The sequence below is a fragment of the Phlebotomus argentipes genome, unplaced genomic scaffold (genome assembly GCF_947086385.1).
Source record: "Phlebotomus argentipes unplaced genomic scaffold, Phlebotomus argentipes genome assembly scaffold_4, whole genome shotgun sequence".
In the NCBI taxonomy this organism is placed as follows: Eukaryota; Metazoa; Arthropoda; class Insecta; order Diptera; family Psychodidae; genus Phlebotomus; species Phlebotomus argentipes.
Genome location: NW_026776174.1, coordinates 2,224,690 through 2,475,238, shown reverse-complemented (window position 1 = coordinate 2,475,238; position 250,549 = coordinate 2,224,690). Strand labels below are relative to the sequence as shown.

Sequence of the window (250,549 nt, the reverse complement as noted above, 5' to 3'; positions counted from 1 at the left end):
TACTGACCTGGGAGAAAAATGGATTCCGCGTGAAATGAAAGACTCCTCATATGATTCGGTCATTGTCTTTTAATTTCTAGTGAATTGTTGCATTCTATAGTAAATGATATTTGCTATTTTCAGACCATATTCTCAGAATTCTCACTATTTTCAACCCAGGAAATTTGATCTCTGTAGAGAGTCATGACACGAATGGCATAGAACGTTCGAGGAGAGCTTCGCAAGTGGGAGTTGTGGAGCTTTTAGCCGTGACTGAGGCAAGAAAGTCTGCACAAGAACTGCGTGCAACAGAGTGGTAGAAGATCATGCGCAACAGAGGCGACACTCAACTGTTGCTTCCAGATTCCATCATCGTGCCCAGAGTCTGGATACATAAAGGGCAGTTCAAGCGCCACTTCTTTTAAACAGTGTCTAGTCGTAGGACAACAACCACAACATCCATCCGCACCCGAAGAATTTGTCCACTCATTTAGTCATTTGAATTTAACTCAGACACTCTATTTCCCACGAGAGAAAAGTTGGCCAGCATTTTTTCTTTCTTCCACCTCTACAATTTCCTAATTGAAGAGGACAAGTTATTGGTCGGAAAAAAGGACATTCTCGCTGTGGAGGAGACATAGTGGTGAAATCTGTTGAATAGCTGTGCAAAGAGAAGATCCATATTTTCCAATTAAAATTGAAGTGACTGAAACAGACAATAACTCGAGAGTTCTTTCGTGGAGAGTGCATCAGGATTGAGAGCTTTCCAGATTTGCGCTAAGAGACTGCAGTTGGTGAAATATATCAACAAATTCAATTAAACAAGGTAAGGACCCCTCGAATGCTTCTAAATTCCTTTTGTGGTGATTGTGAGGAACATTTGTAAAATGACATGGCTAAAAATATGCAAGAATGTGTGTGGAATTTTGCATTAAAATCTGTGAGGCAATCGTAATGTCACACTTCTTAATACGCCTCAACATTCCTCTTGCCTCCTGCCACAGTGGAATTTTTTACATACCCACAATGAAATGCAGACTCACAAATGTGTACTCAATTTATGAAACTAGAAATAGAATTTAATTTCGTCTTTGTGTATAAATTCAAGGAATGTTACACCCTCCTTTCGAGCTTTGAATCCTCAGCGCACCAAATTAGGATTCTTCTCCGCTGAATAGCATCCTTTCAGTGTGCGAACATTGTTATCTGCGTTTAAATAGTGCAATATTCCATAGAAAATTGTAAGAGCAGCTTGTGCATAAAACAATTAAAATTTGCTAGCTCATTGTCTACTTCACTCTCGTTATATATTTTAGGAGAAAGATTTTGTGTGGGTTGCTAGAGATGCAGGTGTAATATTTATCTGAAAACTAGGATTAGTTGAACAAACTTCTAAACTATACTATGTCAGAATTTAGAATACAAAATTTAGCACTTCAGTAATAAAATTTCTGAAACCCTTCCCTCAGTATTATAAGAGATGATGTCAGGGCACGAGGATACATTAATATCAAAGGGGTTGAAAAACGCAATTAAGACACTTCTGAGTGATGGCTTCTGCGACATTATTCACCTCAAGGTTTGCTGGACCACGACACGGTCAAGCGAGTGGGTGGCTAAAAAGAAAGTGAAGCGTATCACATTTCCAATTAAACTTGCGTACTTCTCCACAAAGTGTGAAGTAAGAAAACGAAAAAGTCATTTCAATCAGGAATTCTAAGAGGCCTCGCCTTGGTAAATGTAAAACTCAATTTGCAATCCATTCAGACTAGCCAACTCTCGAATTTTTGTTATGCACTGTATCATCTTCAAATTATTACCAGTCACGAAGGACATCCTTGGGCTTTGGCATGAATTCATAATCATGCACCCTTAAAATGTAAATTTCTCCAACGGATGTCTTCTAAATTGACTCATTCAAACAGGTAAAGATTTTTCTACTAGAGAAACCATTTATTGAGTTGAACGAGAAATGCAATTCATGGCACTATTCTGTTTTAGTATCAAATTCAGGATATTTTATGTTTTCTTTAACGTTATTGTTTGAAAAAAACTTTTGCAGACTTTTCGCAACACGTATATATACATAAGTTTACTCAAATATCCACAGGTTGACATCCAATCTAGTTCAGATCCGCATAGTTTAATTAAAAATTAATTTGTTGTTTGTAAGAATTCATATCGCAATGAATAACTTTCATAATATCGCGGGTTTGAAAACAAAACTGGATATGGAAATAAAGTTTTCTTCTCCTTATTAAATTATTCCATAAGGACTTCATGTTCATTTTCATCCCACTGTGTGAATGTTCACAATACTATTCATTTCTGAATTGCTACAAAACTTACCAGAAAGCGTTTATAATATTCTAGATGGTCATAAAGTTACTTATTGTATACATAAAAGCCTATTAATTCGCATTGTCAATATGTAAATTTGTAGACTAACCAATATATTTTCTTTCCATAATCTGAAAGCGAAATAATTTAATGTCAATTTTAAAATTAATGGAAAGTCAAGAGCTAATATTAATATTCCGCAAAATTATTGGTTTTGTTTTCCGCAAAGTTAATTAAAATATAATATTTCCATTCCAAACACGCCAATGAATATCCAATAGAAAATCAATCAATGAAATGCAATAGCGACACCACCACTTATATTCTTGTTAAATCAAATAAAGGTTCTCATTACAGCAGTCAATTTTAACCAGCACACTATGGCTAATTGAAGTCAAATAATTATTCAGATTTTGCCATGAGGATTAGGCATTATTTCAGACGCACTCTAGGATTGGAATTAACTAATTAACTTTTCAAAGTTTTTTTTTATCACGTGAATTGCGAGTTTGAAGACACTTTTATATTCAATTTCGTGTTGGAATGAAATTTTTCTTCATTGTGTGTCAAAAAAAAGTGACAGGAAATTACCAAGAAATCATATAAAAATATTTACATTTATGATTCGTATGCTGAGTATGAGTGGACAATGCGGAAAATTTTAGGGTGGAAATTCAGCGAGTAATTCGGTAAGGGAGGAAATTGTTTTTCATTGTCTTCCAGAGACATCCTGAGTAAGGACAGAGGGGGCGTAAATAGCTTTATGAGAGATAAACATAATTGCATTTGCTCTGGTTGTTTTGATCTTTTCACGACGACGAATTCACTGAGAGAATTATAATGTTTGTCACTCATCTGGCGGAAACTATTGTCGATGTTGGCCAAAAAACACCTAAATATGAGAATTAAAAAGGAAAAAATGAATATTATTCAACCATTTTTTCCACAATAAATTCTTTGCGTTTTATTTCACTCTCCTTGAGCAAAGCCGTCTTAGATGGACATATCCTATGTCCCTTTTCCAACTCACTCTCATCTTCCATAGACGATGTCCCATCGTTATATTTCCATAATGCTTTGCACACTAATCCTGCGTTATTGCACATATTTATTGTTTTACAGCTCAAATTCACTCACGTTAAGTATCACTATCATTCTGAGAAGCGACAGAATGTGGGCGGACTTTTGAGGAATGAATAGTGAAATGGATAAACTATGGCTTCAAGTGGAAACTGCATTACAATAACTTGATACCGAGCTCTAAACTATATAGTTACGCTGGAACAGAATACCTCAGTGAGGTATTTTCAGCAAACGACCACATTTAGATTCCACACATAAATTCCATCCGTCCTAGACATTCATACTTCTTATGAGATATTCAGTGTTATACACATTTTTGGATCCATCTGGCTTGCATTTTTTACCAATAGCTCATCATAGCGTGGCAGGAGTGGAAAATATTTCTATTATGGGGATGGATTCACCGGTGAATTCGAGAGTGGTGGTAATTTACATTTTAAATTTCACACACGAATATTGTGATCATTCACTTAGGTAACTTTTTCGTTGCATTTTAAAGTATTTCCACCAATTTGAGTTTAAATTATAATTTCAATTATTTGCCAGGATTGGAGGTGAAATGAGAGCAAAGGCAATTTGCTAAAGTTGTAGGATGATTATTACCAAATGTGATGATTAGCCTTGTTGCTGAGTGTTATTTATTGATTCAGTCCTGTCTCACCGAATTGTGTAACAATTTCGCCACAATATCAATGATATTCCTCCACTGTTTGTGAATGCGGTCGACTGAAAACATACATGCTCGGACCAAAGCTGACACTAGGTTAATTTTCCGACCCTTGGACTGGGTCAGGAGGCGGAAGTGGCTGTGATTTGGAGAGCTGTTCACACTCACAGTCCCAAAACCGCCCGTTCTTGGCGCCATTTTTTATACTCGCCACTTTGACTCATCACATTTTCACCGCCCCAGAGGAACTTTTGGCCCCAATGGTGGGGCGAGGGATTAAATGGATGCTCTCCCATGTCACGAGATGAGTTTGCAGAAAGCGTTGCCCGTGCTGTTGTGTTTGTTGCCTCGCATACAATTTTTTTCACTTATGCCTCCATCATCGACCAGATGTTATCGCTATCTCCTGCGCTGTCTTTTATCATCTCGGGAATCAGTATTTCCATCTTTGGTGGATGGACCAGTCACGTAGAATCTTCCTGGCCACCCGGCACAGAGGAGCTGCGATGCCAGATATGGTTGGGATAATGATTACCAAACCACTTTTGCAGGACTTTATAAGAAATTGAAGGTTAACCAGGCGACAAGACACTGGGAACTTCTTCACACTTTAATATCCGCGAGCCGGCAATTAAGCGGAACTTTTATTACGCTCTCAGCTCTTTTTCCTCTACCCATCTTGCTAAATTAACATATTTCTTAATGTACTGCGAACGCCATCATCGACCGCCCTGCACTGTGTCACCCTTGCCAGGGCATCTCTGAGCTTTCACCCTCGATGAATTGGCTTTCACGAGCATGATAAGATGTCAACTTTCTCATCTCTATACAGCTCACCAACCGATGGATAAAAGTTTTTTTTTGTATGACGACGGAGTGTAGGTTAAAATTATGCTACAGGATACAAGATTTCTTTAGATATGAAAGCGGATTAGACTATGACTATGGCATTCAGTTGCGTCACGCAGTGAGGTCATAATCCTGTGAGCATGGCTTCTTCTCTTCCTACAATTTATTGCCAGAGAAACCTCATTAAGGCCACAAGCATTTGACTTTCGAGGAACTCCGCATTCTAGAATTAATAATTCCAAATACTTAGTGTAGAAATTATTTCATACGTTTCTGCTGTACATTGCAAGAAGTAGTAAAATCCCGGAAATTGATTTATAAGCGCATACAACGAAACCCCATCAGGTGGCTTTTGACTTGCAAATGAATCAATTCTTTGATTTTCTCATCATTAAATCCACAATCTCATAAAAATGTTTTCTAAGAAGACTATATACGTACAATTTTTACCTACGTTTTCTCCATTCATGGCAAAATCGACTGATCTCACCGGGAAATATGGTTGAAATAAGCGAGATAGAATGTGGTCTGAGGATTTTTAAAGATGCAAATAAGCAGTGTTTTAAAAAACACGGTGGGCGGAAAATTCCCCCATTTACTCAATTTCCCTTCGCACTCTTTTGAAACAATGCGAGGGTGAGTTTTCTCATCTCCAGACACAATTTCACGGGATTTCCTTCCATCATTCTCTCATCGAAACTTTCCTATAAGCAAAAATATTAATTGACTTATTGTGAAGAGTGAGACGGCGGATAAAGTAAACATCAATTATTATCGTCATCGACGGATGGGAGGTATTATAAGTTATAGGATAAAGTTTTCCCACATCATGAAGCTTGGGGAACATTTCGGCGGAAGCTGCCATGCGATGAAGATTATTGTCTTGCGCGATAAAGGGGGACTTTTGGAGAGTTTCACTAATTTCCCATCGGAATGGGGTATTCGCAGCATTTTAAACACAGGAATGGGTCTTCGCAGCGCAATCCTTAGCAATACAAAATCATTTTGTGGTGAACAATGTCAAATATTTACACGATTTACCACAGAATATTTGAGAGAATCTCTCCAGGCAACGTCTCATCCTTTAGTGGAGAAACAGTTGTGGCAAAAGCTCTCTATGACAAAAAGTCGTTTCATCTGTGAAGGAATTTTGAGATGTTGTGGACGCAGCAAAGCGCAAAACAGGTAGAAATCTACGTGATACGTTATTAAATTTGCGGACAAATAAAGTGAAGCGGAAGTGGAAACGCTTTGATGATTGGCATTTATTTTCCCAGAAGGAAATTATTTGAATTCATCTCTTTTAATATCGATTACGGGTTTGACCATTTGAAATCATTTCACTTCACATTTTGGTTCAAAGGAAACTACAATTATGATTGCGTCACAGATATTGAATTCATGTTGAGCTGCACCAGGGAAACTTTTCTAATCACCTGCAAACGCTTTTCATACAAATGATATCTTGCAACACCCTCAAGCTACACAATGAGAAATACAGAGGAGAAGTCACTTCCGATGCCATTTGCGAAATCATGCAGTAAAGATCTCATAATTTCCCAGACTAATTCTGAAACTGTCCTCAAAGTGGATAAAATTTAGAACATTTTCATTATAATAAGAGTTGATGACAGACAGTGAGAAATGTAATTAACTGACACGATAAATTTTCATTTCCGTTAATGTTCCACTTTGGCTTTCTATACGAGAGCTTTTCGGCAGACAATAAATTGAATTTTTGAGGAAAATTACGCACCTCACATTCGCTGTTTCAAACGTTCCGCGGATTTCAGTCCAGAGAAAGTTTTCTCTTTGGCCCTTCGTCTCAAACCCTCAATTTTCCAACCACTTGACTCTTCCCAACTCTTTTCGTCACGTCAATTGTGCTATTTATGTGGGCATGTGCTAGAGGGAAAATTCGCAACTCGAGGGCCACATAAATCTGCCATTGATGGTGCCATCGATTACATGTGTATCTCCATTAAATGAGTAAATGAACCTTTCCCATGGGAAAATACGCCCATAACACACAATATTCACTTTTCTGGTCTCACACTTTATGATTGTAGCCTTTTGTACACCAACTCGATACGCCCTCATCGTATCACACAATTTCCACGATGGAATTTTCATATCAAATGGCATTTCTTCTTTATCGCGTACTATCGATGAGGAATGAATATGATTTTTCGCTGATTTACGACACGCGAGAGAATGATTGGCGAAAATCAACTTATACCAATCTATATATGTGCATGTAAAACAGTAAAAGTGACAATAATAGAATAAAGAGAAATTTCTCAATCAGATTTGTTTTTACAGAGTCGTAATCAGCGTCAACACCCACATTTTTTCTCAATTTGCACAAGGCAAATTTGCGGTATAGAAGATTGTCATATTTTTATGGGCGACAATTACATTTCCTTGAGATGAAGATGGAGCATTTCGGCAGATGTGCGGGGATAACATGAAAAATTCACGAGAATTAGTCTGAAAACACACGCAAAGGTCACGTGGAGCCCCCAAGAAATTCATCCCTGCGCCATATTTCTCGAGGCGTGAGCTTTTTTGGAGGCAAACGAAAGTATTTGATCTCATCATTCTCATTACGCTGATATATCGTTACAGAGATTTCTACTCAGAAATGTGAGTCGAAGTGGCTGAAAGAGAATATTTAGACGTAATTTACGTAGCACATACGGAACTTTGACTATCATTATCTCGGGAAACCCGCCTCTGACATGAATTCGACTCACATATGAGTAAGGGTGAAAGTTGAGAGTCTGTTCATTGCAGAAATCACTCACTTTATTCGCCAGACGAGCGTAAATGTCTCCCCGGCAGAGAGATTTCCCTCTAAGAAATTCATCAAATTTCTTCAATTGGCCCAAATAGCATATTAGGCTGGATAAAGGAAGTGAATGAGGAAACACTGCCACATTGACACTCTTTTCCATCACTCCAGTCGGCGGTGTGGGTGGAAAATCCGCCCTCGTGTCACACACTTAATCTGGCTGTGAATTGGGGATGGGACAGATAGGCGCAGCGTGTGTAACACACGTTGATTCATCTTATTCGGAGCTAAAATGTGTGGCTGAGAATTTTAAGTAACTTCCAAGAACCGCATCCACCGGATCAGCTCATTCCGCCAGGCTAGAAAAGCTCCATCACTGTGATTTCGTCACATCACTTCCTTCGCCCGTCCTTTTTGCACTGTCTTTTGTGTGCTTTTCCTACTTAGGCGTCTCACAGAGGGATAGAAGAGTGAGGAAGTTTTGTAACTTGTGCAGACGCAGAAATTTGATATTATATGGTGTCAAAATCACATCACTTCCAGCCACAATCTTGTGTCATTCTCCTAAATCTTTCTATTTTTACCTTCCGCCAAGTACTTTTTGCCAGTATCATTCATTTCCTCCGCGTGTGGGCGTGTCATGCGAAAACTTCTGGCCAAATAATGGGGCCGAATTCAATAAATGGCACAAACTTGGTCAGTGAATTGGCCAATTGTCCGAAATTTGAGGACCTTTTGAGAAACTTTCACCGCAGAAATCATGAATTTTTATGGAATACCACGTAAACTTAATTTGTGATTCACATGTCACATCATATCGAGAGTCTTGACCTTACTTTATTTACTTGTAAATGATACCAATGGAATTTTCCCACCATTAATTTGGAGTAAATGTGATTTTCTCTGTGGAAAGGTGGACATTTCTTCTCCAGAGACAATTTTTTGTTCGCTGAACATATACAGCCCAATCTTCAATGAATTATTCCTCTTGCGAGATCTTATGAGAAAAGTTGAATGAGAGGATAACGTTACAAGAAAAGCTGAGTGTGACACAGACGTGAAAACATTCGTAAGCAAACCAAAGCTATTCACTCTCCAAAATCTTCAACGTGAAACAGAAACCCATAATAAAATACATAAATCCTGTACTGAGAGAAAAGTTTTAGTGTCGCAAATTTCTGTTAAAGACTTAATTTAATTTTAATTTTTTCATTGTCCTTCTCACTTTCGGTTACGCTGACTGCACAAGATTCTGTCCACTTTTATAACCACAGCATAAGAAAAGCGTAAAAAACAAGTGTTTTGGATATCTTCTCAGATTATGACCCTTCACAGTAATCCCTTAATTCATGAGGACACCGACCTGATGAGTGCGTTATTAATTGAGATTCACTGTCTCTTTAGATTACAAACAGCTTCTTTTTCCCGCCACATTGTGGAGCTTCTGGAAATCCTCTAGTGCTGTATATAATTAAGTGAGAAAGAGATTTGCGGAGGTGTTCTTTGTGGCATCCTAAGTGTTTCATATGACGCATTTTCCCGCCTCGAATTCACGTCACTGTGGGAATCCATTCGCCCCTCCACCCCAAACCGAAGGCATCACCCCAAAAATTACCACCAGTGCCAGTCCGTGGCACGAAGTCCCAGAGACGAGGGTCAGAGATGGGTGCGGGGAGGTTTATTGAATTTAAATTTATCCTATTTGCACCGCGATGAGATTGCGAAGATATCAATTAATTAGACAATTAATTTCATGTGAAAAGCGAGTTGGGAAAAGAAGAGCACCGCACGGCAAAAGGAAGATTCAATTGAGGATATTGAGCGCGAGGGTACACAATTTACTGTGAGGTTGAACACTCTGCAAACACTCACTAAATAAGCTCCAGTGTGGCTGCCTTTGTGAGCTTGTTCCTGGGAGAGTTACCGAGACGCTGTTGGCTGTTTCATTTAATTTGTTCACACAGAACACAAGACTCGTGTTAATTTACAATAAAACTTGAGAGCTTCATGTCCCTTCCAATTTATCCCATGATATGCGGGGGAGGACCTCCTTCAGGCGTCCCTTCTGGGAGTGGCATGCCAACTTCTGGATTTCACATTCAACAGATGCTGCGAAATGAAGGGATCAATTTTGCCATTTTCACTCTAATAAATTCCATCAAAATCCAATTGAGTGCTTCTCATGCAATTCACGCGACGCTTATCTCGTAAAATATCGAGGGATTGCACAAAAATGACTTAATATCGATGTCGTGCTGAGTTAATGCATTTCAATTTGTTCGCTGAACCATGAAAATCTCAGATGATAAACCCAAAGGGTTAATAGCTTTGTCGAGAAGCACGTTTAACCAGAAATTTGATTCAATTACAAATTACCATTATACAAAACCAGAAAATACACCCTCATAACAGTTGTAAGAGTGTTTTAATCAAGGTTTTAATATTTGAACATTGACCACACGAGAATGCCAGCGATGTAATATAAACTCGCGATGTGAATGCACAAACCACGCACTGAATTCTGTGCAACCATCAAATCAGGATAAGGGATTTCCCACTCTCACGCCTTCTTCAGACAATGAGAAAATGGCGTGGGTTTTCCATCGTTTTCAATTTAGCAAGTGTAAAAAGTTATGCTTTTTGCGCGCATTCTTGTTTGTCACGAATTGCGAATCTACCCACGAAGGCCGGAATTCGATAAAGACAAGCTTGTAAATAATGCGAGTGATAAATTGTAAACAAACTACATTTTATTTGTCAGTCGCAATCGCGAGGAAACACATGTTGGCGAGATATTTTTCACCGACGCACTGACGGATTCAGAGCACCCCAATTCTGCGTCACAGCCAATTTGCCGTGCCAATCAATTGAGGAATTGAGTATTGGTATTTGGATTGAAAATTGATAGACGGGTCAGGCGATTCAATTTGAATCAATTTGTATGAGAAATCTGGAGAATCGATAAAAAGCTCTCACAACTGCCTTTGGTAAAAATGATGATAAAATCGCACATATTAGACATTTTAATTTTCATAATGGTTTTGTGCATGCCATTTGCAAATTTTATTAGTAAGAGCTTACTTCCTACTCTCAGTACTCCCATGTTGCCATCACGATGGATATATTGCCCCGCGCGAAAGATGAAAGAATCTGGAGCGCCGGTAAAAGTTTTATGCAGCAAAGGTGGGAAGATTGCTAAGTGATGGGCGAAGGGAGTTTTTTTTCCAACTTGGAAGATAGATGGATCCTAAATTGTCTTCCAGTGTGCCAAGTATTTGACCCTATTTATCCTCTTTGACTCGTCAGATCACCCACGCAACCCGCTGAGAATTCACACAATTACCCCATTTCCTCTTCAATTCTCGCAATGCGTACCGGAATTTTCCTATCCAATGATACACATCAGTGGCAATGACCCAAAAAATCTCACCGTGCCAGAGAATATCTCGTCGAGGGTGGAATTCTTGGCATTCCAGCGCAGCCTATTACAGTAAATTTCCTCTGCAAATTAACGTTGCGGCCGCATTTATTTATAGTTGAAATAAAATAGCAGTTCAAGTGGTTGGAAAACACTTTGTCTCTTTTGTTTCATGCATATGAGAAATTTTAAAATATAAACACATACGATTTTATTCTCTCTATTTAACGACGTCAGCAGCGCAAAAGCTTCTCTGGGTCAGAAGTGGAGCAAACAAAACTACAGTGAATGACAGCATATGTTAGTTATCATCCTCAGGTGTGATTTGAAATGTTTTCACCTTTTTCAACATCATCGAGCCACTGCAAGAAAACGTAAACGAATGTATGTAGTTATGCGTTCATAACTTTCCTCACGCAAATAAAACCTAGCGAGTGAACTACATATAAAATATATATTTTAAGTAAACTGTTGATTTCTATGAAAAAGCGACCACAGAGAATTTGCCACGATTGAAGGAAAACAAGTTTGTTCCTTTGTAAATTTCCTGACATATCATATTTTGATCCTTATGACACACTTTACCAACGGATTTTATTTAATCTGTCCTGCGGAAAGTGTGTCATGATGCAAAGATAGCATCATCACCTGTGATATTATTTCACCATAGAAATTGTACACCTTTCTTCACTGTGATGAAAAATGAAGAGATTCTTAAATCGATTGAAATATCTTAAGATGCACTTTTCACACAGAAACTCTTCTGTAAACTCTTTTTTCTTCCATGAAGACAAAATCGATCTCGTGGCGCGAAATTATCTTAAGACAAGATAATTTGTAATTTTCTCCCTACGGTGCAATGCCCAAGAATGACGGCCAGCGCGACGAAGGTGAAGATGGATGAGAGTTATTTAGCAGGAATTAATTTAAAACATACCACCCTCAACAAGTGGCACATGACGTCCTCTCAGACACCGACTTGCAGCGCGAGGAAAGGGCAAATTTAAATAGTGTGTTGCTCACGGAATGTCTTTAATGGATGGCTGAAGGAAGGCAGGACGAGTTTTATGACTCTTCAATTGCTCCTGCACTTATTGCACCGACTTGCTATTTATTGCACCCGCTTCGAGATTTATTCTTGGCTGAAATCCGGATTGAGTGCTGCAAATGTTCCACTTTTCTCTCTCCCTCTTCCCCAAAGTATCGTCTCACACCCACAAAATTCACTCCACGCCAACCAACAATTCTGTCGCCGGCTTGTCCACAATTCACGGATGGATTTATGTGGATTTTGCGGATGTTAATAAAATCCCGAAGAGTCGATCGATTGTGAATCTCAAGCGATGAATCATTTAATGAATGACCCATAATTTTTAGCGCTTTTTCCCATCTTCTGCTTGTTCTTTCCTCCCTTGCAACAATAGACCTTTTGCTACTGCTTTTACGAGCTGATCGTTTTTCCTTTTTTAATGTTCAGCGATGCTTCCAATAACACATTTCGCATTAACACAGCATCGCAAAAAGAAATCGAGAAATATTAATAAGTGTCTGCGGGGGAGGCGACAATAGGGCAGTAATTGTGTATTCATAGAGCAAATATTGGGTGCTTTCCGACGGGAGATAAGATTGGAATGATGTGAAAAGTGATTATTTTTTCTCAAGAAATGTCGGAAATCGATTAGAAAATGAGTTTTTAATTTTTCACTTCACTAGTCGACTTTTTTTTCTTATTGTTTTAACGATGGTGATTTGGGATTTGAAATCTCTTCATAAATGTGCCGCTTAAGCCCGAAATCGATCAAGATTACCTTAATTAAGAGACGTTTTGCCAAATGAGAAGTATTTAAATTTCTTAGCGACATATAAATTGAAAACATCCAGATGCTTTGCTCTTTCTTGGATTCGTCTTCGCGACATTCTCTGGGGGAGGAACTTTTCACGTGACTTCATAAATGTTTGCCATATTCCCTCAGTGTGAAAGTAGGTGGAAGAGAGCGAGGGAAGATTGTTCAGTGAGAAAATTCCATCCTTTTCACCCTATCATTCACTGTGCCGCGCAAAAATCCGATTAATGCAGGTTGTTTTCTACTTGAGTAACAAATTAAAAACAGATTTAACTTTCACTTGTTCATCACAAGGGACTTGTTGGGGGGTGTTGCTGAGGCGTGGGTGTGAGTTTTCGCCGTCAAATAATTAAGTTTGGAAAGAGTGCTGATGCTGGAGGATGAATATCATTTCTTGGCCGGTTGATCTCTTTCGAGAATTCGCCCCGGAATCCAAATGGCGGGGCGGTTGAGCCACGAGTGTCGACGGCACCCTACTTAGTCATCCCTCCAGCTCGGCGTAGATGAGTGATGGGGCGAGTGGGATAATAGAGTTGGATTGCTGTGTAGCGATAAATGAGACTGTGTGGTGTGGTGCCGGATCATCCTGGCCTTTTGTCTACCAGTCGTGCCTCGTCCCTCATAAACAGTGACAAAACAAACATATTGTATTTAATCTTAAACATTCCACCCGCTTTGTCGTCTTCAATTACACGCACGGAGCGTATGGAAATAATACTTCCTCGATCTGTGCTGCATAATAAATCATACAAACAGCTCGTGCTCCGTGCTACACGAGATGGAGAATGATATTTCACTCAAGATATTTTTCAGACACACTGGCTGGTATCCCTGTGCAGGGTCAAGCAGACTTTTTCACCTCCACGACTTTCGTCACAATAAAATTCCCATTCATCCTCGTTAGCTCAGAAAGTTATGAGCGCAATGGCAAAGGAAGAAATAATCAGCTTAGTAAGATAGGGTTTGCATCTCTAAAGCACGCGTGGTGAGGAAATATTTTAGGGAAAATGAAACGCATTGCATAAAACTTCGTTATGTGGAAGGAGAGTTGTTTTATTTGAATTGATTATTCCATTAGGCTAGCAATTTGTCGCGAACACCAAATCTCACTCCTGGCTGGAAAAAGCCGAGAAGAGATGGAGGCATGAGGGCACAATAAGTGACAAATTGAGACTTTCAGAGCATCTTCGTCAAAATGGAAATCATTTTTCTTTGTGACGCTGTCTCGGGGAGGCTTTGCCCCCATTTTTGGGCTCTAATTGAGGGTAGCGAGAGACCAATTAATTATGGCGGGAGTGTCCGGATGCTGAGTGCTTGAGAACTTGCAAATTATTCCCACACTCGCCCGCCCTCTAATTGCCGACAACGCTGGAATGCGTGACGAAAGGAGTGAATTGCAAAAGGGGGTTAATTGAAAGTTCGCCAGAAGTGACGCACTGATGAAGAGGATTCTGCGGTTGGACAAAAGTTCAATTCACAGTGATTAATTGTGAGGAGTGTTGTGACCATCCAGTCCGATGTATCTCAATTATCTATCAATCATTTCACTGGCTGGCATTTTCTACGCATTTGACATTTTTTTTCTCTCTCTGTTCGATAAATATTTATCATGTCCTATCAACTTGTGAGATGGTTTTCTATTTCCTCCACAGTTCAGATGATCAAACTTTAATATCCGGAAGGGACATTTTTGAATAAATTTTATCGCCGAAAATGATGGGATGTTGTCTATCTCATATTTTTCTTCTTCATTTGTCTTGAGAGAAAGTTGCGTAAGCAAGTGCGAAAAAGCTGGGGGAGGATCGAAGTTTGGGTGTGAAAATGAATGGAAGGATTGAAATGAGTTTGAAAAGTAATTTTGTCAAAGTGTCTCCCACAGTCAATCCACTGAAGCGACAGGGAACATTTAATAATATTTTTTTTTCCCACGTCAAGCGTGTCGATTGCGTTAATCGAATACCAACATTTTTATGCTCCACGCGCGCGCCAGGACAAAGGATATAATAAATTCGTATGCAACGCTACACAGTTTTGCAGTAAAAATGGAATTTTCAATTGCGTCATCAGCACTTCCCGTGATTCTATTTCCATATTTCCTGGAACAATTTGCATTGCTGCGCCTCATTGGGTGGCAAATCATAGTGTTGGGAGTGAAAGGATCAGAACTTCGCAGAAGAATTTCAATAATTCAACTATTTAAGCCTTGATTTAAGCTTATTAAAGATATGCATCGCAATTAAACACAATGATTTTCCATTTTCCCATTTCAGTGTCAATTTCCAGTCACACAAGAATGCGTCCAATTCTCATCCCGCTGTTTCTCCTCGGTGGCTTCTGCGTCGCAGTCTTTGCCACGAGCGATGCCCTCAATGACCGCGAAGACTTCAATCTCAACGCACTCCTGCAGCCCAGTGGCCCTGGCAACGCAATCCCGCTGCGAGACCTAGAAACACTCGTGGACAAGAAGGCGGACCGCTACGTCTTTGGCCTGGGCAGGAGATCCGATCCGTACGCTTCAGCCGCCGAGTCCTCCGGCGGCACCATCAAGCGACTCCCCATGTACAACTTCGGACTGGGCAAGCGAGCCCGACCCTATGCTTTTGGCCTGGGTAAGCGAAGCGGCGGCGACGAGGAGGAGTACCAAGACGCTGTTGACGCTTACGAGTCATGGCCAATGATGTATCCTGTTGCCGAGAAGCCTGACGGTGAGTGTTTCACAATAATATGCCGCATAATTGACACGGTGGCTGATAAAATTCACGCTGTGTGCCCAAAATTGTCCAATTGACAAATTTTGCACAACACCTGATGAGTGCTATTAAGTCAAGTGTAACATATTGTAATTTAATAAACATGATTTCCGCGGAAAATCACATTTCACACAATTAGTGGCAGTGTTTGATAAATACGTGGGAAGTTCACAAACGAAAATATGCATCTCTATTAAAGCTGCAACTGTTTTGCAATAATTAAAATTTAGGATCAAACTCGAGGGCGTCATATGGAGAATGCTAACGAGAGAATATTAATGTTTGCAGCATTGGACATCAAGAGAGGTCGACCATACAGCTTCGGACTGGGCAAGCGGTACATCATGACGAAAAATGCTGAACCCGTGGAGAGAAGATCAGCTTCGCGTTACAATTTCGGCCTTGGTAAGCGTTAGATAAAAAACACCCAACATTAACGAGTAAAGAGAAGTGTAATATTTGGAAGGAACAGAGAGAAATAAGATCATTAAACTATCTGTATTGTCGTTTAATTTTTACCTCTCCTCGATGGCTTGTTTTAAGTAGAGACAAAAACTTGTCACATCTGTCTTCGACAGTATTTGTTTATCAAAAATGAACTATTATGAAGCAAAGTGAACATGAATTATATCTTAAAGTGTCCATTTTACTGCTCATTGAGATGAAAATAGGAATATTGAGAATTTTCTTCCTCAGCCTCTCAGTGACTGTCAAGTTGCTGGTGAAGAGAAAATCTTTGTAAACATATTCCCCTCTTAATTATAACAAAAAAATATTTGTAAAATTATCGTAGTTGTATCATAATAACAAAAGAAAAAAAATTGTGTTTCAAAGTCTTTTATGTCTGAGCCAAAAGTGAAAATTGTGTCATTCTAAGAAAAAGGTATTAACTTAAAAATTCTTAATCGCAGAATAAATTAATCAAGAAGAAAAAAAACACAACCATATTATTATCTGTAAAAACAAATAGTGACAAAGAATATCTTACAGAAGAAAAACATGAAAAAATTTATTTAATAACCATTTAATCCTAATGTTAAATTTAGATTACAATGCAGAAGGTGGAATAATATTATTAAAGATCATACTGCAAAGAATATAAATTCAATAAAGTTATTGTCTTTTAGTAATTTTATCATGATTTGACAAACAAATTTCTGAGCTTATGGCATGAGATTAATGTCCATTTTACTGAGAATCGTATCAAAGGCAAAGATGGAGCAATTGAACACGTACACCTGATTCCTGATGACGCCATAGTCGGGCTTGAGGCTTGGCAATTTCCTCAGTGATTGCTGATCGACTTGACCGCGTTCTGACACTCGCTGGGTGTTTCTCTTCATGTTCTCCTTCCTCAACACCAATTTCTTAATCTCTCGCGCCATAAACAATGCATCGCGCGTGACCATGAATTCCCTGATTTTCTGTAACAAGCAAAATACACACATTTTACATATAGACAATCTGTATTCGCCTTTTTCCTGTGAAATCGTTCCACTTACTTCATTCTTCCTGGGATCCTGAATGAACACCCAAATCAGCGTGCAGAGTGTGTTAAAAATCCCACTTTGCTTGTCACACCAGCGAAGCAGCATTTGTGCAATGATGGTGAAAGCATTCGGCAGGAAAACAATCTCCACTGTGTGCTCATATCGAGCTAAATTCAGCATAACTCGGGCACAACTCTCAATCAGAAGCTTATGCGGCTCAGAACGAATGGCTTCTGCCATTACAGAGCAGCAGAAAGTTGCCACAAAACGAGCATTTGGAATCAAGATGTGTGGAACAGTTCGAGATAGATTTTCTGGAACAAAAAAAAAGAAACAGTAAGTAAATATTCACTAAATTAAGGAGATAGAAATGAAAAATATAATTTACAAATGCAATTTAATCTTTCTCATCTGCACTTTGACTTATAAAAGATGTGGTGCATAAAGTGATATAATAATTAACACAGAAGTCATTTAGCAGTGCAATGTTGACATTTTTAATATGTACATTCTTTCGCTGAATGCTAGAAAACTTTGTCACTCTCGCCTTTTCTCCCTGTAACACACACAAAGTTTAATATTGCACCAAACATTAGTTGGGTGGAAATTAAAACAATTAGTGCAGAAAATGCACTTCATTTTGTGGACTTGTGAGATTATGCAACTGTAGTTATCCGCACTTGCAGACCAGAAAGATAGAGAGAGAGAGAGAGAGAGAGAGAGAGAGAGAGAGAGAGAGAGAGAGAGAGAGAGTAAGACTTGTGAAATGAATACCGGCAGATGTTGTTCATAAAGTGATGAAAAAAATATTCTGCTATTATTCTAGTGCCTCTTAAATAACTCAATTACCGTCATTAACATCTAATTAAGGAGGAAAGGTGACAAATCGTGACAATTAGAGGAAGGTAATTAAATGATAAGACGTGACTCACCCATCTTCGCGAGGACACGTTTCAGTTCTGCCACAGCGAAGCTTCCCTTCAGCACACGCATCGCCACACGAAGATGGTATCTTATGGTGTCCGTGGGCTTAGCATTCCTCCTTGTGTGTACGATCTTCTCGACAATCTCCTTCATAGACGCCGTTTGCTTCTTCTTGCGCGTCACATATCCACGCCAGACGGCCTGAATGGTTTTTGCCGCCTTCACTCGACGACGCATCTCAATTGCCTCCGGAGACATCATCGCGGCAAAGCGCTTCCTGGCCAGAAATCCACGAGCAAGAGCTTGAATCTTCACAATTTTCTCCTTGGACGCCACAAACTCCTCCCTCAGCCTTCTGGATGACAATTTCTCCCGGAATCTCCGCTGGACAAATATCGCAGCACGCTTTAGAGTCATATAGTCATTCCTAATGCCTTTCATGGCAATTTTAGCACGGAATTTCCGCTGAAGACAAATAACTAGAGATCTTATGAGAAGATATTGACAGCGAATTTTCTTCATCTGCAAATGGGCTCGATATTTTCTCTGCAGATTTACAGTGACTTCTCTCAGTTTCCTATATTCCTCCCGGTGTCTTCGCATTTCGAGGAAACTTCTAAAGTGCATCTGGATAGTGATTGCAGCATTCTTCTGCACAAGGAAGGACTTTCTAGTGATTTCAGTCAGTTTCTTCTCACGGAATCGCCTCTGAATCATAATGGTGGCTTCTTTCAGCGCCAAGAAGTCACTCTGAGTGTCGAGCATCAGTTTTCGGGCACGGAAGCGTCGTTGGATCACAATTGACGCATCCTTGAGAGCTGAATACTCCTTCCTGATAATTCTCATGACCCGATTCGCACGGAATCGTCTCTGAATAGTCATCGTAGCCGTTTTCAGAGTTTCGTACTCCTTTTTCACCTGTCTCATCTTCAAAACAGCCCGCCATTGACTCTGGAGGCAAACAATACGCTCACGTAGCTCAAGATATGTCCTTCTCTCTTGCCTCATCAGAAGAACAGCTCTCCAGCGTATTGAAATGCGTACACAAGCAGTTTTTTCTTGGATGAATCTCCCACGACATTCCTTCATCTTGAGAGTAGCTCTAAGCCTTCTCTGAATAATCACCGCTGCATTCTTCAACTTCAGATACTCTGCTCTCTGCTTCCTGGCCACAACAGTGGCTCTCCATTTCCTCTGAATAATCTCAGCGGCAGATTTCATCTTCAAATACTCCATTCGGCGTTCAACCATCGCTTTCTTAGCGCGGAATCTTCTCTGGAAGACGATTGCAGAATTCTTAAGCTGCAAGAATTCCTCACGACACTTCTTCATTGCCACCTTTGCTCTCCAAGATCGTTGAATTGTAACAGAAGCTTTCATGAGTGTCTGAAAATCACTTCGATGTTTTCTCATCATTAGCTTTCCTCTGAACAATCTCTGAATCGTAACAGTACTTTTTCGCAGGTTCATGAAATTTTCTCGGCATTCCCTTCCAGCCACAGTTGATCTCCACCAATTTTGAATACAGATAACCGCCTTCTTCTGTTTCAAGAATTCCCCTCGTAATTTCTTCATACTCTTCTGTGCACGGAAACGAGTCTGAATAATCACAGCAGCAGATTTTATTTGCAAAAACTTCTGCCTCTCAGTCTTCATCATCTTCCAGCCACGGAAATATCTCTGGATGACCGTAGTGGAGTATTGATACTTGATAAACTCCAATCTCTGGCTTTTCATCAGTCTCGTCGCTCGAAAACGTCCCTGAATCACAGAAGCTGCTTGCTTTTTCTGCATAAAATCCCCTCTAATGGCCTTCATAATCCTCTTTGCCCTGAATCGAGCTTGAATTACTCGAGTGGCTCTTTTCAATTCCTGGTACTGAGATTTGTGATGCTTCATCAATTGATTAGCCCTGAAGCGGCTCTGCAAAATCATCGTGGCCTTTCTGAGCTGTACAAATTCCTTCCTCTGAGTCTTCATTAGCAAATATCCACGGAAAAAACTCTGAATAGTGATTGCGGACTCTTTGAGACAGATGAAATCAAACTGATACTTTAACATCAACTTCTTGGATCTGTAACGCCTTTGGATTGCTAGAGTGGCTATCTTGAGGCACTCAAATTCTTCTCGGGCCCGCTTCATGGCGAGATTGGCGCGGAATCTACGTTGTACGATTATTGTACTCTTCTTTAAGCTTTGAAATTTATGCCTGGACATTTTCATAGCTTGACGTGCGCGGAAGCGTCGCTGAATGAGCAAAGCAGCTTGTTTTATGATCAAAAATTGGAATTTCTGCTCCTTCATGGCCAGTTGTGCACGCCATTGACGCTGAATGTTAACAGCAGCCGCTCTGAGTTTAAGAAATTGGCTATGCTCTGTCTTGGCCAATTGACACCGTCGCCAAGATGCTTGAATAGTGATTGTGGCAGCTCTGAGAGTGACGAAGTGCCTCCTCACGCGTCTCATCCTCCACACGGACTGTATGGCTGTGGCGGCGTTATACTCCAATTTCTGCTGTCGATTGAATTTCACCACCTTATCCACAGTGTCACGTAGTCGCTTTCGGATGAAATAAGATTTGACTGCCCTCTGAATGACAATGGCACTCTCGTTGAGTAATTTTCTCTCCTTGCGACACTCATCAGCCACCCTGGCGACCGCCTCCAGTCTCCGCGCCACACTCACGCGTCGAAACCATCGCTGGACTCTCATGACGGCCGCACGTGTCTCGAGGAACATGGCACGCTCCCTCCTCATCAAACGGACAGACTTCCACCGACGCTGGACAGTGAGTGCCGCCCAGCGAATTCTCGCATAATTCTTCTGTGCAGCAAAACGTCGATAGTATGTCTGAATCACTATCGTAGCCACAATGCGCTCCTCTCGGTACTCTCTGTAGGCCCGCCTCGTGAGATAACCCCTCACGGCACTCTGGATCACCGTGGCAGCGCGATGACGCACAATCTCCTTCCTGTAGGCGATTCTCCGCCGGATGGTCACTTTCAGCGATAAATTCCGCCACCATCTCTGAATTGTCATAGCGGCAGCATTGAATTTTGGTGCACGAAACTTGTAAATGATCTGCCAGAGAAGCGACAGAGTCTTCTCACGATGTCCCTCTGCAATATCCTTTCCCGTGATATTGCCAATAATCTCAAATTCCGCCTCCGAGAGTGCCAACAGTGCCACATCGGCATTGTGTCGCTTCTGCAGAAGCGATATAGCAGGATAACGCAGATTTCTCGACAAATCCTCCCTCATTAGTATCACTTCCATTACTCTCGTAAGGCGAATGCCATCTCTCAAATCTGTGGCCAAATTGCTGAAGGCATAATTAAATTCGTCAAGATATGTCTGCTTATGTTCCAACACATATCCAATCCGCTTTAGGTATCTCAATATGTCACCAACATTGGTCACAAGGAGTGACGAAACTTGAGTCATAATCTCCATGGACTCCTTCCAACGAGCTCCCTTCACAAACAAACACGGATTGTGCCTGATGATGCGCTCCTGCTTCGCTCGGTCAAGTAAGAAGATTAGAAGGTACAGCTGCTTCAGTGCAAATTTCTTAATCTTCATCCCATATTCAGCAGTGAAGATGTAGCTGCGGTTGGACTTCTTCTCCAACGCCTTGTTGCGAAACAGACGATTGAGAATGAAATTTGTCAGTCCATGAATGTCACGATTGGAAGTCAACTCTATTTTCTCATTGAACACCACCTCCAGGCCAATTCGCAACCACAATGGATTGAAGCAGAAAATCAGCTCCAGTATTTGTCGCTGCAGAGCGATATCTTTGTGTAAATCGCGATTTTGCTGAATGGTGAGTTGCTTCTTCTCCACCAAAACAGTTACCTAAAGACAAATAAACAGACATGTAAGTAAATAACATCATATAAATGCGAAATAGTTTAAATCTTACATGTGAGAGAATATGCTGGATTTCATGTCTCTGATACAGTTCAGAAGCCGCCTTTCGCAGATTCTCCAAGCGATACTTTATGAAATACTTCGCTGAAACACTCTCCTTCGTGGGGGCCAAAGTCAATTCCCTATTCTTCACTTCATTAAACAGACGAGCAACGTCTATTTTCTGGTCCGCGCCATCAAATTCCTCTGGCACTGTTACAAGAGCATTCAGCCATTTCTTGAAGTGCTTCTCCAGTTTCTCCACTGCCTCATCATCCAGAAACACCGTGGCCGAGAGGAACGGATCAGCGGTCATGGTGGCAGCGAAAGGATCAGGATTCACATATCTCAGAACATTCACATCGTAGATCTGAGTCACTTCGCGATCCTCTTTCTTCGGCGTCACGCTCCTCTTCGGCTTCACGAGCACCAGAGGTTTGAGTTTCTTGGGTTGATAGCGTGACCACGACTTCATAGACAATCCATCAGCACTGGAAGCTCTGGTGGAACACACATCATCCGGACGGTACTTCTTGGGCGGCGAAAGTGTCATCAGAGAACTCCTCACTTCGATATTCGACATCGCAATGTGATCATTGCGTCTCTTAAGCACTGGCACTTTGAACAAATCCTCACGAACTTGCGCAATTGGACTCACATCAGGCTCAACTTCATGAAGATTCATTCGACTAGACTGAGCACGGATTTCATTGGCGTCAAAAGCAATCGTTGATGGCCTCTCGCCATTCACACTTAGAGTTTCCACTTCACTTCCAGAGAAGAAATATCTATTACTCTCAATTGAGTTGATGTTCTCTATCTCATGCAAGTTCGGCATAGAGCCTTGATTAAGCTTGAGAAACTCCTGTTCTTTGCTCTGTCCGCTCAAGTTCTTCATCGACTCAGACGCGATGATCTTCCTGAGTGGCGTCAGCACGATGTTGTCCACTTGGCGAGATATATGCTCCGTGCTTTCATAATGTGTCTATCAGGATAATGAAATACAGAAAAAATATCGTGAATAAACTAAATTATAACCAGAAAGGCCGCACACTTCACCCCAAAAGTAATGCATTTTGCCTTTGCCCTCCTGCGTGGAAGACTGATTGACACACATCAACACAAGTGCCAGAGTTGCTCTCATTTTCAGCCTAGACGAGACGATAAGACGCACAAATTGCCAGTCTCTGGGAGGTATCTCGACCTTTTTCCCAAATACAATAATACTCTTTTCCCAGCTAAGCAGCTTCAATTTAAAGAAAATTCAGTGCTCTAAAATGCAAACAAACAAATGTTTTGCATCTCAATTGATTTACTTCAATTTTACTTAATTGTATTGATAATAATTGTTAGTATTTATTGAAAAACCATTCATTCAATCACAACCACATTTAGTCTCTGTTCAGCCCTTTCTTAATCGATAAACAACCGAAAAAACAACTATTTCGCCTCACGTGAGTGAGATGTTTTTGTGAAAAAAATAAGTGAGGAAAGGAAAGGTGAAGCACTTTTAGTGAATGATTAGAAATAGGGTCGTAAAAATCCTATTATTTCTCATGTATTCACGCATTGATGTCTTTAAATATATTCCTGTGCCTTTTATAGGGAGAAGTTTATGACCATGAAAAACGCATTTTCCGCGATTTGCCCTCTTCGTGAGTCTAGACAATTTCTCAACGCGCCGAGCTGGGAAGAAATGCCTGTGATTTCTCTCCTTATCTCCTTGCTATGAAATTTCGGGAAGAGTGGCCAAAATGCAAACAGACGGAGAATAAATAAATGATAAATTTCCCATTCATCGCATTGTCTATCTTGAGTTATTTCCACGCACAATCACAACCCCAACTTATTCCATTTTTATGCCCTTTGCTGTTTATTGGTGATTTTTGGGGCTGGTAAATATGTGGCTGGGCGAAAAATCGATAGGTCTTGTGACCTAGAAAGCCCCCCTCCTTAGTTTGTCGCCACTCACCTCAATTCTCTTGGTGACATCGAAGGTCTTGTGGATTTCCGGAACGTGCTCCTCCAGACCCATTTCCGGGCAGTCTTCGAAGGAGTCCTTGGAGTTGGAAGCGCCCTTGACATAGGTTTCCGTGCTGAGACGAGAACAGTCTTGCACCTCAGGAATCTGGAGCAGCTGCCTGGGCTGGATGGATTGCTGAACGGATGACTGGATGGAGTCGTATTCATCTGGAGACCACTCAAATCTGCGCTGCACGCCTGACGCTCCAGCAACAGGTGTCGGCAGAGATGCCAAGTAGTCGATGTCGTTGGCTGGCGAATAGAAATTCAGGGTAAATTGGGATCTGTTTAGCACAGGGAATGATTATATACCATCCGGCTTCTTGGTCACAGCGACTGGAGTGAAGTTGATCTGATCAAAAAGAGTGGAAATGTTGGGAGAAGTCACTGGCAGCTGATTCTCCTTGTTCTTCACACTGTCACGGGGCTTCTTTGTCGGCGAGATCATCTTCCGGAGCCGCGGAGACTTGGACTTGTACTTGATGACCACCTCAGGCGAGATGAGCACCTTCCGGCCGACGCGACGAGGTGGAGTGGGAGTTTTGGTCTTTGTCCTCTTCATCTGAGGCGCATTACTAGCCCTTAGGGGCTTCTTCACCCCCTTCCGTTGCTCCACGGACTTCAGAACCACCGCCACGTCCTTCCGGAAGCCGCGACTGTCCGTGAATTGAATAACCTCCCGACAAGCCACCGCTTTTGGCGGGCTCCAAGTAATCTCCAGCGTCTTCTTGCCCGCACTCTCAATCACGGCATCCGTCCACTCCAGGGCGATGCAGAACTCGGGCTTGCAAGTCTTCGTCACGAGGATTCTACTCTCCACCGAAGTGGGATTCTCCACGAGAAGGACACGCCGAGCGACCTTTCCAACTGGAATCTCATCAAACATGACAGTGGATTTGGCCGAAAAGGGCGCCATGGTGACCAGCGTCTCCTCTCGTGCCTCATCACGCTTCCGGGCAAGCGTCACCCGTGTTGGCGTGATTCCTATCTGAAAATGGGAATGCCCAAGCGCCCCCAAACAAAATGTTTAACGGGATCTCCAGTGACAGGCGCGCGGGACAACGGAGCTCTTCACCCTTGCACTCACCTCAAATCTACTCATTTTCTCACGATCTCACCACACACTACTCGCAAGCTACCTGATCACCCACTTAATCATGCACACGATCCAATTGCGAGGGAATAAACACACTGAATTGTTGATTTTCATGCAACTCGCAGACCAAGCGGCCGTTGACGAGAAACTCCACTATTCAACTTCGCCTGTTTCGCCGCGACTGCGAGATGACGTCACGAGCGCTTTCGAAAGTCGCCGCTGAATTTTCGAAAAGGCCTATCGGCTGAGTGCCAGAGAGGGGGACGTCGCGGAGCACAATGCAAAAAAATAACATTGTTTACCAGCATTTTCCCACGTGAAGATGCTCAATTTCACGGGAGTGAGTATAGCTATAGTTCTATGGTGTGCAGTTACAGGGAGCGCTGCCAGGAATGTCGGGCGGCAGGAAAACAGTCTGCTTGTGATATCGTACGATGCATTCCGGAATGAATACCTTCAGCGCAACATCACGTCGTATATGAACAGTTTCCGGCAGCAGGGCGTCTCGGCGCCCTACATGAAAAACGTCTTCCCCACGAAGACCTTTCCCAATCACCACTCAATCGCCACGGGAGTGTTCCCGGGTGTGCACGGCGTGACAGCGAATTCCGTCTACGATCGAGTGTCTGGAAAGTACCTGAATTACGGCTTCCCACTGTTCCACCACAACGAGCAAGTTGTCCCGATTTATGTGAGTAATCTGACATTCCCTTATCTCCACCAGTGGCTAATTGATCACTTTCCAGACACTGAATGAACTGCGAGGGAAATACTCAGGTTGCATGATGTGGCCAGGCAGTGACTTTCCCTATTCCGGCCGCAATTGCACTCACGTCCAAGTCTACAATAAATCCATGGCGTGGAGTGAGCGCGTAGACATTGTCATGAACTGGCTGACTGATAAGGAGAAGCCAGCCAGTCTCGTGATGATGTACATTGAGGAACCGGACACGGATGGACACATTTATGGGCCAGATTCTGATGTGGTGAGACGAATATATTCAATAATTTCCTTCTCAAATTGTGAGTTTCAGACGTATTTACATAGTTGCGGAGATGAAGAAAGAGCAGAAAAAGTGTGTTATTGTTCAAATTGTTTTCTGGATCTTACGACACGAGAGCAGAACATCTGCTTAAAATGCTTTTACAAAAAAAGCAGTGATGACATTGACGTGTTTTCTTCAATATATATTTCCTAATTAATTTCTCTATATATATATTTTTTACTAAAAACCTGAATTAAGAATAATGCAACACTTGCGGTTAGAATTAAATGCAGACATCAACGGCATGCAATGCAATTGCAATGCTAATTAAATTTGCATTCTCACTCTGTCTCTGTTCTTTCCTAACACTTCAACTCTATGCATTTTCTCTGCAGATCCGCGGCTTGATCACCAAACTGGACAATCTCACGAAAATCATTCAGGAGAAGTTGAAGGAAAATAGTCTCAGCGATCGCGTGAATGTGATTCACTTGAGTGATCATGGAATGGAAGGTGTGACGTCGAAAAACGTAATCGATCTACGTAAGTTTGTCAACAATGGAACCTGTGATTTCTACGGCACATCGCCTGTCCTGCAAATTGTCCCGAAACCAGGACAGTTCGATGAAGTCTATCAGAGACTCAGAAGAGGCGCCGAAAGCAATGGACATTTCAAAGTGTACAACGATACAGAACTCCTTGAGCGGTGGCACTTCAAGAATCCTGCCAGATCGGGACCAATAACAGCTGTGGCTGATCCTGTGTACGCCTTCCAGGACTTGTATGACTCAGCTGCGTGGTATGCGGCAAATTACAACGTGACTTTCACGCCAGATCACGTGTACGGCATCCATGGATACGACAATCAGGGGCTTCCGTCCATGTACTCAATGTTCATGGCCAAAGGACCGGATTTTCAGGAGCACAAAGTCCTCGAGCCCTTCGACTCCGTCGATCTTTACGATCTCTTCGTGAAGATCCTCAACATTAGCAATCCTCCGGTGACAAATGGCACTCTAGCGCACGTGGCTGAGGCTCTCAAGACGTCATCCTTGTCGAACAGCACCAGGAAGAATCCCAAAGTCTCAGCAGCAATTGTGGCCCGTTCGTAGATGATCTTTCTTATTGCCTTTTTTTCCATATTAAATGTTTCTTTTCCGTTTGAGTTGGGAAATTGTGAAGGTCTGAAGCATTTCTTTTCAATTTTCCACAACAGAAAACAGCAAAATCTTTGCCTTACACTCGAATAAAGAGTTGAATATGGGCATAAATCTCGTCTGGTTTAAACTCTCTAGTGAATACTCTTTGCGCAAAATCTATTTGAATTTATGCATGTGAAAAACTTACACTTACGATCTTTGTTGATTGAATCATCCAACGCATTCAGACTCACAGAGATTCACTATCTTTTCTTCTAAGTGAAATTCCACAGCGCGAAATCTCTTCACGAACACAACTTTGAACATTGCAAAGAGTTGAGCAATTGTGCGCCAATGCAATCGACGTGGAAATGCTCAATGAAAAAGGAAATGAATTGATTTTTTGTTTCTGTGTGCGGTGGTGGGAGAATTTCTCTTAATTATTGCTGTGCGTTCCGTGCAAAAATTATAATGGGAATTCCCTCTCTTGTAGTTGGCAGTGCAATGGTGAGCTTCAGCATTGTGTCCTTTATCGCTGCGTTTGTTGTTATGATGGTGCGCAAGCGAGGCGCACAAGAGACGGAGGAAGTGGATCTGTCCACGAGTCACGAGGTGACTTTCCTCCTCAAGAACACGAGCAACAGCTCATCGGGCTCCTCGACGGTCACGGACACTGATATATGACACTCAGCCAGCCTCCAGAAGTGTATCATCCCAAAGTTAGTCAAACTAATGAGATTATTTGTAAATATGCACTGAAATAGACTGTAATTTTATAGGAAAAAAAATATCGAGCTTGTCTTTAAAAATATTCTTTGTATCAAAACTTCTTGGCACTGTTGAGGTATAATATTTGATCATTTTGTATTTCTCTTCCTGTGCCATTCCCACGCTGAGAGATCACTTCCTTTGGCCTTCTCAATGGCTTGTTGAATGTCCAGAGACTCTCCCGCCGGAATCCCATAACCTCCGGATAAACCATGAGGATTTGACGGAGTTTTGCAGTCCTGCGTGGCTTCCTTGCGCAGCACAGCGTCCACTTCCACAGAGGCAAAAAAGGCGATGGATTGAGGTAGGTCATTGAGGCCGATGCGACGGACACAGAAAGCCCTGGTCAGGAGATTCGTGACGTGCATGGCCAGAGCGGCACGATAGGCGACATCCTGGCGCACTAAATAGCGAATCTCATCGTGGAAACTGAGGCAGAAGCGCACCTGGCGTCCCATCAGCCAACGCATCGTCACCAGCATCAAGTGCAGGAAGTCCACAGCTCCACTCTGAACCACCCAATTGACGCGCGTCGGCAGGAAGCGATCATCAGAATCCCCCGAAGGCTCCAAGGCACGACTGAGACGCCCGCGCAGGAACGGCGTGACGGGATGAGAATTGCCGGCGATCTCTTCAAGACGATTGAACATGGCACTCTCTGAACCACCCTCCCATTTCGCCCGCTTGAACATCTCCGGAATGGGAGTCCTGGTGGAAGCTGCCATCTTCATGGCCTCGTACGTGCTGAAAGGTCTCCGCGGATCCGGGAAGTTGTCATAGAACTCCTCTTTGAGGTAGAAGGACTTCTTTCCCTTGGTCATTTGAAACATTTTTTGAGCCTTTGATCGCGCCTCTCCATCCGAAATCGTGGGATTGAACTGCTTCAATAGTCTCTCAGCAAAGTTCTGACCTGCTCCATAAATCCTCGCGTAGTTTATCACCTTGGCGTGATCTCTGGAAATGCCCACAGCCTTTGCCGTGACACTGTGCATATCGCTTCCGGTGGCTTTGGTGCCGTTCAGTGTCATCCAGCCAAGTGGCGAGGCTCCATGAGTTCCCACGTCCGCATCGCCCAGCACTGAAGCTATCCAGAGCTCCTGGGAGTCCACATCGGCGCCCACAATGCGATATCCCGGAGGAGCTTGAACCATTGATCTCAGCTCAGAGCCAACTCTGTCCGGCTGAGCATTGCTGGCCGTCATCCAAGTGGGCTCCATGGCGCGCCTCGTCAGAGTCCCACAGACCACAACTTGGGGAATAATCGCTCCGAAATCTCCTTCAGACAGCTTCAGATGGTCCGGAAGCTGACTATTCAGCAGCCACACGACGATCTGCCCACTAATACGATCCCGATTATTGCGCCAGTACGACAGCATCTTAGCGATCTCAATCACTCGCCTCGCAGTCGCTCCATCGCCTGAAAATGCACAAGATTTCCATCAGTCCACCAAATATAATATATTTCCCATATGAATTGCGCCTCACCTGATAGGACATTCTCTGAGAATTTGTTGATGAAGTCTTTGGCCAGAGGATTTCCAACTCTATGCGACACACCATCCTTGTGTGGCAACTTGAGAAACCAGCAACAGTCCTCGAGATCCTGATTGCACCAAACTCCCGTCCCAGTGTAAACTCCATCTGTCTTGTCCTTCCTCTTCTTCCTGTAGAAGTCTTTTCGACTGATCGACGACTCCACGTCCTTCCACAGTCCACTCATTGCATCCCTGCTTTCTCTAGGCGATGCCTCAGAGATTATCTCAATCACTGGACACTTGTGGACGAGCTGCTCCAGAGGAATATCACCAGATTCGCCCTCCTCTCGCTCCTTCTTGTGTGGCACCAGGAATCCCCATCCTTTCCCCCGGATAAAGTGCAAAGGATAACCTTCCCAACATAGAGAAAGCAGTTTGGGAGCAACTTGCATTCCCGTTCCAATGTTCTTCGCTCCCGGAGACCAATCATCGCTATCGGGCTTGTCACACAACTTCCTGTACCACTCGGGATAGCCAGGCAAAAGAGGTCTTCGGACAGGCAGTAAATCCTTCATCGCATACAAATTGGAGAATTTCTCTCGCAGGGAAATCTCTTCTTCAGTCATTTCTTCCACGTCTTCTTCCTCCTCTTCACATTTCTGGGCTTTTGAGGCTTTTGGCGAGGGTTTCTTTTTCATCTTGAGATCCTGTGTGCTCCAGTCCTGATCCCACATCCATAGATCCTTGCAATAAGCCTTCTCGTGCATCAACTTGCACGCTTCGTCTGCTCGACGAGCCAGAAGATGCTTTGCCTCAATGTCCAGATCTTCGTACGTGAGATTCGCTTCGGAAATATATCTGTTCCAATTTGTATTCACGGGCAGATAAGCTGATCCGATCTCCAGCATCCCCGCAAGGGTGGCGGGATGGGGAAATCTCTCTGCGAACATAGGGAAGAGTTTTCTCAGGACAGAATGTGTGGCCAAAACGTCCCTGGCGCAGTAAGTCATCAAATTTTGGAAGTTATCTTGAATATCAGCCAAGGATCCTTTCATAAACAACTCCCTTTCATCTTTGGCCAACTCCTGCCCATCGCAATAGAGTTTATAGACTTCCGCGAGGCTGTTCAGGGAACTTTGAGTACTCCAGGCGATGTCCTCGTCCGACAATTCCTTGCTGCTCTTCAGCATTGCTCGCTGGTAGCTCGTGACTCCGCTCACGCACACGTGCAGAGACATTGTGTCCAAGAATCGCGCTCCAGTCTGATCGATCCAGTACTGCTCCTTTACGCGAGCTCTGTCGAAGGATACATTGTGACCCACGATGATTTTGGGCCTCAAGAAACCATCCGGAGAATCTTTGAAAGCCTGTTCTGGTGATGATTCCAAGGGAATGAGATCTTCTGTCTCATACCTTGTCCCATCGACGTGTCCAGATGAACCATTGACAAGATCTCGGCTTGTCCACGAATACCATCTCTTCTTGCCAACAGCACAAGCCAAAGTGGGATTGCTGCCAGCCTTCATGCACACTTCCACGTCAAACACCACCGCCTCTTCCTCGGGAAATGGAATGGATTCTGCAGTTCCACTCTCAGGGTGATAAACTGTCCATCCGGGAACTGATGACCAGATCTTCGGCATCTCTGGAACATCTCCCAACAGAGTTTCTATTAAGTTTCTGTACGGCAAACTCTGTTCATTTGCTATGGCTTCAAAGTGCTCCTCGAGGTTTTTCCCCCTGAACTCTGGCAGCTTCAAGTCAACATCTGGAAGCTTCTGCGGACTATCCAAATCAATTCCAAATCTATGAAGATCAGACTTCCACCTAAAAACATCAAGCATCACAACATTATGTCTCTTAATCACTGAATATTGCTTTAATCTCACCTGTTCACCAGAATATTATCAGGTGGTTTGTCTTTCTCGTAATTCTTGAACACTTGATTGTACAGAGATCGCGAGAGCATCTGAATTTTCACGGAATTCTGTCGGAATTCAGTCTCTTTCTCCACAATCTTTTTCCCGTCATTCTTGCGAAAAATTTTCTTACTTGTAGATGGAAAAACATCAGGCCTCGCAGAGCTGTATCTGCGTATTACACGCTTCATTGTTCGATAAGGATTAAGGAGGAATTCAACGGATAATCTTCCTGCACAAAAATCACCGGTTGTTTTGATGCACAAATTTTGAGGTTAGATTTCTTCAATAGGCCTTTTTCGAAGATGGAACAGCAGCGCCATAGGCAAAAAACGAAACTACTTCTTGTGGGCATCGGTTTTTCACAGATCTCTTTTTATGCGATTTACACTAGAAAATCCCACTATTTCCCCTAAATTTGGAACAAAAGAACAAAGTAATCTCGGAAGTGATCGTCTTATTGCTATTAAACAGTGAGTGAAGTGTTAAAATGCAGAAGAACGGAGAAAAAATGGAGAACGGCACGAACGAGAACAAGAAGCAGGATCCACTCAATAATTGCTATTGGTAAGCTAATAAAGTGATTATTCTCATAGGAGTCGCTAATATTACTTCCTCCACGCTATTTTTATGCCATTTCCAGTGTCTATTTGGCTGAAGATTGTCAATTGAGTGGTTTGTTTGGGGTCTCATAACCTCACACTTTTTGTTTACATTTCAGTGGGAAGGAGCGAAATCTCAACATAGTTGAACTTCTCTGCGTCACGTGCAGCCGGTGGTATCATGAATCTTGCATTGGGTATCAGTTGGGAAAGCTCCTCCCCTTCTTGACAAATTACACTTTTGTGTGCAAGAATTGCTCGACAACTGGCCTTGAGACGTTCAAGAAAAGCCAAGCATGTAAGGATTTTTGTCTGTCCGGAAGCACAATTTTGCACATTTGATAACTGCGAATGTCCTTTATCAGCACTTCCACAGATGTGTCTAACCGCCATCGCCAATATGCAACAGGCCACGGTGAAGGATGGCAACGTTCGCTACAGTTTCAGCAAGGACAAGGAGATAATCCCCTTCATTGATCAATATTGGGAGGCGATGACCACGATGCCAAGACGCCTGACGCAATCCTGGTACGCGACAGTGCAGCGAGCACTGGTGAAGGACATCGGGACGCTGTTCACGTACGAGGAGAATCCAGAGAGCGGCCAAATGTTCGGCCTGGTGGCGCGAGACTTGACGGCAATCAAACCGGAAAGCGTCTATCAGAGTAAGATAGCAGAATTTTTCTCTTTTTCCACTCTTATTCTGGGAATCTCTATCGTGAGGCCTTCAGTCTCCGCACAGACAGCAGTCGCGTAGATCGATACAGTTTGTCATCTGATCTGATTTTTTTTCCTTCCAATTCAACTCACAAATCGGTACACAATTGGGAAATTCTTCAATACAAGTCACTCACTCAGTCACTGTCCCTGCCAATGCAAAATTAATAATAAAATTCTCGTGTGTGTGACACGGTCGCAACATTTGACCGCATTTCATAACAATAAAACACCGCACTTTTAGTCACAATCGCGCACACGTCGCTGTGCTAATGTGTGTTTGGATAGAAGAGGAATTTTTTGGGTGATATTGTGTCGTCTATTTGCCGTGCTTCCTTCTTTGACCCACCAAACAGTCGACAATTCGTGTCTGTCGACGATAGACAATCAATATTATTTCGCCGCAGTTTTTTTTCACCTATCACAGCTATCAAATTGATACGTGAACATCTCACAAAATACTAATAAATATCATATTTAGCACTCTAACGCCACAGTGTTCCCTTTATGTCACATCATTTTGTGATTTGTGTGCAGAAGGATTAGACATTGAAAGCTTTAATGGATGCATGAAGAAACAAAATATTTAATAATTAATTTTAATTACATATTTCTAATTATTCATCTGACTACAATTCTTCTACTTGTGACTTGAGTGTTGTGAAGAACTTGAACTGGAGTCTTGATTCAATTTGGCCTCTGATTTACGTTTCTTCTCGCCTATCTTTTGGCACTTTTGTTCACTGATTAGTGTTGTCCCTGTACTTAATAATGAGCCTCTTGAGGACGTAATGTCGACGGACATCTGCGAGTGCAGACTTCTTTTAGAGCCATCACCACTGAAATCCTTCCAACGAGGCGTTGACAGACGACTTCCGAATGCAAAATTACTATCAAGACTGGATTTCTTCATTCGCTTGTTGCGATACTCAATTGGATCCACTCTGGGAAGGCAGGATTTAGGGATTTTCTTCTTGATCAAGGGTTTAACAATTGGTTTAGTTGATACTTCTGGGATTTCTGTGAGTTTTGCAACACTTGTGTCGATTGTGAACATGTTCTCACTTCTCTGCTCACCGACATCTCCAATGACTTCCAATTTTGGTGCAACAATGACAGATTTTTCCTCATACTCAATCTCTTTGCCCTCCTTATAGACTTCAGTCTTGTCCTCAAGCTTGTCCTGGTTGGTCAGTTGGAAAGCAATTCGAAGGGGTTTCTGGATTTTCTTAGCTTTCCTGTACTTCTTTTGCAATTTCTTCGTATTCCGACTTTCCATTCGAATTGTCACTATCCAGATCAATACAAGGCCGAAAAAGCTTGATATCATGAAGAGTGGAATAAACTCTTCACTCTCAATCAGCGTCTTGATCGTCAGCAAAGCATTTCTGAAGGGAATGAACTCTTCACTCTCTATCGGTGTTTCTTTTGCAGAGTTAGACAATCCAAAATGCCTCCAAATGCTCTCTTTGATTGTCAGCAAGACGTTTTTGAGGGAAATGTGCTTTAGCGCATACATTTTTCACTGATTGAGCTGAATAAAATTTTTCACGAATGTGAACAAATATCCTAGATTGCTAGAATTCATAAATGCATATTTTATACTCTATTTAGGATCATAATCTTGCCTGGTTTATGAACGAAATGATGTGTTCCAAACACTATCTTATCGTGAGAAAGATACTTTTCCTTCATGCTTGTAATTCGGCCACTGAAATTGTGTGAAAGCACATTGATAAGGAACGTTGAGTTTTATTATCTGAGAAGCATCAGAAATATCTTCTGTGTGGGTTATTGAGGAATAGTGTGAAAGAATTGTTATCAATGTTTTGGCATTGCTAAGAAAATGCAGAGTGAATTTATCGAGTTGATATATAATTTCAATAACAAAGCATGACTTTTTTTTTCAATTTCCTGTGTTTGTGTGTGTGTGAAATAAGATGCTGAAATTTTGGTATTTGATTTGCTGATACAAAATTGAGTGCACACAGAGCGATAGATAAAAAGAAAACCAGTGTTTAAAAATAAAATCGAAAAGCACGACTGGAGTGTGTTTGTGTGTTTGCGGAAGAAAAGAATATTTGTGCAGAGATAAAAATTTGCTCTCGCATGAATTTGACGAATGGGAAAAGAGACGATTTTATGGTGTCAAGGTTTTGTGAATTCTCTAGTGTGCACTACAAATGTTACACACTTCTATTTTGCTGAATGGACAGAACAATGGCAAACAATTGAAAATATACTCCCTGAAATCTTCCCTCAGCGCACGCAAATTTCTGTAGCTCTCTCCTATTAAAAGAACATCGAGCGCGAGAGAGTGTAATCAAAAAAGTGGACGTCACACACGACAAATTAATTCGAGAGAATGTGTAAATGTTTGCCTTTTTTCTGCCTGACCACTTTGGCAGTGTGTCTTCTCTCTTGCTGTGAGCTTTGAATGGGGAAAAGGAGGAATATGTGAAGAAACGTGCTATCAAAATGCATTTTAAAATGATTCAAGAGACCCACTTAGCATACAGTTGTGTGTTCAAGCGATGCATTATTAATTAGAAGCTCGATTTATAGAATGTAATGCAATGTTTGTGCCTCGATAGTCGGGCCAAGAGTGAAGTTGTGTATTTTTTCGTGTGTTGGGAAGAGAAAACACAACAGTTAAGTTTTATCGATTGAACTCATTTTTGGGGGGGCGCCTTTTGTGTGTTTGTGTCACACACGCGGAGTGAGAGAGAAAAGGATTATCGCACATGGAGGACAATTTAAACTGTAAATCACTGGCTTTTGTGAAATCAGCACACAAGGCATTGTTCACACTGTTGTTTTGACTCTCTTTGCAGGCTCTCAGAATATCGCCAAGTCGGGGCGCCAGACGAAGCGGAAGTTTCCGGGCGGTGAGGCGGGCCCGTCGGGGAAGAAGGGCCGTCTGAGTGGGGACGTGGCGGCCAATGTGAAGCTGCCCGCTCATGGGTATCCGATGGAGCATCCCTTCAACAAGGACGGCTATCGTTACATCCTGGCGGAGCCCGATCCGCACGCCCCGTTCCGGCAGGAGTTCGACGAGAGTGCAGATTGGGCGGGGAAGCCCATTCCTGGCTGGCTCTATCGCATCCTCTCGCCGAACGCCGTGCTCCTTGCACTGCACGATCGTGCGCCACAGCTTAAGATCTCAGAGGACAGACTTTCTGTCACCGGTGAGCTTCAGTGTGAATCATCATTTGTTGTGTTGCAATTACGAACAAATGCACTTTCTTGCAGGCGACAAAGGCTATTGCATGGTGAGAGCGACACACTTTGTCAACCGAGGCGCTTGGTATTGGGAGGCCACCATTGAGGACATGCCCGAGGGAGCGGCTGTGCGGATGGGCTGGGGACAGGAGTACGCCAATCTCCAGGCTCCGCTCGGCTATGACAAGTTCGGCTACTCTTGGCGATCGCGCAAAGGTACGCGCTTTCACGAGTCTCATGGGAAGCACTACAGTCCTGGCTATGGTGAGGGAGACACACTAGGCTTCCTCATTGTCCTGCCGCAGATTGAGGGGCGCGCCTACACGCCCAACACGTACAAAGATCGTCCGCTGGTGAAGTTCAAGAGTCATCTGTACTACGAGGACAAGGACAAGATCAATGAGACGCTGAAGAGTCTGAAGCCACTGCCGGGCAGCAAGATTTACTACTTCAAGAACGGCGAGTGCCAAGGCGAAGCGTGGACAGAAGTCTTTGGCGGCAGCTACTATCCCACGATTTCGCTGCATAAAGGAGTGACGGTGAGCTGTAATTTTGGGCCGAACTTCAAGTATCCGGAGATTGAGGAGAGATACAAATGCAGAGGGGTGAGTTCACAAAACATAAATATAATTATTTTAGGTCATTACAAAGATGAATGAAGAGTTCAACCGAACCATTATGCGCATCCACAGATGCATTACAATTAATGATAACGCCAATTGATCTCGCGCGAATTTGTTTACAACGCGACTGAAGCCTCTTTGTGTGAGGTGAAAGTGGTCGGAGTCGCAGCTCCGGATTAGAAAATCAATCAAATTACAAAGAGCTACATCACTGATGCAATTAAATATTTGTTAGGAAAGACACAGAAACGTTATACAATTGTTTTGCGTGGCTTTGATTTCACCAAAAGTGTACCGTTTTTTTTTGTGTGCAAAAATCACATTTTTGTTCGCTTTTCTGTCTCTTGAATATCTTTATGCACACTTTGACTACAGAAGAATTTCACAAAATACACTTGATTGCTGGACTTTTAGCCCAATCTCACCTTGTATCGTTCTTGCCTGGAATCTTGCAGATGCACCAGCGCGTGGAGAATCTCATCTGTGAGCAGTCGATGGCGGATATGCTGTATTTCACGGAGAACGACGGCAAGTTGAGACTGGACTCGGTGAATTTATGAATTTAGTGGACCTTTTTAGTTGCTCGTTCGTCCCTTTTTGTTCACCGGCGTGTCTACCGCCCGAATCCGCCGAGGCACTTGGGGCTGGGGTCCACCTTGGACGCGGAGTCCCACTGGCTCGGTGTCTTTGTCTCCAGCGACAAGGCGTGCACGAAAGCGCCCTCCAGGGCATTCTTCACTGCCTCATTCACCATCCGATGACGCTGTCAAATAAAGAATATCGTTAAGCAATCGATTCCCACGTCTTTTGACCTGCAATTGCTCACCTTGACGAGAGGGACGCCGTCGAATTGGGTGGAAACAACGAGGACTTTGAAGTGCGTCTCTGACGATGGGGGCACATTGTGCATGTGCGACTCGTTGATTATCTCGAGGTGAACAGGCGAGAAGGTGGCCTCCAGTCCCCGGCGGATGGCGGACGCCACAGGGCCACTCTCTGTGGTCATTCCACTTGCATTCCTGGCCAAGATCACTGCGTTTCTGCTGCAAACACGCGGCAAAATCCCAAGCCAGCTGTAAATCATGACGTTTCGCCACCACTGCAGCGCTCGCGGTGACTGGGATTCACAACACATGTTCGACTTTCGAAGATTTTTAACTTAAAAGAGTGCAAAGATAAGAGAAATTCAGTAAAATTCTCTCAACGATGAATTCAATGGAATCAGTGAAATTCCTTCATGGTTCCAATATAGAGTTATTTATGAAATATTTTGTAGTGTTTCGCATTTTATTCCCAATCTGTATTAGGGATGAAGGATAGCAAATTAATAACCAAATTTTAAGAGAATCTTTATGGCGATAGTACACATTTTATTTTAAGAACAACCACCCTCTTCAATGAAACATTCTTTTAAGTTAAGAGCCACCCACAAAATGTTTTCGAATGAAACAACCCTCACGCAGAATTTTACAGTGTAGAAGTTTTTGTGTTTTGCTCCAGCAGCCAATAATATTGCTCGTGGATTTTCTGGCCTCTTTCCTCGCAATGGATCGTGTGGATCGCGCTGACTGAGAGACGAGAGATGTCGAGTAAGTTGAACAACTTGCGACTGTTCGGGGATGAGGAAGTCTCGTCGGGCGATTCGTCCGGCAGTCTGAGAGAAGTGTTCAATCGCTCCACATCAAGTTCGGTCGGACGGAGCAGCACGGGCTCTATCCCTTGGGCTGAGGATGCCATCCGGCAGAATCAGCTCGAGTGGGAGCGCATAGAGCGCGTCTTCTACGGGGAGGAAGAGCTGCCATCGGATGCCAAGACGAGGCAAGAAATCCTCGAGTGGGTGAACGTTTTTCCCCACCTACGCATTTCCGGCACAACAATCCCCATCTACTACGACCCCGAGAGGCTCCCCGAGGCCGAGGAGGACTTCGAGGAGGTGTTTGCTGTTGATCCTCCGCCCCAGCGACGGCGGAAATCACACTTCTCGTCGGAGACGCGCAGCGGCCACATCCAGGCGAGAAGAGGATACGTTTTTGGGGGCACTTCGCCCACTTCAGCCACTTTTCAGGTGAGCCCCCGCGCTAGGGAGCTGCGCAATGGCAGCATCACATATCGGGCGCCACAGAGGAGCCGCCCAAAGTCACCAGAGCGCTCCACGGTAAATCTCTCAACGAGACTCCAGCGGCTGGACATCCAGAAACTGGAGCCCATGGCGAGGCCTCCGCGTCGAGAGACGCTGCTGCAGAGCAAATCGTCAAATGCCCTCCTGCCCGGCAGCGGTCGCAGCACGGAGTTGCCCGTTTATCAGGCCCATCGGCTGGAGCCGCTGGAACCAATGCCGCCGATCATTAGGCTGATTTATCGCGAGGCGCCGCGAGAAGAGCCGCCGCGCCATGCAAGTGAGTATCAACTAGTACGCTTCAATATAGTGGCGAGTATTAATCTTCTCGGCACTTTTAGGCGTTCTCCTGCCGGCCATCGAGGGAAGACACTTGATTCCTCATCAGGATTTCGCCGCCCGATCGATCTCTGCGGTCAATCGACGCCAGATTGCGCACATCTTCTCCGCGCAGCCAGTTCAGAGTGCCTCCCGGAGCAAGGACAACGCTGCCAACATCTGGAAGTAATATCGGCAGAAGGAGGAAAGCGCTGCACAATCAAGTATGTTTTCTTTTCACCCCATTAATGTCTCTATGAAGAATTTTTGGGTCAGAAATTTCACATTTAATTGCCTTTTTTGTGCCTTAGAAAGAATTTTCTGAGAAATGCCCAAGGCGGCAATTGGTTTCAATTTAGTTTTTGGGAATGTTGAAAAGATCCTGGAAACGATCATAATATTTGAGATTATATAATTATAATTCTTTTGCATAATTGCAATAGTTCTTGAATGTAGAATTTTATCAATCCTTTCAATGTGTAGTGGAGCTCTTTGGGGACACTACATATTAACTTACCAGATTCGAGTTGAGGGAATGTGTAACTTGTGCTTATTTGAAACATACTTACGATGCGAATGAAGAAAAAAAACACTGTAGAAATAATTATACGTTGTAAAAATGTCTGAATAAATGTAAATTTCACGAAGAAAGAGTACAAAAAAGAAGGAGAAATAGGTAGTCATGACAGAGGAGTGAAAAATCTGTGATTTAGCTCCAAAAAAAATATCTTTTATTAATTAACAATTATTTTAACATTAACAACATGTTTCTTCTTTCATTATGATTTTTTTTAATGTAGTTTTTTCAGCATTTTTCATGACACTTGTGTTTTTTTTCTTACAAAAATGAGCAAACAATAGTGCAAATATTGATTTCTTCTCAATGACTTATTGATGTTTTTTTTTTTGAAGTTTTCTCTTTTTTATTTGATGCCTTACGTTTAATGTGCGATTTCTTTTTTTTCACTTTCTTTAGAGAGTTTGTCTTTGTATAGAAAATATAATGAAGAGATCAAAAATGGAAGAGTGTTTAGTGAGTCGATTTATTATTATATCTTGATTGTGGACGATAAAAATGAATATTTGAAAAATCATTTCTTTCATGGCGAAATTCAGTGGAAATAAGAATTGTCATTTAGGCCACAAATTTGCAAAACAGAAATAACACACAACACTTAGATTTTGTAGTGATTCTTTTTTTTTTCTTTGTAAAATCCTATTTAAGGGTGAAATATTTTGTTTTGTTTCACAATGTTGCCCAACTACAGCTCTAATGGTTTGAATGATATTTATAAAAAATTGTGATTTCATCAATGTATCAATAAAGAAATGATAATAAAAATTCAAATGGAAAATGTCTTTTAATAAGAAACAGTTAATAATTTGTAACAATTATTTACAGTTTTTCCTTCGTAATTTCACTTTTACTCTTTAATATCAAGGTAAGTATTAAATCTTTTTAAATATTTTTATCCTTCTTTCTCTTTATTTAGTATGAATGTTTCTTTCTTTTTTTTAATTTTATAATTCACGTAAATATTATTTATTAGCATGTGGCAGGGTTTTCAATTACTCTTGTTATGTTTCTCAATTTTTATTATTCTTTTTTTATCTTCCTTTTTTTCTTTAGAAATTCATAAACTAACGCATTTCTTTCATTCAACTTCCTAAGTTTTCATCCACTTTTATCTCCACGAATCTCCAAATGTAGGAATTTAATTTGATAAATGATTGAGTGTTTCACGTTTTTTATCTTCTCTCTTTGTTATGCTTTTTCTCTGTTAAATTACTTGGTAAAAATTACAAACACACGCACTAAAAATTCAGTTTTCTTTTTCACCATCTTTTATCCATTTGTCTGAACTTGTTGATAAATGAAAACATCTCCATTCCATTTTCACTTCAATATTAAATTTACTATTACACTTAACTTTACAAATATCATTTTGTTGTCCTAGCGAAAAAGCTCGAATATCGAAATTTCTCAGATTCAATTTTATGTAATCTTATATCATCTTTAATGTCTAATCGCATTCACACATTTTAGCAACTAACATTTTGCGGCATTTTTTTTTTATATTTTCACTTGTCTTAGCCTAATTGCATTTTTTTTCTTTATCTCAAAGGTGATGAAAAATGTGTTGCTTTAAAAACCAGACACTGAACAAATCAGAAACATGTATCACAAGGATCACAAGTTATAGCTAAAATTTAATGATTTCATCTGCCTCTTGTCTTTTAGACTTTTTCGTAGTAAATTCAACGCGAAAAATTCTTCTCGTGACATTTAGGCTGTTTTAAGCTAATTCTTTCTACACTAAGTGAAACAGGAAACACAAAAATCAAGTGAGAATTTGCTCCTTTGCTTTGCCTAAACACCCTGAAAACATTAATAACCAACAAACATTACGTTTTTTTTTTCTTTGATAGAATTTCACATTGAATTGAAAAATTGAGGAAATTTTTGGAAATATTCACTCAGGAAAATTTGTAATAAAAACGATGTTTTATTGAATTTGTAACAAAAACTAATCACTTCTATGATATCACAGGCAGATTTAAATATTCATCTCATGATTATCCTCTGAGGTAACTTATTAATGATTGATTTGGTATTAGATTCCAATTTATAACGGAAAAACAAGCTTTTTCTTTCAATATCAATTATCATATTATTTCTCTAGAATTTTCTTATTTTGATAATTGTATAAACTTTATACTCCATAACATTATATGCACATCTTTTTTTTTTGATAGCCTGAAAGATATAACCAAAAAATTCCTCAATAAATTATTTATTTCTTAATATAGTTATTCATATAAAACAATCCGATGACACGTAACAAAATCATTTTTAATAATTCTGTCTCGTCACTCAAAACGATCTCATTTAGCTAAGTTAATGTTATCTTTTCTCTTAGTAAATATTTTTTTTAGTGTTATGAATATGCGTATGTTAATTAGTAATCTTAGCGTTCACACCCAAAGTCATCCCCCATTATCTTAATCTAGGCGGTTTTTTTTATCATTCTTTCTGTTAGTGTGCTTTTGCTGAAGAGTGTAGCGACACCCAAATTTTGGTTCCCTTTGCTCACACCATTGCCAGCTTGCTATTGCTTTCAGTGTTAGTAAATTAATAAAGTTATTAGTGTTAATCAAACTATATTGAGAGACATAATGAAGAGAAACTGTAATAAAAGAAATATTCCCAATAAAATATATTTATTAAACCATTGATCAGAAATACAGGAAACAAAACAAAATTGCTGGAAACAAACAAGAAAGAAGTTCTTTTACAAAAACTATCTACACCAAAACCAAAACGTGTCCTTCACTAAACTCATATAACATAACATATTTCAATGATAATTTTCGACTATTATATAAAATCAATTAAACCTTCTAAACATTTGATCTAAATAAAAATAAAGAAAATGAAAGTATTTCATCGAAATTCTTGTTTTTTTTTTTATACGGAATGGTGTGGGAAGCAATTTTATACAATGAACAACGATCATCCTCTCGGTCTTATCTTGATCTTCATCATGTCAACTGTTCTGTTGAATTGATTCTATTCTCTTCACTCTCAAACATCCTTCTTTCTCCTCTTCTCTTCACACAATCAGAAATCCTAACATCCCAAAATCAGAGAGAGAGAGAGAAAGAGAATAGAACCAAATCAAATTTCGCCCAATTTAAGCTCAGTGCTCTCATTAATTTATATTGTTCATTCCATCGATTCTCCTGCCTGACTTTTCTCCTCTTCACACGTCCACAGATTGAGCCCAAAACCCCTCCTTGTCCTCCTCCTCACGTGAATGAGCAATAGAAGTTGATAATCGCATTGAGCGGAAAGTGAGCGAAAGCACCATCGAATATCAATGTTGTTCATATATAAGAGTAGGGACCATCAGTCAGGGCGCTACACAACAACAGTCAAGAGTTATCATCTTTGTTGGTGCCACCCCCACCGACTCCGGACCCCTGTGTAGTCGCATTCCTGCCGCCGGTGGTTGTCCGCGATGACGCCGGCTTGTACTCCAATCCCGGATCGAACTGCATCAAAACGAAGACCTGCGCGAAAGATGAGAAAGAAATCAATCATTTTCACATTTCACATAATTCTTAATGACACAATACCTGATCTGTTGGCAGTAGTGAAAAATCATCTGGTGGATTTGTAATCACGTATCGCTTACTGCTGGCATCACAACTGGAACTCGTGTCACGGAATCTGTACAAGCCGATGCACAGCATTCCATATGACTTTAAGGCAGCCACAAACAGATCACCGTACTTTCCACATTCGCCAAATTGCGCCAGTGGTCCATCGTACAGCGATATTTGTCCCACGCGGCATCTAATCAACACATCAAGCAAGATAGAAGAGTCAATAAACATCCCCTAAAAGTGGAGTAATATCACAATTCTATACCTATCTCTATTGCTGAGGCTGTCAGGCGTGCTGTAGCCTCCACGTAGACCCGCTCCTTCCGCAAGGATCAGCTCCAGTTCTGGTGTCGCTCCACCAGTGATCAGCGATCGTATTAACGTTAAGGCGTTTTGGTTGAAATATGTCTACAAAGCGAGAAAATCAATCGGTAAATAAAAACATGATCAAAAAACTTTCTCAAGAGAAAACAGAAACTCACTGTAGACATAAGGGAATCTAGTACACTAACAGCAAACGCTGTTCCGCAAGCAAATGGCTGTGTTAAATACAATTCCGTGTCGGGATCATCATCGTCGTCCTGGTCCAAAAATTGTACATTGCTGTCGTTGACCAATTCTGAAAGAAAACCGCAGTTTATTCGTGTTGATCTCTTCTGAATTTCAATAATTATATTTACCAGTAATCATTGGCACATTGGCTCCGTAAACTGAACCACGTCGTTGTAAAACAATTGGACTTCCTGCCGTGTTGAGATTATCCAGTTCAGAGCCTCGTTGACTTAGAACGCCAATTGTGTCGTCAAAAGTCATGGCTTTGATATTGAGAGATGCCAGAATGGCTTCCTTGTCGGCGAGTGTTGGATCGTCGTTACTAGGAACTTTGGCCGACAAGATGCAGCACATATCACATAAGTTAACATTCACCGCTCGCAGATCAGCTCGACTCAGTGGCGACCCCTAATTTGATGGTGAAAGACAAGAGAATCGGATTAATGAGGAGAACTTTCAGAGATTCTTCAATTTTGTGTGACTCACATTGAGAACGGAAATCTTGGGTAAATTTTGCAGCATCTTCCACTCCCTCCGGATGTACTCCACAGATCCCACGATGACCACATGCTTCAACTCGTGATAGTGAAAATTGGACGCTCGCAGTGGCATCACCAGATTTCTCAAGCCAATCAATGGTGAATCCGGATCGGCAAACAGACACACAACGACATGTCCATTGAGAACCGTCATTGCCGCTTGATTTCGATCCTAAGAAAAAGGATGAAAAGAAAATCAGATAAATCTGCACAACACCACACATTTCTCCGCACACTCACCAAGATGCAGTCTTCTAAATTTCGGGCAGGACTCCAATGGAACATTCCCGTTGAATCGTACTTCATTTCTGTCTTCTCAAAATCAAAGTCCTTCGACTGATCATCTGCGATTCCCGCTGGCATGGAAACACCATTCGTCCCCGCCTGAGCTCCACTTCCACTCCCGCGGCTCGTGGGCCTGTGCCGACGCAATGGTGGTGAAAAATGAAGACAATGGAGATTACTCATGGCTTTACAGACCCACAAATTCAATGAATTTTTTTTTCACTAAAACACTAGAAAAGATGTGAGAAAATCATTCCAAATGCTTGTTGTAAATGTATTTGTGAGTATTCTTTAAATATGAAAAACTTATCCCTCTTTTTTCACTTCTCTCTGCACTTCTTTTCAGTGCATTTTGTCTCAGATATGTAAGTTTTTCATATGAAAAGAAGTCAAGCAGAAAAATTGTGTTTGTGTTCTCATGATGTTTTCATCACTTTAAACAATAATCAACTCTGATTGTCGTCTCTGTGATGTTTTTTTTTCCTTCTAAACTACTGTGAAAAAAGTTAATTGCTGTGTACTTTCATTCCATCAAGAATACTCAAGAGTGTCTGTATTTTTTTTACGTCTTTTTGTTGCATTGCATCTCTACACAACACATAGCAAGGCTAAATATTCAAAAGGCACAGCCAAAAAGGAGTGAAAAGAAAGCGAAAAAGTGCACGAGGAAATGTGTATATATCATTGCAAATAGATAAAACTAAAAGAGTGTAATTGTGAAGAGTAACACTGAGTAAATAGAGGGAGAAAAAACGCTAAGATTATAAAAATGAAAAAAGATGTTAGAAGAGCGCATACATGAGTTTTTTCACTTCGTAAGCAAGTTGATAGCCCGCGTATGGATTAGCATCAGTTTCCGCAGGTCTGAAAGTTTCATCAATTCACAAATCACATATTAATTTTGTTAGATATCTCCATATTCAAATTACTAAAGTATTTCTGTTATATATTCTCTCTGAATTACTATCCGAATCTTTTATTCAGTTAACTCTCTTTTAAGTCAATAGATATATATATTTTTTTATTTAAATCTCCATTTATATCACAGATATTAAAGCATGAAATGGTCATAGATGTGAAATGTTTTATGATTTTGATGTTATCTTCATTGGCAGGATGACATGACAAAGTCACTCACCGTGTTGTGGCATTGTAATTCGATGGGGAAACTGCATTTTCCGGTGGTTGGCGATTCACATTCGGTTTCACCTTGTTAACTTGTTTCGTGGAATTCACTAGAGCACCACTTTGAGGGCCACCCGGGGCTTGAGATAATTGCGCATTACGTCGATTGCGATTTATTACTGCAAAAGTTGACACAGCGCAAAGTGAAGAGAGAAATAAAATATTAGAAATATAATTAGAAAATTGTTGTGATAGAGTTTTTGCAGACATGATAATACTCGATGATTGAGACAGAACACAATTATTGAAACATAAAGAAAAGACAGTTCTTTTATCACTGGGCATAAAAATTAGGATAGAAAAATAAAACACTTCCAATCAAAACATCGACTTTGTACACCTCAATTTCTTGGCGGCTTTCTTTTTTCTGATGCTGCACAGAGAAAACACCCAACACGTATTGCAACAATTCTGTTCATGTCGTTTTTGCTGTCCAAATGGCATCATGATTATACATTTAAATTCAATGGTGGTGTAAATTTGCAATAGATAAATTTTTCATCATACCACCAAATTAGTTACAAAAAATACTTCAACTTAAAATACTTCTTTGGCCAAAAGAAAAAATATTAAATACAGTGAATTTTACTTCAAAAATTCAATAAAATACTTCAATTACGGCAAATAATAAAAAGGCAACACGACAATTATGCCAAGAATGCACGATCATTACAGAGAAGGATAGACAGATAAAGAGGACAGTTTTCCAACAGAAAAAATCCAACCAAATCAATGGAAATTATGTTTGCTGAGGAAAATGTAAACAGAGAGTGTAGAGGAAACTAAAGAGACAGAATACGTGTTGGACGGTCAGATCATGAAGGGAAACTTCGATCGTGGAAATTCTATTGAAATCTAAAGAAAAAACTGAGTGAAAATGAAACGACCGCTCATTTTCAAACAATTGTACGTCTTCTCATTTTTCTCAATATCATTTCATCATCTCTTTGTCATTTGATTGCAAGTATTTACTTACAGAGAAGTAAGTAAAATTACTCACAATTAATATCCTCTCGGTCCCTTGTGATCTCGCCTGTAAGAAAGTCATGAAGAAACATCCATTTATAGTTAAAAACAATTGCAGTAGATTCTACAGAAAATAAATTGTCTTTGAATTTATTTTTTTTTGCTTTGCTTTTCTTTCAATCATCTTCTTGCAAAGGGTTAAATAATGTGAATTCCAAACGAAAATAAAACAGAAATAAACAATAATATCGACAGAAGTACGGAACACAACATAATGTTCAGAGAATAGGCTCATATTTCTTTTTTTTTTTACTGATCTATACAACATATTCACTGAGTCACTTTGAAACAAAAAATCGGTTATAATAATAGAGAAGACACCAAAAAGCAGTCTCTTTAAGTAGAAAGAAACAAAGAGATTATAAGATTCTTCTCGATATTGAAGACACAAATTCATGCAGTCTCATTATTACACTCAATTATACTGTTCATTATATATTTTTATAGTTCACAAAATTTGTTAGTATTTTCCAAAAATTCTTTTGTTCATATAAAGAAATCTCTCAAATTACAGACAAAATTACACAAAATGAAAAGATGAAATTCTCCTTGTGATTTACAATTTCATTTTGCATCGCTTTCGATGATCCAAAATGAAATCATAGACGGACAAATGATAGAGAATATAATGGAATGGATGGAGGATGCGTGATGAGGAAGAAATTACAGAAATCATAAGAATTTTTCTCAACTTTCTGTCTTTTATACATCCGGTAATTTTTTTTCAGTTGAACTTTTAATTTTCTCTTTATTATCTTTTACTTATTAAAGAGATCATATAAAATTGAAATCAAAAGGAAACAAAGCGTAGATTTTTTTTTTTTTTTTTTTGAAATCAGAATCATATATTCAAAAGGTAAATTGTATGTTGCAAATCAAAAGAATTGAATTGGCAAACATTTCTTTGATGGTTCACTCCATAATACAGGAAGAAGTAAATTGATGTGGAATTATTTCTGAGTACTTTAAGACTACTCTGAATCCGCAATTCCGCATTCTTCCTACATTATGGAATCTTACAGATAACGAAAAAACACGTGGCAAAAAAGAAAAACAATTATTCTTAACGTGTGGAATATAAAATGATAGAAAAATAAGGAACGAACAATTAGACAAATGAAAGAGACACTTTTGTAATAAAGTGACTTTTACCCGATGTCAATCCACGAACGTGCACCCGCTTCGGAAGTTCCGGTGGGGTGAACGTCGGGGCGGGATGATGATCATCTGCAAAATTGTACAACAGTCTCCTGATTCCACATCGTATTTTCTTTTACTGTTTCAAACATTTGCTCTAAGAATAACAAACAAAAATCAACTATTTGTTCTTTTAAAACAAAAATTTATATCTTAACATTGATCTCGTGATAAAATTAAACGAAAAGAAAACAACTTTAAGGTTCCATTGAATTTAAACAAATACTTGGAATTTTTTTTTGCTTTATAATTTGTGATCTCATAAGTGACTTAATCACTTCGGAAGTTGCTTGATATGATTTGATTTTTTTTTGCAGTGAAAAGAAATAAATGTTTTGGGACAATTTTTGAAAAAAAAAGATTCTTTTTAAGCAACTTCCTGCATAAGTCACTGTGCTTATTATTGAAATAAAAACAAAAAAAAAACAATTTTGAGATATTTAAATAATTTTGACAAATATATAATCAACGGAAAAAAATTTAAGTAGGTAAAGAATAAAAGAGAGGGGACTTCAAAATGAAATAAGAATAAATTTGCCAAAAGCTAGATTTGTTTCATATTTTGCTGTTTAACGCTTTAAACGGTGTTCAAATTCGACAGTTGAGAAGAGGAGATATTTTGTTTTAACGAAAATATAATTAGAAAAGAAAATGTGAGCGAAATAAGTAATTATATACGTTCTCTAACGAATTTTATCTATGACAGGATCAGGCGTGCAAGGTGCAATCAATTGCCAAAAATCTCAACTTTACGTTTAGTCTAAAGTAGAAGAAGCATATATATTCTTTCTTTGTCAGATATTCATAATTCTATTGAAGCCATTCACAGGAAAGCGATATGCAAATGTAGCATTGCTGTGGCGTTTTTGCAATTAGCAATTCTATTGATTATTTTCCGTTAATATGCATTACTGTGTGTAGCTCAGTGTGTTACAATTAATCCCTAGAGTTTTTTTTTTTTTTTCGTGAAATTGTGTGTTTTTTTCATAATAATATTGCTTCTGTAGCTCGTATAAAACATTAGACAAAACACAAATGGTCAATTTTGCTGGTGTTGTTTCGAGGAGTGTCTTGCTGTGAGTGTAAAAATGTTCTATATGGGGAAAACAGTACAGATAAAATATATCGAGTCAACAGTTAATACAAAATGGCGAGTGGTCAATTGAGAATGTATACATTTGACGAAAAAATATGCAGAAAATAATAAATGTTTCGATATAATAAGACATTTCCATTGAATCACTTTATGATCAATCTGGAAATCGATTTTGCTGTACAGATGAATTCAAGAAGACAGAGACAGTTAAGTGAACAGAGACAATTAATATCCACCAATAAAATAAATTTCATTTTGTACAAATTATGTCTTTCTCTTCACTGGCACAAGTTGACATTGAATTGCAACTGGAATTTCCTTCATTTATTTCTGTGGTGGCAAATTAGCAATCTTTTGCTTTTACTCATTATTTAGAGGCTTTGACAAAAAAACTAAAACAAACACATTCTGTTTAGTTACTTCGTGAACAGCTTTTGTGGTGATGGTGGAACTTCTGCTATCCAAACCCAGACTTACTTGGAAATTGGAAGTCATCAGCTAATTCCAGTCAATAAATAATCCGTGTTGAAAATAAAACCCATATGTATTAATAAAGAAAATTTCTCATTGAAATTGTGTTGATTTTCTTGCGAACATCCCTAATGAGTGTTTTTGTGTGTGAATCAAATAAAAGACTAGTAAAAAACATTTCTCAAAACAACTGATTAAGGACAGCTTTTTCACGTGTCAAGATCACACTTGTTGATCATCACTTAATCAATTGTTGTAAACTGATATCTGTAAATAACGTTATAGATTACAAACATGAAAATGACAAGAAACCACATCAATTAATTCACTTCTCTGCAAATTCCTTAGAATATTAATGTTCTCAAAAGTTTCTTTTTTTTCACAATCCATAAATTCTTCTTCCACTTAGATTGTCTTTTTTGTACATCATTCTTACATCAATGAAAAACTAAAATCATAATCTTTAGAGAAAAAAAAGACACACAACGATGATATATGTAATTACATTTTTAGAAGAATTTCAAAGAAAAATTCATATAAAAGTTGAGAGATCAAAATAAATAAATAAATAAAAAATAGACCACACAAGTATCTTTTCTCTGATTCTCAAACTCATTTCCTATCTAAGACGATGAAAGCATTCTAAGAAATTTTCACTTATTTCCTTCAGTCAGAAAAGAACATCAAATTAATGGATTATAGTTTTAAAACAATTGAAAGTAGATAAAGAGTTCTGATAAAAATCTAGTTAAATAAAAATGACTCTCAATGAATGTTTACAATATCATCTCATTCACACACATTTTCTTCACAGAAACACTCAAAAATCTCTACATCATGTCTGTGCTTAACATTTCTTTAAAGAATTCTCTTTATGTTAAACTTCAGTTTCTCATCTAAGATGTTTTTTTTTTCTTATTTAAAGGAAAGTTGGTGACTCTCTAGACAAAAATACGTACTTGCACGCCCAACCATCTGAACTGCTCGAACCCCCTTCCTGAATGTCGCCACTGGTCGCGCAAATATTGTTAGTATGGTTTAGTTAAAAAGTTATTTTGACGATGTGATATTTGTGGCCAAGGACGAGTTTATCGTATCATCACCCCCAATTCACGTGTGAAAGTGTATGAATGAGAAAGAGAAGAAATAGGTTTTGGCATGAATATATGCATGATAAGCACCTAAATATCCACCACTTCTTATCATTTCTATCTAAACAAGACAATTTTGATATCATAGGAAGTTCACATCCAGACTCATAAATGCTGCAGAAGCTGTGGAAGAAGTTACATTTAGCCATTTTCGCCTATGCACTCGAAGAAAGACAATCGCCAAAGATCATTGAAGTAGATAAACCTATTGCGTCCCCGATGAAACACAGCCAAGCTTGGAGTTAAAGACAATTAGTAACCAGTAAAATGATGAAAAATTATTCTCTTTGTAAAAAATACAATTTTTTTTGATGATTTGCTAGAACCAAAAAAACTCTAAATGTCGTCCTGAGAAACTTTTACGAAATTGTTGTATCGCAGCAAAAAGAACTTTTCGTGAGTGTAATATAAACTGCGCAAAAATACATTTATAACTTCTACTGTGCAGAGAAGTATTTTTCATCAACTGCTATCAAAAATAATAAATATTAATCCGTCAAAAATAGCGCTTCAAAAGCTCTTCTAGAACACACAGCGTTGTGGTTCAAAAAGCGAAACGCGCCAAAAAGCAGCGTGGAACACTTTTAATCATATATTATTTTCTAATTTTATAAAAATAAAATCTACAAAAATGTAGGCTCATTGAGATTTCTTGTTTCGAATTTGGAGAACACTCTGACGTTTGCTCATCAAATAAATCTTTTTTTTCTTTTCTTTTCGTGTAAAAATATAACACTGACGAAGCGTTGTTGAACAATTTTCGCTTTAGCCATAAATAAATACACATTACTTTGAGCTTTTAATTGCAATGTTCTTGTGTGATGTTGTTTTAAAAAACTAGTGAAGAGAAATTAGTAGAAAAAACCGTCAAACTATGATGAGATTTAAACATTTTATCCAGAACAAGAAAGAATCAACAGAATATTCAATTATCAACAGTAGTACATTCATTTAAAACAGGGCTTCTATGCAATTTAATGTGCGGAAATTCAAAGTGATTTCTCTTTACATTCTGTTTCTGATAATTTAATATCATTTATCAGCCCTGAATTAAAACCAAAAGAAATGCTGCATGTTAAAAAACATTGAACTTCACAAAACCATTGAGAAGGTAAACAATGAAAAAGAGCATATATATAAAGCTCAAAAAACTATTTTTTCAACGCTAATCTTCTTCCGTTGAATAAGAAATATGAGAATGGAATAATGACAAATTTTCTTTAGCATCTCACAAAGAATATGTAGTGGAAAAGATTTTTCAATTAACCCAAATCTTTTGATTCAAAGAAGTCATGACATGATGAGAAATATCTTATAGATCCCAGCTCTAAAATGATTTCAAGGAAATTCAAGGGAGGATTTCAAATTTACTGAGTAATAATGAAAAAGAAAATAAACTCAACAAAAATACAACAAAGAGTGGCAACAGTAAACGAAAAATTTTTTAGAGTAGCACATTTTTTTTTAGTGATATTTCTGGCATTAATCAAAGAAAAAGTCTTATTCAAAATGTTTGGTATTAGCTAGTAAAACGTCAAAAATTAGCATATTTCTTATTCTTGGCATTTTTATTTTATAAATTCTTTGCCAAATTTTACTGAAAATGTGATTAATTTTTTGTCATTGCATAATTCGTACCGTCGATGAAAGTGTGACAGGCGGAATTTATGCCTTGTTTGACCATTCCTGTTTGCATCATAATCATGCCGACATCTGTGAAAGGCCCAAATTTTTGTCATTTAATATCCAGGATGAAGAATATCCACCACAACAGTTGGAGGATTTACATGAGAAATATAAGAGAAAGAATGAGAAATTCGGCAGATTTTTTTTTAGACTTTTGTTATTAGCCAAGAAATTTTACTCTTGCAAAAACATCTCTTTCTCTCTCATTTCTTACAAAATAGTTGAACAAATTGGCATTTTGTTGTTAATTTCAATATTAAGAAAAATCATTATGTGATGCAATTGCACTTCGATGTCCCATTATATTTTCTTCATCTCACGATGATGAGTTAGCGACCAAAAGAAAAACATCCAAAAATGTCACGAAGCCTTACACTCAAGTGTACACGAGTTTGGTGGGATCATATCTGCAGAGCCTTCTCATTATTTTCTTGCCCTATCCTAACTTTACACACTAATAGAAATATTGAAAGAAGTTATGTATGTACGATATCACCAAGAAGAAAAGGTCATGAGACGCCGTCAAATGGCTGGTCTGAAATACAAAAATCTACGAGAGGTACGATAGTAAAGTCAATTTTCCTTGTACATCATTTCATAAATGGACAATTTTTTTTTATATAAATGAATAAGAAAATATAGAATTGTGTAAAAAATGTGTAGTGTGTTTAAGTTTTTAAAATATACTCATATTGTTGAATTTTTTATTGTTTATTTGATTTGGCAAAATTCTAAAAATCGCGATAAAATCCATTTCAAAGAACTTCATAGGAAATTTATCAATTGGATAAGATTGATAAAAACAGAGAACATGCTTTTAAAAAACGGTCGATTGTAAGAAAAATGAACTTCAAAATAAAAACTTGAATACAAATTTTTGGAAATAAAAAGTCAAAACACAACTGGTGCTTCACAAATTCATGAAGATGTGAATGATATTGAAAGCTCATCAAGATATTTTCTAAAATTGTAAAAAGAATTCATAAAATTATAATCAGTACCTCATAGTGTACAACGAAATGTTGAAAAAAATATTGAAAGAAGATACTCGATACAATATTCTTTCAAATAAAATGATATTTGCAATGCATAGCCATGAGATAAAATATCTTTGACTTGTCTTGTACTCAAAAAAACGACTCATCTTAAAACAAGGAAAATATGTTTTTGTATATAAATATACCACATAACAATCACTGAGAAAAATCGGCTCAAATTTCGCAATCAGGCGATAGAATATATTGAAAAGAAATTGAAGAAAAAATAATGATTTGTACAATAAAAACAATTGGCAATTTCTGTACATTTATAATGAAAGATAAGAGAAAAAAAATATCTTCGTTAGGTCAAAAGAAAAGAAGAAAATACTAGGGGAAATTTGAAAGAACTAAAATGTAAGAAATCTACAAGTTTCTTCAAAGTCTGTAAGATATTTATTGAGAAAAGAGTTGGTATTAAACTTTAAAGGCTAGAAAAAGGGTGAAAAGGGGTTCAAAGAGAAAACGGATATTAAAACGTGATGCAAACTCTTTGAGTGTGAAAAAAAGTGTAAATCAAAAGAGATTAAGAAAAAGTATAGACAACAAAAACTTAAAACACACACCACAAAATAATAGTCCAAAAAAATATTAAAAATCATTTTTTTTTTTATTATTTTCAAATTCAATTGAATGGAGAATCAAATTGAAAGTCCACAGAGGACTCAAGGGTTTGAATTTTTTTTTGGAATCTCTATGTTTTTAGTTTATCAACAAAAAAAAATAATAATAAAATCACAGTTAAAAATTGGATTGAAATTCTAGGATTTTGCTTGATCTATGTTTTGATTTTTACCTAGGTCACCAAATTTGGTCCTTGGCTGAGCAGTCACTATATGTGATATTTTGGGGAAGAGAGTTTTGGATAATTTGTAGTAGACAAGGTGACCCCAGAAAATATAAGTGATTAGATTTATCATTAATATAGTCACTTGAGGAACAATACATATATATAAATATAATACAAAATGTAAATTCTATAAGATAGAAAGAAGTTAAAAGCATTAATTTTCATGTGAAAAATCGCTGAATTACTTAATATTAGTACTAAAACTACACCTTTTCCTTGGAAAAAAACGCAGTCAATTCTTTCTTTTTTTTAAAATATCTTTCTCCTTATTCTCTTTTAAACACTAAATCATCTTCATAATCATTTCTCATCTAATTAATCCTTCATGTTATCTGTTTACTTCTACTCCTTATGTGGCGGAAGTCAAATTTTTAATATGTATAGAAAAGAAGGAAAGAGATTCAGATACTCACAATTTTTGCATTTGCACTTCTTGATGAGTGTTTCATCCTTAATATCGTCATGACATGCTTTGCAGTAGAACCAAGCCCTAAAGTGATAATCAATAAATCTTTTATTAGTACCAATAAATGCGCGCGGGTGAGGCAATATCTCAAGTTGGGTCAGGAGAAAATACCAGGAAATTGTTTTCCCTCCCCATAACATTTTCATCCACGCCCATTTGCAATTTCATTCAGCACAATAATAGTACAATGCCACATGATTGACACAAACTCAGACTTTCGTACTGTAAACACTTTGCAAATTGAATGAATTCCAGTACAGAAGAAATATACTAATTATACATTTTCTTACCTCTTGACTTCATCGGCACTTTGAGCAATGAAAAATCCTTGGGTATTCGCTTGAATTTTCGCGCCTCTCGGATTAATTGATATTTTACTATCTGCTCCATCTTCGCTCCCCTTAATTTCTATCGCCAACAGTAACAACTTCAATTTTGTGAAGCACAATCTACACGGGGAAATACAATTTTCTGTTATTATTAAGACCTTACCAGTCACACGATGACTGAAATATTTTGAATCTACAACATTTTATTTTTAATTTGAGAAAAAAACTGATGTTTTTGACATTTTTTTCTGTCAATAAACATTAACAAAGTATTTGAAAGAAATTATTTTCTTGTCAATATGTGAAAACCTATTGCAATTCTAAAAATAAATAATTTGTCAAGTAATTACGAATATATTCTTTTAGACATTTAAAGCAGTTTGAGTAACAAAATATCATCACCCTATGTTTTTTTTTCAAGCAAAACTTGATTCATTTCTCGAATCAAGCCAAGAAAGTGAAAGTGAAATAATAAACTGAAAAAGAAATTTCAGCTGCTAAATTCTCTTTTCGATTTTCAATAATAAAGAATAAGAAAAAAAAACTTGCTGTGTTTAGAAACAGGCAAAAGATAATATTTTTGTCATAAAGATCTCCTAATGCTTCATTCATCGCATGCACTTAGCGAAATATCGGTGAAGAAATTGAATGAGAATAGACAGAGACAGAGAGACTGATAAGCGAGAGCGTGATTGAAAAGTATATAAAGTGAAAGTTGAAACAAATGCAAAAATGGGGTCAGACACAATCTTCAAGGGTCATCACAAAATATACAAAAAAGACATAACAAACTCTTCACACACAAAATCATATGAGTGTCAATAAAGATGGTCTAGAATCAAAAATTATTTCACAATCACCACTTGTAATGTAGAATTACTATAGACAAATCCTGAGAACAAAAATATGAATCCTATAAACATTCCTCTCTATAAGAATGCACTCTTGTGCTGTGGTCCAAAAAAAATCTATCGCAAAACTTTGCTTCTCTTTCATGTCATATAAAGGCAAAAAACAATACGAAGTTTGGTGTTAGTTTTAGCATCCACTCAGTGACTCTAGAAGTCACAAAAAGAAAACGTGAGGGAACAACATCCCGGCAAAAACAGAAAGAAAACATAATAAAATAGAAGAGTAAAATTCACAAATTTCTTTTAAATTGCAACTCTCGGGCGAGAATTAATACCAGGAAAATCAAAATTGTAAATCAATTAAGAGGAATTGTTTGATTTGCTTAATGGGCTCTTACTCGCTCGCTTGTGGGAAAGTCATGCCGGTAAATGAAGGTGATAGGGTTTCAGTGTACATCTCACAGCCTGTACCCTGAAGGTAGTCATTTTGCCAAGCCTGTGTGTCTGGTGACTGCAAAAGAGAGAAACAGACAAAAGCCATTTTCTTTCTGTCCAACCATCTAAAATCGTTTTAGAGCATTCTGTTCTGAATTCAGTTTTTATCATCGCCGATATCAGTTGCAGTCTGCTCGGTCGTCTGACGGTCGCGAGCATCAGCTGTCGGATGAAAAAGCTGTAGGAAGTCCTGCTCAATGGGTGGAAAAGGATGTGCACTCACACGTACTCACACACAAAACCAATTCAACGCAGTGAAGAACACTCACTCGAGAGGGATTAAATTCAGAGTGTGCTTAAGATGGTTTCAGAATTAGAATAGCCGGCGCTTGTTGCTCATGTAATTCTATTAACACCATTAAGTTAACCACTCTCTGATTGAGTGCAGGAAAAGGTAGCCAGCAAACCGCTCAAATGACACACAAAACACACACACGCTCGTCGCAATTCTCTCTCTACTTCTAACTGAAAACTTTTCGTCGTTCATCGTCGAAGAAATGTTCAAACTCAATTTTGTCACACTGTAAATTTCTTCAATTAAATTTCGCCATGGCAGCCAGGAGGGGAAATGTGGGAAAGACACATAAAACTTGTTAGAATGCACTTTGTGAGTTTACTAGAGTAAATTCCTAATGAAATTTCAGTTTTCACTGCCTCTTTTCCTGCTTCACTCTCAACACAATGTCCTGTTTTACGTCATCACGGGGGTGCGGAGGAAGAGATAAAGTGGATGGATATCATATCAAAGAAGAGAATATTACACAAAAGCCGCTGAAGAAAATGTACAGTAGATTTCAAAAGATATAATATATATAAAACAGAAGGGAAGGAAGATACACGGAAATGAATAAATGAAGGAAATAATGAGAAAACACGCACAACATCGATCTTTTTCTGATTTTCACTGGAAAATATTCTGGTTTATGCACATGATTTATTTAAAGTTTTCTCAGCAAAATGTTCACTTTTTCCCACCGGAAATTTGGATGAAAAGTTTCTCTACTTTGCACTATATGCCAAATTTTCAACTCTCTCTCTCTCTCTCACTCTGACTTAAAATAATTCCGCCATAATTTCATATTCATTCAGTGTAAATGCAAATGCACCATGAATAATAATACAAATTGTCATGAAACTTTTTCCTTTTCAACCCTCTGTGTTGCCCAAAAAAGTGTTTCAGGCTCAGGAAATTCCATTTTGGAGAGACCATTTCATGTATGCATAGTGGAAATATAGTGAAAAATTATGACTCTTCGGCAAAAGTATAAACCAGAATATTTTTCCTCGTCGCTTTTTTTTGTCCAATTTTCAGCCACATCGAGGCAATAAGAGGAAAGCTATTGAGTAACAAATATTAATCTTTTCTCAACCTGTCTCTCATGTTATAAATAAATTCTTTTCAGAAATATACAAATTTTAACGAATCGGTTGAAAGATTGCCATTTAATTGCTAATGTAGCAAGAAATAAGCAATATTTAAACGAATAATTGTTGTACATTTTACGCGAAAGCAACATCAAATCTCTTCTCAACGACTGTTGTAAACATTTCTTGTGACATTTTTATCATTGTAAATGTGGAATATTGCACTAATTTGTCCACATCACGAAGAGATATTGAGAACATTTAGAGTCGCTCATTTTGCTTTGATTGGGTGATGATTTTGGCGGCTTCTTTTTTTTCGCATGTGAATGCCACTCACGTGAGGGACTTACTCTGTTGCCTGGGCGAATGGCATACCGATGAAGGAAGGACTCAACGTTTCCGTGTACATTTCCATCCCAGTGCCACGCAAGTAATCATTTGTCCAGACTTGCATGTCCGGTGACTAAATCAACACAACAAATGGAGGCAGAGAAGACACGAAATCATCAGAATTCCAGGAGGTTTCAGTGTGTGTGTGTGTACATGAATGTGAGTTTGACAGTGAATTTTGAAAAAAATATAAAATGTATGCATATATGATTCATTAACATGACTTTTTATACAACCCAAAAATATATGGCTGGCTATTTACTATGTCTAATTTCAAGTATTTTCACAAGTTTATCTGTAAGACATAATTTTTAGTGACAGAGAACAGAGATAGAGAAGGGGAGCTTACTTTCTGAAAAAGAGAAATTGATTAAGAGAAAAAAGAAATTATTTCAATTATTACACATATAAAATTAGCCACAAAATCAAAACGTATAATGTATTTTACTCTAAATCATTCTAAATGATGAAGCTGCGCAACGCCACAATTGTGATGAAAGGAAACTCACCGTTTTGAAGGATCTCATGGCAAAGAGGTTGGCCATCATTGTGGAAAATCCAGGCGCCAGGCAACTCTGAGCTATGAAACCCAACTTCAATTCCGCCAGACAAATCACATCATCTCCCTGCTTCCAGTCCCACGATGGGATATTCAGCAAGTACGCCTGGCAAAGTCAGTGAGAGAGCAAATTAGATCAAATGGCAATTACATTAATTCACGGCGCCAACAATTCCTTGTCCGCTCAACCAATTCTTTCTGCCCAATTGAGAGTCAAACATTGCAAAAACACACCATTATTGACGCAGAAAATTCCAAGTGAAATTATACTTCTCTCCGCATTGGCAACTGATCAAGCGGAAAATACTTCAATAATTATTTGCAAAACAGTGGTAAAATACCAAGGGCAGTCTAGCTCAAATATTACATTATTCACCTTTTCCTTGTGCTGAATTCAGCCAGTGCGCGTGGATTTTATCTAAAATATTTGCTTACTCTGGCAAATCATCACAAGGAAAATTGCCATACATACTTCCAGAGAAAATGTTTAAACCAAGACCTTTTGGGCAATTAATAAAATTCATATTTAGACTTCCCACAAGAGAGTGATTTTGTAAACAACTTCGCATGAAATCATATCACGCATCGTTGCTTTTTCAACATTTACTCTGAATACATATATTGAAGAAACTTCATTATGAACCAACTTCACGTAATTTTCTCAAATTCAGGATAATGACTCTTGAAAGCCTTTTCGTGTAAAAATTACTAAATGAGAAACTGTCATCTCATTCAGTGATGCGAATTATCAAATGCAAATATCGTACGTACAGTAGAAAGCTTTCCTGTTTGCTCAAGAAATTATGCATAAGACAAAAATACGCCCAGAAAATTCCATAAGTCAAGTGTATACGGTCATCATAAAATTTTCGATCACATCAAATCCTCCCAAAATGAAACGACTAGCAAGGATAAACCTCTGTATTATGCTCATATTGACTTACGAAATCCCATATGCAGACAACAATCATGCATTATACAATCCCATTTGGCTTTTATGACGGATTTGTTGACTCAACCATCCGCCATAACACTTTTTTTTTCCTCTTACAATAAATAATGATTCACATCAATCATATGATATGATGGATAGGAAGGGAAACTTTACCTTATTGTGATATTGCATCAGTTGAATAATTACTCTAATGTCGTCACTGTAATTTTTAATCGATATCACACGCATAATGTTGGCAGCATCTTCTGCATCCGGATCTTGACAGTATTTATTGGCTAACACTAAACAGGCATCAGCTTCGTGTACCTGAGTTGGGTTTGGAGAGAAAACACAATTAGACTTGCATAGTAAGCTAATACTCTGAAGTGGAATTGATAATGTTTATATCTGTAAGTTTTCTCGTGTCTTCTATTCTTTATTATTTTGGAGATCATTTGAGATGTGGAAATAGTTGAATCCTATGAATTTGTGGATAAAGACTTAGTACTTTATACACTTTAATTTCATAGTGATTCATCTTCTCAAATAATCTCAACACAAGTTTATTTCTCTAGAGAAAAAAAATGTCTTCACTCTCGTCGAAACAGTTTTACAAACATCGATTAAAACAACACAACACCAAATCTATCAGTTTAGCACGTGTGAGCGTTTTACGAGAAGCTTCTACGAAAATCAATAGAAGAAAATAAATTTGTAAGCATGCAATTTTGTAAATAAGCAAACACTTACCATATTAATTACACACATAAAGGTATATTCGTTACACACATGATATCTTTTATTGAATGCTTGTTAGTCTCTCTTTGTGTATTTTCCACGATAAAATTAACTCAAAACCAGAGGTTCAATAGAAATGAATACAAAAAAGGATCAAAGAGTATAAGTTTGTGGTTGAAATGTGTAATGTAACTCAATAGCACGAATCAATTGATTCAATTCACAAATTATATCAATTACAATTTCAAACATGCTCAATTTTATTTTTAAATCTATTTCTCTTTGTTTTCTTCGTGACTTTTTGCACACAGGAAATAAATTTCTCTTTGTCTCTTATGTTTTCCTTCACAATAGTTCATCACAATATAGCAATACAACTTTCTAATGGGATTCTGATAAAACTCCAGTTCAAATTAATTTGACTAAAACTAAGGCCAAGAAGGGACAAATACCCAATCACAGCAAACATTTATATATATAGAGGGGAAAAAATTTACTTTCATATTCAACTAGAAAATCTTGGGTTTTTTTTCAAGTATAATTGTATTGTAAATAAAAGACAATTCAAGAAAATCGGATATAACACAAGATTACGTGATGATTGCGCTCGGCTTGACATTAAAGAATGTAAACTAAACTTGTAAAAAATTCAATACTCAAGTGACAGAGAGGGTGAACATAAGATGAAAGAAAAAATTAACACAATAAACATTTATGTAAAGTACAAAAGTAGCGTCATCATCATGATTGTGGCTCTTTACCTTAACCCTCTGCAGATCGATGGGGTTCATAATAGTCCCTTGGAAGAACTCCACCGTCGTGAAATGACGCTTGAACAGACCTTCTAACTCCAAATCGGGTGGTTTTCTTTTTTCGTGATAGCCATTCAGAACAGAGCAATAGATCGTGTTTTGATTTTTTCAGATTGTTTTGTATAGCATTTTTGGTCAAAAGGTACACAATGCGATTTGCCATTCAATGCATTCGAATGTTTAGCAAACAATTCGATGTATTTCAGGTTTTTCAGTCAAGATACCGGATATATAGCATTTTTTTGGTATTCAAATGATCAGAATTGGTATCAATTTTGGTCCATTTCGCATGGCGAGTGTGTTTTTTTTTTTGGGCGGTCAATATCGACAAATTTAGCACACGATTTCGACGGAAAAGAGATAAAAAGAAAGAAAATGTGCAGTCAATTAAAGAGAAATATTAATAAAAGGGAGGAGCAAGAGATTGCAGTAGAGAACAGAATATTTCATATTACAAACATCTACTTAAGTATATGACTTTGAGAAATGAGGAAGAATGGAAATAAATTTAATAAGTTACTCTGTGAGTTTTTCTTTTTTGCTCTCAATTTCTCTTTAATATGGATTTATCATTTCAGTAACTGCAGCCGCCTCAGCCAAAAACCATCTAAAGTAATTTAAAATTGTAGAAAATTCATCTATGAATTTAAAATTTTGTAATATACTGAATACACTGCACAAAGATCTGATTGACTTTCAGGATTTCAAATTTTATAATTCGTCTGACATTTCGTAATTACTCTCAAGTCAAAATAAAGTCAATCATGTTTCATGAAATGTATTCACATTATTAATATAAAAAATACATAAAAGAAATAACGAGAACAAATATTTTGCATTCCATTTAAATATAGACTTACTTTAGAAACAAGTTGTCAAAATATAGAGGATGAGAACATAGGATCATAAAGAACGACAGAAATTTGCAAAAGAACGAAAAATATAAATATTGAAGAACCACATGCAAAAAAGGACTGAGATAAGAATAAATATAGAATTATCATGTATCTAAAGGGAAAAATTCGGAGATATTTGCGAAGAAGGCACTGGAATGTACACGATAAAGCACAATCATTGCTAAATTCTTAGTGCCTTTCTACGCAAATTCCTACGAATTTTCACCACAGTCTTACAAACGAATTTCTTAGTTAGTTCCATTAATCTCTGAATAGAGATTTTCTGTGTAAAAAAAATTCAACGCTGTCCAACGAGTGTGACTTTTGGTGTCGTGTTTTCAAAATTGTTTCTATATATATTTTTTAAAGAGGAATTTTTCTCTCTCGATTTTTTTGTCATTTGCGTAAAGACATTTTTCGTGTGATGTTGATTGCTGTACCTTAACTCGTTCCAAATCAACAGCGTTCATCATAGTTCCCTGAAAAAACGCCACAGTCGTGTAGTGCCGTTTTAAAAGTCCCTCGAGCTCCAGATCAGGCTCCTTGCTATATGGAAATCATTGTAATTCCTCCTCATTATTGTTACATAACTCTCGTCGACCATATCATATAATGTTTATCATTCTACAATGTTATCCACTATGTATTGTATAAGAAAATGCACATATCTTATTGAGTTAAACATCTACTTATTGTCTGTTTTCAATCATAGAAGATATAAAAAAAAGAACAGTTGGAAATCATAAAAACAAGACAAGGGTGAAAAAATAATAATATTGAATATATTTTTCAACTTAGGGAGGTGAAAAAAATTTCTTCAATCAACTCACCGATGTAAAAATACGACTTCGACGTCAACATCTTCACGATCTTCGTGTAAAAAATCCTTCAAGAAGTGCGACACTGATTCATATGTGATGTGTCCACAGACGACAATGTGCCTTTAGTTGAAGAAAGGTAAGAAATCCATCGATGATTCAGGAAGAATGGGAATACAAAAACACAGTATTAATAGAGATTCCTTCACAAGCACTCTTCAACATCAAACAGTGAAATTTTTAGCGTGTTATTTTTAATCAAATAGGATAATTTGAGATAGTAAAAAAATTAAAGTGTTTCAAAATATTAGTTATACATTAATTCCCAATATAAAAGTGATAAAGGGAGTAGTCATGCAAAATTGATATGAAATAATATATTGTCTGAAACCGATATTCCAATTGGTTTTATAAATCTTAATATTTATTGGTATTATTTTCATAGTCTGCTACCCCCATGTAAATATATATTTAATTAATTGAAATATTTCGAAGAATACTAACAAGTTTTCCAGACACCTTTATGTTGTTGGTATTCTTCTGAGTTATAATTCTTTTAACAAATAATAACATAAAATAGATAACATAAAGTAAATCAATTTGTTTATGATAGAACAAAAAATGCATTAAATGTTTTCTCTTTTAACTCAATGAATGTGTGTCGTGTTATTCTTTTTTTTTCATTAAATTTCCTTTAATGCTCTTTTTTCTTGCTATACATAAGTAAGTACTTGTAAGTTTACAGCTACAGTACATACAACATTAGTGCAACATTCTCACTAAAGTAACCAAACCAAATCCTTGCGAGTGCATTTTTATGCAGATCAATTCACATGCAGTTCACTGTTTTTCTATTTCTATTTCTGTGTTTCCTCGTTTATGTGTTTCTACTCAAAGAAAAAAAAATAAAGAAATACGTTAAAGTTGAGGTGTTGATACAAATGGATGAAAATAATCTGTTATTTGTATTTTTGCAGGAGAAAAAAGGTTACAAAATAAGTCACACCACACTCTTGAATATCTTTGAAGAAATGCATATTACGCCATGCATCTAATTTGCTATGCTATAATATAGTATGTACATTTTTAGCATAGAGTTTTTTTGTGAACAGAAATTACATATATATTTTTATTTGAAGGTACTACCAAGTTTGAAAATTTGGTATGGGTCTTACTAACAAAATGTTGCGGCTTCAGAACACTATTGTATATACAGCAAGTTTCTCTTTATAAAACTAAAAAAAATATATTTATATTTATGACAACTAAGAGAAGAAAACAATTCAATATCTATTATAATTTAGAGAAAAAATCTTGCACCAAGTCGTGTGATAGGTGCAATCCATCTTAAATTCTAACGCATATCGTTTGCTTTGGAATCTACACTGCTGTTATTCAAAAATTTTCATATTATAAAGAATATGAATGTATTTGAAAAATTTAACAAAAATTGCCTGGCCACGCATTTTGTCAAAAAAGTAGTATCCTAATGATAGGCTATAAAGATATTCAAATAATACACACACTACTTATCTAAATCTCTTCTTTAGCTTTTCATTATTCTTTAGCTCTTTACTTACAATTAAACTAACAATATTCTCATACATCGATTTAGACAAGATCAATTTTAAACATTTTTTTTCGTTCAAATTATCGCATCACTGCTGAATCTCAGGACTTTACATTTATGTATAGCTATTATTATGTATACTTTTGTTTCTTTATTTATACATTTATACAACACAATATACATTCAACTAATTAAACATTTATTTCTGTTTTTAAAGGAATAGTATTCCATAATTTTTATACACTCGTACAACGGCTAAAAGATAAAGAGAAGGAATGAAATCATCACACAGAATAGAAGACATGAGAGAAGAACACGGCAGTATAAGGATAAAAGTGAAATAGAAGTTGCATGAAAAGATTTTTTTTTCTCCTGAAAATCATTATAACTATATCTTTCGGATCAATTTCAGCAAGATAACAGAAACGTGCTCACAAGTGTCACACTGTCTTCTTTTCTTGTCTCAAGGCACTTCAAAAAAAATAATCACTATATAGTTTAGTAGAAAATAAAAGGATTTTTACTGTATGCTCTCTAGATTTTAATTTTTATGAAGTCAGTCTCTAAAAGATCTTCCTAGAGATTAATATATACTTTGTCTTTTTTTCTCTCCATATGATATGTACACAATTCAAACTAAAAAAAAAACTTTATCACAACACTATATATGTCTTATTATCACAATATTGTAGGCACAATTAAACCATCTCTAATACGTAAGAGAGAGAGAGAGAGAGAGAGAGAAAAAAGAAAGTAGAGAAAAATATGTTAAAAATATTCAAAGTATACGAATGATTAGAAATTATTTTAAAGAGTTGTAAGGTTTATGTAAGATAAAAAGATAATAATGTATAATGTATTGTGTTTCATTTTTCAAATTAACTATTAGAACTATATTGTGTTGAAGAGTTTATAAATCTCTTTGTAACATTTTTCAAGTTAAAACATTAACTAAAATGTTTAAAATTGGATACTTTCCTCTTATCACAAACAGAGACAACTAAACATAGGGCAACACAAACATCTATCTTCCGGGATAGGCACTATAGTTTCACGATTGTGTGAAATAAACATAAAGTTACACCAAGACAACGGGTTAGGAGAACAAAAAGCGAAAAACTCAAATTACAAAATCAGTTTGTCATAATTATAATACGGAGAGAAACACAAAAAAGCGTGCGGGGAAAAATTAGTTATTCACAGTTAAAGTTGTTCTAAATATTAGTATAATTGAGAGATGTTAATTGAGGACGGGTTCCAGGTTATTTACTCTCTTAAAATCAAGAGAATTTTCTTTTGAATAGAAAGAAAATATCTAGAAAGAAAAATTATATCCATTTATTACGAGTTACAAACAACATAAATCCGATTAAAGATTAATAGAGAGAGAGAGAGAGATTAAATATTCATCCTTTCATGTTGAAGAATGAAGAGGAAAGAAACACCAAAAACACGACTTAAAACATTACATTTTGTTAGGTTACATTAATCTGAATATTTTTCTTGAAAATTATTTGTGTGTGTGTGTGTGGTTGATGTCTGAAGTAACGTCTTATAAATTCTTCTTAACATAAGAATAATAAGTGTATACGTGTCTTTTGGCCATTTCTTGAAAAATAATGAAACCATTTTCCAAAAAATAAATAAAAATCAAAGAAAGATGTTCAAGTTCAATACAAACTTCATTGTGACCTCACAAAAAATAAACACAAAAATCCTTTACACTAATAAAATTTGAAGTCTTTCTTTTGATTTTGGTTTTATCGTTTTAATTTAATTTATATTCTCACCTTCGCCCTTTTTCGTTCTTCAATGTGCCCCCATATTTTGGTCTAGTTCCAATCAAGTCTATAATCTCCGGAATACAACTTGCAAATATCGCCTGTTCATGGATGTTCGAAGTGTTCGTGTTTGTGTTTATTATTGCGCAAAGGTGCAGGAATCACACGGTACATTTAAGAAATAAAGAAAGAAAGATAGAAAAAGAACAAAATATTTGCTAAATCTTCCTGTTATATCTCTTAAGTATGCTTATAAATGGGATTCAGGGACAAAATATCTCACTTTTACTGTTAATCATGTAATATTGCTCCACAGGCCTTACACTTAATCGTTTGGCATCGGGTTAAAATTCACCATTTCTCATCAAATTACCTTAGCATACACCGTTATAGTCATTAAATAGTCACACTGTAATGATTTATTATTGATAAATGCAGATATTAATTAGGTCATTCATTATAATGTCGTGAATATTCGCCTGCAGAGAGAAGGTATGTTTGTATTTCTCAGGCTGATCGTCATATTATTATTCTTAACCTTGTTCTTAGTTTCCTTTAGATTCTATCAATACTCTTATGTATCGTTTCTCTTTGTTCTTTTCTTGCAAAGATTTTTACTAAAAAAACCAAAAACTGAAGATAAAGTCAATATAAACTCAAAAAAATGGGGAGAAAAGACAAGAGAATAAAAAACAAAACCTAAAATAAAACAGAAAATACTATTTAGTAAGTACATTCACTGCAATTCACACAAACCATTCGTTCTTAATTATAATCAATAATTCTTCTCATTATCTATTGTAAAAAATCCTATTTCGAAAATATGTGTTAGTAAATCAGGTCGAATGATTTATTCAATTATCTATTTTTTTTTTATTTTTAGATTTCAACTTAAGATTTGTAATGGCTAGTAAAAATATGCAAAAATTGAATAAATCACATTGAGGCTTTGATTTCTTGGGACTGATGTGTATAAACTACTCGATATTACGTACAAATTTATCACTCCTTTTTGCCAATCAGAATTAAATTTTTTTTTTTTTTTTCTTTTTGAAACTAATAACAAATTACACACTATCCCTCCTATTGAGCCTTCATGTTTATTGGATACATCAATTTTTGTCTATATCATTAAAATACATGATTAAAGGTAATAAATACACGAATATTAAACATTAAATATAGAGATTATCAAAGTGGAATAGGACTTGGGAAAATGAGAAATATTGGTATAATATTCTTTATCAAAAATTCATAGAATACGTTATATTTTTTATAAAATTTTTTTTAATAATTCATAAAAAGGAAAAGTATTTTGCTCTAAGATGCGTGGCTGCGGCATACAGGCTGTGCAAGCAAATTCTACTATATATTTGTAGTAAGTATCAAGAAAAAGGGGGAAATAAAAGTATATATGTATATAATTAAAAGAAAATACTCTCAGAACTCAGAAAATGTTAGAATTGTATACAATGAAGGGTTTTTGGTTGAAATTTTTATGTATATAATTTTTAAATCCACGATGAAAAACATGTGTAAATAAAACTTTCCAATTTGTTTTGATTAGTTCTATACGTAAATCAAAGATAACATGTGAAATGGACATAAGAACTCAAACCACTCCAAACCAAATCAATTGGTGCAGTTAGCTCAGATCTCAAATAGTAAAAAAAATGTATACTTATTAGACAATTTGTATATTACTTGGAAATCCACTCAAAAACTTGGAATCAAACTCTTTCTACTATGTAGGTATTTGGAAATTAAATGTAATATCCAAAAATTACGAAAGCAGTATTAGAAAACAAAAGTTGTGAAAATTTCACTCATCAAAGAATTCCTTTTTTTTCATTTTAATTAAATATATATTTTCTCAACTTTACTTTTTTCTGGCTGTATTCTTCTTTTCTTTTTCTCTGAATTCAGAAAATTTTGTCACGCGAAACTGAGGAAAACGTGTCATATACATATGTGAAGTGAGCTATGAAGATAAAATATTTCTTCTGTAAAACGAAATTAATGCTCATTTTGTATAATAATGTAGCATAGATGAATTCAGTTTTTAAACTAAAATATTGGATTATTTACAGAAGAGCAAACGCAAAAGTCAAAAAACACTTCATGCCGCCAAGAAACCTTATGCCTTATCGTTGATTTTTGTACTCAATAATTTCTGTGTTTTTTTTTTCACTGATTTGAAAAATGCTCAAAATTTTGATTAGTTACATGAATTTATACAAAGAATTTTCAACCAAATCGGTAAAAAAAATAATAATTATAGCATTCAATCAATGTCAATAGAAAACTTATTACTCAGTGCGATAAAACTGTTACGAAATATTTAAGTAATAAGAAAAAAAATGTCAATTTTATTGTGAGTCGGTGAAGAAAAATTTTTTCTTGTCTCATGTTAACTAGTGTGTCATCTGAATGTGTGCCTCATATTTATTTCAAAAAAGAAAAGACAATGCATAAAGAAAATGAATTGATTACTTGAAAGAGAACGGAAAAAAGTGTGAAAAGAAGTAAGATAAGATTTATGCCTAATTCTGTGGTGTTGATACTTTTAAAATTCTGTATAATTTTTATCATAAGAAATCTTCTAAAAGCGATCTTCAATTAAAGTTCTCGGTCAAAAACAGAAAAAAAAGATTTCAATTAGGTACATCATCAAGGTGTGGTGTACCTTCTTCGAATATCCTTGTTGTATGTGCCCCCGTACTTGTTCCTCTGGGCCGCCAGTTCAGTGATTTCTGGAATCCAACTTGCAAACACCGCCTACACAATTGAAACACAGCAGATCGCGTTTTTAAAAGCGCTAACAAACTTTTCTGATTTTTTTTTCTCTCTATAGTAATGCTGTTTTTGTTTTTCTCTCTGTGTTTCAGTCTAATTATGGCCTATACACCGCAATAGCTTAACTTATAGGGCAATAGCTAAAGAATGATTTCTATGCCATAATAATATTGCTCTTTTAGATCTCTTAAAAATAAAACACATTCACACACTTCTCATTCACACAAAATTTCAATTTTGTTCTAGAATTTTGTTGTGAAAAAATCCACTTTTTCTGTTACATATGTTCTTGCTTTTAATATAAAAAGGGTGAAAAAACTAAAAAAGGAAAACGTGAGTAGAAATATAAAAATTCTAGAGAAAGGAAATGAAACTAGATAAAAGAAACTATCAAATAGGACTGAGAAATTTCTAAAATAATTGTAATGTTAAGTTCTTCGTCTAAGGAGTTTATGCTCGTTTTTTCATTTCTTTTTCTGTCAATGTTTTTTTTTTGCACCACTTTTAATCTAATTTCTCGTTTGTATAATTAGCACAGGGTCGAAACACTCTGGCAGACTTAAGATCATTTTGCGGATATTAGGTTAAAATACAACAACGTAAGAGATACATATAACTACAAATGGATAAAATCGGTGAATGTGATAGAAAGTGGAAAAGGTGTAAGTTAAAAAAAAAATGAAAAGACAGTGGAGATTAAAAAAATGCGAATTTCATTTCGGATCAATTGATTTTCCCTCTCAACTGTTATTCAGCACTCATACATCTTCCGCAGCATCAATTCTAGAGTAATTTCTTTCATTTTATGTTGCATTTGGAACTTCAGAACGTTTTTTGTCATTATCATATCAATTTAATATCAGAAAATGCGTGGCCTTCTAATCATTCTGTCATCAAATATTCCTTTTTCAATCCATTTATAATTTCATATTTCTTACGTTGCAGTATATCATCATCGATTGTTACATAATAAAGCAATGACTTGCATATTATTTATATCAACGCCATACATCGTTCATGGTTTTATCGTTCATAATCTCGGTTGTCCTGTATTTCTTGCAATTTTTTTTATAGCTTAAAAATTAATTTCAATAAAACATATATGTAAATTTGTGATTATGAATAGACTTGCCTTATCATTAAAATTGCTCTTACAAAAGCAAAATTAAACGCAAATAAAATGTTGATAAATGTTAGAAGACTAAAGGAAAATTGTAAAAAATTGTGTCGGAAATTTCTACGTTTACAAAGTATTGTAGAACTTACAAGAAAAAAATGTTAGAATTATCTCATACTTTTATCTTCTATGTAGACAGTGAGTTATAACTTCTACACACCAAGAAAAAATGTTTATTGATATAAAAAAAAAAACTTTCCAAACAACTAGTTCAAAATAAAGATCAAATTTCAGTTTCTTCTTTCTTCAAAAGTCAACAAACAGTAGAGTAGCATTGATAGAAATGTAGAGAAAGATAAAAAAAATGAAATGCAAAATTTTTTTAAAATTAAATTTGAAGAAGGAAAATCATATGTTGAGATAGAAAACATTCGAAAAAGGGGTAACAGACTAATACTTCATCTAAAAAACCAACAAATTCTTCGGAAAAAAACTTCAACAATATAGTGCGCTCTTTTTCTTTTATATATATATATTTTCATGTGCCTATGAAAATATTGGAAAAAGAAAAAAAAATTGTCAATGATTGCAATTATAAAATAGAAAATTAAGATACTGTGATATTACACTGTGAGAATAACGATTGATATTTCTCAAAGTTGCAATTTTACTACTCCAAAATATGTATTAAACAAAAATTTTTGATTTCAAATCAATACAATCTTTATGTTATATAGTTTATCATGGGGGAAAAATAAACTGATGGTGGAGAAATATACGAGTATTTGTGTTATTTATTCTACCTCTTTCCGTGCTCTCTTTTCAATTCACCACCATATTTCGATCCACTACCAACTAGCTCAATAATCTCCGGGATACTGCTGGCAAACATTGCCTAAAATTTCATATGCAATAGATTTGTTTTCATTTAGTAAGATTATTATTTCATCATCTCGACATGTGGCTTTCTGTGATGTTTGCCTAACTTGATATCACAACGTCTTATCATTAAAACAGAAAGAAAACATATAGTCACATACACATTATTGTAAAACATATGACTCTATTTTCATTACAATTAAATGGAAAATAAAGAAATTGCTATTATCATGTTAGAAATTTCTTTGAACATATGTACAAAGAAGTATACTTTTTTCTCCAAATGCCAATTCACTTCCACAAATTGCGAGGACAAAAACAAGCACAGTAAATCATCCTGAAGATTATTTTGAATTGTAAAGTCATAAAGAAAAAAAGAGACCCTTTCAATATGTCCTTCACCCACGCAAAAAGAAGCATATGTTTTTCTTTCCCTTCTCTGTGATAAAAAAATCTCGGAAAAGATAATTCCTTTAGAGCGAAGAAGTTTGAGAAAAAATTCATGAATATACAGCTCGTGAATGGAAGCATATGAAGAAAATCAATGAATCGGTGATCTTGTAACATGATCAAAGCTAGACCGCAGAAATCAAAGTAAGAACAAACGAAAAGAAACAACTAATAAAAAATGTGTCAAAGCATTGGCATTAAGCTAACCCTGAGGAATTTCTTTCAATAGAAAGAAATTGTTTCGCCTATACAGTCCAGAATTGCATGAGTATTCAATGGTATAATTTATCGATACAATGATATTTGTTCGATTTCTCATCTTGTAAATTGTTTGATGACAATCTTGAAAAATTTTGCCATGAGTAAATCGTTAAATATGCAGCAGCCAGCATTACAACGTGCAATTTTATCTATTTCATCGAAATAATATGGGAATTCTTTTCCATGCATTTGTCAACAAAATATATTACGCTACAGAACTCAAAAATATAATAAATAAATGGATAGAGGGGTGTTTTAAAAATAATATTCACTATACGCATTTTCACAGTGACGAAAAGCAAAATAAAACGTGAATGAATGTAAGAAAAAAATTGTTTAAGAGTTTCTTGCGTTCTTATCGATATCATTAAAAAGATTCTCTCTTTTTTATCACCACATTCACTCACACGTCGCGTCGGTAAACTTCTTTTTAACATTAGACATATTTATTCCTAACAGGTTCTCCTTCCTTTAATCTGGAATCTTGGCTTAAGTTTGCGATATGACTTCTTCTGCGGGTATATATATATATATTAATTAATGAAATAATCTAATGTGTAACAACATAAATCGAGAACAAAATAAACGAATAATAATAATGGAAATCAGGTGATATCAAATAAATAATTAAAGCGTTCTTCTGAGGGATAAAGGAAAAATATAGATGAAATTTACAGAGAATTACAAGCATCTTCAATGATTTATTCTCCTTTTTGGGGAGATTTCAGCTCAAGCGAGAAAGTGAACAGAAATCCTTTGGAAATGCAAACACAAAAAGAAAGAATGAAGAATGTTTCTCTTCCTTGGCTCCTACTTTTAATATTCATCTGATTTGATCACCTGAAGAATTTTCACATCATAAACTTCTCAATTTGATGGATTATAATCTTTATAATGAGAACGGCAGAATTATCTATGTTTTATGTTCCGCTTGGAGAAACACAAAATTGTATATTATGAGAGACAAGAGATAGATAAGAAAAGGTGATTTTTTTTTCGTGAACTTCTTTTGCCAGAAATTGTAAAGAACAAAAAATGCATTGCACTCACCAAACCGACGAGGAGGAAGAACACGAGAAATGTTCGCCCAAGAACTGTTTCACAGTACACATCGCCATATCCCACAGTTGACATTGTTACGATTAAGAAATACACGCACGTCCAGTAGGACAACTGCTGAGGATTGTTGAACTCTAGAGGATCACCCGAATTTTCCAGCTACATTCGAAGAGAAATAAAAAACAACATTATCCGTAAGCGAAAGGTCGCAATCCAGCAGCATTCAAATATATTATTTACCAAGTGAATAATTCCAGCCGCTGTCAACCACACGGAGATGAATATGGATACGAGTTGAGCCAATCGAATCGAGCTGGATGTTTTGAGAATGTTGAGATATTGTAAAATATCCGGAACAGTCATGAGTCGCAGAGCTCTCAAGAAACGTAGACCAATCCATGTACGATCTAAGTATATGGACACGAAGGACGGTGGTATTGTGAAGTAATCTACGAAACTATACATCTCTAGCATAAACCAAAGTTTATCCGATGCCGCTATGAACTGCAATTGAGAAACAAATTCAATCACTTCAAAATCACATCTGACCTAATAAATTGAAACATTGTCAGAATATCAGATGGCATACTTACTCGTATAAAAAAGTAAACCATAAAAAATATGTTGAATGCCAAATCGATTTGTTGTGTAATGTTGTTGCTCCACGTTTGGCATCTTTCCACTTCTTCGCTCGAAGCGTCGATAAAATAAATAATAAGGGATGCAATACTGAGGATAAACACAAGTACCACCTAGAAAGATAAAAAAAAATATATGCGAACATCTCATATTACTTCTCGTTTTCACCACATTTTTCATCTCAACTTCAAAACATGTCTGTCGTGTTTGGCACCACCTCGTGAGATTCATGCTCGAGTGGAGACAACGCTCCAGCATTGACAAGAGCAAAAACATTTTTTATACAAAACACTGATAATACTCAATTGATCTTTTACCGCTTTTTAATATCAATCGGGCTAAATTTCACTGATAATCAAATATTTACAATGTGTACACTTTCATATAATGAGCACAGAGATTATTTCATTTCCTCTCAATGGCAAACACAGTGATATTGAGCTAAATACAAGGATTTAAAAGAAATTTTGAGATAACTTTGCACAAATTTAGAGCGTCTCAGTAAAATATTACAAGCTCATATTGATTTTCAACCAACATCTCAAATGTTTAGGGTGTCACTCACACAAGTGGAAGCGAATCAGATAAAGTCAATCAAATATCGACAACATGCATATAATTTCCCTTGATAATATGCTCACATTCCAGTGGGATGATGGAAATTTTCCCAACATCGAATTACACATCATTTCAAATTAGTTCATAATATCTTCATTTTTCCATTTCCTATTACACTAAATGTGCATTTACACTCCTCGAAGAACTAAAACTGTGTTATAGTAAGATATTCAACAAGTCAAATACGCCATAATTATGCCACTTTCTTACATTTTCCTTATGACTCACACTGTGTACTTAACGTTCCCTATCGCATGCATAAATCTCTCAATCTTGACCATAACAGCTGACCACAGAGAAGCAATCAAATAAATGATACACGTCTTGTCAATCTTAGGCAAAGGCAAATCCTCAAACATCCAAGCATGAAAGTGCGATAAAGGATAACCCAAGCGGAAATGTATTGTCGAGGTAGAGATAAGCCATAAAATGAATATTTAATTCAAACAGCATACCTTCCCCTCCTTGACCATGCACATGAATAACTCAATTTGTCTTTCCAATTCTTATGCCATCAGATAATTCATAACCGCACGTACATGCAAATTAGAGAGATTTATCGCCGGTCTCACACTAATTGCCTACCATAATACTACCCTATGACCCAAACAATTAATCGATACATTGGCTGCCTCTCGAGAGGCACAGACAGTGAAATCTCTAAGAACAAAATTCAATATATAACTTTTCAAGTGGCTTCCACAAATTAAAACTTTAATTGAATCCACCTCAATATGGCTTTGCTCGTATTATTGTTGAATTAATTGAATTGTCTACGGGGGAAAACGGATGTGAGCGAGGATTAGAGAAAGAGGATGTGGAACTTTAAGTAATTTTCAGATGAAATTTCATTCTTGTACATTAGTTTTCCTCCCGCCTGTCCAAGTAAGAGTTGCACAAGAGGGAGTTATAAATTTACCATCTTGGTTATTTCATTGTCCTATCTTCTTTTCTCTGACCCATCCTCCCTTCTTTCTCCTCATGTCCCTCTTGTGAAACATTGCAGCAACTACCAGGCGTCCCCACTGCAAAGTTCCACTTTCCCGTGTATAAATTTCACGTTACTGTGAGAATTGTGTGCCACCCTCAAAACAACACCAAGTGTAGTTGCACGAAGGAAAAATCAATAAATTTCTCTCTCTCGCTCACACTCTCTTTCTCTCACTCTAAATGCATGAGTACGGATGCTTTCGCAGGATTTGAGAGCAGAGAGAGAGAGCGTCAGCAAGATGAGAGCAGTGGAGAAGAAAATTGCAGAGCATAATATATAGGATAATACGGAAAATCTATGTGTGAAATTGTGTGCAAATGCTCAGAGTGTTTGAGAGAATCAAATGTGTGTCGTAGACCTCTGCATTGAAAATCATTTTACCACGTCACATCATCACACTGTTTTGCAGTGCTTTCACCCCTACGTCACCATGACCTGAATTCATCATCAATTCATAGCCCAAAGCCACTCACACGAGCAGCCTTTCGGGAGGGCGAGTGCACATCTCTCCGGCAATTAGACCCTCTAATAAACTGCACTGTCCACATTAATTAGCAGCTACAATGCATGGCACTTTCTTCATCTGTCCACCACATAATACCCACTTCTCAACGCCACAGTGTGGCTAGAAAATGCACAAAGGAACGTTGGACGGTCATACAGAATCTGGGCCAAATTCAGAGAGTCACATGCAATGAAAACAAACGCTGCAAATTGGTCAAAAGAACCCATTTATGGACGAAACATGGCCACATCAGACAAGCATCAAATGCGCTCCGTCTGCGTGGAATGCAAACGAGATGAAATGCACAATGTTTATGTCATCTATCCATGCAATTGTTCAAACATGCAAGATTTTCAATTAGAAAATAAATAAAAACCAAACTATATACATTCTCTACATACTCTTTCAACGAATTAAGCTAACTTTTCCGTGTTGAGCATTAACCTAGAAATCACGGTGGCTGTAATTTATTTAACATTGCTATGGGACAATTCCATTAAACATCAACTTGACCTGAATGCCATTATGCTATACATTTCACACGATATATCCTTTCACCCGGCACGAACTTTAAATTGCCTCATGAAATATTCCAATGTATAACTGAAATTTACATGATTCTGCAATAAGTGTGGAATTACTCTGTGTTAAAATTTGTGTGTCGCCAAAGTGTTTCATCGACAAGATACATACCACAATGTGCAGCTTAAATAGATTTTCGTTTTTACCAGTGTGTGTCATGCGCACTAATTTACACACACTCGTACATAGCGAACGTGAGGGAAGAGAGTGAGAGCTTTTTTAGGCTTTGTGGACACAACTTTCCACTCCTCTGTCCTCTCTCTTCACATCAATATACCCCCATATATTCATCAAACAACCCGAAAATCCCGAGAGAGCAAGAGAATCACTTACAAGAAGAAAAAAAACGATAGACAGGATCTCTGGGAGGTGCAAGGAAACTTATTGACGAGAAAATAGAGACACTTCTCATCGCATATTGCCATCGTTGAGCATCATCTCTTCTCGTGCGTGTTTCAGAATCCCTTTTCCAACCCTCATCATTCCCAGTGCGACAATTTTCAACTATCTCAGCCTCTCTCAGCATGTCAAAGACCATCATAAAGGGGCTTTTTCTTACTTTTCCACCATGTCACACATTGAATTATGGCATCAGTCATTCTGCTTTAATTGAAAATTTAATTCACCCTTGAAGTTGATTAAACAAGGGAATGTGAGGAGGCGGAACCGCCTCTGGTATTTCATTCATGAGTCTACATCACCAGGCGGCTCCATCAATGTGAAATGGAGCGTTCATCAAAACATTTCCCTCACAGCGTTTCCCATCAAATTACAGACATGGAATAATATCTTCCCCAAAGATATTAAGATATCTAAGAAAGAAAGAAGCCAAAGAGGATAATTATAGGTGGATAAATATCTTAATAACACAAATATACAAGTGAATATTATAAGTAAAATATTTATTTAGAAATCACATTGTAAGAAAGTTAATAATACAAATCTAAAGCCTCACCCTGTATTTCGGCTTCTTCACTTCTTTTTCCAGCAAATTCATTGTGCTAATTGGATTTCCAAGACTGCGGATATTTCTCGGCGACAAATTACTCTAATTCCCTGACAATTATTCTCTTAGTCATTCTTCTACTAAATTGCGTGGGAGAGAGAAGGAACTAGCGCGACTTTCTCAAGTTTATTGATTTCCCCCCACCACAAATCCAAAAAGCTAGAATTCTATGAAAAAAATATTAAATAATTCATAGCGCTACCCTCGTCATTCCACTCGTGGGAATGAGTAACATTTATACTTTGTTAATGCTATTTGGCCACCTGAGAAAAATTCGTCACCTTTGCGTATATGTACAATATAATAAAAAATTCCAAATTTACCCTGATGGCGAGGCATATGTACACATATATGTATGCAAAGTGTTCATATGTGTACAGTGTAGAATCATCTGGCAGTGTTGGCAAAGTTATTGACATAATTCACTCGGTTTTTCCCACAAGACCACCTATTCACGATAAATTCTCGTTAAATTTTCACAGTGATAGTTTATTAATTTTTATCGATTGACCACAGTAAGAAATAATACATGCAAGTGAAACAGAGATAATCTGTCCATCACATCAGACAATTTATTATTAAATAACTTTTGGTCCACCACAAAACGTTCCCAACCAGAAGAACAGAGATAAACTTCATTCAATCAATATGTATGTAGGAAGAATCATTATTTCTCTGATCCTCCCCTCTTGTCACATTTTTTTCCTACACGCGGGCCGAAATGTGTCAAAAACAGCAAAATCGACAGTAGAGATCCCATCGCTATCAACAAGGCGAATGGAAAAAAGGCGGTCTCCGATTTTCCGTCTATATGAAATATCCACAGTGTAGATTACATAGCGCCCACCCACGCGTTCATATTTATACACTTTTCCTCGTTGGATCACCAACCCCAAAGCACACCCCCTTTCACCACCCCACGTGTTCATTGTGGGTTATGGAAAAAGGGACGCACACTGCTCCAAATCAATACGCACAGTATCCCAATATGTATAACGCGCGGACCACAGAGGCGCCCATGAGTCTCTCATCCATTGTACTTTGCCCCCTTCACTTTCCATCTGCACAGTTGTATGGCTTTTTGCATCTCACCAATTGCCAGACATTACATAAGGACAATGATCCCGGGCAGGAGTCCAAGAAGGAAAGCCTCGATGAAAAAAAAAATACTCCCCGAGATTCAGTGACCTCATTCGATTAATCACGACAAAATGTTGCCAAAACGGTGTTTCAGCATTTAAAACATGCAGTCTCAGAGACATCAACAACTTGCCAAATTCCCTTTAAGACTCTTGGCAAACTTTTTAACAATGCATCTTCTCCAGAGACAATTTAGTGAACCCATTTTCACAGCTAACAAACTTCTTCCCCAACCACACAGTGATATAAGTACGCGAAAGTCTAAATTGTGCTGACGAGATGGAAAACATAACACAAGACAGAGAATTTCAGAGTTTTCAAATTACCTTAACACAGCACTGCTCCTCACAATAAAACCAATTTCTTAAAAACCTACAATAAAACTACATTACATACTTTTACTAGTGAAAGTATGTGGCTCACTTCGTGTCAACTTTGAGGCTTTTCGTGTACGCAACAAAGGAAGAGAAGACAAACTATTTTTAAAATTCCCTTCACGTTAAAATATATATTAAGCTCTTTCGCCTGAGACGCCCGTGACCCTTATCGATGTTTTTAGGATTATAAATAGGTGTAACCATTCATCTATCTTCAAACTAGAATGAAGCAATGCGTTGTAAGTCTAGCAGATGCTGAGACAGCATTTCATTTAATAAAATATTGTCCTTGTGTTTCATGATGCCCTTCCCATCAGATTTTCATCACACATTGAGCAATTTACTGATTTTCTCCATCTGCGTCAGATAGAGCAAAGAAAATTACAAGTTTTTCCCACAAATTATCCAACTCACTAGCCTCCTCAATCAGAGATATTCTCGCACTTTCAGACATTTTGTCGAATTTTCCCCTGAGTCCAACACACATTTTCCCCCTAAAGGGAGTGGAGAATGCCATTAATTGGCATCCGTCCAGAGCAACGGAGTGTAGAGGTGGAAAGTGTGTGCTGTTGCTGATGAATATGTAGCCAAGAAATACATTCATAATTAATGACGACACAACAAAGTATAGCGAACATTGTGAGACAGAGAAAATCCCCGCAATCAGCTGGTATTGCAATAAATCTTTCATTTCTCCATTTTCCACCATCACATATAACACTGGCTCACTTCTCAACATACAGAATGTAAAACACAATTTCGCCCAACTTCTCCCCTCATTATTGCCATGGGACAGCGAAGGAGAAACTTATAGGAAGCAATTTGGGCTAATTGAAAGAAGTATTCTCACTTTCTTCCTGTAGCATGAAAAATTTACCGACACACATGTCAAAAAATAAATTATATATATCTTCCGGACTGGAAGACTCTCTTGTGTGACAACTCAAAAAAATATATTGTCCTTTAATTACACGATACAGACACAATTCTAATACATAATATACATTCCTTCTTCCTTCACACACAGAAATTTCGAGAACACGACAAATTGATGGAAAAAGAGTGCTTATTAATTGAAAGAAAAATTCTAATTTTATACCTCCTTTATATTCAGCCAATATAAAAAAACATCGCACTGTGACAATTTTATCATCTTACATACATACACGCATACTTCAAGTCTTTTCACCGCGATTTTTCTCAGCAATTCGACTTGGCACATTTTCCTCTTTGGCACAAACAAGCTGTGTGTGAGATGGTGAGCAATAAAAATGGATATTTTAATATTGGAAGATTGAAAAGAGTGAGCTGCGAAAAATTAAATAAATGTCACACATTCTCCCGAGATTCCTCTCCCATTTCATTCCCTCCCCTGTTTGGGCGTTCCGCGTCAAGGGACGAAGAAGTGTTGGAAAATTAAAAGTCATGAACTTTTATCTTTTTTTTGCCATTTCACACCAACTGTCAGGCAAAATATCACTCACGTAACACAGACAGTAAGTGTCAAATGTGTGGCAATGTTAGTAAAATTGATAAATATTAAATGACTCTACACAATTTGATATGAATAATTGATTTTCGAAAATAACGTGTAATATTTCCCCAATAATTGATGATTATTATATTATTTTGTCGTAACGCAAAAACTTCGCAATTGGACATTTGCGATACTCACTGTACATTTTTTCCTATCCCATCTCATCAGTGAAAGTGGAATGAAGTGTTAATCAAACTCCCTAGTGGTTTGCTTCATGAATAGAACCTGACAATGGAAATTCAGACACACCCTGTTGACTAATAATCTCTTCATTTTATCGAGTTACACCCTGAAATTTCACACGTGCAGTAAAATACTGCAGAAAATCGTCTAGAGATAAACAAATCATCAGAATTAAATGGAAAATAAAAGGAAGAAAAACACGCAAATTAATGAGTTGATTGTTTGGAAAGCATATGTGGAAAAACATGTGAAAAAATTCGCATTCAAAATCATATAAGATAAATAATGACGAATTCACACGATGTGATCATTGTTTAATAAACTTTATAATGATCATCATCATCTGTATAATCTCTCTGTCTCCGTCTTACTAATTTTCTTATCTCCTCAACACCAGAATCTATTTATAAGTTGCACCACAAAATGCGTATGTATTTTCGCGTGAGTTCTAAAATTAACCGTCAAAACCATCGAGGAAAATGTCTCAAAGTGTTCTTCACACTCTATAACAAATATTACAATTCATGTATTTATAATGTACTGGGACACACAAGATATTAGGTATATTCTTCAATTTCTCACAATTAGAACCAACACCAAACAATTATCCAATTCACTCAACTTTTCTCGAACATTTCACGCTTTATCTCACTTGGATTCTGGATGTTTTATTTGCAAAATGGATCTTTCTCCATTTCACTAATTCTTTCGTCGCCTTTTCAGCATCATTTCTGTCTCAATTTCGGAGTTATTTTCAACATTTCTTTTACGCATCTTCATTGTAATAATTTTGAAAAACAGACCAAATGATAAACACAGCGCAATTGTTTATCTATACTGAGGAAAATTTCTTTTATTAACCTCATCCTTTTCTCTATTTTGTCTCTGCTCATCCAATGTACAAACAGTTGTGAAGAGTGAAACTGTAAAATTCCGTTGAAAGCTACATGATATTAAATTTTTCCCTTAAACATTTATTCTATGGCACAACTAAATCTCTCGTCTCAACATCCTATAAAATAATATTGAAATTCTTCAAATCACATCTTTGCTACAAATTTCTCAATATATAAATTCACTTTAAGTGCGATGGCAATTATTTTTAGACGTGACACTCATATAAAGAAAATTAAACAGATTATAAGCCTTTCACCAAAGCGCTAATGTTAATCCACTGACCAAGTAGAACGATCAATTTGTTTTGCCAAAATTATTATCTAATCACATATTTTAAGATGAATTTGAAGCCACAATCCCAAAGAAAGATTAATCAACACAAAACCTGCCACATAAACATGTGTCAATCCATGTTAATTACATTTTAATAAAACATATTTCGTCCTGTATACATATATACACACAGTTCATGTATTTTCTGGTAAAATCGATAAATACTTCGTTTCTGTGTCCCAATTTCTCACAATATTAACTCAGGCTAGTCTTTCATGTTTCACTTCTATGGAACGAACTCCAAGCGGAAAGTCTTTCTGATGCATATTTATCTATGCACTCTTCTTGCTAAAGACAATTTCTCTTGCCCTTGCATTTTACATTTTTCACTCAATTTTTTCCGCCCCACAAAGAACTCACTGAGAAACTCATGTGAAATTTATATGTACATATATCAAAGGATATGTGCTCTGTAAAGAAAATATTTTGCAAATGACGTAAAAAGAGGGAAATATTGCTACATTTTTATCTATAAAGATCTGAATTTGTCATGTTAATTCAATAAATTGTGAAATTTTCTTCTTACCAACCACTCGTGGATAATGTGTGACCAAAACACCTCACCCTAAGTGCCTCACCTTTGCCCCATTTGAAGACAGTCATCCTCATGCACACACACACACATACACTCAATCACCGACTTTACCCCCATGCAGAGTGTGAAGAAAATGGGTCAAATTTAATAGCCAACAATGAAAACGATCGAAGTTATAATACTTCCTCATAAATTCTAACCAAAACCACCCATTCACCAACAATTGTCCGCCTCATTTTTACCCTAAAGCACTGCACAATCTCACATGTACCCACTCAATCTCCACTATTCATACGGAAAGAATTAGGAGAGAAATTTTTACTATTCATCATCTCGCAGCTTAAGATAAAAACCCAGACACAAAAGCCATCATTCCATTCAATGTGATTTAATCTTAACACGAGAGAATTTTCATTACTATGTGTCAAATTGTGTGGAAAAATGGAAGAGACTCACACTATAAATTTCTGATCCAGAAACAAGAATGTGAAAATTGCGCAGTGCGATTGCAAATATTTTAATAACAGAATTGCAGAACTCCAACTTTATCTATTCATCGCACATTACACACCCAAACCTTTTCAGTTGTGTAAATGAAATGCTACAGTAAACATTTTATGTAAAATGATTTACAAAGGAGATTTTGTTTATTTGCAATGAAAGCACTCTCGAACTTGTTTGTATACACATCCTGTGCTGGCTAAAGTGTTTCAATTTGATGGTATTTTCAGAGCATCAACAAACAATTACACCGTCCAATTACGATGTTGTGTAGTAATAGCAAAAAAGGATCAACTCTACAACACTTTTCTCCACATGTTAACAAATATGGAAAGTTGTCTTGTTTCGTGGGCAAAAAACACGAGCACATGCAAATGGACAATTTTGTCCTAAATAATTAATTTATCGATGTCCATAGTGCCACTGAGAGGGAATGGAAAAAAAATTCTCATAGGCATTTTTTTGTATTGAATTATTGAGTGAAGTGTTTGGGAAGTCATAAAGGCGTCATCGTGAGCGTAAAATTATCTCACTGAGAGACTGTGTGTATTACTGGGTATATAAACAGACTCTCACGAGGTGGAAAAAATGTGTGTAGAAAATGTTTGAGGGTGGAAAACACTCACCAGTATCCGTCCAGTTGTTGTTTGCCCAGAAATGAGTTCGCCTGCCCAGTCCTTTGCTTCTGTCATGAAAGTTCCCTCGAACTCCTGCTTCCCCTGCCGCGAGGCTTTTTGCTCCTTCTGCTTGGGATCATTAGGCCCCAGTTCTGGCTCCTTGCGGCAACATATGAAAGCGAATGCACGCCACAGGAGCACCACCAGCAGCCCGGCGAAGAATGTGAAGATGCTCGAGAGCAGAAAGCACCACCACTTGCGCACCTTGAGACAGTCATCGATGGATGGTGGCTCAGTTGTTGACTCAATAGCTCCCTCGTCACAAGACGACATCCCCTGCTTTTGATGATTGACGCTGATGCCGTGGATGATGACTCATGTGCACTATTGTCTCTCGTTTGATTCCCACACATTGGACATCATCAGTTGCTCACGCAAATGTCGCACACATCACTACACTTGTCACGATGATCTCTTCTGTCCCTCCTTGATACGTGCACCTTCGCTCCCAGCCTGTCGTTCCGCAAGAGTCGCTCTGTTGCTAATTCTTGTGTCTATACTCAACTATAACCTACGAGTTGCAAGAAGAATATTGTTCGCCATCAAGTTCCACACGCTAAGTTGATAATTATACACTTTTTCCTCTGAGACTCTCTCCACAACTTCACTTTTCTCAAGAGTCCCTATACTTATAAGAATCTATCTATTTGTGCTTTATGAAAAAACATTCACATCAATATGGCTAGCAAGCATTTTCGATTGAAAATTGAACACTTTTGATTATAATGCTTAAAATTCTACCAAGCATCTCTCTTATTCTCCCTTATTATACAAATAAACTCCACTTTTTTTTTTCCTCCTCTCCAATATTGCGTTGCCACTGTGGCGCGCTAATGAGAAAAATAGGCACATTTCTCAGTGTGAATTTCAATGAGGAATTTATCAGCATCTTCATCCCTTTTGCCCACTGACTGAATATGGTATTCAAATGTGTTACTCATTCAATCCTATTATGGCACATACGCACGGAAAACTCTCTCCGGCCATCACGGAAAAACACCCCCTCACTTTCTTAAAAGACGACAAAGCTTGGAAGAAAACAATCGATATCGTCGAAGCTTTCGTCTTTTGACCCACAAAATTCACACACAGAGACAATTTCTACTGTTCATTGAAACTTTCCCATGTAGCATTTTCCCTCCTGTCTATGAGAAAATCAATATCTGTAGTCCATAGAAAATATCAGTTTCAAAAGCATACGGACTAAATTAGGTGAATTGAAAACTTTCTATAGTGCATTTGCTCAATCGCCCCACAGTAAAGTGTCGTTTAAGAGGAAGTTTTGCACAAAATTACATTTTCTCAATCTCGTACGTTAAATCTGATATCCTTTGTACAATCTGTATAGAGATCCTGTGCGATTGAAGTATCACAGAACAGCCATTGAGATGTAAATTAGCTTCATAATTAAAATCTTCATAAAATATTAATGAAATACAGTACTTTGTGAGTTTCATATCTTTATTTTGATATAGAAAACTATTCAAATATTCTTGCAAAACTTTAGCTTTTGGCATAAAACCGCTTATTTTCCACAAACAAAAAGAAATAAATTAGACTTGGCTTCAGACCAAAAACTCCTTAATGCTTTCTACGAAGGCCACTTAGAGGAAAAATACTTTCCATCCATTTTCTTAAACATTAAAAAAATAAAAGAAAACTGGTAGGTTTTCATGAATTCTTTCTCCAAATTTAAGAATAATTTATCAACTGTGCATTATTATTCCATACTTCTATTATTTCTAACTTACTGAACTTTTCCTCTGATGAAATCGCGCTCAAATTCTGTTGATTGATGTTTACAACTTCACTAACGATCTGAACTCTTTCAGTGAGCAGAAAGAACTGGACGGGAGTTGCATTCAACTCGGTCTAATCAAACATTTCATACATTGTTGTGCATCTATATTCATTGACGAGTATTAATTGTTTTAGGGTTATCTCGCAGTATCATGCACTGTGAAATTGTAATCGAGACTGGCGGAATTATTGTTCAATTGACCCTCTTAATTTTACAGCAATTTGCCAATTGAAGAAGTCAATTGTAAAACAAGTGCGATGATCTCTATAACGGTTGCAATTCGCAAAAAAACCAATATTCTATCTACTATATTAAAATATAAAGCAGGAAAAAATGTCTAACATCTTTCAAAGAGCTTTTTTTTTTAAAAAATAGTTCATCACACAATGTTCCAAGATTTTCAAACTAAAAACTTTTCATGATTTTAATTGTATAACTTTTCAGATTTATTAAAAAAAAATATCCACAAAGAACTTTTTCCATTGGAGAGATACAAAAAAAAACTTTCCAATAGTCTCTCGTAACTTTTACTGTGATAGTTTTCCTGTGTTATCAACTATTTTTCCTCAATCAGGCTGTCGGAACGAGGAAACGTTTTCTACTTTGGCGAAGAGCAAAAATGCACATTCCCTGTTGGGCAATCACATAAAAATTTCCCTTATCACCGTCACCAATCGTGTGCTTTTCCTTTGTTTTCCACCCCACATGAAAACTCGCTATATAAGCTCTTTGTCGCATAATTAGCTTATACTGCGTGCAAACAGGACTATCAGCATATTTTCTCAAGCCAACTATTTGGTTTTGCCGCAGAAAATGGGAGTTTTCAGAAGAAAATGCGGGTTTTCCCAGAGAATTCATCACAGAAAAATACCTTTTTCCCGGGAAATTTTCCAGAGCATCGACTGGGGCACCCAGTCAACGGAATATCGTAGAAATGGTGAGAAAATCTGGTTTTTCCCACGGGGATGGGTGGCGAAAGTGGATCACGGATGGAAAGTCACGGAAAGGGCGGATTTTCCCGGACAATATGCTGCCATGGAGTGTTCTCGAGGACTCCGCAGATTTCAGCCACCCCTTTTCCCACCCAGTTCACTACACTCGCGGAAAATGCACAATATATTCCTCAGAGAAATTCACACTGGACCCCCAATATTCAACAATCAACACACTCGTGGGGCCACAAATGGGTGGAAAACTGACTTTTTCAGCAGTTTTCAGAGAGAAATACAAGCTCTTCACAGCAATTTATAATTTTTTACAGAGGTGAAAATGCACACGAACCTTCTGCAAGCGAGTTGAACACAGTTCTGAAAAGTCGATTTTCGTGAGAGTGGAGCACTAGAGGAAAATCGGGAGCACGAACGGGGGAATCAATACGAAATTGGACTGCCTTTTGCGACGGCGTCGATCTTGCTTTTCTCTCCGGGTAATATGAAAAGGTCCACTCACATTTGGGGCCCCACTTTTCACGCAATTATCACACACTTCCCTGCCCTCTCAAACTCATACTCCATTGGAAAAGTGTGCAGCAGCACCACGAGTAGATATTTGATACCTTTTAGTGGTGATTTTTTCACTGTTCAAGTGCGAAAATCACAATTTTCCGCGAGGACTCACAGAGAGAGGAAGCACTGTGGAGGCTCGTTACGGTACTGGGGAATTTTGAAAGCCATCTTGCGCTCATCTGGCACCACGTTTTACCGGTTGGGGAGCATAACCTCATTGCGCTGAACCGCTCGAGAAGGCGATGGAAAGAAGAAGAAGAACCAAAACAAAGAGTCATGAAGTGAGAAAAGGGAGGATTATCGTGTAATTAAGAAGATAATAAAGGTATTTTTGAGTGAAATGGTAGTGTCTTCCAGCAGTCTATCTAATGAAGAACTGTTTTTCATCAATCATTCAGAAAAAGACACAAATGACGAGTATTTTGGGAGGTGGCCTTTCCGGACTGTCAGCGGCGTTCTATCTCCTTCGGCGAGGAGTTCCTGGGAGCAAGATAAAACTCTATGAGGCCTCTTCTCGCGTAGGTGGCTGGATTAGATCCATAGAGAATGAGGAGCACAATATCACCTTTGAGTGTGGACCAAGAACAATTCGTCCAGTTGGAGAAAGCGGCAAGAATACTCTTGCTCTCCTCGAAGAACTCAAGCTGGACAGTGAGATTCAACCCATTCTGAGGAGCTCGCCAGCAGCCCAGAGACGTCTGATCTACGTTAATGGACAGCTGCATCCGCTGCCGTCCAATTTCAAGGGATTGTTAACAAAGCAATCGCCTTTCTCCCGGCCTCTGTTTTATGCTCTTTTCCATGACATCTTTGCCGGAAAGTCACCAAAAGCCCTTCAAGATGAGTCCATTTATAGCTTCGCGAAGAGAAGATTTGGCCAAGAAGTGGCTGACTATGCGATAAGTCCTATGATTTGTGGGATTTGCGCTGGAAATGCCAAAGAGATTTCTGTAAAATTTCTCATGAAAGATCTCTTCGCAAAGGAGCAGAAATATGGAGGAGTTGTTAAGGCAATCCTGGCCAATGCCTTTAGCTCGTCCAAAAAGAAAACACTCAATGAACCTTCACAACTCGCTGAAAAGGCAAAGAAAGAAAAATGGTCAATTTACAGCTTAAAAGGTGGATTGGAAAACCTTCCGAAAGCATTAGAAAACTATCTGATGGAAAACGACGTGCAAATCTTGAAGAATTCTGATTGTAATTCAATTAATTTCTCTTCAAAAGGAGTGGAACTGACTTTCAAGGGCGGCAAGGAAAAAGCTGATGAAGTTATTTCTGCTTTGCCCAGTTATAAACTTGCGAAGATTGTGAAAGATCAGCACCCAAAGCTGAGTGAAATGCTCACCGAAATCCCTTACGTTGATGTTGGAGTGGTAAATTTACACTTTTCCTCTCCGCACGCTCTCAAAGAGCAAGGTTTCGGTTTCTTGGCTGCTCCGCGGGAGAAAATTCCCATTCTGGGAGTCATATTCGATAGTTGCTGCTTCGATATAAAAACCAGCACTGTGGTGACAGTGATGATGGGCGGACACTGGTTCAAGGAATACTTTGGAGACGCACCTAAGGAAGCTGATTTTCTAGCCACGGCTCAAAAGTATCTCAAAGACATCCTTGATATTCAAGAGCAGCCTACTAGTTCGCGCGTGAACATCTTGAAAAAGTGTATTCCTCAGTACGTTTTGGGGCATCACGATAGAGTGGAAAGGATAAGAGATTACATGCACGACCAGAAACTTCCTCTGCGCCTCTGCGGAGCACCTTACGATGGAATTGGGATAAATGATGTGATCATGTCAGCAAAAACTGCTGTTAATTCTTATCCATCGACAGCAATGTGATTTTTTCTAATCACGAATTTCTTATCACTATGGAAAAAGGAACCAAGACTTGTATTCTTTTTTTATATTACAATAAAACGTGCGGAAAACAAGTTCACAGAATCTCGGAAATGTGTGGAACAAAATTGCAATTGCACTTTTGTCCTTTCACTTTCATTTGAAGAGCACATTGACCACTCTTTGAAACGCAGAAACAATTATAAGTATTATTGCACATAATTCCCGCCATTTCTCCAGCGTGTTTCTCTGTTTGTTTTGCTATTTAGTCAAGTAATTACTCGAAAAAAAAATTATCGATTTAATTTAATTAGACGAACAAACTCTATATTTAGCTCTTCATTTCAGCTGAAATACCACAAATGCTCCCAAATTATCCATTTAGCACTTATTGTGGGAGGTGGAAAAATTATTAGGTACTTTCTGAGAAAAAGGGAAAGGCTAGAATGTGTCTAAAATTGAGTAAAATGCTACATTCACCGACTTCCGCGTGAGTTTTCCTGAGATTCACTGATTTCATGCATAGGTTTATATGTCTCGTGCAATAAATTGGCGCCAACAGACATAATAGTTTTGCAGAGCGACGAGATATCCATCGAGAGTGTGAGATAATTGCATACATTCTTAATGGAAAGTGACATTAGATGGAGGTTGTGTGCAAACATTAGTAGTTTTTCCTTCGATTTGTCTCTCAAATTATAATCTGTGAGAATCAGAGATTTTGCCGCTGCGATAATGTAGGAAAAACGCCACAATCATTGCCTTTCTTTCCCCAACGCCTCTCAGCTAATCTCGCGTCTGAGATCTCGAATTGTTCCACCTCTGCTTCGACAGTCAATAAGATGAATTACATGGTAATTCCTCCGTGTGTACTTTTCTAGACAGCCTCCATCGTGAGTGATCGATAAAGTCAATGGTTTGGCGCTCTTTTCCTCCACATTAACGAGTTCATTTCGTCTCCCACCCAGTAATTATCTTCCCATAGAAGGTGTTCTTCCCAGACCTCAACAGCTCAATTTGCAGACATTTGAAGCTTGTGCCCAGTGAATGTGTGCAGCACACGATAATTTCGTGTTGGTGGAATGTGAAAAGTGAAATGAACTTTTATTACTTATTAATTCTTAATTATTCCGCGTTATTCACTCAACAGGGCGGCTTGCCATTCGCTTTGCCACTCTGCGCCACAGAGAAGAATGCTTCGCGCAATCCCGCCTTCTCTCTCCAATTGCCCATCTAATGCACTTCACAAAATCACTCAAAGTCTCTTGCAGTTCCCTTTACCCAACAATGTTTGGTGAAAGAGGCAGAAAAATTAATTGTTGTCTCTTGCCACAGTGATTGATGGAGACTAATAACGTCTTTTATGCAATTAACACTCACCCAATGAATTTGGAATGTGAGCTTGTGAGCTTAGGAGAACTGCACGTTGAAGTTTGGTGGGAATTTACTCAGGCACTCCTTCTGGGTCACTGATTTCTGCCCAATTCCGTGAATTTCGGTCCTCTCATTTTCACTTGAAGCGCGCTAATTTCCGTAAATGATCGATTAATACGCTCAAATTATGTTTGCACCAACAATATTTCACGGAGATAATTAGTTTGGACCGAACGCACGTGTAACAATGTTTTCACGAGCATCAGAGCTCTTGTCTCAATGAATTATGATCTACATTTGATTGAATACATTTGGAAAAATAACCAAATTAATTAATTTTGAGTAGAATTTACTCAATTTTAGGATATAAATGAAAATCAGCATAATTTTATTTGGACACTTTACTGCACGTTTTCCCTAATACTTAGAAATTTCTTAATCATTATAGTTTAGGGCAGAAATGCCCTAAAAATCTCTTGTTTAGTTTCTCTATGCAAAGCATGTTTGAACCTGATTCAAAGCACAACCGGAAAAGCGAACGTTTGGAAAAATTGTATAATTTTTTGATCGACTGACTTGAAACTGTCTCACGAACCTTGAGACAGTGTAAAATAATATAATTTATTGAGTCCAAATCGCATTTTGAATATTAATTACATGTTTTTATGGTTTTTATTTACTTTTGAGGTCTTCATTTTGTTGAGTTTCCCAAAATTTCTGTGTTGAAAATCATGAGCGTAAATTCGAGTAAAGTGGAGAAAATGTAATTTATAAATAAGTTGTGCACGCAAATCACCATTAAATATAGCATTTCATTGATTTGCAGCGCTACTGCAAGTTATTTATCTCATTTTATACCTTTTATTGGCTGTTGAAGGTATGTTTAGACTGCATAACATGTGTATTAGCTAAATTATTCGCCGCTTAATGTAATGGTAGTGATAAGTGCGTTTTATGGTGATTAACCGCTGGAGTACAGCTTTTATTTAATGTCGCACAAGACACCTGCGCTCCAATCAAATAGTTCAGCCTCTTGATCACATTTATTCGATGATCGCACAAGTGTAAGATGCCAATTGTGGCCGAAGCCTCCGCATTTATGACACTATTCATACTCCTCGTCATGACTTTGAAAACTTTCTTCGTGCGCGAATTGTTTTCCAACACTCTCGGTGCTGTGGCATCTGGCCAGCGACCAGCAAAGTCCGCCGAGGTATTTTCCCTCAGCGCGATTTGAGAAAAGTGCGCCAGAGCGAGAAAGGAGGATCATTAAAAGGCGCGCAAAAGAACGCGCGTCCAAGTGAAGGTATACGGCAAATTTCAATGTGATTAAATTGAAAAATGTAATCGTGCATGTCGAGCACGGAAAAATAAAAAGACAACCATCCACACATTGTTGCGGACACCGAGAAAGAGTGTGAAAATGGCTGTGATGGGAATTCTTAAGCAACACAACTCTTAATCTCATTTTCTAACGCGTGCTCGAATTTCACTTTAGTCCACTTCGTTGTCTTTTCATAGTTTTGCCTTACTTCCTCGAGGCGGTTAAAGGGCGACGTGAAAAGTCACCGTTGCGCAAGGAGACGAGATGGTTTTTCACTCACAAAATCCTACACGAGCAATCGATGAGTGAAAAATCACAAAAGGAGGAAATTGCCTCAAGGCGATAAACCATCTCTTCCACGCTGCATCTTTTCTGAGGCATTTCCGCTTTGTGACCGTAATTGTGCCCTCTTTCCACGTAAATTGCAATCATCGTCTTTGGTGAATACATCTCAATCTTCACCATGACTCGGAAATAAAATGTGATGAATTTATCTTTATTGTCACTGTGAATAAATTGAGCTCCTCGCAGAAGATTGCACAAGCTTATATAAAGTGTTGCGATTAAATCCATACGACTTCTCTCTTTTAAAGAGAATTCTGGTGAATGAGAAATAATTGTGATATTTAACTGATAAAGATATATTACGTGTGCGTATAAACTCAATTCCCTGAAATGCAGATTTCCTATATCGATAGGAAATTAGTTCAATTTATAGTTATGGTATTTCAAATGCCAATAAATGAACTAGTTCGCTCAATCAGATAGGAAATATCATTTGTATGCAATAAACTCATCAATTCCTTCTGCATATCCGTTATTGTGGTTATTATGATATGTTATTGAATAATTTGATAATTCCTGGCTTTGTTTGTTTGGTTTTTCACTTGGTCAGCTCAATTTCAGATATATATTCTGATAAAATCAATTGTGTGCGCGATTATAATCAAATAAACACCGCCCAAATATCACTTTCAATTTACAATTTACACACTATTGAGCTCATGAGAATTTCGCGCTTTTCTGCGATGATTGGGCAAAAAGTGTGCAAATGCTGACCCGGCGCGCTTAATCGAACGGAAATTCACAATGAACTCTGGATGCCCAGTGAGAGCCTCTCACCTTCTCCAGCGTTCCACTTTCCATGTGATTTTCGGCTGGAGCACTTCCGTCAAGAGCAAAAGAGAGAACATTTTCACACTCTCGCTGGTGCGAAGGATATCCATGCGTAGATAATGGAATTATGCAACAATTTCACTTGTACAGCAAACATGTCTCGATGGGCGCAGAAGAATGGTATTTCTCACCTCCATCCAAGCACACAAATCGGGCATGTTCAGCGGAATACGCCGTGCCCGCAACCGTTGAAATCCGCGGAGTGTGCGGCTCGAAAGTCAAGTTCGAGGTTCTTGCAGTTCTCCCAACTCTTGCACTCACCTGCCCGTTCAGTCTTCATCGAGCTGCTCCGCCGCGAAGACGCACTCATGTTCGCTGGTAACTGTCGGTGAAGAGTTGGTGGTCCTGTCGTTATCGCACCGCTTGTTGATCATCGGAGTGTGATTGTTGCTTGGAAGAAAACGCAGCCAGTTACAAAAGTGCCAGATAGAAATCAGTTTGATCTTGACGAGAGACTCTCTCAAAGTGTGTTTGGTTTAGGACAAGAAAAAAAAATCCCAACTCTAAAATGCATTTGCAGGTAATTTCTCGTAAGATAAGACCTATGCGATGAAATGCAGTTGATCCACTTATGATCAGTGTACTTATTGAGCGGAAAACTTGAGTAATTGTACATTTTTCAACCTGTTCAACGATATAGTGAACATACAAAAAAATCTCAACACATTTCGCTGGGTCGAGGAGGAAAATCAAGAGACACGCATTGTGATTCACCAGAGAGAATGCAAAGTTTCAAGTGGCTAAAATTGTGGATGGCATAACTCAACAGAGGAGATCATTGAAGCACTGTGAAAATGCCAGTGTTAAAGCCACAAAAGTGCATTGGCTGTAAAGAAAGTTGACAAGGAATTTGCAAATGACCCAGAATCGACCATTTGCCCGTTAATAAAAGCCACTTTTTACTCCCATGTTCTATTGAAATGCATTCCAAAACACCAAACGGTCAATCTTCACTTTGCGCTTCGTCAGATACGTGACGAAATGTTCTGCAATACACGCGACAGTCACAGCGCCAGTGCGTGGTGTGATAATCCTGCCAAAATCTAATTCAGTGCTCGACCCAATTGCCCAAAAATCAACAAAAAGCCGCACATTGATCAGCCGAGATTTGCCGCCAAATTCATATTCATGATGATGAATGGGAGGAGGGCAAGTGAAAGAGTTTCAGCATTTAAAAACTCTCATTGAAGTTCATTAACATTCCATTGACACAATAAGTTTAGTAAAGCAAATGAGGAAATTAGTTGATTGACTGGAAAATACATTCATGCGAATTGGGAGAATAAAAAAATCTCTCCACCTCTTCCAAAATGCACAAATAGAAAAATGCGTGTACTTCCGTGAATTGAAATTCTTGTCAGATGCCGGTGTTTGAATTGAAAGCGCTTTTCCCTCTGCCAGTGAAACTCCCGCGAAGCGCTCAGCAATTCCACACATTAGATAGCAAAAAAAAAATCAAATATACATACTAATTAAATGCATATTAATGAAATGAAATAGCATAAAATACAAATGCTCAGCTTCATGCTTTGATGCATTTCTCTGGCCAAACCGCTGCAGCTCATTTCAATAATGTGATCAATTAAGTTGTTAATCGTGTTTCGTGTTTATGTTCGGCAACAGTCCAAGTGTGTGATATGATTGCGGAGTCAAAAACACCTGTGATCTCTCTCTTCTCGCCAAACGAGCTTATTCAACGAGATAAACACCGAAGTTTATTCATCTCACATGATTGATTAATCAAAAAAAATTGCCTTTGGTTTACACATAGCGCACACTTAATGTTGATTTTGTGCGAATATTTACAGAATATTTCACAGAAAAAACTAGAAGCGTTGAATTTAACTGAATATCAATCCCTAAACGCAATTACTTCCCAATGAGGATTGATTTCTTGGTAATGCAATGCATCGTTTGACGAAATATTTAGATTCTTGCATGTTTCACATTTTTTATTGCTATAACAATAATATTTGAAATTGTTAAATTGCCCTGATAAAAAAAAATTCAAACTCGTTAAAACCAAATCAATTCGCATTACGATAAAGCGAAGAATTGTTGGACACGAAAATGCATTATTTAATAAAAATGTAGAAAATAGCACAATTCATTGTCAAAAATTCAAGTTCAACCATTTTATTAATAAACTCTTTTGAAAGCCATTAAACAGTTTGCAATGTTAATAGCCAATTTGCCTTTGGCAATGCTTCTCAAAATCATTCCAGAAGCAATTAGACCTCGCAAATAATAAACAGTAACACCTCTAAAACTGCTGTTTGGTGAATTGTTTACAAGCCAATAAATTATCCACCTCGAAAATCTCTGCTATTTCGAGTCATCAGAGTGGCGCTCTACAAAACTACCATTTACAGTAAATTAAAACATTTATATGTATGAGACAAATTGTTTGATTTATATATAGTGACTTTTGAGTCAAAAATTGGGTCACACATTTCACGAGACTTCCGCCAAAGTGACAAGTCACATTCTGGGAAATGTCTCAAGTTAATTGGCAAAATTGGCTTTTTACCCAGAATCGAAAGATTTAAATGATGGCACAGTGGAAAAACGCTACATTTTGCACGTGAAGTTTGTGAGAAAAGCAGAGCAATTGGCAAGAATGACGAAGATGTCCTAAAAATTGAGATTCTATATATGTGAAAAAGTAGGTTTTCTCCACACTTGAGAAATAATTAAAAATGAACGAATTTAATAATCCGGTTCGGAGTGTGATATTTATGACGATAAAAACTTGAGAAGCCATATAAGAAATGCTTTCCTGGGCGTTACGCCGAAGAAATCTGGGCGAGAGATGGCACGTTGATGACCATCTCGATCCTCTTAGCATTATTAATGAATTAAAAAGTAGTTTATCATCTTTTTTCGCCAAATTGCGCAACGCTGATTGAGTAAGAAGAGCAATAGAGATGCGCCCACAATCACTTTCTTGGTCGGTGTGAATCAATTAAATTACTTGGATGGCTGATCACCAGAATGGACTTTACTTTCACCCTTTTTCGCGTTCGTCTGGTGTCACAGAAATCAATTGGGTGATTGATGCTCAATTTCACCATTTCTTTTGCACAAATTCTCATACTTTCAAACTGCCATTGAAGCAATGGTGCGAGATTGTTTCGCTGCTCGCACTTCCTCTCACTCATTCGCTAACCCAACAACCACTCTACATTTCTTGCAGCTGCAACTACTCCTGATGATGCCAATACTCTGGTCAGCGGCGGCAGAATCACCGGCCATCATGAAGGGCGAGCTGGTGTTTAGCAAGTGGCCCACGAAGTCTCAAATGATCCCCCTAAAGGCCATGATGATCAAAGTCCGGGGACCCGTAAAGCTACCCTCGCAGATCATCCTCACTAAGATCCACTCGCGTCCTACGAGGTAATGAGAGTGCAAGCAATTAAAGTTATCACTTTCACTCGCACACATTTGCATACCGACCCCGTTGCAGCAGCACTATAATGGCCTCTCCCCAATGCTGGGAAGAATTGCCTCCAAGATCACTTAGACTTCAATAGACCTCTTTCACTACAGCACTTTACCGCTTCATCTGGCATCAATTGAAAAATGTATACAATCTATCAGCCAGACTGAAGTGGATTCAAATCAAATTCATTGAAAAGCATAATCACAGCAGTAGCCATTAGATATCAATGGTTGATGGAATTGATCGTGCAAAATATCCCATTTGACTTAAACTTTCACCCAATTGAAGGCTCAGCCTGCAAAAATGATCTATTGTGATGCAAGAAATATATAGATGCTTGTCTGCAGTGAACTGTAATAACACTAAAGAGATTTATAACCACATTAATGTCCAACCAAACTGCGGGCTGACGCGAGCACTTTTGCACAAAAAAAAATGACAGAATTAATGTGTAGGGAAGAGCAGAGGTGCTTCGAAAAGCAAAATAGACATAAATCATTCGAAAATTCCAGAGTGTAAAAGAGGTATTTAAATTCAACATTATCATAGTTTCAAAACGTTCATGAAAATGCTTTCTGAATTTTTCCAACATAACTGCCGACAACAATTTTCTCTGGCACTACAAAAGCCAATAAAGAATGAGTTCAACAAATAACAAAAACATGTACTTGTCCGCTCTGAAAGTCCTCAATGCTAAGTGTAGCGCCTCAAATGGCCTCTCGTGAATTAATTTCATTAATTTGGAGTAATATATATTTTTGTACGAATGCAATGAACCAGAAAATTATGATGTGAAAAATTTCACAGATATGTAAGTGTGTTAATTTTTTTTTTCTATATATTTTCACTTTCGTCTGTCCGAGATTGCATTTGTGCGCCATGGTATAAAGTGGATTAGCAATTACTGGGGGTCAATGGAAGGGAAAATGTGGTCATTAGCCACTGGATTTTGAGAGTGGCTTTTGATGTTTATCTCTTTCTGGACACACAGCAGACCCGTGCAGAAAATCATTCTGCCCTCGTACACGCAGCTGCTGAAGCCGTCGCCTTATACCCTGAGACCATCGTACGCCACTTACTCCCACTTGAAGCCCGTCGTGTTCCAGAGCTCGCCGCCGGGACCCAACACCGGGGAGTACATCTACGAGAACCCCTACCCACCCGCGAACGTGTACATGAGCCAGCCAGCGCCCAGTGGCCCCATTCACACGATACCAGCGCCGAATCTCTCGCCAGTGGGGCCTCTCGCGCCCATCTCTCCCATCCACAGCAACCACATCTACGAGGCGCCCACGCCCACCATCACACCCTACTACTCTCCCCCGCGACCCGTGAGCGTAAGTAGAGACCCCGGTTAACCCCCTCCCGCATCACTAACGCGCTCATGCCGAGTAACTCCATCTCATTCATTCCCACACACACTAACTCGCGACGCGCCGCGACGCCGAGTCACGAGATCGAACCCTTTCCCAGGTGAAGCCCTACCAAGTGACCGAGGAGCCGACCAACGATCTCACCCTGCACGATCCTCTGTCCGGCAAGCAGACCTACTTTGCCCCCGATCCGGATCCCAGGTTGCCGGTTGCCAAGGTGCCACTCGAGACAACCCGCTTCGGGCAGCCGAGCAACGGAAAACCACACGACTACTCCTATCCCCACCACCACCCCGCCTCCCGCCGTCCCCATCACTCCAACCCCTCCGCAGCCACACAGCACATCCTGCAGTACGTGAAGCTGGGCACCAGGCCCATCTTCCCGCGCATGCAGAAGCAGGTCGTCCAGCAAATGTCCATGTTGCACGGAATGCCAGACTCTGTGTACAATCCCACATACCTCGTGACACAGTCCAATAATCTCCTGCAGCAGCATCAGCAGCACCTGTTCCGGCCAGAGCCCGCCTACGTGTCCGCCTATCAGCAGCAGCACGCCCACCCACAGACACATCTCACCACACACGACACAGAGGTAACGCCACAATCATTCAACCTTCCCCACTTTCCCAACACCTACAGGGACCCCATGGTCCCTTACTTCAACGACGTAGGGACGTTCTATTGAGTTCAAGGTCTAGCTTTTTAACGAAAGAATACTTTTACAGGTGATTGGAATTTAAAGAAAAACATATTTAGATAAGGGGAACACACAATAAAGACTGTGTTCAGTGACAAAAATTGCAAAACTCTACAAATATAATCATTTTCAAGATTGATAAAGAGTATTTCATTCGATAAATTCTAATGTTCTTCTATTGAACGCACAATTTTATTGTAATCTGTAGAGATTTGTTGTAAACAAGGTTTGACTTCCTTTTAGGTGGCTAAACGTATTCAAAATGATTAAATTTTCATATCTAGACCTAGACACTGAAAAATATAATCAGCGCTAAACCTATAAGAGATTTCCAATTAGTTTTGTGGATGGAAACCCCCTTTGAATCTTATAGGAATTTTATTAATGACTAAAAATCCATATTCCCAATGACAATGCATTAAAAATCTTCTAGATCAAAGATTTAGAACCCATAAAACAATCCACACCTGTAAAGTAGATGTAGAGACTAATCTGCACCAATTCACTATGCACTCTGTAGACCTACGAAAGTGCCGCGAGTCCGGGTCAAATCTACGCCGCTCAGCACGATCAGTTGCATCATCAGCAAGATGCATTGCATCACCAGCACGATCAGTATCAACACCAAGATTCGCAGAATTTACTGCAGCAAGATGAGAGCGCCGCGTACAAGCAACTCCTGGACCAGGCGACGCAGTATTTCCAGTCCGGCGCCTATCTAAACTACCCTCACAGCGTTTCCTCCACGCGAGCACCATATGTGGCCGAGTCCGCACCCACGCCAGCCTTCTACTACGCTCCAGATCTCGCGGCCAAGCACCAGGAGGAGAACGCGCGGATACTGGAGCAAGCCAATGCTGAACTAATGGAGAAAGGCTACTCAGCCTTCCACGATGAACCCGAGGCTTCCTTCTCACACCAGAGCCCTATTATATCAGAGAGCGCGAACTCTGATAAGAAGATGAGAATCTATGTGCCTGACGACGAATTCACGACCGACACGGAAAAGGTGAGCTCCTGGGTGGAATAAAAGAGGAAACATTGCGTTTTCCCACGAGCTTGTGATGGCAAAAAAAATTGAATCCAAATTGAAAAGATAAACAATTCACTTTTTGCGAATTTTATGCACGATTTCAATTAAAATAAGAAGACAAAGCGTGATTTAGGGAATCACGATCATCGCCTCTTTTTGCTCATGCAATTCATTTATCGACACTTCCTCGTAATTTTGCTTTTACCTTTTTTTGCACACTCAATCAATTCTCTCAGCTAATTACATGTTCTCATGTGACACTGTTTGCAGGTCAAACTACAAAATCGCTCAGACGACACCACAACCAAAGACGCAGATCAATCAGAAAAGGCTCAAGAGACATAGAGAAGCCGGAAGATTCTGACTCCTAGTTGTAGTTTTAGTGCAATTCCGCTGTAGAGCCCCAAACTTGTTCCAATCATGTAAAAAGATCACTTCCCCGCCATTTCCCAGATGTCTGATCCTCTGTTATTGTATTATTTGTTATTTATTGTAAGAACCATATGTGTGGCGTATGTATACTCGAAAAAAAAACATCTCAACAACGAAAAATGATGATTCTATGCTACCTATTTTTTCACACACACACGCTCTCTCCCTCCCTCTCTCTCTCTCCCTCTTGTCTCAAAGGACTAACTAAACACTCCCAGATGAGAAACTGTGCGACACTCTGGCGTGTATACGACACAGAGACGCGAGTAACTGATTGTGAGAAAATAAATCGATGAGCTATAAAAACCTGTTACATCTTATCCAAAAAGTGCGGCTTGCCGCTGGGGCGTTGCGTGAGAATTTCACAGCCATCATCCGTCACGAGGAGTGTCTGCTCGAACTGTGCCGACCACAGACCATCCTTTGTCACGGCTGTCCAGTTGTCTGGCCACTGCTCATCACGCCACGTGCCCTCCGAAATCATGGGCTCAATTGTGAAGCAGTTGCCGGCCTTCATCATGCCCACAGCACTATTCTCTGCAAATACAGAACAACTTCGCGTGAGACAACACATTCCAGGGAGCAACAAGTGGAGGATACTCACTAGCATAGTGAGGCACATTTGGCGCTGTGTGGAACAGACGGTGGATACCGTGGCCGCAGTAGCTCTTCACCACGCTATATCCGTGCGACTGGACGTACTTCTGAATGACATTCCCGATCTCCCGGTACTTTTCGCCCGGCTTCACAATCTCGATGGCCTTGCAGAGAGACTCATACGTGACCTTCACGAGGTTCTTGTGCTGATCAGACACATTCCCCACGAAGAAGGTCTCATTGAGGTCACCGTGGAAGCCTCGGTGGTACACAGTGACGTCCACATTGCAAATGTCCCCATCCTCGAGAGCGCGAACGTCCGGAATTCCGTGGCAGATCACCTCATTCACGGACGTACAGCAAGATTTGGGGAAGTTGTAGTAGTTGAGTGGGCTCGGATAGCAATCGTTCTCGATAGCGGTCTCGTGCACGATGCGATCAATTTCGTCAGTGGTGACGCCCACGTCAATTGCAGCCGCCGCGGCGTCTAAGCAGAGACGCCCCAAGCGACAAGACACTCGCATCGCCTCGATCTCCTCATCGTCCAGCACTTTGATTGTCGTATTCCCGCGGAATCCCTCCTCGGAGGGACTCCTGCCCAGCGGATGATCCGCATAGTCTGGCCGAGGAATGTGGGGAGGCACTTCTCGCTTCGGAGTTTGCTCTGCTGGGCGCAGTTTTCCCGTGTAAGTGAAATTTGGCCAGGGATTGTAGACACCATTGGCGGCGCTATTAAGAGGATTCTCACCCTCTGCAGAACAAATAAATCCAACAAATTAGCCATGAAGCATGACAATGGGGAAAAAATTGTAACTCACTGGCCAGAGAGTGGATAATCTTGTGAGACTTCCAGCTCTTCTTGAAGCACTCCTGATCACAAAAGTACGAACCCACAATGCCCAATTTCAGGCATGTTGGGCACTGCAATCGGGCCTGTTTCTTACAATTCACCGTCTCGCACACGTGAAGCACTTCTTCGCTCATTTTCACAATTTTCGAGTGGAGTTTTTACAGTTATTCGCGGAAAAATCACAAGAATTCCTCTGACATCCAACAATTTGCAAGCACACCGGAGGGCAAAGTGGGGTTATGTGTCTCCTCCGGAAAACCGGAGCCGAAATGTCCCAAAAATGTCGCGCTCTTTTTCGAACCAAAGGGCTACTCACTCACCGAGTGAATGAATTTTGTAAGAGATTTTAGAATTAAAAGACCTGTTAGTAATGGTAAAAATATCCATTCGTGATTATCAGACTTATCAGATGATTCATTGTTCTTAAATACTCTTGAGTATCTTACTTTATATTCATGTTAAATGCTAAATTAAAGCTATTCAGCCAACCTTGTGGCGATGGAGTATCCTTGGCATCCTTAGCGTCTAAGGAGATGCTATAAATTGTGAAACAATTAATTTAAATGAGGGTGGAAAAGTTTTTTATGTGTGCAACACACCCCTTAATTAAATCTTTTCATAAATACCTAAGTAATCTGTTGGCAAGCAAACTTTCGCCATAAATCAATTAAAAGTTTCTCATGCTCTTGTTTAAACACACTCATTGAATTTAACACCCTTGAGGGATGTTTAAATACTCGAAGATGTACGCACTGACGCTCAAATTCTTACAGCGAGGATGAGTTGGGATGAATTATGTATAAAAAAAATACAATGAATTACCATTTCTTTCAAATATTCTCTCAAGAAAGCTACTAATCAGCTAATTAACATTTTTCATTTCCCGGAAAATAGAACGATTTTTATGCTTGAAGAATACAAATTTCGCGTAAAATATGTGCACTTCCCAAGGAATCCGCATTCTCACCCCTTCACAGCTCAGAAATCCCGCGCGCGAAGATGTTTTTATCTGTTGTCCGTCAGAGAGTTGGCGGAAGTGAGAGTTTGAAGGCGCGCTTAGTGGGAAAACACGAGCGGGAATGTGCATCATCTTCCCGAATGGTGAGTTGATAGAAAACATTCGGGCCACACATTTCTCTCCCCATTTCTCATCCACCGAATTCAGTATCATCCCACTTCGTGCTCAGAACTCAAGCACTTTGACCGTTTCTGCTGCTCAACACTTTCAGTTCGTGTCGGTCCGCGCTCCGAGACGGAGGCTCAAGCAGAATCCCGGGACGATTTGATTTCGCTCTGTCGCTGATCAGCAATGAGTGCTGGATTCTACCCTTCCTAGTAGTGCTTTTTTTTTCTAAGAACCTCTGGTTCGTGGTGTCGCTGCCAAAAATCCGTGTGTGTGTCGCGAAAGTTGAAAGGAACTGTGAATATATTGGCCTTTTTTGTCTATTCACCAGAGAAGTGTTCATTCATTCGGAGGTCTTTTTATCACACCCGAGCATCGCGTGTACTTGAACCCCTTTTGCCCTGGTGAGAGGACTGGGTAAAAATTTCTGCACACAAGAGGAGAAGAAGGAATTAATAAGATCTCATATAAATGTGAAGAGCATCCAAGAAGGGAGACAGAAAAAATTCGCCAGCCCGCGGAGGCAAAAAGGAGGCAAAAACGCAGTGTTAAGATGTGGAAAAGTTCACAAAAACAGTGATAGAATCGCGAGTGAGAGAAAACATCCCGCAATTCCTTGAATTTTCATATATTAAATCAACAATCTCTGTGTCGCATGTGGAAACAATTTTGTGTGAAAATGTCTCGGTGGCACATTTTGCCCTTCCTCGTGCTCTTCCTGGTCACTTGTGGTCACACGTTGTCCATCAATAAGTCAAAGGGTGACGCGGAGCCCCCAACTGTCCCCACGGAAGTTCAGGGCTCCACCGAGAAGTTCACCATTGAGCAGTTGCTCGCCACCAAATTCCCACCCAAAATCTCCGATGATATCGACATGGATCCTTGCAAGTCAGGTAAGATTTGAGGAGATCTCAAGAATCACAACTGTACTTCAGCACTAAATCGACAAAGTCATCACAGACACACTGACAGACGTTAAAAAAAAACATTTGGCCACACTTGCAAGTCAGGCAACATCTGGAGGCAACGAAATTGTGCATCAAAGAAGTTTCAGTGTGAATTAAATGTTGACAAAAGGATTGCAAATATATAACATAATCTTTACGTCAAAATGGTAAAATTGAAAATACATCAATTGTGCTTGAAAATCTGTTTCCTTCAGCTAGAGAGGTTTTTTTTTAGAAAATCATCCTATATTTGTGGAAACAGCATTTAATCAAGGTTCTTTTTTTTACTAAAGATAGTATTCATATGAGCCTGTTTATCTTGAAACTTTGAATACAAAGCCTTTCCTTATCTCTATCGCAAAATTACAGACTGAAAATACTTTATTCTGGTGAGAAAATAGGAACAACACGTTTTGAAAATTCGCAATTCCATTAGTATTTTCTAAATTTGATAAGTGAGCATGTAATCCAATGAATTGGCGAAATATTATCTCACAATTATCCCTCCTTATCTCCCATTGGAGATTCCCAGGTTATCCCCATTACAAAGAGTAGAATTGTGAAGAAGTCAATTTTGAAGTTTTCCACGAGGTTGGTTTTCATAGTTGAAAGGTTGATTGAAAATTCATGAAATGAAAAAAAGGTCCAGGATACCCAAAGAAACTAAAATACAGCACCAGAATATTGAATAATCATTCTTTGTCTCGTATCAGATCTGATTCAATAGCAATTTCGTAATTCTTCTAATGTAATAACTTTATGTGAATCTAGAAAAAAATAAATTTCATGATCTAAATAACAAGATATAAAATAATCATTGGCAAACTCAAAAATTGCAATAATCAATTCCTAGAAGATTCACTGATCAAGTGCATCTGAAATCACTTTGAGACGCAGTATAAAAGGCATATGTCGTAAGTAATTAAAATTATTACTTCCGCGAAATGTTTTCTTCCTTTTCCACTTTGGCTAATCAAATTTTTGCAAAATCCGCAGCAAGTTTGCTGTGAGAAACAATTCTTAATTCACGCCTAGAAGCTCAATCAATTCCAGCATGGAAACTGCTCAATACACAGCAGATGGTGTGTTGGTGCAAGAAAAAAATCACTTAAGAATTGTCCTTATCAGAAATAAACTGCAAATTATCATTTTCGAACTGACCTTTTTTCCCTGACGTCGACTATTATATTCTCTTTATCTCCATTGGCATATGTACATTTTCTCTGAGATGTTTTAAGGCACTTGAACACGTCACTTTTTGAAAACACAAAACACTGTGCATCTTCAAGAGAGAAAAACCCATTGAGATATGCACACCACTCAGCGATGGAGAAATCGTGACAGGGATTTCAACTTGAACCGAAAATAGACACGAAAATAGGTTTGATCTCAAAAATAAGTGAAGACTGACTTATCACTGGCATATTGACCCTTCGGTGGATGGAAAAGAAATTGTGAAGAAACGTGGACAGATCGATTAGTTGGGGCAATTTTGCAGTCACCGGAAAAAGCGAGAGTTATCAGACAGATTCCAGTATTTAATCAAGGAAAGACGCTCAAATATTTTTCAAAGCTGTTTGATGCAAGCAAATACGTAGTGAATTCATATTGAAGTCATATGAGTGGAGAGATAGCAAGCGAATAACAGCTGAAAGCCAAAAAATACCCCAAAAAAACCATCTTGCTTTCCATACTTTCCAGGACATTGAGCATAAATTTAAGCTACACATTGTATAGAGTCTAATTAATTACGGATTTTACTAATTTCTCAATTTAATTTTATGCAAGTTATAATCTTTCAATTGCATCTGGTGAACTTCTGCATAGATTTTCTGGCCACAGAACATGACAGAGAGTGTTTAGCGCTCTATCAGGCTCTCCTAACCACACCACAAATTGCAAGAGGCAAAGTTGTTCGGTGGCAAAGTTCCATAAATTAATTTCGTGGACGGGTTTTAAGCGCTCATGCCACACTTTGTCACCTGTTCTATATGGAGTTTCCTCTAAACAAACTATTCATCTCTTAGGAAGTATTTGTCAGTTACACCCCCAAAAATGGTGCTGCGAATCATTCCATCCTGCTGGGGGGTTTTTGTGAAGGAGTGCTCTTGCATATAAATTAAGCAAGTCAGTGGTGGAGACTGTGCGATAATCACGTGCTTTGTCCCTCTCACAATATCATAACACTTTTTTTCCCTTCCATCCCAGGAATAATTACGAGAACTTCCCATTCCGCACGCGGTGTACAAAACACCACAATCTCGGTAGACACAAAGGCACTCACATTCTACAACAGAGTCACACAATCACACTCCATCCTCAGCCTTTGAGGTTCATATGGGGAAAAAAGTCCTGATAGTGGCGCAAAATATGTAAATATTTCCATTACCCTTTGACTTTCTCGGCAGAAAGACGAGAAATTATTCCACAATACCCAAAGACTGTAAGACAGAAATTCTTCATGTGAGAGAAAGGTTTTTGCAGTTTTATGCTTGAAGTAAGCAAATTTTTTCCTGCACTTTCTTATGTAATGAGTCTATTTTTATTTACAAATGTGTCTTAATACACTAACCTCTGACTCTCACAAGATTAAATTCTGCTAGAGACTGTTAAAATTAAATTTAAATCTACATCTTACTGTTCTAACAACATTCTTGAAGATCATACAACTTGGATTTTATGTAATGTGATGAAGAAGCTGAGACAAATGTGATGTCCTTAGCTTTATCCTCGTTTTATTTGAGATGCAAAAGAGGTGGCAAAAAGGAAAGAATTTATGGTTCTCCTTGGGAAATTAATTAGCCTCTTTTTTTCGAGTAAATACACACACTTTTGGGATGTCTTGTGCTTTAGCCTCGGCACACAAAGAATAGAAAACTGAAGAGGGCAAAGCGAGGAATACTGGAAGAGACTTATCGTCTACCCCACCTTTGACCCCATCAGACTGACCCTGTCTCTGTTTGGATCCACATGGCTTTTTCTCGCCTCTCTCATATCTTACACACTTTTTCCACATCTTTTAATCTATCTGTCATATGCAAAATGCAGATGCTTTTGCAACTTGCCCACGATGTTTACCGCTTGAGAGGCACACTTTATGATGGAATTTGCTTCATGTGCACACAAGGACTTCCCAGGTCACATCAGTGGTTTTATTAGCTCAAAGCAGGAATACCATCAGAGATAGAGTTTCCGGGACAATTCTGTGGCCTTTTCAGGCTTTCGGGGTGGGTGAAAGCGCGGTAACATTCTATGCCAAGAGAGGAATAAATATTGGTTAGCAGGTTTAATGGATATTCGTGACAACAATTGGATCAATTCACACCATCCTTGTGTGTGTGTTTTTGCACCACAGCTGCATAGCCACGTTTTGCGCTCATCGATGACCCACTATTAACGAGGGTGCACTGAATGAAAACCCTCCAATGCAGCTTATTGCCCGCTTTAATCCACACATTGTTGCTGAACGGCGGTTTGGGGGGTGAGAGGGAAAATTTCACGAAGCCTTTGCCGCCAATTGTGTCCCATTGACTCTTCTGGCTCTTGGGGACCAAATGGGTAAACAAAGAGGAATTAATTACTGCATTTTAGATAAATGGAGATTCAATTCACTGTATTTAATGATAAAGGGCTCAATGAAATGTGATTTATGGACGATATAACTCATTATTAGTTATCAAAATAGACACATAAATCAGATACTTCAAATATATATTAGAGAGAATACGAGTGAGATTATTTTTTTCCAACAACCCCCAAAAGCATTTGAGTTAATTGAAATGTGAGAGACACTTTTGTCTTCCCCAAGGAACTTCGCTCTGTGCCAATGTAATTTTCTCAAGCTTGGTCATTTCCCCCTTGAAGATCTTTCCATTTCCACAATCGCAGAACTGTGCAAGGAAGTCTCTTCACGGTGATTTGGAGCAGGAGCGAAATGATCCCGGAAATTGAATCAATTTCACTGCAGCATCCGTCTCTTGTCACCCATCAACCACTCCTAAATCACTCGTGTGCCACCCTCATGCCAAAATAGACATAATCTGAGCGTGGATGGGAGCCAGATTATCTTCATGGCTGCGAGTTAATCCTCCCACAGCGAATCTGGAACAATGGCTGTGACTCAAAATGCGGGTGACAACACATTACATTTCTGTCTACGGGACATTCGGTGGGGAACAATCAAGGAAAATGTATGTTTCTGACTATATACAACATTGTTTCGGATCAGAAGACATAGTGAAGGATTTTAGCTGTTAAGAGAGGTTTTCTCGTTGACCTCTTTTTACGTTGTACACTTTTACGGTTCTCAATTTGCTAAACTAATCTGAAACTATATCACTGGTATTTAGCAACTTCAAATAAATAGGCGGTAATGGAAATCATATCGAATGAATACATTCATTCAAACTGTAATTAATCATTTAGCATTAAATATCCTCTGCAACTGAACCCTTCTGCTCCAATTATTTTCCCGCCAAACTCAATTTCTGTGTGCACTTCCGAAGGGATGATTTTGCGGTTTGGGCGGAAAAATCGCGTGTGGTGATGATTTCTATAACTGCCGCCAATGCGTGTGTGGGGTAGTTTGCGGAAAATGGTATAAAGTGAAGATATGCCGGAAATTAAATGCGCAAATATATGCGATATTCACATGACCCACGATCGACCACAGAGACACAAAGCAAGAGGAGGAGAAAAAAAAAACACTCAACTCACAATAACACAACATTGACGACACTCGCGATTTCACCCAAGATGATGATCTTCCTTTGCATCTCCACAGTGGGCAACATGGGAGACATTGCGCTGCCGAACATCAACTATGAGAGCGAATGGGAGGCACAGAGGCTCAACAAGTCCTTCCAGGAGGAGCTGGAGAAGCTGAAGCAGGAGGTGTACCACGAGGGACTGCAGGTGGAGGAGGAGGGCCTCACGGACATCATCAGGAAGAAGACAAAGCAGGCCCAGGAGACACTCACGCAGCCCTCAGCCACCGATCCCAAAAACAACGACGTGGTGGACCACAATGTGAAGGGTGGCAGCGGTGGCGCGAAGCTGAAGGAGAACCCCTTTCTGGCGCCCACATCCACTACGGAAATCAATGGCAACATCTCGGGCCCCTCGGACATCCCCAACACCACAGAAGAGGTGGTGAAGAAGGGCGACGGTAATGTGACACGGCACACGGAGTACGATAAAATACAGTCCAACAGCAAGGACATTGTCAATCACTCTGGCGAGCACATTCAGCAGAGGAGGGTGACCGTTTCGCCAACCAACACACCCGCCGTCAGGTCCACCCTCGCCAATCGCTTCAGCAATGCTGGCGGTAATGGTGGTCATTTGGACGATATTGAGACATTAACTGCAAACGGGGCAGTACGCAGGAGACACAGAAAACGCCGCCAGGGAAGGTATCAGCCTCTTCTTTGCTTACCCATCTTCACTCAATAATTCCACCATACTGAGGCCCTCATGAGGGGTTGGTAGGCAAAGTGTGTCGGTTTTTCGGGAAAAGAGCAAAGTGCTGCCAATTTTAAGCGAAGACGGATTGTTTTTATAAATTTATTAAAATAGCTAAGCTATGAATTATTCATAATATGTATGTATAAATGCTTAATTCACGCATATTTATGTCTCTCTGTGAACAAACCAATATTTATGGTATTGCTTTGCAATGTGCCATAAACTATTGAAGAACAGGAAATTCAGTATTGAATTGTCAGATGAAAAATGAAAATCCTCCAAAATTCATTGTATCCGAGAGCATAACCACACATGAATTTATTCCATTTCATTGTCCACCAACCACACAACATGAGCCATTTTCAAATCCATGCCACAAATGGTATTTGCGGCAAATGAATTTCGTGAATTCTCAATCAGTTCCATTTGGAGTGTGTCATGTTTTTTGGAGAATTACACGAATTTCAGCTGCGATAATAGTTTAATCAGTGGCAATGGTGGCAACCAAATGGGGCACATTTGGGGTGGCGCGAAAAACCGACAGACTCTCGCCGTCAACCTCAAGGAGTGCCTTCGGCTGAGTGTGCACAAGTGATATGACCTCCCGTCGTTTTTCACGTAGGAAATTCCACAGCGTAATTGATGATTATGAGGCGAGATTTACGAGACTGAAGAAGGAGTTGGATCGTCCTGTGATAACGGCCGAGGATTTCAAGAGCAATCACCACAAGGAGAATGATTTGGAGCAGACAGGCATTATGACCACCACGACACCACTGCCGCCGCAGAAGAGCGACGATGGGTGGGTAAAGAGAGCGCGCAGGTGGGGAAGCCACATCAGCTGAAAATCTATCCCCTTAATCCACATTTTCAGGCTCGACCAGTACCAACACCATCGCATCACGCGCGCCGCCACGGCCAAGAAGGAGCGCATCTGGGATTATGGAGTCATTCCTTATGAGATTGACGGCAACTTTAGTGGCGCTCATAAGGCGCTCTTCAAGCAAGCCATGCGACACTGGGAAAATTTCACGTGCATCAAATTCGTGGAGAGAACGTCTGAGCATCCCAACTTTATCGTCTTCACTGAGAGACCCTGTGGGTGAGTTTCCTCCTGGTCACAATCATCACAAGTTGTGTGTGGTGACAACACAATAACGCCCCAAATCTTTGCAGTTGCTGTTCGTTTGTGGGAAAGCGCGGGAATGGCGCACAAGCCATCTCGATTGGGAAGAATTGCGACAAATTCGGCATTGTCGTGCACGAATTGGGTCACGTTGTGGGCTTCTGGCATGAACACACGCGACCCGATCGCGAGAATCATGTGGTGATTGAAAAGACCAACATCATGTCCGGACAGGAGTACAATTTCAATAAATTGACTGAGGAGGACGTGAATTCGCTAGGACTGCCATATGACTATGACTCCATCATGCATTACGCCAGAAACACATTCTCTAAAAGTAACTAAACCCTTATATTTATAATGTCTCTATTCTCCAGTCCAGCAATGCCCCCCCGAAAATTAATAGCTCCCCAGCATTGGCAATAAGTTTCTTCCTCTCCTCGACATTCGAGGCATTGTTGGACATTGATAGTGACCAATGAAATGGTGTAACATTGTGACGAAAATATCTTGTAGCCAATTACTTGGACACAATTCTGCCCATTGAGGAGAAGGGCCGCAAGATGCCGGAAATTGGTCAACGCATTCGACTATCGGAGGGCGACATAGCCCAGGCCAATTTACTCTACAAATGTGCAAGTGAGTGACAAATTTTCAATTGCTGCTCTACTCATTCAATAATGTGCCCCATCATCGTCCCTAATGTGATTCTTCCAGAGTGTGGTCGGACATTTCAAGAGAATGCGGGTGCATTCACGTCACCAAGCTACTACAGCAAAGTTCCACCCACGGAGCCCGAGCGCTGCGAGTGGCGCATCACAGCCACGCATGGCGAGAAGATCGTGCTCAACATCACCGACCTGGACATCTTCAAGTCCAACAACTGCCGCACAGACTATCTCGAGATACGCGACGGCTACTGGCACAAATCACCCATCCTGGGACGCTTCTGCGGATCAGGAAAGGTCAATGAGCTGTTCAAGTCCAATGGCAGCCGAATGCTGCTGACCTACATCACGACCCACCGCCAAGCGCGATACAAGGGCTTCGCGGCACACTACGAGGCTGTCTGCGGTGGTGAACTGAATCTGCAATCCAGTGGTCATCTGGAGTCACCAAACTATCCGCTGGACTATCTGCCGAACAAGGAGTGCATCTGGAAGATCACCGTGCCCGAGGACTACCAAGTGGCGCTGAAGTTCCAGTCATTTGAGGTTGAGAATCACGACACGTGCATGTATGATTTTGTCGAGATCAGGGATGGAGATCGCGCTGATTCGAAGCTCATCGGTGTCTTCTGTGGCTACAAAGTGCCGCCGGATATTCGAGCTAGTGGCAACAAACTGTTCGTGAAGTTCGTGTCGGACGGTTCGGTGCAGAAGGCGGGATTCTCCGCCACGTACATGAAAGAGATCGACGAGTGTGAGGTTCTGGATCATGGATGCCAGCATGAGTGCATCAACACCTTGGGCGGATACGAGTGCAGCTGCCACATTGGATATGAACTTCGTAGCGATAAAAAGATGTGCGAAAGTAAGATGAATCACAATTTCCTTTCCTTGCAGATGGACTAAAACTTCCGCTCTCTTTCAGATGCATGCGGAGGAATTCTCAACACTTTGAATGGGACAATCACATCACCGTCCTTCCCCGATGTCTATCCCTTGTCCAAGGATTGCGTGTGGGAGATCCAGGCTCCACCACAATACAGGATCACACTGAATTTCACTCACTTCGACCTCGAGGGCAACAATTTCTTCCAGATGGAGTGCGAATATGATTCCTTAACCATCTACTCAAAGATGTCTGAAGACAATCTCAAGCGCCACGGAACATTCTGCGGAGGACGTTTGCCTCCAATGATCACATCCGAGACAAATGCGATCAGGGTGGAATTTTCTTCTGACAACACAGTGCAAAAGGGTGGCTTTGCTGCAGTCTTCTTCACCGATATCGATGAATGCGAGGTGAGTACATTGATCACAGTCTCTCGTTGGGATACTTTCTCATTGGCACATTCCTTGTTCTGCAAAAGGTTAACAACGGAGGTTGCCAGCATGAGTGCAAAAACACTATAGGTTCCTACATTTGCTCTTGCCACAACGGTTTCACACTCCACGACAACGGTCATGACTGCAAGGAGGGCGGATGCAAGCACGAGATCACCTCGCCAAGCGGCCAGATCTTCAGTCCCAACTATCCCGAGTATTATCCGGCCAAGAAAGACTGCGTGTGGCACTTCACCACGACTCCTGGACATCGAATCAAGCTGCTCTTCAACAGCTTCGAAGTGGAGCCACATCAGGAGTGCGCCTACGATCACATTGCCGTCTACGACGGTGACAATCCCGACTCCAGCACTCTGGGCAGGTTCTGTGGATCCAAGACTCCTCATCCCATTTCATCCACATCCAACGAACTTCTACTCCTATTCAAATCGGACTCGAGTGTCCAGCGCAAGGGCTTCGTTGCCAGTCACTCCACTGCTTGCGGAGGACATCTTCAGGCCACCAGCAAGGTGAAGCACTTCTACAGCCACTCAAAGTTCGGGGACAACGATTACGACAACAGGGCCGATTGCGACTGGACCATCGAAGCGGAGCCTGGGAAGAATGTTCAGCTCACTTTCCTCACATTCGAACTGGAGAATGAAGAAGCGTGTTCGTACGATTTCGTGGAAGTCTACGGCGGTCTGGACGATAACAGCGGGCCTCTCTACGGAACCTATTGCGGAAATCTGGTAAGCAATTAGATAAACCTCCGATAGAAGTGATTTCCTAACTCCTCTTCTCTCTACCAGAATCCTCCGGACATCATTTCCATGAATGAAGCTTTGCTTGTGCGCTTCCGAACAGACGACAACATCGTATTCAAAGGATTCTCAGCCTCCTACGTGTCTGTGATGCCCTATGATGATGACAATGATGAGGAGATGAGCTCAGACAGCTCAGAGATGATGACGCCATTCCCGGGCTCCCTCAAGAGTATCTACAAGACGACTCTGCTGGAGAGCGAAGGCGATAATGAGGAAGAGGAGGATTTGAGCATCACCACAATCAAATACAACACTTCAGTTCCCATCTTGAACAGATTCTCAGCATCGCAGGAGAGAAACCGCGTCCCCAACACCATATCAGCGTCCTCAGAGGCACTCGATTAAACGCCCCCCATTTAGGCATCTTTCGCCGCCACTTGCATCGTGTTAAATTAAATTAACCGTAATAATAGACGTTCTTTTCGATAGTTTATGGGAGAAAAAAAATCATAAATTAAATTGCACAATTTTTCGTGCAGACTATTTAAGTGACTCAAAAAATGCGTATAATCATACCAAGAAAACATTAACTAATTTTAAAACAAATCTAACTTAAATGTGACTTGATCTTTGTAGTCTGGACAATAAATTCACCCTCGTGAAGCGTCAGAAGGAGGAGTAGATTTTGAGAAGATACCTGGGAATGTCGGTCAGATGCACCGTCTCGGAGAGTGTCGTGTCCCTGCTGCGCAGCTTTATCAGCCCACTGCGAAGGCTCTCGTCCTCCAGGATGAAACAGTAAGGCACACCGAGTTGATCCATTTCACAGATTTGCCGAGAAAGCAGATTTTCTTTCGCCGTTGAGCACTTTGGAAGATTCAATGTGGCAATTCCAGCTTTTCTCGTCTTTATCGTCAACAATCGTGCGAGATCCTGCAAATCCGCCAGATTATCTTGTGCCTCAGAGAAGCAAAACACTGCCAATTGGTGCGGAGCGATCTTTCTATGCAATAGAAGAGTCTCACTGTCATCTGAAGAGTTCACAGCATCGATTAAAACTCCTAAAGTCGCAATTTCCAGGCACATTCCCGTTTTCACAATTGAAGGGGTGATTTTTCGTCCACTTCGAGGATCCTTGATCTCAATATTGGCTCCAGGATTCAGGGATATCAATTCAATAGTCTCCAAATCGACGGAAGAGTCCTTCAAACTTGATTTCACTGAGATTTTCTGCACTTTTCCTTCAGGATACTCCGTTATTTTTGACTCTGAAATCTTAAATCGACCAGGATTTGAGGAATATCTCATCCACCAAATCTTCCTCTGTCTCTGAATCCTGTAAAACTGCTCAATTGCACTGACGGGTGAGATGAAGTACAGGCAAGTCAGATATTGAATGGATTTCAGGGAGAAATCCAGACTTTCTCCGGGATTTTCCGCTCTCACAATCATGGATGGATAGGAAAGACACTCTGAGATACCCAAAGGAATCTCTGCTTGATAGTTCTGACTCAGATTCCGAAAGTGTTCCTCAAAAGCTCGAGATTTTAGCGATGCGAGTGGATTTTCCACGTGATCTTTTTGGAAATCTCTTTTCTCGTTGGCATCTGAGCTGTTTTTGTGGTAAATATTAATAACAGGATCCGAATTAATCCACTCTCTCTTCAGATTCTCCAGCAATTGCATCCCCAATGGCAGAAGACTCAAGCCTTCGATCTGAGTTTCACTTTTAAGATTCACTTTAACGTACTGAATCTTGGCGAGTTTCTCTACGACTTTCTTAAGATTCCCTGCCACACCACTAATACGAGACATCTTCAGATCTACGTGAAGGACTTTTTCTCCTTCTCCAGTGGGATGTTTCCGGGTGGAGCTACAAAGTATTCCTCCTCTGTCACTGAGGCGTTTTTCAGCACCTCTTCACGAATATTCCCATCCGTGACTTTATCTTCTCGCAATTCCAAGTCGCTGTGGAAGAGAAGATTCAAAGTCAGCTGTGTAAATCCACGGAAATCTAGGAAGAGACTCACCAATCCTCGAGAACTGTGTATAGAGGCTCCACTCCTTCTGTATTGATGTCTAGAATTTTATCAGCAAACGCTATGGAATCTTCCACGACTCTTAGGGCTTCCCTGCAATTATATGAAGAAATATGATAGATGAAACTCCCTAAAACTGACCAGAGATTTGCTAAATACTCACTTGCTCTCGATGTTTACCAGGGATAATCTCTCGAGAAGATGAATAGTGTCTTCATCAATGGAAACTTTACGCACTGATTTCTCACTCCCGGGAGCAGTTTGTGCCGTTGCTGATATCTTCGTGGAGACCTCAGGAACTCGCTTATCACTGGATTTCACAGAGTACCTCCTGACAATGCTCCAGAACTGAAAAACTCTGCCTCGGCTTGCGAGCATTTTCCACCGCAAGAAATTCACTTTCTGAGGTTATGACACTTTTGTGCCTGTCACGAATCTGTTCTCAAAAGAAATTTGAAATTTGCCACTGTTCTCAACTGTCCACCTGGGTTCAGTGTTTACAGTTTTCCCGCTTTCTCCAGACTGCTTTTGGTTAAAAATGGTAAATAAAGCCAGATTTCTCTAGAATCTCCATTAATTTTCCCTTCACTGTCTTGTTTTCAGCGTCGGAGTTATGCGCCCAGTCAAACGGGTACCAAACGTCCCAATGGCACGTTCAAAAGCCCGTTAACGGAGGCTCCGAAGCGCCCTCGACGCTGCAATGAAACAGAAAACAAGTCCCCGCCTGCGAAAATGTCCCTATCAGATCACGAGGCGATGATCGCCATGATCCTCAAGCGTCCCTTCAAGGTGCCCATCCCAGATTACATTCCGGACAGCTATGGGAATCGAAGTTTGGGCGTTAAGAGGAGTGTCATCCGGCGCGCTCTGCACGATCCCTTTGCCTGCAATGCTCTGATCATGTTCACACCGGCTGAGCTGAGTCAGCACGATAAGATTCACGTGGACAAGAGCAAGATCCTGGTCCATGTGGTGGTGGATCCGGTGCTGGGCAACATCCTGCGACCGCATCAACGCGAGGGCGTGAAGTTTATGTACGATTGCGTGACGGGCGCCAAAGGGGACTTTCACGGATGCATCATGGCAGATGAGATGGGCCTGGGCAAGACGCTGCAGTGCATCACACTAATCTGGACACTGCTGCGTCAGAGCCCAGAATGCAAGCCCACGATCAGCAAGGCGATCATTGTGTGTCCCAGTTCTCTGGTGAAGAACTGGTACAAGGAGTTCGGGAAGTGGCTGGGCAGTCGCGTGAACTGCCACGCTGTGGACAATAACTCCAAGGAGGAGACCATCAAGAACCTGGAGCAGTTCATGGCGAACAAAGCCGTGCGATCGGGAACACCTGTGCTGATCATCAGCTATGAGACTTTCCGGATCTACAGCGCCATCCTCAATGCTTCGGAAGTGGGAATGGTGCTCTGCGACGAGGGACACCGGCTGAAGAACAGTGAGAACCTCACTTACCAGTCCCTCATGGGGCTGCAGACGAAGCGACGAGTGTTGCTGTCGGGAACGCCCATCCAGAACGACCTCACAGAATACTTCAGTTTGATTCACTTCGTGAACCCAGGAATGCTGGGCAGCACCGCTGAATTTCGGCGACAGTACGAGAATCCCATTCTGCGGGGTCAGAACGCCGATTCGACGGATGAGGAGCGGAAAAAGGCCACCGAGCGTCTGGCAGAGCTGACCAACATCGTGAATCAGTGCATGATTCGACGCACCAGCTCGCTGCTCACAAAGTACCTGCCCGTGAAGTTCGAGATGGTGATCTGCGTGCGTCTTTCAGATGTGCAGGTGGGCCTGTACAGGAACTTCCTCAAGTCTGACTCCATCAGGAAGACGGTGCTTAATAAAGACGAGGTGAAAGCCAACTTGACAGCGCTGTCCAGTATCACGTCGCTGAAGAAGCTCTGCAATCATCCGGATCTCGTGAATGAGAAGATCAAGGAGGGCGCCGAGGGATTCGAGAACGCAGCACAATTCCTACCGCCGGGCTACAGCATGCGCGATCTCCTGCCCGAGCTGAGTGGGAAGCTGATGCTTCTGGATTGTATGCTGGCCAACATCAAGATGAGCAGCGACGACAAGGTGGTGCTCGTGTCCAATTACACGCAGACGCTGGATCTGTTTGAGAAGCTGTGCAGGAAGCGAGGCTACGGATACGTGCGCCTGGACGGCACGATGACCATCAAGAAGCGCGGGAAAGTCGTGGATGAGTTCAACAAGTGCGATTCTGAGCAGTTCATATTCATGCTGAGCTCCAAAGCGGGCGGCTGCGGATTGAATCTCATCGGAGCCAATCGCCTGGTAATGTTCGATCCCGATTGGAATCCCGCCAATGACGAGCAAGCCATGGCGAGAGTGTGGCGAGATGGCCAAAAGAAGCCCTGCTTCATCTATCGACTCCTCGCCACGGGAACCATCGAAGAGAAGATCTTCCAGCGACAGACGCACAAGAAGGCTCTGTCCACCACCGTCGTGGACAACAATGAGGACGCTGAGAGGCACTTCACGCAGGACGATCTCCGTGATCTGTTCAGACTGGACGAGAAGACGCTCTCCGACACTCACAGCATCTTCAAGTGCAAAAGATGCATTAACAGCGTTCAAACGAAACTCCCGCCAGAAGATTCAGATTGTACATCTGATCTCTCCCAGTGGTTCCATGCGTCCACGCCAAAGGGACTCCCTGACAACATCCTCACAGATTCCTGGGCAGTGACCAAGAATGTCTCCTTCGTGTTTCACCATCGCAGCAACACGACTGTGGAAAGTTCTCCTGCGGTGTCAGAGAAAGCCTGTGATGAGAAGCAAAGCAAGAAGAAATCCAAGAAGTATGCATCTGATGATGAGGATTTCGATCCACCTGAACAGGATGATGATAAGGATGAAGATTTTGTTCTGTAGAAATATAGTCGATTTGTCCTCGGACACGTCCGTAGATGTCTTCCAGATGCTTTTCCGAATCCCTTGCTGGGTCAAGCTTGGACATCATCAATTCAGTGGCGTAGAGAAAAACAATCCCACGTGTCGGCGCAAAAATATCAATAAAATACCTGATAAAGTGTGAATTATTTGATAAAATGGTGTGTATTATGCTATTTGTAGCTCCTTAATTACTAATTTATTGGAATATAAGCTAGATATTTAATATTTTCAATGAATCACCATGAAATGTGTTTGGCGTCTGAGCATCGAGGATTTATCGCATTTTCACTTGAATTCCAAAAGAATCCTTCAATATTTGTAGAAAAGAGCCTTCTTTGACTCTTTTAGTAGATAATCCTTCACATTTAATCCAGATTCTTTGATTAATTTCCTGGGAAAAAGATGAAAATAATAACAATGACATAACCTTACTTCGTTGCAGGTGAAGCTTTTCGTGCTCTACGAGCACGCAGCCGGCTTCGGGCTCTTCTCTGTGAGCGAATTCGAGGAGGTGTCCATGCTGCTGCCCCAGGTGGAGGCGTCCGTGACGGATTTGAGTCGCTTCAATGCCATCGTGAAGCTGGTGAGCTTCTCGCCGTTCAAGACGGCTGTGGCGGCCTTGGAGAGCGCCAATGCTGTGTCCGAGGGCATCCTGCTGCAGGATCTGGCCACTTTCCTGGACACCACGCTGCCGGCGAAGAAGAAGAAGGTGACTCTAGGTGTTGCGGACGCCAAGCTGGGCGCTGCCATTGCTGAGGCTCTGGGAATTCAGTGCAGTCATGTGGGCGCCGTTCCGGAGATCCTGCGCGGCATTCGCATGCACTTTCCCAGTCTGGTCAAAGGCTTCACGGCCCAGACGGCGGGCGTGGCTCAGTTGGGATTGGGGCACAGCTATTCGCGCGCCAAGGTGAAGTTCAACGTGCACAGATCGGACAACATGATTATTCAGTCCATTGCCTTGCTGGACATGCTCGATAAGGACATCAATACGTTCTCGATGAGGATCAGAGAGTGGTATTCCTATCACTTCCCGGAACTCGTGAAGATTGTGCCGGATAATCGTCTGTACGCGAAGGTGGCGCAGCACATTAGGGATCGCAAGAGTCTCACCGACGGTTCGGTGGCGGAGCTGGAGGAGATTCTGATGGACTCGGAGAAGGCACAGGCCATTGTGGATGCCGCCAAGATGTCCATGGGCATGGACATCTCCGTGGTGGACCTGATGAACATCCAGATGTTCGCTGGGCGCGTCGTTCGGCTGTCTGACTACCGGAAGCAGCTGGCGGAGTATCTGCACTCGAAGATGGGCAATGTGGCGCCCAATTTGCAGTCCCTGATCGGCGATCAGGTTGGCGCTAGGCTCATCTCGAAGGCGGGCAGTCTCACGAATCTGGCCAAATATCCAGCGTCGACAGTTCAGATCCTGGGCGCTGAGAAGGCACTCTTCAGGGCTCTCAAGACGCGCACCAACACGCCCAAATACGGATTACTGTATCACTCCACGTTCATCGGACGCGCTGGGCTGAAGAACAAGGGCAGAATCTCGCGATTCCTGGCCAACAAGTGCTCCATTGCGTCGCGCATCGATTGCTTCACTGAGGCGCCGTCCAGTGTGTTTGGCGATGCGCTCAGGCAGCAAGTGGAGGATCGCCTGAAGTTCTACGAGTCCGGAGAGGCGCCCAGGAAGAACACGGAGGTGATGGAGGAGGCCATCGCCATGGCGGAGCAGCAGCAGAAGAGTGAGAAGAAGAAGAAAAAGAAGAAGCGCGCCGCTGAGAATGGAAATGTGTCCATGAAGAGCGAAAACGGCGACGAGACGCTGCCGGCGGACAATGGCGAGGAAGAAGCCGCGGCGGAGCCGCCCAAGAAGAAAAAGAAGAAGAAGAAGAACAAGGAGGAGGCGTAAATATCTTCGATCCTTCTCTGCGGGAATTTTCCGTGATGCTGCCGATGATTTTGGTGGAAAGTGAAGAAAAAAAAGTGTAGCATTCATGTTCAGAATATATCCATTCAAATTTATTTCTTTTTACATCTTGTGCTTTTTATTATTCCATATTCTTGAATTTTCCACAGAAGAAAAAAAACATGACAAAGACGTTTGTTGAATTTTGCTATGATAACTCTGATTTTCTCTCTCTCTTACTTTTGGGGATTTTCAAAGTTTACTCTTCTTTTTTTTCTTGATTTTAAGGCACAAAACTCCGACAACAACAAATTTTTACACAACATATCCACTGTTATTGTGTGTTGATTAGTTTTTTCCCTGCTAATTTCTCATTTCATTATTGATTTATCGTCGTTTGATGAGCTCTCAGACAAATATTAAACGCACAACATGCAGTGAAATTGTTCACAATTTTGAGATGAAAGTGTGGCGAAAAGAGGATCTCTAAATTGATTATCCTTTCCCATTCATCTCACAATTGAAAACATCTGGAGTTGCACAACTCGTCAAAAAAGTTACATTCTTATCATCAAGATTGTATTTACAATAATATTCTGATTGAAAATTTGTAATTCACCTTTAATTCTTTCAAAATACGTCCTATATTGCTAAATATGTATGTGGAAATGATAAATGCCTGTTTCATATTTCATTATTTTTTTCTTCTCTCTCTCTCTCTCTCTCTCTCTGATATACAAAAACTCCTTTTAAACACACCTCAATTTATTATTCATTTTGGAAATATTTTCTCTCTCTTTCTTCTTTTTCTTCGACTATCTATTCTAGAGTGGGATTCTTCAGGGGATTTTCTCTTCTCATACATAATTTACTCATTATTAAATTTAGTGTTAAAAATTGTCGAATGCAAGGTAGAATGAGGGAAGGAAACGGGGTTAAAACGATCAATTCAGTCACATCCCACACGAATAAATAGAATAATTGATTCTTTTCATCTAGTAATTTTACATTGTTCTAGTTATCCTCGCGTCTTTTTTCTTCTCCTCCTGTTTTTCTTTATTAAACTTCTAATTGTTGTTCTCACTTTGATAAAAGGAAGCGTTTTTATTGTTATTTGATATTTCTTTTACGTCTTCAGGGAATTTTCCTTCTAAGGAGAATATTAACACTTCTTCAATGTGTTCTTTTTTTTTGTATAATGTATCGATGAATAACGTTTAGAAACCCAATAATCCCTAGTATTACAAATATTTCTTTCTCTTTCTCTATAAAATTGCATTTCTTTTAAACTAAATATAATAATTATTACAGCGAGAATTTAATTGTCTTCCCATGCGCGACTTTTCTAATATGTATATACTTCATGTTAAAAAATATTAATAATCATTGGAAAACATCAACAACAGAGCATAAGAAAACCAATAATTAAATGGGATTGAACAATATATAGTTTATGCTATTCAGTTTTAAACAAGGGGCAGGGGGGAGAGAATACTGTCTGCGTCTCTTCTTCATCCAGTGAAATGTACACATTTTATGCGTGGCAAAAAAAAATAACTCATTAATATATAAACTCTGCATTAACGATAAAGTGATAGAAAAAAAAACCCAATCACCAGGAAAACTAAAGGGGTTAGTCAGGTGAAAAATGCCAGTGGAAGGGGAGGAGGAATTGCATTAGTTGACTTTGTATCATTGAAAGGCATTGAACTGGTTGGACGGCGCGAAAGCGGGTTTCGGCTGCGCCGCCGGCGCGAACGAGGGCGCCCCAAAGACTGGAATGTTTGCCGGAGGGATCTTCTGCGTGGGACTCATGAGGCCGCCCGCCATGAAGCCGCCACTCGGCGACTGCGGCGCAGCTTTCACGGGGCTCTGGCTCTTGAGCTGATTCATCGAGGGCGCCGCCTCGCCGCGCCCCTTCTTCGACGCCAGCAGATTGTCCAGATCCAGATTTATGCTGCCCGTGTTGGTCCACGTGGAGCCCACAATACTGGCTGCCCGCGTGGCCGCGGCGGCTGCCTCATTATTGGCGTTCGTCACGTTGGGATTCTGCGGCTGTAGAATTGCATTGGAACTCGGAAGAAGAACGTTATCTGGAAAATGAAGATTTGGCGTTAATTGAGAAGATTCTGCCTTGGATTTCTCACTGAATTTCTCATCTTTGCGTGCTTCAGATTGAATTTATCTTTATTTTATCTAAAAACTCTACATTATTTCAAGCTCTTATCAGTATTGTTCGAGATCGTTTTCTTATCTTAGTAACTTCAACAGTAAGAAAATATAAATTCAATGCAAAACTCTCAATTAAGCTCCTTCAAGACATTTGTGCAGAAGACAAGCAAGTGTCTGGCGAGGTTTTTGCACTCCTCATCCGGATCCTTTTTCACCACATTGTTCCCAACACGTTCCGTGAGCCAGTTGATGAGCTCCAGAAGATACTCTTGAAACTCCCTCTGCAGCATTTCCACAGACACCGTCATTAGAATTGATCCAATCATCTGGAAAACAGCCAATCGTACTCCAGCATCGGCGTGGAAGCGTAAAACAGCTCCCAAAGCAAACAATTCCTTCGCAAATCTCTGAATGCCCGGACAATTCTGCGCTGACACCATGAGAACAGACAAGGTTTTGATGAAGGCGGTCAAGAGAACATTGTCTGTGTCAAGCTTCAGCTTCGCCTGAGCCTCCATAATCAGCTGATCTCGACCGAATCCATGCAAAAGTGGCCAGAAGAAGTATCCAGCGACTCCAGCAAAGCGATTAATCGACCCCAATTCAGCAGGACTCTGAGTTTTCGAAGCAAATCGACGAGTTTTGGCAAGAATCCGCTTCTGAATCACCTCTCGAGCTTCCTTCAGTGAATCTGGTTCGTTAACAGTGAATTTTCTCACAATATTTTCATCATCGTGACGATTTTCACTCAATTTCAGATGTTTCTCCGTCTTCTGAATCTTTGAGAGCTCCTTTGCTGTTTCTCCAAGAATTTCCAACATCAGAATTCGATTGCTGATCGAATAATTTGACTGTTTCGAGTAGAATTCCTTGCACACATGATCAGCAGCTTCCTTCGGAATGACACAGCAAATGGCAACACATGCGGAAAAGCGATTTCCCTCGAAATTCTCACAATAAGTCTTCTCCTCGAGATTCAAGAGCATCTGGAGAAGATTAATTCCCAACTGCACTTCATTGTCTGGCAACTGACGATAAATTAGATCTGTAGCAACGGCCAAACTCTGCTCAAAACGATCCGCATTCTCTGAATCTCCAAGAGCATCTTGAAGATCCAACAAGTACTTTGGAGCTTGTGTCTCCTTCAGCGGCACATCATTGCTCATGTCATAGGCAATAAGATCGTCATCCGAGTCCAAATCATCTTCATCAATCTTTTCTGGCACTTTCACTGCAATTTCCGGAACTTTCTGCTTTGGAGCGACTTCTTTTACGATTTCCACAGTGTTTTCACCTCCATTTTCGATCTTCATGATCACTTTTGCAACATCAAGGGTTGAAAATTGATCTTCCGAAGATAAATCAGCCAATTTTCTGAGTTCTCCTATCAAATTCACATCGATTTTCTGCATTTTCTCAACTTCAAAGTTCAATTTTGTCTCTTCATCGATATTCTCGATCTCATTGAGGACCATTTCAGCCGTAATCATTCCAATAGCTCTCATATTTGGATCCATCGCTTGCAGATGATGAGGAATTCCCTCATAAAGCTTCTTCTTGATTGCATTTAGAAACACTGAATCCTCCTTCAGTTGATATTTCTCCATTCTCTTCATGTGCAACACACTCAAAATTATGAATTTTGTGATATAAATATGTTGCTCAATTGAAGTATTCTCAATGCTAAACTTATTTGACCAGGAATTTAGGACTTTCTCCAGTAAATCCTGCAGGAAGCGATGCTCTTCGCCATCAGAAACATCTGCCAAGAAGGTCACGAGATTTTTGACAACACACGAAGACTTTGTCATGGTGAAAAGAGGTATTTTTGTCAAAAGAGCAAATCTCCAATGCTCCGATTGTAGCAAAATATCTCCCAGAATACCGTTGATATTCCATCCATTTTCAAGCAAGATCATCGCATAGATTTCTGTGGCATTTCTCGTCAGATTGCCAATAAACTCATTCACTGTCCTTCGCATTGAGTCCTTTTCACCAGCGATTCCACCCAAAAATCTCACACTCTCTATCAATGCCATGGATGTTTTATCAAAATTGAAGTCAACAATGACTCGACTGAAGAGCTTTCCGAGGAATATCGTTGAAAAGACTTGCCTGTCTTCCAAATCATTGATTCTTCCCACTGAATACAGTGCCAAGAGAACGCGCACAGTGAGTTTTTGGCTCCAGATTTGTCGTGTGAACACTTCTGGAACACAACCTTGCAGGCAATTTGCCAACCTTTCAGGCACACTCACGACTAATTGGATGAATCTCTGCATTGACGACTGCTTATCTAACTTTTGTAGGGGATTTTCCTCTTCGCACGACACTGAGATACTCATATCAATGAAAGCTGCCCAGAAAATCTCTTCATTCTCCATCATACGCTCTAATATTCTCACTGCAAGATTTGCATTCGCCTTCAGGGATTCGCCATTCAACAAAATCTCCATGGATTCAGTGACAAAGTCACAATTGGTGTGAATCAGGAAGAATTCCTCCACAGTCTCACTAGCATTGTCTTTGACGACAGCAAAGAGACTCTTCAGAAGCTCCGCATATTCATCTGCAAACACCCTCAAATTCCTCTCCCCGCTCATCAGCTCCTGAATGACGCCACAGTATGGAATGTCGTTCAAAATCCTCCTCAGCAACTCCGTGACTTCCTTCTCCTCTCGCTCACTGGCAATCCTCTCCACAGTGTTCAATCTCCGCGACAATTTCCGCATATTCTCCTCGAACGCCGTGTGGCTTTTGCCTCCGTCAACTGTAAGGGGAAAATAATTTTTCCCATGTCGGAATCATCTTTGGCCACAATACTCTCAATATGTTTCTGTCATAGCATTGTTTCCATGAAAAAAAAACTATAAATACTTCTTGCACAATTTCCCCTTTCAGTCGAGGGAAAATTAACCATGACTTAAGAACTGAGACATTAAAATATATTCTCTCAATTTTCTCACTCAATCAATTAGACACGCGCAATTCACACTTCTATCGGCACATTTAGCGCAATGTTAAATTACTCAATACAACTTTTATTACTCTCTACTGCTTAATGGATTGTCCGTCAAAATTGCATTGAGAAATTCAAATAGGGCACAAAGATCGAGAATTCTTGATTGGACTGGACGAAATGAATAAAATATGTACAAACTCACCATTGAGTGGTGTTGTGTTCAGCTGCAATCCACTGAAGTCGGACAGCAGATCCTGAGCCGGCGCCTGCGTCTGCACTGGAATTGCACTGCCGAACATGTTGATTGTGGGCGATGGTCCTCCAAAGTCATTGGACGCCAACGGAGCGTTGGTGAGCAGGAGATTGTTTGCATTGGCAGACACGGGCGCTGGTGGCACCTCCGCCCCCAGGAAGGCTGACGAAAAGTCCGCAAACTCATCTTCCTTCTTCACCACAGCAGGTTTCGGTGCATTCTCACCGCCAAAAGCACTGGCAAAGTCACCAAACTCCTGATTATCATCAGCACGTGGATTGAATTCATCCCCGAGACTGACACTGTCCACGGAAGTCGGTTTGCTCTGTGCCGGTGGACACGTTCTGAACAAATCCTCCAGCAAGTCACCACCCTTTGTCGCCGCCGCAGTGTTGTTATTGGGCGAGAAGAGATCCTCATCGTGACTGGATTTATGGGTCGGTGAATTGATGCCCAATTCCGAAGATTTGCCAAAATTCGCCGCCGCGCCCATATCGATCTTTTTACTGGGCTTCGTCGCCGGCTGTTGCTTCGTGGGTGACTTGACAGAAATGGGATTTGATTGCTTCTTCACCTCCACACTCGACGATGACGCCGTGCCTGTTGGCGTCGTGCGCGATGGACTCGTGCGTTCCTTGTCGTAATAACGCCTGTAGCAATAGAAGCGATCAACGTCAATTAACGCAATCCATTCTATCCACTCCACAAATGTGGTCTTACCTTGCTGACGAATTGTAACCAGATTCGTGGTCAGAATCCTCTTTCTCTCCATCATATGGATATTCATCCTCATAATTATTACCGCCTCGAGATGATTCTGAATCTGCAAAAGAGCAAAAAAAAAGTCATTATGCATATTGAAAAGAGCAGAAATGTGAAGATTGTATTTAGATAAATATTCTTTGGTGTCTCTGTTCCTTCATCTCTCATTCTTTCTTAGTCAGAAAAATGCAAATGAATGTAATAAAGCAGCTTGATTTATGAAAGTTTTGTTACTCACAAACTTATTGTGTGAAATTTTTTTTACCTTTTCTTCTCAGTTTTATGTGAATATTATTCTTCTAAAACAATACGAATTTAGAAAAAAAGTGCAAGTGGTTTTTTTCATCGATTTTCCAGTATTAACATAAAGACAAAAACCACAATGATTGATGAAATAAATGAAGATACTTAATATGAGCGAATTATATTTATAATCTCGCCTATTTTGCGCAGTCAATCTGCGGAAAGATATTAATTTTCATTCATGTATTCAATATATGTAAAGAGAAAAAAATGTTATTTCTCCAGTATAACTTTCTGCACATATAATCAATGACGAAAAAACCAAGCAGTCTTGTGAAAGGTAATTAAAACGCAATTGATTCTCAATTGAAGCATGACATTCAAGATATTGTATCAAATTATTCTTATCGAATGCCCGATTCTCTAATAAAAAGCGCTTTAACAAATGGAAAATACAAAAGGAATTTGGAGCAATTTCTGAGACAACTGTCTTAGGAATCCACCGCAAAGCACACTGTTTGCCATGGCAATTAACAGGGAAATAATAGGTGAACAGAACACCATCAGTGTATTACTTACACCAATTTCTGTCATCATATCGTGAATCGTTGTATTTATCGCTGTAGCCACCGAAGCGTCCACCCATCGCGTCTGAGCTCATGCCAATGTACTTGTCCTTGTTCTTCTTCGCCTTCTTCCGTTCATCGCGCACTTTATCGTCATCTTGAATGAAGTCAATCAGCTCACGAACCTTGTGCCGCACATTGATGCCCTGATCCTTGCCATTCTCATCCATGAATGAGTAATTCTCCAGTGACCGCAGGTCATAAATGTGCTCCCGAGCCGATGTCACCACGCGCTCAGACCCATTTCTCACGAGATAGTTGAGAAGAAGGAGACTCTGCAAGAAGACAAACAGGGCACGCGTGTGAGTTGATGATAAGAGGAACTATAATACACATGTTTGATGGATAAACAGCACAAGACATCGGTAAACACACATTTTCGCATTTTATCTTATCTGCCAGCCAAGAATTCCCGCTCATTCGTGTCCAGTCTCTTTTTGCCTTCTATTTGCACAACCATTGTGGGAGAAATTACACAAAAGGGTGCAATTTCCGTCTCACTAGAGACCGCTTTTTGCTGAGACAACAGGTCAGTTAGATTTACAGTTGGTAAAATCAGAATAGAGACACGAAGATTATTATCAAATTCTCTACAAGTTTATCAGCGCTATCAATTTACTGAAGCTTAAGATATTAGTAATTATTTTAGGTATAAATAATTACATAATTTATATACTGAAGATGAACATATTTCGCTTTCACCAACTGTACGTGAAAAGCTTCTGCAACTTTCCCATCATCGAATCACAGAAACTCGTGATTAACATCCACGTGCAAACCTAATTACAGGTATTAATGGGAAAATTGCTTTGTGAGCTTCCACTAAATAATTCAATTTTCCTATGCACGGCAGTTCAAGGCACTTTTCATAGATTTTCTGCGACATGGGAAAAGACTTTGGCATGCATAATTTGCGAAAAGTGCTTCATCAAGTGATCAATGAACTTTGGAAGCCGCAAAGACGCACTTTTTTGCCGCGAAAATAACATTTCATGTTTTTTATAAGCAGATCCGAAATAAATAATTCGACTCTCGAGGGTCTATTTATAGAAGAATGATTTGGCCACCTTGTAAGTTCTCCTCCAGTTCTGTTTATTGTCCTGCAACATCCGCTTCCACAGCATCGACATCACCTCGGGGAAGTGTTCGTACGTGAAGGTGGCATGGGCGAGCTCCTGCATGAGGGGCCCCGTTGGGCCCCACGGTTCATCATTTGTGGCCTCGCGCACTTTTCCCTCGATCTCCGTGTAATTCATCACCACATTCGTCCTGCAAAGACACACAAAGTCGAGCGTCAATTAGCGCATATTGGCCGAAAGAAGGTGAAAGAGCAGAAAAACAGGGTCATTTCGCTGGGTGTCTGGCGGAATTTCTTCTGCAAGGGAAAACGCCGTGATTTCAGAAACCAGTCGCTGGCAACCTTGGTGGTTTTTTTGACAGCGAAACTGCCAACCCACCAAATGGAAAATCTTCTGGAATTTCTTTCACCCTCGCATTCGACCCTCACTTGCGCGCATTTTCGCGCCATCGCCACACAAATAGATTCCTGGGTGTGCGCCCAGGCGCTGTGTGGGCGGTGAATGGGGTGAAAATCAGAGGAAATAGGTGAAAATGCTGAAAACAACACAACAACCTCCATCCATACGAAACTCACACTTTGTCAGCGAGTTCTCGCACTTTCCACATGCTTATAAATTTGTCCACCATCTTCGACTAGTTGTATGCACTCGTGGGAAAGAAATGCCAGTGTTTTTGAAACAATTTCACAGAGTTTTGAGCCAGAAAATCATGAAAATTCACTCCACTTATCGCCGTCCCGAATTTTTCATGGCCGATTACGTCACTTAACAGCGCGTCAACTCACCACCACGAATTCCGTCAGGTGGCTCTCCAGTCGGCCACCTCGTGGTTTTGTTTACAAATAGTCGCGGCAGGAAATTTTTGGTGAAGCATTGTGTGAAAATGGTTTTCCGTGGAAAATGCGACGTTTGCGGAGGCTCAGACTTCAATGTGGAAGATGGTTACTACTATTGCTCAGAATGCAACACCCAGAATCGGAATATCATCGAAATAGAGTGCGATGTGATGGATTTGACGATGGGCGATGAGAAAATCAGGGTGAAAGGAGTTAAACTGAAGGGCGAGAAGGAGAACAAGGGTGAGAAAAACTACAAATTTTGCACGAAAACTCCTTTGAAGAGGAGTGATAAATGGAGAATTTGATAATGGACATACTAGTCTACTAGATTGATGCCTTTCTTGTACTCCCGACAGTTGAATTGACTTCCTGGGAAGAGTACAATTACATCCTTCTTGGGCTGGTGAATGAGGCTATGGCTTTGGGAGCGCCTGTTGCTCTAAAGAAGACAGTCCTGCAACTCTGGACCAGATATTTGCAGAAAATCAATGCAGCATTTTTCTCATCATCCGAAGCAAAGCTGCCGAAATTGTCATTAAACTTCTTCAGGCAGTAAGTAACTTTTTCCTCTCTATTTGCTGTATCATGTTCTCTAATAAATTTTGTTCTTTCAGAGATGCTGCTATTCTATACAATGTGAGTAAGAAGCGTCCTAGATCCGTGTCATCAGCAACCAACAAGAGTTCAGCATCTCCAAGGAGTAGATCCAGAAGGGTTCTCAAGATAGCACGGACCAAATCGAAGAAAGCACTCATGAAGAGGAGTTGTGACACAAATTCCAGCAAACAAGCGATCGACAATTCTTTCGAATCCCAGAGTTTCACCACGAACACATCGGAAGTGACCGGCTCTAAGACAACCAGGACATCGATGTCACTGGAATTCACATCGCAGGCCAGAAAAGCAATGAAGAAAACGATGAATAAGAAACACATTAAGAAGCACGCAGATGATGCGGAATACGTTCTCAAGTGTCATCGGAAGAAAGCTCGCAACACTGAGAATGAGCGCCTGGAGAAAGTGTCCAAGAATGTCCTGCTTTCACTCCTCTACATTGGATTAAACCAGACGAAAAGTGAAATCCAATTGGGCGACATGATTCGCTTCACCCGCGAGGCACACTTGTCCATCTTCAATGTTAATCACTTCTTTCCTGACAACATTCTCAAGTACATGAACAAGAGTACGTTCGTTAACTTCACCGGGCCACTCTGTTTTCCCCAGCATCGCTATATAAGACAAGTCTCGGCCAACCTTTGCAAGCGCATGAACGTTAAGGATGTTGTAATGCCAGATTTGGTGCGACTTTCCATGAGATATGTACAGGAATTGTGCCTTCCCAATGAATTGGGGAAATTTCTTGAGCGCCTGATCACTTTTCATCCACCAGAAATGCCTCTTTCGCGAATTTTCCCAAACTACGAAGCTCGTGCTGTGGCTTATGTGATATTCCTGCTGAAGTGGCTCTTCGGACTCGATGGAAGGAGCGAAGAAGTGATGTCTGGAGCCGCACAAGAGGTCAACAAGCGACTTTCAGATGAGAATATCCATCATGAATTGCTCTTTGACTTCGAGGAATGGACAAAGTACATAGAGATGCGATGCATTATCCTCACTGAGTATCACGAGCCCACGTATATCGCTATGGGAATGCCAGGTGGCAGCAACAATGCGCAAAGGTACTTGGATTTTCTCAATCACTGCAGTCGACCTGAGATGAAGAGTAAGAAAAGCATTGGAAATTACGTCCATCAAATTTACGAAACCCTCACAGAACTGCATGGTGAGGATAGTAAGAGGAAGTCCTATTTATTCAGTGCGTCATTCACACCATTCAAAACATACATGGACTATCTCCTTGACAATCACAGTCACGAATTGAATATTCCTGAATTCATGACAATTGACCACTCCAAGCGTGTCATTGATCCATTTCTGAGGCCTCATCGCTTCCAGAACCAGTTGAGAATGCCTCAATTTAGCCTCTCAGTTGAGGTGTGTCCAGAGAATCTTGAGATGATTTATGTGGATAATTCAAAGCGTCAGACAACAAATTTTCTGGCAGAAGTGAAAATTGTGAAGCACGATGAGGAGAGTGATTACTGTTTGCAAGAGAAGCATCGAAATGGGAAGAAGAAATCAGAGTTATCGCAAGAAGTTGCCTTTAAACGTCCACGAGGAAGACCTAGGAAATTTCCAAAAGACACAGAGATTCCACAAAGCTCGCCAAAGGTCAACAAGAAGATTTCATCTGAGAATTCAATGAATGGGAAAATATTGAGATCTCAATCAGCTCACAGTAATGTTTCCGGAACAAATGACAATTCCAAAGATGCAGTGAGATCATCGAAAAGTACTCGTGAGATCTCAGAGAAATTACATGATAAAACGGACCAAAGAATTGAGAATTCATCAGAACAGTCTAATGATCGGAGAATAACAAGATCTCATTCAACCAGAAGTTTATCTTCGAAGTCAACAAGTAGTCAACGAATGGAAATAGTTGAAGCTTCCACGCAACAAGTCACAGAACCTACAGAAACTCAGGAAGTCTTAACTTCTTTCTTGGAAAATCATCTGGATTCACTCAAGAAAGAGAAGAATATTTTTGAAACCTCTTCGCATATTTCTTTTGAATCACCTAAAGACACGCAATGGGACATTTCTTCGGGGCTTCTCTCCGCAGACATCCTGTCTGAAAAAGATATGAATCCAGGCAAGGATATTCTACGGTTTCCGCGCCGAAAACGCGAGTCAATCACCATGTTTGACGACATGAGTGACGAAGATGACGCTGAATGTCCTCCAGTTTCTCCAGCATCGCATCAAATACAGTTCTTCACACCACACTTTAAGTACTGGCACCATTTTATCGCCCGGAGATCCTGGGATTTTATTGCTATGCGCGAGGAGGAATTTCAGGAAATGCTGGATAAACTTCCACCTTCTTTCACGTGGCTCCTCCGCCAGTGCTCAATCATCACGGGGATAAAGCAGATGGAGATCTACATAGAGCTCCAAACCATCGAGAAGCAATTCACTGGTGTCCTGGAGTCTGTAGACAAAATGACCACAATGTTGCTGTTGAGAGAAGAATCGAGGCAACATCCTAGTTATCATTTCCAGCATATCTGGTGAGAAATAACACCAACCTTTCCAGCATCAGTAAAACGTGATTTTAAGTTTTGATGGAAACATTTAATGTAAAAATACTGACGCAATCAATTTTTGAAAAAAAAAATCACTGATAAAATTACTTCTTGTCCTGCGGCTTGTTGAGATTTGTGAGGCTCTTCCTCAGGCTGCTGGTGATGTTCTGCTTAACCATTGGCTTCAACTTCGGCGTTGCTCCTGAATTGGCCGCGACGGATACGCGTATTGCTGGAGGCTCCTTTTTGGGCAGCTGTGACGGAGCAGTGTCCAGGAGACTTCCCATGGATCGCCTGGTGCGCGCATCTTTCCGTGGTGGCAGAGCCAAAATACCGACGGATGGCTTCTCTGACAACTTGTTGAGGCCCAGACCCAGTGATGGATACTTCTTCAGAGATGGCAAGTGAGGCGATGACGCGGCGGTGGGCTTCTGTGGCGTGTTCATCTGGAGAGAGCCTTGAATCCCGTCAGTCCTCTTGTTCAGCTGCAGCATGAGGAGCGCCTGGTCGACTTTGTATCGCGCCTCGGAGAGTTGCTGGATGATGGCAATATCACGATCCGTGTCAGCGCGCATAGACTTCAGGCAGACGTCAATCTTCGGGCTGCTGGACAAGATTTGCGTCGAGGAGGAAGTGTTCAGTTCCTGTGGTTCAGTGTTCTCCTTGTTGGCATCGGAATTCTGGCCATTTTTGTTGTTCAGTAGCTGAAGAGCCGCTTGCATCAGCGCCTTCACACCATCATTGACGCACTTGGAGATGTCCGGCAGAAGATTAGACGACGTCTCGTCCATCTTCTCCTGCTTGATTGCGCCAGGAGCGGTTCCCTGAACCTCCCAGAAGGAACTGTTGTGTCCATTCTCCGGACAAATACAAATGCGCTGCGCCTGAGACAACTTCGACACGATGTTTGAGGTGCCGCAGCGGATCTCCACCGAGAGGCCGGAAGAAGCGCCTTCTTTGGCCGCGGTGTCGAAGCCCAGCTTGTCCAGCTGCAGACCCAGAGATTTCAACAATTGCGTGACTTCGATCACGTCCCAATTGGAGTCCTGAGAAGTCGAGAGAAATATAATCAAATTGTGGCGATTTCTAGTGAATTGTTATGATCACAGAGTGCACAAATCTTTGCTATACTCACAGATGCGGAGACAATATCACTAATTTTCTTGATCTCAGCCATCAATTCCACTTTCCGTGCCATTTTCCTCCAGCGACGCTTTCTTGCAATTTACACAAACGAATAATGGCGACACTCTGAGAGCATTGCGCCAAAGTCGATCAGAGTGAGGATTTTGGGAGAATTTTAGCGTTATAAACTTGTTTCACTCAACTGGACTTGTGATTGTTCATCAATTGTCGACAGAAGAGTAATTCCTGATGGTTTGTGCTTCTCTGGCATACTCGATAATAAGAGAAGACCAATACAAATTTAGACAAAAATGATTTTGAATCAAAAATAATGAAATTTTTCAATCAAACTTCCAAAGTCGAATAGCTTCGTGCCAATAAATGTGGTAACAATTAAACGGAGAAATTATTAGATGGAAAATATATGTTTTCCGGTGAAAAGTGTGTCGTTAGTGGAAAAGTGAGTAACAGCCCGATTTTTGGACACTGACTCTCGACACGTTTACGTCACGGCGTCGCAAATTAATGTGGAAATTTCGGTGAGTTTTCCTGCTTTTGGGGTGAACAATTTCTTTCAACGTGTGATGTTTTGTGTACGATCGCAAAAACAGCGCTCTTGAGTAGATTAAGAGCAAAGTCTGTTGGGCGAAAGTGAACGGAAAATCTCGTATTTGAGCTTGAAAGTTTCTCATTGATCTTGGATTAAGGCTTGTTTCATAGGATTATGGTCAGTTTTGGAATTAGAAGTGACGATTTTTCAGCGGAATGTGGTTTGAAGGATACGACAAAACCGCTAAAACTTATTAATTATGGTTAAATTATGAATAATTATTAACAATTTAGCTTCTTGTGCACTCATAAAAATTGTGTATGTAGTAACAATCATATCAAGAATATCTATTTCGTAACATTTCTTGTAGGTTTATCAACGGGCTTTAGAACATGCAATTGTATATGTGGAGTAAATAAGTCATTAGAATAGGAAATCACATCTGACATTTTTCTATCATGAGGCAAAATAATTACAAGTTATTAATTTTGTTCTTCACTGTGAATTCTACGAAATGACGATTGCATTTCTTTACAATTTGAAGACAAATTAGCACGTTTGTTGCGGATAATGAAATCGTATAGTGATGATCAATTTTTCGCACAAGCAGCAAATTTTCACCGCGAAACCAGACATTTCTGGACCAAAGATCTCACTCGATGATTCATCTGCGCAGATTGGCACTCATTTGTGCCACTTGTCAGCCCGTGAATTTTCACTTTTCACGCGGCTGTTGCAAGAAGTGTCGCTGGCCAAAAATATCCCACAATCGAAATTACAATTATCGGACGAATTGGAACGGTCGTGAGTGTGAAAGATGAAAAATCACTGACTGCTCCAGATTTTCCCTCTCACTCTCCTTTGGAGAGGAAAATCCGCCTCGGCAGCGCGTCTCGTGGGATTTGTGTGAGTGGGAAGAGAGAGAGAGAGTGTGTGTGGCCGCGGGAATTTTTCGCGGTTCGGCCGCCTTCTAAATCGCACAGAGGCATCAGTTAAGTGCGAAGACTTCACAACATCAAATCGATCGCGGCTCACGGGGATTTTCTCGATTGTGCACAAGTGCTTCGGCGGCCTTTTAGGGGTTGTCTTATCACACAATTCGCGAGCTCAGTCTGTGGTCGAGTGGTGCACAGAAAGTAAAAGTTGCTGGACGTGCAATCCTTCTGAATGGTGACTTATTTCTAGTCATGCGCCACAGAACTTACTGGCTCTCCACTATTTCTGTGTAGTTCCTCCACGCGTGTGGAGTCGCCGTTTCACGATCTCACCCTTGCCTTGAGTTAGCGAGCAATTAAAGCCCAGGCTGACTGGGGATTTTCCCTCCAAAAAGAGTGTTGGATGCAAAAACGAGGACTAATTGCCTGATCTTTCTTCTGGTGAGTCTGCCCAGAGGTGTTCAAACACCATTTTCTGCTGCTTAACACTTAGCATTGGGCTGTGAATTAGTTTGTGCAATTGATCTTCTCACTCTTGTGGGATATGTTCATGATTTCTCACTTTATTTACTTTATTTATGCGAAATAATACAAATAAATCTTGAATGAAAAACGCCTGTATCACTAAACGATGACTCCTCGAAAATTTACAGAAGCCATATTCATATGAAAAACAACTTTTATGTGTGTCACGCACATTTTCGCGTGAAAAACCATGTGAAAAGTGAATGTTATCGCTAGTTTTTTTTTCGGAACATGCTTCTGCGAAATTGTTCAAGTCACAAAGTGTGGCATTTAAGCGGACACTGGAGACTGAAGACGAGTTGGTAATAAAAAAAACGTCCATAAAATTGATTTAACGGCTAATTGAATTAATGTTGCAGTTCTTTTTGCGCAATAAATCTCTGCATTTTTCTGGTCTATTCCGCTGTTTATTTGTTGAGCGATGTGACTGAAAAAGTACACACACCTCGCAATTTTGAACGACTCTGTTATCAGGCTGACACCCTTATCAATTAATGCCTGTTGCTGAAGAACAATATAATTCAACATTTCTATGACATTTTTTCAGTCAACATGAGCACAGGGAATCCATAAAATCCCTCACTTTTCGCCTTTTCCATCTCACTTTATGGCAGTGTTAACGGCGAGTGTTTCAATTTTTCTAGACCCCCAAACGAGCATTGCCGAGTGCAGCAAATAAGACGCGAAATACACCTGTCACTCGGTCAATGACCACATTTTTTCCAGATTTAGTGTCAGCGATGACAGCTTTTGTATGTGTTGAGTTCAAATCTCAACTGATAAAGATGTCTTTAATTGCTCTATAAGTTCCGTTGTCGAGTCAGGGAAATTTTATAAAATTGCCCACTTGACATTGTGATTCACACTTTCACAATCTTGTTTATGAAATCTAATCATAGTTCTTTTTTTTAATTTCCTGTTAGTCCTTTAGAAATGTAAAGAACTTCTGCCACTTCTGCAGTCATATCGCTTTATTGCCATCAGTAAAACCGCTATGAATGATTTGCTGAAGGTTTATTATTCGACTGTGCAAACAGATTTTGAGCAATTTCACAAGAATTACTATTGCATGGTTGGCCGTAAATTTGCGTTTTAGTATAGTGAGAAAGTTTTGCAGTAAGAATGATCAAAATTTTCAAAGTTCTTCCATTTTTCTCTGTGTAAATATAAAGGGATCGCGCTTTGAAATCACTCCAATTGAGAATTCCTGGGCAGCAATTTCGAGATTGTTTATTTTGGTAACAGACCAAAGTTGAGATTCTCAAAAGAAACACACCTAAATGGAGAGATTTATTTTTACAAAAGGTGTGCGTTTCTCCGGCGCAGGGAAAGTGCTAAGAAGATTGTACACCGCAGATAAATCAGAGTTAATGTTCCTTGCTTGATCTTTTTGGCGCGCAACTCCGAGTGTGTCGAATCTCTGCGTAAATAGACGCAGTGGAAGACATTGACTGAACTTGAAGGTTCGGGGGAGGTCATTCGAGGACTTTTCGTCACAATAGTGCATTGAGTGAATGTCCGAAATGTATTTTTATTATCTCACTTCGGGCCACACGTGCTGGCAAAAAAATTCCATTTGGGGGGCTTATCAGTAGCATCATGGCTGCATAGTTGGCCTGATAAAATCAACGCGAGATACGCAAGTTCGAGGGTTGATATTCGTCATTTCACAGAGTCGACATATGAATCATTCGCGTGGAGCTATTTTTTGCACGCTCTACTCTCTCCAATTCTTGTCGTGGTCTTTTTGGGGCCACAACAAAAATGTTGTCTTGACCGAACTCAAAGTGCGATTAATGTGAAATGCACAAATGCAATGTGAACAACATTGACACAAATATCCCCCATGTGAAATAGAGATTTATAGAAATGTGTCTCCGGCTCTTGTTATGGTTATTTAATTCTTTATAAATAAATACATTGAGCTTTTTTTCTAACTCTTTTCTCAACATCTCCGCACCGAGAGAGAGACGCCTTTGCTCAACTCCACGCGCTTGAGGTGTAATTTTTCATGGTGTGAGCTTGTATCAAAATGTAGTATAGTGTCTTGCCATTGAACATTATTACCTTCAGAGGCCACCTGAGCGCCATACATGGAGAAGGTTCCTGCTGGCTGTCTCGTGAATTGTATTTGGATGTTGCAAAGCCACGATTTTCACGAACAACACATTTTTCGCTTTTGGGATCAAACAAGCTCACTTCGTCTTTGCACGCCACTCTCTCGAATGCTTGCGTCAATGCAAAAGTGCACTTTTCCGAGGCGGTTTTTCCGGGAAGAGGACGGGAAAGGCCATTGAAAACATCAAATGTGTGTGATTGCATTGGAAGATCACGTGGTGATTCTCAATTCTGCTGCCAATTCTCAAGAAATATCACACTTTATTCACTAATCTAGCTTTGGCCAGAAACATTTTGCATCTCTTGACCACAATGTGTGAAAACTTAATAAAAAGTAATGAAATTTTTGCACATTTTCAAAAAGGCAATTTAATGTCCATTAAACCTTTAAATAAACGTTGGAAAGAAAGTGAATTTATCTTGGGGGTTAATTGTCCAATTAATAGCATTTTTCTCAGTCGCATATCCGGCACTTTAATGCGTCTCTGTCTCGATTTTGGGTGAGGCAGGTTTATAAATATGGTTATGGACAAGACGCCGAGTGCGAACTTCGTCAATGAAATCAGGGATTAAAGGCCAAAAGTGGGTCAATATCGAGCATATCAGCGTAATCAACCTATAAATGAGACAAACAAGAAGTCAAAACTCCAATCTTGGGAAATTATGGTCACAGGTGTTCTCTTTCCCCACTTTTCACTATCGGAAATTTCCACGCCGATCAGGGTTGAATGATCTGGAATTTTGATTACACCGCAGCCAAACGGGGCGTTTTGATATCGACGATGTGATTAATTTTTAGGAGGTTAAAGACTTCAATTAGGTTTTTGCCTTCTTTTCGCGTGCAAAAATGATCTAATTTCTGAATTGGGTTTTAAGAATCCTCAATGTGGTTTCAGAGTTTAAATCAATCGATTTATAAGAAAATTGGTTTAGGAATCAAAGAAGTTTTCTTTAGAAAAGAACCCCAGAAAGTCTGTGTGAGGAACAGACTTTTCTGAGTTCGTATATCAGGCTATCTTCTGTCTCCTCATCACCTGTAGTTTGTGCGTGACGCAAGTGCTGTACGCCGTCTTCCCATCCTCAATCTCGTGAGATAGGCTCAGAGCAGAGCCAGCGAACCGACTCACTCCGGAATGAACGTGTTCGCTGCTCCGCGACGCAGAGGCGCGAAAAAGAGGGCACTTTTGCGGCGACATTAATGAGGCTCTCATGACTTCCACACTCACCTGTGCCCCTCTCAACATCCACAATGTGTCTCGTGAGCAGGACTGATGACACTCCGCGACATCCGCTGATATGTGGGCGCTTTCCTCGCCCTTTTCCGTCCGCTCTGTTAAGACAAACAATTATCAGGCCTTATCACCTTTTGAATCACTGTCTCCTGTGTATCTGTGTGTTTACACTTCACGTGGAGGTTCTAATCAACCATTTAATTATTTACTTCGTATCAAAATGTGACTTTCTCATTAGATATTCCATTCGAATTGATGAAAATGCTCAATCAAAGCTCCTCATACTCCCGGGCCGGGAGTCCCGGCCACACTCCGCAAACACTGATAGTGTGTCTCTTTGTGCCTCTCGTAGGGTCGTTCGATAAGACAGCACCATCATCACGAAGCACGCACCAATATGGGGGCGTAGCACCCCCGGTGGATCACCACCACCAATACCGCCCAGAGTGTCCAGTCCATCTGTGTCGCGCCAGAGCAGTTTCACCAAGATTGGCTACATGATAAACACAGCCATGAATGGGGCGAAGCGGCAAAACAGTGAGTATCCTCAAAATCCGTATTTGGGGCTTCAAGCGGGATTTCGTGGATGCTCTGGTTTGAGCGCGAACGCGCGAATTTGCTGGAGAGGTTAAATTTGTCATGGGTGAAAAAGATTCCGCGAGAGGTCACTGAGGCACCCGAGAGGGAGTTTGCGAAATATTTTTCGCGGAATTTTTGGTCACAACTTTGGAGGCTTAAATATAATGATTGAGACGTCCGAGACAATGTGTGGAGAATATGAATTTTTTTCAGGGTGTTTTTGGTGATGAGTTCTGAGAAAATGATAATTTCTTGCCAATTTCTTACACAACCATATGGCTGTTTGCGGTATCCCATCGCCTGGCGGCGCTCACGTCTGCGAGCGAAACCGTTCGAAGAAGAAGAAGAAGAAGGACGCCATGTTTGACGATGCGTATTGCAAGTTTGTGGAGTGAAAAATTGTGCTGAAAACGTGCTAAATTGGGCATTTCAAGTATCACAGTGTAGAGACGATTGATCAGGGAGTTACTGGGCGTCGCGTGGGCACTTGTTTATGAGGAGATTGGCCGAAAATATTGGTTCTATTTGACATGGCCGGTAAGTTGCATCGAGCGTTCTTCCCCGACTTACGCCTTCTGTGCCCTTTATCTCCGGTGCACACGAGTGACCATGGAAAATGCCGTAATGCCCCATTGTCCAAGCGCGCTGTGCATCCACTCGGGGGTGTTGCGGGGCCTGGGGAGTTGGCACTGGCGTCGCGGGTTGCGATAATGCCCGCGGGACAATGGGAAGCGTGTTTGGGGGTCACCACAGACTCACCCTCTTCTCGGCCGGATACCGTCTGTCGGCGGCTGTCGCGGCCCCCTTCCGGGCGAGTGGCACGAAATGCCGGGCCCTTGGCGTGTCCACCGCGACGACGGGCGCCTCAGATTATCCCCGAATATTGATCCGGGAGCGCTGGAGGAGTGAGAATGCGAGAGAAACCGCATTCGCCGTATGCGAGCGTGTGAGTGAGTGAATGGTGTGTGTGTGTGTGAAAGGAGCACCGCCGTCCGGAAGTTTGCACTTTCTTTCTCACTCCGCGGGGCAGAAATCTGGCAGAAGTGTCACCCCAGTTGCGATGGATGGCCTCAAAAAGCCAACAGATTTGATGGGTCAGTCGTGGTGGATTTGAGACGCCGCGCCAGGCGCTGAAAAGCTCCAAAAGTGCCAAGGAAATCCTCTAAAATTGGGGACAATGCGAAGCGAATTAATTAGCCGGAGAAAAGGGCATTCCGTCTGATGAATCAGCATTTTTCCCCATGTTTTCTCACACACGCACCCTTGAGGGGTGGGAATAGGGAGAGTTTGCCTATTGGTGGCTGTGATTCTCCTGTTCGCCGAGCAGAACTATGTCTGGGGGTTGTTTTTGAGTGTGTTTCGTGTCTCAGGAATATCGCAAAATGAACTTGAGCAAATTTTAGGCAATTTTTCAGTGTACTTCAATTATTTGTTCAGAACTTTGTTGCCCTTGAGGGTGAATTTTATGTGCGCGCTTATAAGAGATTTCAAGTTCTCAATTTGACTCACTTTCTCACTTCATCTTTAGGAGTCACTAAAGATGAAAGTGATGCTTTTCCACACAAAAAATGACTTCCAGGTTATTTGGCTGTGTGGATCAATCACAAAAGCCGGCGATTCTTAAAAATTTAACTGCCCAAAAAAACGTCATAACTGAGGAAGCACTTTTGCATGAGAGGCATAAAAGCATAAAAACCACCATATTTTTTTCACATATGCTTTCCAATTTATTCAATTTTCACGAATTTTCCGTGTGCTTGAAGAGGTGGTAAAAAAATGCTAATGTAATTTTTCCCAGCATGATTGTCTTTCCCTTCTAAACACTGTCGTGCTGGCTGTAAAATCTAAAATGTTCGGCAGAGAGGCAGAGAAAGTGTGTGTGTGTGCACATGATGGAGTGAATTTTCGGCACCGGGTTACGTGAGTGCTGTTGGGAATAATTGAATTTTCTGTCAATTTAAAGAGTGGAAGTCGGGGGAGGAGCTGGCGAGCAACACTTCATACTCATTACTCTCTCTCTCGCTCGCCGTGGAAAGTGTCACAGATTGATGGTGTTAAACACTCACCAGATAATTTGCAATGCAAAGTTGTATAGGAAGAAATGATCCAATTTTTCCAGCTAAACGAACTTCCAATCGATAAGTTTATCGTGAGCGGTTTTTTTTTATCTGTATATCTTTTGTTCTTGCAAAATGTCCGGCACTTCTTCCTCCGACTCTCTGTGTGTATGTGTATTTGTACAGTTGCTGGTGGGGGTGAAAAAGGGTTGGCAAATTGGGTCAATGACAGAAGGATGAATGGTCAGATGTGTGTTTGCTGTTTCTCTTGTGTTTGAGGACAAGAATATAAATTTCACACATTTTTGCCGGCTCAACCTTTCACCCTTTTCCGCTGTTCCGCGTCTCCACATGTTTCTTTACTGCTTCCTTTCACGGTACTTTGGTGTGACCCTTTTGGGGCTTTCGGCTGGGGGTTTTATGCAGTGAATATATGATGGGATTCTTGTGTCTGTCGAGAGAGCGAGTGTTGCTAATTGAATATCTGAGGACTAATTGATTCCCCTATAATTTTCACATCATCTAACATTTTATCTGTAAAGTTTTCTCGTTGTTAATACAATTATTTTTCCCATGGTGCTTCATTTGTTCAGAAAATTCAATGTTGATTAGCTTTTCCATGTGACAGTGTTGAGAGATTGGGCGTTACACAATATATCAATTGAAAATTTTCTCACACTTTATGAGGTGTTGTATGAATTTCAAGATGAGTGATTTTGAATTGATTTGTGTATGTTTTCTTATGTAATAACATATCTTGGAGTACAGTATATTGTTGACAATTATATGAATAAAGTAATCAATAATATTTACAATTTTGGTCAAACACTTTGTTTTTGCTTTTCAACCTGCAATTCACGGTTTTCCCTGTTGAACTTTGTGTATAGCGATTTCCGATTTGTGGCGAGCAAAACAAGTGTGTTTGTGTTTGTGTGTGTGTGTGTGTTGTTTGGAAAATGAATGCTTGCCAATAATTGATGGTGATTAACAGATGGAATAGTTGATATTTATCCCTCTCAATATGCACTCATGCATTTGCAAAGGAATCTTTTAATTGTCGGAAAAAAGTATATTGTGAGCAGAGCAATTAGAACTTTATTCTGCTCTAATTGTGTTACGAAGAGTGACTGTGTAGTGAATGGAAGTGTATGTTTTCTCTTTCTCTCTGTCATGTGAAAAATCTCATTAGCAAATAAATCAATATGGGGTGAGATTGAAAGTGCAAAGGCCCCGGTTAGTGTGCTCATGCAGGCGAGTTTTTCATGGGTGGAAATTCGGTAAGACGACTGGCAAAGTTAGAAAGGAAAGGCGATAAAATGTGAGAAAAATTCGCACTTAAATTGTCGAGAAGATATTATTAATTCCTTTCTCGCTGCAACTGAAAAGCTTTCTTTTCTAATAATAAATGGGTGAATGGGAAGAAGTGTGAGGAGATGAAGCATAGAAATTTTTGGAGGAATTTAAAAAGTTAGTGGTGTTTTTGATGGTGGAAATGAATGGGTTTGATTTTCCTTTCAACAAACACTTTGCATTTTTTATGGAACGTTGAGCAAAAATTCAATGTACACAACATCTGGGATTTTTTTTGCTTCTTCTTTGCTTTGAAAAAAATCATTTTCCTCTCAATCCATATTCTGGGCGACTTTTCTTTCTGCGTCACTTTTAGCTTGTGAAATAATGGACAGAGAGGAGAGGGAAAAAATCTTTTTGTTGTGAATTCTTCAAACGCTGACAGAGCAAAAGAGATAGAGAGAGAGAGAGATGTTGTGTTAGTGGAACGGATGAAAAGGAATCGCGCAGTGCTTGTTTGAAGTCTCGTCTTTTCAATTGGACGAACTGAGGTAGAAAAAAATCTTGGACAAAGTTGTAAACAGCGTGAATTGAGGATGCTGGAGTTCAGGTACACTAGTGAAAATGTAAATAGATCGTATAGCTATCTTGTATACAGTCTAACAATGCAAGTAAGTTTGTTTTCCAATAGCAATCCAACATGAAAATGGCTCAATCACAGTTGTTCTGTCTATAGCCATTTAAAAGGCGTATTATTTGCATTTTCGCTAGAGTGGAGGTGAAAGATCAAACTGAGGGATAATTGTTGATGATATGATTGAAAGTAGAGCAATATAGAGAGGATATTAGTTGTGTGGTGAATCCCTTGGGGACTTTATTTTCACAACTACTGTACTATAAATGCAGGTTTTTATGTTGCATTTTCCTCTGTTCGAAAATGACTGGAAGTTGAACCACATTGTACTGTTGCTGGTGCTTGTAGTCATGGGATGAAAATACATGGTTGATATTTCCGACGTGAAGAACACTTTGACCAACCACGTTCAAAGCGAACCTGAAACACGGTAGAGTTGGTTTAGCATGCAAATGAAAATATAATTATCAACTATGTTTCCCTCTTGAAAATGCTCATTCGGTTCAGATGACAAAGTGAATGAAATGCAATGTTCTGGCAAAGAAACAATGTGTGTGTGTGTATGTTCGATGGTTGTACGGTGAAGTTGGAAATATGTAGGGAATCACAATTAAGGAAACTTTTGGAATATACAATTCTGTTTTTGGCATGTGCAATATGTGTACATCTATAGCGAATTGTGATTCGCAGTTTTCCACATTCACACTCGATATTATTTGGTCGATTACAGTTTATTATGTTGTAAATTGTGTGTAGAAAAAGAAAACAATTAGCGAGGATGAGATTCGAGCGCGTGGTGGTTGTGTGCGTTGTTGTTTTAACAATTGCTCCACACTAACTTTGAGTGTGTCTCCAGAGCATTAGTGAGAAGAGTTGTAGGTTAATTTTGCACATCTCACAAAATGTTTCTCAGCACTGAAGAAAACACATTCTGAGAATTGACAAATATCGTACGAGTGAGACTGCGAGAGAGAGAGAGAGAGAGAGCGCTGCGATTGTGTGGCAGTTGGGAGAAGAGAACATTGCAGAGTGTGGAGATTTGCGAATGAGAAAATGAGAGAGCCAAGCAGAAGAGAGTGTGTGAGAGGGACGAGTAGGAAAAGTGTGTAGCCGAGAGAGTCACATGGAATGTTGGTTTTTTTGTTGTGTTAGTTTCTACGTGACGTTCATCAGTGCAGAACGTGTGGTGTGTTGCTCGCGGAGTCCACCACAGTGCGAGAGAACAGAGCGAAAGAGAGAGACAGGCTTCTCTCGGTAAAGAGGAATAAAAATATTTCATTTCATAATTAATTATTGGTTACCGCGGGTGAGAAGAGGGTGATATGGAGTAGGTGGAGGTCGTGGGGGAGAGTGCAAAAATTGGATGAGACAGTGATTTTTGGTGTGTTCCTCTTGGCGACTCTTGTGACGTCATGCTGACTGAATTATAAGTTAGATAGTGGTGGTGGTGCAAGTTTTCTGTGCCAGAGAGAATCTACTGGTGTATTTCTGCCACATTGTGCTAAAATCAAGTCTCTGGGTGTACCTAGGTTTCTAGTTGGAGGAGTTTTTCACATGATTTTCACCTTCGACAAGTTAATTAGATGACGAGGGGACTTTTGTGGAATTTGTGTAGTATGCAATATATTTGAATCGGATTTACCAGTGTTGGGAGGAGAAGAAGAAGAAGAAAAGAGTGTGTGGTGTGTTGGAAGGAAAAATTGAAGCGTGTAAGGTGGGAAAGAGTGAGATGAAAAAGGTTGGAAAATGTTGTGTGTGAGTGAGGTGATATTGTGAAGCCACTACTGTCGTTTGTTGTGTGTGGAATGGAAAGAGATGAAAAACTGCTGACTTGGACAATATGAGTTCATTGCGTAAAAACTGACCGTAATTGGATATCCACATATTGGCTGTATATGAAGTGTAGTAGAAGAGGCAGAAAAAAAGCAACAATCATTAATGCTCTTTTCAAGAATACTAAACACTGAGATAAGTGCAATTGAACGGCTGAACGCGTTAAATGCAATATCGGCGGTGAATGGGAAAGAGAAGAGGAGAGAAGAGAGAGAAGAAGAAGCAGAAAGTGGCCACAAGTGATTTTTGAGAGGTGTTGAGAGAGGGAAAGAGACAAAGATGCTGGAGGAGGATGATCTTATGATATACCAAGAAGAACAAGAAGGAGACAATAGTGAAGATGTTGCAGATGATGATGATGATGGTGAAGATTTTGAAGGTCAATCAAAGGAACTTTTTGTATAACACACATTTTATAATTTACTCTACTATCCATGCAAAATTCCACTGTGCTTTTTTTTTGAATATATAAATATCATTGAATATAAAGAAAAATGCTAGAAAAAAAGACTATTTGTTGAGCTTTCATTCACCTTTCTCATTGAATGATAAAGTATCCAACTTTTGGTTTAATGTCACACAGTATCTTGTCTGACGATGTGTTCTTCTTTGTTTCACTTGCAGGCAATGGCGAGACATCGTGGTGCTTTTCACAAATTAAAGGAGCTCTGGACGATGACGTAACGGATGCTGATATCATATCCTGTGTTGAATTCAATCACGATGGTGAATTGCTTGCAACCGGCGACAAAGGTGGTCGTGTGGTTATATTCCAAGTGAGTATAACATCCATCCATACGGTGTCCGTCGAAAGTCACAAACTATCATTAGACTTGATGGTTTGTCTTGGGTGATAATGAAAGGGAACCTCTTGTTTGACATGAGTCTATCAATCTCTATTAATACTGTCAGCGAAATTGCTCTATTTATATGGTTTGTTTTTGAAACCTCTATTTGCCCTATGACTTTGTGTGGCGTTTTTCGATATTATTGTTATTTTCCAAGACGGAAATGAAGAGAACACACACAGACAGAGACACTTTCGGAAGCTATACTACTGCTGGTTTGCATGGTGGAAATGTCGTCAATTTTGGCGTACATCTTCACTGCAAAATCATTTGGGAATTTATCTCATGTTTTATGATGCGTCTTTTGGAACATTATCCTATTTGGAATATTCAATCTGTGAGCAAGCACGGAGACTGCTTGCATGAAGGAGCACAGTACAGTTTGCATTTTAATTTAGTATTGATCCGACTCCAAATTCTAGTCTATTTTTTTTCTTGTGAATTCTTCTTACCAAGAGTTTCTGTGTGAAAAATAGAATTGATTTTTGCAGATAGAGTTTAGAAAATGTCGCATTATCAAGCAAAAGTTATATGAAAAAGGTTCTTTTCTGGAGTTGATGTTGCTAAATTACTGCGATGAATGTGTCTATTACTCTGGAAAAGTGTACACACTCGCATTATATAATGATGTCTGAAAAGTATTACGGGTTAGTTTTGGGGAGGAAAGACAGAGGAAAGGAAGTTTATTTGGCCAAAAACACACAAATGCAATTAAATAATGATGGCAAATTGTCGTGAAATAAGAGGAAGAAAAGACTATACGAAAATGTTCAAGAGTGGATGAGAGTGTGGGGGAAAAAAGAGCTATACAGAGCAACGATTTGTGGAGCGAAGAGAGGAGAGAAAAAGAAACGTCAAGACAGCAATTTCAATTGTGTGATAAGAAGTACAGTCAATATTTGTTCATGTAACTTGACTGAATTTGTTGAGTGTAGAGATTCTCTGAACAAGACGTATGGATTTATGTTCTTGAGTGTGGAAAGTTGTCTGTGTCACTGCAAAAGTTATATATTTGATGAGTTGCAGACTTGATCAGTAAAATTAGTGGGTGGAAAATATGGCATTTATGTGTGGATTGGTGTTTCAGGAGAAATCAATGTATACAATTTTGGCGACAATGAATATGTAATAGATTGTAATTTGGCAACAGTGAAAATTATCAGTTCTCAACTCCACTGAAAGCTTGTATAATTATCGGATTTTCACATTTATCGTGCCATTCTTCTGGCTATAGGCCTCGATTGGCTGAAAGTGGAGCCTTTTTGCAATTCAAGTCCCATTTGAATATTTTCCAAGTGGATGAAAATTTCAGTGAACACTCAGATAACATTCCTAATTGATTATATTGGCGTCAGTGTGACGGGATGAGCTTGTAAATTGATGATGTCTGAATCTTATTTGTATTTTAGTGTGGGATAAAGTAGGTGGTTGAGTGTGAGAACCTTTTGGGAGGGGGAGGGGACATAGAGAAAATCTACTAAATGGTTGAATTCTGTCGCGAGATGAAATACGAAACAGAGACCAAAATTTTTTTCTGTCGTGTTTTCTCACTAATTGGGTCAACGTCTTTGTGTGTTTCGTCTATTATTTACAAATCTAATGGATTACACACTCAACATGATGTCCGTGGAGTATGTTTAATCGATAGATGGTGGAATTCCTTAAAGGATTGTTGAGGCATTGTCTAGCAAAAGTGATGCATTGACGACGTCCGGGAGAGGAGAAAGAAAAAATGTAGAATCACTCCTTTTTAACTAAACCGTCACGGAAAAGGAAAAGCGGAGTGAAGAGCATGCTGTGTGTGGAAGAAGATAATAGGAAGGAAAACCCTTGAAAGTGTTTGGTGTATAAAAAAGGGTGGAATTATGCAATGGAGAGCTTCTCGGGGGAAAATGTGTGTCATTCTACTTAGTGTAGAGACATGGAAAAAAAAGATGTAATCCTTGGTAAACAATAAGGAAAGGAAATGTGGGGCAGTTTTCTTCCTCATTCAGAATTTTACTGAAAATTTGATAATAATTCAATGCGTAACTTTGATATTACGACACAGTCGTGTGACACAATATTCGTGCAAATGTTTGCAGAAGTAGTTACTCTCACAAGTCAGACAAGTTGATGTTATCAGGGTGAAGTTGAAACTTTCCATAAATATTAAGTGAGAAGGATACAGGTATGAAATGATGAAATACTACTCACTTTAATATCTGTGAATTTCCTTATTTTCTGCAAATGCGAATAGAGAATTCACAACTCACAGCTGTTTAGCTCGCATGGTTATTGTATATTGTTATGTATTGTGAAAATGTGCAGAGGGAGATTCTAAAAATAAGTGCCATAAGTTAGGTGCTTGTTTAAAATGTTCATCTTCACCTCAAATCGATTTTCCATTCTCTTTGTTCAATTTTCATAATAATAAAATTATAAGTGAGAATAACTACACACACAGCACACACACAGAGTTATGTTTAGTATTTCACACTGATAATAATTGTGTCGATTATGTCAATCATGCAGACACAATTCTGGTTATATAGGGACATTTTCCTGCAAATAAAATCCTCATTTTTCTCCATTACATATCTTCTTTCTCTCGATGACTCTTGAAGTGTGAGAAAAGCTATGGCAATGCGCCTATCTAATGTGGAATCGTTCTCTCTGAATTTTAGCGTTTTTCCCATTTCTATTGACTTGAATGGGAAATTGCATGGATATTATCTCAATTCCCAAGCACACTCGTGAAAATGTGTAGTCGCAATAATTCTTTAGAAGAGAATCGCCAGAGCGTGAATTTGTATCTGAGAGAGAGAGAGTGACACAACAGTCAGTTGTGTGTTGAGAGATTTATTTTATTGAAAATTCTCAATGATCATCACACTTTTGTGCACTCTTTTTGCATTTTCACACAATTGTCAAATGACCCTCATTACCCAGTCTGTGTCTCTCAGTTAGTTTGACTTGCTCTGAATTGACTCAGCTACTTTGCACATTTTTCCCCCATCGTCGTAACTTGTGTGTCTTGTGAGCAAACAAGCACACAAATGCCAATTTGCTAACACACGATAGAGTTAGTGCAGTAGAGAATTCCATGCATTGCTCTATATATTCTATTGATTTTGCTGTTTAGGCTAAAAGTTTGTAATGTAATGGCTTAGTATTAAATTTTCATATTGTCATATTGTGGAATTTGTTGTAGTATCGCGAGGAGAGGTGTGGGGTAATGATTAGCTAGTTAATGTAAAATGCAATTGTGCCAGGTTGATGAAAATTTAACTGAGCTCGTGAGCGGGTAGTTTGTGATATAATATTCACTTAAATTAGTTAAATGTCTATTAAATTTGTGGCACAGTGAATTTGCACAGAGAGACGAACGCCGCGGCGGTTTGGGTAGTTGGTTTTTTGGTTGGCTTGCAAAGGGGCGCGAGAGTGAGTCTCTCTGTAGATACAATCTTCATTCATTAGAGGATATTTATATTTTTCCTGTGCTTTTTGACTGTTACGCCACGAGAGGGGTTTTTTTGAGCATATAAAGCCTAGAACACTGGGAAAATCTACATAAACGATTTCTGCGGGAGTTTTTGGGGGAAGTGTTTAGACTGCAAAATCTCTCTAGTCGTTTAGAGTCTTTATTTTACGATTATGTTGTATCATTTCGTAATTTGTTTTTCAAACTTCCCAACGATATGCGAGGGAGGAGGGAAGTTTGACAACTTATAGAAGTAGACAATTGAGAAATAATGTTTAGATGATTTAATAAATAATTATCATCGTAAAATGCCTATACTAAACTATTTATTTTTGAGGTTGTTTAGTATCTATGGTGTTTAGTTATAGGTTTCTTTTTGCATGTAAACAGAGTGAAGAACAAATTAATTGAACGGATAATGAGATAATCATATTATTATTGAAGCAATCTTCCATCTTTTTCTCTGTTTTTCATCATTTATACAACTCAGAGACCTTCAGAAAATTCTATTTCTGTTGAACTCTAAAATGTCTTATTATTGCATGCATGAACATCAATTCTGTGAGTTTTATTATTGCTTGAAAATGTGCTGCAGAGGCGAGATAATACACCGCCGTGAGGAGAGAGCGTCAGTGACCTCTGTTGAGGAAGTGCTTATAGTTTTTTTTTCTCTTTCTGCATAATGCTAACTAAAAATCTTGTAAATGTCGACTTTTCATGGTGTTTCTTTATGGTGGAAAATAGGGTCTCAACGCGAAATTGAGTGAGAAACTCTTTGAAGGCGATGAAAAGTGAGTTTGTTTACTGAAAAGCGCTTAACGAATGATAAATATACACTATTAAAATTAGACAGAGGGAAAGCGTGAGAATCGTAGGTCGTTTTTATTTAGAAATCTATCCTGAGAGAGTCAGGAATGTATGTTTCTGGTTTATATGCAAAAATTTGTTTATAATATCTGTCCAAAGTGGTGTTATATGAATATATTTCTCGCCATGAGTGATGTTCAATTGGAATTTTTAACGAGACTGGAGAATGTCACATGGGTAGAGAAGAAAAAAAAGTCAATATGAATTAATTGAAATTGAGTTGGTTGTAAAATCAATTTGGGATTTTAATTAAATTTGATATTCATATACTCTTCCCTTTCTCTGTTTTGGTTCAACAGAGAGATGCAGCATCGAAGACTTCAGTGCCGCGACGAGGCGAATACAATGTGTATTCAACATTTCAATCACACGAGCCCGAGTTTGACTACCTGAAGTCGTTAGAAATAGAGGAGAAGATAAACAAAATCCGATGGCTGAAGAGGAAGAACCAGGCGCACTTTCTCCTCTCGACTAATGATAAAACTATCAAATTGTGGAAGGTGTCGGAGAGGGACAAGAAGGTGGAGGGCTACAACACGAAGGAGGACACGGGCATTGTGCGCGATCCCAGTCTCATCACTGCCCTCAGGGTACCAACGATAAAGCCAATGGACCTCATGGTTGAGGCGTCGCCGAGGAGGATCTTTGCCAATGCTCACACCTATCACATCAATTCGATATCGGTGAATTCGGATCAGGAGACATACCTGTCGGCGGATGATCTGCGCATCAATTTGTGGCATTTAGAAATCACGGATCAGAGCTTCAATATTGTGGATATCAAGCCGACGAATATGGAGGAATTGACTGAGGTGATTACAGCGGCGGAGTTTCATCCGACAGAATGCAATTTACTCGTGTACTCGAGCAGCAAGGGCACAATTCGGCTATGTGATATGAGGGCGGCTGCCCTGTGCGATCGCCATGCCAAGCAATTCGAGGAGCCGGAGGATCCCACGAATCGCAGCTTCTTCAGTGAAATCATCAGCTCGATAAGTGATGTAAAGCTGAGCAATTCGGGTCGTTATATGATCTCGAGGGACTACCTCAGTATAAAAGTGTGGGATCTTCACATGGAGACGAAGCCGATTGAGACGTATCCGGTGAGTGTGTGGAATATATTGTTTTCTCATGAACTAATCTCACAGAAGCGCACTCAAATGATAAGGGCACACTGTGTGTAGTGCAAAAAAAAACCTTCCTTTATCGCTGGCTATATCTCTCGGGCAAAGGGAAAAAAAATGTCAAACACAAAGCCTACAATATTGAAAATGTTGTGTGTTTGAGAGAGAGCATTGATAATGTGAGGAGAGCGTGTGATAAGGGACGATTGGTTAGCATACGGTGCGACCTTCAGTGACGCTCTTGATATTTTATAAAAGTTGAAAGAACGAGAGAAACACTCGACTCAGCTGCTATGCTCGCGATAAATACACTGTGTGACCGTCAAAATTGATAAGGAGAGTGTGAGGGAAAGAAAAATTTCTACAAAGTAACATTCCAATATTGAATAACAATTTTATACTCTGAATTTTTTTTGCTGTTCCATTGACATGGAAAATCACATTGAATTATGTGTTATATTCTTTTTCCACGCGGGAAATATCCAGTTGTCTTGGTGTGATTTATTACATCTGTTCCGGGCAGATATTTTTCTCTTGTATTTTTCAGTGCGAAGGCCTTTTGTGTATAGTAGGTAAAAAAAAAAACACGAGATTTTACCTGATCGTGCTTTGTTGAGACTCTGAGAGGAATATTTAATAATTTATATTTCAACCTTTTCACTCTTCGATTGTAGATTCATATTTATTTGAAAATTGTTCTCATCGACTTTCATGGTTTCTTGTTTTATTTAGTTATTTCGGAATTTATTATATTAAAGAATTATTGTGGCTTTGAGAAGTTAATACATGATGATGAAGAGAGAATGTTTTATTGTATCTTTGCTCTCTGGGTTTTCCGTTGTATGTATTTCTTGGGGTCGTAGTCTAAAGTAATTATGTTTTATGATGAGTGTCCATTACGGTAATTAAGATGAGGCGAGAAGCTGTAGCTAATATCCTTTTCTCTCTCCTCTGTGTGTCTCTTTGCAGGTTCATGAATATTTAAGGTCTAAGCTATGTTCGCTGTACGAGACGGATTGCATTTTCGATAAGTTCGAGTGCTGCTGGAATGGCAGTGATACGGCGATAATGACGGGAAGTTACAATAATTTCTTCCGTGTATTCGATCGCAATACAAAGAAGGATGTAACACTGGAGGCATCGCGGGACATCATCAAGCCTAAGACGGTGCTGAAGCCGAGGAAGGTGTGCACGGGTGGGAAGAGGAAAAAAGACGAGATTAGTGTGGACTGTTTGGATTTCAATAAGAAAATCCTTCACACGGCCTGGCATCCACTAGAGAATATTATAGCAGTTGCGGCGACCAATAACTTATTCATCTTTCAGGATAAATTTTAGCCAACATTTTCCTCCTTGTCCGTATTTTTTTCTCCACCCGTATTCATCCTGTGTCTCCATTGTACACAAATGGCACAAAATACATCAGCCGTCTCTGCTCTAATTTCCCTTCTTCTCCTAATGCTCGCGATGATGTTGGGTGAATTGAGAGAGAAAAAAGAGAGGGAGATGCGAGAGGATGTGAGATAAATACACGAATGGAATGTGAAAATGCAATCACGACGCGTTTCAATCTGTTTGCAGCATTATTCATCCCTCTTTCGTGTATTTTCTTTTTTTCCGGTGGGGTTGAGAGAGAGTGAGACTCGAGGGGAAGCGAGCGCGAGAGAAAGGATTGATTGGAATTTGTGTAAATCGTAGAGATATTAACAGACTTTAGTGTAATTTCTTTTTTTTTAGTGAGAAAGAGAGAATTAGTTTTTGGTTACCGCATTTCTCCGTATAATGTATAAAAAGAAGGAAGGAAAAAATATGAAGAGAATGATGAGCAAGAAATGGAATAGCTAAGAAACAATCTTTATATAAAAAGCAAGAGGAGAGAATTCATTCTAAGGCGAACAGACATTTAACATAAGTAACACAATGGAGGAAATCGTAATTTTTAATCATTGGACGAAAAATAGAGACATTTTATCATGCAGAGATAACATTGAAAAAAAAAAAACAATTGATGCTGTATAGAGCGATTTTGCAAGAATAATCATGTCATTATAGAAGAAGAACAGCAGAAAAAACATTAATTCAGTGGCAAACGGCTGATATTTAGCAAGAGAAAACAATATTTACAGAGAGCAGCGCAGAGAATGAGAAGAAAAAAACTTATACATGAATAGGATTTTTGAAATAAAATACAATTAGAAATTCATTTATAAAAGAGATCTTGTGAGTGGGAATGCGAGAGGAATGGAGTATAAAAAAAAATAGGAAGTCATCTTGTAATAATGTAAAATTAAAGAATATTTTTATAAAATAATAACATAAGTATTTGTAAAACAAATGATTTGTGAAGAGGGAGAGAGAGAGAGGATGCGAGTGTGGGACAAAAAAAAAGATAAATTCGAAAAGCAACATAAAATCACAATTAAAAAAGGAGAAAAGAAAGCCAATCATTTTTTCTGTTACATTTGCGTCCTGCCTATTTTTTATGCTGAAGACATTCATTGCTGGTTCAATTTAGAAACAAAGGTAATATAAGAGAATATGAAATCAAATGGAGGATTTTATTATTAGGAAATTGAAGAAGTTTTGCTTTATCCTTCTCTGCAGCGCAAATGGGTTGAGAATGAGAGAAAAATTAAGAAGAAACAAAATATTTGCAGCGTGAAATGGAGCAAAAGAAAAAAAAATTAGAATCGTTGTCTTCCTGAGTTTGCCTCTTTCAGCCTCAATTTTTCTCTCTTTCATGCAAATTCCAGACTGAGGTCGTCTCTGAATTCCTAAAGATTTGCATCATTGGGGGGGACAAAGACGACCTTCGGGGATGAAGTTTAACAGTTTTACAATAGGAAAGAGTATCTTATTTTTATTCAAAAAAAAATCGTCGTGTCTGTTTTTTCACAGCAAATATAGAAATAATCCGTGCCTTCCTCCGTTATGAGTTGACAGAAGAAGAAGAAGATGAAAATGAAGGGAGAGAAAGAGAAAAACAGTTTCTGTAAGGTGATGAGAAGAAAGGCGAAAAGCATGTAATTTTTCCTTAAATATATAAATAAACCTTTATTACTTTAAGTGCAGTGCATCTCTTGTAAATATTTGCAGTGATAAAAGAGAAAACTAATAATACAATACCGATTGCTTTTTGGATTCACGTGGAATTTCATTTTTCAATTTGATGCAAACACAAGCAAAATTAAGCAATTATCGCTCAAATGAATCGGGTGCCAAATTATTCCTGATTTTGTATTCACCGTGAGAGAGAGAGAGAGAGAAGAGAGACAATTTGGACAATTTTAGAGTGCCATAAGAGGTTCTTTTAAATGCGATGACAAAATAAAAAATGATGATCAGAAAGTGGAATGTAAGAAGCCCAGTGTGAAGGAAGGAAAATCCTTTGTACAAATAAAATAGTTGCTTTTCAGTATAAGTGGATTTTGGAGGATGTGAGAAATTAGGAATATATTTTCTAATTGAATCGAAGAACAGTGAAATTGAAATCAAAATAACTTCACCTTTTTGCAAGAAAACATGCCGAAATTTTATATAAAAAAAATGGTTTTTGCGAGTGAATTGACAGAGATGATCAAGTGTTCGGTCGGCCTTTGGTGTGGAGAGGATTTTCAAAAGAGAAAAACAAGAAAAAATAACCAAAATTTTTCAAAATTGCTATTATATTTTGTGTTATGAAAGAGAAGCGAGAGCATTCGAAAGGCGCATGCAAGAAGAATCACAAACGAATAGTGGTAAAAAGAATAAATAATAAAAGGGAATAAGTGAGAGAAATATTGGATGCAGTTTTGAAGATTTGAGAAAATCGTGGAAAATAAAATTGGACAAAATGTTTAGTTTCAATTTTTAAAACTTTATAGCTACAACGATTTTTTCCTCACCACTTTTTATTTATTTTCAGATGATAAATTTTCCCTTCTTTTGTAGTTAAGTGTGTATATTATAAGATTAATTATAATATTGTTAATATGAATAAAATATAAAATCTTGAAAGGCAAATATTCTTTGGGTTTCTCAACGTTTCCTTGCCATATGATTTCGCTGCTCTGCGGCTTGATTTTGGAGGGAATGCGACCCTGGGGCGAATTGGGACAGTCGTGGGACACCGTCACAAAGCGGCTCGGCGAGTTTTTGACGTTTCAGTCGGCGAATTTTTTTTTCTTGTTGGTGTCGCTGGGTGTTATTCTCTGAGAAAATTCCCTAAAAACTAAGGAAAGACTTAGTTTTACGCAACTAAAACACTTGGAATCTTTGCATAAGCGTACGTTCTCTCATTATCACATGTGTTTTGACTCTTAAATGTGCTAGTTTAATCAAAATTCTGAAATATATGGAGTGACAACTCTAACCACACTTTTGTCTGTATCAAAACGTAAACAAAGTACGGAAAGCAAGAGAAATGGATAATGATAGTGATACAGATGATAGAAATGAGGTGGATCTCACGGGATTCCTCTTTGGGAACATTGATTCTTCCGGGCGACTGGAGGAGGACATCTTTGACAGTGAATCAAAGCGACAACTTGCATCTCTCTCCAGGTTTGTCGACACGCGAATCACACCAATATAAATTGTGTTTAACTCCCGGTTTCCTTTCAGATTGGGCCTTAATGCTCTTCTGAGCGAAGTGATTAGTCTTCCGAGCGATAAGAGCAGTCGCCGAAGCTCTGGAGATGATGACAGTGGCGATGAGTTTCGTCGCCAAGAATCTGAAGACGACACAACTGAGGAGGATTTCACCACCAAAGCCGACACGGCGATAGATTACTCTGACATAAATGAGTTGGCTGAAGACTTGCCGGTGACAATTGAACCGTCGGAGGCAGAGAAGGACAATCCTGAGGATGACTATGATATTGAGGACGCCATTCCGGTGAATAAAGTGGCAGTTGAGAGCGGTTCTTCAGACGCTGCCGTGAAGATTGACGACGACAAGCCAGTGGAGAATGGAAACTCTGGCAGTGCATCTGTTTCTTCTGACGACAAGGCACTGATGCCGCCTCCAAGTGCTCCGCAGAAGACAGCATCTGGAGAGGGTGAGCTGGAGGCGAAGGTTGAGGTGAAGGAAGAGAAAGTGGATCTGTCGGGAGATAAGAAGCTGGACACACCCTTGGCGGCGATGCTTCCCTCAAAATATGCCAATGTGGACGTTCGAGAGCTATTCCCGGACTTTCGTCCCGACAAAGTGTTGAGATTCTCACGACTTTTCGGCCCTGGAAAGCCGTCAAGTTTGCCACAGATCTGGAGAAGTGTCCGGAAGAGGCGCAGAAAGCGCAAACAGTCGAGAGATGGAGTGAAGAAGGAGGGATCAGACTCGACTTCAGACACAGATGAGCCTAAGAAGTTCCGTGGGTGGTATTTAAATTTCGCTCCATCGCCGACAAAGGAGGAATTGTGCTCGGATGATGAGGAGAAACTGCTGAGTGAGATCACGGATGCGATCAATGAAAAGTCTCCGGAGACGGGCGAAGCCGGTGACAACAAGCCAAAGGTTGCGGATTGGAGATTTGGGCCAGCTCAGGTGTGGTATGATATGCTGGAGGTAGCAGACTCTGGAGAAGGATTCAATTATGGCTTCAAGATGCGAGATGAGGTGATTTTGTCAGCTAGGCTATTAGATTGCTTGAATTTAATGCGCGATGCTTCTCGAATTGTAGACGCAGAAGAGAGAGGAGATTGTGATTAATGGCGAACCAATTCCTGATGATGCTTATTTGATGGTTTCTCAACTCCACTGGGAAGACGATGTTGTGTGGGATGGCAATGATATCAAGCACAAAGTGTTGCAGAAGCTCAACTCGAAGACAAATGCAGCGGGGTGGTTGCCTTCGAGTGGTTCGAGGACAGCAGGAGCCTTCAGTCACACTGGAAAGGTGCTTCCTGTGACCACTCCTCTGCCAGGCACGAAGATGGGCAACTCCCAGAGTGGGAAGATGAGCAAATCGCAAATGTGAGTAGTGCAAAGTGTGATATCAATGAGATTCCTTGTCAAATTGCGTATTTTCAGGATATCTCTGATGCTCCAGAAGCCCGAGGAGGCGGATGACACCTGGTACAGCATCTTTCCGGTGGAGAATGAAGAGTTGGTGTACAGCAAATGGGAGGATGAAGTGATTTGGGATGCAGAATCCATGGAAAAAGTGCCGAAACCTAAAGTTTTGACTCTGGATCCCAATGATGAGAATATCATTCTTGGGATTCCCGATGATATTGATCCGTCAAAGGTGCAGAAGAATACTGGACCACCGCCGAAGGTCAAGATACCCCATCCGCACGTGAAGAAGTCAAAGATTCTGCTCGGAAAGGCGGGAGTGATTAATGTTTTGCAAGAGGACACTCCGCCACCGCCACCAAAATCGCCAGATCGCGATCCTTACAACATCTCAAATGATGTGTTCTACCAGGCGAAGTCTTCAGAGACGACTCTCAGACTCAAAGTGGGCGGAGGCAATCTTATTCAACACTCGACGCCCGTTGTGGAACTCAGATCGCCATTTATTCCCACTCATATGGGACCAATGAAGCTGAGGAGTTTCCACAGGCCACCGATGAAGAAGTACTCTCACGGAGCACTGGCGGCATCGATCCCGCATCCTGTGTTGCCTCTGCTGAAACACATTCGCAAGAAGGCAAAACAGAGGGAGTTGGAGAGAATCGCTTCGGGTGGTGGAGATGTGTTCTTCATGCGAAACCCAGAGGATCTCACGGGACGTGATGGAGAGATGATTCTGGTGGAGTTCTGCGAGGAGCATCCGCCGCTGATGAATCAGGTGGGAATGTGCTCGAAGATCAAGAACTACTACAAGAGGAAGGCGGCCAAGGATTCTGGACCACCAGAATATAAGTACGGCGAAGTGGCTTATGCCCACACGAGTCCATTCTTGGGCATCCTGGCGCCGGGTCATGTCATCCAAGCTGTGGAGAATAACATGTATCGTGCTCCAATTTATCCGCACAACATCAATTCGTCGGACTTCCTGCTCATCCGCACGCGGAACACTTACTTCATCCGTGAGATTGACTCGCTGTTCACGGCTGGACAGCAGTGTCCGCTGTACGAGGTGTTCGGGCCGAACAGCAAGAGGGCGAATAACTTCGTCAGGGACTTCCTGCAGGTGTTCATCTATCGATTGTTCTGGAAGAGTTCGGACAATCCGCGAAGGATTCGCATGGATGACATCAAGAAGGCTTTTCCGGCGCACAGTGAGAGCAGCATCAGGAAGAGACTGAAGCAGTGTGCTGACTTCAAGAGGACCGGCATGGATTCCAACTGGTGGGTGATTAAGCCGGAGTTTCGGCTGCCCAGTGAGGAGGAGATTCGCTCGATGGTGTCTCCGGAGCAATGTTGTGCGTACTTTAGCATGATTGCGGCTGAACAGAGACTGAAGGATGCCGGTTATGGGGAGAAGTTTATCTTTGCGCAGCAAGAGGATGACGATGAGGAGATGCAGCTGAAGATGGACGATGAGGTGAAGGTGGCGCCTTGGAATACAACGAGAGCCTACATTCAAGCCATGAGGGGAAAGTGTTTGCTTCAACTCACCGGTCCTGCAGATCCGACAGGCTGTGGTGAGGGATTCTCCTACGTTCGTGTGCCCAATAAGCCAACACAGACGAAGGAGGAGCAGGAGAGTCAGCCGAAGAGGACAGTAACGGGAACGGATGCTGATTTGAGGAGACTTTCTTTGAACAATGCCAAAGCACTGCTGAGGAAATTCCAGGTGCCCGAGGAGGAGATCAAGAAGCTGTCTCGATGGGAGGTTATTGATGTGGTGAGAACGTTGTCCACTGAGAAGGCCAAAGCTGGTGAGGAGGGAATGGATAAGTTCTCTCGTGGAAACCGATTTTCCATTGCGGAACATCAGGAGCGCTACAAGGAAGAGTGTCAGAGGATCTTTGATCTGCAGAATCGCGTCCTGGCAAGTGAGGAAGTTCTCTCGACGGACGAGGGTGAGTCCACGGCGTCTGAGGAGTCAGATTTGGAGGAGTTGGGAAAGAATTTGGAGAACATGCTGGCCAACAAGAAGACCTCAACGCAGCTGTCTCTGGAGCGTGAAGAGCAGGAGCGTCAGGAGCTGCTGAAGAAGATCATGGAGGAGCAAGGAGGCACACCGAAGGGAGCTAAAGGGAAGAAAGAGGATGAACAGGCGGCCAATTTGAACAATCCTCAGACGGGAAGGATTCTAAAGATCACCAGGACATTTAAAAATGCCGAAGGGAAGGAGTTTACGCGTGCGGAAATTGTCCGTCGACAGCCGGTAATTGATGCATACATAAAGATCAGGACGACAAAGGATGACTCCTTCATCAAGAGCTTCGCCACACTGGATGAGGCACAGAAGGAGGAGATGAAGCGAGAGAAGAGGAGGATTCAGGAGCAGCTGAGGCGCATCAGGAGAAATCAGGAGAAGGTGGGCATGATGAGTCATCTTCATTCGACGCCTGGGAATCCCATCAGTCTGGGCGATCGGGGCAGTGTTAGTTCGCACAGTAGTGGTCCAACGCCCAGTCACACGCCCACGATTCCCAACAGCAGCAAGGATATTAGTCCGCCGAGGCGGAAGACCAAGTTCAAGCAGGATTTGAAGCTGAAGTGCGGCGCCTGCGGTCAGGTGGGTCACATGAGGACCAACAAGGCTTGTCCGCTGTACACGGGGGCGCCAGGACCCACGCCACCGCTCAATGTGGCTCTGACGGAGGAACAGGAGGAGGAGATTGAGAAGGAGCTGAATGCCGATGATGAGGATCTCGTGAATGTGGACGGGACGAAGGTGAAGCTGAGCGGGAAGTTGTTGAAGCGTCATGAGGATGTGAAGCGTCGCACGTTGCTGCTGAAGGTGCCCAAGGATGCCGTGGGAAGGAGGAAGAGACGCGCCGGTCTGGATGTTCACTGTGACTATTTGAGGCACAACAAGACGGCCAATCGACGTCGCACGGATCCTGTGGTTGTTCTTTCGTCGATCCTGGAGCAGATTCTGAACGATATGCGAGATTTGCCAGATGTGCAACCCTTCATGTTTCCGGTGAATGCTAAGTTAGTGCCTGATTACTACAGAATCGTGCAGAGACCGATGGACTTGCAGACCATCAGGGAGAATCTGCGGCAGAAGAGATATCAGAGTAGAGAAGAGTTCCTCGCGGATGTGAATCAGATTGTGGAGAACTCAACAGTGTACAATGGGCCGAAGAATCTGCTGACCATAGCGGCTCAGAGGATGCTGCAGAAGTGTGTGGACAAGTTGGCGGAGAAGGAGGAGCGTCTGATGAGGCTGGAGAAGGCGATCAATCCGCTGCTCGATGATGATGATCAGGTGGCGCTGTCGTTCATCTTCGAGAAGCTGATGACGAACAAGCTGAAGGTGATGCAGGAGGCGTGGCCGTTCCTCAAGCCTGTCAACAAGAAGCAGGTGAAGGACTACTACACTGTCATTAAGCGGCCCATGGATCTGGAGACGATCACGAAGAAGATTGCAGCGCATAAGTACCACTCCAGGGAGGAGTTCCTTCAGGATGTGGAGCTAATAGCACGGAATTGTGAGCAGTATAATGGCAGTGAGTCCAACTTTACGAAGCAGGCGAAGCTCATTCTGGACTGCGCCAGGAATGCTCTGGATGAGTTTGGCGAGCACTGTGCCCATCTGGAGGGGAATATTGCACAGGTGCAAGAGAGGGCGCGCAATGAGGCGGAACTGGACGCATCCTGGGCGGATGATGAGCAGGAGACGCGTGGCAACAGCTCAGCCGAGGAGTATGTGGACATTGAGGCGAGCGAGAGGCCGACATCCGCCGCGTCCGCAGACCCACAGTCGTCGCGCTCTCTGGGGCCCCAGATCATTCCGGCGCTGCCCGAGGTGAAGCGCGGCCGCGGAAGACCGAGGAAGGCCAGAGACACAGTTGAAGACGGTGAGTTCCGACACTTTTCTCGGGTGGTGAATAATGTCTTTCCTTTTTTTCCTTCTGTTTTCTTATACTGTTGCATGACTTTTTGTGCATAACTGAAGAAATGGCATTTTCTATGGACATGGTTTATTTTTATAGTTAAATTGTGGGGCATGAAACGAGGTCGTGGACGTCCGCGTAAAGACAGCCACACTTCAAATTTAAGTAGTACACAAAATACGTATTTGGAAGAAGGTGAGCTTTTCTATCTTTATTTTCCTCCCACCCTTTGTAAATCCCATCTTTTGTATTTTCATGATTATTGTTTGATTGGTTTCTTCTTTGACTCATTCCGGCGCATCGCATTCCAAAAGCATTGCATGGTTTTTAGTGGTAGATTTTCTTATCTTTAGTCTCAATAGCACTTAGAGAAGTATTATTATTATTATTGTAATGCTTCGCTATCTTTCTCTCTTTCTATGTAAGAATATATAGTTTCCCGATTAATTTCAGTTTATTGATCAAATTTTCATACAAAACGTTGAATTTTGTTCATAACTGATTTGATGAATGAAGCGCAAGAGCGACATTTTAGAATGGGATGTGCGATAATGTATGATTTTTCTTATTTCTGTATTATTTTGCGTGTTAAAAATCTGTCTCTTGTACCCAATCTTCGAGATCCTTTAGTTGCTTTGTGCTAATTTCCTTCTCTTTCCCATCTAAGATTTGCAATACTCCACGGACGACGAGGAGTTCGAGGAGGTGGGAAGTGACAATGAGCACGAGAGCGTTGTGGAGACTTTAGCCCAGGGAGAGGGTCTGAATCGCAGTGGTTCGGTTGTAAGCGGCGGAGGTGGAGGAAATTCAATTGGTGAGGCTTTCTTTGTGGCTCTTCTGTGGTCACAGGATGTTTTAAATGGTTGCTGTGTGTGAATTTGCAGGTGTGCACGGTGATGATGACAGTCAGCAAGCGGCGGAAGCGATGGTGCAGCTCAGTGGCATTGGCTTCTACAATCAGCCCCAGGATGAGTCGATTGACATGGATCCAAATTACGATCCGTCGGACTTCTTGGGGATGACATCGAGCACGTCTGCGGCGCCTTTGCGACCTTCTCAGCCGCTCCTGGAGGTGCCGCCGGAGATTCCGGTGACTGTCGAAGAGCCTGCCGTGATGGTGAACCCAAGTGTCGCGATCCAGGATGATTTAGCCATCTCGGACACAGACGAAGAGGACAACAACCTTATCCTGAGCATCACGAAGGATGAGCCCAATATGGACAACAATGAGGGTGATTTGTGGTTCTAAGATCACTCCGCCGCCGCCGCATTGCTTCCTGTAAGTCCGAATCTTCTCTCCATTATTATTTTCTGTTTCTATGCGAGTTGAGAATCACTTGTGTGTTGGGAAATACACGGAATTCTAGAGCAATCTCAAGTGCCCTGTGACTTGATCGACTTCATGGCACGGTGCTGGTCCGATGGCCAGGACTGTCTTGCTGTTTGGCTCGATTTGTGTGCGTCCGGCATCGCGAATGAGGCACGTGGTGAGCCTCATGCTGTCTGCCTTCCTGCGCAGATGCATCATCTCTTCCTCCGTTTCCACCTTCACGGCGATCTTAGCACAGCCGGAATTCTCCCATCGGCGCACAATGTGAGGAACTCTCTTCATGGCAGTCTGGAAAGCTCCAACGGCAGCATGACCACATTGAGCGGCTATTTTCCCCTTTCCCATCTTCAGGTCATTCCTCACCACCAAGATCATCTTGTACTCTCCGTTGTCACGGAAGATCTGCGGAGAAATGAGAAGGAATGTGTGAAGCAAAGTCACCATAGGAAATCTAATACTTTTGTTTACCGGAGTGTCTCTGTCCATTCCGCACGCCTCGTCTTTCTGCTCGCGACACTTCCTCTCAGACACCATTTGGGCGTATTTGTAGCCGGCGATAAACGATAAGAGAATCGCTGCTCCGTTCACCAGCGCTGATGCGTCCACAGGTAGCGTCATAATCACGGGGAATTTCGTCAAATTGTGAGATGTGCACGCACACTTGCGGACAGACTTAACCTCACTTGTCACCCAATACAGTGAAAATTGACGATAAATAGGCAATTTTCACTTTCCCCTCGGCTGAAAATTATGCAGAGTTAGCTGTTATTTGATTATCAAGCGCGTTTCACTAGATTTTCACCTAGATTATAGAGAAAACGCAATTTTCACAGCAACAAATTATTCTTTCGGCGAAAGTCAACATGCGCGGCGAATTTGGGCGAAATGGGGATATTTTTCAAGTCGAAATGGGATATTTTTATTCCCGCTTAAAATTCAAAATGAATGCAAAGATTAATCAAGTAAAAAGTTCCTTAAATTAAAAATATATACTGTATTATTTAATCTCTGAGTTCGTACAAAGTATTTGAAAGATTTGAAATCATATCTTCGTTTGGAACGAGTGTTTGTCGTTGTAAAGTAAAAAAAACACACAAAATGGAAGGTTTCGTCACTCCTCGTAGAATCCTGGATTGAGGAAGAGAGCATCGTTGAAGCCCAGGTTCTCCATTGAGGCTGTCTGAACGGTGTGCGTAGTGTTGCCCCACTCTTCTCGCATTTTCGTGTCCACCATCTTCATCATGGTCTCCACATCCGTGTCGTGGGCATTTTCTGCCCACACTTGGCACAGAGCCTGAATATACCAAGAGCCAGTGTCCCTGTGACGATGGCTCTCGTATCCTGATGAGGAAATTGAGAATGCTTTAGAGATCTCTTTAATTAGTGTTGATTGTTCTTTTACCTTTGACTGTGGCGTAGCAAATGAGAATATCACTCTTTGTTGTTATTTTACGCACTGAAGACTGACCAGCTTCGCTGGGTATCATGAGAGAGCCGTCGTGTTGGATATTCTGAACGAAAACTCCTAGATCAGGATGGTTTCCTCTGAAAAGATAAGTCAGCTTTAATGCATTCAGGATTACACACCTGGTCAGCAATTTCTCTAACCTGCAGAAAGGTAGAAGGAAGATTTTGGGTTTCCTTATGAGAGAGTAGCACTTGTCGTTGTAAAACTGTTCCAGAATCGAATCCAGAGGAATGGTTTGTCCGTTGCCAAACTCCACGTACGTCTGGTGGTTCTCAATGTTCCCATGTGTCATGATTCCGAACACGAAGCATTCGTATTTTTCCAGAATTGCCTGCATCTGGAAGGCTTCGAGGTATCGGAAGAGCTTCTTCGGTTCGATGTCTTCATAGTAGTAAATGGTGAAGCCCAACTCGGTGAATAAGTAGATGAGATTGTCCCTATCGTTGTCAGCTCCCCTGCGATTCAGCTCCGCTTTCCGGAACTTAATAATGTTGATGAGCAGGAGAACTCCACGATTCCGGGACGTCATTTTGTACACATTCAATTTGGGATTCTTGTGTATCTTCCTGGACTTCTTCACCGTGAGATTCAGGTGGTTGATTACTGGGCCCGGATATGTTTCCAACACTATTGCGCTGGGCAATTCCTTTTCCATAGACAGACACGCTCCGTCGTTGACCAATTTCATGTCTGGTTCATCCAGAGGTGTGTAAACTTCTCTGGTCTGGCTCACACTCGCCACCTGGCCGAGATTCTTCCCCGTGGACTTGTTGAGGATGGTGTAAGCCACCGGATAGTTCTCACTGCAGAGCTCCAGCAGCCTCGCATAGGCTTTGGGGCCCCTCTTCGGAATCTTCTCCCACAGCGCCTGCTTCCTGTCCGTCTCATTGCCCCACTCGTTCTGCAAGACAGTGCACATGATAACCACTGCTTCCTGGACATCCCACAAGTCCCTACCTCGATATTTTCCCTCATGGTATTGGAGATAATTTCCTTTTTTATGCAGCACCTTATGAAGTTCTCATAATCCGTAACATTGAGGAGACGCTTCGTGTTGGCACGGATATTCTCCTTGTGCGCGGGATCCATTGCATGGATATTTGACTAATTTCACTAAATGCACAACTTCTGGTGGTGATAAGGACACTTTATCTTAAAATTTCTACTAAAAATCAGTCAAAATTGGCGAATAAAATTGCACACCGAAGCCTTTTTTGTTCAGTCTGACTCATGCTTATCGACACTGATCGACAGAGTGAAGTTGGCTTTGAACAGAGTGAAGGTGTCATTTTGACAAGGGGGAGAAAAGCGACTGCAGGAGAAGGTAAATAAACATGTTTTGCTCTATTTTTCCGTAAAAAGACTTCAAGGAATGTGTTGGTTTTCGTGAAAACTTCAGGTACGATGGCCAACGTGTCAATACAGGACATAGAGTCCGTGGACGATTACTGGGGACCGACTTTTCGGTCGATTCTCGAGGGTACTGATCAGGCATCGCTGTGTGAGCAAATTGATGCCCGGATCCGGAATCACGATAAGGACATCGAGAGGATTTGCAACATCTACTACCAGGGCTTCATAGAGTCCATCCGGGAGTTGCTGCAAGTGCGCACACAGACGAAGAATCTCAACAATGAGGTGTTGAGCCTCAATGAGTCCCTCACTGGAGTGTCTTCCGGACTGTTGACGCGCGGCAAGGAGCTCGTGAGGGCGCGCCAGGTGGAGGGTAACATTGCCAATGCCATTCAGAGCCTGACGAATTGTTTGCCGGTGCTGGAGTGCTTCTCGAAGCTTCTGCGTCAGGTGCACGAGAAGCGCTACTATCCGGCACTGAAGACTCTCGAGCAGCTGGAGAATGAGCATCTGCCCAAAGTGGCCAACTATCGCTTCACCGCGCAGATGAAGAGTGCCGTGCCGAAGCTCAAGGAGAAGATCAAGCAGTCGTCTGAGGAGGATTTCAGGGAGTTCCTGGAGAATATCAGGAAGTTCTCACCGAAGATCGGCGAGGTGGCGATGAATCACACGAGACAGATGCAGCGGAGAAATCTCAAGTCAATCATTGAAGAGTATCAGAGCATGGAGAAGAACGGCAGTGCAGTGGATGAGGAAGATCTCAGTGCCCAGGTGAGTTGGATAGTTTTTTTTTCTTAGTCAAGTTCTCCGATGTTAGTTTTTGCTACAAGGAAATAAATTGAATGGATATCTTAAGAATGAACCACAAAAGTGCCAAGAAATAGCAAAAGTTTTACGCAAAACGTTCATATTGTGTTCATTGAGGGAAAAACACGAGCAAAATAAAGTTATTTCCAAAGTTAATTTGTTGAAGAAGCCAAGAAAAAACAACTGAAAATATAACGATATATTCTTGTTTTACATTATTAAAGTGTTATTTTCAGTAAAACTTGAAATCTAAGAAGTTTATTCCTTTCCGGGCTTATAAGATTGAAAGCTCGACTCAAAATATTTGCTTAATTCAGTTTCATGTGCTTTAAATGCTTTCATAAATTCATCATACACTATATAATTGTATTCATTGTCAAATGAACAATTATAATTCTCATTAGAAAATATAACTATTCGTTGTCTCAATGCACACATTTTGAGGGTAATAGAATAGTCACTTGCAAAAGTTTCACTTCCATGAGAACATCTATGCGGCTTATTTAGTCACATTTCCCCATCCGCCGGCTAAAACTTACGATAAGTTTTCCGAAGCAAAATGCGAACAGAAGAACAATGTAATTTATCTCTGTTGAGCAATTTCGAAATATTGCACTCATTTAATATTAATTTCACGTGGAAAATCAATGAAGGCAATACGGAAGGAGAACAGTTTCTATTAGTTTAGCGGGTGGAAATCTCTGGGATTCTCGATGGTTCAAAAACTTTCTTCCACGGGAGAAAGTTTCATTTTTCATGCTATGGTAAATTAAATATTCAGGAGAATACTTGCACTTTGCAACAATGTGTGTGTGTGGGTTTTCTTTCCTCTTGCAGGATTTGATAGACTTCTCACCGGTGTACCGATGTTTGCATATATATACTGTGCTGAATGATAAGGAGTACTTTGAGAATGACTGGCGAAAGCAGCGTCGAGATCAGGCTAAGTTAGTCTTGCAAGCGCCTCAGACGATGCACGATAATTTGGACGCCTACAAGACATACATTCACTCAATCGTGGGCTTCTTCATCGTGGAGGATCATGTGATGAACACAGGCGGTGAGATCGTCACGCGATCCTATTTGGACGATCTGTGGTCAGCGTCACTGACGAGAGCCGTGAATGTGCTCAGCATGAACTCCTCTTCGTGCACAGATCCCAATATTCTGCTTCGCATCAAGAACCTAATCATGCTGAGCATCACTACGCTCAAGACCTACGGTTACACATGCACGCAGCTCTGGGATTTGCTGCTGGAGATGCGCGATCACTACAATGAAGTGCTGCTGCAGCGCTGGGTGAATGAATTCCGGGAGATTCTCGCGCGTGGTGACTTTCTGCCACTGGAGGTGGAGGATCAGGAGGAGTACGATGCGATTCTGGAGAGATTTCCCTTCCATTCGGAGCAGTTGGAGAGTCAGGAGTTTCCCAAGAGATTTCCCTTCTCCCAAATGGTGCCCGAAGTGTATCACCAGGCGAAGGAGTTTATGTATGCCTGCATGAAGTTCTCCGAGGAGTTGTCTCTGTCGCCCAATGAAGTGGCCGCAATGGTGCGAAAGGCAGCAAATCTTTTGCTTACGCGAAGTTTCAGCGGTTGCCTCTCGGCGGTTTTCCACAGTCCCAGTTTGGCTTTGATGCAGGTGAGAAGCTGTTTAATCTCCCTGTATTCTCTTGGCAAGTCCTTGAGGGCATTTGTTTATTCTTTCAGGTGATTCAAATCATAATTGATACGCAGTACTTGGAGAAGGCTGGACCATTTCTGGATGATTTCGTGTGCAAAATGACCGGCACAAAGCAAAATATCAGCCAAGCACCGTCGGCAATGTTCCACGTGGCGCGCGCTGAGGCGGAAATGCAGGTGTCTGAGAAGCTCTGCTCGAAGCTGGATGATTTCTTCGAGGAGTTGGAGGGCTATGACTGGCTATTGGCGGAACCAATTGGCCATGGATCGCCATTCATCACGGATATGATTGCTTTTCTGCAGAGCACCTTTCAGAGCTTCTGCACACTGTTGCCCAATGTGGCGCAGGGTGCGTGCAAGAGAGCCTGCGAACACATCGCCAATGCCATCAGAAGTCTGCTGCTGAGTGAGGATGTGAAGCAAATCTCCACCGGAGCACTGCAGCAGATCAGTCTGGACTTGATGCAGTGCGAAGTGTTCGCCGGGAGCGATCCAGTGCCGGGCCTGAAGGAGGGCGAACTGCTGAAGTACTTTGCGGAGTTGCGGCAATTGCTGGATCTGCTGCTGAGCGAGGAGTGGAGTGCATATTTGCATGACTATGGCAAGGAGGAGAAGAGGTACTCACTGGTGCAGCCGACGACAATAATTATAATCTTGGAGAAGATTCGAGAGGCCGACAAGAAGACAATGTTCAGTGTGCTGAAGAAGTCGGAGCGTGACAAGAAGAAGCTCCTCGAGACTGTCCTCAAGCAACTCAAACAGTTGGCTGAAAAGCAGAATTAATGAAATTCATGTGAGTAAATTTCATTACTGCAACTTCTATTCCTGAGAGATGCTTTTTTCGCTCTCCGTCTCGCCACCCTCAGACACCGGAAAAGTAATGGAGAAACATTTAATTAAGCCAAGTCTCTCCGGCCAGTGGAGGGAAAATTGTCTATTTCAGCAGAAATGGGACTTTTTCCGGGAATGAATTTTGGGCGAATGAGGAGAGGAGATTTTCCGGCGAGGAGGCCCGATGGGGAATCTTCAAGGAGATTAATGATAAAGTGTTTATATTGGCTTATGGCCAAAAAATAACAGATTAGACTTTATTTTTCCACTCATTTCTCCTCCCTTTTTTCTGCCCACATTTCTCCTCGCTCCACTAAAAATAAACACGCGAGATATAGACAGACCAAAAGTGGAGTGAATACATGTAGTTTTGCGGGCAGATGGTGGGAGGCAGGAGTGAATGAAAGCCAGCGAGTTTTCCAGCCAGATTTTTATTAAGTGATAACAATGGGCGGAGGATTGTCGGGATGAGGGGCCGCAGAAGGATTTTGCCAGACTATTTTATTTCCATGCGCCTACGGCCATATTATTGTCGATTAAATCAGGACCAGAGAGAGAGAAGATTCATCTCTCGTGCCTCGGATATGCCTTCGTCCGCTAAGAGCCTTCGCCGTCAGACTGGACAGAGAACAGAGATTGCCTGCGGCGATAGTTGTCTCGTGTCCAGAATGATGGGAGATGAGCGAAGAGGAGCGTAATAATCAAACTTCTTCTATTAAATTATTATTAGAGTGAGAGTATAATGGAGATGGTCATAAAAGAAAAGGATTTTCCCGCTGTCAATATACTTTTTTGCTTTACGTGGGAATGCAAAATAGGAGCGCAGTTTTATGAGCAACTATGAAAAAGTTCAAATACACTGCCGGTGGGGGAGTCTTATCGCGAAAATAAAATAATAACTGGCTGGCTTATTAATATTTTCATTTATTATTATTATTCTTTATTTAATAATACACTACATTCATATTTATATGCTGCGTCGTTAAACGATAAACCCAAATGTTATACAAGAAAAATGTGTAATCGCATTGGTATTGAAATAAATAATTAATTTTATAATCATGGTTCGGTCAAGTCTTTTATATATATGCAAGTTGACAAAAGTCGATTTTCCTCCCACATCATTTGTTTATCGGCATGTTATTCAAACAGTCTTTATGATATCTAATCTTGTGTGTCAAATTGTCTCTTTTGCCCCTACAGAATATGTTAGTTTATCATTGTATTTACAAATCATTTTACGAGAATAATGAGTGTGATTTCCCCCACAGGAGTTGTAATTGCACGAAATTATTCACTCAATCCTCTTAAGGGACAATTACCTTTTCCGGGCAAACTCATAAAAGATTAACATTATCCCCTAATTGTTCTCGAAAAGCGTGGCCATTGATCCAGTTTTTGTGGCCGAGAAATGAAGAAAACCTCCCTTTTAAGCCAAATTTCCAAACATTCCCTCATGTAATATGACCAGTTTTGCCGTTATTACTTCCGCTACACAGCAATGAGTGCCCCAAAAAGTGACTCGACTCATTAATCACTGCAATTTTGTTTATTGTTGTTTTTCAACAGTGTGTGAAGCTGCTAGGAAAAAAACATTGCCCTCTCTCTTCTCTTTATGTGTGCAAGAGCGAAGACTCTTGGATGAATGCCACGAAAGAAGGCATAAAGGCTGAAGATTGAACAAACACGTCTGTTCGGAGTTCAGAACTGATGTAAAATTTCGTAGTTCAATAATTATGGAGGAAGAGGCTTTCGGCTCCTGTCGAATGGATGCAATTAATCGTGAGGAAAATGGCCTTCCTTTCAGCTGAACCGGGATTACGGGATGTGCATTGGGCGTGGGGTGGAGGAGGTGAGATGCTAGAACAAAACACACATCTTGGCCCGTGGCCAGGCACACGGCGAGGGTGGCTCGAGTCAGGAACTTCCTCATCATCCACCGATAACTATCCAATAGAGAGTCCATTATGGGATCCTGAACAGACGCACAGTGGATCGAAATCTTGATAGTGACACCATTTTGCTATGGAGCTCAGAAATGGCGGAACTCAAGTGCGATCGAGAGTGAATCCAGTCAAGTGTGATAGCGAAGGCTTTAGTGCGCTGCATTAATTGCTGTATTGATTGTGCGAGAGGAATTTAAAGGCATTCTAAATTCGATTATAATATCTGTGAAATCTAGATAAAACCGACACGTCCATACAAAGTGATACGGACTGGGGTCGGATGTTTTTTATTGCGTGGAAAATCCAGGTGATAGGAATCAGGGTATCGCTTAATGATGGGGCGGGTGTGTAGCGCAAAAGGTGTTTAATTGTGGGTTTGCGAGAAAGGAAATTTTATTGCGGCAATATTCATTGTAGTGGGTGGTGTAAATAAAAGATCCAACTTTGCCCCATAATGTCATGGAAATTAATGTTAAAATAATGAAATAGAAATTAATAATGTTTCAACACTCATTACATGAAGGCAGCAGCAGGTGCGAGTGAGAGGGATTGAGACACAATGTGCGGAGAGCAATAATTCTCCCCGAAAACACATCCACACATACTTTTTACCCCACAGCCTTTCACACCCTTCCGCCCGCCCCCGCCTTCGTGGGCACTATATTGCTGTGGCGTGCGAAAAGGGGGCCTGACTCTCGGGGCGTGAAGGAAACAATATCAACATTTATTAATGCAAAATCAATGTGGGAAGGAATTTACAATGCCTCAAAGCTTAGAGCGCGCTGTGGTGAAAAAGTCCCTGAAATCCGTGTATTTTTCCCACTTATGCGTCGATGGTTGATGGTTTATTTACAAAGGGTGAAATGTATTTCAACAGACGTAATCACCGCTATAATTACACCGATTTATTAATATACGCATTTATGCTGTTCAAATATTCCCCAATAGCAATAATACTATTAAATTGGCAATTTAATCGAAATAAACCACGTTTTTTTTCCAACCTTCCTACTGATCAAAGACACGCAATTTTATTTTAATTAGCGTAATCAGATCACCACATATTTACCAATAAAAGGAATATTAAATAGCACGTAATATGTAGAGATTGTGTGGCAAATGAAATGTCTCAATAAACCCATGTTTTTCAACTCTTTTGCGCTGCGACTTCACAAACAAATTCAAAAGGACGATTCCAGCCAGGAAGAGAGTCAATATTTCCCGCGAATGTGTTTCATGTGAAAGAAAATAATTTTTAAAAAAATCCCTCTTCCGGAGACTTTCTCTGCAAAGATGATTAGTTTTTGCCTGTCACTCTCTCAACATTTCTTTAAGGAAAAGTTTTCATTACAAAAGAAAATATTTTTCTCTTTACCCTTGTCTTTCTCATCTTGCTCTGGGAACTTTTATAAATGCTTGCTTTTGTACATGCTAAAGTGTATCTGAAATATTAACTGTTGGGAATTGGGAGTAAAATCCGCTCGAGTGTCTCGTGAAGGGCGAGTAAAAAAGATGCTGAAGTGGAATTTTAGGAGCTTGTTAACTTCTTCGCGACGCCAAGAGTTGAAACTTTGAAAAGTGACACAAAAACACGCCAATTGAGGAGATTCAATTCCCGGTTGCCTCCCTCTTTTTTAACCCCCCCTCCCTTCCCGAGTCATTTCAAAGAATTGCGCTCTTATCGCAGATTTCGCGTGGAAAATTGGGCCAAAGTTGAGCCACATGAGTGATGACAAGAGAGCCAAATAATTGGTGGTGGCGTCGCAAAATGTGGATTATCCTGGGCGGAAAGGGTGAATAGGAGAGAGCCTCCATTGACGTCGGATGGAACCTGATGAAATTCCCACTTTGCTCACAAGCTCAAAAGTTGCGTGTAAGATTTCCGGGAGCATCTTGAAGAGAAGTTTCCCAAGCACTCGGGATACTGTGCATGGATTGTGCAGAGCTGGAAGATGTGCAACGGTGGAGTGGGTGAAAAATAACAAGAATCCCGAATTTGTGGCGCAAGCAGTTAAATGTCCTTTTATGTTGTGTGTGCACCATGTGAATAGGAGCGAAAGATTGTCTGTTCCCCTCGCACGTGAGCTCCAACCGAAAACTTTCTCTCCGTGTTTTCTTGGCATTTTGAGAGTCGCAAAGGCGACAAAGGAACTTTGAAATGAAATCACAAGATGCACAACAATCTTAGAAAAGCTCTACCCTCCCTTGCGCCGTAGTCACGCTAAATCAATATTGAAAAGTTTACGCCAGCGAGAGAAATGGCAAAGATTGTGTGCCACTTAATAACATTTTCAAGAGGATGCACTTTTATTTTCCACACAGACAACTTCGCAAAAGCAATTATTCTCAGCACAAGTTCAAAGCTCAACCAACTCATGATACATTCTATATACGTTATTTTGCGTACGATTAACTTTGAGATATCAGTCACATTTTGCTGTGATTCACCAAGTCCTTCGATGTAATCTCAAATATCGTGATTTGTGATAATGGATTTCGCAATGTTCGCAGGCGTATTGCAAATGAATTTTAATTGAGTGTAAACAGATATGTGTTTTCATTTCATTTCATTTCATTTGAAGGACTTTTCACAGTTGGAAATTAATTATTGCTTTATGCATTTCATTTGTGAAAAGCCAAAAAGCGGTGAAATGTTAGGAAATTAGAAGTTAAAAAAGCGTATGCTTTTAACTGCTGGCATTGTGGTTCTTTATTAGTTTATGCACTTTGAGTAATATTTTATCAGGAGCTCCATTGGCTTGTATGGTTTTTGGCTGAAAGTCAAAATGATAATTTTTGGGGTTTGTCTTCCAATGATAATAAAGTATTATTTCTATATATTTCATTCTCATGCTTTATCAGCGTTTAATTTTCGCAGTTTTGCTTTTCAACACCACAACATTGATTATATATTTCTTTTGAGGCTTGTGAAAATATTTTGGCAGAGCTTTTCATTGTGGCTAATCTTCATTTAATGCTGTGATTGAATGTTCTGGCTTTCTATGAAATTTAATGCATTGAATAGTTAATTATACCTTTATCACTAATTAAATCATTCAATTAGTGCTCCGTTAATCAATACCTCGACTTGGTATTCCGCACAAACCTCATGTTTCATCCCCAGCCTCGCTCTCGCTTCTCCATAACGAATCACGCAGAAATGGTGTCATAAAAAGTTAAGTGAAACACGGAATTTGAGGAGACACATTCACATGAAAAGCGGACACGTTATCAAAATGTAAACAACAAGCCATTGACCTAATCTGGATTATGGGCCTGAAAAGTTCCTCAAAATTACCTTTCAACTACAACTTTTTGCCAACTTTTATACACAACATTGACATAGTTAAATTACACGTGCTGAATTTCATAATTTGCTGCCACAAATTTTGTTGCACTTTATCACATTCGCTGCATACCGAAGAGACATTATTTATGTAACTTGTTGGATGAAAATTTTGCACAGAGATTCAAGGAATGTTGAAAAAACACTTTTTTTTATATATACTTTGAAATAATCTGGAACATCTCGCATTTTAATGCTTTTATATGCATTGTCGACAAAAGTGTAGTTTGACAAAATAAAGCTAAATCATAAACAGATGGGATTTAGCTTGGGATTTTGAAAATGAACATAAATGTTGAATTTTTGGAGTTTTTAATAAAATTATGCCATTGAATATTTCATGAATTTTAGTGGAGTTCTTAACGAATTGCGAAACATTTCTTAAGCACGTATTCTCGAATATTATTATGAAATCGATGCACAAATAAAACTCAAAATTCCTTGCGTTCCAAGCACTTAAAGTAAGTAGGTTAAATCTGAGCTTCTAAAATTAAGTATTTATTCATTTCACTCAAATAATTTACGTGTTTGCACAGAATTATCGCGTGTCTTGAAGGGTGTTTTGAAAAGCAAATTCTTTATTTAAATTTGGGGAGTCTAAACCTTAAATACCGACGCAAATTTGTGTTTAAGGATGCCTCAGCATAATTTATTATGACTTTATCCTGATTAGTAATTTTTGTGCGCACTAATTGTGCCGCTTTAAAAACAGTAATTCATCAGCATAAAATCCGCAATAAATCAGTTTTATTCCTCATAAGCAACACTGAGAGCAAAACAGTTCTTGATTTTACGAGTCCGCCTATTGGGTGGAAATATTTCGGTGTCGCCAGTGAAAGTTTCAAGAACTAATAGAGTTTCTCCATTCTTTTTGCCACACGGTCTTGCAATTTGGAATGCAAAATTGCTCGTGCATGTTTTGCGGTTGAGCGGTGGGAAAAAAGTGGTTGAGAGAGAAAGGGTTCAGCACTTGGAATCAATTTTAAGGCGTCGTACCTGGAATATGGAGTGCGATTTAAAGTCATACATCACTTTGTCGCATGCTCTTAAAGTGATTGTTGCGGCAGTTGAGGCGCAAAATCGATTTTGGGCAATCAATGCGATGCTCCGGGGGCCTTTGGGTGGAGGATTACATCTGAATCTGGTGGAGCTTTTCTCGTGAGCCCCCAAAATCGATTGACACCTCTTGCGGATGCGGGAGGGAGTGGGGGGGAAGGGAACCGAGAGAGCTCTGTGTGTGGCCAGGAAACGATCGTCTCGACGAAATCCTGAAGCTCTCGGGGACGCTTTTCGCCATACGCTCTCGCGCAGACGCTCTCGCGCGAACATGTTCCCATATATACATACATTCACATTGTCTATGGAAATTTCTCACAAACATTCGCTGTCCTGGCATCGTTTTCAGGAAGTTTTCCACACACACTCACGCACGAGCCAGCGGCGGTCTCTCTCGCGCACTCGCGACGCTGCACACGCGACAGAGACGACGACAGCGCTGTGTGCAAGCTCAGTGGGGTTGGTGTGAGTGCCACCCCGAAAATGTTTTAACAATATTCTGCGCTCTCAGCACGAAATCGTGAACAGTGGAGCCAGTGTTGAAAGTGGAAGCGAGAAGAGCACATTGCCCAGAATCGTGTGCTGTGTGGTGGTGAAGGGACAAAAAATCGATTTTCATCTCAGCCTGGCAAGACGGGAGAGCAAAAAGCGGCCAAAGGAAAGCTCCCTCTTGGACTAAATTGTTTGTGTTGCAAGATAGACGAATTCACTACCTGTCGGATTACAAAAGCGCACACACAAAACTTTTCACATCTCGCAGTGCGGATGCCTCGAGTCACTTTTTTCCTTTCACCCTGTGCTTTTGCCACTCAACGAGTGAGCTTTTGAATTTTTATCCTCGTCCCGTAATTGCTTTCTCGGGGGCAAGGAAACAGTATATGGAGTGGTGTGAGTGATTAAAAGTAAAGTGGAGAGATATTCAGTGAGGAAGAGCTATTAGTTATTTGTGAGTGATTTTCGCACAGAGAGAAAGAGAAAAAAAGAGAATCTCCGTCGTGGACCGCGCGATGGAATAGCATTTTCCCCCCAGAACGCGGGCGGGTGAAAGTTTATGGCGGAGAAAATTCTCCCAGTGGAATTTCCTTACAAGTGTCGAGGAGCTTGCGAAAGCTCAACAATGGGCCAGTGAGAGTTGTGGCTGAAGATGAGTGAAAAGTGGAGAATTCTCTCGGAAAATCATACGTGGGTGTCCCACCGACGGCCCATACAGTAGGGTTGAGAGACACTGGCCCCGATCCCGTGGGAGCAGAGGCACTAGGAAAAGCTTTCGCGAGTGCACGATGAAGCAGTAAGCCCATGCTCCACGAGCCAGAGTGTGTGTTTTTTCTCCGCCACTGTGTGACCACCTTTTCCGGGCTTTGGGGGATGGAATTTATGGGCAAGGTGAGAGGGTCGAGTGCGCCAGAGTGAGAGAGAGACACACGAGCCTTTTCTCGCCAGGAAGTATGTACATCCGTGGGAAAAAAAGCGCATTATATCAAAGTTCTTTTCTCACTTTTCCCACCCTTTGTGCTTGCGCCGAAGGTGTTTGTGTGTGCATTGATCAGAAATTGCGAATTTTTTTTCTGTGTCCTCTCCCAACCACCCACCCATTTGCCGGAGATTTACAAGCGAGAACGGAGAGCGCTAAAAGCTCCACCATTTCGCATATTTGTATTCCGAGAAATGGGTATATATTTTGAAATTTCCAACTTGCGCGCTGTCTTTGTGTAAATATTTTGTCACACAATGTCTGAACTTTGAGGCTTCCTCCGATTCCCTTCCCCGCCCCGCGAAGGGGCTCTAAGGAGCTTTCTTCCGTGAAGCGGCAAAAAGTAAGGGTTTAATCTGATTTGCTCCTTTGCTGTTTGGGTGAAAAAGAGAGAGTCCCGTGAAGGCCCAAAAGCTCTTGATGAACGCATTTTCATGGGTGAAAATTTTACACGAGAAGACGCACGAAGATGAACTTTCAATGGTGCTTCATCAATTATTGAATCCCAACAACTTCATGCCAGTCAGGACCCCTTGCTGGCCAACTTCGGGCATCCCCACGAAAGCTCAGGGCGAACGGTGAAGTTTCTGGTGAAAAGGGGTGCTCAGTGGCGGAGTTTTTTTTTCCACCCCTGGGGTGGGCGAGCGCAAAGGAACGCAAATCAATCGAAATTTAATTAAAGTTCATTCGTTGTGAAAGGTGCAGGCCCAAGACAACCATATAGCAAGTAGCCATCGTGCCGAATTCTGCGCACCACGTCGCTGCCGTTGGATTTTGGAATTTGCACCTCACACTCCTGCCCCAGAGAGAGAGAAGATCCCCACTGCTCTCCATGTCCGCTGTCGAGGGCGCCCCAGCCATGCCGTGCGCTCCGTGAATCCCTGATTGTTGCTCGTCGTTGGCGGCGGTGAGAGTGATTAGGAAATGTGCCACCGGGACCTGTGGTGAGTGTCGCGCGCGGTTGGCAGCGAGGGTGGCTCATTGGAATAAATGTGATATCGCCAAGGCGAGGATCCATCAATATTGCGGAGAGGCCAAAAGTGTGTGCGGGAAGAAGTGTGGGAAAAAGTGGAAAGATCTATGTTCATGTGATAAATCAACGAATGTTAGAAACATTCCTCGTCACGAAGAAATGCCACACAAAGCGGAAATGACGATAGTTATTCAAATATCTCTCCTCCTGATGGTCATTTGTAATTTCCGTGGCGGAGGCTGCGTCAAGGACGGTGAGTTCACAAATAATCCCCATTCAACATGCACAAGCTGTCCAAGTTGCGATGCAGTTGGGAAGAGCAAAAACCCACTTCAAAATTCATTCTAACAGATTCTATGAATGTTTTGCATCATCTCTATTTGGTTTATTTGAAATTTCCTTTATGGGGTGATTTTCTAATGGCAGATTGAAAGAGTTTAGAGCACGTAGAAATGAATTCATAGCGTTGAAATGATGAAAATATGATGGCAATCTAAGCATTGGATCGTTTCTGACAACGATATGTCTCATATACTCAGTGACTCCGGGCTTTTTGGGGCTTCTGTACATAGAAGTTGCAGCAGGAAAAACTAGTTATGACTCTTCTTTGAAGTCATAATATATAATACATAACGAAACGAAAGTCGCTTTTCACAAGTCAGTTTTTCTAAGAGCCAAGAGAATGCTGTAGATCCTGGACAGCTTGTGTAGTATCACTTTTCACTGGTGAGACAAAAACATTCCTCTTCCCTGGCGCAAGACCATCATCCACCCCCTGCCACACGCTTCAGTGTTGAGACAGAGAAAATGAAATTCCATAAAATATTGCGAATTGGTTGTATATATTGCACAGAGTGTGTATATGTGTTCGGAAACAAAATGGAATTTATAAATAATCTCTTTGAAGGGAAGGAATATTTTATTTATGTTCTTACTCTAAACTCCATCTCTTCCTCCCTTCCCGGGCTGTGCTCATCCCCGCCAATTTTGCAAAACATTCCTCAACGTCTTGGAAAATGATGTCGGGGGGTGGATGGATTCTTGGGGAAAACCAACTCAACCGCACACCAATATTGCTTTGTTGCGTCTGTTGCTCTCCGCAGTGCCCCAGTACTCCACGGAGGCCGTTGTGGGTGAGACCCTCCATCTCCACTGCAACGTGAGCACAAATCCAGACACGGATGATGATGTGGTGCTGGTGCTGTGGTATCGCCAGGACAAGGGAACACCCATTTACAGTGTCGACATTCGGGATCAGAACTTCAAGGGTGCCAAGCGATGGTCCGACGACGGTGTCTTCGGCAATCGGGCCCACTTCATGTTCGACAAAGACTTTGACCACTTCCTCGGGGAGCTCACGGTGCAGGACGCAAAGGAGTCCGACGCTGGACTGTATCGGTGTCGGGTGGATTTCAAAATTGCCCAGACGAGAAACAGCATGGTCAATCTCACGATAATTGGTGAGTGTTATTTTCATCATTTATCTTTTCTGTTCCGTTCGTCCACTCCGAATGGTGGAGGCTGCTTTGGGTGGTGTTCGTTCTACGCAAGTGTGAGGCTCTGTATCGGAAATTGGTCGCATATGAATTCATGCGTCAAAATGTGAATAGATGTCAAAGCTTATAGTTTTCACCTGGTAGTTTTTATATGATTACAGTTCAAAACAATCTTTCTACCTTCAATTAAAGTCACATCAATTCCGGAAATGAAAGCAAAGGGTCAGAATTTTAGATAAAATCTCAACAAAGTGCTATTTGAGTGCAAATTTTATTCTGCTTTATCCGTGGTTTTCCATTAGTTAGTGCTAAAGAATGCCAAATTGTTCGAAAACCATTGAATGTTTCTGAAAATTTTCAATTTCCAAACCATTCATGCAACTTTATCCCACGATAAAACTATATAATATATTCACCATTGTTGGCAGTTCACCTCAAAACTACATGTTTTTCCCCTGCTTCCGGGCCATTGCGTCAATGTTCGGGGAATTCCATAAGCAGCAAATAAATGTTCTCTTCTCTCACAGTCATCGCGGCACATAAAGAAGTTGCTATCATCTTTCAAATTGTGTCAAAGAGTCACCTCTCTTTGCGATGGGAACGACGCTGAGATGTGCCAATTTTGCGCTTCTCTCTCCTTGCGAATATCAAATCCGCACTGCGCGTATTGTAGAAGCTGCTTCGCGTTGAGATTGCTAATCAAAAGCGTACTTCAACTTCTCAATTGGCACGTAAAATTTTTATTCCGCATGCTGAAAATCAATTTTGGGTGAAAATTGCAAACTTTTGTTTGGACCGCTTTTTATTGGGGTTTATCATTGGATGTTGCCATGGCACATGCATTCTCTCTCATGCCTTCTTCTTCTTTGATTTTTAGGAGGAATATCCAATCATATTTAGGTCACTCCGGTGCGCCGTGCCCTGTTTTTTGCCCAGTCCCGGTGGGCTTTGATGCTGTAAATAGAATTTCCATTTCCTTTCCATCTACATAAATTATACATTCATTTATTGATTTTATCATAGTTGGGGATGTTTTTTTCACACTGTATTGATCTCGTCCTAAGCCAGTCGTTCAGTTGATTTTGTAGTGCACGGACTTTTTTTTTGTATTAATCTCGCTCTCGAATTTTGCCACTTGTTTGCAAAGAGCACATTTCACCAGAGAAGCGAGAATTTTTAATACCTTTCAACGCACGCTGATTCTCACATGTTGAGATGTTTTCATAGGAATTCATTTGGGAGAGGACATTGCAAAAAGTCCGCTAAAAATCAATCCAAATTACTCTCCGTTGATTTTTATCACTGTGCGATTTTTCTGCCCTCCTCTGAAGTTCCCAACAGTGTTTCACTCCGTATTCCTGTGTGCACATTGGGGAAGCACACAAATTGTGCCCGATAATTTTTCCGGGAATTTTATGCGGGCACAATTTTGCCACATCACTGATAATATTTATGAAAGTTTATTTTATTAAATTTTTATACCATGTATTTATTACATTGTGTGTTTACCGAGGCTTTTATTACTTTCAATGGTGTTGTACACGAGTACATTGCTTCTAGTTGCGGATTTTGCTGGGGTTCTCTGCTGCTATAATGGGTGTGGTGTAGACATTTAATTTGGGGGTCTCTCCACCGCGGAGCTCTACATTCCATCTAGAGCACGTTGTGAAAGAAAATTTAATAAATTATTACACTTGCCAACAATGAACACTTTTGGGGTGCTCATCGTGAAGTGAAAAAAAAAATCCTCACTCTATTCTTTTGTCCTAAATCTCAACAGTAAATTTCACTGTGCGAGGAGGGAAATTAATTTAAGAATAATATTTCAAGAAAGTAATCTGATTAGAAGGGGTAATTTTCTACATTAACTCTTGCTGTTGTCTCGTTCTATTTTAACAAATTACTCGTGATACCCAAAGTCAGCCAGCAAATTGCTACACCTCCACTTGAGTGACTCTTGAACATGCGAGGTCTTGACACTCGCTGGGTTCTCCTGAGATTGCCGAAAAATAAGTGGTGAAGTAATTTTATATATTTAAAATAATCAGAGAGCATAAAACATCGGACTCGGTGCGGTGCTTTCCATAATTATTTATAACGATGAGGCCGATGGGGGTTATTTCATTATCATCTTTACGAATTAGTTTAAAATTTAGATTAATTCATATGAAGGGGGGCAATTTGAATTATTCTATTACTCTCAGAATTTGTTATTCATATGAGTATTTAGAACAGATGGAATCTCATAATGTGAATAGTCAAAGTTTCAAAAGGCTTACGTATGTTATGTACATATACAGAATCCATTTACATTTCATATGTGTTCATTTATTTTAGATAAATCGATCAAAATACAAAATTACATCGATAATCATTGGAAATAATACCAGACGAATTATCCTATGTTTTTAACAATCTTCCTAGATTAAGAGCTTCTGCCAAAACGATACATAAATGATTGATCCTCAATGTTTTTTTTTTAAAGATTTTGCAACAAATCCCGAAAAATAAAATTTGAGCTATCCAGTTAAAATCTGTACATAAATGTTTCGTACTCGTTTGTTCCGATTACGTGAAATATTAACGAATTTTGAATATGCAAAACCAAATGCTTCAAAAATGTTTGTATTATATTTTGATTCCGGCTGTAAAATCAAATTACCTGAGTACTTTTGCCTGTGCGCTCTCAATTGCCTAACCAATGTAGTTTAGTATTCAAATAATTTCAAAATGTAACATTAAAATTCCGTATTCTCGCATAAAGTACAGAACAGTGGTAAGTGGATTTTTGGATTTTACAACTCTATCGGGGATGATTTAATGAAAAACTTTCACATGTCGGCCCTTAATTTTTCTCCGATTACATTATCCTATCCGCATTACCTCTTTTTTGGTGTGCATTTACACGGAATTTATACGCAGAAGATTTCTAGAGAGAAAATGGATTGTATAATGTAATCTCATTAGCGCGAGTTGAGAATTTTCAACCACTTTAGACTTTCTTGGAACAAACCGCCGACTAATTGAGATTTTTATTCGCAAATCCTCATCCTGAAGCGTGGATGGAGGGTTGCTATTTAAATATTTACATGGATAATAAGTCTTTTTAGGGATTTCCCCGAACTTGTCACCTGCCATTTCGTATTTGCTTTATCCGACATTTCAGGCACGTTTTTTGCCTCCTGAAGTGTGTCACTCGGTTGATTTCTCAATTAAAATCTGTTGCTTTTGATTAGTAAAGTTTATTACGGGCGGTATGTATTTTAAGTAAACTAAATATTAGTTCAAACTAAATATGGAGCCACGTATTTGCTTAAAACTATTGTTGAATTGGGTTTATTAATTGATCATGAAAGTTATTTACAAATATGATGAATAGAGTAAATGGATATGGTGTAAATTTGTTTAAACAATGTGGTTCAAAAATTACAATTACCAGGAAAAATTTAATACATTTCAGTGGTTGGGTAAAAAAAGGCTTTGTGAAAATTATTCCAACAAACAGTATCCAATTAGTTGATTTCTTGGAATTCTATAAAATCACGTTGATTGCAAAATGTGCGTATCTTTTATCACGTTGAGCGTGTCGTTTGAAAATTAATACCGCATCCTTTATTTAAATAATTAATTGTATTATAATAAAAGTTAGCAAAGTATATTAAATTGTCACACAATTGCGGATGCAGGGAAATGTTTGGCTGGCGCGTATTCAGTGGTGAAAATTTATTCTATCAGTTGTGAGTACATTTTCCAACCATTTCTGTGGTGATCATTCGTATAAGTTGTGACAAATGTACAGTGAAGCAATTGTACACGACAGTGAATGTGTTTGCGTGTTGGATATTCAGCCAGTATTTCTGTTTTAGTCACTCGGTTTATTTTAAATAGATATTTACATTATTACATGTGTTATTTAATTTTGAAGCGCTGGTAAATGAAAAGTTTCGAGCCTGAGTGAAATTGTTCTTCAGTACATATACAAAATGTCAGACACTATATTTTTCCTGGGGAAAAATACTCGCACAACCAATTTACTCTTCTCTGTATTGCATTCAGTGCTTGAATTGATCCAATTGTGGAGCCTCACAATCGAGATTTACCCCATGAAAGTTTAATTGAAGTTGAACAGTTGCAGAGTCAGCTATTTCCTCCTGGGACTGAGAGTGTCTCCTTTCGTTTTCAGCCCCACCGGACAGAATCGCCATCAAGGACGAGGCGGACGTGGAGCGGGCGTCTGTGGTGGGTCCCTATGCCGAGGGGGACTACGTGAAGCTCAAGTGTGAGGTGTTTGGAGGGCGGCCGCCGCCCAAGATCAACTGGTACCGCGACGGGAAGCACATGATGAGTGACATCCAGTCGTCGGCGTCGGGGAGGAACAAGATGAGCATCATCACGTTTGGGCCCCTCGCGAGGCAGGACCTCAATTCTGTGGTGTCATGCCGGGCTAGCAATCATCCCAGAGCAGCCCACAAGGAGGTCACCGTGCAGATTGACATGAACTGTAAGTCCCTTGGCGATGCCTCAGCTTAAAGTTTATGTTTTGCGGTGCTTTCATCTTGAAAGTGGTTATCTAATCCAATTTACGGATAATTGCATTCGGAATTCAGTGGCGTTGATTTTTTTTTTTCAGTATATGTAATCATTGGACATTTTTAGGGGTAAAAATAGTGATAGTTTGAATACCCAAGACTTTCTCTACGCTTTGCGTTTATCTGTTCTTTTCAGAATGTTGGTGATCCGTGAAAAGGCACTTTAATAAAAATTGATTTCCTATTGGGGAGCCCTTGAATTTTCAGATTACCATTTCTTTCCATGAAAATTAACATTTGGCTGGTAGAGAAAAAGAGAGCTGCCGAGGGTAAATTGTGAGATTCCTTCTCGCCCAATTGAAATTGACAACAATATTGCACAACTGAGAGAAATGCTGCTCTCGCTCGGTGTGGAAAGATATGCTTGACTTTTTTCAATTATTATTAAATCTGTAGACTGTTGGCACGACCCTACAAATATTGCCCGCCTCCTCAGGGTGGAATATTCACTTTTTTGCGTTTCGGCATCTTGCTATTATGCTTGGAGGAGCTTCATAACTTACATATCCCTGAAATATAGCCGAGATTGGTACTTGGGTCTTGCCACCCCATCTCTCGGGTCCTCGACTCACCTTGTGTTGTCTGCGTCACAACTTTCAGGAGGGTTGTAATTTTTTCTCACTCACAGCCCCCCATTTCCCGAGCGTCCCGCCCACGCTCTTGTGTCGGGGAATGGGAATCGATTAAGGGGTAGTTTTACAACTCCTCTGTGACCCATATGTCTTGGATGGGTTTAATAAGGACAAGTGATGCTTTTCGACACCGTCGGGCCACTCCAGGCATGCCATCGCGGAATTCTCATCTCGAGCCTTAGGCAATCAATAAACAATTGACTTTGCAGGAGTGTCCCCATATCACACCTATTAATCTTACCGTCTTGACCCCATTAATGTCAGTTGATTGTATCTCGCTGCAAGATTTTTCTCCTCCTCTCCCATGTTCGCATTGTCTCCGGCGTGCACGAAATTCTATTTGGTGCATTCAGTGACAGAAAGCACAACATGAGGAAGGAAATCTGGGCTGAAAGACTTCCACCCCCTCGGCTCGTGTAATGTGCACAGGATTTTATTTATTATTTCTCCAGGGGCCAAGATGGAAATCTTCTTGCACACTATTTGTGTCATTCTCTTTCGGATTACGCTCTGCTTTTGCCCCACTCATTCGCCTTTCAACGTAAATAGACCGAAATTTCAAACAACATCCCTCATATGGGCGGGAAATTGTATTGTTGGGAAAAGGAGGTGGGAGTGTTGAAACAACAAGCGCAACTTGAGGGCCTGATTTTCTCAATTTCAACAAATGTACTTGCGAATGTTTCTCGATTTTGACCCCCGGGGACTTTTTAAAGTACCCCCAAAATTACCCGCAAATGGAATTGCTGAGTAATTTTTTCCTCGCATCACTCAGATGGATGCTCATATGAATGTTTTGAATACGGTTATGAGCAAACGAAAGTATGCACGGAGAAAGAAAATCTTCTTACATTTCCACGCTAAAGGGAGACTTTGTACACAACATAGGTTATTGTCTCTGCGGCACAACAGCCCTGTAGGTCATATAATGTACAGCTAATTCAGCCAAGTAACAATTAAACTGACATTCCCCGTTATATGTACGTGGTGATGTTACGGAGAATTGTGTCATTCATCGATTAAACTATACTCCTGAGCCGCACTGACCCGAAGTTAGTGGAGCAATTAAAAGCAATTAATCACTGGTTCGCATGCAATATTAATTGCAGTCTAAGTGAAGCCGGTACGCCCTAAGGGGACAGGTGGAAAATTGTGCCGAAGAAGTGTGGAGTGTGTATTTTTGCGAAGCCAAGCAATTGGAGACAGGAAATTCGAATGATGTTGCAGGAATTTAAATTATTCGCCATTGTAGGTATTCACGAGGGATAAATACAGGGAAATTTATTTGACTTCCTCTTCACTTTACTGATTCCCGAGTTAATCCACAAGTAATAGCGCGGAACGATTTCCGCAAGCTGATAAGTGTGTAATTTTTCATTGTGAGTGGGTGGTATAAAGAGGGCCCCATAAATGGCTAAATATGCAATTCTGCCTTCGACTTTCACCCTTGGTGATGCTTTAATAAATTACTTCAGTTGCAAATACCCCAAATTACTTCCCCCTTGGACGCGATTCATGGTGGAATATATATCTAAATGAATATATATATATATATTGTGTGAATTGCGGTATATTGAGCGTCATGCTCTGGCAAAAGCCCAGTGACAGAGGTCAGGAATGGAAATTTCATCGCATTTTTTCTTCTAATGTCCAAATTAAATGCCCATCTGGAAAGTATGCTAGCATCTCTCTTACATTTTTCGTGTTTCTTTATGCAAATGGGTCTGCCTCAAAGAGAGCAGTTGCTTACGAAATCGAGGAACAAGGAAAGAAGGAGCGCGTCTCATTCTTAATAAATTCCTTATAACAGCAGAAAGCACAGCAATGATCATGGGTGTCGCACTAAGTGTTTTGTCGATGGCTTCATTGTTAATTTTGGAGTCAATTGTGGTGCGTTCCTGCCAATTGAGCTTTCGTCTCTGACCTTTTGGCCGCCGGAATGCCAATGAGTCGGAGCAGCAGATGAGATGAAGTCTGAAATGGTTCTCAATGGACAAATTTCGCCTTGTTTCAGTTGCTCCACTCAACGTGAAGCTCTTGGGGACTCATCAGCCACTGTCGGAGGGCCGGCGTTATGACCTACTGTGCCAGAGCTCGGGATCTCGTCCTCCAGCCGTCATCACCTGGTGGCTCGACAGTAAGCGTCTCGAGCAATCAACCGAGATGGTGAGTGAAATAGTTGGAAAATTGTGCCGAGAGAAGAAGGAATGAATGCACAATTTGTTGTATGAAAAATGAAAAAAAAAACGGGCTAATCATTAGCTCTTATTTGTGACATTTCGACTATAGTTAGTGCACTGGTTTTGTGGTACGAATTGTGTATTTGTACATTGAGTAATTTGCATTATTCCGGGGGTGTTGAGGTGAATCGTCAAAATCCCATCTCAATTTGCAGACGAGCAGCAACGGAAACCAAACAACGAGCACCCTCTCGATTGTCTTTAATCGCAATGACTCGAGCAAGTTTCTGTGCTGTCGCGCTTACAACCACGTCGTGTCGTCAAAGTCCCTGGAAGATGGCTGGAAGTTGGACATTCAATGTAAGTTTGTCAATCCCGGCGGGGATTTCCTCGGGAGAAGTTGATGGGTGTCCCAGTGCGATGGTTCAATGATGCAAATTCCGCCCTACCCACAGATATTCCTGAGACGAAAATCCGCCTTGGAACCTCACTCGACTCCAATTCAATCTACGAGGGTACGGATTTATACTTTGACTGCCTCATTTCGGCCAAGCCAGCAGTTTATCGTGTCGAGTGGCGCCACAATGTAAGAGAATTATTTACAAATTACTATACACCAATGTTTCAGCTTAGAATTTACATAACAGACAAATTTACTGAGAAAATTAACCAAAGGTTTCTACACAATATCTCTCCCTCGCCACTCTGCGCCATCGCTGAATTACACACAAATTTTCTTTCTTCAGCACTTCTTCATTCGAGCCAATTTGCTCACCCGCGATATATTCCATACTCTCTGGGTTGTTTTTTATCCTCCCAAATTGTGCAGGCAATTTCAAAAAGTCTGCACAAAAATATTATGCTACATTCGCGGAGTCGTATTTGAAATTTAAAATGGGCAAATGAAAGGAATATTATGCTAATTTGAGTCATGTCTTTTCCCCAATTTCATCGTGCATTTTATGCAATCACGAACATTATTTTCAAGACACGTGCAATAATTTTTTGATTGAGAATTTCGGGGTTTATGAATATTGGCCTCTTGCTGAATATTAATGCTGAAAATATAATGAATATTTAAAGTCGCGAGTAGAGGAAAAAAAGAATGGTGTCTTGAAGAATCCTTGGAAAACCATCACGTATCTTTCCTTTTTTTAATCACTAGAACAGTAGCAAAGGACTTCCCCAACTTTTGATTACATGAAATTTTCATTTCACATTGACGAGAATAAAATTTGCAAAGAAGAGGTTCTTAATTTAAGCAATTTGCATTCCTTCACCTTGCTGGACAGAGTTATTTTGAATATTTTCGCATCTTTAAAATGCTGTGCTTTAATGATATAACAGACACGTGCATTTTAGTGCACACTATTATATCGTTCCTTCCGCTTCTCCTGTATTTTTACGGTACTCCTAATGGATCGAGTAATTTACGGGAAAGCATTATGGCTCGTTTTTATTTTTTTGTCAGCACTTTGACGGAGAGTAAAAAAGCTATTGAATGTGGTGAAGATTTAATTAGAACTGTTTTGTTTTTCTTTTTTGAAAAAGCATGTTAACGATAAAATTGCAATATCAAAACTGATTAAGTTGAGAGTGTACGCAAACCGCCACTAAGCTCGCTATCGTGCATTGCTTTTCTTTGACAATATGTATATGTACACAGTAACGTGTGTGAAGTTGCTGGGAAATTGGAACATCAGAGAGTGCTTGCAAGGGTATAGTTTTCTTTAGAATCACTCAATATCCTGCAGACAGGATACAGTGCTGCGAGTCAAAGGCAAAGCGGTGCGATTGTAAACTTTGATCCTGCGACTTCTTCGTCTGAACATATTGCCCGGGAGGTTGACAATCGTAGTCTATATATGGTGAGGAAATTCACGTGTGACTCTATCGTGTTCTCAGGGCCGAACACTGCCTCACAATCAGCAACAGGGAATTATCATCAGCAATCAGTCGCTGGTGCTGCAGGGCGTTTCGCGCTCCACGGCCGGAAACTACTCCTGTGTGGGCTTCAACGCTGAGGGTGAGGGTGTGAGTTCACCATTCGAGTTGAATGTTCTCTGTAAGTTTTACAGCCAATTCTCAACTTTTGTTGCATGAAAAGTTGTCTGCATTGGATTTGCAATTGTTGACTCTAACCCCGCTATTCGCCTGTTGTTCTCTCACCCCCCCCCAGATGCCCCGTCATGTGCGCCAAATCAGACAAGAATCTACGGTGTGGCGAAGCAGGAAAATGCCCAGATAAAGTGCACGGTGGAGGCAAATCCGCCCGAAGTGGAGTTCCGCTGGACCTTCAACAATTCCGCTGAGAGTATTGATGTGGCCGGTGGACACGTGAGTCGCTTTGGGACGTCATCGAGTGTCCTGTACACACCCATGACGGAACTGGATTATGGCACTTTGATGTGCCAAGCAACTAACAAGATTGGACGTCAGAAGGTGAGTAGCAAACGAGGCATTAATGGTTATTCTCAGAAATGTTTTTCCTTCGTATTGAGAAAAGCTCATTTCACAACCACAACTTGCTGTTTACACTGATGTATTCTTTCAAATTGCAAATTGCTTTCACTTTACCTCTTCCTTATGTCTCATGAAATGTTTTTTTTAAGCACAGCTTAAATGGTCAGTTTAGGTAAATCAGTTCAATTGGCTGATTGATGTAATGTACATTTTCTTGTATACAAATACCCAGGAATGGAGGAATCTTACCTTTAAACTTCTAGTGCAATATTGACTATGCGCAAAGTCTCTCTTGCATTCTCGGAGCTTGAATTTATTAACTATCATACTCATAAAACAACTCAGGTTTATACTCGTACATATTGTCAGCATGTTTATCATGAAATCTATCTAAATACAAACATCATTGCTATTCCACTAAAATTGACTCAGTGTCAACTTAAGGGGTATTTATGTCGGGTTTGTGTACACTTGTGTTAAGAAACTTCGTGTACAGTAACCAAGAGACGCGTTTACTTTCGAATTTGAACACGTTTGCAGTGTGGGTGAGCTTAAATTTTATGAATTTTTGGATACCTGATTATTTAATTGAATATACGATCCATCAAATAATTGTTCGTATTTTTATGTTCGGAAATCCCATGGAAATGCATAATTGGCAATTATCAATTAAAATTTAATGACTGTAGCAATTAAAAGATAATTTTCTAATTAAAATAGCTGCGCAAAAATATTGCCCTGCAATGAAAAAAAGGACACTTATTTTTGTTTGTACGAACGATAAAACCTTCACCTAACTTAGCTAGGTTTCTAGGTTAATGGCACTCGGAAAACACTTTAGAATACACACATATAATTTATTCACCTTTATCGTTTTTATACGTGTAAAAGTCAATCATTTTATCTTATTTGAATGTGCAGTATTGCATGAATTTATTATGCATTTTTATCAATGTGTGTAATCATCAATATGCAATTTTTCAGAGTTATTCCGAATACGAGATTTAAATAAATGACAATCTGTTTATAAGCATTTGCAACTGAATTCACTGAATGTATAATACAAAAAAAAATTGATTTTTTATTGCCAACAGGGAAAACATTCAAACATTTATAAGATTTTTCGATAACATTCTGTCGCTTTTCTCCTGCGGGAATTTTCGAATGACTCACAGAATTTATTCGCAAATCCTTCCCTCTTATCGCTCAGGTGCCGTGTGTCTTTCACATAATCGCCGCCGGGCGACCCGACCAAGTGCACAATTGCACCATCACGAACATCTCTATGAGCTCCTTCAGCGTCAAGTGCACGGAGGGCTTCAATGGTGGCCTCACCCAGTCATTCCTCATCGAGATCAAAGAGGCGCAGACGGAGGAAGTCACTGCCAATTTCACCTCACCCATTCCGCGCTTCGCTGTCTCCAGCCTCTTCCCCGGCCACGTGTACAGCGTCAATGTGTGGGCCTTCAACGTCAAGGGGCGCTCCAACTCCGTCTCCCTGCAGGTGGCCATGCTGCGTCTGCCGGAGAAGCAACTCACAGCGGCGAACGGTGAGCATCCCGACTCTTATCTGTCGCTCTATCATTCTGATGAGCTGCATGCCACGCATCTTTGTCGCTCAACATTGTTCACTGAAATATTTCCGCTGCATTCCACCCCGTGGAGGTTGATGGAGAATTTCGCCTCGAAACATAGTATTATTTCCTCCTGAAATGGTATCGACTGAAGAATTTTTGCCACTCAATTAAACACCCTCTCAGCGTACAGATTAATTGCATCACGAGAGGCACTTTATTTCAATCAATAAACTGCTAGAGATGTTCCAGCAAAATACCATGAATATGCTCAACTGGTAATTGGTATGAGAGAACAGAACTATTTACATAAGTTTCAACAACTGCAAAAAGCTTTTCATTTGAATGCAAGCTTAAATTCTGAAACGGAGGAATGTGTGTGTGTTTTTTCTACACATGAGAGATTTTTGGTTTGAATCGCTGTCAGAGTTGATCACCATGTCCAAGTTGGGGATGTAGAGATGGTGAAGTTTGGAGATTGAGAAGCAATAATTCTGTTTATTCTGCTCTCCATTGCAGAGCGTCCAAAGTCCTTGATAACCTTCACTCCCATGATTTCCATAATAATTGGGATCGTGGCGGCCGTTCTCATTGGTGGGCTCACGGTGCTGCTGGCGGTGAGAATCTCCTGCAGACGCACTTGTTGCAGCGTGGCGAAGGACAATGGCCACAAGGACATGAACCAGCGCCGCAATCACACCGTCTGCGAGAGTTCGCCAAGTGGCAGTGAACGGAGTGGCGAAAGCAAAGAGTTTGACGGCAACGAAAGTGACGAGAAGAACCCTGACGTAATTCCAGACACGCTGGAATCACTCGATCAGGTTTGTGGGGTTGGAGCGCAAGCTTGTGGTGTTTCTGGGATGAAACAATTGTGACGTTTGTTCCAGAAGAAATTCATGCAACGAAGACTACCCATCTCGACAATCGAAAATGCAAATTCCTGCCGACGTCCACCAAATACAGCCGGACTCGCTGGACAGAGTCAGGCGAACAGCACAAATGGTCTGGCACCGTGCCAGCCACCGAATCAGCAGCAACCCATGGCCTATTGCACCCTCCGCAAAGACACCAACTCCAGGCTCAACTTCCAGACTTCTGTCTCCATTGTAAGTGACACTTGATAGGGGTAGAGTTCCCGTCTCAAGGCGCACCCAGTGAATTTATTAAATTCCACTCGTCTCCTCGCAAGAGCCTCGAGTGCACTCTTGGACGATACAGTCCTGACCTATGCCTCTAACTCCCAGACACGGTGGCGATTAATCCCAATGGCACACACAACTCCAGACAATTTATTCAGATAGTTTCTATCGAGAAGTTCGAAACACGTTAAAGTTGCAATTCTTTTTTGCCACACCACAAGATTCCGCCGCCTTTCCCATGGTCTCTCCTACTGCTTCTCGGGGAATTAATAACCACAATTTGTCTCCTCCTTCATGTTACTGGGTCAATTGACTCACATAAATCTCCCTTCAAAGGATTTTTCCCTGGAAAGAAAGCTATAAATTGCACAGTTTCTGAAATATTCACCATGATTTATTGGCTAATTTCAAATTATTCCACTCTAAATTGTAGTTTTTCGTCCAAATTTACCCTCTGACCCTTCACGAAAGATCCAGCCCCCCCCTTTTTTCTCACCCTCCACGTGAAATGTGCCGAATTGAATTATCGATATTGATTACCCTTCGGATGGAGCTTTAAGCGACAGTATTTTCTGTTGGCGTATTTTTCGACAGCATCCCAAATTGCTTTAGCTCCTTGCTAATGAATTTCGCGCATTCCCTCTTGATCAATATGAATATGTCCATGGCTGTGAAATATTTAATAATAATTTAATAACACTCGCCTTTGTACAAAAAAAAGCTCTGAGTTTATGAAAAATTCCACATGAAAATAAATTATTCTTTTTAGTGGAAATATAATCGGAAGGGGGTGTGCAAAAATTGAAATTTGTCGAGAGAATATTAAGGGGGTTTTCTCAGTCTGACGTGAGAGATTACATTTTGCGTTTTAAGTACAAAGTAATCACTAAATCCAATGCATAAGGCTGCAGATTTCAGTAAACAGTTGGTGGCTACTTTAGTGTGGGAATGTGGGAAAATTTCTATATGACGCATAAGCTGAAAATTGCACAAGAATAGAAATATTATATGGCTATTTTGCGGATTCTTCCCTTCTAAACATTTTAGAGCAGAAAATCATGTAAACATTCGCTATTTCTTTTCTTGGATAACATTCGGATGTGCTCATCTCTACACTTAGTACATTGTATTGATTGTGTGAAGCTTTGCGCTTCATAGTATATTTACACGTACATGCACACACCAAAGACTAAAGCTTCGAGGGAGATTTGTTAAATCCTATCATAGACAGCAAATCTTATTAAACATAATGCATGAGTTGAAATATGATGAGTGCTATTCTTCCTTTTATTTTTTGAATCCTAAATTTTTTATGCATGGGCGTTGATTAAATATGTCCGACAAACTAATCCAGAGTCTTGATATGTTACTAGAAATACTCAATGTTCCATTTTACTTCTTGTTTTGCGGAGCAAATAAGTTCACTGCACTTGGTTACCCATGCATATGTCAGCAAAAACGAGAGCCTATAATTTGAAAAGCTCAAGCTTTAAATTACTAATGGTCTACACTTTTAATTTTCTCATTAACCCGATAAATCACGTGGAAACGTTCGGTTAAAGTTGAAAGGCGTCATTGTTTTTGCCCATATTGAGTGAGACGGCAAAAAAGGAGTAGCAAGAAGTTCGACCATTTTAAACGTGTTGAGTCAATTGATTGAAAAGCAATGTTTAACGACGTGGCGTGCCAATGAAACGCCAAGAGCATATATACATTTTGCAAACTTGTGCACTTTTACAGTGTTTGACAATTGAGAAAAATCATTCAGTGGTGAACGCAGCATCGTTCCAGGGGACAGTATTGATTTGCAATATTTTGTTGGGGGGCTCCGAGAAGGGTGGAAACGGCTCAGTGCATGGCCACAAAAACTGGGATGCTACAAGAAAACAGTATCAATGTGGAGAGAAGAAAACCATGTTTCCCACGAAAAGAAATGTTATGGTTTGCCGGGGATTTATTTTTTCTGGCCCAGCGAAATTCTTTGCTCTTCCATCTCTCGCTCGAGGTGTGAGCCCTTGAGTTGGAGGGCTTCATATTGAATTATTCGATGGCACTGGGAGTTGGGGAAGCAATTTATAAATTTAATTGAGATATATTTTCTGTAATATTCATTCCATGAGACATTTATTGTGCCGATTGATATTTATTTTTCAATTAAAGAGAGTTGATTTATTCTACCATAAAGGATGATTACAACTGATGCGTTCATAAATTTATGTATATAATATCCTAAAAAGCATTATGTAGAAGTAACAAGGATTAACATTCCGGATCCCTCGGTCATTGATGAGGCGATATTTATGAACATGACTCTACAGTGGAGATTTCTTCTCGTCTCTCCGCCAGAATTCCGTCATCAACACCTACAACTCCAACAAAACCTTCACCCTGCCACGGCACCCGCCGAATCAGCCGCGACAGTGGGCGCCCCACGATGCCTCTGGAGCGCCTTCGCCGCAACCGCCACCTCTTTGCTACAGTATCCCACCAACTCTGCCCAGCGGCCAGGCGAAGCTCATGGTGGCCGCGTCTCCAATCGCCATGCAAACGCTCAGGACGAACGTGTATCCGCCAACGCTGCCGCTCTCGCTGGCGCCGGACAGTGTCGGCGATGCCGTGGATATCCTCAAGAAGGAGAGCAAGGTATGACAGTAGGGGCCATGAGCTCAGCCACGCGAGCAGACCGCCCAGACACACCTGTAAATAATCATGTAAAACTTCTTCCCACGACGGGTCGCGCGACTTCCTCGATATTTTCTCGATTCTTTTTCTTTCATTGGACAATGTTTCCATGTTTGTTCCACGTACTGAAAACATAGACCATTACTCTCGAGAAGTGGAAGACAAGTTACTACCAATTTCTATGGAATAAAGTGATTTTTTCTCACATGAATTCAAAAAAAAAAGTGGAGACATAAGTAAATTGTATAGTGAAAGAGGTGGAGGGGAATCTATGAGGATATAGAGAGATAAATTTTTCAATTTAGCAAAATTCAACGGTGAAACAGTCTCCGGTGAAAGTATAATCATCTAATTAAATTAAAAATGAATTTTAATATGAAATCATCTTTATATACCTACACTTTGAAAGGGTGTGAAGTGACAGATGAGGGAGGAAATAAATGGAAAAACAATTCATTGCGACGAATGCAGAATGAGATTAAAGTGTGAGAGAATAGTTGGGAAAGAAAACACTTTTTAGCTAATGAGTCTTTTTAATACTGTATAGAATACACGGGGGTGGTTTTTAATTGAAAATGAGGGAATAAGGTAGCGGCAATGAGAAACACCCCTAGATTATAGTGAAATAGTGACGGTGCAATAAAAGCTCAACGGAAGACGATCTAATAATTGCGAGACGGAAATTATTAAGGGTTTGAAGGGAGCAGGAGACACAGGCCAGAGTTATTGCATAAGAGATAAGTACCATTAAAGACATTTTCTGCATTGCAGTTAAATGTAAATAAATATTACGCGCGAGTGAGTTGGGGAATAAATTTTAGAGAGAGAGAGGAAGAATGGCGTATACAATGACGCGCTGAAAAGGCTCAATATTTGAGTTTTTACGGAGGAACACATACCGAAAGAGGACAAAGGGCAAACCCATTCCGAAATAGATTAAATTAATTATTTTTTATTGTGATAAAAGTAATACTTTGACATTGTTAGTTAAGAATGATATTATCTGCAAAAGGAATTTGCTCATTTTAGACCCTCCTTTTTCTCTTTGATATATACAAATTTCTTGTTCAAAAGTTTATATAGGAAGAAGAAGAAGAAAAAACAGAGATGAATTGTTTTTATTACATGTTTTCTGGCATGGATCAAAATTAAAAGAAAAAAAAATAGATCCCATTTAGTGGGAAATTATTTATCCAAAATTATAGGTGAAAATCGAAATAGTCACAAATCCCTCAATTAACCGACTGATTATGTGCAATATGTAAATTGTGGTAAAAGTAAGGTGTAATATTGAATTGTTTAAGCGGGACAATTTAGATTTATCTAAAGCCATTAGTGACTGATAGGACAATTACCTCTTTGTTGCAATTAAAAAGGACCCATTTGCATCTCAAAAACGTGCCAATTTTCACAATCAAACCATTTGTACACTTGGAATTATTCGGCATACTTTCATTGCTTCTCTCTCTCCCTCTCAGAAGAGGACATGACAGTGAGTTTGTTATTCAGCAACTGTGGAGCATCTGTTGTGATTTTGGTAGCTTTCACGAAAATATTGATTAACCATCGTATGCTTCACAGCCATATTGGGTCTTGTTTCGTGCGAATTCTCGGTCACTGCATCATGATATCACTGTTAAAGTGTGTTGTGTTCACATTTCAAAAGATTACATTTGATTGTTTTCCAAGCTTTGCGTGATTTCCCAACTTTCTAATGTATTTTGGATTTTGTTGGGTGCTGAAGAGTTTACACCCTAAAAGTGGCCTGATTAAGAGCGCAGCCAAGTGAATTTGGTGAAGAGGTTTTTCATACAATTAACCCAATTAACCTTTTAAATTTAAAGTGAAAATTCAACAGTGTGATGTTTGAATGAAAACTCACACAATGCTCTCTTATATTTGCTTAAGGAAATCCACAATTTTCGGCTGATTTTCACTAAGTTTTAAACAATGGATGTCTTGATCAATGAATTTAGCTTCAGGCAAAAATGTGTTTCACGCTTGAATTGATGTTAAATCATTTGAAAGGGATGTGTCTATCGATCTTCTGAGATGAAGGATAAAAAGAAGCGACACATGAGAATTCGACATCATGTGCTGAAATTGCAACAATTGGAAAATAATCACGATTTCCATTTTCACTCTCTCAGACTGAGATTTTTAGAATTATGGAGTGGAAATTTGGTATCCGAAAGAAAGGAGGGAGAGAGATATCTCATTAAAATTGTATGGAATGCGATGAAAAGCCATTCCTTCGCTTATTAGAGTCCTCCACATTCTTATACTTTTTAATTTGCACCGAGATGGTGTATTTCTGGGTGAGGAAGGAAAGTTTTCTAATCGACTTTGATGGTGACGTTCCAGTGAGTGTAAATGGGAGCAGTGCAGAAAGGTAATAATTTTCCATTAATTTTACACTGTTTTCCTTCACCAAATGTGTTTCTACATCGCGACCAAGAGCATTCCTTTCGTGTTGAAGAAATGAGAGAGGATGTTTTTATTTCATTTGTGATGTAATTGCAAAATGTAGAGGAGGAAATATTTAGCGAAAGAAGAAGAAGAAGAGAATTTCGCATGATAAAAGGTGGAAAAAATACTTCCAATTCAGGGAGTATCGAGATGATTGCCAATATTAGGTAGTGTGAAAGGATGTTGCGAAAAAAATCTAACTCAATTCATTTTTAATTGCTCATTGAAAGTGTATAAAAAAAAATATTTCCATTGTGAAATAGTGAGGTAAATTTCCATACATTGTATTTAAGAAGTCGAAGACAATTCTCTGAGAATAAAGAGCTGAAAAAGATGAATTCAAGAGAAATGAGGTAAAAAATGACTAATTTGTTAAGTACATGAATAATGGTATAAAAGAAAAGAAGTATATATATAGAAAGTGGAAAAATAAATAATAATATCTTAGAGGTGACTATAAGAAGTAAAAAAAGAGACATTTTTACTGATGGTGAGATTATGATGAAGAAGTTTTCAAAAAAAAAATCACAAAAAACGGCGAGGAAGTAAAATTGATAAACACTGCAAAACTACAAAGATGGAATAAACTGTTAAGACATGATCAGTGGAACATTTCATGACAACTGCCATGGATAATTAGCACTGTTGCTCATGCTGAGCTTCTGGGTGAGGAATGTGGAATATTTGGAGCTGAGTCAAGGTCTTGGGAGTCATTTTGCAATCATGTGGATGGTGATTTCTCATCCGGCACCTCCTCCTCAGACGCCGAATGCTTTTTGCCGTCACCACGAGTCACTTTGACCCAATAATGCTGAATCTCTCCATGTGCTCTTGACAACATCTGGATGGTCGTCTGGAAATTAGATTATGCGATTGTTGGATCAAGTTTAGAGGAGTTTAGAAGACCGTCTCTCGGGACGCTCAGTCGCGTATTTTCAGTCGGAGTGAGCAGAAGCTGCACAGTGAGAATGAAGCTGAACGTGTATCTTGTGGTTCTCCTCGAATGCCTGTGCCTTGCAAGCGGTGAGATCGGTTTAGTGGGTGACACGAGGTCCGAACGAGAGGAGATGATGAGGAAGTTCCTGAAGAAGAAAGACGGAGCCATTAAGTTGGTCGGCGGCACTGGAAATCACGAAGGTAGTGTATGAAGTTCATCATGCAAATTCAGATTTGACTGTATAAAAAATCCCAAACTTTTCCTTTATGGTTTTATAAAATTGAATTCCATTGAAGCACACATTATTTTCACAGAAATTCAGTAAGTATGCAAGAAAAAAGCTTTTAAAGTTTCACTGTTTTAATAATAAATCTACTTTGTCAACTGATTTTATTGATTTTTATTTTCAAAGTACTCATGTAATATTCGCTGTTTTTTTTGATAAACATGTTTTGATGCACAGAGAGTGGTTAAAGTTGTCGTACTTCACGAGAAAACGCATTTGACGTAAACACATCATGCATGCATATTAGTCTAGCTTCAATATTTGCTCAAGATTCCTCATTTAACATGTATTATTTCTTAAGGATATATTGCATTATTTCACTCACGTTTCGGACGAGAACCTGAGTCTGAAGTTTGATTAGACTGCAATATTTAGTTTTCCACACACGGTATAGTTAATTTAATTTATTTTATTTTCCTTTCCTCCCGAAACCTTCTAATATTTACATATTTAACTCAAATATTTGTTGAACACTCAGTCAGACTGCAATTTGGATTTCCTTTTTTGGGCACTCGTTTTAGCGAAAGTTTTTTTTTTCTCAACATACTGGTAATCCAACATTTTGATCCCATCTTCTCACCCTGATTTTATTTGGGTTTCGATTAAAAGTTTTTCGTCTCAAAGAAAATTCCTACGTGGCGTGAAATCGTGAGAATAATCATGTAATTAAATTGCAATATTCTCCTTCTGCTTCACTTTCGCAGGCAATGTTGAGATCCTCCACGGCGGAAGATGGGGAGCTGTCTGCGATGATGAATGGTAATTTTCTCAATACGCTAATTTGAATTTGATCACCCACATTTCCTTCAGAAAGAAATCACTCAAACACCCGCGAAAGTCACTGAAAAGTGAATGTGCGGAAGGGAAATAAATTAACACTCCACTTCTTCTCATTTCCATTTTCCATGTGACTCTCTTCCGCGCCCCGAAAAAAACTGGTGTGCCCTTGGAAAAAAAACATAGGGACTCGAATGAAGCCAAAGTTGTGTGTCAGCAGCTTGGATTTCCCGGCCATGTTAAGGCAACTCACAGTGGCTATTTTGGCGAGGCAAGAAGTTAGTTTTGCTACAGTCACCCTCCACAGCCCCCGCCCGCGTCCACCCCTCTGCCCACCCGCAAGACTTTGCCTAATTAATCCAATGGCACAGCAAACAACAAACACTTCGTGGTTGAATTTCGTGGCCATTGACCGTTCAGGATGAAAGAGCTTTGGCGGAAGTAAATCGTTTTTGCCTGCATTCTGTACCGTATCGAATTAGTTTTCCAGCACAAAGGGAGCTTTCAATAAGACGTTCAATTGAGGGTTTAGCAGTGAGGATATTGGATGGAGAGAAAACTATTGTATGTACAAATTGTATATACAAATTGGTTTATATTATGTACATACCTGTAACTTTCAATAACTTTAGGAACAGAATTTAATATCCTCTGGAATAAGGATATTGGCCCTTAGCCTATATATGTTGAATACATAATGAGTACAAAGAGAAAACTTGCATATTCGTTTTAGACACATTCTTTGAATTTCAAAATTGGAATTGTTTTGAGAAAATAAACCGAATAAGACTAAAGAAAACCCAAAATATGTGAAACTGACCTCTTAACGGTATTTACCATAGTCTTAATCAAGTTTATTGTCTGTGAATTTCAAGTCGGGGATGATGTATTGCTTCGTCTTGATTATGTGCATATTATCGCCCTTCTTCTTTTTTAGAAAAAGTATTTCAATAAAGCGCGAATGTATGGAGAGACTCTTGCATATTTCCATCGGAGAAAAGCTGCATCGTCTTGACAAAGCTTCCATGCATGCGAAAAGTATGTGAGGTAATCAATCAAAATCAAATTGCTTCAGCGATATATTAACTTACGGGTGTCACAGAGCGTTGCCAAGGCGAAAGCTCATTGTACTCTGTGTGGCAACGTGGCCGGTGTGTGTGATGAAAAAGAATATGATATTGTCAAATCTCAAAAGCTGCTCTTTGTGCGACGGTGCGCGCGGTGAAAATTCCAATTAGTGAAGAGAGAGATTGGGCGGAAAAAGTTTTGCATTTTCACAGCTCAAGGTGCGCCTTAGCAAGCAATAAATTCATCATGAGAGTGCCATTTCCACGAATCACCCATAAAACGTGTTGCCTCCAGTGTCGCTGTGATGCTGCGAATGACTCTAGAATTGTTGCACGTAGTGTCACAAGTAGGACTGGAGGAGGAATTAAAATATCATTTTAAAATATGGAACAACACAACGTACACAAATTCCTCCGAATGACTCTCAACATTCTAAATTGAACAATATTTCACGGAACCACCGGGAGGGCGGCGGGGGTGGGCGGTGCGCGTCGGGGAAAAAAGACGACCCCGGGTGCAGGGCGGGGAGTGGCAGGGTGAAATCTGTGGGTATTTTGTACAGGAAAGTTTTGGATGGACAATGTTGAGTGCACGGGCAAAGAGCCGGAACTAATTGGTTGTCGCTTTGATGGCTGGGGCCACAGCGACTGCGAGGCGAGCGAGGCGGCCGGGGTGGTGTGCAAAACGCCACCCACCCCGCTGCCCGCAAAAAATCTCACACGCACCGTGGTGAGTTGATATACTTTGCAGGCATTGTCAAATGCCCATCTTTTCGTGAAATGTTTCGGAAATGTTTTGCCATTCAATTGTAGCGCTCATTAAACTGTTGATCTTGCTGTTTGTATAGTGATGACAAACACGTAAATGAGCACAATGAGCTTTGAAATTGAGAAAGAAAAGTATTTCAACACCGAATTAATTAACTATTAGTTAAAGGATTTACCCAAGTAATTCCCCTTGAGACAAAATGTACTGCTAACATTTCGCAGAACTTTCTGAGGGTAGAAGCATACTTTTGTTGACATCAAAACAAATATACGCATCAGTGTATCAACAAATATCAAAGTAAATTCCATTGAGCGAAACATTCCGAAATATTTCTCGTTTTTTCCTGAGATTTTCAGCAGTCTCTCTCTCTCTCTGTGATAGGTGCGTCCGAAGCATCGCCTAAAGACCGGGCACAGCCTTCAGATGAGATTAGCCGGTGGCCGTATTCACAGCGAGGGACGCATTGAGGTAAAAAGAGTGCTAAATCGATTTTTCCCGACTCCATTGATGTCCGCATGCCCTTTCTGCCGGGGATTTGGATCCCCATTAATATTATTATTACTGCTTTCGACGTCATGCACATCTTCCATCGCCTATAACGTTGTTTATTGCTGGCCGCAATTTTGTCCATCAATATCATCTTTACTGTTTGTGCATTATGGTGGCGTTTTCATGGCTGAAACAGCACCCCCCAAAATGACCCAGAAAGCAGACCAGAGAAGGAAAATCGTCCGATGTTATGTGTTATCTGAGGAGTCATGTCCACCTTCTCAAACACATAATGTCATCTAATTTATGACCATTGTCTTATTCCCTCCCTCGCATCGCACATCCATGCTGACCATTGCTCTCGCTAGTCCCTCTTTGTACATTCATGCCGATGAGGAAGAGGACAGAAATGACTTTTGCCTCAATTTATTTTTATCTCCACTCCAAGTCCATTCAAAAGAATGAAAAAAAGGAGAGAACTTTGAGATGAAATCGAAGGCAAAGTGCCGATCGTGGTAGCAACGCACAGGGCCCTCGTAACTTTTGCAGGAAGCGAGGAAGTGGGGAGGGAGGATAAAAAAGAATTCGCAGCCTGCCCACCCCCAGCCGAGGAATTCAAACAGGACTCAAAGTCAAAAGTGATATCAAAAAGTTTGTGGCAAATGTGGGGCATGTTCTCTGGGAGTGAAACACAAAGCGGCCAGTTAAGAAATTGCTTTTATTGACTTCAACCGGGGGTATGCGAAAGTTTAGGGGACAACCAAAATTTTACATGAACTTTTTGCTGTTGCAGGAAATGTGTTTCGCAATTCTCTGAATTTTATATTAAATGCCCTCAATTCTCTCTTGCATAAATAGCAGCAATGGATTGAATGGTCACCATTCAGTATAGCATACGCAATTTGACCACTAACGAAAATATTTTCAATTAGAAGTTTAGAACCATTTGGAGTACAAAGTTTTGAATCACATTTGAAACACGATATGAAACATGACTATAGAGTAAATGCTATAAACTTATTGCATGCGCATATCTAACATTATTGAGGCTACAATTTGGGAACTTTCGACCACAGATGATCCCTTGTTTATTGGCAAATTAATATTTTATTCAGTTGTACTCTTACATAATAAATCATTGATATATTTTCCGAAATCATGTGCATGTTCTGCTTCATCAAGAATGCAATTGACAAAATTTACGAAAGATTAATGGTTATACGCTATAAACATTAATTAATACCAAATTGGCCAATGATATTGAGTTCGCAATAGCCAAAAAATATTACCAGTTTATCTGTATTTCTCTGAGAAAATGAATTTACTTAAGTTTGTCTCTGTTCTTGGGTATATGTCAATCACCTCACCACACAAAAATGGTCTGAAAGTCAATATTCCCATAAATATTTTAGTTTGTTGTTTGCCATAGACATTTTCTTTCTCAATATCTAATCTTTCGAGCTTCTCTAAGTTTTTTTTTGATAAAATATAAGTCGCATAACATTGCAGCATAGCTTGTTTATTACAAAATAATTTATATAAGTGAAGAGCATCTGTAAATTCTATTAGAAATAGTTGATGATGTTTCATTATTCTAAATTCAGGTGAAAATTCTGCAGAGGTGATAATCTCATTGCTAATTCGATTTATCTTGAATTAAGGTTTCAATTTTGGAACTAACATTCGTGCATCAAATATCCCATTTGTCGAAATGCAGGTTGCATGTGAACAAGATTTTCAAATATTAATTCAAAGTGAAATGAATATAGTTTTGCATTTGATGCAATGTTTGATACGTTCAAAATTACTTAACCATCGAAAATAAATTTGTCGCCATTTCAATCGGTCTCAATGGTGAATTTTCATTAATCCATTGTATTTACATAATTGCACACATTGAGCTATGTTGGCAATGATATTGATTAATTATATTCATTGCGCCAATTGTTGTTCAATTTCACATCAATATTTGCCCAAATTGCTCTGTACAATTTGTCGGCCAATGAACACTGACTACCACGGAGTTTTTTGCCATCCGGAAATGCTTTATTTTGTGGAATTTTACACACAAACTCCCTCTGTTCTGCTTTGCAGTTTGTCGATGGAAAAGCCCTTTCAATTGCAGTCCGTGTGTGGGTTTGCCCTTTTGCAAAAAAAAAAATGTTAGTTCATTGAATGGAAAATTGCACCAGAGTGTTGATCAATAAATTGCTGAAGTTTAAATAAGATAGTACAAGTGCAATTTGTGCTCTACCAACTTTTGCTTCCACCGCACAAAATAGTTATGGACAGTCTCTGCATATTTGCAATTTGCTCAGGGATTTAATTAGAGGAAATATATGGCATCCACTTACAAAAACAAGGTTAGAGCACCTTTTACCCCTTCTTAAGTGACTCAGAATATAACTTTCTCCGGCACAGATTTATGTGATTTTTATCTCAGAACTTGCACTTTTTAAATGTTAGTTTTCCTCACAGTTTTCCTTCCCTTCAATGCCCGAGTAACTCATGTCCTGCATGAGAGGAGGAAGCAGGAAATTTTATCATAGAGTCGTATTTCACCTATTTTACTTATGTTCAAGCTATTCCCAGCTCCTTTCACTAGCGACATTTTATGACATGGAACATTTTACCGACACCCAGAAGCTTTCGGAATGGATCATAAATTTAAGGGATTTATATTGATGACATGGTAAAATTAAGATTTTAGTAGCGTGAAGTGGTAAATTTGTAGATAAGTTTTCCTCATTTTCTTATACATACAACAGCTATCTCAGTAATAGATTTAATATCGTATATTCAATTGTGCATTTCGCTCAGCATCAGGAGCTGGGAATTACCTTTTGCATTATTCTGAGATGCTTTTGATTTCAAAATGAGATAAAAATTCTCCTCTATTCATTTCAATATTGAGTTCTTCCGCTGAAATTATTCACACCATTTGACAGTCGCCTGATGAAAGGTGCATGCAAAGATATATTTCTCTACAAGTACCCCGCATGTTTGATGAAAAGGCACATCTGGGGAGGAAATTCAATCAGATGCACTGAATACAGTTGAAATGGTATTGAATTCTGGGCCCTGTTGAATATGAATTGAAGAGGGACTGCTGTGAAATATGCATTTGTCACATGTTTCATATTAAAAAATCCGCTACAATGCAATGAAAGTTCTCAAAAGTACTTCTGGCATGGTGATGATTCTGCGAATGAGGAAAAAATACAATTAAAATTTCAATAGGTGCGACTGAACAATGTGGGTCCCTGGGGTGCAATTTGCGCCGACGGCTGGTCACTTCTGGAGGCGAATGTGGCGTGCAGAGTTCTGGGCTTGGGTTTTGCGAGCGCCGCTCTGCAAACGGACTATTTCACACCCCCCGACGCGACTCCGAAGATCCTCCTCTCGGGCACAGAATGCCACGGCAACGAGACACATTTGCAGGATTGCCTCCATCACGAGGTGTCTTCGGCGGAGGCGCATTGTTCTGGCAACAAGAGACACGTGGCGGGCGTGATGTGTGAGGAGAAGATGGCTGATTTGGTGCTGGACTTCAAGGAGATTGAGCAGACGGCCCACCTCGAGGACAGACCACTGTTCTTCCTGCAGTGCGCAATGGAGGAGAATTGTCTGGCCGCCCAAGCGTACGAGATCCAAAAGACAGATTACAACTGGCATCAAGCAACGAGGCGTCTCTTGAAATTCACAGCCAGTGTCCGTAATGACGGAACGGCGGCTTTTCGGTCCCACATCCCGAAAGTTTGTTGAACTTATCTCCTAATTTCATTTCGTAACTTTCTCATTTTTATTTTCTCTTACTCCTCCACACAGGAGCAGTGGGAATGGCACATGTGTCACATGTAAGTGCAAATATCTAGGTTCATTCACAAGTTTTTGCACAATTATCGTTGGTTATTTGATGGTGGTGTTGCTGATGAAATTCAACCATTACATCAAGATGCTGAAGTGCTATCAAACGCCTAAGCGGTTTAAGTGACAAATCCTAAATCCTGTAAAAAAAAACCAACGTGTGCAAGAGTGAAAATTCAATTACCGCCCTTTCTTCAGCGCATGAAGAGAAACTTATGAACTGACTCAATGGATTTCCGGTCTTTCTTATTGTACTGTATCTATCTAAGCAACACCTTATCTCCTCTTAGGCACTATCACAGCATGGAAGTCTTCGCTACATTCGATGTCATCGACGGGAGTGGAAAGAAAATCGCCGAAGGCCACAAAGCCTCTTTCTGCTTGGAGGACAATCAATGTGACGAGGGAATTAAGGCCACATACTTTTGTGCCAATTACGGGGATCAAGGTGAGACTTTCAACAAGTTGAACTTCTTTCTTCCACCCCTTTCGACACTCTTGTTTTACTTTCCTCCGTACACTGTTCGTATTTGATTTTGTCCCTAATGAGAATCCGCCGAAATGTTTCAATTCATCGACACAGCTGTTCGGTATGACAGAAATTTTCAATTAAAACATCTATTGCACTTTCTCAACTCATTAAAAACCGTAACACTGCCACCGCTTGTCTTTCTCAATTTTCTGAATATAATTTTCTTCTCTGGAGTAGCAATAATCTGAGATTGATGAGGAAGAAACCGCCGAAATAACTGAAAGTTCATTAATTTTGCAAAGTTTACACTTTGGCCACTATATTTGGTGTATTGGTTGAACTCTGGTTTGTTGACTCCTTCGCTGCTTGCACCCAAAATTACTACAGTATCATCCTTCCACTACTTCCTAATTCAATGATTTCTGAGGTATTCAGAGATTTATTGGCAAGCACACATCGTATATCAATTTTGCATACACCCACTCTTCATCATGAATATCGAGCATGTAAATTAATTTAGCAACTTTGCCTAACCTTAAAGTTCATCTCAAGGAAGGCATTACAAGCCCTTCCGTATCTGACAATATTGATTCCCAACATTCTCGGTTACATTTTCTATTGACTTTAACATTTACATATCAATTTCGCAACGCCATCAGGAAATGTGTCAGCTCTTTGTCCTTGGGGCAAGGGAGAAATTTTACGAGTCATTGCGTCATTTAGAGAGTCTTAAAGAAAATGAGTTGTAGATAATTTTGATGAGGAAAATGCGAAATATCGCCAGACGTGCAATGCAAACATGGTTGATTAACTTATCATGTTAACTTTTTGAGAGCTTTCCATGAATTTAGTAAGCTCTTTGATAAAGTTTCTCCAAGTTAAGTCTAGCAATAAAGACTGTAAGCTCACAGAAGACTCACTTATTGCAAAAATATGGTGTTTTTTTAAGTGGAGTATTCTATATAGTTTTTCTCTCTGATTTAATTGCAACTGAAGTGAAATCCGAGAGAATCTTGTCAATATACAGTCAAGTAAGTTCAATGTGAATGAAAGCTTCTTGGAATTTCTCCAGACTCACCTGAAAATCCCTCTCACATGTGTAGTTATCGAAATACCAAGCAATTGTATTGCCTTTTGGCCTTTGTTACGAGTCACATTCTTCAGTTGCTTTGGGAGAAGGAGAGCAAAGTTTTAGGGCGAATCTTCATTTTGCCAGCAATAATATTTTACAGATAAATACCCTCTTGAGTACAATATGGTTCCCTTCTTGGAAAATAACTCACCATTGTCTGGCGAATATTTCAAATGGGACTTACTAACTGATTCTTATATGTAAATTGAGGATCCCTCGCGGGCAAATAATGGAGAAAGTTTCTTGTGCCAATTGCAAGAATTAATTACCCGTAGAAGATTAATATTTGTGAAGAGTGATATCATTGGGTCCCATGGAAACATTCATCCTGATGATTTGCAGGAGGTGATGAAAAATTCAAAGTGTCTGAAGAAAGTTTTCCTCTTTATTCTCCCCTCTTTGCAGGAATCTCTGTGAATTGCACCGACATTTATAGGTACAGTATCGATTGCCAGTGGGTGGACATTAGTGAAATTGATTATGGCACTTACACGCTCAAGATCTCTGTTAATCCAGAGTTCAAAGTGGCTGAAATGTCTTTCGACAATAATGCAGCAACTTGCACTTTTCTATACACTGAATCCTTCGGGCGAGTCTACGACTGCAAAATGGGTCGTCCGTAGACCTGCGGAAAGTGCCTCTTGCATTATTTATACGAGAAAAACACTTTCTGAGCTCACCGTGGGAGAATATAGAGAGGAAAAGGTGGATGGATGTGTGGGGAGCTGGAGATAAAAAATGCTTCTTCTGTGTTTCCTCAATCACATGAATGTTTCACTTACTTTTATTCAATTTAATATTACTTAAATTTACTATTACCTTTAATATGTATTCTATAATTGCTCTTGCTATTGTGAAATGTGTCTAACATTATCTTTTATTCCTTTGGTATTTTTTTTTTTAATAATATCTCCTTTACAAAATCTCCACCTTTATTACCACAGAAAATTAATTATGCTATGTCATTGACAAAAGAACTCAAATATATAGGACTTTTTGCAAAATTTAGAGAGACTCCTTTTCATATCATTGTCTCCATTGTTAGTACCATGTGAGATTGAGATGGGGGTTCAGACGAAGCTTAGAGATTCCTCCTGCAATTGCGGGCCTCTGGTCACAGCAAGAGGCAGCGATGGGAGTGCTTCTTGTGCCCTTTGCTCCGCTCACCGCTGGCTTTCTTGGACGTCTCCTTGGTCGGCGGTGTGGTGTCCTCTGCAGTGTCGGACGTGTCATCGATTGGGTCTTTCTTGCTGGAGTTGCTGCAGTAGAGTGACTTTGAGAGACGATTCCGCACCGCCCTCGACAGAACATTTGATTTCCTCAGGCTATTGAATCGGCGATGCCTCTCATGTGACGGCGAAGTCTCCTCGTTGTGCACACAATTGAGAGTTGTCACAGTGAATTCGATGTCCTTTATTTCTTCTGTGCACGCTACACATGGTGGGGGGATTGATAACAAAGAAGGAGATATTTCCACATAAGTTTTTCTTCAAGGAAAAATATTGTCATGTTAGACATGCTTTTTCTCTGATTGTGTCTCACGTGCAAGAGCTTTTGTCATATTAGATTGTCTTCGGTGGAAGTGTTTTTTCATGCAACCCGCACCACCTTCGATGGGCGGGGGTCTGAGATAAACCATCCGCCTCAGTCAAGGGGTGGATGATGGAAACACTTGGTGTACAATTCATAGTGTCTGTCAGTCTTTGCAGACACTGTCACGTTTCACGGTGTGTGATAAATGAATGGATTGCTGTCGTTTTTTGTCTTTTGCCATTTAAATCTTCCCCCTGCACTTGATGAAGAATCCCGAGTGGCAAGAGACCATGGCTTCAATGGAGCCACCATTCAGAATGTCCCTGATAAATTGTTTCATCAAAAGAGTTGAGAATTTACCGTTTCAAGGATTCTCCTAGTCATTTCAAGTCCAGAAAGATACTGTGTCTTATCTTTTTTTTGACAAATTAATCAAGCTTCAGCGGAGCAAAGAATGAAACCACATGGGAGGATCTTAGGAAAACACTTTAAGAAATTTAATACTAAAGTTCCTATCTCGCATCAGAAAAATTAATCCCACGAGTCAAATAAAGTCTCGTTTATATATATTCAATTGATATTTCTATTGTTCTAGCTTAATTAAATTGTCGAGGGGATTCTAAGAGATCTTTCACTTCATTCTCTGTTTATTCTGCAATGAATTTATCTTGTGAATAAGAGATGCTGTTTTGACCTACATTTAATTTCTGAATGGAAGCACTCTTGATGAATTGCATTGAGAGAAGTCATATCTATTCTTTTTCTATTTTACTTTAAAAGCCATTGCTGCTGCATCTGATTGAAGAGCGACACACATTCTAGTGAAATAGCAGCACTGATAATTATTTGTGAAAAGCTACCTCAATGGTCAATGCAACACGTTTAACAGAATGGCATTATTGTTCTGCCGATGTGAAAAGCTTTTGCACTGACACAATTGCCAATGTACACCATTGTGATGAGCATGTCAACCCTTGGACTACTTATGAATTCAGGCGACTCACCAGCAAACTCCTCAATGGGCTTATCAATTGTGTCATGATCAATCCATGTCAAGCCCATTTCCACTTTCTCCGCCAAGTCCTGCCAGTGCTGTCGATTGTCCATCGTGCCCTCGTACAGCGGCCGCATCCATGGAAATGTCTCCGACAGGACACGATATAGTGGCATACATATGACGTCAATAAAGCCCACCTGCATCTTGGGCAGTTCATCTTTCCGCTCTCTGGGGGATGAGAAGAGGCGAAAGGGTGTGGAATCAGCACGAGATGGATGAATGGCGCATAAAGGGTGCTTTTTTTTATGGATTTTATGGAAATTGGTACAGAGACAGAAAGTGTCGGGACAAATTACCGATCCATCATGGCAATTGGCTGTGTGTTGAGTTGCAGCTTCTCCAAGTCGCCCTGATCGAAGAATTCATCCGCCACCAATTTCGCCACTTTGTGCTGCACCTCCCAAGGCTTAGCAATTGCACTCACATCGCACGCTGTCATCATCATGCCGCAGAGCACTGAAATTGATATGGAAATTAGGCGGTGAATACTCCGAAAGAACCTAGTATTATAATGAAACTATCGGTTCAATACTAACTGTGTCATTATAGTCAAGCAAGAGATATGAATCGGCCAAACAATCAGATCATGGAAATCATCATTAAATTAATTGTGTGAATTTGATCGAATATCTTTATCTTTCAATTAATAACTCAATCAATTGATATATAATATTGATATTATTAAACAATAATTAGTATTAATTCTCCCACAGACTGTCTTCTTCCGCACTGCAAATTGAGTGTGGATTAATTGACTGTGATTTAATTGCAGATATTTCAGGAGATTGAAAAATACTACGAGAAACTTTTAGAAATGAAACATTTGAAGTAAAGCTTGCCGTCTGTGAAACATTTTATGTCCTGTAATTTTGTAAGCATTCAATGGATACTTCAATCTTTTACCACCCACTCGGGAAAATGGCTGCAGAAATGGGCGGAAGGGCTTACAGCGTTTCTTGTGGCAGGCAAAATGAGTTTTCTGGGGGTGGATTGTGCGACTTTTTTCTTGGCTTCTTTAATTACTTCCTTATAAATTATTTACTGAGGCCAACATAAGCGTTTTGTATGAGATTTCAAGTCATTAATATTCATTCGTTCTACCCTCATTTCGACTCTCGTCAAGACATCTCTCTTCACCCCATCATAAAATTTCAATGAAGGTCGTGAGGAGCTTCGGATTGCGCCCCAACTCCCAGCCTGATTTACTCCATCGTAGATAAATAACAAGCTAATACTGCCGATTTTCGGGGAGGAAGAGAATGAGAGAGAGAGCTTGCACAAATTTAGCGGAATCAATACACATTTCCGGAGCTGAAATCTACATGGGAAAATAATCAATTACCCCCCACAAATCCATCTATCCCATCGAGCAGATTGTCGAGCCTCTCGTTTCATTTGCTAGGCAATGTTCTCTTTGAAGATATGATCTCACATTTTCAATTTGCTAATAATGCCGTCAAGTGTACTAATTGATACACTACTTTGATATTCTACACCAATTCAATTGATTTCCAATGCAAATCTATCAGTATCAAAACAGATACACTCAATTGAATTTCAATTCAACAAGACTTTCAGGAGCATTTGCAACGCAACTGAATCTGTAATCTGCAAAAGAGCTACAAATCCTTTGTTTGAGGATTATTAAGTTAAATGACAGTAATGCTTTCCTTGTGTATTCATGAATGATTTAAATTGTCCCCATTGCTGCTCATAAGTCATTTTCCAGTGCTACGGAAATCCCGACAAAGAGAGACATTCCTGAGAATCAAGGAGCTTCTAAATGGAGTCAAGGGGTCTTTTTGTTGATTAACGACCACTTCAGAGCACGAGAAAAGGTGTTTCATTTGCCGAAAATCCACAGTCTTGTGAATATCATTAGTTCAAGTGAGAATTGGATGAAAGATGAGATTAATTTTCCTCCCCATGCTCTGACAATCCACAAAGCTTACAGTGGTTTAGTAAAGTTTCTCCTGTTTATTATTCCGAACCAAGAATATCTCTTAAGGAATTTCATGCAGTTTATATAATGAATTCCATTACGGATTTTGAAGAAATTTGAGTAAACTGTAAATTCTTGGAAGTGTAATGAATTTTCCCCCTAGTCAAAATCTTTTTCATTCGAAAAACTTGTTTCGTTAGAGGAATCTTTCTGAGAATCAACAACACTTTTCAACATGAAACTAAGTTGCTTCGTTGCCTCTCTGTGAGTCACATCAAATTTCTTTTTTTCCAATCTGAAGAGGAGAGTGTTCAGCTCACGTGAGGTATCTCGTGAGTTATTGAAAAGTTATACCTTAGCAGAGTCTCATTGGAAAATGTAAACTTACACTCCTTCTTCTCCTCGCCCTGCCAATCAAACTCGCCCGACTCGATGAGGTCGAGAAAACTCTTTCGCTTCTTGAAGTACATGGCCAGGTCCGTGGAGAGAATCGCCGCCTCCACAGTCTTCATCACGCGTCTGTAGTCCTCCGGCGAGAGAGCCTGCAAAAGGGAAAGTTCGAGTTACGACTGAAATGTTCTGAGTGCCAAATCATATTGCAGCTTTTGAGTTCAACATTCATAAGATATTTTGTATGTTTTTGTCAAACTTCATTAGAAACTATACTAAAAAACAGGATTAAACTTCTGTAGTGACAATAAATTGACAAAAACTAATTTATTTTTGCATAATTCCTCATTAAATGCTTTTAAGTAATTGGGACAATTTTCTCTATTCACACATGGGGTAAACATTAACTTAACATGTAATAAAAGTTTTACCTATGATAAATATGACTTTTGCAATGTTTACATTAGAGTAGTGCAGGAATTTACTTGTCTCCTGAGAATTACGATAATTAAACTCATTCGACTATGAGAAACATGAGTTAAAGTAAGGTAATTCAACTCTGATATAATGTACAAGATTGTTTCAAAACAAGTCTGTCTCTCCAAAAAGTACAGTTTCGATTGAAATAAGTAATTTACTTATAAAATCAAGATATACATTATCTGTGATAGAAAGACACTTTCACTTATCCTAATTAATGTTCTCTAATTGATGCTTTTCTAGTACCTGAAAAATATTATTGCCTTCGGAGTTGAGAATCATAACGCACTGATCGAAGTGATGATGTTCCATCGTGCTTGTGCTGTAAAGGATGGCCAGAGGACTCTCTGTCTTTGTTTGAAAGGCATTGTTGGTGCCACGATGGTCGAGATCGTGACAAAGACAAGCCACCAGAAGACCCAGAATCTCCAAATCGTGCATGAAGCGCTGCAAAAGTTAAAGACACCGTCATGTTAGCTAAGCGATTCAACGTCTCAGGAGAATTAATAGCCTGACACTCACCTCCATCTTTCCGGTCTTCATCATGGCAAACATGGTCTGGGCGACATTGAGTGCGTGCCTCCAATTGTGATACTTAACAGGCCGATAATTCTTCCTAACACTGAGTATCCAGCGACACAGGACCTGGCACGAGACCGCAGGGAAATGGAATTAATTGTGGTGGAAACAAAGGAAATTGAGGCAGAACCTCTGCAATAATTACTTCATAAGGAATATTGAATTGCTGGACCAAATTGCATTGCAGGAACATTCTCACAGTGGCACGGCAGGTGTCATCGTCGGAGAGGTCGAAATCTAATTTGTGGGCGGGACAGATAGATAGTTAATATGGTCTGTGTGTGGCGGAAATTGAATTTTCTCACCTATAAATTTGAAGCTGTACAGGCTGTACTGCTCGGCCGACTGAATACTGTCTTGGGCCAATTTCAGTGTTTGCTCCTGACTGGCTGTGGCGTGATATGATAGACACTCGAGGGCCACTTTCTGCTTCGCCATCAGCTTACAAGCGCTCTCATACATTTGCGTATTGTGAATACCCAGACCGCAGAATATCGCAAATGCCTCCAAAATTGACACATCCAACTCGCTGAAACTCGACTCGGTGTTCTGCAAAGAACATATGATATTAATATTTCATGTAAACATCGTATGGAATATTCTGAAGAGGCTCTTCGTGATCTATTATGCATTTATGACATAGGAGCGTAATGGGATATCATATGAGGTGACATCTACGATGGCGTTGTAACAGACACTTTCTTACCAAGTTTAGAGAAAGAGTGCTATTTTCAGTGCCATGGGGAGCTTGCAATGGCGCCCTCGGCGAACTTAATACTATGAATAATAAACAATCTAATTTGCCTGCCTAATGTACAGGATGTTCGTCATTAAAATGAATAAACATTTGTACTAGTGAACATCAATGATTTATAGTGGCAACACGTTCTTGCTATTTACTTGCCTAATGAAACTTGAAATTGCTTTAATTGACTAAAGTGTTTGACAGCGAGTTAAAGAACCGAAATCTGTATCACTGTAATTTGGGCTGTAAACTTTACTGAATTGATGGCGTAATTAAATCCCTATTATTTTGGCACTTCATATGCCTTTTCAGTTTATGTTTTACCCGTGTGAAGTTACGATTGCATAACATATTATGCCAGTGAATCACTTGTTTTCATAAATATGCTACCGGGACACAATAATTTCAATGAAAATTTTCCCAGAAACACTCGAAATGTCTAAAAATAACAAATACATTTGTTTATGCACTCAAAATCACGAATCCTGAACATTGTGATCAATTTCCATTATCTCTTTAATTAGACAGACAAAACATTGCGAGGTCTATTGATTAACACAACACAGTTCGTAATTATTTAAATAGTGATAAGAGCCCGAATTATGCCACCCAGGAAAACACTAAATGGACAAAGGTCGAATCAATTTGCAAGTATTTTCAGGATGTAAAATAAATTAGATTGGAATCTCCGCTCACGGTCCAGTGCTAACGTTAATGCTTTGATCCATTAACTCTCTACAACAATTATCGCATGAAATATATATTTTTCGACATGCGATTACGGGTCTTTTTCGACTGAATATTTAATGATCACTCGCCTGGCGTTTGCAAACATGCCCCCTCAATTTCCTACATGTGTAATTAATTAGGCGCCGGTGTGAAATTTGAGTTTTGCGTGGCTTTAGCGTGAGCTATTTGAATACCGAATCACTTGACGAGTGAGCAAACATGCAAACAAGCGAAGCTATTCGCAAAGTTCCACCTTATTAATTAATTGAGCAACGCCAATAACGTCCTTAGCGCCATTCACGATGGGCATGCAGAGGATTGTGTGGATGTTGTCCGCCTCGTCGTCCTTGAACAGCGACGTCTTGTCCTTGAGCCACTCTCGCACGTCCTCGATGTTGAGGATTTGATTTGTGGACGCCACCATCTGGGCGATGAGCGCCAGAGTTGAGTTCTGCAGATCCTCCATGGTGGGGCGGCTCACTGTGCTCACATGGTTCTCCGCCCCCAACTCGAACAGGGTGGTGAAGCGAATGGGTGATTTCTGGGTGGAAATTGTAAAGGGGAAAATGGGTTAATTCCCAAGTCATCCAGCAGAGATGGCTCAAATGGTGACGATGCAAATTTTCCCCCCTCGAGAATTCTTGGTAAAATTTCATGTCACATTGTGTTACTTCTGGATGGTGTGTAAATAGTTGCATGAATGTGTTGAAATACAGTACAATTTACCCATCCATTTAAATTTCGAGTACCAATCTCTTTATAATTCATAACATGTGCAACACTATATTAAAAATGTCAAAAGGTTAATGCAGGTTTCATACAAATCAGCTATATAATTTTACTCCTTTTGTTGTTGTTTGCGATAAAAGCTCTGTTAAATACATGCTATTAATTTTGCTGGTGATACATTTAATTATATGAAGAATCACTGTTCATTGTTATGCAATCAATAATGGAAATTTCAACACAACCCATAAATTCAGGCACTCTCTAGAATTTATCGAGAGTCAAAATCATCACTTTAAGACATTCAAATTCAAACTAGACATTTTCTACCAATACATCATGTCAACAATGATTTGGAGAAAACATCAAATCACACCTCATCCCATTGTGTTGGTGGAAAAAAGAACTCACTTGTTGCTCCAGAATATCCTCCACGTTGATGACTTTGCTCTGACGTCGCGAAAATGTTTGAATACTCTGCGATGGCTTCTCCAAAATCCGCTCCAGGTGATTCTATTTTTACAGATGGTGCGGCCCGGAATGGACCATTTGCATAATAGATATGATTTTAATGAGATTTTTTTATATCATGGCAGGGAAACAAGGTACTCACCGCTTCGCCACAGTCCAAATCAAGGAGGAATACTGCACAGCGCTGGCATTTGAGCAATTCCCTCGCCTCCTGCATAATCTTCGTCACGAGGCACTCCAGGTTGCTCTGCTCGGCGAAGATGTTCCGCGCCAGATTGAGCAGGATCTGATTACGCTGATACTCTTGGACGGATATTTCAAATAGTTGAGCGTTCTGAATGCCAATGCCGCAGAATGTGAGGTATCGACGAAATACCTCAACGTCCTTCTCCGAGAATTCATCAGCTTCTTCTGCCAATTGCGAGAGGAGAGAAAAAGGGGAAAATTCCATCATTTACACTCTGTCCGTGTTTCTAAATGTCACCTTAATTTATGACATCTTTTAAAATCCCTAATTTTTTACACCACGTTCGCGGTGCTTATCAAAATGATTAATGTTGGTTGAAATGTTAATTTGATTTTTATAAAGCAAATTTAGAAGTGAGAGAGAGTGATAACCTTAATTGCCTCAAGTCCTAAAAGTGCTCGCAGAATACATGAGTTGACTTGAGCATTCTGACATTATTATAAATTCTCTCAGCAAATACTACTTTCTTTCGGACGGAAATTTCATGAATAAGAAATTTTGCCTTACCATTAATCTTGTTAATAATTTCTGCCACACCAATGACGTCGCCTTCGTAGTTGCAGATTGGCATTGAGAGGATTAAGTTGGTCTTGTAGCCCGTTCTCAAGTCAATTTCACCATTGAAGCGCTTATCCTTGTATGCATCCTTGATGTTGATGATCTCCTTCGTCTCCGCCACGATGCCGGCGATGCCCACCCCGAAGGGGATCACAATGGGCTCCTCGTGGGCCTGCCTCATGGCCTCCTCCAGCGCCGTATCCTGTGTCACATCGAACAGCTTCGCCACGAGAATTCTGCCCGCAGGCGTGTTGCGCGCCAGAAACAGACTGCCGCGATCCGCCTGCGTGAGCAGACCCACATTCACGAGGATCTTGTGGCAGAGAACATCGATATCCAGTTCATTGGCCACATCGCGAATCAATTCCATAAACAATTCGCTCTCATTCAGATTCTCCAGATGCTTTCTCGAGCCAATCGCGCGTTGATTCTGGGTCGTGCGACTCCGCTGGAAGGGGTGAAAGATGCGTGTGGGTGGGAAAAATATATTCATGAATTGACGACTCAAATAGGTTTCAATATGAATATTTAAGGCTTGAGCGGCTTGAGGTATTTTCCCTCTCATCGTGAAATGTGGAAAAGCGAAGCCAGGCAGAAAGTTTGCATTGGAATTAAATTCTTTGCCAATTTTTATCTATGGCTTCCCGTAAAGGTGAACTTTCAGAGCACTTTCTGCCACACCAATCAACAAACACCGCAAGCTATTTATTCACCAAACAAATCTCATGGTTTTTGCCCTTTTCCCCAGCGTACAGCATGTTTTATACATTTTTTGCACACTTAATAAATATTTAACACAGTCGATAGGAAAATATCATGAATATTTAGCATTATAATCAGTTGACCGCCTGATTCATTGAAATGCTATAAATTTCTCGTTAATGCAAGGGGAAAACTAATAAAGACCAGAGAGTTTGTATATAAAAAATTCGGAAAATTGCTGAAGTAAATAAATGAACATGCATATCGAATCAGTGATGAAAATTTAATCACGATGTTTGCAAATACATAAACGCTTTTTAAAACCCTGTGTATTTGTGCACTATTTTGTCGATTTCATTTTATAAAATTGAATCGTGTGAACTATTATTGATTTATGGCAAATTTATTTATCTATAATACTTTTTGCGTGTGATTCCAGTGAACACAAATACAAAATGTATTTCGTGTGCAACAGAATTATTAGAATATAAAAGAATATATATTCAGAGAAGCGTTTATTAGCTTTTTGCTTAATTAATTACATATTTTGCATCGCGAAGAAGGAACATTTTTCTTTCAGAGAATATTGCATTTTACTTGTGAGAAATTTCATTAATAATTTATAATGTGGTCATTCTTTCGACTCCTTAGATAAACTTACAAACTCTGTGTTTTTTAATTAAAATTCATCGACTTTCTGTTGTAAGTTGTTTTAGTCTGATTATGTGAAAAGTATGAAAAGTTTGCAAAATGGGGAAGAAAGCTCTGGGGGTTGATGAAGACAAGAGTACACTTGAGTGATTAAACGGAATGAAATCAAATTACACTCGGAGTGTGTTTTCCTGCAGAGTCAATTTGGTGACGGTGATAAATGACTTGAATGAGGGGTGAAAATTAAAAGAAAAGAAATGAGACAGATGAGAAAGTGTAGAAGCCCTCGAGGTGACCTTTTTTTGTCACTTTCGGCACTTGCTTGTTGATACGACGCCCGGGAGTGGAATAATTTGGTGCGGGAAAGCAGGAAATGAAGGGCAGTTAATTCACCCAAACAGCGTTCATGACTTGAAATCGGGTTCTTGATTTCTGAACTTTAATTTACACGTGTGTAATCCATTTCTAAGCAACACTATTATTAACACTGTATTTACCAGAGTTTCGACAAATACTAATTTCGTTTTCCTTCGAGGCGGACAAATGAAGCAATTATTTTTAATTGCTTTATTTATCTTAGATGAATTCTGATAACCTTGTCGCAAATAAAAGTCAATTTCTTCTGTCTAACACTAGGTAAATATGTCATTTTGCTTACTATGGTAGATTTCGTGTTAATACTAGAAGTGATAACCACTTGTTTACGATGGCTCAACATGTCTCTTTATATTGCAACAGACGCATTAATCTACTTTGGATATATTGGGGTCAGTGGTGAATAGATTTCTTTAACATTTTTGGTATTTAAGAATGCGTGAATGAAATATTTTTACAAATTAAAAGAAGTTCTGTTGTGGAATCATGAAGTTTTTGGGTGTTTTCGTAGCAATATTATTGCACACTTCGCTCATATCTGTCTGCTCTAAAGTAAAATAAATATTTTCTTCTTTCAAAATAACTTTGAATAAATATTTTGTGAAAATTCTTGCAGTCCATCGCATCTGATACAACGGAAAGTAGAATTATCAATGGAGAATTTGCCAAAGAGGGCCAATTTCCCTACTGGGTTCGTGTGATCGCTTATGGCGGTCCTTGGAGTGAAACTGGCATTCACAGCTGCGGTGGGAGCATAATTGCTCCGAGGTGGGTCCTCACAGCCGGTCATTGTTACGTCGCAACCACCAATGCCTCAGAACCAATCACTTACCATATTGAAGCGGGATCGATCATAAGATGGCAACCGCGACAAAGTGACATTGTAATCAACGATCATGCCTTCCTTCATCCGAACTACAGCCGTGAGACTCTGGACTATGACGTTTCCCTCTTAAGGACTAAGAGATTCACCTTTGACGAATATGTGTTCCCCATTAAGATCGCGCCTGGATATTGGAACTCAGAATCCTACGTGGGCGAAAATGTGACTGTCATGGGCATGGGAGACATTACAAATGAAGGGCCTTCCCCAACTGAATTGCGTTACACCGTTCTCACGGTCATTCCGCGGGATGTGTGTGAAAAAGCGTATCAAGACGACGGAGATGACAGATTGGCCGTGCCGGTTTTCTGTGTCCAAGACGAAAATGTCCCAATCAGTGGTTTCTGTCATGGGGATTCCGGAGGCCCAGGTGTGATAAAGAAGGGTGGTAAATTGATTCAAGTTGGACTGGTATCGTTCTCAATGAACTCTGGCTGTACTGCTGGTCCACAAGGCTTTGTCGATGTTGCAGCACTACACGATTGGATAACCTTTACAATGGCTAGGAACGCATAAATCGCTCAATATCAAGAAAATGTACCATGAGAGCCATATGGGTAATAAATTGCATGTTATCTGAATTTGATTACTTTTCACAAAGATGGGATGATTTCCACATTTTATGCATGCATGAAATTTATTTAATGACTTAAAAGCCCCTCGAGGCAACTCACCCTTACTGGCGAGAGTGCCAGCCACTGCTGAAAGAGGTCAGAAGACACTGACCCACCCTTCCTCGGACTCTTGGGCGACTTTGTGACAATAGCGTGGATCTTGTGGATGGCATCTGGAGGCGCTCTCTCCCTCAGCCACTTCTCGAAAGCCTCGGGTCTCTTCTCGTACAACTCACTGATTCTCTCCACTTCCTCGTCATCACGCCGAGACACCTCTTGTTCCCCATTCAGCATTTTTGCCATGCTTTACGTTGCACAAGTTCTCGAGGGCTGTAGATTGTTACCGCGCCACCTCATCAATTAGTGTGTCACGTAGCAATTCTCTTCCCCGGCGTGCAAATTTTTTCACCACTGATTGCGCGGTCTCTTCCGGGTGGGGGAGAATTCAGGGCTGGGGTGACCACCCCATGAATGGAGACGCGTGTTGCAAAATGTATGAGATGCGCAAAAGAGGCTCTCCGCACCCTTTCACTGTCTCAGGCCTTCTGTGGGGTGGCTCACAGCGGATGATCCCGGCGGTGGATAATTGAATAACGTCCAAATAGAGTGTGGTACAGTTTTCTCAGACGAGAGAGCGTCAGTGTTGGATATAAACAAATCACAGGATGAGCGCATGATCCATTCCAGTCTTCCACCCCCAGACTCCGCGTACCACGCACGCAAAAAGTCTGCGAATACCCACTAATATTTCTTCGTCCACGTCCTCTGCGACAGGCCACGGGAGTCTCTGCCTCCGGATGACCTTATTATTTATTCATTGAGCCTCCAGGGTGACGAAGGTGACAGTTTGAGCGCGGTGTTTGATTTATCTCGGTTGAACCGCGCTGGAAATCACAGAGGCCAATTCTCTCGAATGGATGAGTCTCGAGTGTCCTGGCCGGAAATCGATAAATTTTCCCGTGGTTGAAGGCGCCTTTTTCCACATCAGCTGCCACACAGAGGAAGTGAGAAATTCTCCTTTCAAAAGTCACCCTCACCACCTGCAAATTCACTCCGTTTCAGTTGATTTGACTCCGTGAAAAATCATCCCCAGACGTCACTCTTCACTCGCATTAATTGTCTCACATTTCACCCTTCGAACTCTGTCACTCCCATCCCCAAGACTGTGTGGAACTGGGGGGAGGCCGAGTGGGCAAAAAACATCAGCTGGCTTCCTAATCCCGCAAAGAAGTGGAAGATGACTTAATCCCACTTCGTGTCAGCGAGGGAGGATTTTTCATTGTCGGAGCCACAGAGATAAAATTGTCGAGAGAGGCGAACAAGGAGCCCTCAACCCTATCACAGTCACTTTTCCGACGCTTTTTTTCTTCCTCTTCCAACACACCAATTTTCTGTTCGTCTTTTTCCCTTCGTCGTCTCCAGCTCACACTCCCCCGCGAGCCAACAACTTCAACCTCAACAAATTAACCGCAAATTCGCCACAATTCACCGTGGAAATCACCCAAAAGTCTCCCTGGGGCGACACGGGGGGCGATTCGTGGTGGCCTGCACTGATTGCAGTAGGGGTTGGATGAATTTTTCAGGCCAATAAAATGTGGAGCAAGAGTTGGTGGAAAATTTGGCACGGATACCCCGGCGGTTTCCGAGAGACTGAAAACTTCCAAATTCTCTGTGTGGCAGAAAAGCAGCGAGAGAGAGTGGGAGAGAGAGAGAGCTCCAAGAGAGGAGAAACAGCCCGCCAAATACCATTAAATCCCCCTTCAGTAATTCCACGAGATGATACACAATTTCCCCGTTCAACATTCCACCCCCAGGCTGAGCAGAGTGCTGAGGAGAAGTGACTTTACACACTTTGTCACAGACAACACCTCAGTTGACACAATTGTGGAATATGGAATGTGTGCCTCTCGGGGGAGAATCAGGGGCGGCCCATGAGGCTGAGCGTTTGGGGTGAATTGGGGCGGAAAAACGCAGTTTATACCCTATCAGAAAGGGAGGCTTTTATAGTTATGGAGGAGCCTCAGACCACTTTACTCTTGACTTTACTCAGGATCATGGACCCAAAGAGGATATATCAAACTCTTCGTGTTCAACTTGAGTGCGACAATATATTTATGGATACAACACTCGTTGAGGAAGGCAGCTGAAAGCATCAGAAGTACTTCCATAATAAATTCACCGAGCACAAAATCATTTAATATTTTAAGTTTAGAGACATTGCTCGAGACATTCTTTCGCCAAAATAGTTGTGAAACATGACTCACATTCTTTAGTAATTTATATTTTCGTATGCTTTTTTGTACTGAAAATTAAAGTTTTCACTTCTTTTTCACTTCAAACCTGATTTTATATGAATCACAGAAAATTATGGCCTCTTGTAAGTGATTAGTAGATATAATTAACACTATTTTGTGCATAAATTAATTTAAATTATATCACTTTGATTTATGCACGTCGTGTACGAGCGCACGCCATGGAATTCAGATTGACAAATTCTTTCGTGGACTGTGCTAAAAGCAGTTGCCAGCTTGAAAGCTGGCGCCTATGAAAAATATATCAACGAAGCTGACAATAGTTCAGAAAAATTGACAGAATGTTTATTAATAAATTTGATTTCAAACTTTAATGAAAAACGCTGTGCTTTGAATTTTTACCTGCCATTTCAAGATGTTGTTTCCATGGCATTCAAGCCTTGAGCATCTGAGGTCTCTAAAGAGGTTGTTAATTTCTGAAAATTTATCACTTCATACCCTGTCAGCGTTAGTTTTCTCTGAAAGGGTCGATTTTAATTATGAAATGTAAATTTTTGTTTGCTTAAGAAATCCTACTATAGACAATACATATGTACGCACAATACATACAAAAGGTATTGTTTAATTTGTTAAATATTCATGATTAATTACTCAGATGGAGAGAATAAACAAATTGTCTTCGCATGTTACCTCAAAGTCAATTCCATATTTATAGAATTCGAGGTCCTCTTCTGGCGCAACTTGTATAAGATTTGGGTTTCCATGATTTACCTTCTTTATTTAAAAGTTCCTCCCTCTCTGAACACTTCTGACAAGTCTGGATGGGACTTCTTGGATACGTTTTACCGCCCTTGTTTTATGAAGATTGAATTTTGCCAGACCACCCGCAAAATCCCTTGAATAAATTCAACCCTCAAATCTATGCAATCTCATGTATAATTAATGTATGAAATATTTATAAATGAAACTCCCCTTTTGTCAGGGGCGCAGAGAGAGATTTTCGGTGAGTAGTGACCAAAAGAATGCCTTCGAGGCGACGTGCGTGGGGCGAAAAGAGGGATGCCAAGGGTGGCAGTTTGGGGAACTGAAGGCCTGCGCAAAAGCTCACTGGAAGCTCCGTGACAACATCTTTGTCTTCTCCTCACGCGCTCCACCTCTCTTTCGCGCACTATTTTCACTTCCGCCACCCCCAAACCCCACACGCGAGCATTTCTTGCATGGTTGCTATTTATGTGTCGTTTCTAATTGGTTTTATCCTGCCAATTTAATAATACTTCCTCAGCGGCACTGCATCGCGATGGAAATGGAAAGAAAACACTTCAAAAGTTACTCACGACTTGTGTGAAGCATAAATTTATTTGTATACATTTTTTTTGTCTTCTTCAGCAAATGTGTGTGTGCGCTTAGCGATGGAATGGGGAATAGCGTGTGAGGGAGAATTAGTGACAAAAGGGTGGCAGAGGTAAATTGCTTTAAAGGTGGTTGTTTAAGCCGTGACAATAAAATGATTATAATTTAATTAATGTGACTTAATTGCACAAAAAATGGAATATAAAAATAAATGGAGAAAAGCAAGGGGTGCAATAAAACGAGACTCCTCGCGTGTTACTTAATCTAATGGATGTCGAAGGAGAGGCTCTCAGGTACCATCCTGAAATTTATTGCTTCTCCGCGTCTGGCACAATGTTGTACGCACTGTAGGCACGATTCGTGGCCCAATCCTTGTTGTAACCTATATGGCCTCCGTACGGAGGTCCGTAGGGATTGTAGCCTTGGTAGGAGTTGTAGCTGACCTCTGTGGAGAAGGACAATCCATTAGTAATTGAATGCACAGACAATTCTGAAATTGCGGCCAAACCTGGCAAACCATATTTCTAAAAGTAAAGGTGTGAGAAATTTATGGCCAGTAAATGTTTAATATGAAATATTGTCGCTCCAAATGCTAGATTATATGCAATAAAGACGGAAAAATCAATTATATTCTCCTCCTTTCCAATGTCGAACTTCTCGATTAGGATTGTAAAGAAGATTTGAGAGCAAAGCTTTTAGGTTGATTTGCTTTAATCCAAAAATATTTCCAGATATTGCGTAATATTTTCATAAAATAATTATTTTCTCATTTTTTCCTGTTAATTAATATTCAGCGCTATGTGAAATTTATTCCATTATGCTAATTGTGCGGCAAAAAAGTACACTCGTCTTTGTCAGATGCTCTATGCATTTGAAATGCGACAACTCGGCAAAAAATGCATCCCTTATGCAGATTTTATTCTACTCATGCACAACGCCGTACCTCAGCTTATCAACTCACCTGGCCCTGATTCTGTCACGTGGCTGTGCGAGTGAATGAGGTGTGGCTGCACTTTGCACAGCGTGTTGTTCCGCAGGAAGTGGAACAGGAGAGCCCCGCCCGCAATCAGAAGAACCTGAATGAAGCCGATGCCCAGCAGAATTGGCAGGAGGGTGACTTTGAGATGGGCCAACTTGAGCAATATTGCCAGAGGGAATATCAGGTTCAGCTTCTTCCGTCTGATTCGACGTCCCTCTGCAAGAACCGATCAACCATTCAATATGCAGCCTCATGTGAGGTCAGATTAATGGGCGCTTTCGCCCACATAATGCGATTTTCAGGAGTACATAATTCATCATATTGCGGAATTTGCAGACGTGAAATCTCCACCTTAGAGCAAATCACAACCCTTCGCATACATTTTTCATCCGGCAAATGTATGAATTGGCAACTCGGGAGCTTTCATAAATTTTTCAAGCGATCTGAGAAAGCGCTAAGTCGAGGTTGAATTGCGAATGGGTCGATTTGTGTGAATGCACAGAAAGTACACCAAGTTAAAAGGATTAATTTGTTATCAAAAGGTTTCATGGGATTACCAAGTGAAATCTATAGGGATTTAATTTGCGCCTCTCCATTGTCTGAGGTGCTCAACAAATGGGATTTAATTCGACAATGAATAAGATTAGTAGAGATACATAGATTGTGAAATCGAGAAATTCATTTCAAGACATTTAGAGGGAAGTTTATTTGCGGACTTGTGTAATGAAGGCAATCTGTCTCAATTTTCCTGGCCTATTCGAGAAATTTGGCAATTAATTCCGTCATTCACCTATAAGCAAATACGAGAGCGAATGTCTCTGACATTTATGGGCAGTATTAAATATTGCCCAAAATAAATGACATTGGCTACTTCGCATTAGGAATTCCTGAAAACCGCGTGGAAAATTACTTCTCAGAGGGAAGGCAAAGGTGTGAAATAAATATTAATGTCTCACCTGAAGAATCCTCGCCTTCTTCGCTGGCAATCAATCGAGCACCCTTCTCATTGTCAATTCCCATTCCCACTCCGTGGAAGCTGAGGAAGGTGTTGATGGATCTCTTGAAGAACTTGATTGCTTTCGACCATTCAGTGTCACCTTGCGAAACACCCATGATAATTTTACCTCAAGATCAGAACACTTCACAACATTTTGCACACTCACCTGCTATTTGTCGAGGCTCTGAGAAGAGATCCTCCTTCTCTGGCACGGACAATTGCACCAGACGCAGACTGCTGCCAGCCTCCAGGTTCGTCTCGGGGTCGAAGAGGTTCATCCTGCCGGTGGCGATGGCCCAGATGTAGCGCACTGTCCTGTACTTGAGGCAGGTGAAGAACTTTTTGGACGTGTAGCAGTCACTCTGGGTGGTGAGGACGTAGTCGTCAGTCTTCTTCTCCGCCACAACACACGCAATGGCAACTGCCAGGAGCACCGATAAGCACAGGACTCTCATGTTCACTTCGGATTTCAATTCACTCGTGGACAAGTCTTAATCCCTGATCGGTTAGTGATGAGAAGTCATCTTGTTGCTGGCGCTCGAGAGGTGCTTCACTGAAATAGCCGCATTCACGATCGGCAGCGCACTTATATCCATCCACCGTTTCAGGTCAGTGCAATGGTCAAATTGGTGCAATTGGCTATTGATCTCTCTTGTTTTTCCCATCACTCTGCGAACGCTATCAACAGCAGCTTGATAATGACGATGATGATACGGCATTAGCATAGTTAATTGCCGCAGCCAGCACTGGGACACGGAAGACGCCCGGGGCGCCAATAATCCATGCTGGCCAGCACATTATATCAGCCGGAGAAGCTCCGGGTTGTCGTGTCCATCGGATGTCCGGCAAATGACACAACAGACAGAATCCCAGCGAGATGGAAAGTCAATTGGCGCTGCAAAGTGTGCATTAATTCACCCATGATTACTCCACTGACCCAATAATCTTCTCCAATCATGTCACACACAATCCAGTGGCACAATTGGTTAATCATTGCCAATTATCAATATCGATTCCTAGCCGTGAACTTGGCCAAATCCATTGCATGCCGGATCGGCGTGCAAATTGCAGCCAGAGTTCTTCCTCTTTTTGCCATCTCGCAAGTAAATTGCCGCGTGTTCAGGCTAAACACATTACAATTTGCTAGATAATTGTTCCGCGTGTGGGACAAATATTGCAAGAGAAAGAGACCTCGTCAATACCAGCCAATTATACATCGTCTGGAGGATATGTCTTGGACAGATCCGCCAAGATCACTGTGTCACTAACGCATAGCGTTTTCTATGGCGTTATCAGTTCAGCAATCACAAAAAGTCTCATGCGATTAAACTTTGCAGAAATGTAGGAAATTCTTGAGATTCCACTGAGAAAATTGCCAAGAATATCGGACAACAGTATTGACGACTTAAGTGTTATTCTACATATTTAATTGTAGCGTAAAACATAGCACTTTGAATTGCATTGCTCTTTGGGTGAATGAGTCCTTCCTCAATGAAATCTCAGCTTTGCTCTAATCGCTCTTATGCAGATCTTCAGTGATTTTAATGAAGTGAATCTGCCATGAACAGAGTCAAATCATTGCGATGAAAAGCTGCAATTAAATGCCAGTGAATTTGGAATTAACATCAATCATTCATATTGTGTTTTGCTGGTTTTGCCTCATTTGTTTTGGCATTCAATTTATCGAATCAAAACAATACAGCAACACAAGAATCCTTTTAACTCGTTTTAAATTATGTATGAAACAGACAAATTATCCCTAAAGCTTCAATTCTCAATTCTGGCTATTTGTCATGTGGTAAATCCATCCGATTCATCCAAATTCCAGCAAATACTCCGAAATATCAAGTGCCGTTTCATTGAAAATTGACTATTTCAAGCATTTTTTGTAATATGCATTTCAAATATGTTTATAAAGTTTGAATTCACTTTGCATAATGTCGTCTTTTCAATTTTTGAGTCAACAATTTTTCAGCGAGTATAGAAATAATTCTTCGAAGCTGCGAATGCTGATTGAAACTTTTCACTTTACCTTCCGAAAACTTAGACACAATCAATTGAAACTTTTTCTCCACGCGTTGAGGATTATGCTCTCCAAACTTTGCCAGCGTCCCGAACACAAAACTTCAGGATGCATAAAATCGATAAATCAGACGTGTTCTCTTCAATATTTCCTTTTAATCCATAACATATTGCATAATGTTCTGTACATTATCTTCTCGTGTATAAATAATATTCATATATAAGTTGGATTTAGTGAATGGGTCACCTTTTGCATGAAAAAATAATGTCTAGCTCATCTACAGGGAGTTACTGAAAGGACATGAACTGAAGTAAATTCTCCACCACAAATATCTACTCTGTTTAGCGAATTCATATGAAAATACTCTTAATCTCTGTCTCTTCCGGAAGATAGTATCTGACGCTGAAGGGGGGGAAGCATCCTGGGGGCGGCTGGAGCGAACGGGGGATGCCTGACAATGGTCTCTCATGGATAAATGTTGTACACTGAAATGCGCTTCACATAAAGAACTCCTCCGATGAATTCGACAGCGGCAGTCACGTGCGAACTGGTCGGTCCAGGATGGAAATCTCTATCACGCGGAGGCCCCGGTACGTTGGGTCGGTGATCTGGAGCCCCCGCGGGTTGTACACCCTCTCATTCTGTGAGACTATGTACTTTGAGACCTTCCGCAAGCACTGCAAAGAGGAGAGATTGCTGTGAATAAGCGCCCAGATCCGAGAAGACATCTGAAATCACCTTTTCGTAGTGCGTCTCGGTGCAGATGTAGTTCAAGTATGCCGTGATGCAGGCCAGGCAGCCCTCGCAGTAGGTGCTGCAGGTGCCCTTCTCGGCCTCCGCGAAGTATTCATTGAGTTTGTTGATAGTCGTCTCGAAACTGTGTTTATCAATCTGCAATGGAAAGCTCAGTCATTCCAGCGAATCCGCATGATAAAGATCTGTGTGAGAATTACTCACGCGACTCTCGAGTTCTGTGGGGAAGCGCGTCTGGAATTTAACAGCCGTTCCCTCGCTGTAGTCTCTCTGGACGAAGACTTTCATGTAATTATTGGCAAGAGCTGGAGTTCCTGGTTGTGCTTGAGACATTTTTCACCCTCCCAACTTTCTCCACCGTGTAGAACCTCTTCAACCTTCCTGCAACTGTTATTGCTTGAAATTACACACTCACGATGGTGGATAACGAAGAAAGAAGACCAATTTCCACGTCTTTCACTCAGAATTTTCACTCTTTTTTCACGTAATTTTCTACTAATTATTTTTGCCTGAAATGTCACTTTGTGGCCGTCATTTCGCTGTCATTCCGCCAATGGCGGCCTCTTTGCGGCTCACAGCACTGGAAGCGCGCCAAACGTTCCAGCCTTCCCGCGCATTCGACTGGAAGTTCAACACGTTTCTCCGATACATTCACTCTTTTTTGCCCCTTTGTCAACTCAATTTCACCGCAATTGATGATATTCGACGTGACAAATTACAGATTACCTAAAATCCATGCCTGCTCCAAGTAATAATCCCAATGTCTACACGCCTGTCTGTCATGTCGAACCGTGGAGATCATCAATAACAACGCCAACGAATCTAAAGAGACCACGAGAAGGTGATTCAATAAGGTTTCCGTGTCATATCACGAGTCTAATCGCTGCTCAAGAGAACACTAATTTTCTCACCCAAACGATTTCCAACACTCTGGGTGATCTGGCGAAAGAAAAGCAAAATGATAGCGGAGATCACTTCCTATTTCTGCGGCCGACGCGCAGTCAAGGTGAAGGTGCTCAGAGGGTACTCGCACTCTGTCCTCGTAACCTGGTTAAGATCGCTCACCGCTCACAGGCACTCGAAATGTATCAAAACACAGTGCTTCGAATGTGTTGAAAAGGGGCTTATCAGCTAATAATTGCTATATTTATCGATTTAAGCGATTGTTCAATGCAATTAGATTTAAAATAAAAATAGCTAGGTTAAAATTAGGGTACAATTAATAATCTTTTGGCAGTTTTAAAGAGAGTAAGTCAAAGAATTAATTAAAATGCATATGTTAGCATTCCAAAGAACACGAGAATTCCATTTTGTATAAATCATTTACTCTGCCGTGCTCTTTAGCACGCTCCAAGAGCGTTCTGGATCCCGCATTGGTTCTGTGAATTGTTCCTCATGTGCACAATTCGATGCACTGCGACACCTTCTCGCGAACCCATACCTGTGCACGATTACGTGGTGGCGGATTCCGCTTCCACGACGGCCAAATATGCAATCCGAGGGACTACTGTTGTGTAGCCATGTGGAGAGTTGGTCACTGCCATGGGTCTGACGCGTGGTTTCTTGTCTCTCTCGCGCGCGCGCGGGTCTGTGCCCCACCGGAGAAGAACGACGTCTTCGCTTGGATGATCGTGATCATCGTGGCGATCACCACGCGATCTCTCGATTGCATTCGAGACTCATTGCCACTATTCACCTGCAGACTAGCGCGGAGTTGAGCTGTGGAAGTGAAGTCGAGTCAGTGTCCCGATGTCATATGATCTTCGTGGAAGAGATCAGTGATCACTCGCGATCTTTACCGGATTTCTCGTATGGCGTTTGTTCGGGAGTAGAAAAAAGTATTCATTCAGGAGAGTGATTTGTGCTTCTTGTGCTGGAGCTTAGAAGTTCCAAAGTGAGTGTGAATGGTTGCTGGTGGCTGGATTATAATGCCCGTCAATTGTGATTTTTTACTCAATTGCTAATCACGTCAATTAATCATCAACTCTACCATCATCTCGTTAAGAACACTCTCTCGCTGGAATGCTGTGAAGTGAAGGTAAATTTTTGCAATTCAATGTTCTCTTTCTTTCCCACAAGCTAAAGTGAATTGACACACTTTTTCACCTTTATTTTTTTCAACCAAAATCCATTTTGTATGTTGATCAGGCGAAAAGGGGAAAATTTGTAGACAATGAAACACTCACTTGAGAGCTTTTATGCATATTCTTCCGGGCAAGTTCATAAACACGCACCATTTCAATTATGTTTATTCACCCAAATGCCACAAGATCGAAAATGGTGATGACCCACATTGCGTCCGGGGAGGTACATATTGAAAGTTGTCTTTCTCTCTCATCTTCCGTGAATTTTTATTTACATGAATAATTTTCGGGCTTCCTCAAACCTGTTATGATCGCGACCTACGTCTACGTGCGGAGCCAATAGAGAGACTCTCCGCCGGAGTCACCGCGAGATGAGGAGGAACACAGTGAAATTATAGCATTTTTTTTCTACTCTTGTGAAAGAAACCTACATTAGCAGTGAAGTAAACAATCTTTTGGTCCAACATTGAGCACGGTCAGAACAAGTATTCACAGTTCAATGAGGTGTGCAGAGGAGAAGAGTTTCACGACGTACACAATCGCCATTTTCACTGATCGCGAGGGTCTTTATCGTGATCACTAGTAGCAAATTGTTTCCTCACTTTTTCCTCTCTGTGGTTTTAAGTTTGAAAAACGATCATTTTGAAAGACTTTTGTCGCTTCCCAGTAATGTGATCTCTCTGTTTCAGTGAATCTTGTGTGCAAACATCGAGAGATGATGGAGAAATTCGCAAAGAAGTGGATCATTCTACTCAGTGGAGCCTCCTCAGTGATCACCTCACTATTATTTTCTGGCATCTATTGAATTGTGCTCCAATTGCACACAATTGAGCTGTACAACAAAAAAAAATCCCATTTTCCTCACATCAACTTTGACCACTTTATGTGGCAACATAGATAGCACGCGGCAGGAAATTTTCTTCTGTTATCCATCAGAGCATCATGCTGTCTAGGATGACGAATAGCATGACACTTGGTCGACTTTCTGTGATCATCGTGGTGACACTTCTTCACTGGGTCACGCCATCGCATGCAGACGGCGGCTCGGTGGCAGAATCGGCGGTCAAAAGTGAAAATAGCACCGTGATCACAATGCGAAAAGAGAGTCTCGATCAACTGGGCAATATGCTGCTGGATTGGGCAGATGAGTCGCTGCGTCGCGGTCACATTGATGTACTTCCTGGTGTCACCATTGAGAGAAATCACAGCGCGCAGCACTCCGAGACGCGGTCGTTCGGCAGCGTGGAAAAGCGTCTCCGTGACTTTGCCGAGAGTTGCGTCATAAACGTGGATGTGGGACGAGCTCTCGGCACTGGCCGGATATTCTTCTTTAAAGGCCTCAAGAAGATGATGTGGCCCCTCTTTATCGGCCTGCAAGTCGTCAAGACGGCCCTCTTGGCACTCTTCCTGCCCAGCCTCATCGGATCCCTGGGGAAGATTGTCGGCAAAGGTGAGATACATCAACTCTCTCTCCGTGGGATAATTGCCATGTCATCTTCCTCTGCTTGCAGGCTTATCATCGGTGTCGGCATTCGGACAGCCTCAAGAACCAGTCGAAGATCTGGAATTCAAAGATAACTCCTATTTGGACAGCGAGAGTAGCTATTCAACGGGAACAGGAAATGGTATGACCAACCAGAATGGCGGGGCAACTTCTTTCATGCAGCAAGGTATGCACACACTCTTAGTGCTTCTATCAAGCTGATAATACACTGTGGTTGTCGGTGAAATAAGCCCACGTCTAATGCTTAGCATAGCAGGTTGAGTAGTAGCTTTATTTCTTTCATAATCACTGTAATCGCTCGAAGAGGACCGGAAAGTAATATAATTTATGATTATACTGCTTCCGATAGCAAGTGAACCTTTTGCCAGCACACAAGTATCAAGAATGCTACTTAGAAGACCATTCAACTCTTCAGTTAAATTCAGTCCCATTTTTGAGATTTAACAGTAATTCCATTTACAAAGATTATGCAATATAATGAATTTGATTTTACATTTTCGTATCTGGATTAATGTACCAATACATAATCATCTCCGAATAACTGAATTTCGTGACTTGTTAATTCTTCATTCAAATTTGACAGAGTTTCTTTTTTCACTAGGGCCCGTAAAACAATCCGGTGGCACACAAAATTAAGTGCGTGTAGAAAACAAAATAAACAACAAGAGTCGGGCAAAGAGATAATATTTTTTTTAAGCTTGACAGTGTTAATATGTAGGAATATTCAATCATAAAGTAGAAATTTATGGATTTTTAGATATGGAGAATACAATTGGTGGTTTAACGATGTGATAAAATTATTCGGACATCACGAAATTTTGTGGGGAAGTAAGACAATATTTTATATTAGTTGAAATATGAGAATTTAATTAAGGATTAGTGTCAGATCATTAAATTTCACGCGAAGATCCTCAATTGAATGGGAGCGTAAGAAATTTATGGCATTTCGAAGAAAATCTTCAATATTTTGCATAATTCTATCTAACGTTGACAAGATTAAGATAAGTCATGTGAATTTATGTGAAATTGTGGAAAGTAAAAGCAGTTCTTGTCTCCGGTGGCTCTTGTCTTTGGGCAGATTTCGCACGTAAATCATCCAAATTGGTATTGTGTGTTTATACGACAAATTCAGTGTGCGATGAGAAATTTCTGCTGTAAATGAAGGAAAACTCTTGAATTTTTAGTGTTATTTGCAGAGAGAGTTATTTTTTACACACACACACAATTGGTTGAGTGTGCAAAATAGACGAGAAAGTAAATAAAGCGTATGGAAAGATTGCTAATTGCACATGGTTACAAATATCTGACCCCTTAAGATGCTGCGGCGTCTCGAGGCATTTTCAATAACATCCGATTAACATTTCTTTGCCTGCACACTTGTACATGGGAAGGTTCACTCCAGACGCCGCACGAGATATTTACTTATAAATAGTGGAAAATATTAAGAGAAATTACACGGTCTTTTCACTCGTTCAAATGTGAAAATGCTGAAGATGATTGTTAATGGCGATCTCATTAATCTCTGCGTTGTTTGATTCTCGTTTCAGATAAATACGGAAATGGTGTGTTTGACGGAGCGACGTCGGAGACACAGAACAACCTCGTGAGGTTCGGCCCGAATGGCCAGAAGGTGTACATGATGGCACCGAATGGCGACTACTACTCCAAGTTCCCCAACGGCATGATGTCGGCCAAGAAGGACGACTTTAAGGTCTTCCACGACATCCCAGCGTCGTCGATGCTGCTCACGAACTACGATCCCTTCTACAGTCCTCTGCTGTCGCGACTCGATGCCATATTCCAGCAGCTGGGCCTGGGCGCCGGCGAGGAGGCCTGTCGCCAGAAGCTCGTGTGCCTAATGTACGCCAGTCCGGCCAAATATGCGCCCTACAGCAACCTCATTTCGGCCCAGCTGAGTAGGTGAGTTCCTCCGTGACTCGATGATTGCAACTTCACTCCACGATTATTATTCATCGTCATTTTTTATGGTTGAGAAGAAATAGCTCTCATTGGAAACTCCCTATCGCTTTTTCGACTGAACGCAGAGCACTGAAAAATTGCCTCGCCTTCAATTGATTTCATTTCATGAAAGACGCGTTTTACATAGATTGTGCCAAATTTCTGGGAAGAAATCTCTTCTCCGTGAAAGTAATAAATTTAAGGCACATGACTGAATGAGATAATTATTTCTTATGTCACTGTCTTGCTCCAATTGAAACACGTCCGAGTATTATAATTAATGTTATGTATCGCTACTGAATAACCTTTAAGCTTTATAAATAGGTTTTGCCTATATGAATAAGACTGAAGGCTTTAACGGTAAGTTTATGATACGACAAAAAAAATCGAATTTGAGAAATCTCGAAATGTGATTTCAAAATAAATTCATCTTCACACACGGAAAATCGTACTTTCAACGTTGTTGCAACTTTTACTCATACCTTAAGATCAAATATAAAAAAAACGTGCTAAATGCAACGCAATGAAACTATGTGAATTATTTTAAAATCTGCCTTCTGAAACCCGATCAACCATAGTTACCACTTTCCCGAGAAAGAACTAAACATTTCTTTGTAGCTCTTCTCGACAATGTTTTTGTGGTCAGCAAGCCACAACGGAATTTCTTTGATAAACTTGGAAGATCATGAGATTTGATCGTATTTCACTCTCTTCATCACTTTCGGGCAATCAAGAGATATATTGCGTGGTCATCTAACAACTTTACATTTTATTTATGTGTAATGTCTTTGTTCATATGGAGTCTCTTTCAGGTCAATTACTTAGGAGAGATTCTAATCTTAATGTTCACTCTTTTTATCTCTCACACAGGGAGCTCAATGAGCTAAAGAGGCCAACTTCGGACAACCCGGATATCATGCGCTTCTTCAAGTACATGAAGGCCGCCAAGGATGGCCAGGATGGAGTCAATTGCGACATGGCGAATCGCGATTGCATCGATCTCAAAGACAACACAAGTCCGGCTATGATAACGACATTCAACGACATCAACAAATTGGTTCACGCTAGAAAATTGCACTGATTATGCAGCTCTTGCATTTCGTCCAGTGAGCTGAAATTCAATTTAGATGGGCAAAAGAAGGCCCTCAAATTGCATAGACAATCCAATACCATTGACAGTGATTTTGCTTGTTCCACGCTGTAATTACTTTACGTATTCGCTCCATTTAACCGAAGTGCAATCTTACGTTAATCGGAATCAGTGTTATATAATTTGTGCTATAAAATGTCATCGATGTGAGGGAATTAAGAACATTTTGAGGGAGGACTTTAATTGAAATTTAATAAGTGAGGACTGCAAGACTCTAAACGTGAATTCTTCTTATTTCGCGGTAAATTGAGTGTGTGCTAACGGGAACAATGTGACTCACAATTTCGCTCTTCTGATTCATACCTTTGGCACTGCATGAGACTGATGACATGTCGGAGTAAATATTTAAGTGGCCACGAGGAGATTGAGGAGCGCAGGTGATGGTGAGAGATAGTCTCTCCTCTCACCAGGAACAATCTTAGGCAATTAATACTTTGGGTGGATGGCCAACAAAGAAAACGAAAACACTTGGATCCAAATTAGGTTAATTAATGGGAGTGTGTGTTGGAATGGGAAATGATTTTAAAAAAAAGCTTCTCTCACTTTATTCTTGTGAATCTTTTCTTGGAAATTACTCCTCCGGAGATTGTAGTAATTTATTTTTTATTTATTTTCCACTATTTGAATAAACTGTCTGTAGCCATCGAGAGCATGAACTTTTATTTATTGCCCCGCCTCACGATATTTTTGGGAAGTAAAAAGCAGACCGTGGACTTTTTGATACGTCGGTAAGTAATAAGGTAATTTATTGTATTTTTTACAGTCTGATTTATGACTGATCCAAATGAGCGAAGGAATCTCAAAGAAAGGTGAGAGATCACGATGGAGAAATGAATGTGCATTAGATGCATGTCAATATCGGTCAATCATTAAATTCTATGCATAGTGTAAAAAAAGCATTGATGTATTCAATCAATAGTACCCGACTTTCAATATCAGTTGATTAAAATATCTAAATCAAACCATACGACAAAAAAGCGAGCGTAACCACGCGATTGCGAAAGTTCAATTTCAATAATCAATAGCACCGGGTGAAATCTATGTCTTCCAGATAGAAAAATGTGTACGAAATAATTTAAAGTAAACCTCGAAGTCTCTGTGACCTCTTTGACCATTCTCTTAGTAATTGCTTCTTAATGCGAAATTTATTCAGCGCTTTGTTGGGTCTTCGCGAACGAAGAAAGCGCATTTTATGGCATTTGCCTCATCTAAAATTCACACGATTGAGTTTATTTGGAGAATCAATTGATAAATGCATGAGAAAAAAGAGCTATTTAGCACATTTTCGAACGCGATCTTCACACGTGCCGTGCCGAAGCGCTGGAGATATGATCGGATGTGTTTAGGTCGACGTTGATGAAGCTGAGAGGAAGTCGAAACTGCGATGGTCAAGAAAAATTGGTGCGATGCAGTGCAAAAAGACATTCTGGCATCAAAGATTGGGTACAATTTGATCACACACGCGATTGTGATTCGAATTTGAAGAAGAGTGTGATGAAAAGCGCCTGAGTGTCTGCAAATTTCTCATATTGGAGAAATGAATTTCTCCAGAGAGAGCGGAGAAATTTTACGATCGACGCCACTGGCCTTCGAATGTTGGTGTGCGCGCGAGGCAAGAATCTTCGATGGCCATTAGTCGGTGCAGGCGAGAAAAAATGATCACGCTGCGGCTCGCGATCGGCGATCAGCATGTGATTGTGATGCCTTGTATTCATTGAGAGATTCACAGTTCCATTGCGAAAATGCACGCTGCCAGGTGCAGACAGAGCCTCGTATTTCGGGGTGATCGAGAGGCGAGAACTCGGATCACCTATGCTTAGTTCTGTCGTTAATAGGTTCATTCACTTTTCTTGCGGCAACTCAAGCAAGTGTGAGTGATCGTGAGTGCGATCGTGGGTTCTTGAAGTCGATCGGCGCGAGGTGAAGCTCAAGTGTGTGTAGTTGTCGCTGAGTTTGGGGCCGTGGAGCGTCGTCGCCATGCGCTTAAGATCATTCTATCTGGCTGCAGTGTATTTCACGTCTTTAGCAATTCACAGGTAAATATTTCTCCATCTCATTCACGCCACCAGGCCGACACACGTCGAATCGCGCATCTCTCCTAATTAACGCCCTCCTTTGTTCCAGACATGCCGAATCAACTCACTTGCCCGCGACTATTGAGAACGACGCATCGCTCGAGGTGGTCACCCATAAAACATACAATGTTGATGAGGACTTCAGTCTATTAATTGATGTGGCTTGTCATAAAATGGAACGGTAAAGAGAATCATTTGTCTCACATCACCAAACATTTCACCCATTCGTGGAATAAAACTCTTCAATGACTATTTTTCTCATGCCAATACCTTTTTCAGACTCTGCAGAAATTCCACCAAGTTTGCAAATCGCCGCTCGAGAGATGCTGAATTTTCACTGCGCTTTATGGATGAGATAGCTGGAGAAATTGATATAATCGAAGATAAGAAAGACACCATCTTCTGTAAGATATTTACTCACTCCTTAAGCAAATTTAGCATATATTGAACACCTAATTGACCGTTGAGGGAAACGCGTGGGAATAACGGAGAAAAATAGAAACTTATTTGTTTGTCCCATGACTTTCGCGATATTGATATTTAGTGACAATAGCAGGTTAAATATTTACATTCACAATGCGTCGAAAGCCAGTGTGCTATAGAGAAATTTCGTTTGACAAGCCAACTTCAAAGCTCAATTTGAAACTGATTTTTCGATTATTACCTTTATTAAGAAAATGCGTTGATCAAAAATTGTATATTTCAGTGCAAGATGTTTGTTTTAAAATGACATTTATATCTAGAGAAAAAATGCATTTTCAATACGCTTTCTCCCTTAAATTCTGTATTGGAATGTTGTTTTTATATCAATTATCCAATTACTAGCAAATAACAATTTTTTAAACAAACAGTACTTAATTGTTTTTCATTTTCTTTCATGTCTTTGAAATTACATTTTGTCCAGTAGAAGAATATATTTTTTTTAAGCAAAATTATGCACAGAAAATATCGTAGCAATTAAACATTTTAATCTTTGATCCATTATCTATATTCTTTACAACTCTTCCACTATAATTTTCCACAATAATATATTTTGGTTTGAAGAATTGCTAATTGTTAATAAGACCGCTAATTTGTGTAACCAATCAAATTATATTAATGTAATAACAGATTTATTATCATTTCTGCAAGTTAATTTTCCATAACTTACAAATCAAATGACTTCAACGGAAAGATATTTCAATTGAGTTTCTCTCTCAACAGCGCGCGATCGTCTGAAGAAAATATTCATTCCCATGCTTCTCATCCTCAAGTTATTCAAGCTCAAGTTGCTGCTGCTTCTGCCCTTCTTGCTTGGACTGGCGAGCTTCAAGAAGATCATTGGATTCCTCATAATCATCATCCCGGGTAAATATGGGTCAAGAGCAATTAGTGGAGTATTTTCCCACCATTTAACGGTCTTCAGACGATCTAATGTGTCCCAATTCTTGTTCTAGCTGTCTTGGGATTCTTGAAGCTGCAAAGCCTGCAGCAAACGAACCACGTTGACTATCATTCAGGAGGACTTCACATGCAGTACTCGCCCCAGGGCATCGGAGGACTCAGCTACTATCCGCATCATCCGCAGAACTTCCTCCGGAAGAGCGACACATTCAGACCGGATGACTATAAGCCACGAAGACCGCCCCATTTGCCAGACTACAACACTTCCACGGACCATCGGTATCCGGACTCCTACTTGGCCATAGCGGGAAATCGTGTCCCAAGCGCAAGATCACGATTGACTCGTTGACGTGAGAAAAGAAACTTCGTCATTTTATCACTCATATTTATTGCTTTCTTCTGTCTCTTGTAAATAACATAAAATAATTATACATATACTACGGGTATATATATACACACACATTATAAGGGCAGAAATATTTGCTGAGGAGACTGTATTAATATCCATATCAATTGCACAGCATCAATTGAGAAATTAATATCTTGCAAATTATTTCACGATTTTGAGTGATGCAAAGAGACTCAAGCGAATGTCTTTTCTATGTTATTGCTCAAATGCCGAGACAGGATAAGCTGATGAGAGAATTGCATTTAATTTAATTTATTATTTAAGATCTTTTATAAATAAATAAATAAATAACTTATTGTTCTCTACTGTCTTTTAGTGTAAAAACTGTTGATCCAACGAGGATTTATGCAGGGTTGAGGTGTTCTTGAGGAGGTGAAATCTGATGGAGATCTCAATGAGCTTTGGTTTGCTTTTGAAAGTGAGTCAAGCCACATCCTTAGGGGCTTCTGTATGTGATAATTGGAGTCCTGTGAGCAACATATGTGTAGTACACGGGTTTTCGCCGGAGGGCTGCGTAAAAGAAGATGATGAGTTGTGTGATAGAGATAGTAAAAGATCAGTGACACTGATTGGATTTTATTTGTCTAACTATATTCGACTATATAGTGTGGAGAAGAACTTTCCAGAATTCTTGTGATGCTTTGAGAAAGTACAATTAGCTGATGATAAGTGTGCTAACAATTTTCTAAGATCACAGATCAGTGATCTCTCAATTAGAGTTAGGGTTTTCTGGTGAAAGTCTTCTTCCTCGCTTTATGGGTTCTCATCTCAATTTGCCGTTGCATCCACATGCACTCGAGAGAAAAATCTTTTGTGAAATAATTCCAAATAATGATAATTAACGAGGTGGTTTATAGATGAAGAGCGGCTAAATTAGGTCCAGTACCGGTGATCGTGCACGATCATCTAGAGCGAGTTGATGAGATTTTGCGAGTTTGATGGATTTCTTAAGCTCAATGTTTTGCTCGTGAAATTCCTCAAATGCATCAAATGAATCAGCGAGTTCCTGCATTTTCTGCAGTTATGAGTGCACGATGTTCAAGACATTTTCGTCTTGTGGAATGGATAAACAACATTGGAGAGTTGGATGCTGTGGCATGGAAAGTACGCTCTGTTTTTTGTGCTAATTGCTCTACAGATTGTTGAAAAAACGCCACGATCACTTTCACATCTGCGCGAGTCCACTTTGTAATTTAACTCATGTCAAATATACCATGAAAATGCGCTGTTCTTGTGCTTCTCTGGGTGGTTGAAGATGGTGATGTTGAGGAAAGAGGAATTGGACACACGGGTATTTAGGCATTTGTGGATGGAAAGGAGGTGAGGCTGGCAAGTGTGTGACACGCACCATTGATTTTGGGTGATTTTCCTCGCATCGCAGGAGGATGGCTTGCTTATAAGAAAAATCATTTTACAGTAATCAGAGCGGAACAGATTTTTACAAATAAAAAATATTTTAATACCATTATAAATTTACACAATGATTGGAAATTGAGCTTGATTGAGTCTTTTACAATTATTTATCCACAATATACTTTTCATCTAATCCTACTTCTTTTAGTTCTTTTTTGCTGCATCAACCACTACTAACTCAACAATGGTATTTTTCATCTTGACTAAACCTCCTTCGTCTTCATCTCTATATGCAAAAATTACACATTTTGAAAAAAATTAAACTCTGTCAAAAGTTGCAATGAAGAAATGTCTCAATAAATAATTAAAATAAATAAATAAATAAATAAATTACTTGCTGCTTCAATTGTTGGTTGCATGAATAAATTAAGGAGATCTTACGGCTAGGGAAGATGCGGATTTCAGGAGAATTGAAGGTTGAGGAATTTGTCTAAACGCACAAGCCAGAAGAGTTAATTTTTCATTAGTAAAAAATGAACCCACCTGAGAGGTCTTGTCGTTTTATCTTGGCAAGGCCGCTCCCAATTTGGGGCACGAGTGGCGACGTGGCGTTGTTGGCGGCCTCAACGGCGGCCACGATATTGCTCTCGGCCGCGAGGGGGTTCTGTTGCTGCTGCTGCTGCTGGAAGGCCTGCAGATCAGGGCTTATGTGATAGGGAAGGAACTCGCTTCCTGATGCCACAGCGCCGCTCAATGGTGAGTCCAGCTCATAGCCGTTGTAGGGCAGATATTCCGGATGCTCCATGCCACCGTGTCCCATGACCCTGAGAATGCAGAAAAGGAAGTAGTTTTGCTGTTAGGCATTCGGCCATGGAATGGTGCATTGTACACATACCTTCTGAATGTCATTGCTGCGGCAACCAGGAAGGCAATCTTGGACAGCGCAAACGCCTTGAATGTCAGCAGAGCGACACTTGTGATGGCGAGCATCATCCAGCCGACAGCATTGAAGGCCAAGAAGGACGGGATGAACAGTCGCATGGGCCGGTGTTTGTGATGACGTCCTTTCAGCGTGAAGCAGAAAGAAATCCGTGGTTAGAAACGTGGGAATAGAGTGGGAAATGAGTGATTGACTTACGTGATTCCTCATCGGTACCCTTCCTGAGCAGGGACACCTCCAGGTAGCCACTGTGGTCCTCTGATTGCTGAATGCTGAACACCACCGGCCCCAGAGGAATCCTCACAGCGTTGCCACTGAGGAAGTTGAGGAAGTTCGAGGAGCGCCCCTCGACGACAGCCTTCCGCTCCAGCGGCACCACCTTGAACACCCCAAAGTCCACGGACTCCTTGCGACTCAGCCTCTCCGTGACCTGCTTCGCCGCCCCGTCTATGCACGAGGCGTTATTCACGCAGGACCACGTCATCTTGTCCGCAATGGAGGTATCCCGGTGATGGGGCAGCGGCGTGGCGGTCACGGCACTTAGCAAGCAACATACCACAAAGACTATCGAACACTGTTTCAAGCACATCCTTTCCACGTCAAATCCGTCTTCCGACACTATGTCAAAGTAAGTCTCTCCTAGGGCGTTTCGGGCGTCTCTTCGCCTTGCTTGGGTTGCACAAGACAGCAAGAAGAGAATAGGAGGAGGACAGGTGTGGTCAATATTAATCCAATTATTCCTCCGTGTTTGGATGATTGAGAAGCACTACGGTGCATTTGTCGATTACACCCACTTTTATTCTTTTCACACTTGGTGAACAACCCCACCCGGGGATGGGATGCTGCACACGCGAATTTCATTTATGTGCATCTGCATCATAAATTAATTATACAAACAATTTGTTGCACCTTCGCAACATGAGCGTCGAGATGAGAACTACACTACTTTAATGCCATAGACTCAATTTCTCTTTTTCCACCATATACAAAATGCCTCCCTTCGGAAAAGACTTGCGGATCTCAATTAAATATGTATTTGCATACATAAAGTACCAAGTCTGGATGGGGTGGAATATTAGACGGCGTAATTAGTAAACGTATTATTAGTTTGCAATAGACAGGAAATGGGTTGCATTCATGAATTTTATTATGCAAATTCTAAGGATGGCCTATTAAACCACGAAATCACTCCATTGAAGACTTATTTTGATATCTCACAAAAGATTAGAAAAAAAAACATAGAAAACGGGAGAAAATTGAAGTAAGTTTTTGTTTTTGTGCTTAACATGAAACCGAGGGTAAAAGTCACTCAAAAAAAGTCTACATAAGCAATTTACCATTGAAGATCACCCGCGATTCGCGATTGTGAGCAACGGAGAAAAATAGCATGTGCGTAAGTTTGGTCAAAGCACGATAACTAGGCTGAGCATTGATTGTTTATCGTTTCATTGCGGTCTATCTCATGTAAATACACATTGTATAAATTTCTCATCATTTTCTAATACCAAGCATATCTCTCTCTCGCTCCCTCCGTTGAAATTATTTAGAAATCAATCCATGAAATACCGGGCCGAAGAAATTAAATGCCTGATGAAATTTTTAGGGTGTTTTTTTCTGGATGACGGTTGCACTCTCTAAGTAGCTTAATTGCACAATAACTGTCCAGCAATTATGCTGTTATCACACATCCTAAACACTATTGGTATATTTGAGGATGTTGAAAATAAAAAGTAAATTCAATACTCACCAAACATTGGCACAGATCCATCGTCTGTGCATAAGATATTCCTCCCCCATCACTATTATATGGGTTATCATGAATTTCACTCGCTGTAGTAAAAAACCATATTTCATGGGTGAACTAATGCAAGCAATTTACAATAAAAATTCCATTTATCAAATCAATCGAATAGATAATTTCGCAGATGAAAAAGTACGCATAGTCAAATAGTCACAAGATTTGTGAAAATGAAATTATTTGCACTGATTTTTTCATGCACATTTGATGATAAGACAGACAGTTCTTTATTCGTCTATTCCATTGGGGAAATTGTGGTGGAAAGAAATAGATAGTCAAAGAGAAAATGAAAACAAAAACAGTTTATAATTATGAGAACTTCTCCCAGGAAATTATGAATGGTGGTTAATTGGGAAGAATGAATCTGCAATTATCTCATCTTTGTGCAAAACACTTGAATTAAAATCACAATTCTTGCATAATACTGCTCAGTAGAAGTAGATGAACATTCCTGATAAGGACAGGGTTAATTGGTACTGTTGAAGACACATTAAGAATCGTATTAGCATTCCCACCACCGCAGAATAGCTGTAAGTGCAATTGAAGATCTCACTATCGAATTAATTTATGTGATTTCGATTCGTATTCCGGAACATTGATGAAATATTTACAAGAATATTTGCAATTCTGAAGAGAGTTGCGCAATTTCATCGTTGAAAGAAACTGAAATGATAAGAATTGATTAGATTTGAATTCCTTCCTATCGTCTCGATTTGTGAAATGTTTCACTAATTAGCTCGTAATCCTTTTTATAAATTCATCAAAGTGAAATCTGTCTGTTTTATCGACTGAGAAAGCCTTTTCGCTAAAATCCAGTTAGATGAGACGAAAATGGAATTAAATTAATATGCAAAATCTGAGCTATTAGCATGCACTTCACTCTTTTTTCGCCAATAACTTTCCACTCCACTTATTTGCTAGCATTTGGTCTGCGGGCGGGAAAAATCGTGCGGTTGCTTGCCTGTGTTGGTGTGAAATGAAATCGAAATATTTGTGACTCTTAATTAACAAGAATTCATTAAATGGGGAGGAGAAGTAAAGACGCCTCTCGTAGTGGTGGAAGATGAAGATTTATCGTTGTTTTCGAAATTTGTAATTAATTTCTCTGCTCTGATGCTGCGATGGTGGCAAAAGAGGATGGCAAAAGCGCCTAGTTGGCGGCAAAAGTGGCGACAAAAGTGATGTTATACGATAGTTTTTCAATTTGTCCAACGCGTCTTTTCTTTTCTTTCCTCAACTCCTTTCGATGCGGCAAGAGGAGTGATTCTCAGATGGGTATTCACGTTCAATAAATCATCTGTTGCGTAGCATAAATTAATACGACTTTTAAATTATCTCCTCTTAACGGTTTAATATATCTTTTGTCGGAATTACTCTACTTTGTTGGCTCTGTAAATTTGCTGGTCACAGAGGAGTGTACACTTGAAGGGGAGCAAAAAGGTCTCCATGTCTAATGATGTGATACACATTAGAGTGTGTTTTTGGGGGGAAAATTGAGAAAGAAGACTTTTTTTCGATAGTTTCTTGCGGATGTTCCGGCTAAATTGCTCTCGTGAATGCTCCATTAATCCCTCTCGATGGCCTCCATATTCAGGCACAATTGCTCAAGTAGACAGAATTTCTAAAAATCAAAAAAGAACCTCTGAATAGTACAATGAAGCGTGTCCAAGAAAGTCTTTTTCATTGATCTACATCCCAGAAGGGGATTCCTCGTATATAATGGCTCGTGAGACGAAAGAATGGAATCAGTGCTGTGATAGAACTCCCCAAGTGAACCAATAGTCTCGTCAATTGCTCTGAAATGGTGTTCAATGGTGTCTCGTGGTGCATCCTCATAGGATTAAGTCTCGCGCACTTCGCTGCGGCGCAGGAGGAGTCCACCGCGAAGAACTGTAGTGACACAGCGTGTCGCAGTGGGCGAGTGCTGAGGAATATATTTCACTATGTGACAAGTGACGGTGGCGGGAAGCCACTGGTGTTAGTTCCTGGCCTCGAGATTGTCCAGTTGCCGGCCCAAGAGACTGCCAGGTCGTCGGATTATGACGACCTGAAGCATCAGAGCTTCTTCACGCGAATCGCCAAGTATCTGCAGACTCATGAGATCAAGATCAAGTTCCCAGATCTCGTGGGTCAGACGGAATTCAACGAAGTGCTCGCCGGCACAATGAAGAATATCAATGAGGGTGAAAATGTCGTAGGTAAATAGTTCGCAAACATGCTAATTAAGGGTTTTATCACGGAAATATGAACAGCATAGTTGATATGTCAGGAACAATGTGCTATAATTGAAGCTTAAACGAGAAAGAGAGTAAAATATTTCTTCATACATGATCTGATAAACTCTCTTGAGATATTCAGATACTTCTAAAATTTCGAATTAGTAAAAATCATCAAAATTCTTGAAAGAACTCCATAGAAAGTGAATACAGAGTTCTCTCTATGTCTCTTCCTCTCGCTGTCTATGAATTTACGAAAGTAAAAATGATATCAAAATCATACATATGCATAAACACCCCTTGGCAAAATCTCAATTCTCAAAGCATTAATTACTATCGATAACCTATTTAATAAAAGAGTAAATGCATCGCTTTCACTAAGCCGGAACCAGCCGGAACAGCATTGAGATCGTTCGCTCATTAATGGTGAATAAATGCACGCAAGATCCGCACCATTCACAAAAGTGAAAACTTCTTGTGCCAACCAACGGATCACCATCCGTGGTTTCGTTGTTTAGCGGAGATATTACTAAGTGGATTCGCGATGGATGTTTGCACAGCGAAAGAGGCACCGGATGGTGCGAAGAGGCGAGCAACTGCACAAGTTGCAATGATGGTGATTTGGGTGTTGGCGCAGGAAACAATAGCTGGCAATTAAATATCCATTACGAGACATACAATCCATCTTGGCCGTATCGCATCGCGGCGGACATCTCTACCCAGAGACCCACAGAGAGTTTCTTCTCCGGCCAGCTCCAGGATGAACGCCATCCGCCTCGACTTTGGGCGTTTCCATGAGAAAATTCACTGGCAAATTGCCAGAGTCGCGAGTACCATTTATGCTGGTGGCCGTGACATGAGCTGCGGCACGGAGAGATGTGAGAAAAAAGTGCGTCTCTTGGTGGTGAAAAAAAGACACATCTCTCAATGAAATTTCATGCCGCACTGACCATTCTCCTACTTTCCGAGGAACGACTTTCATTACTTTCATAAAAATCGATAAATAAAACACGGATCTTGTTCACTTGGGACGACCTTTATTCGCACACTCTCATGTCTCTCTTGTGCCGGTGATTCAGCACAGATTCAGTGCAAAATGCTCCTCGCACGGGTATTAATACCGCGTAAAAAATATTTTAATTTTGCATGCATTCAGTATCACTCCACATTTGCATATAGAGTGCCAATTTTGTCCACCAGCCATGAAACTCACCCGACTTTTGTGGATGACATCAATGAAAGAGATAGTCTCAGAATACATGAATTTAGCCACGAGATGCCCAACGTGCTGAGAATTGGCACGAGAAATTGGCCATTTAATTCATATCAATCCTTCCCAGGCACATTAATTATCATTGTTTGGCTGTTTTCTCCTTATCTGGACGTCAAATCGTCTGCCCAAATTTACAATGGTGTCGCCATTATCTCTAAAGACACACTAAATGTGAGAATTATGGCGAGAGAGGATATGGTAATTGATTGGGAATTAGGCTTCTGTGAGTAGCCTAAAGAGAGACATTTTTCTCTCAGAGATTTCTTCACTGCAGCAATATTTAACATTTACATGTGATTTAAAATTTTAAAATCAAATAATCCTCATCAAAAGTTGTTAAACTTTCACATACACTGGGAGAGTTTGAATTAATTTATTTGAACGATTGCAATGCCTCCCGGTTGAGGTGAATTATAAAATTCCGTGTAGCAAATCTCCTAAGCAATTATATGCATGTAAAGTCTTTTTGTTATGTACACGAAGAAATGCAGTTGAATCAGTTTAATTTCAATTAGAAATTATGTCAGTGTGAAAATGATAATTTTGCGCTTTTCTCCTCTTTTTCAGAGGGACGAAAGAAGGACAAGGGCGGCCTCGGAATGGTGATGATGATGGGCATGATGATGGGTATGTTCTGCGAATGTTTATTCCTGGGTTTCGGGATTAATTCTCTGTCTGTCTCCTTGCAGCCAAGATGATGGCAGCTCTTGGTCTGGGAGGAGTGGGTGCTCTGGCGATGAAGGCTCTGGGAGTGTCCATGATGGCTCTCATGCTCGCCGCGATCATCGGCATCAAGAAGCTGGCCGATGGTTCTGGTCATGACGATGGTGGCCATCATGTTCAGTACGTAACGGCCCATGATCACCATCGGAAGCGCCGAGAGGTCCGGAGAAACCTAGACATGCCGTATCGAGGCTGGAAACAGCACTCCCTCGCAGAGTAGCGCTCCAGAATCCACCTGAGCTAACCCAAATGATCGAACTTCCATCGGAAGTCCTACTGAATTGTTTTATTTATGACACCATCTACCTATTTATTGTAATTTATTTTGTGCATAAAGAGTGACTTTGCTGAAGATAATCTGTTCACTTTGCCTTCTTTCTCTGCTTCATAGTAGAGCAATCACAATGTGTGCAAGAATGAAAGCCGCATTTACTTCTTGATCATTCAATTAGACAAGTTTAGTACATGACAATATCTAATATCATAATCTCCACATGCTGTTATGTGTATGTGAGATCATCATCATCATCGGCAGCTGAGGAACAGTCATCTCAGGTATTTTCATGTTGGAAGAGCAATCGACCCAATAACCCACTTTGTTTTTATTTTATTTCATATCTTCAGTTTCACAAATTCTCCTAAAACACGGAACCAGCCAAAATCAAAATACAACCTGTGTTATACATACATTATACATATTGCCTGACACACTGTGCCGGTAAAAAAGGCGTGTTTCATTCTCTTGCAGCGTTTCCTGTGCATGCCGCTGGTGAGATCAGACGAGGAAGATCACCATGCCCACAATGGTCTCATCAGCCATCGACGGGTTAAAGAAGATCAAGCGCCCCGGGTGATCTTTGGGCGGATAAAATTGGCTGGCATTAGCTGCAAATGAACTTGAACGTGATCTTCAGCCTAAGATGATGATCTTTCACTCTCACGTGCTAAAATGTTGTCTCTATTCAGCAGTAAATATGGGGATCATGGCAAAAAGTTAAAAATAGTCTGACCATAAAATCCATCGGGGCAGTGAAAGTTACCATAAGGCTCCATTGATCATCGTGATCGCACATTTATCGATTCGCTATGAGTTATCACGTAATATGACAGACACACGAAATTTTTACAATGAAAATTTTCGATTAGTTTCACCCATCGAGAGAGAAAATCCATTCACACGCAACCTCAGCGAGAGCCCAAAAAAAAAGATCTTGAGGCACTACTTTTGTGACCCAATAAATCTATCGCGTCACCACAGATACCGCAAATTGTTGGCTAATTGATATCAATGAGGAGGCGAAATTTCACAAGATCGCACCCATCAGGGAAATGATCTCCAACCCAGATTACCTTAATTCTCGCTTCGCTCATGAGATTTTCCACTTTCACATTGAGGAAATTTTCACCAAATGACCAAAGATGACTGCCACAGATAGGCTAGGAAGCTACTCTACGCGGTGGCAAATGAAGTGGATGTAAAATTGAATGAAACTGATCATCTTTGGGATCGCCATTTACAGTGTGAAATCCATTGAGTGGACTGGAGAAATAGAGTGCTTGCGGGCAGGTAAATTGCAAAGTGAGCAGTTGACTTGGTTCACTTTTGTTGCCACTTCTTTTGGCATAATCAAGATGCGTTTGATCGCGAGAGATCGCCGCAATTGTGTACGTTCGCACTTCGAACTCCACTCATAAATTCATTGAAGGCGCGCGCGCGCGCAATACAGGTGAAAAGGCACCTTTGGTCATTTGGAGCAAATGAGGAAATGCGCAGAAGAATGCTACTAGTTTTGTCTGGGTGATCGCATTTTTTCTGCACTCAACAAGAGCAACCCGAGAGTCTCTTAGCGAGAAAGTCATGCAATTGAGGTTCACCAGTTGATCTGTGATTGCCGAGGGTATGAAAAGATCAGCACGACATGATCGATCCTTTCAGTTTCACTGAGACATCTTCAAGTGGCGCATGCAGATGAATTGCACTAGACAATAGCTCCGAGGAGGACGTGGAATGCTGTGCATTTGGCCTCGTGGCGGACACGCGGAATGCTGACTATTTGCACGATCGCGGAGCGGCAATGTCATGGGCACGGCCGCGGCCTTCCGCAGAACTCGGTCAGCGATCGTCACCAAAACAGCCTATTCTGCTGTCACCTGGCCCGTCATTTGCCTCACTAATTATTGCGATTATCGCATTCTGCCGAGATGTGCTCACCTCCAATCATATCGCTTCTGGCCGCCTCTCGCTCTCGAGCACTCCAGCAGATGAAATAAAGTGGTACAGTAGGTCACTGACCAAAGAATGTCCATCGATCTCCAGCACGGCATCTCGGCAGAAGAGACACACCGAAGGGGAACAGCAGGTAGACAGAGTTACTCTTGCTGTTGATCATAGTTTGAGAATGCTAGGTTCACTTGATTGATTTGTATTTGAACTATAATGCATAGAAAACATGTGCAATATGCTTGAGTCAGCCAATGTCTCTGGGTCGCTCACAAATTGCGCGATTACCCCTGTTTCGGCTGCTGCATATTGGCTATTGTACGTGGATCTTTGGGTGCGCGCTTCTGTCCCAATCGCCAATTTATATCGTCGTTTATATAACAGTAATACCAACAGTCAGTAAATCATCGAAATTGCGACGATGATCAACGAAAATTGAACGCCCAATCCTACTTTTTGTCCGCCTCGTGGAATTTCATGGTGTTTATTTTTGTCTTGTATGTAAATTTTCTGCGTCATCCGCCAAAATGTGGGACTCGAAGAAAGCACATGGGAAGCATTGTTCCACTCCACTCTCAGATATGACCCATTTCCCTTTTTTTAGCGTTGTCTCCACCTGAAGATTCTCTTGTCAAAAGATCTTCCCTCTCCCTCTCGCACACACTCAATCGAACGAGAAATTTCGTCAGCTTCCTCGCCCATAAGATGCCGATCGTTGGAAAAAAGAAGAAATGCCGAGAAGTGAAAGGTCACGCAATTTATTAAAATTTCACTTGTTCGGCTCCTTTGGCCAAATATCGTGGGCAATTGCAGGCCGCAAGAAAAATTACTTAATTCACGACAATTTCTCTATCTCCGATGAGTATTTACTCTCCCTGCAATTATGTCTTTTTCACCTTTTTTCCGCGCTCCGCCCAGAGCTTTCTTTCTGATTGTCTTTTTTTGGTGTCTCGCACTTTGATATGAGCAATCTTCCATGTTATAAAATTACAAACCTAATTATGTGCAGGAAATATTTGCCAATCATATCACTTATTGGTGCTGCAAGACTCAAGTCGCTTCACTCTCTTCGGCCAGTGCTTCTCGTGCCCCTTCTGCCTCTCCACCCTGACAAAGAAATGCGAATATTGGAAATTCAGCCGAGATAACTCGGTAAACTGTTAGGCCTTATTCAACACGCCAGCCTCCTCGGCGGCCTTCTTCACCCAATTCAGACAGTTCATCGTTAGCAAATCCATCACATAATGGGAACTTTAACTGTCTTTGCGGAATTCGCTGGTGGAAAATTCTTGCAAATAAAATCAATGAACGCCTAACAGTGTGTGAAAACGTACTAAAAACACCAAAAATTTCTTTTTGCCGCCTCTCGTCCAAAAATTACACAGTAATAGACAGCTCGTTTGACATCTCATGTATGAAAACTGAAGAACTCTTCGACAGCAAAAAAAATGTCGAGGGGTGAACAGACGAGTTGCAAAGATATCATCATCAGGAGAATTATCATAAAAAGATTTCTAATTTATGGTTGTTTAACTACGCAGTAGATGTCGAGATAAATTAATTAATTTTATGAATGCCATCATGTGTTGATTAAATGGCAAACATTGAATGTCTTCTGCATTAATAGCTAATCAGATCATGATTTTATGCAGCAAAATTTCACGTAAAATATTTTATAGCAAAATTTCCGTACTTTTCCCATTAAAAACGTTTTTCAACATATCTTTCCTTCACTTAAAACATTTCTGCAAATCCAGAACAAGTTAGAATTACAAGCATTTATGAAAACTGGGTTTTATCGGAAAATTGGATGAGCATAATTAGTGAATTTGCTTATAAAGCACTAAATGAAATTTCCATTAAGGCTATTAAGCATTCATACTTCACACTATGTGTCGTTCGGTAAATGTTTGAACGCCCCAATTTCGAAGATCATTTCACGGACATTGTGAGAGACTTCGATATCAAGATGCACCGCTCTTAATGTGTTTTTGATACAGAGAAAGTTGCGATTATTTTGAATGCGTTCTTAGCCCCTTGGCGAGTGCTTGACTCAACATGCGGCTCATCTTTGTGAATTCATTCTCTGCGGAAAGCAAAAAAGTGCCTTATGTGAAAGTTCTTGAGTTCGTTTTCAGCCGCGATGGAAGGATGTCAATCTCTCTACTTAATTGAATAATCTGGATTTTCGTTTTCACTCGCGGGGAAATTAATTTCCCGGGAAAGATGAATGGAGGCATCGCGGTAATCACTTAAGCCATCCTCATTAGGCGTGAGCAGTTAACCCGAGCCGACTGTGCGGCGAGAGTGCAGAAGATGTGCTGGAAGAGAAGCAATTGGCGGATCTGCAGCATCCCGGAAATCGGGCAGGCATGGAAGAGCAGTCCCAAGAGCGGAAGTTGATGAAGAAATTGCATGTATGCCGAAGCGGCAAATGCCAATCAATCACTCCTCCGGTATGCTGATTTGGGGAAAGTTTTCGCGCAGCGATGATGAAACCGCAGCATTAAACATGTCAGAAAAGAAATTATTATAACGGTCATACGGCAATATTCTTTGTAGACACTCTCTCGGGCAGCCAAAGGAAAATTCACTGCAGTATAAATATCTGTTTATGGAAGCCGCGCCATGCACGGGCATGTATATTCTGTTTTGTTGTTTTCAAGAAAGCGCGAGGGAAATGGCGGCGAAAGAATTGGGTCACTCGCTTGAAATTGATGTTTGAGCCGTGTCTCTTGTCCCCGCGATCTCATTGCAGCTTGCTCGGGTGGCAGTGGAAAAAAGAGAGCGAAGATCTTCAGTGTGGTTTCTTTGCCAA

The 250,549-nt window shown here is 40.3% G+C and overlaps 32 protein-coding genes across 35 annotated transcripts; 17 read left to right on the top strand and 15 right to left on the bottom strand.

Annotated features, from left to right (window-relative positions):
* The first annotated feature begins 408 nt into the window (after positions 1 to 408).
* Positions 409 to 16,840, top strand: LOC132258166 (helicostatins). The gene is made up of 3 exons (XM_059755307.1): positions 409 to 805; positions 15,245 to 15,679; positions 16,013 to 16,840. Exons 2-3 carry the CDS (start codon positions 15,268 to 15,270, stop codon positions 16,138 to 16,140), a joined length of 540 nt encoding a protein of 179 aa, XP_059611290.1. The 5' UTR covers positions 409 to 805; positions 15,245 to 15,267; the 3' UTR covers positions 16,141 to 16,840.
* Positions 16,841 to 16,887: 47 nt separating this feature from the next.
* LOC132257881 (protein abnormal spindle) lies at positions 16,888 to 25,274 on the bottom strand. Its single transcript, XM_059754925.1, has 7 exons — positions 25,160 to 25,274; positions 24,385 to 25,060; positions 24,023 to 24,324; positions 22,064 to 23,035; positions 18,147 to 21,996; positions 17,227 to 17,528; positions 16,888 to 17,148 (listed from the first exon to the last, which is right to left on the bottom strand). Exons 1-7 carry the CDS (start codon positions 25,172 to 25,174, stop codon positions 16,888 to 16,890), a joined length of 6,378 nt encoding a protein of 2,125 aa, XP_059610908.1. The 5' UTR covers positions 25,175 to 25,274.
* A 131-nt stretch (positions 25,275 to 25,405) lies between these two features.
* Positions 25,406 to 28,083, top strand: LOC132258263 (ectonucleotide pyrophosphatase/phosphodiesterase family member 5-like). The gene is made up of 4 exons (XM_059755482.1): positions 25,406 to 25,859; positions 25,915 to 26,154; positions 26,550 to 27,258; positions 27,787 to 28,083. Exons 1-4 carry the CDS (start codon positions 25,491 to 25,493, stop codon positions 27,975 to 27,977), a joined length of 1,509 nt encoding a protein of 502 aa, XP_059611465.1. The 5' UTR covers positions 25,406 to 25,490; the 3' UTR covers positions 27,978 to 28,083.
* On the bottom strand, positions 28,067 to 31,656 carry LOC132258262 (DNA polymerase subunit gamma-1, mitochondrial). Its single transcript, XM_059755481.1, has 3 exons — positions 31,426 to 31,656; positions 29,547 to 31,363; positions 28,067 to 29,478 (listed from the first exon to the last, which is right to left on the bottom strand). The coding sequence occupies exons 1-3, from the start codon at positions 31,644 to 31,646 to the stop codon at positions 28,151 to 28,153; spliced, it is 3,366 nt and encodes a 1,121-aa protein (XP_059611464.1). The 5' UTR covers positions 31,647 to 31,656; the 3' UTR covers positions 28,067 to 28,150.
* Positions 31,657 to 31,782: 126 nt separating this feature from the next.
* LOC132257930 (set1/Ash2 histone methyltransferase complex subunit ASH2) lies at positions 31,783 to 37,189 on the top strand. Of its 2 annotated transcripts, XM_059754997.1 has the most exons (6): positions 31,783 to 32,022; positions 32,177 to 32,355; positions 32,423 to 32,722; positions 35,609 to 35,962; positions 36,027 to 36,601; positions 37,075 to 37,189. In XM_059754997.1, exons 1-6 carry the CDS (start codon positions 31,946 to 31,948, stop codon positions 37,177 to 37,179), a joined length of 1,590 nt encoding a protein of 529 aa, XP_059610980.1. In that variant the 5' UTR covers positions 31,783 to 31,945; the 3' UTR covers positions 37,180 to 37,189. The 2 variants fall into 2 exon arrangements, with proteins under 2 accessions (XP_059610980.1, XP_059610981.1); XM_059754998.1 differs by lacking the exons at positions 31,783 to 32,022; positions 32,177 to 32,355; positions 32,423 to 32,722 and adding an exon at positions 33,433 to 35,537.
* Positions 37,190 to 37,232: 43 nt separating this feature from the next.
* Positions 37,233 to 37,727, bottom strand: LOC132257931 (bolA-like protein DDB_G0274169). Its single transcript, XM_059754999.1, has 2 exons — positions 37,446 to 37,727; positions 37,233 to 37,382 (listed from the first exon to the last, which is right to left on the bottom strand). The coding sequence occupies exons 1-2, from the start codon at positions 37,701 to 37,703 to the stop codon at positions 37,233 to 37,235; spliced, it is 408 nt and encodes a 135-aa protein (XP_059610982.1). The 5' UTR covers positions 37,704 to 37,727.
* A 2,223-nt stretch (positions 37,728 to 39,950) lies between these two features.
* LOC132258323 (calcium-activated potassium channel slowpoke) lies at positions 39,951 to 86,843 on the bottom strand. Its single transcript, XM_059755586.1, has 26 exons — positions 86,742 to 86,843; positions 84,127 to 84,215; positions 83,335 to 83,896; positions 73,458 to 73,616; positions 73,105 to 73,368; positions 72,856 to 73,023; positions 71,019 to 71,110; positions 62,964 to 63,074; positions 62,574 to 62,679; positions 59,862 to 60,014; positions 58,704 to 58,859; positions 56,343 to 56,455; positions 55,055 to 55,213; positions 54,712 to 54,788; positions 52,364 to 52,438; positions 47,963 to 48,037; positions 46,785 to 46,817; positions 45,738 to 45,903; positions 45,398 to 45,463; positions 44,555 to 44,732; positions 44,262 to 44,486; positions 43,904 to 44,183; positions 43,706 to 43,842; positions 43,489 to 43,631; positions 43,194 to 43,413; positions 39,951 to 43,127 (listed from the first exon to the last, which is right to left on the bottom strand). Exons 3-26 carry the CDS (start codon positions 83,656 to 83,658, stop codon positions 42,990 to 42,992), a joined length of 3,618 nt encoding a protein of 1,205 aa, XP_059611569.1. The 5' UTR covers positions 83,659 to 83,896; positions 84,127 to 84,215; positions 86,742 to 86,843; the 3' UTR covers positions 39,951 to 42,989.
* An 83-nt stretch (positions 86,844 to 86,926) lies between these two features.
* On the top strand, positions 86,927 to 88,610 carry LOC132258324 (protoporphyrinogen oxidase). The gene is made up of 2 exons (XM_059755587.1): positions 86,927 to 87,016; positions 87,090 to 88,610. The coding sequence occupies exon 2, from the start codon at positions 87,102 to 87,104 to the stop codon at positions 88,527 to 88,529; it is 1,428 nt and encodes a 475-aa protein (XP_059611570.1). The 5' UTR covers positions 86,927 to 87,016; positions 87,090 to 87,101; the 3' UTR covers positions 88,530 to 88,610.
* An 8,094-nt stretch (positions 88,611 to 96,704) lies between these two features.
* On the top strand, positions 96,705 to 99,452 carry LOC132258948 (segmentation polarity homeobox protein engrailed). Its single transcript, XM_059756510.1, has 4 exons — positions 96,705 to 97,179; positions 97,316 to 97,807; positions 98,433 to 98,921; positions 99,216 to 99,452. The coding sequence occupies exons 1-4, from the start codon at positions 96,808 to 96,810 to the stop codon at positions 99,288 to 99,290; spliced, it is 1,428 nt and encodes a 475-aa protein (XP_059612493.1). The 5' UTR covers positions 96,705 to 96,807; the 3' UTR covers positions 99,291 to 99,452.
* A 109-nt stretch (positions 99,453 to 99,561) lies between these two features.
* On the bottom strand, positions 99,562 to 101,081 carry LOC132258950 (methionine aminopeptidase 1). Its single transcript, XM_059756512.1, has 3 exons — positions 100,793 to 101,081; positions 99,982 to 100,725; positions 99,562 to 99,914 (listed from the first exon to the last, which is right to left on the bottom strand). The coding sequence occupies exons 1-3, from the start codon at positions 100,956 to 100,958 to the stop codon at positions 99,688 to 99,690; spliced, it is 1,137 nt and encodes a 378-aa protein (XP_059612495.1). The 5' UTR covers positions 100,959 to 101,081; the 3' UTR covers positions 99,562 to 99,687.
* Positions 101,082 to 102,016: 935 nt separating this feature from the next.
* Positions 102,017 to 112,646, top strand: LOC132258946 (protein tolkin). Its single transcript, XM_059756509.1, has 10 exons — positions 102,017 to 102,840; positions 107,678 to 108,308; positions 108,983 to 109,162; positions 109,235 to 109,462; positions 109,537 to 109,823; positions 110,003 to 110,125; positions 110,204 to 111,019; positions 111,080 to 111,453; positions 111,522 to 112,226; positions 112,287 to 112,646. The coding sequence occupies exons 1-10, from the start codon at positions 102,603 to 102,605 to the stop codon at positions 112,644 to 112,646; spliced, it is 3,942 nt and encodes a 1,313-aa protein (XP_059612492.1). The 5' UTR covers positions 102,017 to 102,602.
* Positions 112,647 to 112,755: 109 nt separating this feature from the next.
* On the bottom strand, positions 112,756 to 114,159 carry LOC132258949 (DNA polymerase subunit gamma-2, mitochondrial). The gene has a single exon (XM_059756511.1). It carries the CDS (start codon positions 114,054 to 114,056, stop codon positions 112,908 to 112,910), a length of 1,149 nt encoding a protein of 382 aa, XP_059612494.1. The 5' UTR covers positions 114,057 to 114,159; the 3' UTR covers positions 112,756 to 112,907.
* On the bottom strand, positions 114,065 to 114,679 carry LOC132258951 (glutamyl-tRNA(Gln) amidotransferase subunit C, mitochondrial). The gene is made up of 3 exons (XM_059756514.1): positions 114,444 to 114,679; positions 114,272 to 114,373; positions 114,065 to 114,209 (listed from the first exon to the last, which is right to left on the bottom strand). Exons 1-3 carry the CDS (start codon positions 114,656 to 114,658, stop codon positions 114,065 to 114,067), a joined length of 462 nt encoding a protein of 153 aa, XP_059612497.1. The 5' UTR covers positions 114,659 to 114,679.
* Positions 114,680 to 114,784: 105 nt separating this feature from the next.
* Positions 114,785 to 117,194, top strand: LOC132258832 (DNA repair and recombination protein RAD54-like). The gene is made up of 2 exons (XM_059756329.1): positions 114,785 to 114,821; positions 114,884 to 117,194. Exons 1-2 carry the CDS (start codon positions 114,819 to 114,821, stop codon positions 117,191 to 117,193), a joined length of 2,313 nt encoding a protein of 770 aa, XP_059612312.1. The 5' UTR covers positions 114,785 to 114,818; the 3' UTR covers position 117,194.
* Positions 117,195 to 117,272: 78 nt separating this feature from the next.
* Positions 117,273 to 119,233, top strand: LOC132258834 (nucleolar protein 56). Its single transcript, XM_059756330.1, has 2 exons — positions 117,273 to 117,372; positions 117,657 to 119,233. The coding sequence occupies exons 1-2, from the start codon at positions 117,370 to 117,372 to the stop codon at positions 119,118 to 119,120; spliced, it is 1,467 nt and encodes a 488-aa protein (XP_059612313.1). The 5' UTR covers positions 117,273 to 117,369; the 3' UTR covers positions 119,121 to 119,233.
* A 2,010-nt stretch (positions 119,234 to 121,243) lies between these two features.
* LOC132258831 (telomere length regulation protein TEL2 homolog) lies at positions 121,244 to 127,986 on the bottom strand. 2 transcript variants are annotated; one of them, XM_059756327.1, is made up of 6 exons: positions 127,790 to 127,986; positions 127,203 to 127,404; positions 126,089 to 126,410; positions 125,225 to 125,327; positions 124,454 to 125,154; positions 121,245 to 124,059 (listed from the first exon to the last, which is right to left on the bottom strand). In XM_059756327.1, the coding sequence occupies exons 1-6, from the start codon at positions 127,840 to 127,842 to the stop codon at positions 121,418 to 121,420; spliced, it is 4,023 nt and encodes a 1,340-aa protein (XP_059612310.1). In that variant the 5' UTR covers positions 127,843 to 127,986; the 3' UTR covers positions 121,245 to 121,417. The 2 variants fall into 2 exon arrangements, with proteins under 2 accessions (XP_059612311.1, XP_059612310.1); XM_059756328.1 differs by lacking the exons at positions 127,203 to 127,404; positions 127,790 to 127,986 and adding an exon at positions 126,511 to 126,651 and having other exon boundaries at positions 121,244 to 124,059.
* A 59-nt stretch (positions 127,987 to 128,045) lies between these two features.
* On the top strand, positions 128,046 to 131,293 carry LOC132258255 (TATA box-binding protein-associated factor RNA polymerase I subunit B). Its single transcript, XM_059755474.1, has 3 exons — positions 128,046 to 128,293; positions 128,410 to 128,605; positions 128,668 to 131,293. Exons 1-3 carry the CDS (start codon positions 128,098 to 128,100, stop codon positions 131,189 to 131,191), a joined length of 2,916 nt encoding a protein of 971 aa, XP_059611457.1. The 5' UTR covers positions 128,046 to 128,097; the 3' UTR covers positions 131,192 to 131,293.
* Positions 131,230 to 132,863, bottom strand: LOC132258258 (uncharacterized). The gene is made up of 2 exons (XM_059755478.1): positions 132,338 to 132,863; positions 131,230 to 132,248 (listed from the first exon to the last, which is right to left on the bottom strand). The coding sequence occupies exons 1-2, from the start codon at positions 132,398 to 132,400 to the stop codon at positions 131,307 to 131,309; spliced, it is 1,005 nt and encodes a 334-aa protein (XP_059611461.1). The 5' UTR covers positions 132,401 to 132,863; the 3' UTR covers positions 131,230 to 131,306.
* A 5,070-nt stretch (positions 132,864 to 137,933) lies between these two features.
* Positions 137,934 to 154,363, top strand: LOC132258256 (protein phosphatase PP2A 55 kDa regulatory subunit). The gene is given in 5 exon segments (XM_059755475.1): positions 137,934 to 138,102; positions 138,105 to 138,224; positions 144,705 to 144,856; positions 149,558 to 150,361; positions 151,352 to 154,363. Coding segments are annotated over 5 exon segments (1,605 nt in total). The 5' UTR covers positions 137,934 to 137,942; the 3' UTR covers positions 151,721 to 154,363.
* A 188-nt stretch (positions 154,364 to 154,551) lies between these two features.
* Positions 154,552 to 161,696, top strand: LOC132258697 (transcription initiation factor TFIID subunit 1). 2 transcript variants are annotated; one of them, XM_059756124.1, is made up of 7 exons: positions 154,552 to 154,924; positions 154,985 to 155,978; positions 156,043 to 156,335; positions 156,393 to 160,288; positions 160,424 to 160,519; positions 160,992 to 161,138; positions 161,209 to 161,696. In XM_059756124.1, the coding sequence occupies exons 1-7, from the start codon at positions 154,785 to 154,787 to the stop codon at positions 161,571 to 161,573; spliced, it is 5,931 nt and encodes a 1,976-aa protein (XP_059612107.1). In that variant the 5' UTR covers positions 154,552 to 154,784; the 3' UTR covers positions 161,574 to 161,696. The 2 variants fall into 2 exon arrangements, with proteins under 2 accessions (XP_059612107.1, XP_059612108.1); XM_059756125.1 differs by lacking the exon at positions 160,424 to 160,519.
* LOC132258700 (probable peptidyl-tRNA hydrolase 2) lies at positions 161,688 to 162,547 on the bottom strand. Its single transcript, XM_059756128.1, has 3 exons — positions 162,457 to 162,547; positions 162,123 to 162,395; positions 161,688 to 162,056 (listed from the first exon to the last, which is right to left on the bottom strand). Exons 2-3 carry the CDS (start codon positions 162,270 to 162,272, stop codon positions 161,688 to 161,690), a joined length of 519 nt encoding a protein of 172 aa, XP_059612111.1. The 5' UTR covers positions 162,273 to 162,395; positions 162,457 to 162,547.
* Positions 162,548 to 162,662: 115 nt separating this feature from the next.
* Positions 162,663 to 164,353, bottom strand: LOC132258699 (caspase Dronc). Its single transcript, XM_059756127.1, has 4 exons — positions 164,080 to 164,353; positions 163,263 to 164,023; positions 163,057 to 163,199; positions 162,663 to 162,995 (listed from the first exon to the last, which is right to left on the bottom strand). The coding sequence occupies exons 1-4, from the start codon at positions 164,209 to 164,211 to the stop codon at positions 162,766 to 162,768; spliced, it is 1,266 nt and encodes a 421-aa protein (XP_059612110.1). The 5' UTR covers positions 164,212 to 164,353; the 3' UTR covers positions 162,663 to 162,765.
* A 64-nt stretch (positions 164,354 to 164,417) lies between these two features.
* On the top strand, positions 164,418 to 168,801 carry LOC132258698 (exocyst complex component 6). Its single transcript, XM_059756126.1, has 4 exons — positions 164,418 to 164,446; positions 164,522 to 165,246; positions 166,120 to 166,923; positions 166,992 to 168,801. The coding sequence occupies exons 2-4, from the start codon at positions 164,527 to 164,529 to the stop codon at positions 167,745 to 167,747; spliced, it is 2,280 nt and encodes a 759-aa protein (XP_059612109.1). The 5' UTR covers positions 164,418 to 164,446; positions 164,522 to 164,526; the 3' UTR covers positions 167,748 to 168,801.
* A 5,888-nt stretch (positions 168,802 to 174,689) lies between these two features.
* On the top strand, positions 174,690 to 196,406 carry LOC132258104 (protein turtle). Its single transcript, XM_059755220.1, has 13 exons — positions 174,690 to 175,431; positions 176,314 to 176,840; positions 177,691 to 178,047; positions 182,267 to 182,584; positions 185,319 to 185,470; positions 185,700 to 185,844; positions 185,940 to 186,070; positions 187,390 to 187,549; positions 187,664 to 187,926; positions 189,158 to 189,497; positions 190,041 to 190,342; positions 190,409 to 190,627; positions 193,007 to 196,406. Exons 2-13 carry the CDS (start codon positions 176,747 to 176,749, stop codon positions 193,307 to 193,309), a joined length of 2,784 nt encoding a protein of 927 aa, XP_059611203.1. The 5' UTR covers positions 174,690 to 175,431; positions 176,314 to 176,746; the 3' UTR covers positions 193,310 to 196,406.
* Positions 196,407 to 196,779: 373 nt separating this feature from the next.
* LOC132257880 (lysyl oxidase homolog 2B) lies at positions 196,780 to 206,294 on the top strand. Its single transcript, XM_059754924.1, has 9 exons — positions 196,780 to 196,948; positions 197,739 to 197,793; positions 197,998 to 198,089; positions 199,442 to 199,608; positions 200,029 to 200,115; positions 203,377 to 203,892; positions 203,965 to 203,993; positions 204,294 to 204,451; positions 206,013 to 206,294. Exons 1-9 carry the CDS (start codon positions 196,780 to 196,782, stop codon positions 206,228 to 206,230), a joined length of 1,491 nt encoding a protein of 496 aa, XP_059610907.1. The 3' UTR covers positions 206,231 to 206,294.
* A 67-nt stretch (positions 206,295 to 206,361) lies between these two features.
* On the bottom strand, positions 206,362 to 219,912 carry LOC132258188 (cGMP-specific 3',5'-cyclic phosphodiesterase). Its single transcript, XM_059755342.1, has 13 exons — positions 218,350 to 219,912; positions 215,014 to 215,512; positions 214,402 to 214,670; positions 214,200 to 214,301; positions 213,316 to 213,603; positions 211,894 to 212,137; positions 211,734 to 211,825; positions 211,532 to 211,654; positions 211,256 to 211,456; positions 210,528 to 210,681; positions 208,494 to 208,653; positions 208,145 to 208,365; positions 206,362 to 207,038 (listed from the first exon to the last, which is right to left on the bottom strand). Exons 1-13 carry the CDS (start codon positions 218,590 to 218,592, stop codon positions 206,722 to 206,724), a joined length of 2,913 nt encoding a protein of 970 aa, XP_059611325.1. The 5' UTR covers positions 218,593 to 219,912; the 3' UTR covers positions 206,362 to 206,721.
* A 2,287-nt stretch (positions 219,913 to 222,199) lies between these two features.
* On the bottom strand, positions 222,200 to 224,322 carry LOC132257877 (uncharacterized). Its single transcript, XM_059754920.1, has 4 exons — positions 224,034 to 224,322; positions 223,827 to 223,967; positions 222,853 to 223,086; positions 222,200 to 222,336 (listed from the first exon to the last, which is right to left on the bottom strand). The coding sequence occupies exons 1-4, from the start codon at positions 224,320 to 224,322 to the stop codon at positions 222,200 to 222,202; spliced, it is 801 nt and encodes a 266-aa protein (XP_059610903.1).
* A 1,709-nt stretch (positions 224,323 to 226,031) lies between these two features.
* LOC132257607 (golgin subfamily A member 7) lies at positions 226,032 to 227,192 on the bottom strand. The gene is made up of 3 exons (XM_059754586.1): positions 226,848 to 227,192; positions 226,629 to 226,781; positions 226,032 to 226,567 (listed from the first exon to the last, which is right to left on the bottom strand). The coding sequence occupies exons 1-3, from the start codon at positions 226,974 to 226,976 to the stop codon at positions 226,427 to 226,429; spliced, it is 423 nt and encodes a 140-aa protein (XP_059610569.1). The 5' UTR covers positions 226,977 to 227,192; the 3' UTR covers positions 226,032 to 226,426.
* A 2,489-nt stretch (positions 227,193 to 229,681) lies between these two features.
* LOC132257876 (uncharacterized) lies at positions 229,682 to 233,980 on the top strand. The gene is made up of 4 exons (XM_059754919.1): positions 229,682 to 230,177; positions 230,239 to 230,397; positions 231,779 to 232,151; positions 233,061 to 233,980. Exons 1-4 carry the CDS (start codon positions 229,682 to 229,684, stop codon positions 233,269 to 233,271), a joined length of 1,239 nt encoding a protein of 412 aa, XP_059610902.1. The 3' UTR covers positions 233,272 to 233,980.
* A 1,337-nt stretch (positions 233,981 to 235,317) lies between these two features.
* Positions 235,318 to 237,414, top strand: LOC132257875 (uncharacterized). The gene is made up of 5 exons (XM_059754918.1): positions 235,318 to 235,376; positions 235,465 to 235,596; positions 235,695 to 235,819; positions 236,619 to 236,762; positions 236,852 to 237,414. Exons 1-5 carry the CDS (start codon positions 235,318 to 235,320, stop codon positions 237,145 to 237,147), a joined length of 756 nt encoding a protein of 251 aa, XP_059610901.1. The 3' UTR covers positions 237,148 to 237,414.
* Positions 237,415 to 239,021: 1,607 nt separating this feature from the next.
* Positions 239,022 to 240,089, bottom strand: LOC132257874 (uncharacterized). The gene is made up of 4 exons (XM_059754917.1): positions 239,717 to 240,089; positions 239,456 to 239,624; positions 239,104 to 239,384; positions 239,022 to 239,050 (listed from the first exon to the last, which is right to left on the bottom strand). The coding sequence occupies exons 1-4, from the start codon at positions 240,087 to 240,089 to the stop codon at positions 239,022 to 239,024; spliced, it is 852 nt and encodes a 283-aa protein (XP_059610900.1).
* A 3,010-nt stretch (positions 240,090 to 243,099) lies between these two features.
* LOC132257873 (uncharacterized) lies at positions 243,100 to 245,730 on the top strand. The gene is made up of 3 exons (XM_059754916.1): positions 243,100 to 243,496; positions 245,355 to 245,414; positions 245,477 to 245,730. The coding sequence occupies exons 1-3, from the start codon at positions 243,100 to 243,102 to the stop codon at positions 245,728 to 245,730; spliced, it is 711 nt and encodes a 236-aa protein (XP_059610899.1).
* Positions 245,731 to 250,549: the final 4,819 nt, after the last annotated feature.

What these genes read in the sequence shown, in the direction of transcription:
- LOC132258255 (XM_059755474.1), top strand. Translation starts at nt 128,098, where the DNA reads ATGGTTTTCCGTGGAAAATGCGACGTTTGCGGAGGCTCAGACTTCAAT. An exon ending in GGGCGAGAAGGAGAACAAGG is followed by an intron (nt 128,294 to 128,409) that starts GTGAGAAAAACT and finishes TACTCCCGACAG; the next exon opens with TTGAATTGACTTCCTGGGAA. An exon ending in TCATTAAACTTCTTCAGGCA is followed by an intron (nt 128,606 to 128,667) that starts GTAAGTAACTTT and finishes TTGTTCTTTCAG; the next exon opens with AGATGCTGCTATTCTATACA.
- LOC132258700 (XM_059756128.1), bottom strand. Translation starts at nt 162,272, where the DNA reads ATGACGCTACCTGTGGACGCATCAGCGCTGGTGAACGGAGCAGCGATT. An exon ending in GAATGGACAGAGACACTCCG is followed by an intron (nt 162,057 to 162,122) that starts GTAAACAAAAGT and finishes ATTTCTCCGCAG; the next exon opens with ATCTTCCGTGACAACGGAGA.
- LOC132258951 (XM_059756514.1), bottom strand. Translation starts at nt 114,658, where the DNA reads ATGCTCGCAAGCCGAGGCAGAGTTTTTCAGTTCTGGAGCATTGTCAGG. An exon ending in CTGGTAAACATCGAGAGCAA is followed by an intron (nt 114,374 to 114,443) that starts GTGAGTATTTAG and finishes ATATAATTGCAG; the next exon opens with GGAAGCCCTAAGAGTCGTGG. An exon ending in TACACAGTTCTCGAGGATTG is followed by an intron (nt 114,210 to 114,271) that starts GTGAGTCTCTTC and finishes TCTCTTCCACAG; the next exon opens with CGACTTGGAATTGCGAGAAG.
- LOC132258263 (XM_059755482.1), top strand. Translation starts at nt 25,491, where the DNA reads ATGCTCAATTTCACGGGAGTGAGTATAGCTATAGTTCTATGGTGTGCA. An exon ending in AGCAAGTTGTCCCGATTTAT is followed by an intron (nt 25,860 to 25,914) that starts GTGAGTAATCTG and finishes ATCACTTTCCAG; the next exon opens with ACACTGAATGAACTGCGAGG. An exon ending in CTCAGCAGCAATTGTGGCCC is followed by an intron (nt 27,259 to 27,786) that starts GTTCGTAGATGA and finishes CCTCTCTTGTAG; the next exon opens with TTGGCAGTGCAATGGTGAGC.
- LOC132257930 (XM_059754997.1), top strand. Translation starts at nt 31,946, where the DNA reads ATGCAGAAGAACGGAGAAAAAATGGAGAACGGCACGAACGAGAACAAG. An exon ending in ACCGGAAAGCGTCTATCAGA is followed by an intron (nt 32,723 to 35,608) that starts GTAAGATAGCAG and finishes CTCTCTTTGCAG; the next exon opens with GCTCTCAGAATATCGCCAAG. An exon ending in GGACAGACTTTCTGTCACCG is followed by an intron (nt 35,963 to 36,026) that starts GTGAGCTTCAGT and finishes ACTTTCTTGCAG; the next exon opens with GCGACAAAGGCTATTGCATG.
- LOC132258949 (XM_059756511.1), bottom strand. Translation starts at nt 114,056, where the DNA reads ATGTCTCGTATTAGTGGTGTGGCAGGGAATCTTAAGAAAGTCGTAGAG.
- LOC132258258 (XM_059755478.1), bottom strand. Translation starts at nt 132,400, where the DNA reads ATGGCACGGAAAGTGGAATTGATGGCTGAGATCAAGAAAATTAGTGAT. An exon ending in GTGATATTGTCTCCGCATCT is followed by an intron (nt 132,249 to 132,337) that starts GTGAGTATAGCA and finishes TCGACTTCTCAG; the next exon opens with GACTCCAATTGGGACGTGAT.
- LOC132258948 (XM_059756510.1), top strand. Translation starts at nt 96,808, where the DNA reads ATGTTTATCTCTTTCTGGACACACAGCAGACCCGTGCAGAAAATCATT. An exon ending in CTCCCCCGCGACCCGTGAGC is followed by an intron (nt 97,180 to 97,315) that starts GTAAGTAGAGAC and finishes ACCCTTTCCCAG; the next exon opens with GTGAAGCCCTACCAAGTGAC. An exon ending in TCACCACACACGACACAGAG is followed by an intron (nt 97,808 to 98,432) that starts GTAACGCCACAA and finishes TGCACTCTGTAG; the next exon opens with ACCTACGAAAGTGCCGCGAG.
- LOC132257607 (XM_059754586.1), bottom strand. Translation starts at nt 226,976, where the DNA reads ATGTCTCAAGCACAACCAGGAACTCCAGCTCTTGCCAATAATTACATG. An exon ending in CCACAGAACTCGAGAGTCGC is followed by an intron (nt 226,782 to 226,847) that starts GTGAGTAATTCT and finishes TTTCCATTGCAG; the next exon opens with ATTGATAAACACAGTTTCGA. An exon ending in CCGAGACGCACTACGAAAAG is followed by an intron (nt 226,568 to 226,628) that starts GTGATTTCAGAT and finishes TCCTCTTTGCAG; the next exon opens with TGCTTGCGGAAGGTCTCAAA.
- LOC132257881 (XM_059754925.1), bottom strand. An exon ending in ACGTGTCCTCGCGAAGATGG is followed by an intron (nt 17,529 to 18,146) that starts GTGAGTCACGTC and finishes TTTTTGTTCCAG; the next exon opens with AAAATCTATCTCGAACTGTT. An exon ending in AGGATCCCAGGAAGAATGAA is followed by an intron (nt 17,149 to 17,226) that starts GTAAGTGGAACG and finishes TGCTTGTTACAG; the next exon opens with AAAATCAGGGAATTCATGGT.
- LOC132258104 (XM_059755220.1), top strand. Translation starts at nt 176,747, where the DNA reads ATGCCACACAAAGCGGAAATGACGATAGTTATTCAAATATCTCTCCTC. An exon ending in GGTCAATCTCACGATAATTG is followed by an intron (nt 178,048 to 182,266) that starts GTGAGTGTTATT and finishes TTTCGTTTTCAG; the next exon opens with CCCCACCGGACAGAATCGCC. An exon ending in GCAACTCACAGCGGCGAACG is followed by an intron (nt 189,498 to 190,040) that starts GTGAGCATCCCG and finishes TCTCCATTGCAG; the next exon opens with AGCGTCCAAAGTCCTTGATA.
- LOC132257876 (XM_059754919.1), top strand. Translation starts at nt 229,682, where the DNA reads ATGACGAATAGCATGACACTTGGTCGACTTTCTGTGATCATCGTGGTG. An exon ending in GGGGAAGATTGTCGGCAAAG is followed by an intron (nt 230,178 to 230,238) that starts GTGAGATACATC and finishes CTCTGCTTGCAG; the next exon opens with GCTTATCATCGGTGTCGGCA. An exon ending in ATTTCGGCCCAGCTGAGTAG is followed by an intron (nt 232,152 to 233,060) that starts GTGAGTTCCTCC and finishes TCTCTCACACAG; the next exon opens with GGAGCTCAATGAGCTAAAGA.
- LOC132257877 (XM_059754920.1), bottom strand. Translation starts at nt 224,322, where the DNA reads ATGAGAGTCCTGTGCTTATCGGTGCTCCTGGCAGTTGCCATTGCGTGT. An exon ending in AGAAGGCGAGGATTCTTCAG is followed by an intron (nt 223,087 to 223,826) that starts GTGAGACATTAA and finishes CGGTTCTTGCAG; the next exon opens with AGGGACGTCGAATCAGACGG. An exon ending in CGTGACAGAATCAGGGCCAG is followed by an intron (nt 222,337 to 222,852) that starts GTGAGTTGATAA and finishes CCTTCTCCACAG; the next exon opens with AGGTCAGCTACAACTCCTAC.
- LOC132257875 (XM_059754918.1), top strand. Translation starts at nt 235,318, where the DNA reads ATGCGCTTAAGATCATTCTATCTGGCTGCAGTGTATTTCACGTCTTTA. An exon ending in ACGTCTTTAGCAATTCACAG is followed by an intron (nt 235,377 to 235,464) that starts GTAAATATTTCT and finishes CCTTTGTTCCAG; the next exon opens with ACATGCCGAATCAACTCACT. An exon ending in TAAGAAAGACACCATCTTCT is followed by an intron (nt 235,820 to 236,618) that starts GTAAGATATTTA and finishes CTCTCTCAACAG; the next exon opens with CGCGCGATCGTCTGAAGAAA.
- LOC132258946 (XM_059756509.1), top strand. Translation starts at nt 102,603, where the DNA reads ATGTGGAAACAATTTTGTGTGAAAATGTCTCGGTGGCACATTTTGCCC. An exon ending in TTTACTCTACAAATGTGCAA is followed by an intron (nt 110,126 to 110,203) that starts GTGAGTGACAAA and finishes TGATTCTTCCAG; the next exon opens with AGTGTGGTCGGACATTTCAA. An exon ending in CGATAAAAAGATGTGCGAAA is followed by an intron (nt 111,020 to 111,079) that starts GTAAGATGAATC and finishes GCTCTCTTTCAG; the next exon opens with ATGCATGCGGAGGAATTCTC.
- LOC132258698 (XM_059756126.1), top strand. Translation starts at nt 164,527, where the DNA reads ATGGCCAACGTGTCAATACAGGACATAGAGTCCGTGGACGATTACTGG. An exon ending in AGGAAGATCTCAGTGCCCAG is followed by an intron (nt 165,247 to 166,119) that starts GTGAGTTGGATA and finishes TTCCTCTTGCAG; the next exon opens with GATTTGATAGACTTCTCACC. An exon ending in CCAGTTTGGCTTTGATGCAG is followed by an intron (nt 166,924 to 166,991) that starts GTGAGAAGCTGT and finishes TTATTCTTTCAG; the next exon opens with GTGATTCAAATCATAATTGA.
- LOC132258323 (XM_059755586.1), bottom strand. Translation starts at nt 83,658, where the DNA reads ATGTCGTCTTGTGACGAGGGAGCTATTGAGTCAACAACTGAGCCACCA. An exon ending in CGGCTGGAATTATTCACTTG is followed by an intron (nt 73,024 to 73,104) that starts GTAAATAATATA and finishes CTTCGAATGTAG; the next exon opens with CTGGAAAATTCGGGTGATCC. An exon ending in AGCCTCAGCAATAGAGATAG is followed by an intron (nt 43,414 to 43,488) that starts GTATAGAATTGT and finishes TGTGTTGATTAG; the next exon opens with ATGCCGCGTGGGACAAATAT.
- LOC132257880 (XM_059754924.1), top strand. Translation starts at nt 196,780, where the DNA reads ATGAAGCTGAACGTGTATCTTGTGGTTCTCCTCGAATGCCTGTGCCTT. An exon ending in CTATTTTGGCGAGGCAAGAA is followed by an intron (nt 198,090 to 199,441) that starts GTTAGTTTTGCT and finishes TATTTTGTACAG; the next exon opens with GAAAGTTTTGGATGGACAAT. An exon ending in ACAGCGAGGGACGCATTGAG is followed by an intron (nt 200,116 to 203,376) that starts GTAAAAAGAGTG and finishes AAATTTCAATAG; the next exon opens with GTGCGACTGAACAATGTGGG.
- LOC132257873 (XM_059754916.1), top strand. Translation starts at nt 243,100, where the DNA reads ATGGTGTTCAATGGTGTCTCGTGGTGCATCCTCATAGGATTAAGTCTC. An exon ending in TGAGGGTGAAAATGTCGTAG is followed by an intron (nt 243,497 to 245,354) that starts GTAAATAGTTCG and finishes CCTCTTTTTCAG; the next exon opens with AGGGACGAAAGAAGGACAAG. An exon ending in GATGATGGGCATGATGATGG is followed by an intron (nt 245,415 to 245,476) that starts GTATGTTCTGCG and finishes GTCTCCTTGCAG; the next exon opens with CCAAGATGATGGCAGCTCTT.
- LOC132258831 (XM_059756327.1), bottom strand. Translation starts at nt 127,842, where the DNA reads ATGGTGGACAAATTTATAAGCATGTGGAAAGTGCGAGAACTCGCTGAC. An exon ending in CGAGAACTCGCTGACAAAGT is followed by an intron (nt 127,405 to 127,789) that starts GTGAGTTTCGTA and finishes GTGTCTTTGCAG; the next exon opens with GACGAATGTGGTGATGAATT. An exon ending in GGTTACAATTCGTCAGCAAG is followed by an intron (nt 125,155 to 125,224) that starts GTAAGACCACAT and finishes CTATTGCTACAG; the next exon opens with GCGTTATTACGACAAGGAAC.
- LOC132257931 (XM_059754999.1), bottom strand. Translation starts at nt 37,703, where the DNA reads ATGATTTACAGCTGGCTTGGGATTTTGCCGCGTGTTTGCAGCAGAAAC. An exon ending in ACGGCGTCCCTCTCGTCAAG is followed by an intron (nt 37,383 to 37,445) that starts GTGAGCAATTGC and finishes TTTATTTGACAG; the next exon opens with CGTCATCGGATGGTGAATGA.
- LOC132257874 (XM_059754917.1), bottom strand. Translation starts at nt 240,089, where the DNA reads ATGTGCTTGAAACAGTGTTCGATAGTCTTTGTGGTATGTTGCTTGCTA. An exon ending in GGTGTCCCTGCTCAGGAAGG is followed by an intron (nt 239,625 to 239,716) that starts GTACCGATGAGG and finishes TCACGCTGAAAG; the next exon opens with GACGTCATCACAAACACCGG. An exon ending in GCAGCAATGACATTCAGAAG is followed by an intron (nt 239,385 to 239,455) that starts GTATGTGTACAA and finishes CTGCATTCTCAG; the next exon opens with GGTCATGGGACACGGTGGCA.
- LOC132258262 (XM_059755481.1), bottom strand. Translation starts at nt 31,646, where the DNA reads ATGAAGCGTGTAATACGCAGATACAGCTCTGCGAGGCCTGATGTTTTT. An exon ending in GATAATATTCTGGTGAACAG is followed by an intron (nt 31,364 to 31,425) that starts GTGAGATTAAAG and finishes TGATGTTTTTAG; the next exon opens with GTGGAAGTCTGATCTTCATA. An exon ending in CTCAGAGAATGTCCTATCAG is followed by an intron (nt 29,479 to 29,546) that starts GTGAGGCGCAAT and finishes GTGCATTTTCAG; the next exon opens with GCGATGGAGCGACTGCGAGG.
- LOC132258699 (XM_059756127.1), bottom strand. Translation starts at nt 164,211, where the DNA reads ATGGATCCCGCGCACAAGGAGAATATCCGTGCCAACACGAAGCGTCTC. An exon ending in CCATGAGGGAAAATATCGAG is followed by an intron (nt 164,024 to 164,079) that starts GTAGGGACTTGT and finishes ACTGTCTTGCAG; the next exon opens with AACGAGTGGGGCAATGAGAC. An exon ending in TTGCTACGCCACAGTCAAAG is followed by an intron (nt 162,996 to 163,056) that starts GTAAAAGAACAA and finishes TTTCCTCATCAG; the next exon opens with GATACGAGAGCCATCGTCAC.
- LOC132258324 (XM_059755587.1), top strand. Translation starts at nt 87,102, where the DNA reads ATGACGAGTATTTTGGGAGGTGGCCTTTCCGGACTGTCAGCGGCGTTC.
- LOC132258188 (XM_059755342.1), bottom strand. Translation starts at nt 218,592, where the DNA reads ATGGCAAAAATGCTGAATGGGGAACAAGAGGTGTCTCGGCGTGATGAC. An exon ending in ATTTGGACTGTGGCGAAGCG is followed by an intron (nt 214,302 to 214,401) that starts GTGAGTACCTTG and finishes CTGTAAAAATAG; the next exon opens with AATCACCTGGAGCGGATTTT. An exon ending in CCAATTGCCATGATGGATCG is followed by an intron (nt 208,366 to 208,493) that starts GTAATTTGTCCC and finishes CTCATCCCCCAG; the next exon opens with AGAGCGGAAAGATGAACTGC.
- LOC132258697 (XM_059756124.1), top strand. Translation starts at nt 154,785, where the DNA reads ATGGATAATGATAGTGATACAGATGATAGAAATGAGGTGGATCTCACG. An exon ending in AAGATGAGCAAATCGCAAAT is followed by an intron (nt 156,336 to 156,392) that starts GTGAGTAGTGCA and finishes GCGTATTTTCAG; the next exon opens with GATATCTCTGATGCTCCAGA. An exon ending in AGGTGGAGGAAATTCAATTG is followed by an intron (nt 161,139 to 161,208) that starts GTGAGGCTTTCT and finishes GTGAATTTGCAG; the next exon opens with GTGTGCACGGTGATGATGAC.
- LOC132258950 (XM_059756512.1), bottom strand. Translation starts at nt 100,958, where the DNA reads ATGAGCGAAGAAGTGCTTCACGTGTGCGAGACGGTGAATTGTAAGAAA. An exon ending in GATTATCCACTCTCTGGCCA is followed by an intron (nt 100,726 to 100,792) that starts GTGAGTTACAAT and finishes TTTGTTCTGCAG; the next exon opens with AGGGTGAGAATCCTCTTAAT. An exon ending in AAATGTGCCTCACTATGCTA is followed by an intron (nt 99,915 to 99,981) that starts GTGAGTATCCTC and finishes CTGTATTTGCAG; the next exon opens with AGAATAGTGCTGTGGGCATG.
- LOC132258166 (XM_059755307.1), top strand. Translation starts at nt 15,268, where the DNA reads ATGCGTCCAATTCTCATCCCGCTGTTTCTCCTCGGTGGCTTCTGCGTC. An exon ending in TGTTGCCGAGAAGCCTGACG is followed by an intron (nt 15,680 to 16,012) that starts GTGAGTGTTTCA and finishes TAATGTTTGCAG; the next exon opens with CATTGGACATCAAGAGAGGT.